Genomic DNA, 288,358 nt, shown 5'->3' with positions numbered 1-288,358 from the left:
TATAATTAAGTTATTAGCTATTGTTTTGTTGCATAAAAACATTTTATTTCTCAACTCAGGGGTAAAATCTATAGTAAAGATTGTGCTTTGCAAGTCGTTATTTATCACTGGCTTATGTAAGGTTGTAAAAAACAGATTAAAAATGGCCAAAAAAAAAAAGAGTGAATACTTAGAGAAATTATTAGGTCTTCTGTTAAAAAAAAAAAAAACAAAAAAAAACACCACTTTTATGAAAAGTTAGATTTAGTTCCTAATAGAAGAGTAAAACCAAAAGAAACTTGCTTCCTCCACACCTGAGCTCTACAGTCCTGTGGCATATATTATCCATGCTTAAAATTCCCCTCTTTGTGCTAACGCATTGTCAGAGCAAGTAGAGCTGGCAATGTACTATCCTACCTCCCTTTATTTTTTATTCCTCTTCACTTTTCTCCAACTCCCCATTGCTTATCATCTAGTCCTCCCTCCTGCCTTCTCTATCCTCTTTGCCTTTTTGTTTTCTGCTTCCTTCCTCTTTCTCTATAGGCTTTGGGCTTTCTGTCTTTTCTTTCTTCCTTATCTCCTTCTTACTCCTCTCTCCTTCAGACAATGCTGCCTTGTGGTTATGAAGAGCATGGGCTCTGGAAGCTGATTAAGGCTTCCAATGTGGGTTCTGCCATTCAAACTGGGGTAAGCTACTTCATCTTAAACATTTGTATCAATCAGGGTTCAACCAGAGAAACAGAGATGCTACTATGGGAGGCACTGGGGAGGAGAGGGTCTGAAGGGGGAGCTGGAAGATCAGAGGGGCCACCCATCAGTTCACCTGAGAAGGCAGACATGCCCAGCTGCTGAAATAGGACTGTGAATAGGGAGCTGGTGGAGAAATCTATGGGGGGCTGTTGCCGCAGAAGGTTCACATTCAAGTATAAGGTGGCACTGCAATTAATCAGCAGTGCCAGAGGCCCCCCAAAATGGCAGGATGTAGAGTGGAGGAGAGCAGACAGCTGGAGCCCACTGGCACCTCTATGTCCGCCCACTGCTGTATCGAACGATGACGATCTTCAGAGAGTAATAGCTGCTGCTTTACTTCTGTCTTCCAAATCTCCTGCAAATTCTACTTTTGGCAAAATCAACCACAGAATCATATGGAGGAGAGGATTCTGGAGAACCCAGATCTAGCTTAACTGATTGGAGGAGTAAAAATCACCACGTGAATCATTTAAAAAATTTAGTTATTCAGAGTTCATAGCTCATGGGGATGTTGTGGAAAGTAAATGAAATTTAATACATGCAAAGAAAGCACTAATCACAGTCTGACACATAGTAAGCACCCAATAAATGTTGTCATTTATGCTTTGCTTTCAATCCATTTCCTCTCATTATACTCTTCTACCTAAGCACAATTACTAAATTTATCAATGTCCATTGCCAAATTTATCAGATACATTGGTATGTATCATCGATGTTCAGGATAATTAGTGAATGATTGTGGGATGTGTAACAATAAAATAGATATTTATTGAATACTTAGTAGGTAATATACAATATACTTTTACATGCTTTAGCACACATGATACTTATAGCAATCTTGTGACCATCATCATTCACATTAAAACATGAGGAAACTGAAGTAGAGAGATTATTTACTTGCCCCCAAATTACACAGGATTAAACACAGTGCCAGTTTACACTGGAGTAATGTAAACCCACCATTTCAAATAATCTGTTCCCATTAAGAATAGGAATACCTCCTGTAGGAAGATTATCTTCAGAAATACAGCACCTTCAAAACTTACAACAGATCTTTTTTATTGTTATAGTTCCTTTTTTGTTGTTATAGTTTCACACAAAATTTGGGCAAATTATAAATCTTCCTTGTATGGTTTGCAATAAGACCAGTGGTCAGAAAGAACTTGGTATGAGGCAGTGTTTGACAAAGTAGCCTTGCTCAAGCCAACAAAAAGTAGAAGTAGTTGGGAAGAGAGATGGAGAAAAGCTGAAGAAAGGTTAAAGTTGGCTTATAACTGGATACAATTTTACAACCTAAAACATGAAAAACTTGCTCCAAATAGACTCCTAGGCCCCTTTAAAGCATGGCCTGTGACTTTTACTGGAACAAAAAGTTCCTTAAATTAATTACAGCCAGTAGTTCTCTTACCCTAGCCCTAAGCTCGAGTTGTCTCCTAAAGCAGAAACTCCAAATTGGCAGCTCTACAGATTGTGCAGAGTGGGCTTGTGCAATCTTTTAAAACTTAGAAAAAAAAAAAGAAAATCTAAATGTTTTCAGATGGGGCTTATCACAGTTTCTAATCATCTCTCCTTATCTCTCTCTGAGCCTTCCTTCACTTATTGATGCTACATGCCTCAATCTAGAAGGCATGTGAGCTTCCAACTCCTACAGTCATGATTTCTAGGACAGATTTCAAAGGGATTGGCTGGTCCTGAATTTCCACATGGAAATCAACAGAGACAAGGGGCATGAACCTTCCCAATTCTGTTTCTACTCATCTGACCCCTTCCCTCTCAGCTCATTCCTTAAAGTTCTTTATGGATAAACTCGTTGTGTGGAATTCTGACAACTGCTAGGTTTACCCTCAGTTGGTATAAGGCAGTGTTTGACAAAGTAGCCTTGCTCAAGCCAACAACAAGTAGAAGTAGTTGGAAGCAAGACCTGAATTGCTCAAAAAACCAAGTGATGAAACCATACAATTTCACCTTTGTCAAATGTTACATACATTTTGTAAGTGAAAAATCCTGAGACATAAAGGCTAAGCACTGACAGAGTGAAACAGAAAACTTAAAACTTGTTCATAAGTAGGCACAGGTGCAATCTCTGCAAATACACTTGAAAAAGGGTTAATTGTGTGCTTATCAATTTGTAGGGCTTGAAGTTTTAAAGTGTGGTATTAGGGAAATATTTGATTTCCTAGAGTTTGGAACACATGTGGTATGAAAACTTGAAAGTACCATATGATAAATCATAATGTTTTAGCTATGTTGACAAGCAAAAGCTGGATTTGGTATTTTATGATAAAGATTGACAAAAATTTGTGGCATAATTTAAAACACCTGGGTGTAGTTAAGGTATCCATAGATTTATTGAATAGAATCTTCCTTTTTTATAAAGATATGGAGATAAATGGCATTATAGAGTCTAGATCGCTAAAAGGAGACATAAAATCTTGCTCTTTATAACAGAAACCTCGTAGGAATTTACATTTGTAAATTTCTCCTGGTGTGCTCAGTTTCCTGGTATGTGTACCTGAATCTGAGCATCTGCCCCATTCCTTTATATCTTCACCGTTCTCTTACGCTTTTTCTGAAACTTATATAATTAAAGATGCTTTTGCTTGTATGGGTATTTAAATCAAATTATTGCTTTAAATTAAGTATAAATGTTATAATCTTGTTTTCCTAACTCCTCGCAATGTTCTGATTTTTGCTTTCACAAACAAAATACTTGTTTACAGTTTACAGAATGAGATGACTGTAAATAGAGTCTTCAATTTAAAAAAAAGCTTAATTGTTGAAATTAAAGGATCTCACCAAACATATTGAATATTATTCATTTGGAAAACTATATCAATTTACACATAATTACAATTCCAGAATATGTGCAATCATGCACTTAACATAATTAGGGAAATTAATACAAATCCCAATTCCTCATACACTAATGATGGCTTCTAGAGCACATTATATCTTTCCCATTTTTATCCAAGGGATAGTGCATAGAGGCCCGGCCTGTGTAAAAAATGCACTTTTAGAAAAGTATATATTCCCAATTTCAAGGATTCTTTTGAGTACTCAGGAAAGCATATAAAACTATATATAGACCCCTACAAATCAAAGTAGACAAATTATTTGTTATATATTTTAAAAGAAAAGGAGGTGAAATATTTGGCTTAAGCTCAGTCATCAAGGGGGAATAGTTTTAGAGGAAAGAGGTTTAAGTTGCACAATTAATATTATCAAAGGCACCAATAATAATGATCTGACTCGTTTTGGAAAAATAATGCTGTCTTTGGGCTAGAATATTAGAATTGCTTGAGTTGTGCTAGTAGAATTTTCTACAACGATGGAAATGCTGCATGTTGTGCACTGTCAAATATAGTAGTGAACAGCAATGTGTGACTACTGAGCATCTGAAATGTGGCTAGTGCAACTGAGGAACTGGATTTTTAGTTTTACTAATTTTAATTAATTTAAGGGTAAATTTAAATACTCACATATGGCTAGTGGCTACTGTATTGAACAGTGCAGTTCTAAAGTGTTATTGATAAAAACTGCAAAATTTCTGTAATTTACTCACTTATTTGTGGACATATTTATACATATTTTTACATTCGTTTATTAATTCTACAAATATTTATTGATGGCCTTCTTTGTTCCAGGCATGGAGAATATAATGGTGAGCAAAACTGACCAAGGCCCTACTCTCATGGGATTTATATAGTCTCATGGAATACATGGATACCAATCAAATAATCACACAGCTGGTAGAAATTAGAAGAACTGAAGGTTGTAAGATTATCCTGTGTAGTTATTTCTGTGAGGAAGTCCAGGCTTTGCAACCTCTTTAAAGTCTTCTGATTGTCCACCAGGAAATGACCTCTGACCTGAGATCTAAAAGATGTTTGGCTCTACCAAATGGATGGATTTTATCAGTTGACACTACAGAGATCAAACAAGGTTGGTAGGAACAAATTTAGATAATTATCATACTGACTACATATGTAAGCAAAACAACTGTTTCTCCGTAGAAAGAAGAATATCAGGAGCATCGTGGCTTAGAATTATTAAAGCTGTCAAAACGGAAAGTTGAACTGATCACAGTATAGCCAGGGAGTTTCCAAGTCATTTTGACTCACAGTGTGTAAGGCAGAGGTGCCCTTAAGAGCTTCCTTCTCTGTTATTGAAATAAGGTATAGAAAACACATATATGCACACACACATCACACACATACTCACCCACACACAGCTGGGTGTAATTAAGAGGAAAGTAGTCAGACGAATTGCATTTTCTTAAAGAAATATTTTGAGATGTTCTTGGAAAAATATATCCCTACTGAATAGCTAGGTTTCTGACATAGACAAAATATGTCTTTTGCAAACATGCCATAAAAAAACAGTGCTGATCTCTTCCATTTGGATATTTCCCAGTGCCTTAGGGTTACCCAGGGAAGTAGTTGCTCTGAAGGTTTAGGAAACAAAGTTGTCCAAAATGATCATAAATAGGGATTGAAATCTAGTTTGCATGTAGAATTCCAATCCCGCTGGAAGTTCTAGCTGATAATCTAATTTAACCGTGAAATGATATATGATAATTTGAAAATAATTATACACTTTCAAATGAGAAGCCACTGAAGTACCGCAATACAGAATTAAAGTAGCATGTGACACTCCAATTTTGCCTGCTGTAATTTTAATTTGGGGTTGGAGTCAGAGTGGCACTGGCTCCTCAAAACATCCTGATGCTAGCAACATATCTAGGCAGAACATCTAAGACAGATATACTCTCTCATCTTCAAAAGTGTGCAAAAAGTATTTTGAGTACCTCCCCCACTGTAATATTTCATGAATCGGCCCAGTTTTTATGGAATGCTGCCAGGTGGCTGAACTGTATCCTTCACCCTTTCTTCTCCCTTCTTGGTAGGCCTGAGAGTATGTGAATTAAGTGACATGCATAATAACTATAACAAAATTATATTGCATTCAATAGAAATCACTACATAACACACCTGAATATTCTGGGGGTTTGTGCTCCATAGAGTCAGTGAGAACTCTTGGGTCGATGCAGTATTGAATGCTTTTGTCTCACCCACATGAGACAGATTGATACCATGTCGTTCCCTGGGCCTATGTGTAAAATCTCCATCCCATCACAGAGTGCATTCACACACACTCCAATGCTCCATGAGTCCACGTCTGCAGATCCCCTGAAGCCTCTGAACGTTATCGATTGTACTGAATTAAATTTTCTTTCAAACATACAAAAATTGTTTTCATTAGGATATGTGCCCAGTCCTTGCCCAGAGGTAGGCATTGCTACTAGGCAAGTCCCTGGGTTATTATCCTGTGTTCACCCTTTCTGACGTGTGGCTTTACATTAAAGAGATCTTGTTGAGTAGGCTTGTGTGTATGGAGGGGGAGACAGGGAGAGTCAGTTCATTTCACTCTGGTGGTCACTAATGTCCCTCCAGGCCCAAACCATTATCATACATTCTGTAGCCACTTACATGTGTATGTGTAGATGACTTGTGGAAGTCCTACAGGTAAGTTAGCTTGTGCAACATTTTAACTTTTTATAATGCAAAATTTCAAACATATCCTAAAGCAGACATACTAGTGTAATGAAGTTCTATGTACTGCCATCACTCAGCTTTCACATGATCAACTTATGGTCAGTCCTATTTCATTTACAGCCTCACCTGTTCACCCCTTTCTGTATTACACAGCAAGTCTTCACTTAACTTCATCCATAGGTTCTTGGAAATTGAGAAACAATGTGTAAGAAAACCAATTTTGTCATAGGGTAATTGATATATAAACAAGAGTTACATCCCTAAAAATAGAACTACCATTCCAGTCAGCAATTCCACTACTGGGTATATTCCCAAAGAGAATAAATCATTACATCAAAAAGATACCGGCATTCACATGTTTATTGTAGCACTATTCACAATAGCAAACATAGGGAATCAACAATGGAGGACTGGATAAAGATGAGGTGTATATACACCATGGAATACTCAGTTATAAAGAAAGAATGAAATCATGTCTTTTGCAGCAACATGGATAGAACTGGAGGCCATTATCCTCAGTGAAATAACTCAGAAACAGAAGGTCATATACCCCCTGTTCTCATTTGCATGTGGAAGCTAAACAGTGGGTGCAAATGAACACACAGAGTGGAATAACAAACACTGGAGACCCCAAAATGTCAGAGGGTGGGAGAGGGTTGAGGGTTGAAAATGTACTAAGAGCCTAGACTTCACCGCTATGCAATATATACATGTAAGAAATCTACACCTGTACCCCCTAAATGTATAAAAATAACACTTTTAAAAAAGAGTTAAGTTTCTATGGCATATTTCTGGTCACAGAAACATCACCAGACTTATAAATAAAGACCCTAAACACTTCTAATATTAAACACTGAAATAAACGTGAGCTATCCGTACATTTAAGGAAGATTAATAGAAACAAGGTAACTACCCAATTTTGGTGAATCACTGAGTGATGGTAGTCACAGAGGTAGTGGGTTAAATCAAAGAATAAATGTTTGCAAAGCACAAATCATAAGGAGCATCTTCTCCCACCAATACGGTTCAAAATCAAGCAAGGACAAATCTGGTGGGCTTGCTAAGTGCTTTTGTGCTGCATCATTTGTTGCTGTGCATTTGTTCAATAAATATTATTGAACACTTTTCAGATTCTTATTTTATAATAACTTGTATTCATTCATTCATTTTCCAACCTGCATATTCCAGTTCAGGTGGCTGGAGCCTATGTCAGCACCTCAGAGCACAGAGATGGAAACCAGCCCTGGACAGGACACCATCCCATCGCAGAGTGTATTCACACACACTCCAATACTCATTCACATGGGGACCATTTAGATGCACCCGTTCACCTGATGTGCACATCTTGGGATGTAGGAGGAAACAGAAGTAGGAGTACCCAGAGAAAACCCATGCAGACGTGGGGAGAACACGCAAATGCCACACAGACAGGGGCCCTGGCGCAGAGTCCATTTTGTTTCTCATCAACGGTGTAACAATGTTGAACGAAACGACATTCTCCGGGGACCTGCTGCATTTTAAAACAAATTCATGAATAGTTTGCATTTGGATGGAGCAGTTAATAGAGGAGACCATTTTCCCCCAAAGCCTTCTTTGATATTTTGCTCCTCAGTAGGAAGTAACGGCCACCCTTGAGACTCCCCAGCATTTTCTCCCTATTTTTCTTCTAGCACCTACTATTTCCTGCCTGGAATTATAGGTCTTTTTGTATATCTCTCTTTCCTATTGAACCCTAAGCTCCTTGAAGGCAGGCTCCATGACTAACTCATACAGCATTCAATAAATGTTTATTGAATGAAGGAAGAAATGTATAAAGATGGGTTACAATGATTGAAATCTAAATTTAGATCAAGACAGATCCATACCCAGCACTGGAATCTCTTTATTCTGTGATTTGATCTGGCTTCTGTTTATAGATCTTAATTAAATACAGACTTTGAGTTTCTTCCAAATGCCAATAAAACCTTTAGGCAAAATATGTTTATCTTGAATTGAATGAAGAACTAAATATGGCAGAAGATATATTTGTTATTTATGATAATATAAAAGAAGCAGTTTCATGTAGCTATGTATTAAAGGACACAAACTTGAAAATGGAAATCTATATTTTTGCATGAAATAGTGAAAGAAATTTGGAAAGGATGAACTTCCATGTGAAAATAAACTTTAGGGTCAGGTAGACCTGGCTGCAAATTCCAGCCCTGTCACTTTGCTATACGACCTTGAGTAAGTTACTCAGCCTCTCTGATCCTTACTTTCCTAATCCATAAAAATGGGAAGAATTTTTCCTTGCTTCTCAGGATTGCGAAGAATTAAATGAGGTAGCATATGTGAGATCTCCCAGCACTGTCTCTTATGGAAAGTTGGTCCTCCCATGTGTTGGTAATAATTCTAACCACCACTTATTCAGAGCTTACTATGTGCTGGCACTGGATTAAGCAGGATACAAGCATTATTTTAATTAGTCCTCACAGTAACTTTGAGGATGGTGTTAATATTTTCATTTTGCTCATGAGGAAACTGAGGTCTAGAAAATTAAGTAACTTGCTCAAGGTCACACAGCTAGTTAGAGCTAGGGCTCTAACTAGAAGATTTGATCCCGAGTCTTTGTGACATGGAAGTGGAATTCTTTGTTCCTACTGTGCTGCCTAACTTTCTTTCATTATAATTTCTTTGAAACTGGCCGGCAGGGTGGCTCTCACATCTGTAATCCCAGCACTTGGGAGGCTGAGATGAGTGGATTGCCTGAGCTCAGGAGTTTGAGACCAGCCTGGGCAACATGGTGAGACCCTGTCTCTATTTAAAAAAATTTTTTTTGTTGTTGAAACTTTGCATAGAAAAGGACGTAAAACTTTAGGGAAAATGTCTTTCAATCACTCACTGCTGTTGCAATTATTTAAAATAGAATCTGAGAAATATACTACTTTGAGTAATTGGGAGCTTTTGAAAGTGGGAGAGTAAATAGTAGAGGAATGAACATTTGAAGACCATACTCATTTTTATTTTGAAAACTTATAGGAATAGTGATCTGGTAGAAAATTAATACATTTAATCAAGGCATGCAGAATGTACAGAGACTTTTTTGGTAACACTTATTCCAGTGATGTAGTAGGAAAATATTCCTAAAGGCACAACTCAACTTCCAGCAGACATCTATAGAAATAGCAGCATCAAAAATGTATACGATTTATAAAATTTGGAAAATTTTCTGAAGATCTTAAGTAAAAAATTTAATATTAGTAAAGTTTTAGAAAGTATTTAGAAAATTTAATATTAGTAAAGTTTTTAGTAAAGTTTTTTAGAATAAATATAGAATAGGTGTTTGTTGGCTTACATGAAGGATGAGGCATAAAATGCCCAACATATCCAGTCATTCAGAATCTGAGGCAGTATCCAGGGCTTAATTAGGAGTTCTGGCATTTCCTAAATCTATTCGTTCCATTAGTTATCCCAACACAAATGTCTAGAAAAGCTTCTACTAAAATATTCAGGTTGATTATTGGAAGCTGTCATTACTGTTCTCTTTGAATGAAAATATTTAAAGGATTTGTTCCAGAAAATGCAATCTAGCCAGGAACTCTGTCTTTAAGGTGGGACTGGCATGGCTAGTCCCTACAAGCTTCCATGATCCAAGTACAGATTTACTGTAGTAAAGAAAAATCTGAGTCAAATGTCTGAAGAACAGGGTGTGATTTAGCTAAAAGTGCCAATTTTGTTACAGCATGTTTGGAAAAGTTGCCCCCGAACCGGCTGTCATGAGTATTTCTTACATTAAAATAATTCCCACTGAACTTTTTGAAAGTAAATAGCTGGTATCCAAGAATCTCCCAAAATAAGCCATTGGAAAGTCTCATGAGGACAGGAATCTTTGTCTCTGGCTCTCACCATAAACCCGTGTTGACTGTGAAATGAGAGGGAAATTATGTCTGCCACAGTTCAGCCATACCAGGAGTCTGGCTTTGTGTTTGTTCTTACATTTGAAAGCTTTCCCTTAACAAACTCGCAAATTCCTGGATGTTATAGGAAACATTCTTCAGATAAGTTTTGGATAATAACCTTGATATGATCCAAGTTGTATGCGGCAAATATAAACCTGCTCTAATATTATTATTGCATCTCCTAAAACTCCCCATGGATTTGAACTCTAGCAGAGATAAAGCAGACGCCAAGATGGTCTCAACTAGACAAATGTTGAATAGAACAATTGCTGCCTCCAATTGCTCTTGACACAAGTATTTGGTGGGATGGGGAGGAGGACAGGGTGTTGTTTGCTATTCATGGACAGGCTCTTTTCTTTTTTATTCTGCAGACAATGATAACTAATTAATACTGCAGTGTCCTCAAGGTAGGACACATGGGTCAGGTCCTCTGTACCTGGACTTCTAATCATCTCAGATAAGGAGAAAGAGGAAGGAGCAGTAGCCACCTGCCTTTAATAGATTTGTTGCTTGGTTTTCTGGCAGGGCTCTGCCAGTCCACTTTGGCTTGGGTGTGGGGTGGGCAACTTCTCACCAAGAGGTCCTCAGGAAGAGAAAGTCTTGGGAGGAGGGGCAGCGTGACAGATGAACCATCGGGTTGAAAAATCCAAATATGTTCATCCTTGGTCTCATCTTTAATGTAAGCAGTTGAGAAATTAAGTTGCTCCCGCTGTGTTAGAGTGCCTCAGTTACCCCAAATTTAACCATCAGCAGAGAGCACACGTACATCCTAGGGGCTGCTGCTAGCAGCAGAAGATAATGCTTTTGCATACATTTCTAAGCACAGTGTGAAATGAGTCCCTAGTGGGAGGAAGCATGACCAATGAGTATCAGATGTTCAGGCTTTCTGTGTGACTCCAGCCAGGGGCAGGGCTGCAGGTAGGTTAAGACAGGGTTTAGGGAAAGAAAGGAATTTGAAGGCAACCAGAGCTCCAGCTTAACCAACCCCACAGTATAAAATGCATAAAGAGGCAAGTGGGAAGGAGGATGAGTGGGAGGCAGTGGGATAAAAGAGTGGGGGTTGGAGGGTGGGGAAGATCTTTCCAAGCCATATATGAGAGCTCTTGTTAACTGGCCTGACCACTCACCAGCAGGGTGACCTTGAGTATGTTACTTAACTTTTCTGGGCCTCACTTTCCTCATTTGTAAAATGAGGATGATGAGTGTACCTAGGTCATCAGATTCTTAATGAAGTCCAAATGAATACATGTAAAATATTCAGGTCTGTGCCTGGCAAATGGTAAGTGCTCAATAAACATTAGCCCTTGTCCGGAGCTGCACGCCCCGGCCATAGCGAATAATAATTAAGGATTAAAAGCCTGAGCTATATTCATTTCCACCCCACACCTTCTCCCTAGATTTACCTTCTTCCTTGTATTAATACCGCCATTAAAAGATGGCGCTCTTCCCGCTTCTTCTTCATTCATTTTTCCCGCGCCCGCGAAAAGACTACCTGACAGTGCAGGGGCAACATGACGTTCTACTGGAGAAACCGAAACCTATCTGGCCACGCCTTCCGCAATGAGGTCATTTCCGCCTTAGCCCAACCCCTTCCCCTCCAAATGTATATAAGGCATTGCATTACCGCCATTAAACGAGACTTGATCAGAGCACTGTCTTGTCTCTATTTCTCGTGTCTCTTGTTCCCCAAATTCCCACCCCCTCCTCCAGGGCCTGTTCTGACTATCCCGCGGGACGGGATAAGCCCTTAGTATCCGTGGCTCAGGCTTGCTTTTATGGTGTGGTTTCATTAGTTTACCTACAGTTTGTACTAAGAGAGGGCTCTTTTGGAACATGCAGAGTGTTTTGGAATACCCAGGGAGGCTCTAGTGGGTATTACTTCATAGTTTGAATAAAATGTATGCTTGTTCGGGGAAAACTTGGAGATCCTTAAGAAATGTCTTTAAGAAGGATTACACCTGCCACTGAGTGTGAATTATTTAATTTAGTGTTTCAAATAAAAGAAAAAAAGACTTTCCTTACATATGTACTCACTTCATAATATAATAGGACACTTAGGGTCTCCCTCTCTGGTTTACTCAAAAATAAAAAGGCAATTAAAGAACTTCACAAAACATTCAGTTTCAAAAAAAAAAAAAAAAAACACTGAGGCGGTGCATATCTTGAGAGCATTTCCTTTCTTCTGCAGGAATGCTTTCTCATTAGATCTCAGTTCAGCCTGCATCTGGGGGTTGGGAGGGTGCTGGTTTGAAACAGACCTCTCTGTACAAATCTACAAAGAGATATGATTTTGAAACCCACCAGAGGGAGAAAGATGGTATGAACTTCCAAATAACTACATGGTCAAGAACTCACAGGACCTGAAATTTGACATGTGATCAAGGCCAGCACAGGCCTTTGAGAAACACAGACAAAAGTTATTGTAAAGGTGATACATTAACTGGTTCAGTAAGAGAAGGAGGGCAATACTGTTTTAAAAATGTTTTTTTGGATTATTTAAATCATAAGGGAGTAAGGACTTACTCCCTTATGATTTAAGTAAGTACTTACTCCCTTATGAGATAGCTAAGAGTAACCTTAAATGTTAAACATTTAAGGCTAATTGAGATAGCTAAGCTTAACCTGTTTAGGGCTAATCTTAGGTATCGCCTTGCCAGAGCAGTCAAAACAGTTGGTACAAGGTCATTTTAGATATAAACCAGAAATAGTATGGAGGCATAATTATTATATCGAAAATACAAATCACAGCAAACACATTTTTCTAGAGACTCAGTTATGGTTTTGGTCAGGAAAAGAATCTTTGGTGTATTTTCACTAGACTCTAGCTTCATGGGTAACCTAGGGACTAGTACTGAAGTTACTGGAAAGTCACTATTATTTGGTGTTTCTTCCAAAGTCTATCATTAATATGTCTCTGACAGAAATTAACTCTGCAAAAAGCACTGTGGATAATCTGGGTTTTAATCTAGGGTTTTGCAAGTTCATACACATGACAGTGGCCTAAGGCACAGAAGGACCAAACTGAAGTGGGTTGTTACTAAATTGTTTGCATTCAACCTTAGTTTTCTTCTTATTAAAAATGTTTTCAGGGCAAATAATTGCTAATGCTTCATAAATAGAAAAAAAATTACACATCAAATTGCTGTAGTTCATAAGGAAGGAGAGAATTAAAAAGAAAAAGAAGTTGAACTCTATCATCTGAAAGTTTAGGATCAGAACCTGGGAGCTCGGATCTTGCGCATCAGTGACAGTGTGATCCTGAATAGATAAGTTAGCTTCCCTACATAGGAAGCTGAGTAAGTAACAATCTTTCTGTTACACATTAGGAATACTTTGTGAACATTTCTACTGTGTTTACACAACACAAAATAAAGTGATTGCTGATTATTTGGTTTAGGTGATCAGTGAAGGTGGCCGAATCAGCCAAGATAAGCCTGAGACTCATTGTCCTTGACTTGTCTGCCTTGATTACTTACATGGGTCTTAATTAGCCAGTGGATTGCAGATTTCCTTTCACTTTGTGCTCAGCAAATTTGATGGCAGAGTTGTTTTCCTCCTTGGTGGAAATGAGCAATATTTATATTGCTGAGGTCTAAACGACAATTTTTAAAGATGATTAAAAAACTAGAGAGTGGGAAATTTTAGTTTACTGAACCTCTGCTTTCTTTTTCCTTTCTCCCAAAAGGTGGCTCCTCATTTCCTTCGGTCACCTGTTTCGCTTCTAAACCAATGACTCTCAAATTTGAGGGAGGATCAGACTCACCTGAAGGCTGGGCCCCACTCCTAGAGTTTCTGATTCAGCGGGTCTGGGGTGGGACCTGAGAATTTGCATTTCTGACAAGCTCCCAGTGATGCTGCTGCTGCTACTGGTCCAGGCACCACAGTTTAAGGCCCACAGAGGGAACTGGCCTCCTGTCAGTTTCTGAATCGCCCCTGTGGCTGGAGATCCACCCACAGTCTTCATCTCTGCCTTGGGCTCTTGCTTCCTTCACTGCCTGTCTCCACTTGGATCCCAGGCTTCTCTGGGAGCTCCCAGCTGGGAGCTAACATGCAGGAGGCCTAATTCCCCCCACCCCCTCAAACACATAACTTATATGTTTTTAAATGAAAGGATAGAGAACAAGAGGGAATTACAAGCAGGAGTGAATAATGTGAAACTGAAGCTAAATATAATTGCTCTGAAACACTGTTCCTCAACCTTTTTTTTTCCTTATCACCCTTCCCCCAAAGAAGACCTTTAGACATTTTTTTTTTCCTAATTGCACTCCACCCCACCCTTTACTCCACTCATGAAATTTAAACTCCACAGATACACTGTATATTTGCTTATTTACTCTGGCCATTTGGAGGGCCACAATCCATTATAATATCTAAGATTTTGTTCATCCACTGAGAACCAATATTTGCCCCCTTGGAGATGATAACATTCCTACTGACAAATGCATTTTCTAGTCAAGCAAGGTAAAGTCAGTAAACAATGGAAACTGTTCATGGGTTCCTCTGTAGGCACACTGCCCTTCTCAACCTTGCTCCAGCATTACCAAGGCTTCTCTTGTCTCCTCTGAGAATGGCTTATTCTTCAATTTTCTTAGTACTGCTTCTCTGCAGCTCTCCTTTTCAGAAAAACCCCATCCCATTCTTTTACCCTCAGGCCTAGAAAGTGATAGAAAGGGGAACAATAAAGCCACTTAAGAGATCTACAACTCTCCGTTTTCCTTCTTAGTTCCTTACCAACTGACTTCACGGGTGAAACTCTGCCAAAGGGGGATATTATATTAGAATCGGTACCAGATGCTTCCCTCCTTTTGTCTGACCAGGTAGTCTCATGATACCACAACAGCATTTCCCAAGGTCTGAGTTATTCAATTAATAATAACCCCATGGGGACTTTGTCAGGATAGTCAGTGGGAAGCTCCAACCCTTCAGGAAAGGTCCCCTCAAGGTTTCTTCACTGCTGAGATGTGCAGAAGTTTCTCATTCTCCCTGCAAGCTTTGGATGGGTGAATATGAGAACGTCTCCTTCACCTCCCTCTCCCCACCCACCCCTTCCTCCCCACACACAGACACCACAAACACACACATGCAAGCATGCACAAAGAAAAAGCAATAATTCTCAGAGACTGAATAATCTAAATTCAGGGCAAGAAACCTTTGTTTCTTCTAAATACAACTGGGAATATTTGTCCAAATTCCTGTGCCCACAAGGGAGATAGACTTTTACATTTTTTATGCAGAACACTTTCAGTTCCTTTCTCCTGTTGCCAGATAATCCCCTAACTCCTGCTGTGAGAAGCCCATTAGAACATCTTGCCAAACAACAGAACTCTCTACCCCAACTAGAACTAGAGCTGGAAATTAGAGCTTTTTCTTCACTTGGCGTCATTATTTCCTTTATTGAGCTCTAAAGTAGAAGAGGAAGCTTAGGCCTTGTCAGCCTCCTGCCCACAGTAAACACCTGGAGAGATAATGGCAGGTGGTGTGCTAGGAAAGTATTGTGCTGCCAGTCACATTTTTAAAAAAATGGAAGTCTGTTTCATTGGGATGGGATATGTACTTTTGTGCCTCTTCTAAATGGAAAAATGGAATAAATATCACTTAATTCACTGGATAAGATCTCATATCTAGCACAGTTGATGGATTACCAGCCAAGACTCAAAAGAGGCAGATGGCAAATGCTTGGGCCGAAAACCATATCTCTAGCAGATCGGAAACGGTGGCTCTATTACAATAGCATTGGCCATGTTAGTGACTCCTACTTCCAGGCCTGGGAAAGATGTTAGAGGTATCCTAATTCAGGCTGCTTGTCTATACTGAGGAGTGACCCAGAGGGGCACAAACTGATTTGTCTAGGGTCAGCCAGGTGAAACGGAAAAGAGCCAGAGCTCAAAACTAAGATCTTCTGATTCCTACCTGGATTCCTTCCTTCCTTCCTTCCTTCCTTCCTTCCTTCCTTCCTTCCTTCCTTCCTTCCTTCCTTCCTCTCTCTCTCTCTGTGTCTCTCTATCTCTCACAGGGTCTTGTTTGCTCTGTTGCTCGGGCTGGAGTGCAGTGGTGAGATCTCAGCCCTCTGCAACCTCTGCCTCTTGGGCTCAAGCGATCCTCCCACCTCAGCCTCCCAAGTAGCTGGGACTACAGGCGCACACCACTATGCTTGGCTAATTTTTTCTTTATTTTTTGTAGAGATGGGCTGCCCAGGCTGCTGGATGTTTCTTTTTACCACACCAGGACACTTCCTGCATTTCCTTCTTCCTTTGTTTTAAAGTCAGGATTATGGTTTCTTCACAGATATTACTGATATGTGTTAAATCTACAACAGAAAACCTGAAAGGTTTGTCTGGGTTTAGGCTCCAATTTCCTGAAGATTTAAAAGGAGCAGGATGACCTTTTGGGCTTATGAATCAGAGTGGAGATAGGAGAGACCAAGAAGGAGACCCAGCGGTTTAGGACAGCTTTCCTATGTTTTCAAGAGCCTCAGAGCAAGAACCCCAAAACATCTTCCTATGGCTGCCACATGACCAACATGGAAACTAAATAAGGAAAAAAGGAAGCCAGGGGTGCGGGCAGGACAGATTTCCCTTTCCTTCTCGAGTTCCTCATCTAGCATGTGAAACTCTACAAGCAAGATTCAATGACATCAGCATCTTTGGTGAAAAAGTAGACAGAAGTGGAGGGGTTACAAGAGAGGAATTAGAGACCTTGACTTGCCTGACGAATGCAACATGGGCATCCCACAGCTTACTTAGTGGAAGCACCATCTGAAGATGGCCTCAAGTACAGGATTGGAGCCCAGATTAAGCTGTAACCTGACCTAATTAAAATTTAAAAAATAGTAAGCTTTGATTATGTGCCAGGGAAGTGTTGTAGGAAATAGACAAATATGACATGGATTCTGATTTCAAGGGGTTTATTATTATCTAGGAGAGAGAGAGAGCTGTACACAAACTACTAAGATGCAAGACAGAATGTGACTGTGCTATTAAAAAAGTTAAAAACAAAGTTCTCTGGGAGCCTGAGGCTATGGTTGCAAATGAGCTCTCAGCCAGTATCTTGTGCATCTGGGCCACCATCAGATGTTAGAGAAGGCAGAAGTGAAGGGCCCATGCTAGGGAGTAGGTGGAAGTAGTTGGGGGATTTGGTGATAGAGAGGTTTTCCGTTGGCTGAAGAAGCAACTACTTCTAACTAGTCATTTGTGATCATTGAGGTCAATTTTCAATTTTAGTTTATGTATTTGCATTCCTAATTTTGGTGAAATCCCTCTTCCTGCTCACAAATTTGTGCTTGTAAATGACCAGTTGCTCTTTTCACTTGGGCAGTTAAGCAACAAAAGGATTGCATGTGCAAATTCAGGGGTTTAGAGATAAACACAATGGTGTTAGTGGTTGCGTAACCCCAAATCGGGAAATGGAAAAACTAAGAGACAACTGTGAAAATCATTACTAATGTTTTCTTTCTGAACTATCAAGAATAGATGGGGTAGAAAATTTCCTTAGACAAAAGACATGGTGATTTTCTTTTCTTCTGTTTTTTGAGATGGAGTTTTGCTCTTGTTGCCCAGGCTGGAGTGCAATGGCACAATCTCAGCTCACTGCAACCTCTGCCTCCTGGGTTCAAGCGATTCTCCTGCCTCAGCCTCCCAAGTAGCTGGGATTACAGGTGTGCACCATCATGCCTGGCTAATTTTGTATTTTTAGTAGAGACAGGGTTTCTCCATGTTGGTCAGGCTGGTCTCAAACTCCTGACCTCCCGGTGATCCTCCAGCCTCGGCCTCCAAAAGTGCTGGGATTACAGGCCTGAGCCACTGCACCTGGCCAGGACATGGTGATTTTCTAAGTCGCTTATGCCTTGTTATTTGAGTCAGCAGGGTCAACATTAAAAATGAAAGAATACAACAACAACAAAAACCCAAATCACAAGATCTGGAATATTTTTGGCCATTCCATTTCAGTATAAATGGGTCTAGAAATAAAGCCTAGGCACACCCCGGATAGCGAGTTTGAGGTTTTGCATGGCAGAGATGGCCAATGATTCACCAAAACTTTACCCTCCTCTTTCCGTAGCGGAGTTGTTGCTGGGAGGTGGCTTCTAAGATGGAGGCTACATTTTTTAGCATGTCGTACCTTCCTGACTCCTTGCATCCAGGTGGTCATTGATAAAATGTGACAGAAGATGTGCGTGTCTCTTTTTCTAGGCCCAGACTTTTAAGAAGTGGGTGGGGGCATCTTCATTTTCTTTTCCCCATCTGCTGGCTGGATGCAGATGGGTGGAACCACAAGATGGAAATAGCCTGGGTTGGTTTGTTTGTTTGTTTGTTTTTGCTTTGTTTTTTATTTTTTGTTTTTTGTTTTGAGACGGAGTCTTGCTCTGTCGCCCAGGCTGGAGTGCAGTGGCGCGATCTCGGATCACTGCAACCTCCGCCTCCCGGGTTCCCGCCATTCTCCAGCCTCAGCCTCCGGAGTGGGTGGGACTACAGGTGCCCGCCACCACGCCCGGCTGATTTTTCGTATTTTTAGTAGAGACGGGGTTTCACCGTGTTAGGCAGGATGGTCTCCATTTCCTGATCTCGTGATCCGCCCACCTCAGCCTTACCCGGGGTTTTTTTAATAATCACACGGAGGAAAGGTGCCTACAAACCAGGCGCACTTGCATTGAAGTATTACATGAGTGAGAAACAAAATTCTATTTTTAAGTAAATTGTATCTGCTACCTGTAGAGCTACAGGGGTCTTCTGTGGTGAGCTTCTCTGGAGGAAGAGCATCCTTCCTGTCCACTGATGTTGGGCTTGGCCATCTGACCTTCTTTGGCTAGTGGACTGTGAGCAGACATAATGTAGACTACATTCCAGCAGAAGCTTCAAGAGCTATTGCATGACTCCGCGATGATTCTTTCTCCTGTTCTCAGAACAGCATTTAACCTGGATCCCAGACCCAGAAGTGACATTTAGGCTGGATCCCAGATGAAGAAGACAAGTGGAGCGGAGGGGCAACTGACACGTAGCCAACATATTCCATAGCGAAACATAAACCTTTGCGGTTGATATGAGGATTGCTTGTCACTGGAGAATAACGTGGCAAAAGCTGACCGACGGATTGTGCTAAACCACTGACATTTTAAATAGTTATCTAGGCTAGCATTTGGTGTTACCCTACCAAACTGGAAGGATTGAGTGTGTGGCAAACTGGGGAGTGGGTAACAGTGAACAAGATACCATAAAACATTTTTGTTTTAAAGTAAAATTAAATGCAAAATACTCTAATGGAATTAAAAGTCATAGTAAACCAGCCTAAGCAACATGGCGAGACCCTGTCTCTAAAAAAAATACAAAAAAATTAGCCAAGTGTAGTGGCATGCACCTGTAGTCCCAGGTACTCAGGAGGATGAGGTGGGAGGATCACTTGAGCCCAGGAGGTTGAGGCTACACGGAGCCCTGATTGTGCTACTGCACTCCAGCCTGGGTGATAAAGTGTGACCCTGTCTCAAAAAAATTATTAAATATTAATTGACAAATCACAACCTGGTAAAACTGCAGACCAATAAATTCATTTTCAAACACAAATTGAATAACGCATCATTAAGGTAGTGGACCACTCTTTGGCTCCACGGAGCTATCTGACTTCTGCCAATTGAAAGCTCTTGGCAGAATCTGAAGAGGTGGGTGGATTGATGCCTAAAGATAGAGATGATCCTATAAAGATTCCTCTGTTTCTGCAACCCCAGTACAACCTGACTCTGCCCATAACCCCCTTCATGGAATGTCACAGGAGAAGCATACCAGAAGGGTGCAGATAGGCTGACACAACAAAGTAGTCTTTAAACTTGTCATTTTTGCAAGAGACTGAACCCTTCACAGGGACTAACTACTGAAGAAAAGGGCTGGGTCATTTTGGAGCTCAAGGACACTTGGAGATGGCATACCTTGTGAATGTCTGGAGATGGGATGTGGGAAGGGGTAGAAAGAAAAGCTTGTGATGGAACCAAAGTGATACAACTGCCCAGAGGCCCTAATCAGCTAATACCTGGGGATCTTGGGCAGGTTACTCTTATCCCTCACTTGATCAACAGGATAGTTATGAATAAGAGATGAGTAATTAAAAAAAATAATTTTAAAATGTTGTCATAAGAAAAAAAAATGAAAATATGCTCCGGTAGATTGAAAAAAAGTCTGTCGTATTTTTTTTTCTTTATTTCATTATGATGAGGGAATTTATTTCCATAAACAATAAGTTTATAAAAAATAGTGAAGACATAAAAACAGTTATTCATAAGCTAGAGAATAATAAGGTCCTTGGTGATGTCTGATTGAGTTGCAGAAGGCATGAGGTTGCCACCAACAGCTCAGTCAATACCTCCATGCTCTCCACCACAGGAATGTGGGATAAGGGGGTCTTGTCATTCGCGGTGCTACCCAGCTCTTTTAAAAGTCGGGTTGGCTCTGTCACATCATACTCTGGCTGTGGTTTCACTTGAGTGACACTGTCACTTCATTCAACATATTCCATTTGGCAAATATCTTCCATTTTTACCCTAGTGACAATCTTCTACAATTACTTAACATGGCAGCCTCTTTGCGATGTTAATGGATATTTTCTAAACAGGAAAGGTGGATGGTGACAAAGACCTGGCTTAGCTCCTCACTGCACATCATATCACATCCCATTTTGGCTGATCATCAAAAACACTCCCAAACCACGCCATCAGCTCTAAACTTTATTTGAAGCAATTTATGTGGAAAGTTAACTATATTATTATGAGACTAGTCTTAATTTCTTCCTTGTTTCATTAAGAAATTAAATGTGTGAAAATTAGGAGGTTAGTGTATCATGGGAGTTGAAACCGTGGCAGCAGTATGTAAAGTCTATGTCTGGGAATGGTTGAGGCCAAGAGTCAGACCGTGCAATGATTAGTATTGCGGACTTCAGGGAATAAAACGGATCTAAAGAGAACTAGGCTGCCAGGCACAGTGGCTGACTCCTATAATCCCAGCACTTTGGGAGGCCAAGGCAGGTGGATACTTGAGGTCAGGAGTACGAGACCAGCCTGGCCAACATGGTGAAATCCTGTTTCTTCTAAAGAAAACCACAAAAATTAGCCAGGCGAGGTGGCAGGTGTCTGTAATCACAACTACTCAGGAGGCTGAGGCACAAAAATCATTTGAGGCTGAGGCACGAAAATTGCTTGAACTTGGGAGGTGGAGGTTGCAGTGAGCCTAGATTGCCACTGCACTCCAACCTGGGCAATAGAGCGAGACTCTGTCTAAAAAAAGAAAACAAAAGATAACTAGGCAATAACTTTTGCCCCTTTCTTTCAGTTCTTTCACTTGTAAGGCACTTAGTAAAGTCCATTTAGTTAATACCAAACATGCATTTAAGTGTTAAACTACAGTCAAAGATTTTATTCTTTTAAAATGCATTGAAATATTTTAAAATACAGCAAAAGATAGATTTATTTATTTATTTATTTATTATTTAATTTTGAGATGGAGTCTCGCTCTGTCGCCCAGGCTGGAGTGCAGTGGCACGATCTCGGCTCACTGCAAGCTCCGCCTCCCGAGTTCACGCCATTCTCCTGCCTCAGCCTCCCGAGTAGCTGGGACTACAGGCGCCCACCACCGCGCCCGGCTAATTTTTTGTATTTTTAGTAGAGACGGGGTTTCACTGTGGTCTCGATCTCCTGACCTTGTGATCTGCCCGCCTCAGCCTCCCAAAGAGCCACCACGCCTGGCCAGATTTATTTTTTGAATACTAAATATTGGTGTCAACATAGCACAATTATTGTAATTCAAACTTCGTATTTTGTTGGAAATGTTTTCGCATTTATATTACTACTATGTACTTCCAGACTGACCTTTCTTTTTTCCTAGAAGAGCAAATTGGAGTTAGAGGTGAGGGAAGTGGCAGAACAGGATGCTATAAAATTGATGAACAGCCTGTAGGGACACAAGACACTAAATATTGATCTTTGTTCTTTCAGTGAGGACTCTTGCGTTTCTAAGAGTGTCATTACAGCCATGGCTGTATTGGTTCATCTGATCTGCTGTTCAGCTGTGGTTGCTCTCAGCATTGAAAGGACGCTTTGTTCATGGGGTCAGCTGACGACCAGGGAGTTTTCTAAAGTGAGACTTATAGTGAGAAAATTCCTCTCTATGTGTTATGTGAGATATTTGGGGTATGTAGGACTGTGAGGCAAGGAATACAGTTTGCTTTTAAAAATGACACAGCTAAAAAAGATGGCATAGCTTATACATTCAAATTAGTGTTATTCTTCCAGGAATCATATTGGGAGACATGAACTTATCCTAGTAAAGACACCATTTTGCAAAGCATTTTGGAACTCTTTATCTTAGAGTTGCCTTTAGAACCAAGGTTAGGGTCTGTAGACCCCTTGGGACTAAATACTTAGTGTTTTACTTCAATTTTTAGCCACGACACAGAAGATTGATTATTTATTTTTCTCCCTTCTAGATTTAACTCCAAATAACTTGGGATATTTAAAAAAATTAAATCTATTCATTTACTCATTCATCCATTGATTCATTTTTTCAATAAGTACTCATTGAATGCCCCTGCATGTCAGGCTCTGTGTTAGAAGTTGAGGATTCAGTGATGCATAAGACAGAAACAGTTCCTGCTCCCTTGGAGCTGATATAATAGGAAAGACAGACCAAAACCACCCCCACCACAACAGCTAACAAACAAATTAATAAAACACTTCAGAGTTGGAATAAGAGCTATGAAGGAACAGATAAGGGACTGAGCTAGAGAAATAACAAGAAGAGAAAGGTAGGCTGGGTTGGAGTGGGAATGGTGACATTTAAGCACAAATTCAGTCTTAAAGGAGGTATCTTTGCCACCACTGGGAGTATTTACATGAATAAACTTTAATTTCGAAGGACAAATTTCTCCACTGTGTAGATATCTTTCTTTCTTTGCAATTGAGAAGTTCTCTGTGGGTGACTTTTTTTTTTTTTTTTTTTTTTTTTTTTTAAGATGGAGTCTCTCTCTGTTGCCCTGGCTGGAGTGCAGTGGCGCTATGTTGGCTCACTGCAAGCGCCGCCTCCTGGGTTCACGCCAGTCTCCTGCCTCAGCCTCCTGAGTAGCTGGGACTACAGGTGCCTGCCACCGCGCCCGGCTAAATTTTTGTATTTTTAGTAGAGATGGGGTTTCACTGTGTTAGCCAGGATGGTCTCGATCTCCTGACCTCATGATCCACCCGCCTCGGCCTCCCAAAGTGCTGGGATTACAGGTGTGAGCCACTGCGCCCGACCTGGGGTGACATTTTGAGGCTATGTGAATTTCCTGTTTTCTGACAACATTTTAATGCCAAAAGATTTACCCAGTTTCATAGCTACTAAGTCACAGAACCATGACTGTGATAGGAAGCTATATCTCCTATTCTCCGTCTCATGTACTTCCACCTGGCCACACTTGTCCCATTCATGGTACATGGACATTTCAGGAGAGGTTTGGAGAAGTCAGGGTGCTAAGAAAATCTAGGTGCTATTTAGACCTTTATAGTTTATTAAGTGAATTCAATAAGAAAAGTTTCATTAGAAGTTCTCATTTTGTGGGAAATAATTAGATTTCCCTTGATGTGGCTAAGGAATAAATGGCAATACTACTAGATAAGTAAATTATTGCTATTGTTACTCAAAAGAAACAGATGTATGACCAAGTTTCCTGCCCCCAAATATTCTTAAACAAGCTTGGATCCTGTTTCCTTTGCCCTTTGTCACTTTGATTGCCAGTGTAGATTTACTGGACAGAGACTCTATGCTGGGCATGAGTAAAAATATCTTTCTGTAGAATCATTAACCATAACTTTATATCACGTGAATTAATGTTCACTTTTTTTTTAAACCAGGCTGGACGTGGTGGCTCAAGCCTGTAATCCCAGCACTTTGGGAGGCCGAGGTGGGCGGGTCACTTGAGATCAGATAGAGACCAGCCTGACCAACTTGGTGAAACCCTGTCTCTAATAAAAATTAAAAAAATTAGTTGGGCGTGGTAGTGTGCGCCTGTAGTCCCAACTTCTCAGGAGGCTGAGGCACGAGAATTGCTTGAACCTGGGGGGTGGACGTTGCAGTGAGCCGAGATCGTGCCATTGCGCTCCAGCCTGGGTGACAGAGCAAGACCTTGTCAAAAAAAGAAAAAAAAAACCACACACACACGGTGGTGGCTTTTATGTGAATCAAATTCCTTTTACTGAGTCTTTCTAACCCTTAGGAGCTGTCCCAAAGACTTCCTGTGTCAATGTAGTCTGTGGGGTAATTGAATTAGGATAATAGGGTTGAAACATTTCATAATTTAATGAGTTTGTGGATTTCTTATTCCCAGAATTAAAAAGAACCTCTATGAATGGCAAATTTAGTAATTATCAAACTGAACAGAATTTGACTCTATTTAACCAACTGGCACACACTCTGTAGATAACAGCATGATCTAGTATTTATGAAGAGCCTATTCCCCCTGCTCCTACCCTCAGACACCAGAAATTCATTAAATGTAAAGCCTTACATAATTCTGTAAATAAACTCACTTATCTGGAATGTTCCTAGCCTCTAAATTAGGTATTAAAGAAGTGATATCATTCTTTTGGGACAGGCCTTTGGCTTTCCCTAAATGTAGTGGCTAGGTATGGCCCAGAACACAAACTGGCTACAGTTTGATGGAATTTAATGAATAACAACAACAACAACAATAATAAAATGCCAAGTCCCCTTAGTGTGAGAGCAATAAACAATTGAATTCTTGGGAGAGAGATGAAAATAGGATCTAGTCCTTAAGTGGCCTACGGCCTAGCAGATTCCTTCTGGCCTTAGGTTACATACATTTGGGTTGATTTGGATTAGAAACATGAAAGTACACATTTTGCCTTTAATTACAAATTTTTTTTCAGTAGTACTCTTGCTAAATGTCCAAAGAAATACAGAGCTAGACAATAATAATAGCTTACATTCATGTCTCAAGTGTTTTACATGGATATCTTTTAACCCTCACAAATAACCCTAGAAGGGATACTATTATTATTTTCCCCTTTGAAAGATGAAGAAACTGGGATCCAGATATGCTAGGCAACGTCCTGTGGAATAATCTGGCTGCAAACTCAACAAACAGAATGACTGCAGAGTCTGAGATGATAAGGACAGGTGATACCATCTCCCAAACTCTGCTGCCTCTCCACTAAGGGGTAGCAGATTGATAGCAAGACTCTTTCATAGGAGGATCACTAAGTGTTTTGCTTGAATGTAATGATAACTTCCCCCAGCAATCCTTCTGTGTGGTTTATAGTTTTGTTTTGTTTTTGAGACAGAATCTCACTCTGTCACCCAGGCTGGAGTGCAGTGGCGTGATCTTGGCTCACTGCAACCTCCACCTCCCATGTTCAAGCGATTCTCCTGCCTCAGCCTCCCAAGTAGCTGGGATTAAAGGTGTGCTCCACCATGCCCAGCTATTTTTTTGTATTTTTAGTAGAGATGGACAACCTCTGTGTTCCAAGTTCAAGGGATTCTTATACCTCAGCCTCCCGAGTAGCTGGGATTACAGGTGTGAGCCACTGTGCCCTGCCTGGTGTGGTTTAAAAACCAAGAACTGGGCTGGATACAGTGGCTCATGCCTGTAATCCCAGCACTTTGGGGAGCCCAGGTGGGTGGATCACTTGAGGTCAGGAGTTTGAGACCAGCCTAGCCAACATGACAAAATCCCACCTCTACAAAAATAAAAAAAATAAAAAAAATAAAAATTAGCTGGGCATGGTGGTGAGCACCTGTAATCCCAGCTTCTTGGGAGGCTGAGGCAGGATAGTTGCTTGAACACAGGAGGCGGAGGTAGTGAGCCAAGATTACGCACTGCACTCCAGCCTGGATAACAAAGTGAGACTCCGTCTAGAAACAAAACAAAACAAACCAACAAAAAACAAAACCAAGAACTGACTAGAGGTCCATCAAATAGAAAAATGATTTGTGTTAAGGCACTCCTTGCAAAACTGGCAGATAGGGGCAGAAAGAGAAGAGGCTCTTACCTTCACTTGTGGGACTTCACCAATGGCCAGTGCTCTTCTGAACTCCACATAGTGAAAGACAAATAGCATTCTTTCCAGTCAGTGTGCTCATTTGCTACTCCTTCTGTATTTCTCCCTAGGGGCTAACATTCCTGGCAAAAAAAATTAAACCAGGATCATAGCCATAGAAACCAGATTATAAAATTGCTTCCTATCTGAATTCATATTCTAGCCTTTCTTTAGTACTTTCATAAACCATCCCAGACTGATAGAATGATCTTTTTTATGACTCATGGATATATTTTACTTTGCCATTTTTATCCTCTTTACTTTGAGGCAGAAGATCAGATGATGAAGAAGATTCACCCTGTAGTGCTACATAAGATTTTATTTTACCCTAACATGTGGACTATGGACCTAAAAAAAGAAATATGTTCAGCTTAGTATTATGTATAAGAAATACTTTTTAAAGTTTTATAAAAACATAATCCAATGATAAAATATATTCATTTAAAAAGCATTTGTTGAATTCTTTCTAGGTGTCAAGCACTGCAGTAGATTCTGAAGATACAAAAATAAATAAAACATCATTCCTGCCCTCAAGACACTTACACTCTTATGTGTAACATTGTGTGACCATCTGTCTGGGCCTTCCTAAGACAGTCTTAGTTTACACCTGTTTTCTCAATATAAGTATAAATAGCACCCCCTTTCACTCTCAAGTGTTCCTTTTTAGATGATAAATTATATATACCCTAGTAATAATATTTCCCACTAGATGATGTTTTTAAAATACTTGTAATTCTTGGATATAAATAAAAAGTACAAACAGTGAAGGACCAAAAATGTACTTGACACTCTGTCTTCATTTTGAAATCACTATTTCTGTCACTGAGTGTCAGTTTAAGTCAGTTCATTGGGAAAATGTGAACTTGGTTCACATTATTTTTGTTGTGGTTTTACATTATTTTACAAAATGCAACTGCTGTCCAATCTCTATAGGAAGGAAGAAATGAATGGCTAGAAAACTTAAGAAGATGAGAGAATACTGCAATAAATGGAGATCATAGTATGTATCATATCATATACTCAACTCCAGTTTTGGTACAGGCCAAAGGTGAATAGGGCACAGAGGTCTTTAAGGGGAAGAGCAGTGTCAGGTAGAGCAGCCAAAGCAATGATTGAAGGCAGTTGTTGTCAAGGACCTCTGATCTTAAAATTCGACGTGGCATGTGGCTTTCCCTCAGACTCTGGTTTCTACTCCATTTCTAAAGACACTCAACTCAATGGTTTTTAAAACTATCCGTGATGTTCTTTTGTGAAAGGTTGGTGTTTGCAGAACTTCTCATTACACATCATTCTGTGTACTGTTGTCTGAATATGTATACGTATGTATTTTGATATTGAAGACAGACTATTTTTAGTTTCCTTTGGATATGTTTGGAGAAACTCCTAACTGTTGCTATGCTGCTATGGAAACGGTATCCACGTATACTGACATGTTTACAATGATTAAAACACTATAAACTTTCCAGGGCAAAGGCAAACAGCTTACTTCTATCAAAGTTGCTCCATGCTTTCCTTTTTTTTATTAGTTTATTTATTACTCTCAGCCCCATGTTGGAATCTGTTTCATCTGTGCCTGCATTAAAGAGATTTTTTTTTTTTTTTTTTTGCTGACGTGCATATTCATTTAATTGATTTCACATTCACAACTATAGTGGTGCTGAAAGCCAGTGAAAAATGTTCCCTGAAATAAAAAATATTCCTTGTTAGGAATTAAGAATTGAATACCTGCTAGTTTTCCAGATGAGAAATGGAAAGAATACTTCTTGAGAGTATGTTGACAATCTATCTAGAATTTTCAAGTGTAGGAGACTTTGAAAGTAGCTTAAATGTAATGATTGTAATTATTATTTGTGTATACAAAATGAATTTAAGGAGTATTCTAATTGCTAGGAAATATGCAAACCTAAAAAGGAGGTTTATTGCTTTTCTTCGAGCATAGGAAAAATTAGGTGGCTGAGAATCTTTACAATTTTTGGAGAAAAGAATCTTAACAAAGCCACAGGAATGAAAGTGAATAAGAACCTGTTTGTTTGAAGACATCAGAAAAGTGGTTTTTGTCAGGGCTGTTTTCTAGGAGTCAAAAAATATTTGAAAGTAGAATCTATAATTGTGACTCATACAGCAGTGGGTCCTGATTACATAAAAAGGCACACACGCTCTAGTAGAGCATATTTTTTAATAGAAATTTAAACCCAGAGTACTTTCTCCTTTAAAATATCTTTTCCAAAATTTGATACCTATTTTGCATAAGTATACAGTAAAACAAATTTAGGCTGTCATGATGGAGTCTACTTTCCTCTCTCTTCTACTGAAATCTCCTTTTTGTCATCTTCTTGAAATGGTCATTTTAAGTCACACATAAAAAACAAAACAAAACACCAAATAGAAGTTCTATGGGAATGGAAATGATTCACGGAGAGCTTGTTGCAGCAGGGAACTGGGCCTCGCTTGCATCTGGAGATCAGGGCTCCAGTACTTCCCCCTGACCCAGGCCCCTTTCCAGCAGTGTTTATATGCTTTCTCTGCTTCAGCTGATCAGATGATATTCCATTCTAAGCCTTTCATGGGACAATGTTTATGTGCTTTTTTTTCTTCTTCTACTCTGTGGAGAGGATTCCTCCCTGCCTCTTGGAGCTTAGCAGCACTAAGAAATATCATCCTAAGGTCACATTTAGATGAAAACCCAGTAAAACGTGATGGACTTGCTACAGCAAGTGACCGTGAGGGACACTCACAGTATGATGACTGTGGCTTGCTAGTCTAACATGGGGACAGGAGTGAGGGTGTGTCACAGGAGGTCCTAATGGGGAGGCAAATCTGCTTTAGCAGCAGCTCATGTCAAGAGGCTGGGTGTTGCGGCATTAATTCTCCTGGGTTGGGAGCCTGGGGAAGGGGGGTGTCAAGTGGCTCTGGCAACTGGACCCCTTCGGGATTACCCTCAGGATCAGGATGAAAAGGGGGAAGTCAGGCAGGGGCAGCAGCACGGTTTATGCAGAGAGCACCCCAGGCAGCCATGAACTGGCTTGCTCTGTTCAGATTTCTCTTACACAGCAGTTTTCCATTTCTGTTCTGTGGCCTCTGAGGGAATTTCCCAAATTAACCTTCACTAAGCTTTCCTGAGGGACTGTTTTTCAGGGCTGGTGGGGGAATTTCCCCCTTTTGACCACACTGTTGCCGGGAGACTTATTGCGCTCTTCATCTGGGGATTTTCTCACTGGCATTTTGCTACTTCCTGTTTCCCAAGAGTCTCTGCTCTCTGGGAACTGAAGAGTTATCAAGAGAAGGGGACAAACAGCCTTTGGGAAAAAGGGGAGGAGGGTGTATTTAATACAGTGTTGCTTTTCTTCCCCTCCTTTAATTCTTTGCTATAGTAACATTGGATTTGAAAATCAGGCCCAGGGGAGCTTGCTGAGAGCTTTGGATTGATTACTCTAAAAGTTCCACAGGAACTTGAGTTTTACGGTGTAATCACAAATCACATAAGTGATTGGTTTATTAGAATATCCTTCCTCTATTTGGGATGGATAGAAACTCCTGTGTTAAGCCACTAAAGAAATCATTACTCCTTTTACTTAGTGAAAATGCACTACCACTTGTTGAATGCTTCCTGTGTGTCAGCCATGGCACTGGGGCTTTGCATACATTTCTTATTTGATAGGGGCAACAACCTGGAGGAGTAGGGCTTATTCAGACTCATTTAATAGATGAGCAAACCAAGCCTCGAAGAGGCTCTGAGAGGTTAACTGACAACCACATTTTCCTGGCTGGTATTAAGCAAAGCTCCAATTCTGTGGGTTCCCAAAGCCTATGCTCATGTTTACTCAGCTATAAATTTGCATTGAATTGGGGATTTGTTTCATGGGTCTTTTAGGTGCTATTATCAGGAAAGCAGTGAGAAAGACCCCAAGAAGAAGCAGATCCCCAAAACCAGGGGTGAAAATATTTTAGGGAGCAGTATTGATAGTCCTTGGCTTAACCCTGTGCACCTGCCAGGCCCTTTTGCCGTGTCACCTGGAAAAAGCTGCTGAATTGAAAGGTGACAGGAATAAATATATAAAAGAAGCTTCAATACCAATTCATTAGTTCTTTCTCTTAGAGAGCCTTTCCACTTAACCACTGCTGTCACCTTGCTACTTCCTACCTTAGCTTTGTACATTTTATCAAGGGTATTAGAAATAATTCCCCTGGGGACAGGTCCCAGAATCCCTCTGACCCTGCTCTGTGGAAGTTGACATCTAGAGAAAACAATGTTCTGGAATTGCCCTACCTCCTTGACTCTTGATGCTCTTAAGCCAGATGAGTGTCTGTGCATGCATGTGTACACATGTATCTGTGTTCTTGTAGTATGAGGTTCTTAGGGGGATGAATTATTAGCCACAGTAGACCTTTGCAAAGTTCTCCAAGTATTAAATATTTTCACTTCCACTGGAGGAGTGACCAACATACACGAGGGTGTTGGAAGCAGCATGGGGAGTGACGTGGAAGTTCCTGGGAGTTCCTGAGGAAAGGGGGTGCAAAACATGCATTGGTGCCCCTTGCTTCCTGTACACTTTGCAACAGCTCTTCCTCTCCAGGGTCTGTCTAGGAGGGCTCCTAGCTGTATCGTCTTCATCCACATAGTGAACTCTGATAAGCACGAAATGTTGAGAGTTTACTAGTTGCTTAATAGTTTACCTGCATTGACTTAACTTGATCCTCACCCATGAAGATAGGCAAAATGATTCCCTTTAAAACAAAACAAAACAAAACAAAACAAAAACAGTGAGAAGATCAAGGCCCTGGAGGGTTAAAATGGCCCAAACCTACCTAAGTAGTAAGTCAAGGGGTTGAGATTCAAATATTTGTCAGTCTGATTCATAGTTGTAGCTTTATTAGGGCCAGGGGTAGGTGAATGGAGTAAATCTTATTTATTTTTTAATCACTAGGAAACTATATCACAGCCTTGAAGTTGCGAATATATGGGCTATGTTATCATTTCAAATAATCAGGCGGTAGAAAGAGAGCAAGATCCTAATCAGCACAATGCCCAGGCCAGGGAAGGAACGTGGCGTGACCTAGAGGCCCCTGGCTTGACCAAAAGTGGTATTTGGAAAAAGGGGTGCTGACCCTCTTTTGTACTAAAGGGGACATGGTTTTCTTATCTTCACTGTTTCCAAGGCATCTTCTTAGTGGTGGCTCTGCAACTAGAGAGGGCTAAACAAGCAGTGCCAGGTTTAGGCTTTCATCCCATGCTGTTTGAGAAAAAAATAAGTCTTCCCATATCTAGTACTTTACAACACTTTGTAATTAAGCAGCCGAGAATCTGTCTTTCAGTGTTTATACCCAGTCACTGGTACACATTATAATCAAAATCCCTTTTCCCTTCAAAGCAGAGTGTCACTGCCTTTTCCACTATTCTCCTGCAGAAGAGCAGGGGAAGGAAGCACCAGGGTCCATCATGGAGGTGGGAGAAAAGTTCTGCTTCCCATGCCCAGTGTGATGTGTGCCTCTCATGTACCACTCGGGGTCCAGGCTGAAAGTTGTAATGTGCAAGAACCTTGAGAAAAACACAGCTGTGTCTTGGTGGCAAGAAAGGCACTTCCATCAGGAGTCTGTCCAAGTTCTAATCCTTACTCTTCTCTCAAAGTGCCACATCTTAATCAATTTCAGTCTCTTGAATGTTGTCCCTGCTCGTTTTGTGCTGCTATAACAGAATACCTGAGACTGGGTAATTTATAAAGAACAGGTTTCTTTCAGTTCTGGAGGCTGGGAAGTACAAGGTCAGGGGCCTGCACCTGGCAAGAGCCTGTGTGCTGTGTTATCCTATGGCAGAAGGCAGAAGAGCAGGACAGTATGAGAAGGAGAGAGGGTGAGGGAGGGGGCCTGTCTCACTCCTCAATGCTGTTGGGTAGGGGATTAAGTTTCCAGCACATGAACTTTGTGGGACACGTTCAAACCATAACAAACATAAAAATCAAACCAAGCCATGCAAAAATACCCCGAAAATATGTTTTATATTCAAATTAGAAATGACATCATGTAGGTTTCTTCATGGCCTGTGGAAAATGGTGTGGTGGCACCTCCTGGTACGTGGGAGTTTGGCAACAAACAGAATTACCCTCTTCAAATTCTATCAGACCACAGGCAGATGAGGGGGATTTTCTAGTCCATTGCTACCTATGTACCAAGAACAACTGGTTCAGAGGGCTCTGGCTTGGTATGATAAGGCAATCCATACGGTTGAAACAAGCTCTTACTGCATGAAATCTGGGCTCTAGAAAAATCTTGTACTACTACTGACTCAAAATTTACTTATTTATTTATTTGAGACAGACTTTCACTCTGTCACCCAGGCTGAAGTGCAGTGGCACCCTCTTGGCTCACTTCAACCTCTGCCTCCTGAGTTCAAGCAAGTCTCCTGCCTCAGCCTCCCGAGTAGCTGGGACGACAGACACCTGCCACCATGCCCAGCTAATTTTTGTATTTTTAGTAGGGTCGGGGTTTCACCATGTTGTCCAGGCCGGTCTCGAACTCCAGACCTCAAGTGATCTGCCTGCCTGGGCCTCCCAAAGTGCTGGAATTACAGGCGTGAGCCACCGTGCCCGGCCTCTAACCCAAAATTTATCATCACTTTCTTCCATTTCTTTTCCTATGGATTAAAATGTAAAATAGAGCCAAATGTCCAGTGGCAAGTTAACATATTATTTGAACTTAATACAATTCTTGATTTCTTCATTCCTTAATTTTTTTTAAAAGACAAAATATTTCATTCTTTTAAATAGTTCTTGTTCTTACCCCTGATGGTCATGGGCAAAGATTCTTATTTCCCAGCAGATGAGAGGGAACCCTTTATATTTTTGATCATGGATATGATTTATGTGCTCATCCACACTCTTGCTCCCTGTATCCGTCAACTCTTTGACTTTGTTGTTGCAGGTGCATTGGGTTGTCTGGTCCTGGAACTTCTCCAACTTGCGGGTCACCAGGGCCTGAGGATGCAGCTCTCCTTGCACTACTTTTTGTGCTGCATGGAGGCATTGTTGCCCCCACGGTAGCTGGTGCTGCGTGGGAGCAGGAGGCCCTGCATCCTCCTCATGTTCTGTCTTTCCTCCACTTCCTAGACCCAACTCTGTACAGTGCCCATCTCTCCAGTGCCCACATGAACTCAGGAGGGCATGCCTCCCCCTTCATCGGCACTTCCTGGGCCATCACTGTCATTGCAGGTCTCAAAACTAGTGTTCTTAACCATTCTACTATATTATAATTGGAACGTTGCTAACACAGACATAAGTTTTCCTCACAGTACTTTAATCATAGGGATAATTATAATTCTGAAAATTGGTAGTTATTAGTAGTTTTAAAAATGTCATTAGCAATACATTCTTTTCCATAGTATATTAAACATAATTTCAACATTTATTCTTGCACAATGAAACTACTTATACAGCTAGGCGAGGAATGATCTGTGTCAGTGAAAGGCATAAGATAGAACATGTTCTTTTTACTTAGAGATTATCTTCACTATGATTGTGGGTGCAATAAATGTTATCTCTTTTGGAGGATATTTTCAGAGCTATTTAAATTAAATCAGATTTTTAAAATGCAAGTTTCAGAATATTACCAGTGATTTAGATACCATGATATGGCTTAGGTATAGTTTGAATAGGGAGCAGAATAGCAAAAAATTCCTGCTGTTGTCACCTCTCCAAAACAGAAAAGTCTTAAAAACAAACAAATACATGTGCACCTTTGGGTTTGAAGTTAGCCTTTGTTATTAGCACAAAACACTAAAATTACAGTCAAAATTAGTCACTGGAGTTATATCTGACTTTTAAGACATGCTTCCTCCTCTCTCTTTATCTTCCTCACACCCACAGCACCCACATACCAACTCACTACCTTTCCCCATTGTACGGCACTGTTGGAAGTAAGACATTGGATGCTAAGAACTGCAATGTCTTGGGTATAAGTGGCAAAGGATGCGTGCTTATGCTTCACAAGGTACTCCTCCTGAGATAAATGGTAGCATTTTGAGAAGGATGGGAGTGAAGATCCTAAAACATATATCAATTTGAGAAGGCCTCTTTTGCTCTTTCTTTCTTACTTTCTTGCTTTCTTTCTCTCTCTCTCTCTCTTTCTTTTCTTTCTTCTTTCTTTTTTTCTGAGATGAAATCTTGATCTGTCACCTAGGCTGGAGTCCAGTGGCATTCTCAGCTCCCTGCAGTCTCTGCCTCCCAGGTTCAAGCGATTCTCCTGTCTCAGCCTCCCGAGTAGCTGGGATTACAGGCGCGTGCCAAGACGCCTGGCTAATTTTTGTATTTTTAGTAGAGACGAGGTTTCACCATGTTAGCCAAGCTGGTCTCAAACTCCTGACCTCAAGTGATTTGTCTGCCTCAGCCTCCCAAAGTGTTGGGATTACAGGCGTGAGCCACTGTGCCTGGCCTGCACAGTTTCTTCTATAATGGAGGTGATATTATATCTCCAAAAAGACCTTGTATAGAAAAGAGAATTCATAGTTTATTAATTCCATTGTAAATTGTTAATTTTCCAGTAATTTTCTACTAATTACATAGTATTTAGTAGACACCTATTAGACATGTTTGCCTGTCTGAAAAAATAGGACATTCATTTAGCAATTATTAATTTTACATGCTAATGCATAGGAAAAACACTTAAGAAAAATGGGGCTACAGCCCCATTTCTTTGTATCTGCTTTTGAAAGCAGAATTTTTCTAAATGGTTATCACTGTTTGTTGCCTCTAATTTCTCTCTTTTTATCACCTCTTAATCTTTCTCCAAACAGGTTTTTCTCCCATGAATACTCTACTGAGACTTGTCTTTTCAAAGTCACCAATAACTTACACTTTTCTTCTGTTTTTTTTGAGACAGATTCTCATTCTGTCACCCAGGCTGGACTGCAGTGGCACGATCTCGGCTCATTGCAACTTCCACCTCCTGGGTTCAAGTGATTCTCCTGCCTCAGCCTCCCAAGAAGCTGGGATTACAGGCATACACCACCATGCCCAGCTAATTTTTGTATGTTTTTGTAGAGACAGGGTTTCGCCATGTTGGCCAGGCTGGTCTCAAACTCCTGGCTTCAAGCAATCTGCCTGCCTTGGCCTCCCAAAGGGCTGGGATTCCAGGTGTGAGCCACTGCGCCTACTCTGACCTACAGTTTTCTAAGTCCATTACTCACTTCTCAGGCAACATCTGAGGTGTGTGTCAGTAGCATCCGACACAGTGATGACTGACTTGTCTCTGAAACAGCTTCTTTACTTGTCTTCCAGCACACCTCCTTTCTTGATTTTCCTCCTCCTCCCTTCCTTCTGAGACTCCGCTGGTCCCACCTTTTCCCTCTGACCTCATAATCTTAGTGCTGTTCCCTTCCTTACTCACCTTCTTGGTGATCTCACTTGGTTTCATAGCCTTAAATATCATCAGAAGCTGACAAGTGTGCACCTCCAGCTCAGACTTCTCTCCTGAACTCCAAACCTTTATCCAGCTGCTTGCTTCATGTATCAAACTTAACAAGTACAAACTTGGACTTCTGTTCTTCCCTTTGAAGCCAGCTCCACTCCCAGTCTGCACTCCATCAGTCAATGGTGACTCTATTCAAAACCTTTCGAGTCTTTCTGGATTCCTCTTTTTTTTTTTTTTTTTTTCACATCCGAATCTTGTTGGCTTCTTCTTCAAAATATATCCCACATCCAACCACTTCTCACTACCTCCACTGCTACCAGTCTGTTCCGAGCCATTGTCATCTCTCTCTTGGATGACCACATTCACTTCCTCACACATCTCCCCACTTCTACCCTTGCCATACTGTGAGATTTGGTCAGAGAGATGCTTCAAATGTGTAGGTTCATCGTATCATGCCTCTGCTGGAAAACTCACAATGGTGCCCTGTTTCATTCAGAGTAAATAGAAGTCCTTACAAAGGCCTACACCATCCAGATGACCAACTCCTCATCACCTCTTTGGCTTCAACACCTGCTAACCTTACCTTCACTCATTCCATGCCAGCCATACTGGTCTCCTGGCTGTTCCTCAAACACTTCAGTTATGTCTGTTCCTCAAACACCCCAGCTATGTCTGTTCCCTCAGGGATACTTTCCCCCAGAGCACATGACCCACCCCTCATCCTCATCATCTGTTCATGCAGTTCTCACCTTCTCAGCAAGGCCTCCCCTGCTGCCTAGCTGAAACTGGACTTGCCTTCCCTCTCCACTCCTGATGCCTTACCCTGGTCTAACATTTCCTTTTCCCATAGCATTTATCCCATCTAATATCCTATTGAAATTACTTACTTATTGTGTTTATAGTTTGTTTTATGTCTTCTACCTAGAATGTAACCTCTATAAAGACAGAGATCTTTTGTTGTTGTTCTTCACTGATGTATTCTAAGCACCAGATCAATGTCTGCCACATGGTAGGAAATCAGTAAATATGCTTGAATAAATGAAAGTTCAAAACTTCAGAGACAGGAATGACAAAAATGAGAAAAGTCTATAAAAATCATATCTGTGGGCCCAGCATGCTGGCTCATGCCTATAATCCCTGCACTTTGGGAGCCTGAGACAGGAGGATTGCTTGAGTCCAGGAATTTGAGACCAGTCTGGGCAGCATAGTGAGACCTCATCTCTACCAAAAAACAAAATAAAAATAAAATAAAATAAAATAAAATACAAAAGTTAGCTGGGCTTGGTGGCATATCATTGTAGTCTTAGCTACTTGAGAGGCTGAGGTGGTAGGATTGCTTAAGCTCAGGAGTTTGAGGTTAGAGGGAGCTATGATTGTGTCACTGTACTCCAGCCTGAGCAACAGCAAGAACTTGTGTCAAAAAAAATCCCCAAAAAACAAACCAAAACAAAACACATCATATCTGCGTTGATTCAGTGAATTTAAAAGGAATTTTTTCTCTTACTTCCTGATAACAGAAATAAGCATATGACTTTGCAAATTTACGTATTAAAAGCACCTATGACAGTTTATTCACTTTAACTGTTGTTTTTGAAGAACTCAATAAGTGCCTTTTCTTTTCAACCCTTCTTTTTTTTTTTTTCTTCTTTTGATAAGCCTCCTTTTAAATACTCAAACCATCTGGGTATTTATACTCTGAAGGCATCAGAAAGGCATGTAGCTAAAGGATAGAATTGATCAGGTTTCATGGTCAAAACAACACCTCAACATTTATTCCATACTATCTTTGAAGGACAATACTCATGGCTCCCATCTGGAGAGTACTCATAGTGTTCATAGCACTGGGTAGAGGCCTTGAATTCCTATCACCGGTGTTTTCAGCTGAAAATAAGTGGGATTCTGACTCACAAGCTGGCTTGTGGGTAAAACCATTGACTACAGTTGGTCCAGATCTGATGACCACTGTAGCTGTCACAAGTTTATATTAATACTTCTCTTTTTTGAGACAGTTCAAGTACTTTTCTCAGTATTATGAGGTAGATTACATGTACAAGTGACTCAACATTTCTGAGGCTGCTTAAGAGTGTTTTCTGGTAAGCCTAGCCACTACATCATAGGTGCATAGTAAGTGACAACATGGTTTGTATAGAGGTTAAAAAGGGCCATTCATCTCACTGCCCTCATTGGAAGGCCTAAAATAGTCCAAGATATTTTATTCTGTGGTTTTCACCCATGCCCTTTTCCCTCCTCCCCAGAAGACTTAAGTGGATTTGCTGTAATAACTGTGTTATGCTATGATAGATAGAATCCGTGTTATGATTAAATAGTTGATCTCTCTTTTTAAAAAGTCACTTTAAAAATTTATAATGGAGGTTATGTTACTTAAAGTAGTTTTATTTGAAGAAATCAAAATTTATCACTCAATTTTCAATACCAGGGCTTGAGATTACTGTTGTATTTTTAAATTCAAAGCATTAGAGGAATGTAATTATAGGAATATGATAACATCATAGGAATTTGGGGAAGTTTTAAAAATTACCAATAATTCCATCTAACCATTATGATCATTTGTACATATTTCCTGTCAATCATTTCCTAAATGCATGCTGCTTATTCCTATAACTGAAACTAATACAGTATCACTGGATGGTAAGTTCTTTGAGAATGGGGCCCCTTTCTGATGATTCTGTGTATACCCATAGTTTAACACAGAGCCCCGTAGATACAGGTGCTAGAAAAATTATTGCTAAAAGAATGGATTAATAAGAGGATCTGCTGAGGATCTAAAACTTAATTAAGTACAACCAATGCTGGATTGATTATTTTGTTGACTCACAGGAAGAGGCCAAAGTCCCAACACTCAGCAAAGATCAGCCATTCTATGACTTCCTCTTCTGCTCAGACCTCTAGGGGCAGCACGTCAAATGGTGACGTGTTACTCTCCTGCTTTGCTCGAAAACAATAGCAGTAATTTCTTTTACTTCTCCATTCCTTGTCTGCAGATCACCTGGCCCTAGAATGGCCCTAGAATGGCCCTATATTGCTGAGATACAGACTAAACGCTAATAAACGAGTTGCTGATCCTAAAATAAAAGTGGAAATCAGGTTTGGAGTTTGATGTAAAAGCCAGAGAGGCACAGGTTTGTTGCTCATTTAGATTACAAATGTCATCGAAAATAGAAACCAAAAAGGTTAGGTAATTTCTAAATTAATCACTCTTAGAATAATTACCATGTCACAGCATCTGTGTGCTTTGGTAGAATTTGAATAACACTTTTTTGCTCAGAATAATGTTCTATTCTTGTCACCAAATAATACTTGACGTCTGTGCTCTTGTACTACCTAACTGCAGGAAGGGTGTTGCCCTGAACAGTTGACACACCCTCGGCAATGAGGCTTAGTTTTGCTGGAACTTTTCAGGTACTAAAAAAAATCCCTTTCTCTACACTCCATTCATTCACAGGCATGAGACTGAAGCTTCATTATTTTTTCTAAATCTAAATTGACTGAGTCAGGCTTGTAGTAGTCACCACTAAGAACAGACCACAGTAGCATGGAGAATATTACTTGAATCTTCTTTCCATTGGAAACTGGCTATGAAAAGAGTAGGCCCATTAATCATAATTTGAAAAAGCAAGTTACAAAGGCTTGCTTTGTAACTTGTAAAGCCTCCTTTGATGAAGGCTTTACAAGCTGTCATTGCAGTAAGCAGAACTGGAACACTTTTATTTTTTAGTTGAGCAAATACACCTGGTCATTTTGGACATTTCCATTTTGATAATTTAATGGGTGGGAGAAGATTCCTGAGCTTAAAAAATAGCTTTTCAGCATTTCATGTTTCTAAGACTGAGACTGAGTTTAAGGAATATTAATCTGTCTCCTTTTATACCACAAACCTACAGAATTTACATAGAGTTTTGTCAAAAGTGACATGAACTGGTTGTCACTGTCTGGCAGATAGCTTCTCACTATGACACAAAATTGCCTTTATTTGAAGGCCACTAATGACATAAGTAAACAATGGCAGTGTTTTGTATATTTTTTTCTGTTATTTTAATGTATTTCGATTTCAATTATGTGGGTACAAAACTTGAATTGTATTTTTAAACTCTGTTACTTGATGATGACTACTCTTTTTCTTTCTGTATTAAAAAGAAGCTCTTTTAACTGTGGTCATCATTCAGTGCAATGTATTGTATATTTCAAAATTGCTAAAAGAATAGCTTTCTAACATCCTCACCACAAAAAAATTGATAAGTTGATGAGGTGATGGATATGTTAATTAGCTTGATTGACTGTTTCTACAATGTATTCATAGATCAAACAATCACACTGTACTCCATAAATATATATAATTTTTGTCAATTAAAAATAAATAAGAAACTATTCTAGCTTAAGAGCCTTATGTATTCTAAAAATGAATAATCAAAATGCAGAGACTGCTACTGGTCCCTTAATATGTGTTCTCTTCTTCCACAGTGATAGAACCCCTGATTTTTAAGCTAGGCATGTAGCTGTTCAGAAAAAAAAAAAAAAAAAAAAAAAAAGCAGCTATTTTCCAATTTCCCTTGCAAAGTACTAATGGAAGTATATGGCAACTTCTCTCTCCTGTTGCCTCCAATATGGAGATGCAAGCAGGAGCTCTAGCTGCCATCTTGGACCATAAAGACAAGGGCAACACTGCAGATGAGTGGACAGAAATGTCATAAGCTTGTCTACCTCTGCAGCTTCGTATGAAAGATAAACTGTCTTGTTTAAATGACTGTTCTTTTGTGTCTATGTTTCTCAAAATGAAAAATAATCTTAATGTATATAATAATGAATAATGGAAAACATAGATTTTATCTGACATGAAGAAACCAACATACTGTAGCAGACACCTGTTGGCTTATCTGCCAACACTGTTTTTCAGAATTAACTGACTCTGTACTACTGTCTACGTGGTTATAGTGGGAGTTTCCAAACTCAAGAACATAACCCCATTTTTGGTTAAAGGATAATGTTGACCCTGGCTGGGCCAGTCAAAATCTTTCCCCAGGAACTTGAAAATAAGATGGAGAAAAAGAGAGTTTAGTTTTTTTGAGCCATAAGACTGTAATAGTAAATATCTGAGCTATTGGTAGCTGTATTTTCCACCATATGTTGGGAGAAGTAGCAGAAACCAGGTTGTGTTTAAAAACAAAAACAAAAACAAAAAACAATGAATCAGAGTCAAAGAGAGAAGCAAAGATTTAGAGATGGAAGAGAGAAACAATTCTTAGGTTCTTCCATAGTCCTCCAGTGCCTGGTTGTGTGGGAAATGTTGCTCACTTAACTTAACAATCACTCTTCATTTCTTTTTTGAGGCAGAGTCTCGCTCTGTCATCCAGGCTGGAGTGCAATGGCACGATCTCGGCTCACTGCAACCTCTGCCTCCCAGGTTCAAGCCACCCTCCTTCCTGAGCCTCCCGAGTAGCTGAGATTACAAGTGTGCACCACCATACCTGGCTAATTTTTGTATTTTTAGTAGAGATGGGGTTTCAGCATGTTGGTCAGGCTGGTCTCAAACTCCTGGCCTCGAGTGATCTGCTGTCTCAGCCTCCCAAAGTGCTGGGATTCCAGGTGTGAGCCATGGCGCCTGGCCCACTCTTCATTTCTTTTTTTTTTTTTTTTTTTTTTTGAGGCGGAGTCTTGCTCTGTCACCCAGGCTGGAGTGCAGTGGCGCAATCTCGGCTCACTGCAAGCTCCGCCTCCTGGGTTCACGCCATTCTCCTGCCTCAACCTCCCGAGTAGCTGGGACTACAGGCCCCGCCACCTCGCCCAGCTAATTTTTTGTATTTTTAGTAGAGACGGGGTTTCACCGTGTTAGCCAGGATGGTCTCGATCTCCTGACCTCGTTATCCGCCCACCTCAGCCTCCCAAAGTGCTGGGATTACAATCGTGAGCCACCTCGCCCGGCCTTCTTCATTTCTTAATGTTGATGTTTTTCTGGATCCATCCATCCCTAGAGGAGGTTGCAGACTGGTCCAAGACACTATGTGCATGGCAATGTCCTGGCAGCTGTATTGATCCAGTGATGGGCATGTGACCTAAATTGGCCCAATTATCTGATTGAAGATTTATATTCCATTCCTGGGGAGAAATTAGTATTCTGCTGGACGTGAATAAGGAAGTGCATAGTTCTGATTGCCATTGTCAGCTCTCTTGCCATCACGAGCATGACCATGCTGGTTTGAGGGCAACACTGAAGATGGCAGCAAGAATTCTAAAAAGCCTGGACTTTTGATGGCTTTTCTGAGCCCACCTTGAAACTCAATCCAATATATTAGATAGTAAATGACCTATTATAGAAGCCAGAGGTCACCAACCTGTAAGGGCCAGAGAGTAAATATTTTAAGATTGCTGGCCATAATGTCTTTGTCACAACTAGTCAAGTCCTCTGTTTTGCTCTAAAGTAGTACTAGACAATACATATATGAATGGATGTGAATGTGTCCCAGTAAAACAAGTAGCTAATCTACAGGCTATCATTTGCCAACCCCTGTTGTAAGCCAGTTTAAGTCTGAGTCTTCATGACTTGTTGCCAAAACTAGCAGATATGATATACCGGTTCGTGCGCATTTTCGGGGTCCAGCTGCATCTAGCCCTTTTGAGTATATGAGGAACTCCAATGTTCATGGCTGATGGGCAAAAATTTAACAAAGAGTAGCGCATAAACACCAACCAACCATAAACATGTAGGATAACCATGTTGGGGTGAATTGGCTAAATATCACTCTGCTGTTATTCCTGTGACAAGTTCTCTTTGTTACTTAAACTAGTCAGAGTTTATTTCTGTTATTTTTAAACAAAGGCATCCTTCCCTGTTCTTTTTAGATTTTCTTTTTGGGTACTACTTTAATCATTTCACTCATTGTTTGACTAAAATGCTGATCAGTTTTATATCTTTCTTCTTTTGGGTTCTCCATTTCTTTAGTTCAGTATTTCAGTGCCAGGATGGCATTACTGATTCTTTTTAAAAACGAGTATCTGAGCCAGGTGTGGTGGCTCACACCTATGATCCCAGAACTCTGGGAGGCTGAGGTGGGAAGATGACTTAAGGCCAGGAGTTCGAGACCAGCCTGAACGACACAGTGAAACCCCATCTCTACAAAAATAATTTTTTAAAAATTCGCTGGGCATGATGGTACACACCTGTAGTCCCAGTTTTTCAGGAGGCTGACACAGGAGGATCACTTGAGCACAGGAGTTGGAGGCTACAGTGAGCCATGACTGTGTCACTGCACTCCAGCCTGGGCAACAGAGTGAGACGCTGTCTCAACAACAACAACAACAACAAAATGGGTATATGAAAACTTTTCCTGATAATGAGTTCCTGCAGGCGTTGTAATCAATAACACAAGCTACCACTTGACAGGATGAGGTGTGACCATAACATACCAGAAACATTTTAGCATACATGCCACAGTTCAGACATCCAATGTGTTTTGTGAAATGAAGTCACAACTGGGACTCATATCCCAGTGCTGCCATTTCTCAAAATATCTTTAGTATTCTTCCAATCTCCTCACTTTATTTTAACATCTGATATTGATAAAGATATATCACATCGTCATTAGGCTTGGCTCTGGATAGATTCCTACTATTTCAAATTTTTGAGACAGTTTCCCTCTTCAGTGCAGTGCAGCGGTGCGATCTCAGCTCACCGCAATCCCGGGTTCAAGCGATTCTCCTGCCTCAGCCTCCTGAGTAGCTGGGATTACAGGCATGCACCACCACGCCTGGCTAATTTTGTATTTTTATTAGAGATTGAGTTTCTCCATGTTTGTTAGGCTGGTCTCAAACTCCTGACCTCAGGGGATCTACCCACCTCGGCCTCCCAAAGTGCTGGGATTATAGGCCTGAGCCACTGCACCTGGCCTGAAAAATAGATCTATCTTAATATTTATAAATCATTGAATATTTTCTCTTCCTTCCTTTCTCACATAATTCCTAGGCACGTAGCTATGCCAGTCACCCTTCTAGGTGCTGGCAAGATAAAGTCCTTATCATCAATGTGTTCATGTTTTAATAGGGGAGAAAATAACAAAATAAGTTATAAGAGAACCTAAATTTGTCCAGGCTTCACCAGTCTATGAGTACAAATATGGTCCTCATAAGAAAAATAACCCAGATTTCACAGGCTTTGGCCCACTTACATATATAGGAACTTAGCTTCCTGCCAGCCTTTTCACAGAGACTCCCACACTGACCCCTGAGGCTTTTCCAGTTCAGCTCTCCCCTGTTCATAGCTGCTGCTTTCAAGCCTCAAGGATTCCAGGCATCTGGTACTTCTTCCTCATCTTTTTTTTTTTTTTTTTTTTTTTTTACTTTTAAAACTTTTATTAAATGGTGGAAGAAACAATACTACTTATTATACTAGTCTAAAGCTTTTCAAAAAATTCCAGAAAACATTTTACAGGAGAGAAATCTCTGTAGTAGGCAGCCTGACCAGCAGCCAGTGTCTCTCAAATAGCTTATAGTAGAGAATTCTTACTGTTTTCTAAACTGATCTGCTCTAAAAAGGAAGAGGCTAGTTTAACCCAGTGAGCAAATGTGGAGCCAAAAGACAGGAAGAAAATAGGGACAGCAGAGTAACTGAGACATTTCCTTCTGAAGCTCAGTCAGCTGCCCCCTCTTTTGGAGTGAGGGGTTAAAAGAACATAAATACTCTGCTACAGATGGTGGCCCCTGGTCATCACACAGCAGGTGACACACCCCACGAGGGCAGAAGTTTTATCCATTTTCTTCAGTGTGGTCTTCATCAGGCCTAGAAGAGTACCTGACACTTACTAGCTGCTCAATACATATGTGGACGTTGAATGAACAAATGTCAAAATAGGGTTAGTCCTTCAATCCACATTTCACTGTGACCCAGTTATCTTCTACGCAGAAATGGGGAATGACTCTCCCCTTGCTCATTGCAACATTTTGTTTTCTGTGTCCCAAGGCAGAGGCATCTGGGCCCCTCTTCTTCCAAAATCCTTGATGATCACAGCCCTTTTCAAATTCTGCATCAGCTCCTTTTTGTAAGAACAGTTTTGATCTTTGAGTCATTGCTGGGAAACAGACATACTTGAACCCCAAGTATGACCTAGGCTCAAACTTAATCTCCTGACTTAATTACCAGTTAGTGTGATAAGAGCTATACCAGATGCACATACAGGGACATGGGAAAGGAACAAAGAAACTGCAGACAGCAGGAAATCAGAGGGAGGAGGACAGATGGTATAGAAAGATGATGGATGAAACTCTGCCTGCTTTGTATTTTTGCTTTGTACTTGCTCCCACCCCCCAATTTTTACTTCATAATCTGATTGGAACTTCCTTTTCCTCATTTTATAATTTCCTCTTTCCAAGTACATGATAGGTGCTAATTTTGTTGCTGACTGGCTAACAAAGAGAATGAAGACCTTAGTGGAGTCCCACTGCTTTTCACTTACTATTTGCTTTTCCATATTGATTGCTCTTTAGTTGAACTAGGATATGAAATACCAGATAATGAGAACACAATAAATCCTCATTTGTTCAAATCAATCACTACTAATTGACTGCACACAATATCCCAAGCATTGTGCTAGATGGAAAGCCACACAGATTAATAAGGGTGCAGCTCTAAAGAAGCAAACAGTGTAGCAATAGTGATAAAGCATGCCAAACAGCTAGGCTGTAAGGTAGAAAGAGTCCTGTGGTGCACTGGAAGATCATATAACTTGCTATGAGAACACGGAGAACACAGAGGAAGCAAAGAGAAGTCTAATTTATAGGCTCTGGGAAGGTTCCATAGAGAGCTAGGGAGAATAAACAAGATTTTAACCAGTGGAGATGTGTGAAGGAAGCATGCAGACAGTGGAAGCCCCATGAACAAATTCCATCTACAAAGGGACATATAGATGCTTCCAGTGGTTTCTCTCATCCTTTATCAGTTATGTGGCAGTCTCGTACAACATAACCAATAGAATAGTTATGGCATGTTTTTTAGAGTTTGCACTGAAGGACAGAGTTCCATTGAACAATGCTGCTGGCAGTATTTTAAAAGAAAGATTAAAGTGTCACACTGCATGTGACTCTGTCTGTCTAATTCTGCATACAAAGCAGATGGCTGTTAAATGTTTGTTCCATCCCTGGTATTGTCTGCCTTGTAAATGCTAAAGAGGAGTTGAAATAGAGAATTCTACCACAATAAAGGAATTTTTTTGCCTCTAATTTGTTTATAACATATTCTGGACTAACAGGCAAGCTCTCTGTTCCCTGGGGCTATGCTCTAAGTGCACACACATTCCGGAATGATTAGCCTTTTCCTCGCTGATGCTAAGAGTCCCAAAATCAATACATACAATCATTTATCACTGACAGATTAACAATTTCTATTGATTTCTTCTGAAATGGGAATTTGCACCCTCCACGGAGCTTTATTATTTTAACAGGCAACTAGGCAATCCGTTGTAATTTCAAATTTTGAAATGTTTTGGCAACAGTTTTTATGAAACACTTAGAAGAAAAACAACAAGGGGCCCTGGATAGTTTCAAAGTCTTGCGAAGATGTACAGAAGCGAATTTCGATTGCCTGCCTGTGCCAACAGTGTACCTCTGTCCCCTGAAGCAGGTGCTCTGTCCTTTGCCATGAATCTAAGGACTACTGTTAATTTGCAAGCTTCCAAAGTTTGGTGGGCTTCCTGTCTTTCTTCCCTTTCTAAAAATCATTGTCAATCTGGGATACAATCTTAGGCTGTACATCTTCAGAGACCAGCAAGCAGTAGTGTTTGGAGGATCCACTTTTAAGCAGGCTTAAACTAGTGCTTTTCAAACTCTGCTGGGGAACCTCTTAAAATGCAGATTCTGATTCTGGGGTGGGGTCTCAGATTTTACATTTTCAGCAGGCTCCCAGATGCTACTTATGGCAGGACTTTAAACTCTTTTCCCTGACAGAATTCCTCGTCAAGGTAGAAAAGACAGGTGTGAGAAAGGGCAGGTGTAGAAAGGCCAGAGTGCTGGGCACTCAAAGGCCACTTGATGACACAGAGCCCTGAACAAATGTCCCACAAACACCAGCAATAGAACCAAAAAGGAGAGTCTGAGCTCTTCACTGATAAAGCTTGTTCTTCTTTATGTGTATTTCTGAGGGAGTATGCGAATGGGATAACAATAACAGAAGAAGAGAAGGAAAATCAATCATTCATTCCTCTGTTCTGTATATTTGGACCCCTTACTCCATACCAGGCATTTTAGGTGCAGGAAATATAAAATGTAATAAAACCGGTATAGAAAAGTCTATTTTGGAAATGCAGATATTGAAAGCATCCCCCTCAACCTCTTTCTTTTGGTCAGGAAACTTACTCTAAGACACCCTACACACAAGGAATCCAGCCGTTCAGCATTCCCAGCAGAACAACATTATCTGTCATTGTTCTTTGTGCTCAAAGATATTCTGGCAAAGATGTTACTATTCCTGTGTGTGAGTTTGGCAGAAAGCCCTAAGATGTGACCTAATTTCCAAATAGCTTGTCCTTCTGGTTAGCTGTTATTAGTAAAACCTGCTATATGGTTTATGACTCTACCTTATAGATTTCGGGGAAATCATCAGGAAGGCAATGGAGATTTCCCACCTGAATTACCTTGTGTTAACTAGATAATCTTTTTAGAATAGTAGCTTCTGCCCATACTTTAAAGAAATGATGTAGAAACCAATGCATTATCTTTTCTTTCCGGGAGAAGGGCTCTTAAAATCCTGGAAGTGGAAGATCATTAGGTAATGTGTTTTTAGCTCAAGAAGGGCACATTGTGGTATATTTAGAGTCATACTGTCCAGGGGGGAGAATGTTTATGTATGGACCTGTCTTATCATCCCTTCTACCCTGAGTGGATCTTGAAAGTTAAATTACAACATTGCATTATGCGTAAAGGAGAAGGATGCTGTACAGAAAAGACATTTACCAAGCTCTTGAGGGACCATTGTGCACTGATCAAATGACAGATGGTGTTCGGTTTTCACAATGTAGGAGTGCTAAAGGATGTGGGGTCACAGAAAAGCCGTGGAAAATCATAGAGTAAAATATGGTGCAAGTTGTTGTCAGTCTGGCATAAGAAGAGGAGGTACCAAGAAAATTATACCAAATACCAAGACAGGAAAGGAAACTGAAATGAAAAATGATAGTACTTCAATTTCTGAAAAACAAGCCTGCCCCTAATTTAGCTATGGGATGTTGGGTAAGTTACCAATGTCTCTGGGCCTTGCTCTACTAGTACAACAGAGGAGAGAGAGATTCTAGATGATTTTCAACTCCCCTCCCTGCTCTGTAACTCTGGTTCACTGTGTGCTAAATGCACTTTGAAATAAACACTTCCTTTTTGTGTGTGTGTTGGGCGGTGGAATCCTCATTTTACGGAAGAGGAAACTAAGGTTCAGAGAGCTTAGGAACCCAGGCCAAGCTTACACAGCTATTAGGAGGCAGAACTAGAATTTGAGCCCAGACAACCTGACACCATAGACAATGCTTTTAAGTTTTATTACATATTACCTTTTTATGTCTAAGACTTTTTTTTTTTTTTGAGACGGAGTCTTGCTCTGTTGCCCAGGCTGGAGTGCAGTGGCCAGATCTCAGCTCACTGCAAGCTCGGCCGCCTCCCGGGTTCACGCCATTCTCCTGCCTCAGCCTCCCGAGTAGCTGGGACTACAGGCGCCCGCCACCTTGCCCTGCTAGTTTTTTGTATTTTTTAGTAGAGACGGGGTTAGACCATGTTAGCCAGGATGGTCTCGATCTCCTGACCTCGTGATCCACCCATCTCAGCCTCCCAGAGTGCTGGGATTACAGGCTTGAGCCACCGCGCCTGGCCTATGTCTAAGACTTTTATGGGTAAACAAGGAAGGAATATTTTGTAGCTTTCTTAGAAAATCAATTGTCAGGGGATCTCTTAAAACATTTGTTACATACCTTCTTTTAGAATTCTTGACATTGGGCCGGGTGCGGCGGCTCACACTTGTAATCCCAGCACTTTGGGAGGCTGAGGTGAGTGGATCACTTGAGGTCGGGAGTTCAAGACCAGCCTGGCCAAAATGGTGAAACCCTGTCTCTGCAAAAAATACAAAAATTAGTTGGGCGTGGTGGCAGGCACCTGTAATCCCAGCTACTCGGGAAGCTGAGGCAGGAGAATTGCTTGAACCGGGGAGGCAGAGGTAGCAGTGAGTCGAGATCACACCACTGCACTCCCAACCTGGGTGACAGAGTGAGACTCGGTCTCAAAAAAAAAAAAAAAAAAAAAGAATTCTTGATGTATCGGAGAGTGGAATTTTATTTAAATAAAGGAAGATGTTGTAACTGACATCATAATTTAAGGTCCAAGAATTTAAGACGTGAGATGAGAAGCACATACCTTTCTCCTACCTTACTCAGCTCAATTAGTTGCAGGTGCTAATACATTTACTTTTCAGGTTTTTGCCTGCCCAGCTGAGCCCACTATGTTCAAGCCAGGCTGCTGAAAAGTAGCTGCACAAGTGTTGACTAGTGACAACTAGGATTCATGTTCCTGTCTCCTAAACTTGAGATCCTGGGAGTCTAGGGAAACACTGGGCTGTAAGTGGCAGCTTCCCTGCATCCTTATCCAACAGTTTCCCATGCCCACATGATGAAGTTCTGGCAGAGTCTCCTGGTTTGACAGACATTCCTCCTGAAACTGAGTTCTTTATTAAACACCATCCTGCCTGACTGGAGCTATGATACCTCTCAGCCCTTGGAGGCAGTGTGTTAAAGGGCAGTGGGGGAGTGCCAACTTCATCATTTTTGCATATCTGTATCCCACTTGTATATATCGTTATTTACTTATATTTGTCTTTAAACTGACTCACTTTTGAATTACTTTAATTTTTTAAAGAAAATGTAAAATTTTATAGTTAATAAGTTTTGTATGTAGATCTATGATTCATGTTCATTTTCTAAATGGTGAGAGGGAAGGACTCAGGAGTTTTGTTTTTGCATCCTGATATCCAATTATTCCTGTACTATTTATTGAAAAGACTATATCTTTTCTTCACTGAATTATCTTTGCACCTTCTTCCCTCTCCTTGGGAGTTAAACTGGAATTTTTGTTCTTCTTAATTGTTAGCTAGGGAGCCGAAATATGAGCTGCCACCTACCTGTCTTCAACCAGGACTCTTTCCAGGAGTATCTCCTGCTGCCCACCCATTAGTTTGGAATCTAAGTTTGCTAATACCTTTGAACATTGTAATTTAGTCTCTTATTGGCTTCTCTTTGGCCACTTCTGTTTACTAATAAAAACCCTCCCTTTTCTTGAGAGTTTACAAGTACTCTGGCACTATTTCTGCCAATTCCTCACGTTCTCTCATTTTCTACCAACCTGCCTGTGATGCTCCAAAAGTTATGACTTACAAAATAAGTTTGAAATTTTATAAGGGGTGGAATAAGGTAGCAAAATGTTTGAATTTTTGTGAAGGAGAAAGCAATATCATTAACTATTGGCATGTCATAAATGAGAGTCACTATTTAAGGGCTCCTGTGACCAATATATTATTTCCCCCATAAGATTCCTGTTTTGGAGTAGCCATGTACATATTATCACACATATATGTACATATACAGACATAAACACACAAACGTACACAGATACCTGGAAATATTTTGTGCTTAACTATGACTTTTCTTCTAGTTAATTTACAGACATATTTTATAGACATGCCATTGGGTGAAAATTTTAAGTTATAGGATCTCAGAGACACTAAGGGATCATCTGGGTTGGGTAGGTTGTCAACTCTGATAAATTGGTGGGGATGGCTTGGAGCATTGTATTGAGAAGGATTGCTAGACTGAGTTTAGCTCAGCAGGGAAGACAGCTGTCATTGATTAGTAATAGCCTCCCATTGCTGGGGGTGGTGGCATGTATATGGTGTATGACTAACTCTAAGACTAGGCCACTCTTTTCCAATGCCATAATCTCTTCTACACTATTCTTGACAGCTGAATTCTACCCATTGCAGGAATTCTTTCAGTAATTGTGGGCTTACTATTTTTCAGAAATGCTCATTGCAACATTGAACAGCTCTTCTACATGTTTGAGTCCAAAATCTATCTCACAGCAATGTCTAATCATGTCTCCTAATTCTACCATTTAGAGCCATACAAACCCACTTTATACCTATTCTACGTCATAGCTCTTCAAATATCAGCAGACAGTCATTTTGTAACCTCTTCTAGATAAAAAACACCATTTCTTTCAATTATTTCTCAGATATTGTGGTTCCTGGGTCTTACATCATCCTGGATGTTATTTAATTTTTCCGTGCTCCCTTTCAGGTGTGCTACCCAAAAGAGGGCAGAGAATTTCAGATAGGATCCGACCAAGTAAAATTAGTTGGGACTTTTTACTATTGGCTTCCACGTACTAATATTAATAAACTTCAGTCTGCACCTGAAACATGTTACTTTGTTATTTCATATTGAGCTTTTGATAAATTAAAAAATTCTTTCTATATGAACTATTTGATTCAGCTCTTCTCTTTCCTGAGTTTGTATTTGTACCTTTTGAATTGTATCTTAATAAGGATTGCCCTTTCTTGAGTACCTATGACTACCTATGTATTTTCTTTAATATCTATGAAGTAGATATTCTATTCTCATTTTGCAGTTGTGACAACTGAGATTCAGAGATGCCCAATCTACTCACACAAATAGTAAGTTGCGGAGCCTGGAATGAAACCCAGTTCCCTCTGGCTCTAAAGTCTATTCTCTTTTGGCTACTGATATGGTTTGGATCTGTGTCTCCACCCAAGTCTCATGTTGAATTGTAATCCCTAATGTTGGACGTGGAGCCGCTGGGAGGTGGTTGGATCATGGAGGTGGATTTCTCAAGAATGATTTAGCACCATCCCCTTCGTGCTATTCTCCTGATAGAGTTCTCATTAGGTCTGGGTGTTTAAAAGTGTGTAGCACTTCCCTCTCGCCTTCCTCTTGCTCTGGTTATGTAAGATGCTGGCTCCCCCGTGCCTTCCCCTATGATTGTAAACTTTCCGAGGCCTCCTCGGGAGCAGATGCCACTATGTACAGCTTGTGGAACCATGAGCCAATTAAACCTCTTTCCTGATAAATTACCCAGTCTCCGGTATTTCTTTAGAGCAATGCAAGAATAGACTAATATAGCAACCAGATACTCAATTTAGCAATTCTGAATACTGAGTCTATTATAGAAAAAAAAAAAAGGTTGGGGGACGTAGGTCATCCTTTTGCCAAGATGTTCGTTGTTTTTGGGATTGTGATGAAGTCAAGCATTTTGTTTTTTTAAAATAAATAAAAAGGAAATAAAGGTTGGCTTGACCAGTCCTGATGAACTCTTACTGGTTCTTAGGAGTCACCTTTTTAAAGTGCTCACTAACTGCTTGCTTAACTATCCAATCTAGAACTTTGCTGGGGATTGATGGCAAATGTGTCTGTCTATAATTGCTAGAATCCAAGTTTATGGGGATGTGTGTTTATGTCCTTTGTCTGATCCCTGCGTATTTCCCATAAGATCCCATGGGCTGCTCGCAGTGGTTCTACCCTCATATCTGCATGTTTGTTCAGTTCTCTGGTATGGAAGTGGAGTTGGGGAGGGGTTTGCCTTCATTTAAGGTAGCTAAATGCTTTCACAATATATTCCTGTTTATTCTTTGGCTTCTTCCCAACGTTATTTCTTCCATTTCCAATTGGTAGGTAAAAAGCAGAGTCTCTCTCTTAATGGAGGGGTTAATGGAATAGAGGCACTCAATAAAGTTCCAGTAATTTCTGTTAAGTGGATTCTAAAGTAAACACTTTTATGGCCCCAACAACAACAAAAGACAGTGAATCCACTTACCCAAAAGCCCACCTAGTATTATAAGTCAATGAAATGCATTTGGGAACTATCTACTCTTTCAGATGATCTATGCTGGGAAATCTCTCCACTAATATAAATAATAGCCAAACGTGAGTACTAATAAATATGGTTAATACTTACTAGTGTCTCAACTAGACCTAAGAGTATATGTATTTTAAAAGTGTTTTTTTTAAAGTTTCTAGCCCATGACAGACTGACATATCTAAAAATCATAGATTAGGTAAAGAATGTGTGCAAATTAAAATCCATGCACAGAAGCATGTGAGAGAAAGGAGCGTTGTCATTGCAGACATTTAACTGGGTAAGAGTTATGAAGCAAGCGCTTAAAACCCAGCTAAAAGCCTACTCTCTGTTGTTTTCATGCTCCCCAGTGCTAGAAAGAGAGCCTGTCTGCGAAACACCAGTAACTGCACGTTGTCTGTGTGGAAGGACATTGAAAGACTCAATAAATTACAAGGAGGAAGGAGCTAGCTCTCATTGCAAACTTGACCTAGCCTAGATTAGCAACCCGGGATTTGACTTTCCATGTGACCCTTCCCCTTTGTAGTCCTCAAAAGCAAGCCTGGACAAAGCCCGCTCCGTCCTTCCTTCTAACTCCCTATCAGGAAGCTCCTTTGCCCCTTCAAATCCCTTCAGGGGCTTTGAAATCCCGGGCTCTGAGCCCAAACTGGGCATGAATATTCATCGGGGGCGTGGCCCCGCCAGCGCGCTGGGCTCCAAGCAGCTGCGACTAGCGGAAAACGCGCGCCAGCTGCACGGAGGCAAACAGTTCCCATTTTGTGTGCTCGGCTGACTGCACGTCCAGCCTCAGTCAGCTCAAGACGGCCACATTGTGCGTCTGTGGGAGGGGCTTTACCGAGACGAATGGACTTTTATGAGGCAGGGCCCAGGAGCTGTAATTCGAGGGGCCTCAGATCTCCCTGCCACCCACCTGCCAGGGCAAGTGAAATTCCACTGAGAAAAAAATCAGGCGTATCTATCCTCTTCCAGGAGTTTGTCCCCCTTTTAAGAAACAAATATCCTGCCGGGCGCGGTGGCTCACGCCTGTAATCCCAGCACTTTGGGAGGCCAAGACGGGCGGATCACGAGCTCAGGAGGTTGAGACCATCCTGGCTAACACGGTGAAACCCCGTCTCTACTAAAAATACAAAAAATTAGCCGGGCGTGGTGGCGGGCGCCTGTAGTCCCAGCTACTCGGGAGGCTGAGGCCGGAGAATGGCGTGAACCCGGGAGGCGGAGCTTTCTGTGAGCCGAGACCGCGCCACTGCACTACAGCCTGGGCGAGACTCCATCGCAAAAAAAAGAAGCAAGTATCCTTTGTGTTAACCATTGGAGGCTTTTTATCCTCTGGTGGCGCCTCCTCCTTTGCAATTCTCTGCAGTGGAGACTGTTTCTTCTCCCTTCTTAGTGATTACAACTGCTACTTACATTTTTTTTTTCTTTCAAGATCATGAAGCCATGTTGTCTCTATCTTTCCTCGCCATCATCCTTTACTTAGTAGCACCGATAGCACTTTTAACTTATGTCTGGTTAAAAGCCAGACATCCTGGATTCAGATTCTAGCTTGACCACTTATAAGCGCCATAAATGTGGTGAGTTAGCCTTTTTTGCATCTATTTCTTTATCTGCATAATAGCGATAACAGTACCACCTACCTCACGGGTTTTTTCTGAGAATAAATAATTATATACAGTCATGTGACAGTCATGCATTGCTTAACGAGATCTGAGAAATGTGTCATTGGGCGATCATGCGGTTGTGTGAACATCATAGTATGTACTTACACAGACTCAGATGGTGTAGCCTTCTATACACCTAGGATATATGGCATAGCCTATTTCTGCTAGGCTACAAACTCAGTGCACCTTGTTACGGTATTGAATAGTGAAGGCAAATGTAGCACACTGGTAAGTATTTATATATCTAAACATATGTAAACATAGAAAAAGTACATAGTAAAAATGCAGTATTATACTCTTATGGGACCACAATAGTATATTGACTGAAATATTGTTATACATCACATGACTTTATAAAACAAGTTTGAATAGCGCCTGGCATATAGTAACCATTTAGTATATGCTAGTTATTAATGTTATTATTTTGATTGGATAGGCCTTGTTGAAGATGGCTGAGTGTAAACCAGAATGCAAATCAGCTGGGGCACGTACTACTGGAGGCAGCGCCCCATGAGAAGGGGCCAAGAACCCGCACCCACCAAAATCAAGATGAAAGGCTGAACCCGGAGAGAAAAGGGAGGTGAGCCTGCGGAGGGAGATGGGATGCAGCTGAGAGGGGAGAGCCAGTGGGGAGGTGGTGGGAACCAAGCCATTAGAGGAAGGATCACACAATGTCCAGAGGTAATGAACACAGAACTTTTCAGTTTGTTTTTAGGTCAGAGTCTCAGATCCTTGTCTGCACTCCATGGATTCTTAAAGCAATTGGAACCTCAGTCTGGTCCTGGAGCAGGAGCTGGTCCTTTACTTGGGGCTCTCAGGTTGAGAAGTTTGAGCTCTAGGATTCTCCACTGACCACCTCTCCCTGTCTTTGCTCTCTTCCTATCTTTAAACTCCCATTGAACTGGCATGCTATTCTCAGCATGACACTCAGGCTCTTGACTCCACCCAGTCCTTCTAGTTACATTGGCCATGGTACCTACGTTCTTGTGTTTCCTAGCACGGTCTACCTACCCTCTCTCCACAATACATATTACACCCCCAACCCAACCCATAATTCCCATTGGTTTTCAGGTATGCCAGTCTTCTTACAGTTTCCTAACCATGTTGTAGTGGGGAAAATGCTACGTGTTCACTACCTCATTTCACCTTCCTAGGCAGATGAGAAGACATTTCCCAGTTTCTTTTTGCAGCTAGGTTGGGACCCTGACCAAATTTTTGACAACAAAAAAGTAAGTGGCAGGATATGGCATTCTGGTTCAGGAAAACTAAGAGGGAGTCTGAGTTCTTCATGCTTATTCTTTTTTGTCCATATGCTAGGATGTGCAAAACTCTAACTCAGTGGGTTGTAAAATGGAAGCAGGCTGGGTCCTGAATTTCTGTTGCAGGAACGCTGACCAATTGGCATAAGATTTTTTTTTTTTTTTTTTTTTTAATGAGAAAAAAGCCACTGAGATTATGGGGTTTTATTCGTTACTTCGGCCTATCCTGTTCTATCCTAACAGCACACATACCATGCTTTTTCTTATTTTGGCATCTCTATAGTTACATTATGTCACTTGGAATGCCTCCCTGCATTCCTACCCTGCAGCAAATTGCTACTATCCTTGGTTTCTCCTCTGTGATCTTATAGCACCATGCTCTCGTTTCTGGTATGAGTGATTAGATGGATCTTGGCACCAGTAAGGAAAATGAAAAGGAGGAAGAGGTGTACATTTGGCAGAGAAAAAGAACTCTGTATGTGCACAATGTGTTTGAGAATGGGACATCCAGGGATATATGGATCTGAAGCTCAAGAGAGAGACCCAAGCTAGAGATAGGTAGAGGGTTGAGAGTCATGAGCATATGGGAAGAAGTGGAAAAGATCACCCAGGGAAAGTATGTACATTAAGATAAGAGAGTGGAAGATGGAAAGGTGAATCTTAGTGGAACACCATCCTTTAAAGGAAGGCAAAAGAAGCAGAGCCTTTATAAACTTCACAGTGCCCCCTAAGGACATTCAGGATTGAGCATGAAACCTGGGAAAGTAGGACTAGTTTATTAACATTTACAAATGTGAAACCTAATTCTGAGGAAAACAGGGAATAGTGCAATCAAAGCTGTTGAGTAGACCCAAAAATGCCTTTGAAGGTGGAATTGCTCACCTTTGTTACTGAGAAAACTCCCGGGCAAAAGTTTAGTTTTGATCATGTTGAAGGTAAATTAAAAGCCGACCTTGGCTTTTATATTCCTGGCTTTCCCCAACCTGAAGTCTTCTGACTTCTATGAACCTAAAGGAATGAGAAAGTTGCAAGGATTTGTAACTGGCTGTAGGAATTAATTGTGCTCACTAGCCTATATTTTGTTTTGCTTTTTTCTCCGTGTGTTTGCTTTTTGGAAGTAATTCTTAAATTGTCTAAATGGTCACCTTTTGTTGTTGTTATTCTTTAAATGGTACCTGGACAGCTATGATGGGTCAAGAGAGAGAATTGCTTTATACTACAAGGCTATCAGAAGATCACTGAGGTTGCAGTGAGCCGATATTGCTCCACTGCACTCTAGCCTGGGCGACAGTGAGACTGTCATGAGGAAGTGAATGTGATAATCCAAGAGAGATGACAATGGATTGGAACACAGTGGCAGCAGTAGAGGTAGTGAGAAGTGGTTGGATGCAGGATATATTTTGAAGAGGAAGCCAACAAGATTTGGATGTGAGAAAAGAAAAAAAAGTAAGAGGAGTCCAGAAAGACTCGAAAGGTTTTGAATAGAGTCACCATCGACTGAAGGAGTGCAGACTGGGAGTGGAGCTGGCTTCAAAGGGAAGAACAAAAGTCCAAGTTTGGACTTGTTAACTTTGATACATGAAGCAGGCAGCTCGATAAAGGTCTGGAGTTCGGACGGGCGTGGTGGCTCACGCTTGTAATCCCAGCATTTTGGGAGGCCGAGGCGGGCGGAACACTTGAGGCCAGGAGTTCAAGACCAGCCTGGCCAACATGGCGAAACCCCGTCTCTACTAAAAATACAAAAATTAGCTGGGCGTGGTGGCAGTCGCCTGTAATTCCAGCTATTTGGGAGGCTGAGGCAAGAGAATCACTTGAACCTGGGAGGCGGAGGTTGCGGTAAGCTGAGATTGTGGCACTGCACTCCAGCCCGGGCGACAGTGTGAGATCTCAAAAAACAAACAAACAAACAAACAAAAAACAAAGAAGAAGTCTGGAGTTCAGGATAGAAGTCTGAGCTGGAGGTGCACATTTGGCAGCTTCTGGTGATATTTAATGCTATGAAACCGGGTGAGATCACCAAGAGGGTGAATAAGGAAGAGAAGGGGTCTGAGGGCTGAGCTCTGGGGCCCTCCAAGATTATGAGGTCGGAGAGAAAAGGCCGGGCCAGGGAAGGATTCTAAGAAGGAATGCCCAGTGAAAAGGAGGAAAATGAAGAAAGGGTTTGTGCTGGAAGCCAATTAAAGAAACTGTTTCAGAGGAAAGGGAGTCATCACTGTGTCAGATGCTACTAACACACACCTCAGATGTGACCTGAAAAGTGAGAAATGGACTTAGAAAAGTGTAGGTCAGACCGGGCAAGGTGGCTCACACCTGGAATCCCAGCCCTTTGGGAGGCCAAGGTGGGCAGACTGCTTGAGGCCAGGAGTTCAAGTCCAGCCTGGCCAACATGGCAAAACCCCATCTTTACAAAAGCACACAAAAATTAGCTGGACATCTTGGCGTGCGCCTGTAATCCCAGCTCCTTGGGAGGCTGAGGCAAGAGAATTGCTTGACCCTGGGAGGTGGAGGTGGAAGTGAGCTGAGGTTGTACCACTGCACTCCAGCCTGGGCGACAGAGTGAGACTCCATCTCAATAATAATAATAATAATAATAATAATAATAACAACAACAACAATAACAGCAACAATAACTGAGGTTCTTATAACACTAATATTATTCAACATCTACAGTCTCAGAGATTCTAGGTCCAGATCGCTGGAGTGTCTCTCATTCAGAAGTACAACTCCCTCTGAAATCAGTTCCTTGTGAAAAAGGGATGGTTTCTCTTTGATATAGAGATATGGACGTTGTCAGCTATTGTAATCTCATATAAAATTCCAATGCACTGTGCTGGTTTAATGTAGTTTTTAGTTGGAAAATGAGAAGCCCCAAATGCATTTTTGGTAACCAGCTCTGTTGCAAATGATGCCAAAGGATGTAGCTTTAAGTAACTTAACTCTTAAAACTTTGGGCATATTCAAGTGCATAGTACATCTGCCCTCAATCTTGGGAGTCTGTCGTAAAATGCAGTCTGCAGGGTATATGATATATCATTCTCCAGTATGTGGTGTATTTGCTGAACATCATGTATCAGAAGCTGAGAGAGAGAGAGAGAGAGAAAGAGAGCAGACAATTTAAAAAGCCCAGCCTGCTCTGTGTCGAGGGCACTGCTCCAGCGTGAAATCTGCTTGTGAGCTACCAAACAGCATTTTTCTCACACTGAAAAAAACTATTCTTGTAATCTGCAGTTTGAGTGACCTGTTCATGTGTTTATTCATTACTTTAGATTTCCTTTCATCAAGTCAGTGGAAACTTTACACGACCTCTGGCTGATGCTCTGCTGTTCCTAGTGGAATCATTGTCATAACTAGCATTTTGTTTGTGGGTTTGTACCTGAGTGCCCATTTTGGACCACTCATCATGTTAGGGGCTCATATCACATCTTCACTTTGCACATCAACTCTATGAGACAATCATTATCATTTTCATTTAAGAGTCGAAGAAACTGAGTCTTGAAGAGGTTAAGTTGCTTCAGGTCATGGCTGGTGAGTAATAGAGCTAGACTCAAAGCCGGGACTGCCTGCTTCCAGAGCTCATGCCCTCTCTATGAAACTTCACCAAAGTGGTGAGAGGAGTCTTCCTTGTGCCGTCTTAGAGTTCTTCCTACACAACTTCTCACTGGAACTTGGAGGCTCCTATTTCTCGAGCCAGCCCATAGGAGAGTTTGATGAGTTCATTTTAAATGTTCTCATTTGTGATTTGAGGGAACTGAAAATTCTCTGAATTTAGACTTCAGATTCCATTTGTCTTAGCGTTCCTGCCTCCTCAGCTCCTGACCTCGTCAGTGGTTGGGCCAGTTCGTTGGTGGCTGGTGGTTGCTTGTGCCTCTGGACTCCTGTCTTGATTATGCCTCTAACAAAGAGGGTGACCTGAGGAGGTCACTCAACCAGTTCATGTCTCTCATTCTCCAAATATAATATTAAGAGGGCTTGCCTGGACTAGCTAATTAGGCACTGGACTGCATGTTGGAACTATGAAGCCTATTAATTCAGTCAATTAACATTTATTGAGTGTGTGCATTGTGCAGAACCCTGGGGCAAGTGGAGGCATGGTATTCCTGACCTGTGGATGCACTATTCTATATATTTCCTTTATTTTTGCACCTCTGTATGACTCCACCCAACCCCTAAGAATACTCTTATCCCCACCTACATGTTTCTTTTTTTTTTTTTGAGACAGAGTTTTGCTCTTGTTGCCCAGGCTGGAGTGCAATGGCGTGATCTCAGCTCACTGCAACCTCCCCCTCCCAGGTTCAAGCGATTCTCCTGCCTTAGCCTCCCAAGTAGCTGGGATTACAGGCATGCAACACCACGCCTGGCTAATTTTGTATTTTTAGTAGAGACAGGGTTTCTCCATGTTTGTCAGGCTGGTCTCGAACTCCCGACCTCAGGTGATCCGCGCACCTCGGCCTCCCAAAGTGCTGGGATTACAGGCGTGAACCACAGCTCCCGGCCACATGTTTCTTTAATTTCTCTGTGTGCCAGGATTCACTCCTGAGTACTTTATTATCCTGGCCCACTCTGCTTTGCTTGCAGTGAAACAGCATGGTTTCCTCTTGGCCTTCAGGAAATCCTGTTATAATTCAACCAGTTTTGAAAATGACCTCTTTCTGCTCTACTAAGCTCGTAATGTTTCACTGGGTTAGAGTAGGCCAAGGTCATGTACGGTTCTATACTATTAGCTTAGAGGAGCATGCTTTTAAATTTTGATTTCAAACATGTAACCTGAATTAACAGTGGGTCTTCCCACAGTGGGACCGTGATAGTGGCAATAGAAAGTTCCTGTGTTTGGGGCTCTCAGCCTGTGCATCCATGAGCCTGAGACAAAGCATTCCTGTGATTCCCAGGTCTGCTCTTCCTTGGTTCTCTGTGCCAACCCATGAAAAAACTGCGTGCTGTGACCAAATTCAGTATTAAGTTTATCCTGTCTACAGCCAGCTCTCCAAAGGTGAAATTTTACCTTATTCCATTGAATCCATTTACTTTCAATTTTATTTTGGGATCTTTTAGTAACAAGGCAGCTTCCTGGGATTCTGTTGTGAGCAGTTCTGGAGTTGATGGATTCGATGGGTATTTTTACGTGTGTGTACATTTGCTTCTATTTGTACGTGTGTGTGTGTGTCTGTGACCTACCAGAGGAAAGAGCCTCCATTTGCCTGGAAGCCTGGGATGTTTAATCTCTACTATTTGGGTTGCATTAATTAAGTGGAGTGGATATTTCAAATACTTAGCTATCTCAGAGATACAAAGGGAAGGTCTTCGAAGAATCTGTACCATAGTGAAAGACACGTAAATAGTGTGTGCTGAGAAGAATGAGCAGCCCTGTGGGCCAGGAGCGAAACTACTGAAAAGAATTGGTGAAGGATTCATCAGCTTTCTAGGAAAAGGGCAGCGTGGGTCTTTATGCTTCACTTTATCAAGTTTGAGTCATGCCCATTTCATAAAGTATTTGGCGTGTGCTAAGTGTTGTTCAAAATGTGATATCCTTGTTTGATATCACAAAGTAACATGAAATGGCAGATTAAAGGGAAGAAAACTACCATTTTAGAAGAACAACAGCAATTGAACACCTGAATGTACAAAAAAATGAGATTATTATTCATCTCTGGAAACCAAGTTTCATCAGAAATAAGAAAACGGAATACAGTTTGAGACAAGTTCTTGGCTGTTGGGCTTCTTTCAAGATTCCTTGACTATCAGAGCTCTATAGGGGATCCAAATGCAGCCTTAAGGGTTTTGTCTTCTCTCTTAAATTAATTCACCTGATGGCCAGGCCAGTGGCTCAGCCCTTTGGGAGGCCAAGGTGGGTGGATCACCTGAGGTCAGGAGTTTGAGACCAGCCTGGCCAACATGGTGAGACCCTGTCTCTACTAAAAATACAAGTTAGCCGGGCATGGTGGCGCGCTTGTAATCCCAGCTTCTCAGGAGCCTGAGGCAGGAGAATCGCTTGAACCCGGGAGGCGGAGGTTGCAGTGAGCCGAGATTGCGCCACTGCACTCCAGCCTGGGCGACAGACCAAGACCCTGTCAAAAAAAAAAAAAAATTGAGTGGTGGCTCAGGCCTGTAATCCCAGCACTTTGGGAGGCCAAGGCAGTTGGATCACCGGAGGTCAGGAGTTCTGGACCAACCTGGCCAACATGGTGAGACCCCATCTCCACTAAAAATACAAAAGTTAGCGGGGCCTGGTGGTGGGCACCTGTAATCCCAGCTACTCAGGAGGCTGAGGCAGGAGAATCACTTGAACCCGAGAGGTGGAGGTTGCAGTGAGCCAAGATTGTGGCACTGCGCTCCAGCCTGGGTGACAGAGCAAGACTCTGTCTCAAAAAAAAAAAAAAAAAAAAAAATTCACCTGACAACATGTAGGTTTGAAAGATCAAAGCCAGTTGGGAGGGTTATATAGGCCAGGGATCTATTCGTGTTTTCTGAGAGTGGGATCACTTTTTTTTTTTTTTTTTTTTTGAGATGGATTCTCGTTCTGTCACCCAGGCTGGAGTGCAGTGGCACCATCTCGGCTCACTGAAACCTCTGCGTCTTGGGTTCAAGTAATTCTCCTGCCTCAGCCTACCAAGTAGCCGGGGCTACAGGCACATGCCACCACACCCTGCTAATTTTTTGTATTTTTAGTAGAGACAGGGTTTCACTGTGTTAGCCAGGATGGTCTCGATCTTCTGACCTGGTGGTCTGCCTGCCTCAGCCTCCCAAAGTGCTAGGATTACAGGCGGGAGCCACACTGCCCGGCCTGGGATCACTTTTTAAAAACAGCTTTTCATGGTGATGACTAACATTACAGAAAGTACGCTATCACAAACAATAATCCTAAACCAAGTTGTTGGATGAGGTTCATTAGCTTTAGTTTCTTGACTGTGGTTATCTGAGATGCAGTTGGCTTTAAGAATGGCCACTACTGAAAGTCATCCTACACAGCAAGATTTTCTTTAGGTTTCCTTTAGAAACGTCGTGGCTCCCTACCTTTTATTTCTAGCATTAACTTTCAAGGCGCTTTTACTCCTCTAGGAGTGCAGCCAAGCTGACCTTCTTGACCCTGAATCCTGTTATTTATGGAATCAGTGATTCTATTCATTATTAATTCACAGTAGGTCTGGCTTCACACTAATTTTAGAAGCTCTTTCCTCTTGTTACCAGGGAAGACAACAAATGGCCTGGTTTGCCTTTTAGGAGATAAGAAACAAAAGTACTCAGATATGACCTTTTAAGATTTGTGCGAATCTCAAAAACTTGAGATCTTTCTTGGAAACATAGTGAAGAGGTCCATGATTGTTTTCTAAGATTATCACTCAATTGAATATATTTTAAAACTCCCCAGAATCAGAAAAAAATACCACTACAAGTATCTTAAATTTTGAGTCAAAAATGCTTCTTAGGACAAAGGTGCTGCCATTTCCAGATGGCACCTTCAGAATTTCTTTCAATTTAGCATTACTAACATTTTGCTGTTTTGATTGAAGCAAGCTGAAGATATGGTAAAGCAACTCAATGTAAATAAATACAAATGCTGTTAAATGTTAATTTTTTGAAGTTGTTAGCTTTGTGCTCTTTGATTTAAAGGAAGGTTATGATTTCAAACCTGGATGAAATATCCTATGTGAAGCCATGTTTTTCCCACATACAAGTGCAAATATTGGGCCCTATAATTTTTTTTTCTCGAGATGGAGTCTTGCTCTGTCACCTAGGCTTGAGTGCAATGGCATCATCTCGGCTCACTTCAACCTCCGCCTCCTGAGTTCAAGCAATTCTCCTGCCTTAGCCTCCTGAGTAGCTGGGATTACAGGTGCCCGCCACCACACCCAGCTAATTTTTGTATTTTTAGTAGAGGCAGGGTTTCACCATGTTGGCCAGGCTGGTCTCAAATTCCTGATATCGTGATCCACCCGCCTCAGCCTCTGAAAGTGTTGGGATTACAGGCATGAGCCACCACGCCCAGCCTGGGCCCTATAATTTAACCCCTTTACTATATTAAAGCAAATAATTAAGGATGTATGCAAAGATTTAGTTACAAGTTGATACTGGCAAAAATGGGAAGTAAACTAAATGTTCAACTTTAGGAGAATAGTTAAATAAATAATGGCACATGCATACAATAAAATTCTAGCTACTTGAAAAGATGTTGTAGAGAAATATTCAATAACATGATAAGATGACAATATGTACTGACTAAAAAATGCAGTTTACAAAATAGTATAGATAGCATTCGTTTTTAGCCCTTTTTGGGTCATACACCTCTTCGAGAATCTGAATAAAAATGTACATTTACCTTGGGCTTCCTAGCTCCCCATCTTCTCTTTCCCCTGGTTATTGTTTCAGCTTTAGATAGGAGCACATTACTACTATTTTACCTGTTGACCTTTTCCAAGCTTTGCTCTTGGCAGTTTACCTATAAAGCTTGAGTTTCTCCCTCGTCTGCAATTGAGGTTAGGTAAATCATGAAACACTGAACTTGAAACGTTCCCCTAAATTTTATGTAAACAAAAAGGCTTCATGAATAACTTGTGTAAGATTACATCCACTATTCATTCAGATACTTCTAATGTTCTTATTGTTCATTTTTGATGGTCATTCATTCATTCTCACAGGTAAAACACTCCACACAGAGCCTGGCATGTAGTAAACAAACATGTAAATGTTAGCTAGGCATGTAGTAAACAAACATGTAAATGTTAGCTAGCTATTACTATTTTCACTCACTCATGCATTGATTTATCCATTTACATCTTTATTGGACCGCCACCTTGAGCCTAGCTAGCCAGTGTAAGAAAAATACAGTTTTGCTCTCCTATAGCTTTCTTATGTTTATTGGGGGAAGCAGACATCAATCAACCACTAGAGGAAAAAAAAAGGATAGTGCTACGAAGTCGAGATGGAATGCACTGGAAAAGCATATACTGGGGTGCCCAGCCTCTTCTGAGGTGTCAGTGAAGCTGAGACCCTAAGGGTGAATTAAAATTACATTGTAAGTTAAGAGTGGAGTGTCTGGGGAGGGAACAGCATTCCAAGCCGAGGAAACAAAATGTGAGAAGAGCCCTAAGTCAACATTTGACCTGGATTCCTGTAGGTTTTCATAATTTAGAAAAGTTATACTCTTAGTCATTGGCAGTCAAGAGAGTTGAAAGTGTAAATCCTCCAACGTGGGCTTAATTCTGTTTTCAAAGTTTGTTTTCCTTAACTCTGTTTAGAAACTGGAAGATTGGATGTCCATTACAATTGTGGCGAGCTTCCCAACAGCTCCAAGGGAATACTGTTGGATGTATCCTGGGAAGCCAGCAAGGTTTCAACTGCAAATCTCAAATGCGAACACCTGGCTCTGAGTCCTAAATTGCCCTGGAAATTTTAACAATGTTATCTCAAAATTGTGTTTGAAAAAAATAAAAACAAACTTGGTTCTCCTTGCCCCCATTGTGTGTACAGATGATCTGACTTGCTTCCTTTGAAGCCTGTTTGAACATACAAATAGACGCAAGCTCACCAGGAATTACAGGTGTGGTAGATAGCTTTGTAGGTGCATGTGATTGCAATGGATCCTCTTATCAAGTTTCAGCTATATCAAATTTTACAACAGGCTGGAGTCTATGAAACCAGACTTTCTGGAAGCAAAAGTTCAGTGAAAGTTCAGAGGCAATGGATGTGGCAGAACCACTTTGCAAACACGAAAGATCGAAAGAAAAATTATTTCCCTGTATTTAAGCATTACTAGCCTTTCAAAAATACTTTGCGTTGTTCTCCCTCTTCCTAAATAACATCATGTAAGATAATATTGCAAACCAAGCTCAGACAGATGCTGAATTATTCATAAGAAAGGGCTACTGATGTGGATTGGAGAAAAGAAATAACAAATTAAGAAATAATGTCATTGAGACTATAGAGTAAAAGGACATAAGCACATGTGAGTGAACAATGTTTCTAGAGATTTTTACCCCCAGGAGAGTTGTGTGCTGTTACTTGATTTATGTAGATTTTTACTTGAGAATGGAATCAACACCTGGAGAATTAAGTGTACTGTATTATTTAACATTTTATTTATAACTTTTCAGCAATTTTTATAATCAGTGTTATCCAGTCAGAGATGTCTTCTGATTCAGGATCCCAGGCTCTGACAGCCATGCTTTTTTAAGAGAGATAATTTATAGTACCTCTCCAAATTGTTTGACAATTTGGAATCTTCCGGTCCTTGCCTGTTCACTATTGTAATTTTACAGCAGACTACGTCAGCAACAGCAATTAGAAGACTTAGAAGCTCTATTCTAGTGCTCTTTCCAAAAGAAGTATCTAAAGGCTCTGTTTCTACGGACTTTATTGTTCTGGTTTTTTTTTTTTTTTTTTGGGTGTGCATGGCCAAGATAGTATTTAAATTTTGGCTATGAGCCAACAGGAATCTCTATGGCTATCACTGGGATTGGGGTACAGGAAAGCCACAACTCTTAAGAGGGATCTTTCTCTTTTAGAAAGTTATTCCATGGTAGATATGTGCTTCTTAAACCTTCCTGATGAACCACATCTAATAAGTTCTCTAAATTTTCAAGTACAAAAATCTGATTTCCTTATCATTGAGCAAACTATATTTAAATTAAATGATAGCTTAAAAATTAAAATGTAGATAATTCTTTTTTGTTTGAGAGAGAAAATCTTTTGTGAATCTTAAATAAATGTTTTTCCAGTTTCTAGTCATTAAATTTCTTAGGAATGATTTTCAACCAGGATGCTGTATTTCAATTAAAATAAACTGGGCTAAATGCAGTTAGGTCTCCTGGAACAGAAAAAGGACATTAGCGGAAAAACTAGTGATATCCAAAGTCCGTGGTTCAGTTATTAGAAATGCACCGGTGTTAATTTCTTAGTTTTTACAAATGTACCAAGGTTAAGTAAGATGTTAATATTAAGAGAAACTGAGTGAAGGGTTTACAGGAACTATCTGTACAAATTATTTTATAATTTTTCTATAAATTTAAAATTATTCCAAAGTAAAAATTCATTAAAATGTAAAGCAAATTGGGACACAGATTTCAGGCACCAGAATTGAACTAGCTATTACAGTTGATCATTAAGTTTAGTGCCAATCTTAGAAATCAAGATAATGAGGGGTGTGAGTAGTTTGTATGGTTCTTGTTAAGAAAAAATAATAGATTCATTACCTTCACTTGAAGTTATAAAATTTTGCAACTTAAAATTTTAGAAGGAATTTACTACATAGAGGCTTATATAAGAAATCATAAGTAACTTAAAGGGTGATGTGTTCAATTACTATTTAATAAAAAAAAATTTTTAAAAAAACTTTTAAGTTCAGGGGTACATGTGCAAGATGTGCAGGTTTGTTACATAGGTAAACTTGTGTCATGGGGGTTGGTTGTACAGGTTATTTCATCACCCAGGTATTAAGCCTAGTATCCATTAGTTATTTTTCCTGATCCTCTCCCTCCTCCTACCCCCTACCCTCCAATAGGTCCCAGTGTGTTATTCTCCTGTATGTGTCTATCTATTCTCATCATTTAGCTCCCAATTATAAGTGAGAACATATGGTATTACTAGTTTTCTGTTCCTGCGTTAGTTTGCTAAAGATAATAGCCACCAGTTCCATCCATGTCCCTGCCAAGGATATGATCTCATTCTTTTTTATGGCTGCATAGTATTCCATGGTGTATATGTACCACATTTTCTTTATCCAGTCTATCATTGATGGGCATTTAGGTTGATTTCATATCTTTGCTATTGTGAATAGTGCTGCAGTGAACATATGTGTGCATGTGTCTTTATAATATATAATAGACAATAGAACAATTTAATATACCTTTGAGTATATACTCAGTAATGGGATTGCTGGGTCAAATGGTATTTCTGTCCTTAGTTCCTTATTCTCCACAACCTCACCAGTATCTGTTATCTTTTGACTTTTTAGTAATAGCAATTCTAACTGGTGCGAGGTGGTATCTCATTGTGATTTTGATTTGCATTTCTCTAATGATCAGTGATGTTGAGCTTTTAAAAATATGCTTGTTGGCTGCATGTATGTCTTTTTGAGAAGGGTTTGTTCACGCCCTTTGCCCACTTTTTAATGAGGTTATTTTTTTCTTGTAAATTTGTTTAAGTTCCTTATAGATGCTGGATATTAGACCTTTGTCAGATGCATAGTTTGCAAAAATGTTCTCCCATTCTGTAGGCTGTCTGTTTACTCTGTTGATAGTTTCTTTTGCTGTGCAGAAGCTCGGTGGTTTAATTAGATCCTATTTGTCAATTTTTGCTTTTGTTGCAATTGCTTTTGGCACCTTCATCATGAAATCTTTGCTCATACCTATGTCCTGAATGGTACTGCCTAGGTTGTCTTCCAGTGTTCTTATAGTTTTAGGTTTTACATTTAAGTCTTTAATCCATCTTGAGTTAATTTTTGTATGTGATGTAAGGAAGGGGTCCAGTTTCAATTTTCTGCATATGGCTAGCCTGTTATCCCAGCAGCGTTTATTGAATGGGGAATCCTTCCCCCGTTGCTTTTTTTTGGGGTCAAGTTTATTGAAAATCAGATAGTTGTAGTTGTATGGTCATATTTCTGGGTTCTGTATTCCATTCTGTTAGTCTATGTGTCTGTTCTTCTGCCAGTACCATGCTGTTTTGGTTACGGTAGCCCTGTAGTAGTTTGAAGTGGGTAGTGTGATGGCTCCAGTTTTGTTCTTTTTGCTTAGAATTGCCTTGGCTGTTCAGGCTCTTTTTTTTTGCTCTATATGAATTTTAAAACTGTTTTTTTCTACAGTTTAGAAGAGTTTTAAAAAACAGTTCTGTGAAGAATGTCAATGGAAACATTGAATCTATAAATTGCTTTGGGCAGTATGGCCCTTTTAATGATATTGATTCTTCCTATCCATGAGCATGGAATGTTTTTCCATTTATTTGTGTCATCTCTAATTTCTTTGAGCAGTGGTTTGTAATTCTCCTTGTGGAGATCTTTCAATTCCCTTGTTAGCTGTATTCCTAGGTATTTTATTCTTTTTGTGGCAATTGTGAATGAGAGTTTGTTTGTGATTTGGCTCTTGGCTTGACTGTTGTTGGTATGTGGGAATGCTAGCAATTTTTGCACATTGATTTTGTATCCTGAGACTTTGCTGAAGTTGCTTATCAGCTTAAGAAGCTTTTGGGTTGAGAGGATGGGGTTTTCTAGATCTAGGATCATGTCGTCTGCAAACAGGGATAGTTTCACTTCCTGTCTTCTTATTTGAATGCCTTTTTATTTCTTTCTTTTTGATCGATCTGACCAGAACTTCCAATACTATGTTGAATAGAAGTGGTGAGAGAGGGCATTCTTGTCTTGTGCCAGTTTTCAAGGGGGAAGCCTTCTGCCTTTTGCCCTTTGAGTGTGATGTTGGCTGTGTGTTTGTTATATATGGCTCTTATTATTCTGAGATATTCCTTGTATACCTAGTTTATTGAGAGTTTTTAATATGAAGGGATGTTGCATTTTATTAAAAGCATTTCTGCATCTATTGAGATAATCATGTGGTTTTTGTCTTTAGTTCTATTTATGTGATGAATCACATTTGTTGATGTGCATATGTTGAACCAACCTTGCCTCCCAAGGATGAAGCCTACTTGATCGTAGTGGATAAGCTTTGAAAACAAATGATGGGCCAGGGCCAGGAGCGGTGGCTCATGCCTGTAATCCCAGCACTTTGGGAGATTGAGATGGGCGGATCACGAGGTCAAGAGATTGAGACCATCCTGGCTAACACGGTGAAACCCCGTTTCTACTAAAAATACAAAAAATTAGCTGGGCGTGGTGGCGGGCACCTGTAGTCCCAGCTACTCTGAAGGCTGAGGCAGGAGAATGGTATGAACCCAGGAGGTGGAGCTTGCAGTGAGCCGAGATCATGCCACTGCACTCCAGCCTGGGTGACAGAGCAAGACTCCTCAAAAAAAAAAAAAAAAAAAGAAAAAAGAAAAAAGATGTTAAATAGATTTTTAAAAATTAATCTTCAAAATGTCAGGTACCTAACTTTAAAAAAACTCACCCATTATTTTGGCAGAGGGGTTTGGGAGAACTAAGACAATATGCCCTTTTCAGTTGTCTTAGCTGAGAAGTTAGAAATATAGAAAGTTAGGATTATGTTTTGAAGAACCTAAATGAATGAAACTAATATATCCTTCAGGCTGTGTCTCTTAACTAAAGGCATCACAGCGTAATCAGGGAGGGGTCATAAACTTAGTGTTGATTCAAGGGGTACTGATAAGCTTTAGGATGGGCAATAAAACTGACAAAGATGTATTAATTTAGGAAACTTACAGGTGGGGGCTCATCCCTCTTCTACCCCAAGATAGGCTTCATGAGTCCTATTAAAAGAACTTTATTTATTTTTATCCCAGAATGAATTTTTAAATCTGCTTAAATAATTGAAACAATCTAATGACTGCGAGTTCTGCACCAATTTGTATGTAACAGGTGATTTTGGCTGAGACGTTTTTGTAACTATTGCCAGTCAACTACCCAGACCATGAACAAACAAACAAACAAATAAGCACTTTAGTGTGTTCCTGTAGAATCAGGACTAAACTTACAACCTGAAAAGGCTCAGCGATTCCTCTGTGGTGGAGAATGCTAGCTGTCCGCCAGAATCAGTGCTCCCATTTCCCAGGCTCCTTTGGAATTTGGGAGGAATTGATTTGGGCAACTTTCAGCCTATTTACTTAAGAGTCATCTCTGGCCCTGGACTGTCCTCTTTCGCTTTCTGTGTGGCTGGAATAGAGCAGCCCTGGGAAATGCATGTTGAAGATAGCAAGAGGCACTGTCAGCCCCAGCTCTCAAAGGACTATGTGGCTCAGAGCTGTCTGCTAACCCTAAGCCAGTCATCTAAGACCAAAATATGACAGAGGCTACCTTCTGTATTCTCTGAGTTAGTGGGTCTTCCATCATAGCTACTTAGCCCACCTTGTCTAATGTACCCTCAAAAAACAGGGATTCTGGCAAATTGTGCTGGGGAGTATGACTTGGACCTATGATCTCCCATCTTTGACCCTAAATCTCTGCTTTAGGACTCACAAAGTCCGGTGTGTCTTTGGGCACGTGCTTAAGCCTGCAGCACAGATTCCAGCTAACCCGGCCACCTGTGTAGAGGCAAAGTCCATCTCACTCCCCAGGTCAGGGCTGAACAGGGCAGGGAGGAGAATGGTTGGCCTCCCCTTGTGAGAGGACCTTGCTGGTTTTGCTAATATATGGAAAAATGAAGCACAGGGGTAGACAAGAAGAATTTGAACTAGATAGGCTGGACCCTGTTCCTCCTATTATGAGATGTGTAATCCACCATGCATAAGAGTGGGGCTTAGTCAGTGTTAAGCTCTGGCCAACTGGATCAGCCCTTCCTCCCTTGAGGAGCAACAGCAAGTAGTTAGGGAGAAAACATGGAGATTCTCTCTCCATCATTCCCTGGAAGGGAGGACACAGAAGCTGTATAGAAAAGACCTGGTGTAGGGAAGTGTATATTGATTAGGGTGGGAGATGGGGCAGAGAAAATGTTCCCGTTACTCAAACAAGTCAGCTATCAAATGTGCTCTCCAAGTTGATATGTTGAATAAGCCTAATTGGTGGCATCCACATCAATATTAGAGAATGTTTGCCAAATATGAGAATTTTGGTTTCACTGTTTGGTAATCCTGGCCTTTCTGGGACACACCCTCTGGGAGAGGACACAGAAGTATTGAATAATAGATGCAAAGGTAATGAATCCCCAGGAAACAGAATCTCAGTCACACCCTGTTCTTTCCCATGTCCTGTGACAGGTTCCTGGGTGACTCACAGGCAAGCCCACCCTAACATTTGTGGGGTTTGAGAGAAAAGTATCAACAGAGTTATTCAAATGTTTTGAATCAAGCTAACAAATTATAAAATATGTGCTATTCTTTGAGCCACGAATTGAAATATTTTAAAAAGCAAGAAAATTGCCTCTGAACACTGCTGCAAAGCTGTCTTTAATGCAATAGTCTGTTCCATTCATGCTACCTGAGGAAAGGTTGGGCAAGTTTTCTTCTCTTGTGTTTTAGTCACTCAAACCCATAGAACCTCAGCAGCAGTGTCCATCTTTGAAGTCCACAGCAGCAAGACCTACATCTCTGATGGCATTTGGATGTGAGGCAAGAGATGTGGGGAACATTTCCCTGAAGCCTGAACAGAGGTCAGGAGATCTGATGTTTAGGGTCAGGGTCTCAGTTGCAAGAGCTGAGGGACAAAGCTGTCCACGTGTTCTTTAACATTATGTCTTTTTTGTGTTTGTGACATGTGAAGCCCTCCAAAGCATGGTCCCCTCTTGCCTGGGCCTAAGGGCAGTATGTCTTGCACATTCTTGGATGCTTACTTGGAAGATTTCTTGTAGTTGTGAATGGAGCCACTCCTGCTCTGCTGTCTGAGACTGTATCTGCTGCTCTGAGAGGGAACTTTCTTCCTAAGGATTCTTTCATTAGCATCCTGAATGGAGGGCGTTGTCTTTTCTAGTTCCTGATAGCCCTCTTTCTGGGGAACATGGGACAACAGCCCCACAGTTAGCTCAGGGGCTATTTGGGCAGCATTATCCTTTGTATTATCTGGAAGCATCCTTCCACACCAACAGTCAACCAGAGCACCCAGGCAGAATCTAGGCATCCAAGTTCCCAACCACTTCCCCAACTTCCCTTCAGTCCCACAGACTTCTTTTTCATTCTTTTCCTTCAGGGCTGACTGAATCCTCCAGCAAATACGCAGGGCTCCTGCTCTTCGCCCCAGTAGCCAAACACCTAAACTGGGCCTGCAGATTACCATGGCCCCTTCCCCATCCCCCATTGCTACAGTTTATGCTCAACTACATTTTCTCCCAATAATCAGACAACAGGTACAACTGCTTCATAAAGCTGTTGCAAATTCCCTAATGATAAACTCACATCAGCACCAGGGAAGATGCTTGTCTTTCTATTCCCAATGGCTGGAGGGCATCCATCTAACCCTCCCAATGGTTATGGCAAATACCAAATGCTCCCCAATGGGGCTATGTCCTGATAAGTCTATTTCAGTTGAAAAAAAAAAAAACAGTAAGTTAAAAATGCATTTAATGCACTGAATTTACTAAACATCTTAGCTTAGCCTATCCTACATTGAAGGTGCTCAGAACACTTACATTAGCCTATAGTTGGGCAAAATCATTTAACATAAAGCCTGTTTTATAATAGTGCTGAGTATCTTGTGAAATTTATTCAATACTGTGCTGAAAATGAAAAACAAAATGGCTGTATGTGTACTCGAAGTATGATTTCTACTGAATGCGTATGGCTTTTTCACTATCCTAACCGCCAAAAAAAGGAAATTCCTGTAAGTTGGGCACTGTTTATAATTTATACAGATGTTTAAAAGAATGGGAGGCACTCACATAGGCTCTGCTTTACATCATTTAAAATCCTAATTTCCTCTTGTCAAAAGGTTATTTCTACCTACTCTAGATTTGGGCAAGTGCATTTACACAGGATTTATGGGATTTATAGCCTGAAATATACGCCATGACTATTCAGGGTTTTTTTTGTTTATGATCTCAAAGGCTAATCTGCAGAAGACCTGCAGATGCTGAGACAAAGACGACACTGTCCTTAACCACGACTTTGGTGAAATGCAGTAGAACATGATCATAAGGGAAACCCATCATCCTTGAGCCTAAATGTAATATTTAATATCATTAGACTGGGGGTTTATCCTTGAGTATGTTGAGAAGAAAACTGATGTTCAATTTTGAGGGAAAAATAGAAGAATTATCTCGAAAATTGGTGAGTAGGATGACTCCTTTTTGGGGATGGGGTTGATTATACTTCAATTTTCTCCTGAGAAGTCCATACATATGTCATTAATTAGGATAGTTCAGCAAGGATTGAGATCCAATTAGAATACTACATTCCAATTTTGACCATCTCCTGGTTCATTTGTTTATGTATTTTGCTTTTAAAATAATAATTAAGCAAAATAATAATTGAACTTGATATGTTCCAGGCACTATAGTAGGCTCTTTCCCAATGTAATAACTTACTTAGTCCATGCCAAAAAACTTCTGTAAGATGGGTTTAACTGTGTTCATTTGACAGGTGATGGAGCTAAAGGTAGAAGAGAGTAGTCACCTACCAAAAATCTCACAAGTAACAAATCTCAAAGCTGGAATTTGAGCTTGCAGCTCTATGGTCCCAGAACCTTTTGCAGTAACTCATACTGCCTTCTACAGTATTTGCCAATACACAGGTGCCCAGTCTAAACAACTCATGCTAAGGGAGTTCAGGGCTGGGGTGATGAACAGAAGTTTCACTGCAAAGGTGAAACTAGGAGGTAAGGGCTAGTCCTGACATTAGATAACAGAGATGCATTTGAATACAGGAAAATATTTGCTTCTCTGAAAGTCTAGCCTGGGTAGAAACTGTCCCAGACTGTGTCAGAATGCCAAGTCCTATGGTGTGTTGGTTTCATGTTCATGGGTAAAGTTAGGCTGGATTTTTGTTTTTAATTCAGGAATCCAAAAGACGTCTTTCTTTTTTTTTTCTGTTGAGGTTTATATTTGCTTGTAGGGCAAAATACTGGAACGAATGTGATGCAGCAGAGAAAAAAAAAGCAGCTTTAATATAAACCTACTCCTTCCTCCCTGCGAGGCCAAAAGTTTCAGCAGAACACTCCATTGCTCTAATTCCATTCGGTTACAGCTGCTCACCATTCAGAAGCCAAAACTCAAGAGACAAGAGTTGGTGGGAGCAAAAGCAAGTTTATCTGGAGGGCCAGCAAATTGAGAAGAGGGTAGACTAGTGTCCTAAAGCACCATCCTAAGTCAGTACAAATTTTAGTCTCTTTTAAAGTTAAGCACAGGGGAAAAGGAGGGGGTCAGAATCAAGAGGTAACCAGTGATCACAGACATCTGCGTGTCAGTGAGGGTCTGAGAAGGGTGGGAATTTCTTTGTTCTTGGTCAGATCACAATGCTTCTATAAACAAGTTATAGAACACAGTTAACTATATTTAACAAAACATAGTTGTTTACATACTTCTCCTTTAATCCCAGAGCTAGTTTAAAAAACTACATGATTGCTGTTTTTGTGTATTATCTCAGTGTTCTAAAATTATCCTAGCCTACATACAGGAATGGGTAGAGGCCCCTTCAACAAAAATGGAGTTAGTTATTTTAGTTCTTTGGCTGTTTCATTGTTACACATTTGCTTTGGGCACACAGCCTTGGTCCCCCCCATCCCCTATTTCAACTCTCCTGGGGTTCTCCGTATAACAAAACACCTTGTGAGTTTTATGTCAACAGGGAAATATTAGAGAATAGTATATGTTCCACAACTTTTGGCAACATGAACCTTTGTGAGCAGGACATTAGCATTTCCTTTTCCATCATTATTGAACTAATTTTGTGGTGCAAAATAGAGGGGGTGATGATGTCACCTTGGGGACGAGAAGTGGAACTGTGAAGCAAGTTCCTCAGGGCCTCCACACACCTGCCTAGCTCTCCACACAGGGCTTTCCATTCTTGGAAAGGATCAGAACTTTCACTGAGGTTTTTTTTTTTTTTTATGTTTCCTTATATCACCTCCTGGTTTTATATTTATTCCATGTTTCTTTATATCACATTAATTAATCTTATTGTAGAGAGAGGAGGTGCAATGTAACCATTAAAAACAGGGACCATTGTGGAAGACAGTGTGGTGATTCCTTCAAGACCTAGAGGCAGAAATACCATTTGACCCAGAAATTCCATTACTGGGTACATACCTAAAAGAATATAAATCATTCTATTCTAGTATAAAGATACATGCATGTATATGTTTCTGGTAGCACTACTCACAATAGCAATGACATGGAGTCAACCTAAATGCCCATCAATGATAGATTGGATAAAGAAAATGTGGTACATATACACCATGGAATACTATGCAGCCATAAAGAGGAATGAGATCATGTCCTTTGCAGGGACATGGATGGAACTGGAAGCTGTTATCCTCAGCAAACTAATGCAGGAACAGAAAACCAAATACTGGATGTTCTCACTTGTAAGTGTGACTTGAATGATGGGAACACATGGACACAGGGAGGGGAAAAACAGACACTGGGCCCTGCCGGAGAGTAGGGGGATTGAAGAGGGAGAGCATCAGGAAGAATAGCTAATGCATGCTGGGCTTAATACCTAGGTAATTAGATGATCTGTGCAACAAACCACCATAGCACACGTTTACTTATGTAACAAACCTGCACATCCTGCATATGTGCCCGTGAACTTAAAATTAAAGCTGGAAATAAGAAAAAACAAACAAACAAACAAACAAATACAGGAATTATGGAGGCAACTGGATCATTTCTGTCACTTTCTAGTTGTATGACCTTGGGTAAGCTACTCAATTTCTCTGTAAATAGTCTATAAAATGGGGAGATAATTCCTCCCATCCAGGTTTGCTAAGAGGCTTAAATGTAAAACTGTATGACAGCCCTTAGCAAAATGCTTACTACATTGTAAATGCTCAAAAAGCGGTAGTCATTATTGTTATTGGTTTGTGTCTTTCATGTTTCTAGTTTCTTGGTGAGAGAGTCATGACTATTTTTTTTTTCTTCGACAGCAGGATTGTTGACAATGTCTGTGTCTACACCAGTGTTTCCTAATTGCCGATATAGGCCATGGAAGGAAAATCTTCTTGCCTTTGGTTTTCCCCTCCCTGCCCTGTTTCTGGGTGGTCTTTCCCCGCTCCTACCTCATCTCTTCTTCCACTCCTTACCCTCCACCTCCAGATTCAGGGTAGAGAATATAGGCGTGCTGTTACCAGTGTTCAGCATAATCTTAATGGAAAAATGCTATTCTTCATAATCTCACAATACTAAGCTGCTTCTGTTAACAAAAAACTATTTATTGTACAGACCAAAAAACCTCTGGTGACTGAATTTTCTCTACTTTTTTCCAATCAGTCATGCAATACACACTTAATACAACTCTGAGACTCCTTGATAACAAACTAGCAAAAATGAGGATAAAACATTTTGCAGACTAAAAGTCCCATTTAAATCCTTGTTTTTGACCCAAGCAAATACAGGGGTAGGAATGCTGAATGTTCAAAAGAGTTGTCTCTATCCCCAAGAGAAGTGGCCTGGAAGGGAGGGAGAGGTCATCATCAATGAGGTGTCATTGGCAGTCATGCTGACATGGTCTCAGCCATCCCTTGGAAGGGTGGCTTCACTCGGGGCCCCGCTCAGGGTCTGGGCCAGCTCACCCCCACTCTCTATTCCTGCTGTGGCTGTCTGCACAGCCACGCCATCAGCCCAGCAATTCCTCTTGCCTTCGCAGAAAATTCACGCTTTCCTGGCACTTAGAAATGGTAGTAGATCTGGAAAAGGAAATCAAAGTGAGGTAAAGAGGGTAGAGCCCAGTGTGGGAGTCACTGCATGAGTAAGTCTGGGTTCAAGTCTGGGCTCTATTGCGTCCTGGCTGGGAGCCTCTGAGTAAATAATTCGGCTTCTTGAGCCCAATTATCTGTAAAACAGTGCTTCCTTTATTCATCGTTAGATATTGAGTGAGTATTTACTGTATGCCAGCACTGTTCTAGGTGCCCACTGGTGCTAGGGATGGGGGTGAGGGTCTATGGGTATAGAGAGTCCAGGTTTAAAATAAGTCAGAGAAGAATTCACTGAGAAGGTGACATCTGAGCAAACACTTGAATGAAGTGAGGGTCTCTGGGGGAAGAACGTTCTTCAAGAGGTAGCTAGTGCAAAGGCCCCATGGTAGGAAGGAGCCTGATGTGCTAGAAGCCCAGCGAGGGGGCCAGTGTTGCTAGAGCAGTTGAGAGAAGCAGACAATAGCAGAGATGGGCCAGCTCCCTAGCCAAGGTGTGTGAAGCCACATAGTTCTGGGAAGGATTGGGCTTTCACATTGAGATAGGATGGGAAGTCATTGGAGGGTTGTGAGCCAAGGACTTACGTTTTGCGAGGGTCACTCTGGTTACTGTGTTGAGAATAGACCATAGGGAGGCCTACCCGGGAAGCAGGGAAACGGGTTAGGAGGCTATTGTCTCTGCGTGACAGGTGGTGGAGTGGACTAGGGTGTAGCTGTGGAGGTGGTGAGAAAAGGCTGAATTCTGGAGATAGCTTAAAGGAAGAATGAATAGCGTTTCTGATGGAGTGGATGTGGGTGTGAGAGAAAGAAAATAGGAGAACTCAGAGGTTTTTGGCCTGAGCAGTTGGAAGAATTGTGTAGCTATTAACTGAGATGGGAAAGCCGGGGGAGGAAGGGATGGGAGCTAGATGGAGAACATGATGATAATAATAATTTTGCCCTGCCTCCCTCACAAGACTAAATGTGATGATTTATGTGTAATTTACCCCGCAAATATGCTCTGTGGTATTCAAAGGGCCCTCTCCTTCCTGTGCAGAAGTGGTCTATTCTCTGGACATACTCCTCTCTCTCACTCCTCAGGTGGTGCTAGTTGGTGGGGGAGAATGTTCCTGATATGTGGACCCGAATCTGGCAGGTATCATGTGAGCTACATTTAGGTGGATATTTTGGGATAGGTCCTCAAAACTGTGACTCAAGTATGACTTAACAGTTAATATCTTTATTTCTCCCTAACAGAATATTGTTTCTAATTTTTCTTTTATATAGCAACTGATGTTGCCATGCAGATCCCTTGGTTGCTATGAGATGGTAACATCACTCTGCCCCGCGATTGGCCAGTGCCTCCTCAGCTGTGGTGCCTCCCAGGCTGTGTGGTTCTCTTGTGGGCCACTGACACAGAGCTGTTACTATGGTGAACTTTACAATTTCCTTTGATTGGTGGATTTCAGAAATAGGCCATCAGTGGAATTCATTATATTCAGCTAAGTAAAAATGAAAAATACCGTAACTTTCCCCTCATCGCCAACATGAAGGAAACGTGACCCTTCATGACATAATAAATCGCTGTTAGGTAACTTAGGATCCTTCAGGGGACTGAAGCGGGATGATCCTCCTATGCCAAATTTGGGTGGGAAATATTTTCCCTGTTGCTTTGAGTTGGCTCTTCAGAGTTAAGAGCAATGGGTCAACCAGAGCTGGAACTTCAGCGTTGGGAGGAGGTGTGGGATGGGGCATGCACTGAAATGTAAACTCTGTTGTCTCTGGAGTGATGGGTGATGCTGGCGGCCTGAGTGTGGAGGGCAGTTTTACATCTCAGGACAATGTTTTCTCAGATGCTCTTCCAGAAAAGAAAGCCAGGAATACTCCTGCCTGGAGGCGGCATGCCTGGGGTCAGAGTCAAAGTAGGGTTTGTGCTGTCTGAATCCTTTCTCCCACTCCCCCAGCCTGGCTCAGGTTCTCATAGGTGGATTGGTGAGTCCTGGCCAGTTATGCTTCTGCTCATCTCTACTCTCAGCAAATAGGAAAAGAGAGTGAAGGACTGAGTTTTAACTCTTCTAATTTTGTAACCTGACTCTCTATAAGAAAAAGTGGGAGAAAGACCGATGAAACCGAGAGAAGAGGTGAATTATTTTAAGTGCATTAGATCTACCTTTCTAACAAGTCTTGTTTGGAGTGATGGGGGTGTGGGTGGGGGGAGGGGAAGGCCCAGGCTAAGGAGAGGGAGAGAGTCAGGGAACCACAAAAACAAAGCAGGTAACAGATTAGAGCGCTAGGGCTAGTGTTTAACACCCAGAGCTCATCTGGGTTTTAAAACCCAGAGTTTTAAAACCTCTTTGCTCTATGTGACAAAGCTGTTTTTAGTAATAATCGCAACATGAAATGAAAATAATGATGGCCAGAAATGTTCTTTTATGAAATTTTGTGTCATTTCAATAAAAACTAAAAATACAATAAATACTACAATCCAAAAAAAGAAATAAAGTTATAGTATAATATTTTAATTTCATTAGTGTATTTTTTTGAATAAAGGGATGAAAACTTATACCTATATATTGGTCTTTCACAGTCATGAATAGTGATTTTTTGGTTTCTGTTTTTGTGATTAACTTCTGCACATTTGTCAGTGACTTTGTCAAAGTTATTTTTCTTCCCATATTCATGAAGTTTCTATCTATCTTTGATCAAAGAACATTTTTCATTAATTTTAATTTTGAAAGCTTTCTTTCACATGAAGGAACAGATTAAATAAATAAGAAAAAGCCTTAAACATAAGGATACATTTGGCAGAAATACATAAAATCCCATTTCACAATAAATTCCAGAAAATTTAAACACAATAAAAAACTCCAGGCAGTCACATAGAATGACAGAATTGAAGTAACTCAAGTTCTGTTTGTCTTTACAATCACTGAGCTATCATTGTTTATTTCAATCAATTGTTTGAAAACAGGAATATGTAGTATAGTACCAGGGAGGCTCAGACTCAAATTGTGCCCAAAGCAAGCTTTGTTTTGTACTTACTCTCAAAATAAATGCATGTAGTTAATTCTCTGAATCAACTCCCATGTAGAATGCAATGTTTACTAAGGAAGGCACAATTTTAAAAAGTGCTGAGTTGAAGCATACATTTATATTCCTAAAATTCAACTGCAACTTCAGCGATTGTATAGAACTTAGACCAACAAAAGATTTTTTTTGGTGGTGGGGAGAGCAGTTTGTCACTGATATTGTTTAGAATTGCTTGCAGTGGTGATAATAAAAAGCACACTGGCTTTCAGTGCGTTTTATTATTGTTTTTAAGTCCCTTCCAGGCTATGGACCCCTTGATTGCCTGCCCTGGGGGGTGGACCCATCTTCTTGCCCTGCCCTTGGAACCACACTGCAGTGGAATCAAGCATCATTAGTTTAAATGCCTCCTTTCTCATAAAAACATTGGTGATTCCTGCAGTTTTGTGTGCCGTTTGTGCTAGTTGTTGTGTAGCCTAACATTTCCACCTCAATGTTTGCCATTTTGTTCTATTTTGTGACACTGTTTTTGACCTCTAATTTCATTTTGCAATGATCTCAGCACTGGGTTTATCTTTACCAGTGAAACGTGTGATAAATGCTTTGCTGAATCTTCATAACTGGTTCAATCACATGGGACAGTGGAATCAGAGACATGAAGTTGCAGGAACCATTAAGGGGTTAGAATGGATAAGGGAAAGAGAAAGTAGCAGAAGCCATGACATGCTCTTGTGGGTTTGCTTGTATGACACTCTCTTTTTTTTTCTGTCACTGCATCAGACAGATATGTTTAGATACACCATGCATCAATAAATGGTTTCCTGGGTAGGGTTAAAAAGCTCTGGTGCCTGAAATTCTACCTGAAATTCTGGTGTTTGAAGTTCCGTATATTCCTTTAGGTTAAATATTGTTTGCTGTCCATGGGCCTCTGGAAAGCAACTACCTCTGGGAGAAGTAACACATCAAATCTTTAACACTTTAGTATAAATGAGCATATGAGATTGCTTCCTCTGTGATCTGATCAGCAGGCTGGGAACCCTGGGTATGGAGTCATGGAGACACCTCTAAACTCAGCCTTGAATGTATTTCTTCGCTTTAAGAAATTCCAACTCCTACTTGGAGGAAAACAACAGAAAAAGACCGCCTCTCTTGATGATAGGTCTGAAAGAACTTCCTATGTACAGGATAGCATATTTTAATTTTATTTCTTTCCCAAGAACAAGAACATTCTCCTGACCTGCAACACAGCCCCTCACTTTGTCCAAAGAGTGCTGGAGGCTTTGTGCTATCATTTGTGTCTCATTTTTATTCTATTCACATATGTCTAGGGAGCGGGTCCTTTGAGATTGCTTCTTGGCTCTGCTTCAGGCTCCATAATAGCAATGGATCCACACTTCTTAATTCAGCAAGTGCAGGTGGCAGCAAGCCAAAGCTGCCTCCGTGGAGTGTGTGTGCAGGAGTGGCGTTTTCAGTGTGCATTGAAAAATCAGGAGCCAGCCAGGACAAAAGCCCAGAGTGACAGTGTGGCCCTCAGAAGGGTGCCTGCACCAAGTTTAAAAAAAAAAAAAAAAAAAAAAAAAGCATTTTTTTCTATTGAATTCAGTTAAGGTTCTGTGCCAGCTTTTGTTCCTAGGAGCATCGTGTGTGGGTGCATGCGTGTGCCCACGTGCACACGGCTAGTTGCTCACAGAGCTGCTACCTGATAAATCACAGAGGCAGGTTGTAGAAGTTGAACCTGGAGAGTGTTCAGAAGGCAGCTGAGAGTGTGTTCACACAAGGCTATCAAGGGCAAATGAAGTGGCCTTGACCTCGTTAGTATTTTGTCTCCTCTCAAGGCTTTAAAATATATTTGTATCATTATATACCCTCAGGACATTCATTAATTGCCTATCTGGATGGTTCTGTTAATATGTATTTATTCCAAACACAAGTTGTTAATGGGAAATACTAAAACAAATTTGGATGTGCAATGGTTTTCATTATTCTAGAATATGAAATGACATATGTGAATGTGGTACCACATACATTCACACTCCATTTCACAAGCCATTGTCCCTCAGTACATGTAATAGTGTTTTCCTAGGAATGTGTGTCTAACTTAAATCGTTTTAAATAAAATCATCCTTTTTTTTTTTTTTTGAGGCAGTGTCTTGCTCTATTGCTCAGGCTGGAGTGTAGTGGTATGATCTTGATGCACTGCAACCTCTGCCTCTGGGGCTCAAGTGAGCCTCCCACTTCGGCCTCCCAAGTAGCTGTGACTACAGGTGTGTGCCACCATGCCTGGCTAATTTTTATATTTTATGCAGAAACAAGGTTTTGCCATGTTGCCCAGGCTGGTCTTGAACTCCTGAGCTCAAGCCGTCTGCCTGCCTTGGCCTCCCGAAGTGCCGGGATTACAGGAGTGAGCCCCTGCACCTGGCCAATAATCACACTTTAATCGCTCTAAAAATTTAGAGTTCCGGTTGCAAAACTTTCCTTTCTGCAAAGAATGAGTTAAGAATGAGAGGGTCATTGGCCGAGTCATTTTCCCTCTGTGGGCTTAGTATTCTCAAAAGAGGGTGAGTGTAATGAAAGATTTCTAAGATCCCTTTTCAGCTTTCTCATTCCGGGTTCTAAAACTGTTGTGTAGTGTGAATAATCACCTCATAATGTGTCCATCATCTTTTAAAATCTGAGATTTTTACTCTTGGCTGCCTTAAGAGGGGTTCAACTGAATTGGGACTAGCAGGGTGTCTGAATTCGTTACTCATCTCCTTTATTCTTTTGGGATGAAGTGGAACAAGTGATAAGTGATAAAGATATAAAAGCACACACAGATCAACAGGAAGACAGACAGGAAGAGAAGTAGAGACGCGTCAGCATTTTCCCCAGACAGCTTGATCTCAGAAAGCAGAAGTGGAAGTCCCTGTTGTTGGCTCACAGCTTTAGTGCACTGACCTGTCAGCCACAAGCCTTTCCTGGAACCCGGTGGGTTTCAAATGCAAGTGGCTATGCCGCGGGTGTCTATGCAGGAGAGGAGTCTGTGAACTGTATGAGTTACAGGAGGTGAATTCACAGGGTCAATGCTGGGGTAGAGCCCTCCCATCTTCACCCTGTGAAATTGTCCCCAAACCAAAACATTCATTGAATGGGTTTTTTCTTAGTATGTCTATTGTGGGAAATTAAAAGCCTCTTCCTTGATGATAGCAAAAATTAAGTAATTTTGTGGCACCAGTGGCTTTTGGTAGTATAAACCTACTCTTGGAGCAAAGGTCTATTGGCTAAGAATATTTATTAATATATTTTGAAGAGAATTGACAGCAGAATATGGTCTGTCTCTAAATCACACAAATTACTCAATTCATAGATGTGGAACTGCACCATTTACAAAAAATAACTTGGTTTAGTTTAATATCCATTTTCTAGGCGCCTATGCTGTATAAGGAGTACACTAGGGATGAATAGATCAAACCTTCTTTGCTGTATTTTAATATTCCTAGATGTTCCCCTTAGTGTCAGCTCTGTTTTCCAGAACCACATATTTATTTTTCCTACCTAGCATTTTGTAATGTGCAACAGCATATCAGTAAATTCCAGTTTCTCTTTGGTTGGTTATGATGCAGAAAGCTTGCTAAGATTCTCTGTTCTGTATTTTAACTCTATGCTAGTCAGTAATTTTCTAGTAATGGTTGTTTTCTAATATAGTCTTCAATTCATAGTATGGCACTGAATAATTTGAACACTACTTGCTTGTCTATAGCCTTAGCACTATTATTATGGCAGTTTCCTATTGCATTATCATAGGAAGGGGAGCAGAGTTTACTCTCTCATTGGTGACTCTACTCTCTTTATGCACAGGATCAAAGGCTGTTTTATGTATAATCATTTCAAAAACCATAAACCTGTTATTAATTATTTTAATAACTCTTATGTCATCAATAAACATACCTTGGCTATATTTTACCTACATAATTTTAGCTGAATTGATGGGAGTAAATACTACAAAGGTACAATCTAACCTGGAGTGGGATATACTCCTGAAAATACTGTCAAATTTTAGCATTCTCTAGATACCTCATTATTTATCAAAAGTTAATAATTAGGGATCTAAAGCCACCACATGATATTGTCACGAAAAAAGTGGTAACTAAACCCCACATTCTGTAAGAAGATAATTAAAACCTAAATCTGAATATGAGAGAAAATAGAGTTTAAAGGGATATGTGTAGAAAAGCTGCTAGGAAGTTATTGAAGGCAAATTCAACTTGCTCCACAATTCTCCTGTGGACCACAGTGGTAGCCATCAGAGTGGGACTGGAAAGACGTGGCACGCCGTATAAATGTGAGCAGGGCACTTTGTAAATTGAATGTATTTAGTGTATATTGAACCTTTAGTCTGAGGGTCCATTTCTACCTGCCTGCCTTGAGGTCTTCTTCTTAGTGCTGCTCAGTCGTGATACATGACAGAGGTGTGGCTGAGATCAGCTAGGCCCCCAGCTAACTCTCCTCCTGTTTTCCCCAGCTGCAGTCTCAGTAGACCTTCTTTTCTAGTCTCCCAGGCTTAGTTGGAGCTGTTGTTTTGCTCTTGGATCCATTCTTCCTTCAAATCTATGAAAAAGCTACTCGAGAGGAGATTGTGAGCTTTTGCTGCTCTTGATCCCTGAACAGGAAAGGTGACTCTAATATGATTAATGAGCTCAGCTGGACTTTGCCCCCTGACCTAAGTGATGATGTGGGCTCCCCAGAACATTTAGAGGAGGAGCAGGAAGAGATCCAGCATGCTGTGATGGCAGATGCGCTCCTGGAAAGGTCTGGGCTTGGAAAAGGCACTCTATCCCAGCAGGATCCCCTGTCAGGGTGTGACAGAAACATGCTGAAGGGGACAGCTACCCACCCACTCACCAATAACAATTCCACCCCTCTGCTAGCTGTATGTCCCCTCTGATTCAAGGATGTTCCTGTTAAATGTGGTAGCACCTAAATTAATGGGGAAAATGGCTTGAATGGGATACAGAAAGGAGCTTAGCGAAGAGGGAGAACCAGGCGAGAGGGAGATCGCCTGAACTGCAACCAGCCGCAGTTCTCTAGCTCAGAAGGGCTGTCATCACCACCTAAATCACACTGAGTTTAGATGGTGACCGTGACCTTCTTGGTAAACTGTGTAGTGTTTATTGTACTGTATGGATTCAGTTCTTCTCAGTAAGCTTTTCTTTCTTTTAAGAAGCATCCCCTCTTGGAGAGGAGAGGTCTCTGAACTGAGTGGGCACTTGACACTTGTATTGGCTGTGCCTGGAGGTGGTGGCTTGTCCGGGTTGAAGGGCTTCAGCGGGGGCTGGATCCAGCCTGCTTAGCTTGCTGAGCTGCACCTGGCTCAGGACTGCGTGATCTGTGGGAAGAAGCATCTTTGCAGAATTGGTCGGCCTTCTTCTAGTTTGCAGAAAGACCTCTTAAGGTGCTGGTGGTATGTGACCTGTTTAGGTTGCTGCTTACCACTCTTGTGCCTAAAGATAAACAAAACCTTGGCCTTCAAGAATTGGGTGAATGCCTGTGCTGGCCTACCCTGCTCTTGATGAGACCTGAGACTCCCTCCAGCATGGGCTTAGGGAATAAACCCTCTACCCAGAGACAACCCAGAAGACCTGAATTTTTGCTCTGACTCCATCTCCAACAGCAGTTTTATCTAGGGTGAGCCTTTTAACCCAAACTTTAGATTCTTCATTTCCTTACCTGTAAAATGGGGGTGAAAATTTTCACACTACGGGATTGTCCTGAGGGTTAAACAAAAGAACGCTGTGGCGAACATTTCTGTGAGCTGTAATATCCTGAGCAAATGCAAATGCTAGAAGCGATTATTACTTCCTGTGCATGCTTAGCCTCTGATTCACCTCGGGATGGGAAACCAGATGTTCTTGTTTTCTTTGTGCAGCGGCTACTTCAAAGTCTTGCTAAGTCTACTTAATAATGCTGGTGTGGAGTGAGCCCCAGCATTCTGGAAGCAAGACTGCACCATGCTCTCTGTGGCTGTTTTGCTGTAGGAGACTTCTTCAGAGATAAATAACTCATGGGGACTTCAGAGAGAACATCTATGTGCTGTAAAAAGTTTTACTTTGTGAAGTTCAATATAATATCTTTGTGAAATTTATGAATAAGACTAAACATTTGGGTGAGACTGAGACAAATGGCAATCTCCTGGGTTGTGTGTTTTTGACTCCAGAAGTGCTGCCATCTTTAGCACTCTCAAACCCCTTTCATACCAACCTCTCTTTTGAGTCTTTCTCCATGCCCTCATGACCCTCTCAATCTTGTTAAAATACTCCATAGGTAGATCTACAGCTCGGATGATGGGCAGGTGAAGTATAGATAGCTATTAAGCTTAAGAAATTCCCCAACCCCAAAATACCTCTAGAGTATTCCATTGCTAATGACCAAAATTCTGTTATTAGTGATTAATTCCTTTAGATTAAGAAAATTATCTCCCTATTAAAATTGAAGTCATCCCTGGAGGAGTAACTTTTAAAAGTGCTAAACTTTTCATGTGAAGGGCTTTATTCAGGGGATGGGGAACTTTTTCTGTCAAGGATCAGAAAGTAAATATTTTAGGCATATGGTCCATAACGTTTCTGTTGCGACTGCTCAGCCCTGGCTTTGTAGGATGAAAGGCAGCCATAGATGGTACACAGACAAATAAGCACGGCTGTGTTTCTATAAAATATTATGTACAACAGCAGGAGGTGGGCTGCTTGTGGCCCCTTGACTCAACTGCATCCTCTCAAAGCAGGCAGCCAGCTGAGAGCTAGAGAAGGAGGAGGAGAGAAGCAGCACCTTGCGTCTGGTGTACCAGAAGGGGAAGTGACCAGTAGAGTGTGAAGATGTGGAGCAAAGAGCCACAGTGGACCCTCAAAGCCAAGTTTCCCAAGAGCTAGTCCTGTTTAGCCATTTAGGCATTGTTTTCTGAGTGGAGAATATTTGACTCAATATGTTTGCTACATATATTTCTACAATTTTTTATTTCATGGTGGAGAGGTGACACTTTTTTTCATTCATTTTCATTTGATTTAGTGTATCTTTCTTATTTCGTGTATCAATTTAGTAGTTACAGGAGAAGGCAGCTGCCATTCTGCCGTCTGGCATCTTACAGTACTACTCATGTTGTAGAAACTGCTAAACATTAAAAGGGAATGCTTTTGAATATAAATAAATTTCAGGCTGTATTACGCTCTCCCCTTCCTCTGTTTGTTTGAACACTCTTTGACACTTGAATTACATTGCAGACGGTCTGTGAAGTGAATGGTGGTCTGATTTCCTAGGAGCAGTGCATAAAAGAAGTTTTTTCTTTTTTGTCCAGACAGCATTTTATTTCAGGATCAATGGTAGCTGATGCATGGTGCTTATTCTTAGTCGTGACATGTTCTTGAAGTAAAAAGAGAATTATTTGTAAGCCTTTGAAGGCCCATTCAGGTGTCGGGCACGTGCTGCAGAGCTGGGCTGCGGACCCAGCCCACGGAGGGAGTGAGCATGCATGGTGTCTCACGAGCAGGGTGGATTTGAGCTAAGACCTTACTTTCTCTCACCCAGACCCTCCTGTGGCAGTCAGTGCAACATGGAAGATAATACATTTAGAATTAGCAATGAAGCCTGCAGCTGCAGACCGGGCAAGGTGGAATCATAACCCCAGCCTCTGAGAAAATGAAAACTGACCACTAGGGTGGGGAGAGGAAGGGCAGGGGGCTTGTCGAATTGGTGCCTTCCTTTTTCTCTGAAGCATGCTGGCTTCTTTCCTCCTTTGGGAATAGGCTCAATGCCTTGGAGACAGTCTAATTACTTTTTATACATTCATAAAGAAGTTTATTTTTGGTAAAGACACTCAAACTAGAATATACTTGATTGGTTTACACTGAAAAAGTAATTTGGGACTCATCACCCAAATTGCATTAAAAATGCTGAAATGCATTCCAGTTATTATCTAGTCTAGCCTACTTCTTACTGTATCAGTGAGATGGAATAACATCCAAATTACTGGGCCAGCATATATTTTATGTTCCTAAATATGAACTAGTAAGAGAAAAACTCTCCTTGTTAAAGGGAATGTTAACATTCACTAGGAGGTTTGTACATGGACTCCTCCCCTCCTTCTGCAGAGTATTGTCAAGGGTCTGAATACAGAAGGGACATAACATCCTCATCATCTGTGCTAGGCATAGCCAGCCCTGGAGGAAAGGGCAGTATTGCATCTGCATCAGTAAGGGGGCTACCAAGGAAGCAGAACCAGCTGGACACACACACACACACACACACACACACACACACATCAATTCTTGTTATTCATAATAGCAATGTTCTATAAAGCTCTCACAAACATTGAATTAGCAAATGCTGAGCCATTGCTTCTAGGGGATCTACAGGGTTAGGTTCCTATGAACCTCTGGCCACAACATTTTCAACTGATCAAGATATTACCTTGTTTTATGTGTGTTTCTGTTTAAAGACACCTTATTTAATATATACTGTTGATGCATTAACATTGAACTCATGGTCAAAAAGTTACCACTCATGCCTGAATGAAGCTTGTCTAACACACGTATTTTCCCTGAGGCACATCATAGTCTTCTGGTGCTTAGAAACACCAGACAACACCTCAGCACTACAACTCAAGGGTCATTTTAAACAATGAAATCACCAACAAAAAGCACAAGAATATGAAAATTATGGCACTAAATGAACTGTGAGAAGTACAGTTGTTTACAGTATGAGAGCTAAAACAAGACAGTGCCATCTCAATTGATTTCAGCTGAAAAATGTATGTATTGGGTAACTTAAATTTTTCACTGCTCTGAGCATGTCTGTGAATGATTGTGGAAGCACTGCAAGTATTGGTTTTGGGGTTACAAATGAATTTTAGCAAGTAGGCAAATTTCCAAATACAGAATCCATCGGTAATGAATATCATCTCTACATTACAAAGGTTTTTCAAGGAATTGGCTTGTGTGATTGTGGGGACTGACAAGTCTGAAATCTATAGCGCAGGCCAGTGGGCTGGAAACTCTCCTGCAGGAGCTGGAGCTGCAAATGACAGGTGGAATTTCTTCTCCTTGGAGAAACCTCAGTTTTTCTCTTAAAACTTTCAACTGGTTAGATGAGGCCCATAGAAATAATCAAGAATAAATCAAAGTCAGCTGATTGTGGATGTTAATCACATCTACAAAATGCCTTCACAGCAACACCTAGACTAGTGTTTATTGAACAACTGGGTACTATAGTCTAGCTCAGTTGACACATAAAACTAACCATCACAGTACCCAATTTGGAGCTCCTGGAAAGTGGCCCTGAAGGAAATTTTCCCTCTATATTTTCCTAGATAACTGTGAGAGAACAGTTGCCCCTCAACCCTGTCTGCTGGCCTGGATCACAGTGTTTGTTCAGCATACTCTGAGGCTCTCTGTAGAGGGACCTTACTCAAAGCACTGACTACAGTGGGGGTGATGAGAGATCCTTTTTTTCAAAGCATTAAAAAGGGGTGGAGACTTAAGCCTCTTCCCTGGACTCACCAAATATGACCTTTCTTTTTTTTCTAATAAATATTTTTCTTATGCCCATTGTTTTGGGCTCTTTTTTGCTGTGAGCCTCTTCCAGTAGCCAGTTGCTCAGCTTCTGCCCTGGAATTAACAAGAGGACTTTGCTCCCCCGATCAGTGGGGGCTGATGTCTCTTCTCAGCAGTGTTATTGGATAGTGGCGGTGGTGTTGCCCAGGCTCTAGAGTATAAGGCTTCCTCATTCCTCTTGGGACCATGATGTTTAGGAGAAAAAGAAGGAGACACCTTACCCTATACTCTAGCCCCTTGATATTCAAAGTGTGGCATATGAGCCAGCAGCAGCAGCATGGCCTAAGAACGTGTTAGAAATGTAGACCCCCAGACCAACTGAATTAGAATCTGCATTTTCTGTGAGACTCATATTCACAGGAAAGTTTGAAAACATACTCTAGGTAGCTATCTGGAGACTTCTGGTCCTTTAGCCCTCATTGTTTAGGTCCTGAGCCCTGACCCATTTTTCCACCTATTTTGAATGGGATATCCCAGAATAACCCTGCTACACCTGGCACGGATGGATGAACACCCCATCCTGCTTCTTGCAACTGGCAACCCTTGAATATCCCTACCTGCCAGACTGGCCTGCATTTTTCCTCCTTGTTTGGGCATGACATCCTATACCCAGGCCCTCCCCAGGAACACTACTTCTGCCCCATCCCACTCTGTGTTCCTTCCTGCCAGCCCTCCACCCCCTAGAACTCCTTTTGGATTCTCCATGCCAGAATATATGTAGGGAAGAGTGCCTGGAATTTCCTCCTCAGAAATGACTTAAATGGATTCAAACACTGGTGAGCATAGTTCAGAGAGGAAGTAGGATTAGCCGAGAGATTCAAGGAGCAAAGGGTCAGTTTCTGAGTATCCCACTTCTGAAGTGACCTGAGGTGAACGTAAGACTCCATTTAAGCTTACACTGCCTCAATTCTAAATTGATGGGAAAGCTACCTTTGAACATTTCTGTGAAACTCATTAAACCAGTTTGGAATCTTAAAGGCTCTCCATACATTTGCTTTTGAGGCCAGTTTTAACAAGGAATCCATGGCCAGCAAAGAGTTATGCTGCTGACTTTACTGGAAGTCTAATGGTCCCTTTTGTTTTATTAAATGTGGAATCCATTAACCTGTCATTATGGGATATCCCCATGCTATGGAGTCAAATGGTTAATTGAGTGGCATACCTTTAATAGTATAGTCTGTAATTATAAAAGCTATTTTCAAAACCCCACATATGAACATTACCAAAGAAGGAGGAATTCTCACCATGAAAACTAGCTTTCAGCTTGGACAGCAATTACTCATATTTCCTTTTCCTGGCGTTAGGAAGACAGGAGTAGACAATGGATTGGTTCCAAAAATAATCTCAAGCTTTTCCCACTTACAGTATGTCAATTTCCAGGCTTGTCTCCCATGTCTCCAGACATGGAAAAACATATACATAGTCACAAACTGCACAATCAACTCCAGTCTGCAATTTTCTAAGGGTCATTTTCTTGACTGGTCTGAATTACCACATGGTTAATTTGATTGCCATTGCATCCAGCTGTACTAAGTGCATGTCGATAGATGTGCAAAGTTACTTGAGCAAAGTAAATTAATTATACAAGTGAATTAACTTAAACATGCTTGGAACACCCTGAGCTACTGTACTACTCCAGGGGCACCATTGGTGTCCTTGTAAGTGGAGTTCATGTGCAATTCTCGACCCGTACATAGCAGCCTGGGAACACTCTTTCCCTGACTGTGTGTGGTTGGCCATCCGTCTGTTTCAGCCTAAGTATTACCTCCTCAAAAAGGCATCCTTGACCATTTCATCCTCACTCCCCAGTCACTAGGTTTATTTTTTTCATGGTACTTATAGTCTGAAATCATCTTGTTTGGTCTCTGCCTCTCTACACCAAACTGGAAGTTTCTGGAGGGGAGAGATGCTGGCTTGTTAGGAACCTATTTGACACACAGTAAGTACTTGATAAGTAATTGTTGAATGGGCAAATTAGATACTAAATATGTGCTTTTGAAATCCCTAAGAAGTGGCAAATTACATTAGAAATATTTTATCCTATCAACAAAATGCTAAGGTAAATTTTCTTCTGGAAATTTTTGCTTTGTATCATTTTTTTTTTTCTGTCCCATGTTTTACTTTGTCTTATCTTGTCTTCTCCCTACCCCCTGCGATCTTGATTAAGGTACAAATAATGACCTTAAACATCCTTAAAATAACAGAACCAACTGGTATTTGAGTACCTACTGAATATCAAGATGAAAACCATGGGCCTTACATCAATGATGAGCTAAGACAAAAACATGAAACACTGACAATTTTAAATTATTCAAGCTCTCTCTGTGTTCTTCAGAGTTGAGAGGGAAGAGGACTGTCTTTCTTGACTTTCCATTCTTTGCTCAACATGCTCAAAAAAGGCATACCTATAAAATATATCTTTTTAAGTACAATAAAAATGTTAACACCAATTTGCAGAAAGAAGAGCTGTCACAAGGAAATACATGAATAGTTGCCAAATTAATTGTACAGTTGACCCTTGAACTACATGGCTTTGCACTTCAAGGTCCACTTAAATGCAGATTTTCTTCTGCCTCTTACACCCCTGAGACAGCAAGCCCAACCCCTCATCTTCCTCCTCCTCAGGCTATAAAGATATGAAGACAATGAGAATATAGACTTTTACGAGGATCTGCTTTCACTTAATGAATAGTAAATATATTTTCTCTTCCTTATGATTTTCTTAATAAGATTTTCTTTTCTATAGCTTGCTTTATTGTAAGAATACAGTAGATAAGACATATAACATGAAATATGTATTAATTGACTGTTTATGTTATTGGTAAGGCTTCCAGTCAATAGTAGACTATAAGTAGTTAAGTTTCGGGGGACTCCAAAGTTATATGTAGATTTTTGACTGCAAGGGAGTTTGGTATCGCTAATCCCCATGTTATTTAAGGGTCAACTCTACAACCTTCATGCCTGCTACAGAGGCTTGTGAGTTTATTTAGCTTGAGATAGAGATTTTATGAAGGTTGGCACTGAGTCTCAGGATCTGAAAGGGTATATAGTCAAATTGGCCATGTGAACCTTAACTGTTTCCACCAATGGGTTTAGAATATTTCTGAGCACACCTGACAAGCCAGCTGGGCAAATAGCTATCAGATGTCCATTTGCATAAGTCAATTGTCAAGAGTTCTCTATGGCACAGGGACAGGAGAATGGAAAGGAAAGTATGGGGCCTGTTGAGGCCCCTACCAGTCAAGGGCCTCTGATCTGAGCCTATGGAAGATGATAGATGCCAAAGGAGTGGCTTTCAGGAAGGATCTTAGTTACAGGGCTGTGAGTGGTGTTTCTTGGCATTCCTAGCACCTGCGCCTTGAGGACTCTAGGAGCCACAATGCTGGCACCTTAAGGGGTGCAGCCTTGGGGTCATCAGGAAAGAGGACATTATGATATTCATGGAAGGCTTGAGCAGGAGTGGCTGCCTCAGCTGGAAGCATAAACATGCAGAGGAGGGTAAGAGTGGCTGGAACAGGAGAGGAAGAACATGGCAGGAGACACATTTGTGGGGTATTGTGAGGACGCATCAAACATCCCCCAAGGCGAAATTTCTGGCTATGACTTTGAGGGGCCCAGAGGTTCTGTATCACTCAGGTGTGGCCAGATGCAATGTGGGGAGCTGCTATTGCTGTGATTCATAGGTCAGTGGAGCTAGGCAAACTCCGATCATAGAATTGGTATGGAGATATTTGAAGAGAAGAGTTGGTCACATAACATGGTGGAAAGATGTGAGCAAAAGGTTGGCAGTAAGAACATGCATTTGGTATTCCAGAGACAGGGTCTTGTTGAGGGTGATGGGACATCAAGCTGTAAAGATGGACTGTAGCCAGAAGCAGAAGGCCCTTGCTATCATCTGAATGTTTGTGTCCCCCTAGGATTCATATATTGAAATCCTAACCCCCAAGGCAATGGTATTAGGAAATGGGGCCTTTAGGGAAGTGTTTAGGTCACAAGGGTGGAGCCCTCATGAATGGGATAGAAGAGACCCAAAGAAGCTCCTTTGCCCCTTTCACTATGTGAGATTACGACTAGAAGATGAATCCTCACCAGCCACAGGATTTACCTTCGTGTTGGACTTCCCAGCCTCTAGAACTATGAAAAATAAATTCCCATTGTTTATAAGCTACCTAGTTTCTGGAATTTTGTTATAGCAGCCTGAACTGACCAAGACAGCCCTGAATGGCCGAGGTGAGGAGGTTGCCATTGGAGGCTGATCAGAGGAGAATGATGCAAGGAAAGCAAGAGTCAGGGAATTTACCTGGATCAGGTGTTTAGCAGTAGTTTTAAAATTTTCTTTATCAGTAGAAACATTGGGTCAAATGAAATCTAAAGAAGACACTGCACAGGTATGAAGTAGATCAGACTGGAGCGGTAGGAGGGAAGTGTAAAGCAGTGGATAAAGATGGGGCCGGGCCGGGTGCAGTGACTCACACCTGTAATCCCAGCACTTTGGGAGGCCAAGATGGGCAGATCACCAGGTCAGGAGACCATCCTGGCCAACATGGTGAAATCCTGTCTCTACTAAAAATACAAAAATTAGCTGGGCATGGTGGCACTTACCTGTAATCCCGGCTACTTGGGAGGCTGAGGCAGGAGAATCACTTGAACTAGGGAGTTGGAGGTTGCAGTGAGCTGAGATCATGCCACTGTACTCCAGCCTGGTGACAGAGTGAGACTCTGCCTCAAAAAAAAAAAAAAAAAAGATAGGGCCCAGAGTTCAGGGTGACACCCCACTGGTTGCTTTGCAGCGGTGGGATGGTCTGTAAGTTTAAACTTTTTTCAAACCTGTTTTTTTCTAATTTTCTATAACAAATTTTTATTTATTTTGTGATTTAAAAATCCAAAGCTATTTTTAAAACTAAAACAATCCATTGCTTTGTTTTTTAGAATCAGTTCATAGCCTGTTCTCAGAAAAACTTATCTTCTTACTCTGGACCTCACATTTCTTTCCAGCACATCTTATATGCTCTTTAGTAATTGTAGTTCAATTCACAGAGGCACCCCCTGCCCCATGTTACCTCCATAATCAGTCTGTAAACTGACTAAGGTCAGCTTGTTTTACTCCATGGCTTCTTCCTATTCATTAATAGGTATTCAGTTAATGCCTGCTAGCTAGGGAAAGATCCCTCTGCTGAACTGGGGGACAGCAGGGTTAGGAAACTTGTAGGTAGCCATTAAAACCCTGTTTGGAATGTGGCCTACACCTTGGTAACTTTTGCATACATCTGTTGACTTGTTTTTTTTTTTTTTTTTTGAGACAGAGTCTTGCTCTGTCGCCCAGGCTGGAGTGTGGTGGCACTATCTTGGCTCACTGCAAGCTCCGCCTCCTGGGTTCAAGCAATTCTCCTGCCTCAGCCTCCCAAGTAGCTGGGACTACAGGCGCACGCTGCCATGCCCAGCTAATTTTTTTTGTATTTTTAGTAGAGATGGGGTTTCACTGTGTTGCCCAGGCTGGTTTCGAACTTCTGAGCTCAGGCAATCTGACCGCCTTGGCCTCCCAAAGTGCTAGGATTACAGATGTGTGCCTGGCCGACTTGTTTTTAAATCAATTACTGAATTCCCACTGCTATCTGAAATGACACAGCCACTGCTATCGATTGGGTCCTAGCCCAAAAAACTGCACCCAAGAAACTCTGCCACTTACTCAGGAGAATGTAATCTTTTACTAATTAGGTTAGGATGCAGAAAAAAGTGTGGGAGGCTGGATGCTAATACAGCTTAGACTTGAGGAAATGCCAGGGTGATGGGTAACTTGCTCCACGTGTTACTTGTAGGCTTCAAACCTGCCAGATGCGCATCCCATAGGCATTTCGAATCACACCATCACCTGCCCCTGCAAAGCTGTTTTGCTCTCTTACCCTCTCTCCTGCCCTGCTGTCTCTCTCTCCCTCTCTCTCTCTCTCACACACACACCCCTTAGTGTTGTGCTTTCCTTTGTTAACTCTTTCAATCAGACTTTGATTTTCTAGATTTGTATGTTTCAGTTAAATCCTAGTCCCTTTCGGACGCTGAACTTGCAGAAGTTTTATTCCTGTATCTTCAGTTCTTGGTTCTTCTGATAAGTGCCTAAGGAGAAACAAATAAACAAACATGAACAAAGAGATAAACAGCAAAAACCACTCCCCGAGGCCTTCGCATGGAACCCATTCATTATATAACAACAAAAGGCCCCCAAACAACTGCAGACCAGCGTGACATATTGATGACTTATTCTTTTTAATATTAATGACAGTCTGAAGGAAGTTGTGGTGACAAGTCAGGGATTAATACTGCTAACTCTTTATGAATATCTGATCTATTAGCACCACTGGGCTTAATGGGATTCATGAGTCTCAGTCACTGTCATGTCATTGCCCATGTTGTGCAATCAGAGATCAGTTTTGCAATGGCTGATAAAAACAAAGGCCCAGAACCAAGGAGTTCCAGCAGAGAGGAAGGAAATGAAGCTTCCTGCTGGCTGAAGCTGCTCACCCAAAAGAAAGGGAATTAGATATAGTGGAAGGTATTTCTCAGAGATGGGCCCAAAGCTGCTTCTGTTTCCTTGTGGCCTCAGGCTGGCTCTAGCTATTAGGACACCATGACCCAGAGTAACTAAAGGGAATTATTGGCATCCTCCCACAAGCTCCTACCAGGCCAGTACCAGAAACACTCATCTACTCCCTTACGGAGGATCACTGAGTCATGAGATCTGTGGTTTGTCTGAGTCTCTACTTCTGGAAGCCAGCCAAGGCTAACCGACCTGGGATTCTGAGGGACTGTGCAGGTGAGCTGGGGGGCTTCAGTAGCAACTGGCCTTCTGGGTGGGTGTGCCCCAGAGCAATTCTGAGTTCAGGGATCGTGTCTGGCACCACCCTCGGCTCTCTCAGGGTTCTGGGAACCCAGTGATCAGAGACTGGCTGCCTGTGAGATGTTCTCTATAATAAAACACCATAGACTGGGCGGCAAAAAAACAGACATTTATTTCTCACAGTTCTGGAAGTTGGGAAGTTCAAGATCAAGGTGACAGCAGATTTGGTTCCTAGTGAGGACCCATTCCTGCTTGCAGTTGGCCTCCTTCTCACTGTGTCCTCACATGGCAGAGCGAGAGAGGGCTCTGGTCTCTTCTTCTTATAAGGGCACCAATCTCCTTATGAGGGCTCCAGCTTGATGACCTCCCAAAGGCTCTACCTCACAATGTCTCACATTGTGGATTAATTAAGGCTTCAGCATAAGAATTTTGGTAGTTGGGTGGGGGAGCACAAACATTCAATCTATAGCAGCTTCTATTTCACAAGCTCCTCTCACTCTCAGAGCTGCAGGCTCTTCTGCAGCCACCTCACCTTCCAAGCCCTCTCCTGTATTTTCAAAGAAAAGCTGAATTCTCACCAGGCCAGAGCCCTCACTGGTGCTGTAGCTCCAGTCTCTCATGAGCCTTTGCTGTCTCCATGATTCCTTTTTCCTTCTTGTTTCCGTTTCTGGACCCTCCCTTGCAGCAGGGGAACATGGTCAGGAATATTCCTTTAAAATGAAACACTCTCTTCCTAGCTGCCGCTGTCCCTCTCCTTCACAGCTGAGCTCATGCAGTCAATTCCCTCGTGACCCCGTCCACTTATCTGCCTTCTCTGTCCATTTTGCAACAGGCAATATCACTTTTCCTAGCTTTCTTAACACCAGGTCTTCTGGATTCTCCTATTTGCCCTTTGATTAGTCCTCCTCTACCTCTATCCTTTATTTTTAAATTTTCTTTGAGATGGAGTCTTGCTCTGTTGCCCAGGCTGGAGTTCAATGATGCAATCTCAACTCACTGCAGCCTCCATCTCCCAGGTTCAAGCGATCCTCCTGCCTCAGCCTCCTGAGTAGCTGGGGCTACAGGCGCATGGCTACACCATGCCTGGCTAATTTTATGTAGTTTTAGTAGAGATGGGTTTTTGTCATGTTGGCCAGGCTGGTCTCAAACTCCTGACCTCAGGTGATCCGTCTGCCTCAGCTTCCCAAAGTGCTGGGATTACAGGCATGAGCCACTGCGCCTGGTCAACCTCTATACTTTAAATGATGGAGTGGCCTGGAGATTTGAAACTGGGTCTATTCCAGTGCCAAAGGCTGATTCCATAAGCATGTTGGTACGCCCCAGTCCTTTCCAAGCTGTTACCTTGTGAGGCGTGAAGGTAGACTCTGGAAGCTGGGCTGCTGGCACACCTGGGGATGAGGAGGATAGAGAAACAAAATGATTACCAGCAGGGGGAAAAGTATGAAGAACATTCACATTCCACAGATTCCTCATCTGCTCTGCTGCTCCTGTGGCATCCTCTTTAGCCCTGTCTAAAGAATGTAAAAAATGTAAATTTCCTGTTTGAATAAGATGTCTGTATTTTAACTGCAAGTATTGTCATGAAAGGGGCACCCAAATGCCTGCTTCCAATGAGGGCAGCAGCCAGAACTCGCCTGCCTGCCCAGCTTAGGGACCTGGCACATCCAAGGGACCACCAGGACTTTGCTCCAAAGAGAGTCTGAGGAGAAGAAAGGTTTTTCTCCAAGTCCTGGACTCGGGTTAGAAATCCTCACATAAAGGGCAAGAAAGAATGAAAGACTGCTCTCCAACTCCTTTATGAGATGGAGAAGGCACCCTGAGTGGGAGGGGTTGGGCTCAGGGTCCCCAAAAGGGTTTGAGAATTGACCCTGGACCCTTTTCAGTTGGTTTTGTTGGGACTGGTCTCGGGTTTATCAGAAAGACCTGTAGATCTGAAAGGGTCTGCAGGGCAGGCCTGCCTCAGCACAGGGCCAGAAAACTCAGACCCCAGGCGGGAACAGCCGAGCAGCCTCTCAGGGACTCTGGTGAAAGCTGGCATCCTGGGAAGCCAGGTAGTGCCTGAAATCAAATACCTCTTTGTAACCTGGGCCCTCAGTTTCTTTCCCTATGACTGGCAAGGCCTAGGAAATAAGCTGCCCTTGGAAACCGAAGCCCAGAGGTAAACAACTGAGAAGCTCACCAACCAGTTGGAGAAGTTTCACTTCCTCTACAGAATGTGGGTTTTGGAATAATAATGCTCTGCTTTATAAATTACATTCCAGTTTTGAGAGCCCAGTGACTGTAACCATTCATTTCCATAGACAATTAGTCTCTCAAAGTCCTTCTCCAGCCAGGGAGGCTCTGGTGTCTGGCCCACACCAGCTCTGGGGGTGATCATGGACGAGGCTGTGCCACCATGAGGCGTGACCCAATATGTGAAAATATAATCAGACCCACCATTTGAGAAACCAGAGTGCTAATTTCCTAAAGTGCTTAGTCACTTTTAGCCACTGATTGCCTCCTCTGTGATTGGGCCCAGTGTGAATCTAAGTGACTCATCTGTTGGGCCAGGACACATGCTGAAGAGAACAGCAGGGCTTTTTACCAATCTCAGATCTATTGGTTACATGAACTTGGCATCTGGTTGGTGCTCCTTGTACCTCATAATTTCCTTTCCCTCCCTTCCCCTCCCTCCCTCCCTCCTTTCTTTCTTTCTCTCTCTTTCTTTCTTTCTTTCTTTCTCTTTCTTTCTTTCTTTCTTTCTTTCTTTCTTTCTTTCTTTCTTTCTTTCTTCTTTTTATTTCTTTTCCTTCCTTCCTTCCTTCCTTCTTTTTCTTTTCCTTCCTTCCCTCCCTCCCTTCCTTCCTTCCTTCCTTCCTTCCTTCCTTCCTTCCTTCCTTCCTTCCTTCTCGTTCTTTCCCTCCCTCCCCCCCCTTTTTTTTTCTTTCTCTTACTCTTTCTTTCTTTCTGAAAAAGCCTTGGGAAATAAGATTTCAGCTGTTTCAATGGATCAGCAGTAGCGGCTCACCTTGCAGTTTTCACAGCATGAATACTAAGGAGTTTCCTTTTTGCACACTTGGTGTTACAGATTCTTCCAATATTTAGCCTGTGGGAAGAATCCTCACTTTCCGGCACTTCTCAGCCTCCAGTGGAGTTATGGAGTACAAAAAGAAATGGAAAGACAGGTGTTTGGGAGAGCCTCCCACTGAAAATTAATCTAACCCAATTCCAGATGCTTGACTCCATTTAGAATGGGACTTTCTTATTGTTTTCCCCTTGGTCTTTGAGATTGGTTTTCATGACTCATTGCTTCCCTACGTGGATGAAAACTGAAAACATTTTAATTGGGGACAGTGATATTCCAACAATTAGGAATTTAACTGATGTTTTTGAAAATTCAACGTGCTGGCAAGAAAAAAATATTTTGCTCAAAATTTTCATATGTTGATCCAGGAGGGCAGAGAAAGCCATTTGTGTTCCAAATAAAAGATGTTCAAATATGGTCAAATAGTGAACTATTACCCAGTTCTATTCTTTTACTTCCTACAGAATATGGGGGCAATTGCCGGCGTCACCATGAACCTGATACTTGTTATTACAAGCATAACCCTATGGCACTCTTACTTTCCTCATTAACTCTTGTTGAGTGCTTTGAGATAGAAAAATTACTCATTCTTTTCAAGAGTGGAACCTCCAAAAAGAATGATTTTTAAGGAGTTAGTCATGTCCATTATTAACAGCAGAGCCGAATATATGTGATGCATTACCACACATTCTTCATTAGTGAATATAAAGACATCAAATAGGATTTAATTTGCCTGCTACAAAGTTAGGGAAACAAACTAAAATCTCCACTTTATTTGAAAGATCTAATTAATTTATCAGCTACTTGCATCATCACTTGAACACAAGTAAATAAAATTGCCACTTATAGAAACCATATGGTTTTTGTTACTTTGTATATTATTTTCAAAAAAAATTATCTTAGCCAATAGATTTGCACTTCTTTTTTCACATTTTTATTGTTGCTTTTGGAACTTGGAATGTACAACTGAGAATTAAAGTGTGCTTCAAATTGTACAGGTCATTTACCTGAGAAACTGGACACTATCTGTGTCCACTTTAAAAGCTGTTCACTATCTGCCTGGATCTAAGGATTCAGTCCTGACTGAATTTTTTATCTCAACTCAGCTCTATATTATTGCATAGAATCTAGATTTCATGTCCCAAATTCCAGAAAGGGACAGTGTAGGGGAAGAAAACGACTTGATGTATATCCACTGCCCTGAATGGTCAAAGGCAAACACACATTGATATAATCAACTTGTGAATGTTTAAAATCTGTCTGGTTCAATTCTTTCCAATTCCTGGAACATTCACAAATGCAAAATTTTTTTAAAAATGTCTTATCCTTGTGTTTCCTTTATGTAAAGCCAGATTAAGTCCTTTAGGGGCCCTAAAACCCCACATAACTTAAAATAATTACTCAATCATAACATAAGTTTAAGAAACTCTTGTAAATTAGTTTTCTCCAGTGATGACTGTTTTGATGCTCTGTTTGAGATATCAAACTCTTTCCAAAATTTATTTCTTGCAGGGGAGAGGGAGAGGTTGGCATTTGCTTTGCTGGTGGCTGAATCCCAGGCTTATTCTGCATTGTGTGTGATCTCATAGTGCCTTCCCTCTGTGGTGGCAGAGGGTCATGGGAAAGCTGGGCAGCAGCTTAGCCCAACTGCTTATGGTAGCCATAGCCTTAGCATTCCTAGGAGGCCAGCCTATTATACACTAATTTAAAAATTAGTTCAACTCAGTTCCTTGGAGGAGAAGTAATAAAGCTACTAATCATCTAATCAGAACTTCTGTTTCCCTAAGAGCTCACGGAATACTTAAGACTGATTCATTCCTAACATATTTGCTTGTGTTCCAGACATAAGAATATAAGACCAGTCTTATCTGTACATTTCACTTATCAGGCAAGCAGGGTAGGGGAGACTGGGTGAAATCTGAAACCGGAATTGCCTGATCCTTGTCACCTGGTTACATAATGTTCTTGTAACCCAAATAGACTTAATATTGCCCCTTAGAACTTAAAGCATTCAAGGCAAAGTGGACCTTGAAAAGAATCGATTGTGATTGTAAATAAATCGCAGTAACCACTGCCTTTCTTTTATTGGCTACTTCTTCAATCCCCATTTTTGCTTCTACGGCTTGTTAGATTAAAGTATAATGGTCCCTCAGTATCCACAGGCAGTTGGTTCCAGGATCCTCCCTCCGATACCAAAGTCCCAAGAGGCTGAAGTCTCTTATATATAATGGTACAGTATTTGCAAGTAACCTACACACATCCTCCCATATATTTTAAATGATCTCTAGATTACTTATAATACCTAATACAATGCCTGCGTATCATTTCATTCATGTGGGTTCAATGTAGTACTCAGTGCATGGCAAATTTAAGTTTTGCTTTTTGGAACTTTGTGGAATTTCCTTTTTTTCCAAGTATTTTCTATCCTTGGTTGATTGAATCCATCGATGAGGAACCATGGATATGGAGAGTCCCAGCTGCTACTTGATCTACTCCTTAATCTCTTAACTATATTGACTGCTATACAAATAATATTCCACTTTGTATAGAAGAGATGTGAGGATGCGAGCTGCACTTGTGCAACTGTGGTTCCAAAGTTGCAACTAGAAGAAGTTGCCCACCACTTGTGAAGGGGCACACACTGTGCAACTGACCATCTGGGTTGTTTGAAAGCATGGTGAGGACAAGGCAACTGCCTGGCTGGCCTCCTAGGAATGCCACGGCTATGGCTACCATAAGCAGTTGGGCTAAGCTGCTGCCCAGCTTTCCCATGACCCTCTGCCACCCAGAGGGAAGGCGCTATGAGATCACACACAATGCAGAATAAGCCTGGGATTCAGCCACCAGCAAAGCAAATGCCAACCTCTTCCTCTTCCCTGCAAGAAATAAATTTTGGAAAGAGTTTGGTATCTCAAACAAAGTATCAAAACAGTCATCATTGGAGAAAACTAACTTACAAGAGTTTCTTAAACTTATGTTATGATTGAGTAATTATTTTATTTTAAATTATGTGGGGCTTTAGGATCCCTAAAGGTCTTAATCTGGCTTTACATAAAGGAAACACAAGGATAAGACAAAAGGAGGAATCAATGAGTTAATTCACCAATAAATGTTTAGTGAGTCCCACGGTAGGTGTAATGATGATACAAAAAGCATGTGAACTCTCCCCAAAGCACTTTACTAGTTAGGCTTGTAGGTTATTTGGATGGTGCGGTTGGGGGAGAGTGAAACTTTTGTAAACCTATACAACGCATGAGAAATAATCTTGAGAAATGGATTGTAAGAACAAAATCAGGCATGAAAGAAAGCTGTTGATGAGAACATGAAAAACCTGGACCAAGGTAAAGAGGGCCTCACTGTGGGTACAGACACCAACAAGATAACTCCAGGTATGTGCCAGACTTAAGTGCAATTGTGGACATACAACAGTAAAACAAACAAACAAACAAATAAACAAATAACACCCCCCACCAGTCTCACCCTTACGGAGTTTAATTACTGGGTATGATGGTAAATTTTATGTGTCAACCTGGCCAGGCCATGGTGCCCAGATATCTGATCAAAAACTAGTTTAGATATTGCTGTGAAGGTATTTTTTAGAGGTGATTTTTTAGCCTTTTTTATATATATAAAATATATAATGTATAATATATTACATATAATATATAATTATACATACATAATTATACATATATAATATACAATAATGTGTTGTATATTGTATATGTTGTATATTATTGTATATTATATATGTATAATTGTAATAATATATAATTATACATAAATATATATAACATTTTCTGGAGAACCCTAACTAACACAGTGGGAGAGGTGGGCATTGAACAAATGGGGTGGGATAATACAGTATTTCTGAATGTTTACTGATGTCCTAGTTTCCTGTTATTTCTCCCCTTTGCCCATCCCTCAGGCCAAGCTGCTTGGCACTCAGTGCCCATTGCTTTAAGGTGAATGTAACAGAAAGAAATGAATCTTCCTAGCTCTGGTCCCTAAAAGGCTAAAAGCCCTCCAGGAACTGTAGAGGACTCCAGTCATAGCCAAAATATTTGGGGGATATGGGGATTGAGGAGAGCACAGTCTCCCCTGGACTAGAAAAGATCTCCTAGGCCCGTGGAAGGAGAGGTAGAGGGGACAGGAGGAGACCAAAGGTATCATCTGTCCCAAGGTCCAGTGGGGAGTGGGGTTGGGAAATAGCTGTGCAATGGGTCTGAACAAAGTGTTGCTACACAGCCAGGCAGAGTCCTGGCTCACAAGTGAGATATGAAAACCGTAAGGAGATTGCCCACCATTTGTGAAGGGGCACAGACACCAGGAACTCATCTGAGTGGTGATCTATGTGCCTCAGTGACCTACAATTAGGAGAACAAAAGATGTCTCGGTGGACACCCTTGTGGACGGGTGACTCAAGACTGACAGGCCTTCACCAACCTAATGACCTGGCACAACTTAACTGTCGAGGAAGTTAGGCAATGCCAGAGAAGGAAAGAAAGTCCAAGCTGGCTGAGATACGTTTCTACCACTCCATAGAATGGGAACTCAATGCTTTAGAGAAAAACATAGGCGTTAGTCATCTGAATTGTGAGAAGTAACCTGCAAGAGAGGGAAGGCTTTGAGGAACTGAAAGATGGCTGCAAGAGTTTAATCCAGTGAGCGAGGGGAAGGCAGCCCAGGTGAGGCTGGAAGGACAGGCAGGGGCCATATCACACAGGACTGTGTAGTGTGGGTCAGGGGATTTGTATTTAAGTGACATGGGAAGCTGTTTCAGAATTTTTAAGCAGTTCCTCTTCTTTAAAGATCACATTAATTGTTGCATGGGGTTGGGGGGTGTCCTGGGCAAAGGTTAGGAGTGCAGTTGAAGGGCCACTGCAGTCTTCCAGTTGAGAGCAGATGGTGGCTGAAACCAGTCTGGGGGCAGCGGAGCAAGTGGACGGGTTCTTGATATATTTTAGTGGTAGAAGGAAGAGGTCTCACCATTGGGTTGGATGTGGGGTGTGAGGGAAAGGAGGAGTTGGTAAGAACTCTCAGGTTTCTATTTGAACAACTGGTGGGAAAATGAAGCCATTTACACAGCAGGGGAAGTCTGGGGAACAAACAAGTGCCTGTGAGGAAATTCAGACTTTTTGAGATGCCTGAGTGATGCCGGAATGGAAATGTTAAGAAGGTAGGAAGGGTTGGTAGATAAGTAATCGACAGCATAGAGAAGAGGTCTGGGTTGAAGGTAGGAATATGTGTGTCATCTGTGTGAGCCTTTACCACTTCTTGTTTTGTTTCATTTGCTTTTGCTTTTGCTTCTCCTCTGACCCTGCACCTGTGCAACTTCCCCTCCTCCTTCAGGTCTCAGCGCCAATGTCGCTTCCTTAGGGAGGCCTCCCTACCCCTACCCCAGTGTGAATTAGGCTGGGTTAGGCTCTTCCCCAGTCTTTCTGTTTAAATTTTTCCTTCCAAGCACTTATCATGGTTTGAGATGAAAGATCTATGTTTGCCTGTCCTTTAGCGATGAATCCCAGTCCACACTGAAATGTGTTAGAAAAAAACGACTTCATTTTTCTGTAATGAAATAATTTAGGCCCTAAATTTGAGGAACAGAAGGCAGGAAGAAGAGCTGAGTGCAGATAAATTGCAACATTTATGGATCAGATAGAAAAAGAGACACTGCCACAAGCAGCTAAGGAGCTAGAAAGGAAACAGGGTGTCCGGGATGCTACAGGAGAGGGAGATGGGAGCGTTTCAGGACAGAGCACATGTCGCTGTGTCTGATTCCGTTGAGGAGTCAAGCACGTAAAGACTGGAGAGTCTGCTGGATTTACAACACGGGTCCTTGATTCCAGCAGTTTGTGTGGAGCAGTGCAGATAGAAGTCAAGTTGCAGTGAGTAAAGGAATTAATGGAAGGCAGGAATAAGAGAGAATATGTGAAGATGATTGTTCCAAGAAGTTTTACTGTTAGGAGAGAGAAACTAGGGCAGTAGCTAGGAGGGTATATGAGGTTAAAGGAGGATATGTCAGAGAGGCATGATCCTGACATATATCTACGTGTAGACGGGAACAATGGATTGAAGGGGTGGGATGGGGAAAAATAACAAAAGGAATCAGAGATGAACACAGAGAGAAGAGGAAGGGAGAGAGCAGGTGTGGGGGGTGTTGACATACAAAATGGAGCAAAGAAGGTTTTGAAGCCCACCCCAAGAGCAACCCCCCGCCATGCCCAGATTAAGACAAGCCAGAGGGCTCCTTTGCAGCCCAAAGGGGCCAGGGGCAGAGAGGAAATGCCAGCTGCAGCTCTAGGAGGGGAAGCCATGGGTCTGGCTCAGTGGTAGTCAGTGGGTCGGCAGCCAGTCCCTGGCCCCCAGCCAGGCACATATTGGGAGCAGAGTGGCAAGTCTTCTGGCAGCATTGTTGGAGAGGAAGGACCATGTGGGTGAGCACTGAACAGCGGGAGGGCAGCCAGGACCAACTTCAGAGCCGAGCAAACTCAGTAGGAGCCTGGAGGAAGGGTTGGCAGGTGCCACCCCCGCTTCCCCTGTTTCTCTCTACTACATCATCTGCGACCAAAGGGATGGGGGTGCAGTTTAACGCATTTCTTTTACTACCTTTCAGACCTGCCTCTCTGAGCGACTGCCCCTGCTGCCATCTAGAGGAATCCCCCTCCTCTTGGTGGCCCTTACACAGGAGCAGATGGGCACAGTTGCTGGCTGCCCAAGAAGGAGAGCCAGGGAGACCTGGGAGCCAAGGGGTATCTTCATTCTGGCTTCACGCTGACCTCACCCCCATAGACAGCCTCAAGCAAGCGAGCAGGGGACAGCCCTGGCTGCCCTGTGAGAGGTCGGGGCTAGCTGAGCCATAGAGTCACAGACAGGAGCAGCCTTGGGTTCCTGGAATTGCAAAAGCTCTGGAAAGGGTGTCTCATTCATTCTCCTGTGGATGCACACACAATTATTCAGTGTCCTTAGCTGAATGAGGAATTGGTAGATTTGGACCTTTCATTATCTGTACTTTTTTTCACCTCTGAGACCTCCTTTCTTCCCTCCTATCACCCTACCCCTCTCTCAGATCAGTGCTGTTCAAACTGTAATGTGCAAGAGAATCATGGGGGATTGTGTTAAAACGCAAACTCTGAGTCAGGAGGTCTGGGGCGGTGCCTGAGAGTCAGCATTTCTAACAAGCTCCGTTTCTAATAGATGCTGCTGATGCTGCTGTTGCTCTGACCACGCTCTGAATAGCAAGGCTTTAGAGGACCCGATGGGAGTTAAGACCTCTCTTCCCTGAAAAATATATACAAAAGCATACATACAAACCCTTCATTCTGTGCGGGAGTCACATATCCACAGGAGGCCACCCCAGGATAGAAACCTCGGCCCTACATGTTTATTGTCAAATTGTTGCCCTACCCTTAACCCCAGCCCAGGTGTTCTCAGACTTTAGAAGATATCAGAATTGCCTGGAACATATGTCAAAAATACAGATACCCTGCCCTCCTCCTCATCCCCAGAGGATCTGATTCAATAGGTGTGGGGAAAGGTCCAGGAATATACTTTTTTTTAATTATTATTGGAGTTTTACTCTGTCGCTCAGGCTGGAGTGCAGTGGCACGATCTTAACTAACTGCAACCTCTGCCTCCTGGGTCCCAGCAGGAATACACTTTTTATCAAGTTCCCCAGGTAATTCTGATGCAGGCGTACTTACTGAACACACCTGAGAAACACCAACTTAGGGTTTATGGCTTCCCAGGAATGTATGTACTAAAATCTGAATATCTGAAGACTTGAAAGAATGAAGCTGTGTTGGAGGAAAGTTAGGTGCTGAGGTTGATATTTCTAGTCAGGGGAGTCAGGATTATTGAAGCATCACTTCAGATAATCCTAGTGTGTGATTAGTTTGACCTCACATTTGATTGATCCCACCTTTCAGTATATAAGTTGTTGCTCCCCAGGGAGGTGACAGTTATTTTTCAAGCATTGTCAGTGGGTGTCCCTGGGGACTAAGGACACTTCCCTTGGAGCTGAGCTGCTCTGTGCTTTTCTTCATGGAAAGTGCTTGGGTGTTTCAGACATCTCCAAATGGAACATCCATGAGATGAGCAAACCTTTCTCTTGCTAATTGACAGGCAATTTTAAAATAATTTCAACTTTTATTGTGGATTCACAGGGTAAATGTGCAGGTTTGTTGCCTGGGTGTATTACATCATGCTGAAATTTGGGATACCATTAATCTTGTCACCCAGGTACTGAGCATAGTACCTAATAGTTAGATTTTTGTCCCTTGTCCCCACCACTTCCCACTCTAGTAGTTTCCAGTGTCTATTGTTGCCATCTTTACGTCCATGAGTACCCAATGTCGAGCTCCTTCTTATAAGAGAGAACATTCAGTATTTGGTTTTCTATTTCTGCGTTCATTTGCTTAGGATAATGGCCTCTGGGACAGGCAGGAATCTTATTCCACTATCTTGGATATGTGAGAAATGATGCATCGATTTGCTTCATTTACATTGATTGTAAGTCCCCAACACACTGGGTTGGTGGGAAATTTGAGTCATTATTGGGGGAGTCTTACTACGTCCAGGGTGGCGTGAGGGTCCCACGTATCTTGTGCAGAACAAAGACCCACAGGTCTTTAACTCCCTCTGGTCTCTCTTCAAAAGCCCATTTTCCAACCTCCCATGGCCCCTTCAATCCAGTAACTTTAATTAGAGTGGCTATTGTATACTTGGATCTTTGTGGAGGCTGGGAGCGCTATGCTTGGGATGCAGCCTCCTATTGCGTTCCCAGACTCCAAGGGGCCCCATTCAGCCATTCCCCCTCTGGAAACCCTGCTACTTTCTCAGGACTCTGCAAGAGAGCAGACCAGGAGTCAACCTGACCTTTAGGACCTATGGGCCCATCACCTTCCCAGTCTTGGGAAACCTCCCTCATTCTGTCTTGCTACTTCTGCTTTCTTTTCCTCCCCATGTCGCATAAACCTGTCAAGAAGCTCAGCCTTTTGAAAAACAAAAGCCAGACAGAGAGGTTGTCTATAACATAAACCATGCTTGAAGGCTAAAGAGTATGACTCTCATGTAAATATAAAATGAACACATGTCAAAGATTGTATTTAACTCCCATGAATGAGGGAAACGGTAAGATGTTAAAACTGGTTCAAGGAGTATTTGAGAATGTAGTATATGTATGCAACTTAGTAAATTGTTGGGTTAATACAAAACTAGTTAATGTCCAACAGGGCCATAAACCACAGCTTTTGGGTTTCTCTGTTGCACTGAACAGAAATTATTTGCATCTCTACTGAATAAAAATCTATAAGTTAACCTTACCTCTATAGAGTTGTAAAATAGCCTTAGCAAGTAGGAAGTCACCCCTAGCACTGTCCTAAAATAACACCTAGTACTTATTTTCTTTTGCCCATTTCCAAGCTTTGGGTAATTTTTCTGGCAGAAGGAATCTAAAAGGACCTAGCTACCTTCTTGGAATGGAGAAGGGAAAAACATAGCAAGAACAAACATCAAAATAATATCTCTATTATCCCCTCACAGAAACATATGACCCCCCATTATTATGACCCCATTATTGTGCTAACAAAGTATCAGTCTTTATTCTGCCTCACTGAAGGACTTCTTCCTGCTAAGGGAAGGTAATGATAAAGACACAAAACTTCTTCCTGCCCCATATAAGACACTCAAGTGGAGCCTCTGCCCTCTAGCATGAAGCACACTCACAGATGCTCCCGAACAACACCTGAAAATCCAACAAAGCAGGACAGAGGTCAAGCCTAGCCTTGATTTTATTCGTGTGAGATGTTAGACCCTCATTTTATTGCCAAAACCTTCACCCTTATGACAGCTTGGCCATCTGTCTAATGCCTGGCTGGGGAGTCACAAGCTGGGGAGAAAAATGTTGGATGCATTGAGGGCAAATCATGACTGTGGTTGCACATTATTACATAGGAGAGGGAGCCAGAGAAATGCACCCGTGGGGAGAATTCTTCCTTAAGTCAACCAAAGTGGCCTCCCCCACTTCCCCAGGTCGTGCTCTGGGCATTTGATCCACCAAGAGAAGACCCACTTCCTGTGAGCAGGCAGTGTTTGCTTCCTTAGTTCTTGGGTTGTTCCATTCCCCAATTCCCTGCTCTCTCTGCCCCCTCTTCTCTGTTTCATATGGAAAACATCTGGAAGTCAGGCCTTGGGTAGGAGGTAATGTAGCCTCTGGCAGATATCCTGCCAGAGTGAGAGATCAGAAAGACCGTGAGAAAAATGTCAAGCCTCTGCTCCAACCGGATGTGCCCCAAGATGGAGGAAGGTGGGTCTCACAGAGGAGAAGCTATTGTTATTCATCCTCAGTCTGTTTGATTGGAAGCCAAAGTTACACACTAGGTTAGGGAAGCAAGTTAACTCCGAAGCCTGTAAAACATTCAGCGGACCAGATTCCTTAGTGGGAATCTGGGTTCCCAATTTGAAATTATTACTTTATCTCTCGGAATTATGGTTCTAAAACTGTAGCAGGTGCCAAAATCACCTGGATAGCCCCACCACCAAGAGTTTCTGATTCAGTAGCCCATGAATTTGCATGTCTGAGTTCCCAGATGTTGTCTATCCTGCTGGTCCACAGACTTGCAGTAGCCTAAATCGCGTTAGCAGTGGTTCTCAACCCTGCCTGCACATTAGAAAAATCTGGAGGAGCTCTGAAAAATCCCTATGCACAGGCCATACTTGACCAATTAAATCAGAATTTCTGGGAGTAAGGGTCAGGCATCTGTAGTTTTTACAGCTCCGCAGGCAAATGCAATACGCAGCCAAGATTAAAGACTATTTTTTTAGAACAGTGGTTCCCAACCCTAGTGCATATTTAAAATGCATAGGATGCTTTTATAAAACACTTATTCTTGAGTCCCATGCATAATACCATTCTAACTGGTCTCCCCCGTGTGTTATCCACACAAACATTATTGTCATCGTCATCATACACACGCAACACACACACACACACACACACACACACATGCACACACATCTTAAAACCTTCAATTGCTTCTTGCCTTTAGGATAAAAACAGAAGTCAGAATTTCTGGACATGGGCTTTTGTATTTTAAAAAATGCTCCCAATGATTCAAATGTCCAGCCGGGATTGAGAGTCACTGCTCCGGAAGTTCTCTTAATCACATTCTACCCACTCTTTCATCTTAGCTGGTTAAGTGTGGTCTGCTTACCCAGGCCTGTAGAAACCTGCTTTGGGCAGCAGCTCTGGGGTCCTGCATTGGTATGGACCCCTCCCACTTCCTTGCCTAGCCTTGCAGTCTCCATTTGCCCTGCATTTTTGGCTCCCCAGAGCTGCCTTGGCACTCCTCCATTTTGTACTAAACACTGGGCCCCCTTCTCTGGCTTCTGGCTCTGTCCCCATTCTCCCATATCCTGAGTTGACTTTCGGCTCTGCACACTTTGTCTCTCAGCTTCAGCCTCACCTCGATCCCTCAATACTGGCTGCCTTCTTAGCCTCCCATCCTCCAGGTCAAGTTCATGAAACTTCAGCAAATATTTACTGAGGGCCTCCAAAGTACCAGGCACTGTGCTGGGCATGGAATGCCATGAGAGAGAAAACTGATATTGGTACTGCCCTTGTGGAACTTTACATTCTAGTGTGGGGGACAGACAATGATCAAACAAATGGAAAACTGCGATGGTGTGAGGTGCTGAGAAGGAGAGGGTGCCATGGTGTCTATCAGACAGAAACCTTGCCTGAGGAGTGATATGTAAACTAAGATGTAAGAGAGCAGTAGAAGTTCCTAGGTGAAGAGGGTAGAAAGTGGGGAGGAAGAGGTGGCATATGCAAAGATGACATGTGGGAGGGACATGGCATATCGGAAGACTGAAAGCCTGGGTGGCTGTAATGCAGGTTGTGTGAGATGGTGGTAGACATTCTGTAACATATATGGGCCAGGCGTGGTGGCTCACGCCTATAATCCCAGCACTTTGGGAGGCCGAGGCAGGTGGTTTACGAGGTCAGGAGTTCAAGACCAGCCTGGCCAAGATGGCAAAACCCCGTCTCTGCTAAAAATACAAAAATTAGCCAGGCATGGTGGTGGGTGCCTGTAATCCCAGCTACTCAGGAGGCTGAGGGCAAGAATTGCTTGAACCCAGGAGGCGGAGGTTGCAGTGAGCCAAGATCATGCCACTGCACTCCAGCCTGGGTGACAGAGTGAGACTCTGCCTCAAACAAACAAACAAAACGTTTATGCATCCACTCCTTTGCCAAGGTTCTGCAGGCAGCAGCCGTCCACCTTGGCAAGGTAGTCACTGAGAAACCAGTTCTGGTAGTCCACACTTTGCACATTGGAAGAAGTGGTATGCCCTGGTTATGTGTGCAACAAAATAGGAATTTTGTCTTCCCTTTTCTTACCCCTTTTCCTGGGGTTTTCTCTCACCCTTGCCTGGGGAATCAGGCAAATCTAATGGCAATTAGAGGAAGATATGGGTACCATTGTTTATTTTAGCTGGGCAGGATCACCTGGAAGAATGTTCAAAACATCCTTTATTTGGGATTTGAGTCATGAGTCTTCTAATCCATACACTGTTCACAGGGGTTGGAGGTCTGGAGGACTCCCTCTTTTATTTCATTCAGTCGTCCCCCACATCCTCAGCAGAAGTGTTTCTTGCCATTTTAGCTTTCAGAGGCCAGTCTCATTTTGTCCAGCAATGACAGCAACAGCAAACCCTACCTTTGAGGCCTCATTCACAATGCAGTGTTCTGGGAGGAGCTAGCTGACCAGCTGACTGCAGTGATGGAGAAAGGAGTGTCCCACAGGACTCTGATTCAGCAGGGACCTCCAGAGCTTCCAACTCATGGGGGTGTGCTCCCAAGGGACATAGGTGTGTCTTCAAGTGCCAAGAATCAATGGGAACTGGCCTCTGCACTTGGCCCTGTGAGAACAGCCTAAGCCAAGGGAGGGAAGATTCTAAAAGAAATGAGTGTAATTAAAGGTAGAAAAATGAGTCAAAAAAATGTACAAATAGTGTTTAATATTCAACTTAGTACTTAATTAAATATTGTCTTCTATTATTTATATTCACTACAAGTATCAAAGTCTTTTCTTCCCAAACTGATTATAAGCTCTTTGAAGGCAGGGACCATGGTTTTCTAACCTCCATTCAACCAAAGCATACTAAATACTCTTTGTTGGTGTACCATCGGCACACAACCCATTGCCAGATATGGAGGTAATCCCCAGTAATTACTTGCATTAAACTGAATTCCCTCTAGCAAGCAACTATTTGCAATGAATGGGTCTAGTGGTCCCCATGGAGGAAAACAAGGAAGCTTGAAGTAGTCCTGGCATGGAGAAGCTGAGCTGATGTCAAAAGCCTTTGGCTAAGCATCCTGATGTGTTAGGCAAATCTTGGTGTGGGAATCAAGATTTAAGGTTTGTGTCAGGCTTTACAACAAAAGAGGTATAAAACTTGGACAAGCCACTCAAATCCTCCAGAGCCTCAGTTTCCTCATTTGTCAAAAGAGGAGGTTCTTACTAGATAATCTCGACAGCCTTTTTCTGTCCCAAAAATTGCATGGGTCTATGAAGTCTGAACTGCCCAATAATTTTTTATGTCTTAAAAATTTTAATATGTCTCTTTCAAACGAAGGTGTCTGGCCAGGCATGGTGGTGTATGCCTATAATCTCAGCTTCTGGGGAGGTTGAGGTGGGAGGATTGCTTGAATCCAGGAGGTTGAGGCTGCAATGAGCCATGTTCATGCCACTGCACTACAGCCTGGGAGACAGAACGAGACCCTGTCTCAAAAAAAAAAAGAACTAAAATAAAGATATCAGCCTGAGGAAGGTACATTTAACTTTTTTCAGTTGATATTACCCCACCACCCATAACCCCCTAAGAGAATCTGTACCCCATTCACAGTCCATCATAAAGAAGTGGGTCTAGATAACCATATTTGTACTAGATAACCTTGCTTTCCTGGCCACAGTTGATTGAACTGAGGGTAGACATCTGACCAAAACTGGGCCAATCAGAATCTCTTGAAAATTTGAACTACAAAGCACTTAGCCTTGTGATTCTAGAGGAGCTGACCCTAGAATAATTTCAGAGGTAGACATGTGACACAGTCCTGGTCAATTAATGAACTCCACTTTTCTGGTTTCAGTGATTGGTTCAACTGTAGTCTCATGACCAAAACCGGGCCAACAAGAGTCCCCTAGATTGTAGCCAGGACTACTGGGGAAAATAGTTTCTCTTCCTCTGGGATTATAAATCGAGAGGAGGAGCAATGTAAGTCTATAGCTGCTGGTTGCCTTGTTGCCATCAGGCAATATTGATAAAAGCAGGGTGAGAATGATAGAGAGACACACACATGCACAGAGAGATGGCTCATATTATTTAATGATGAAATATTCAGTTGTGGCTACAGCTATATATCTTTAGACTTTTTCAATTATGTGATTGAATTATTTTATTATTTTTATTTTATTTTTTTGAGACAGGGTCTCAGTCTGTAGCCCAGACTGGAGTGCAGTGGTGTGATCTCGGCTCACTGCAACCTCTGCCTCCCAGGCTCAAGCTATTCTCCTGCCTCAGCCTCCCAAGTAGCTGGCATTACAGGCATGCACCACCACGCCTGACTAATTTTTGTATTTTTAGTATAGACGGGGTTTCACCATGTTGGCCAGGCTGGTCTTGAACTTCTGACCTCAAATGATCCACCCGCCTCAGCCTCCCAAAGTTCTAGGATTACAGGCATAAGCCACCGCACCCAACCTGAATTATTTTATCTTTGGTGATGCTAGTTTGGTTTGAGTGTGTATCAACCCAGAGAGTCTTGACTCTATATCCCAGGGAGTCTTGACTAATCCAGTCATGAGGAATTGAAGCTAGAGTTGGGCCCATGGCAAGCCAGAGCCTTGTGCAAGCCCAAGTTTTGGGAGAGCCAAAGCAAGAGTCTTGCAGAGAAAGTCAGCTGAAGAGAAGATGGGGAAGAAAAGCGGAGTAAATAAAAGACAAGAAATGTCATGGTTTCAGAGTGTGGGTAAGACAGAGAGAGAGAAAGAGGGAGAAACAATGTTCTTCCTTTTTTGTTGTTGTTTTTGTTGTTGCTGTTTATTTACTTTGTTTTTCTCTTTTTCTTTTCTTTCTTTTTTTTTTTTTTTTTTTTTTTTTTTGAGATGGAATCCTGCTCTGTTGCCTAGGCTGGCATGATCTCGGCTCATTACAACCTCTGCCTCCCAAGTTCAAGTGATTCTCCTGCGTCAGCCTCCTGAGTAGCCAGGAGTACAGGTGTGGGCCACCATGCCTGGCTAATTTTTGTATTTTTAGTAGAGATGGGGTTTTGCCATGTTGGCCAGGCTGGTTTCAAAATCCTGACCTCAAGTGATCCGCCCACCTTGGCCTCCCAAAGTACAGGGATTACAGGCATAAGCCACCTTGCCCGGCCTATTTACTTATGTTTTATCAGTATGTAATAGATGTATATATTTTCAGGGTACATAATACCTCTACTTTTAAACTGGTTCCTATGAGATTCCCGCCTCTTTCCTTGTAATTCCCACTTTTATTTGAGTTCTTTTTAGTGCATGTCCTCAACCAAGACAAGTAGGAGGTCAAAGCTTCAGAGATGACCACAATGCTGTAAAGCCCAGAGGAAAACCCCAAAGAATGCTATGAAAACTAAGTGTGGAAAAAATCCCACAGCACCTGCAGCAGGTTTTACTCCACCTCATTGATGGACTATTTAAATTACTTAATTTTAGCTGGGCATGGTGGCAGGTCTCTGTAGTCCCAGCTACCTGGGAGGCTGAGGCAGGAGGATGGCTTGAACCCAGAAGTTAGAGGCTGCAGTGAGCCACGATTGCCCCACTGCACTCTAGCCTGAGCAATAGAGCGAGACCCTGTCTCTAAAAAAATAAAAAATAAGAAAACTACTTGATTTTCAGGAAGATACTTCCAGTTCAAGAATTTCAGAGAGAAGCAAACAAGTTCTGGTGAGGAGATGCTGCATGCCTGGGCCTCTGTATAGCACTCTCAATTACAGCTGACCTGCAGAGAGCTTTGATAGTCTGAGGTTACAAGTAAAATTAATGACCATGGTGAGAAAGTTACTCAGGACTAAAGGCTCTCAGTCCTCACAACCTCTTGTAAATGATGTGCCTTTAGATGATTCTTATGCTGTGCAATCATTCTTCATTTCATGTAGCCACCCATCTACCCACTGATTCTACAAAAATTTATTTAGTACCTACTGAGCAACAGGCATTAGAGAGGCCAAGACAGATGAGACACTCCCTGTCCTCAAAGGGCAGTGAGCGCTTCTCATTCACAGAACGTTTACGGCAATTGTATGCATTTGTGGGATTTGTTTTTGTTTAATCTCTCTTTCCCATTATATCAATTTTATAAGGACAGGATTCATGGGTTTTGTTGTTGTTGTTGTTGTTGTTGTTGCTGCTGCTGCTGTTCATTCTTGTATCCTAGAACCTGCTAGGGTTCCTGGCACACAATAGGCACTTCATACATATTTGGTGAACAAATTATTAATGAAGGACTTTTAGTCTATTCAAGGCGTTTTTGTTTTTCTTGTTTTCTTTCTGTTTTTACTTATGTTACAGTCTAGCCCCGAAAAAGATGTCTTCGTAGGACCACCAGGCAATAATTTGGACCGTAGGCGGCTTATGTCCTTCAGAATGGTCCACAGTATATGGCAACTGCAGGTTCTGTGACAGATGCCTGAGCTACTAGAACTCGGTAACCAAGAATCCTCCCTGTGATGTAGATCCTCCGTTTCTAGGGACCTTCCCTTCCTGGTAGCTCTCAGAATAAAGCTGCTCAGGAGAGAGAGTACAGAAAATGCAGCTGATTCATTGACCTCGAGGAAACAGAGTGTAGAAAGCAGATGTGGATGTGAGAAATGACCATCTTGACACCAGCAGGAGGAGGTAGACAAAGAGGACAAGGGGACAAGGGGCTGCATGCACAGCTGTGTGGGATTGCCTTGCACAAGGGCACCCAGCCATGGGGGCAAGTAGGGGCTGAAATCTAGCCAGGCTCTGCTTCCAAGCCATGAACCCTGGCAAGAGGTTGTGTCAAAGGTGGCCTAAGGACCAGAGGTGGCCCAGTGAGAAGTCCCCAGGTTCTTAAGACTGACAAAGTGATGAGGGAGGGTGTGGAGAGCACCTGCACTTTGCATTCAATCAGAAAGCTGTGGGTTGGGGTTTTGCCCAGTGTGATGGCCTCACTCTGTGAACCGTGATTGCCCCTTCACACCCCCACACCTCTAAGCCCTGCTCCCACACATGCAGTTCTCAGAGTGACAAAGGGTGACTCCTAGCAAAAGCAGGAAAGATTTGTAAGAGGTCTTCTAAGATCAAAGCTGTCAGCAAGAGGCAAAGAGCCACTCTGCTGCCCTGAAGATGGAGGTTGAAGCAGCAGGTAACCGGGCTGTTAGCCTGCCTGCCCAGCTCTTTGTACAGGCTGGCAGCGTATAGCTTCCTTTGCCCAAATGTGGATAGCCTCTATTGATGCTGGAGAGAACTCATGCACAAAGCCTAACGGAAAAACAATTTAGTACCAGATAGCTTTAAAAAAAAAAATCATCCACATCCTCCCTTATTCTGCTCTTCATGGTAATGGAGACTCCAGGGCTATTTCTAGCTCAAGATGCAGGGGTGCTGATGAGCAGTGGGGTTTCTGCAGCTGATCGCTGATAGGACAGAGCTGTTGCCACCCCACAGAGGTGCTAGGGACAGGCAGCTTACTGCACATGGCCAGCACATGGCAGGTGGGCGGGAGGACGTCTGGCTGGTTCAGGGGGAGGCGCGGGGGATGGAACAGCTCTGAAACAGCATTTTGGAAGTAGTAAGCTGAAGATAGTGTGGCTCTGTGTGTCTGCAACACCACCTTTCTTCCACAGCTCTAGGCTTAAAGGGGAACAAAGAAAGAAAAAGGGAACATCTTAAGGATATCAGTGCAGCTCCTGCACTTGCTTCTCTTGCTTCAAATCTGGAATGCCATTTCAGCAGCCCAGATGCAGATGCAGTTCTTTTTTTTTTTTTTTTAATTGAGAATGTGACTTAACAGAATGAATAATCTTAAGGAGAGTGGTCAAATTGTAACGAAACCCATGAAAACATCATAGGGAGGAGGGGGAGGGGAAACATTGGCTTCAACAGTAAAATTTTATAGGCTTTGAGATCAGATGGATTTGAGTTCTATTCCTACCTCTTTCATTATCAGCAATGTGACCTTGGGCGGCTGCTTAATCTCTCTGTGCCTATTTTCTTCATTTGTAAAGTGGAGATAATCCTAGGGGTAGCATGACTGAAATGCATTTTTATTCTGGGGGGTGGGCGGTTGCCCCTGCATGGTCATGCCTCTGTCCATGGTTCTGAATGCTCGCTTCTTTTGAGCTGGTCAGTCATTTCAAAACCCAGGATACTGCTGATTCTTGTTCAACCTCTCCTATGAGAATATTTGTTGTTTTTCTTTGTTTTTATATTTTATCTTAATGGAAAGCTTGCAGTTTTTACACAATCGAAGAATAAGTAGCAACGTGACTTATGTTACATTACTTACATAACAAAATCTGCACATTGCCTTATTTCCAACGGTTTAAAACATTTTTGCCTTGTAGGATGTGGGGTGTCAGACACTGCTCCCCCGCAAATCTAAGTCTAAAGCAATAGTAATACATACTTCAATGGTTTTTGTAAGAATTAAGCATATAAATACTTCAGCTCCATGCCTGGCATGTAAATGCTAAGACAAAAAGTGGCTATTGTGGCAGGTGTGTGTTTGCAGATACCAAATTTGGACACAAAAGTTGCTCAAAATTACTTTCTAAATCAACTTACATCTCACCCTAAGCCTCTACTTTCTACATATTATTAGTTATTGGGGCAGGAATATTCCCTTCAAGTTATGAGAAGGTCTTAGGGATTTTATACAGAACAAAACTTTCCGGACAAGGCTCCCTTGTCTTCATTCCACACTGGTTACCCAGTGATGTGCTCATTGTCCCAGTACTCAGAGAGAAACTGCTCTGATGCTTCTATTCCTTGCTTAGGTTCAGTGTTTGCAGTGGTTGATAGCCCCAGGTCCTGGCATCGAGCTCCCACATCTCTCCTGGCCCCAAGCCCTCTGGCTTATCACCTAACTATTCACCTCTGAGACTGAGACATCTGCAAAGAAACAGCTACCCTACTACTTGAGAGCCTATGAGTCTCCTGGAGCCTAAACCACTACCATTTTCTTCTTGGGCTCAAGGACTGTTTCCTTTTCCTGGGAAGAGACAGGGAGGAGAAGAAGACAGCATCAGCCTGTACTCCTCCAAACACCAAGTAATCTCTCCTCAACTGGGTCATTTCCCTTATTAATTCACCCTTTTACTCACTTACTTTATTATTATTGAACAGTATATGTCGTCTGATCACAGGAATTTGGGACCCCCTTTGTTATGTTTTTATTTTGAGAGTCATGAATGGCCTTGGAGTCCCATCCAATTCTGACACCAAATGAAGATCTAAACTCATAGAGCAGAAGAGCTCAGGTCCATTGAGAAACAGAGTTTAATCTTCTAATTATTTCGTTTAACTTATTGGTGTACTGCTCCCTTTAAGACATCACAGTGCTTGACTTCACTGTTATTCTCTGTGAAATAGCCTCTGCTTACCCTTCTCTGTTTAAGAATTTTCCTAACTCATCCGTGGGCTATTTCACCTGACTGCACTGTGAACTGGGGAGAGAGTGTGGATCTGTAGGAGTTTGATTCTCTCAAGAAAGGATATATGTTTGCCTGGAGTTTCTCTAAAGAAGGCAGGCAGCAACACAACCCTGTGGCCTATATGTAAATCATCTGACTTTCTCACCAATGTGGTTAAATCTTCTGATTTCTTACTCAGCAAGAGCTTGCTGAAAACTGACATTGTAGTTGCTGACTGGGATCGCAGCTCAACAAATTATTTCTAGCAGGTATACAGTTGTTGTAAAAAAGGGTCAATCAAGGTCAGTATGATGGGCATTTGTCTGATAGCCTTAGGCGTTAATGGGCATTTTTGTTTTCTTTAAGGAGGAAAAAGAGACGAGGGGCTAAAGATCTGTGATCTATAATGTAACTTGAAATATTTTGGCTATTGGCTAACGTCATAGATGTTTCTTAATTTTTCCATCCATAAAGAAAATAACTGATAAAATTTATGCAAACTTAGCAGTCAGCCATTAATAGGTTTATTTCTGCTTTTTAAAATGTCTCTTGAAAGTCATTAGAGTGTTAATACATTCAAGAGGTAGCTGTATCCCATATTAACAATGTAAATATGTAAGCAAGCCCAAAAAGAGGAGAAGGGTGGAAGTTACCTAGGCAGATATGGCCATCTATAGGGAAGAAAGTCATACCATCTTTTCTATCACAAACTTTCTGAAGCTCTGGTTAATCTGTGAAACTGGATTAGCTGTTCTGCAGAAAGTTAGGAAGGTCTTTGGTTAAAGATAAGAGACACGTGAGTGGAAGCTCTTCACTCACTCCAAATATTTAAGAACTTCTGGCTAAAATATAATCAAAATGTTTTAAATATATAACTAAGCATGAAGTCAAGTAAAGGAAATTGCCAGTTCCAAAAGCAAAAAGATAACTTTCAAAGTCAGAGGTGAATAAGAATTGTACTGTGCATATGGTAAGATCTAAATTCACATTGTCTATAGAATGTGGACATCCAAGTTGTGATAGTAATGTTAAAAATTTATCTCAATCTTGATGTAAAAAGAAATTATATAAGTTTACTAAAAGATAGGTAAAAAAGACCCCAAGTGAAAAAAAGGTCATGTTCAAGGATAAAAAGACCCAATATCATGAAGATCAATTTGTCCCAAGTTTACCTATCATTTCAATCAGAATCTCAATAGAAATATTTTATGGATTTTATGCAGACAAATCCTAGCTGCTTATAAAGTGTATATGGAAGGGCAAAGAACCAGAAAGAGGAAAGAGAATCTTGAAGAAGGAGGAGGGAAGGTACTTGCTCGCAGATATCAAGAACTTACTATAAAGCCCCAGCAGTTAAGCCACAGGGGAGGGGAGGATGTATGAGAAATAAACAGAGAGACCAATGCAATGGAAAAAAGCTTAGACATAAACTCACCATATGGGAAAAAATTGATTCGTAACAGAGCAGCCATTATAGAACAGTAAGGAAAGGAATGGAGTGCTCAAAAATGGAGCTGGGACAATAATCACCCCCCACCCTGCCCAAAAAAAGGAAAGAAAAATTGGATTTCTATCCCATGCTACATACACAAATCAGTTCTACATAGATTAAATGAAAGTTTAAAAATGACAAAACTTTGAAATGTTATTAAAAATATAGACCATTTGTATGACTCAAGAAAAATTATCATAAGTAACAAAATGCTCAAAAAACAGTATAAAATATTCATACATTTGAATACATGAAATTTTAAACTTTTGTTCATTATAACATGTAATTAGGAGAGTAAAATATAAACTGAGAGAAGATATTTGAAATAAACATAAAACCAAGGATTAGTATTTCAAATATATAAAGAATCTCTCTGAATTAACATGAAAAAGACAACACAGTAGAAAGAAGGGCAACAAGTTATGAATGTAATTTAATAGGAGGAAACAAAAATGGCTAATAAGCACATACAGAGAGCATTAGCACTGGAGTCATTAAGGCCATTGACAGATACTCCAGTTCTCCTTTCTCTGCTCACATGGTAGGATTGCACTTCACTGATTAGACATGTGACTTGCTTTCACCAGTAACATGTGAATGGAAGCTTGATACTTTCTAAACAGTTGCTGCCACTCAACTCTCCTCTTTTATTGACTGACAATGGGACAAAATTCTATACCCACCCAATGGTACAGCAAGTGATGATGTTCCAGACACTGGAGACTTGCTCTGTCAGCCTCCATCCCTGAGTGAAAAGACACAGAACTGAGCCATCAACCAATTAATGATGAAATAATGATGTGTAAGAAGCATACCTTTGCTGTTAGAAATTACGATTATTGGAAGGTTGTTTCCATAGTAACCTAGATCAATAGCTCTCCGAAGTTTAGAATCATCTGGAGAACTTTAAAAACAAAAACCCCAATGCCAAAGTTGAATTCCAGATCAATTAATCTGGTGGAACAAGACTCATCAGTAATTTTTTAGGCTCCCCAGCTGGTTCTGATGTGCAGCCAAGGCTGAGAATCAAGAAACTGACCAGCCTGAAGGAGGCTATAAAAAGGGAACATTCAGACAACAAATAGAAGCTCTTAAAAATTTAAGGTGCAGCAGCAGAAATAAAAAACTCAGTAGAGGGGCTAGAAGATAAAGTTGATGAAAGTTTCCAAAGAGTAGAATAAGAAGACAAAGAGTTTAAAAAGGGAAGAGAGAAAAATAAAAAATTTAGAAGACCAGTCCAGGAAATCCTAAATCTGAGAAAGAAAAAGAAAAAGAGAGTTCCAGAAAGATAGAAGAGAGAAATAGGATGAGGACTAAATAGTCAAAGAAATCATGTAAAATTATTCCTCTAAACTGAAAGACATGAGTTAACAGACTGAAAGGCCCACTGAGTGCCCAGGAAGAGATGAAACTAGACTCAGTGAATGGAGACACAAAGGTCTAACAAGTTTCCAGGGAGAGAGGAAAAAAATCACATATGAAGGATAAGAAATTAGAATCTGTTCAGCTATAGACAGTGGAACAATGCCTCCATAACTGTGGAACAGAATTAACATACCCAACTTTGTATTCTCCTCCCAGCAAAATTATCAATCAAGTGTGAAGGTAAAATAAAGATGTTTTTAATACATACATGGTCTCAAAAATTTTTCTTCTAAGAACTCTTTCTCAAAAAACTGCGGACATCATGGTGACTACAGTTAATAACAAAGTATTGTATATTTAAAAATTGCTAAAAGAGTAGATTTTAAGTGTTCTCACCACAAAGAAAAAGCATGTGAAGTAATACATATGTTACATAGCTTTACTTAGCCATTCTACAATGTATACATATGTGGAACATTTGTATACATTTATGGTGTACAACACAGAACATTTGTATACAACATGGAACATTTGGAACATTTGCATACATTTATGGTGTACATGATGTTTTGATGTGACACGTGACATCAAAACATCATGTTGTACAGCATAAATGTATACAAATTTTACTTGTCAGTTAAAAAAATAAACTTAAAAGTGAAGCAACTGGAGGATAGGATCCACCAAAACAAGGGCATAAATGAAGAGAAAAGACGATGAAGGATTCAACTCGAGACAAGGAGAGGCGTTCCCAGTATAAGGATGAAGGGAGAATCCAGGGGAAGGCTGATTAGAAGGGCCCAGGCAAGTCCTCTGGGAAGGTGAAGATTGATGGAATATGTGATGTGTTTGAACATCCTGAGAGAAGATTTAAACAACTGTCAGAGGGTTCAGATTAAATTAACCATAGAGTCGTAAAAAACTAAACAATTGTGATAGACAATTGTGAAAAACAACTTTTTAAAAATGTTATCTTGTAATTGACAAATAATAATTGTGTATATTTATGAGATACAATGTGATGTTTTAGTACATGTATAAACTGTGGAATGATAAAATCAGGCTAATTAGCATATCCATCACCTCAAATATTTTTCATTTCTTTGTGGCATGAACATTCAGAATTCTCTCTTCTAGCTAATTTTGAAATACCGTCTTGTGTTACTTAACTACAAGGATACATTCTGAGAAATGCATCTTTAGGTAATTGCATTGTTGTGCAAACATCATAGAGTGACTTACACAAATTTAGAAGGTATAGCCTACCACATACCTGGGCTATTGGGATAGCCTATTGCTCCTAGGCTACAAACTTGTGCAGCATGTTGCCGTACTGAATACTGTAGGCGACTGTAGCAAGATGGTAAGTGTTCGTCTCTCTAAATGTATCTAAACATAGACAAGATACAGTGAAAATATGGTATTATAATTTTATGGGACCATGGTGGTACATGTGGTCTATCATTGACTAAAACATCATTATGCAACACGTGACTGTATACAATATATTATACGTTATTGTTAACTTGTCATCATGCTGTGCAATAGGACACCAGAATTTATTTCTCTTATCTAACTGAAACTTTGTACCTGTTGATGGGTTTGAGCCATAATCCTGAAAAACGCAATCTTAAATGCTGTCATCCCAGATGTTGAAGTCCCGAAAGATCAAAATCCCTGAAGTCTAAAATCCCAAAAATATAATTCTGGAAAAAATAATTTAAAAAATTTAAAGACATGTGTTCACATTTCTAAAGGGAATTTATTTGAAAAACATATAAAAACACAACAGAACACTTCATAGGCCATTGTATACAATAAAATAGGCATCAATAACATACGTAGATTTGCAAACATGAGCACTCAGGTATACTAACGACAGTTGCAAGAGTATAACAATTATGAGCAGAAAAACCATACTCTAAAGAAGTATGTCAAAGAGCAAAATGTATAAACATACATCACTATGGTTGGCAATTGCGTGCACCCAGCTTTTTAACATCTGAAATTCAGTCATCTGAAATGCCATTACAGACAAGTTATGTCTTTTGACAAGATTGATCAAAAACCATGATAGGTCACCACTACATATACAGTCTCCCAAACAGCCAAGATCTTAAGAAATTTTATATTTTATAAATGCAGATGTGTAAAAAGGACATCTCTTCATTTATCTCTTCATTTTTATGTGCACGCACAATGATTACACACAGTCGATCATGCACTTTCATGGAATCAAATCTGCAAAAAATGTATAAAATGAATTAGAACTCTAAAAATCTTTATACAATTTATACATCTAGTACTGAAAATGATGCAAAGATGAAATACATAGCATAGCAAATTGGCGCTGTGAAGAGGCAGAAGTCATACATAGTTGAATAAGTTGGCAGGGGAGATTTCTTGCATTTTTTGCCTGTGTTGTCACTTGTGTGATCTTCAAATCAGTTTCTGCATTTGTATTTGGAGAGTGGTTGTGGTCTTCAAATTTTGTAAGCATATGCTGTAAATGTAAAGAAGTCTCGTTATTGCTTGCTTGTTGCAATTAAGTGATTTTCTGCTTTTGAAGCACCAATAATAATTAGCTTTTAAACTTTCATCTTTCACCATTAAGTAGCCTTGTATATTTAATTTATCATAGCCTTTTGGCAAGGGAACAATGTTACAGATTTCTTTCACGTGTTATAAGGAATATAGTAAGAAGAAATAATACTTTGCTTCCTCAATACCAAATCTGTATTAGTCAGAGTTCTCCAGAGAGACGTAACCAATAGGATATGTGTATTAATATAGTAGAGGAGGTTTATTAGGGGAATTGGCTCACGCAATTATGGTGACTGAGAAGTCCCATGACAGACTCTCTGCATGCTGGAGACCCAGGGATGTTGATAGAATAGCTTAGTTCAAGTCCAAAGGTCTTAGAACCAGAAGAGTCAATGTTATAACTCAGTTTGAGGCCAAAAACGTCAGGCCCCAGAGGGTCCCTAGTGTAAATCCTGGAGTCTTAAGGGTGCCAAGCCTGGAGTTCTGATGTCCAAGGCAGCAGAAAAGTTTGCGCCAGCTTTCAGAGAGAGACCAATTTGCCTTCTGTATTTGTCCTCTCTGGGTCCCAGTCAATGGGATGGTGCCCATCAACACTGGGAGCAGACCTTCCCCACCTGGTCTACTCACATTCACACACTCATCTCGTCTGAAAACATCTTCACAGCCACACCCCAAATCATGCTTTACCAGGTTTCTGAGTATTCCTCAATCCAGTCAAGTTGACACCTACATTTAAGTCCACAAGACCACCCCTTTTAACCTTAGCATCCATATGTATTTCATTAAATCATACTTAATTTCCAAATAAAGACAATAACAAGCTAATAGTTCCCCCAACATGATGCAACTAACACGATGCAACTATCCCACATACAACTGAAAATACACTAACCCCTTCCCCAGAATTTGGATTTTAGTATTTCAATATTCAGTATTGTGATTTTGGAGATTTTAGACATTAGAGGTTTTAGAGTTTGAGGATTTTAGACTTTAGGAATTTTGATCATTCAGGATTTCATCATTGGGATTACAGTGTGCAGAACTGTGTCTTCTTAGGTTAATTATTGGCACCACTCATTGACCAATATCTCCCTTTTTCCCATTCACCTCTGCCCCCAGCTTCTGGTAACCACTATTCAACTATCTACTTCTATGAGTTTAACTTGATTAGATACTACATACAAGTGAGATTAGATGGTATTTGTCTCTCTGTGCCTGGCTTATTTCACTTAATGTTCTCTAGGTTCATCCATGTTGTCTCAAATAACAGAATTTGAGGGCCTTTAAAAAAAAAAAGATGGAATAGTATTCTATTGTGTATATATACCACATTTAAGAAATTTATTTATCCATTGATACATGATAGACACTTAGATTGTTTCCATATCTTGGCTATTGTGAATAATGCTGCAGTGAAAATAGGACTGCAGATATCTCTTTGACATATTAATTTTTATTTCTTTGGGCATATGCCCAGTAGTAGGATTGATGAATCATGTGGTAATTCTATTTTTAGTTTTTTGAGGAACCTCCATACTGTTTTCCAAGATGGCTGCACTAATTTACAATACACCAACAGTGTAGGATTCCCTTTTCTCCACATCGTCACCAGCCCTTGTTTTCTTTCATCTTTTTTATAATAGCCAAGCTAAGAGTTGTGAGGTGATATGTCATTGTGGTTTTAATTTGCATTTTTCTTGTGATTAAAAATGTTAAGCACTTTTTCTTTTTTTTTTTTTTTTTTGGTCATTGTATGTCTTCTTTTGAGAAATGTCTATTTAAGTCCTTTGCCCATTTAAAAAATGGGTTATTTATTTTCTTGTTATTGAGTAGTTTGAGTTCCTTGTGTATTTTGGATGTTAGCCCCTTGTCCAATGTATGATTTGCAAATCTTTTCTCCAAATCTGTGGGTTGTATCTTTAGTCTCTTGTTTCCTTCACTGTGCAGAGCTTTTTAGTTTGATGGAATCCCACTTGTCTATTTTTGTTTTTGTTGCCTGTGCTTGTGGGGCCATATTCAAGACATCACTTCCCAGAGCAACATCATAGAACTGGAGAAAAATAATCATTAATTCTATGGAAAATAAAAAACTGCTATAGGAAAGGAAACATATTCTTAGTACACTACATGGCCCAGCAATCAAAGCTGCTTACTTAATCACAAATGACCTAATCAAATTAGGATATAACTATTTATATCCTAACAAGTTAGGATATAATCAAATTAGGATGGAGTATGAGGGAGGATGAATGGCTGTGATAGGGCATGAGAATGAAAAAGAAAATCTCTTGCTTTCATAATGGGATAGCAGCATGATGTCAACCACTAAAACAAACTATAAACAGACAAGAAACAATACAAATATGTCATTTAGAGACATAGCAATAAATCCCAAATAGTCAGCTAAAAAGAGCTGAAAGTTACTTCTGTGGGGAAGGGAACAAAAGATTGCCTTCTAGGACTTTTTGTCTCTTCTAATGATGAACATATATATCTATAAAATATCAAATATAAAACATATATAACTAAAAAATATAAAAATAAAAGTGACTGACTAGTAATAACAAAAAGCAAAGAGAAAGCCTATAAAAAGCCATTGGAGTGAAAAGCTCAAGAGATGGATTAAAATAAGAATAGACATAAGTCTCTATGGAGTTTTTTGGTTCAATAAGTAAAGTAGGGAAAATTAGAATGAGATCATGTGGAGCAAGGACCTTGACCAGGAAACCGAGGCCTGCTGTGCAGAGTAGGGAAATTTCTAAACCAGTTACCACTGTCCAGCCCCCTTCTACAGTCTGGCTAAAGTAGCAAGAGGGAGGGAGGAAGGGAGGAACCGAGGGCAGCCAGTAGTGCCACCTTCTCTCCACCTTTGGAGAGGGACTTGATTTCCAGCACCACCTCCCTGCCCTGCCCACACCAACAATAACCATTAATGTTCCAAGCATTTTACATGTATTAATGTATTAGCATTTCATCCTCACAATCATAGTATAAGGTAAGTATTATTACTCTCTATAATTAAAACTAAGGTCCACAGAATTAAGAAAGAAATTTGGGTTAGTTCTCTTTCCCATCTTGCAAGATGGCAGGCGAAAAAGTTGAGAAGCCAGACACTAAAGAGAAGAAACCCGAAGCCAAGAAGGCTGATGCTGGTGGCAAGGTGAAAAAGGGTAACCTCAAGGCTAAGAAGCCCAAGAAGGGGAAGCCCCACTGCAGCCGCAACCCTGTCCTTGTCAGAGGAATTGGCAGGTATTCCCGATCTGCTATGTGTTCCAGAAAGGCCATGTACAACAGGAAGTACTCAGCCGCTAAATCCAAGGTTGAAAAGGAAAAGAAGGTTCTTGCAACTCTTACAAAACCAGTTGGTGGTGACAAGAACGGCAGTACCCGGGTGGTTAAACTTCGCAAAATGCCTAGATATTATCCTACTGAAGATGTGCCTTGAAAGCTGTTGAGCCACGGCAAAAAACCCTTCAATCAGCACATGAAAAAACTGCGAGCCAGCATTACCCCCGGGACCATTCTGATCATCCTCGCTGAATGCCACAGGGGCAAGAGGGTGGTTTTCCTGAAGCAGCTGGGTAGTGGCTTGTTACCTGTGACTGGACCTCTGGTCCTCAATCGAGTTCCTCTACGAAGAACACACCAGAAATTTGTCATTGCCACCTCAACCAAAATCGATATCAGCAGTGTAAAAATCCCAAGACATCTTACTGATGCTTATTTCAAGAAGAAGCTGCAGAAGCCCAGACACCAGGAAGGTGAGATCTTCGACACAGAAAAAGAGAAATACGAGATTACAGAGCAGTGTGAGATTGATCAGAAAGCTATGGACTCACAAATTTTACCAAAAATCAAAGCTGTTCCTCAGCTCCAGGGCTACCTGCGATCTGTGTTTGCCCTGACGAATGGAATTTATCCTCACAAATTGGTGTTCTAAATGTCTTAAGAACCTCATTAAATAGCTAACTACAAAAAAAAAAAAAAAAAAAAAAGAAAAAAGAAAAGAAAGAAATTTGGTTAAGGGCACCAGGCTGGGAAGTGGAAGTTTTGGGATTTGAACCCATGTGGTCTGTCTTTGGAGTTCACATTCTCAACTATTGTGCTACAATGCATCTTGCTACACACACACACACACACCTGAAGTCTTTGGTAAAATAGCAAGGAGTTTATCTTTGAAAACAAGAATTCCTTCTATATCACAAATGAGAGTAAGCTGAAAGCAGAAGGAACTGAGGAATGCATAATTATCCATTCATTTCATTTATTCCCTGCCTCATTTTCAAAAAAGGTATGAATCAGCTTCCAAAAATATCGTATATAGTAAGTAAAAAAAAAAAAAATGAGGAAACATTTTAAAAATAGACTCAAAGAAAGTGGATAAATAAATGTGCCAACTGAAAAATTCAAGAAGGTTGCTGTATCTGAAAATAACACCTGTACATGAGCTTCCTGGCAGCCAAGATAAAGAAAGAAATGTAAGCAATTGCACAACTCTCATTATAAAATAGGAGATAGTTGTTGAACATTTATGTGATGTGCAAGTTAAGTACATGATAGAGGAGGAATAGCAGGCAGAATATCATGTAATTAGTTATATATTGAGTTGCTGTGATTTTGGAGAAAGTTACCACTTTTCTTTCAATAATTAGGAAAATAAATTTGGAAAGGCCTCACATGACCCTTATGCTTGCCTTGAAGATACGTGGACTGTTTTTAGGTTCACAACACTAAAATCACAACGCAGATTGCTGTCATGTCATTAGAGCCATCCTTATGATGAATCAAGCTAATGCCAGGTGAATACGGAAACCAACCAGCAGAGGTCTGCAGGGACATAAACCCAGACCTGGAAAAATGGAATGTAAATGTGTTTCCCATGCTCATGGGGCTTGTTGGCCAACTCCACTTCCTCTGATGTGCAGAGGAATTGATCGTGCAGATTTTATAAAGTGTGGTGTTCTTAAGTTGAACTGGGATGGAGTCCAGCGGTATACTGGCAGCCAAGCGTGCCAGATGTCTGAGTTGAGAATAGAGTCCTTAAGGTGCTCATGGGTTCTTGGGTACTCTGGGAAGACAGCAGCCACAGCCACAGTGATATTTAAGAGAATAGAAGATAGCCAAGCAATGAGCAACTGAAGTGTTTTTCCTCTCTCATCGACCTGATAGTCCAAGTCTCCCAGACCATCAAGAAGACTTGGATATTAACAGGAATTCAAATAATCATTTGACATTACCAAGATGGTACCTGATGGGGCTGAGCCACTTTTAGCACAAATCATCACATTCTCCCCAGTGGCCCACCCGGTCTCTCTCTGCCTCAGCCAAACTTTGTGAAGGGGGTTGTTGACACTTAATGACCGTATTTCTTTATCTCTCATTTAATATTCCAGTGAAATTGCACTTGGCAGAGTAGCTAGTGACCTTCTTGTTGCCAAATGTGCACATCTCAGTTCTTGTCTTATTTGGTCTCTTTGCAGCAGAGGATTTACCTTTTCTTGGGAAACACTTGTTTCTCCTGGCTGCTACAACTCCAAACTTTCATCATTTTTCTTCTCAGGCTCTTTCCCTGGGGCCTTGGGTTTTCATTGCTCTCCTCCTGCATGGGAATCTGGTGCCTGTGAGCTCTCCAAGGGGAGTGCTGGTCTGTTTGCCCTCCAGAGTTTCTCCTAGTACCTAGCAAAATGCTGGACATGTAGGAGGTGATAAATAAACAATTTTGAAAGAATGAACAAATGTGAGTTTTATTCATATTTATTTTGGATTTATTATACATCCTGACAACTACAAAAAAAAAAAAAAAACAGGATTGGAGGTGGTTTACAACATTAGAATATATCTAAAACCATAACAAAAGCTTTTTTTTTTTTTTTTGAGACAGAGTCTTGCTCTGTCGCCAGGCTGGAGTGCAGTGGTGTGATCTCTGCTCACTGCAAACTCCGACCTCCTGAGTTCAAGCAATTCTTCTGCCTCAGTCTCCTAAGTAGCTGGGATTACAGATGCGCACCACCACACCCGGCTATTTTTTTTTTTTTGTATTTTTAATAGAGACGGAGTTTCACCATATTGGCCAGGCTGGTCTCCAACTCCTGATCTCATGACCCGCCCACCTCAGCCTCCCAAAGTGCTTGGATTACAGGCATGAGCCACTGCACCCGGCCAACAAAAGCTTTTAAAAAGAGAAAAATAACAGAAACTAAATAAAAGTGAAACGAGATAAACACACCAGATTGCTGGGATGAATTAGTTGCTGCAATTGAACACTAAATTTAGTGCTGAGCTTCCTGGTAGGAAAGCAAAATAAGAAATACATCAAGTTGTATAGTTCTCACTGGCAAATAAAAGGAAGCATAAATGTTTGCTTGTGGATAGAAATATTTTCTAGCACTAAACATCAGTAGTTGTTTTATCATATGTTTACATTTAACAGAAGGTAACTAATGATAGTCAAAGACACTGCTCAATATATTACTTTTTTTTTTTTTTTTTTTTTTGGAGACAGAGTCTCACTCTGTCACCCAGGCTGGAGTGCAGTGGCATGATCTTGTCTCACTGCAGCCTTCACCTCCTGGGTTCAAACAATTCTCCTGCCTCAGCCTCCTGAGTAGCTGGGACTACAGGCACACACCATCACACCCGGCTAATCTTTTTGTATTTTAGTAGAGATGGGATTTCACTGTGTTGCCCAGGCCGGTCTTGAACTCCTGAGCTCAGAAATCCACCCACCTCGGTCTCCCAAAGTGCTGGGATTACAGGTGTGAGCCACCCCGCCTGGCCTCTTTATATTACCTTTTATATAATAAGTAGTATATTACAGGTATTATATACAAGGTAATATACTGGGCAGTGTCTTAGATTATAATTTTCCAAAATATATGAATGCTTCTTCAAACCGTTCCTTTAGACCCCTGGATGATACTAACAGAAGGGGTAAGTATTCCAAGATACATCATAGTTGTGTCATTAGGGAAACAGATTGGGATTGGGTGAAATAAACTTCTGGGTACCAAGCACCCAGAAGATACATTCATAAAACTATCCCAAACATCATGGCTCTCTTGCTCTTGCTAGAAAGCCTAAGTAAATTTTAGTGGAGGCTGAGGGAGACTACCTACACCTGTACTGATTTTCACAAGGACGCACACACAGACATCATCCTCCTATTTTCCTCCAGAGATTTAACACTATGGATTCATAAAAGCCCCAGCTTGGAAGTGGAGACAATCTGTATTCTAACAATCAGAGCCCCTGGGAACATGTGATGTTAAAGTCCCAAAGGGGTCGGACACAGTGCCTCACACCTATAATCCCAGCACTTTGGGAGGCTGAGGCAGGTGGATCACAAGGTCAACATGGTGAAACCCCGTCTCTACCAAAAATACAAAAATTAGCTGGGCGTGGTGGTGTGCACCTGTAGTCCCAGCTACTTGGGAGGCTGACGCAGGAGAGTCGCTTGAACCTGAGAGGCAGAGGTTGCAGTGAGCCGAGATCACACCACTACACGCCAGCCTGGCGACAGAGCGAGACTCTGTCTCAAAAAAAAAAGTCCCAAAGGGAGGCCAGGGAAGACTTCTGCTCATGCTTCCCTCTCCTACCGTGTTTGGGTTACATCTAAAGAACCAAGACAACAGAAACCATGTTCCAAAATGAGGCCCACAGAGTCAGGAAAAAAACAGATTATTCTTAACCCCCTCTCCAAGATCCATATTAAAAATAGAGTTGAAAATGGAAGTGAAAGGACAAGGTTTCCAGGGAGGATTTTTGGAGAAAGCTCCAGTGCCTGTGCACACAGTGGGGATAAATGGAGGATGCAGCTCCTTCCTCTCACAATAGAGGGGCTTAAGGAGAACTTAATGTGTATCAGCTTCAGTCTGGGGAGCAGACTGGATTGGACCAGCCTTGAAAACCTGAAAGGTCTTCAGATGGAGGCGCACGGACAGAGTGCTTTACTGGGCTGGGGAAATGGGGAAAGGATGAAGGCAGGGACTTGGAAGCTGGCTCACTGAGTGCCCTGGGGGTAAAGGAACCTCAGCCAGGAGAATCAGAGATGTTGCTGGATTTCCAGTAACCAAGGAAGCACAGGCAGCTGCCGGGATTGCGATGCGTCGACCTTTCGCCTGTGACCCACAGGTGAGAGAACTCAGTGATGATGAGGGGGAGGGAGTTACTGAGGAAGATTGAACTTTAATACCAGTTAAGTCCTGAGAAGGCCCACCCTGGAACTTTCTTGCACCTTTCTCTAGATTTCCTTCCTCTTCCTCCAACCCTGGGGAACTATAGTCAGCAGCTGAAGGGAGGAGAGGGGAAGGAGAGTCAGTCACAACTGCCCCACCCAGTAGGCCTGAGCTGGGAGAAAGATGAGGACTCTAAATCTTTCTCAGTTTAGAGTTTTTGTTATTCCACAGGACTGGACATTTGATTTCTGAAATGAGATTACATTTCAGGGCTTCAGTGACTGTAGGACTCTTTTAGCTCAGAGGGACCAGAAAAGTCAGAGTCTGCTGGAGTTTCCTCCTGCAGCGCACATTCAAAGGGATCCTGGAAGACCACACAAAGCTTCTGTGTGATCCCAGCACGGGATAGCAGGACATGAGCAAGTCCAAGCCTGCCCCTGTCCTGGAGATGGGGCAATGAGGGCAGAGAGTCCACTGAGGGCAGGCTTGGGTGTGGAGCACCTTCAGAGAGGAGCCCTTCCCTGGAGACAGGGCAGGAAGCCAGGCTCACTCTCTGGCACCCAGGAGTCTAGGGAGTGAGGGTGACGACAGCAGAGAGGCTCCCAGCAGGATGGGGCCTGAGGAAGCCAGTGAATCTGCAAAGGCCTGCGGGTCAGGCCCAGCTCTCAGGTGCCCCGCCGAGGGGAACCTCCTCCAGCAGGTAACTTGAATGGAGGGCAGGCCAGACACCGAGGGAAGTTAGCCCAGTGAGGCGGCCCTTGTGCCTCAGGCTCAGGGAAGGAAGGTGAGTTCAGAATCAAAAGAAGGTGTAATTAGAAGCTGCAAGTAGATACACATGAGGGCGTAATACCTGCCATCACGCAGCTGAGAGCGCTCGGAGCACTCTGGAAGAAAGACAGCGCAAATTCAAAGTAATATTATCATCTTAATTATAATTAGAGCCTGCAAGTCGAGTCTTGAAAGGCATTTATAGCATATCCTTACTTGTTTCGGTCAGCTTCCCAGAAAGGGGAAAAAATAGACTTGGACTTTTTAAATTTAGGCAAGAAATAGATCGGCCCATGAGTCAGGGCTGCTGTCTAGAGCCCCCTATGTGAGGGACGTCCTTTGGGGCTCAGTTTATTAAAGTTCTGCCTAGAGCCTAAAAGCTCAATATGGCAGAAAATAGGCTTTTTTTTTTTTTTTTTTTTTTAAACTTGAGAGGGCTGCAAGCCAGTTGGAAGCTTCCACCCACTGTGAAGCAGTGAGACTGGTAAATTAGCTAGTAAATTACCCCTGACTCAGGGCCCATTGAGTGATAGGTCTACAAAGCAGAGCACGAGGGGAGGACGGTCAGCGAATATCCGGGAGAACCCCAGTTGTTCCTGGTTATCCCCTGGGCTGAGGATAATTCAGACTTGCTAAGCTTTTTCCTCTCACTTTCTACCCCTCTTAGAGGACAGGAGGCATCAGACAGGGGCCCCGAGGGAGAAATGCTCCCCTTATTTAGCTGTTGTGGGAAGCTCTGGTGAAAACCCCATGAAAGCAGGTTGGGCTGATGGTCACAATGAGGTCTCTGCTTCTATGGAATTCAGCCGCCCACGCTGCTCCCGTGCTCGGTCCCTGTGAACAATCCAGAAACAGCTGTGATTGGCAGAGCCACTAAAACCAGAGCTTTGTAGATGGGACAAAAACAGTCACACCACTGTGTGGTGCAACTGGGTTTGCAGGCTCCCTGACAGATGAAGACAAGTGTTGCATAACAGCTTATGAAAAATCGGCTTTAAAAAACTCTGTATACCTGGGTCATAGTCAATGAGAACTAATGTAGGAGCTTCTATCCCATCTCCTATTCCCAAAATTTAGGCACCCAATCTCCCTTGGTTTTCAAGGGCCCCTTTCATGCCCAGCTCTGCCCTGTCTCGTGCTCAAAACCCATTTCTTGATCTCCTTTCCCTTCTCCACTCAGTTTCTACGTTCCAAACTTACCCTTAGACCAATTCCTTAAGGACTCTGATAGTTTGACAATCAGCAGTTTGGGATTAACATATCCCCTCTTCCAGATAACATTGATCCTACCTGGATCTTCGCAGAGTTGTGCACTCACCTAAAAGGAGGCTGTGGGGAATGTTTGAGGCGCCGCCTGGCCCGGGGGGAGACAGTTCAGTGTAGGGCATCTCTCGACAGTACCAGATGCATACAAGTCTGAAGTCTTGGAGCATCAGGACTTTTTTTTTTTTTTTCTTCAATTTTGCTCTGAGCTTTTTGGCGACTATCCTTGCTCAGATAAGTTTTTCTCTAAGTTTCTAATTTCTAGGTTTGTCATGATTCACATTTAAAACAAACAAATTTTAATCATTCCCACCCCACCCTGCTAAGTGTTGTAGCAGCTTTTCGCTGGGTGGAAAGAAACCTGGAGTCTGTTCCAAAAACTTTGGAAAAGGAAACCCTGATCTCTCCAATGCTCACTATATACTTTCCATGTACAGGAGTGGTTTACTGCAGTAAAGAGTATTTTCTTACGCCTTCTGGGTAATTTTGTGCAAAAATTTACAATGTCAAGGGAACATGGTTATTAGGAGCAAACCATACAACTCCTTATCTGTTTCTCCACAGGCGCTAGCCATGGGATTCAGAGCCAAGTGCCAGCTCTTCCTGCTAAAAATATTCTCAATTTGGTCTCTGCCAGCAGTGAGGATGGCAGTGTGAATGTGTGAATTCTTGCTCCAAACTGGCTAGAACCACGTTTTGTAAATGTCATTTCTTGGGATGCTGTTTTATCTGAGAAATCACATTTCACCAGCGGCACTGAGACTAGCTGATGATACCATACAAGTTCTGACTCCTGCAGGGAGAAGCTCTTTGAGGCCCTTTTTCAATACAGCTGACATGTTTTCCATTTAAGAGCCTTTTTAGGACAAGGTTAAACTCTCACATCACTCTATAAATCTTATGAAATGAAAATCAGATTCAGTACAGTTACAAGCTGTTCAATTCTATCTCCTTTATAACATTTGATGTAACTAATATAACAGAAAATGTAAAAACCCTCTTTCTTGCTTTCTACCAAGGCAGCAATATGGACTCTATATACACAAAACGTAGAACTAAAAATGAATTACATGTTTAAAATGCAGATTTTTACACAGCAAGACAACAGTCCTGAACCTCCTCCTCCTTAAAAATTAATGTCATAATCTCCAAAGCATTTTTGGTCATGCAAAGTCACTATCAGATAAACCTCAAATTCATAATCCCAAGGTAAAAGACACTCCTCAAAATGGAAGAAAATGTCTTCTTCCAGAATCATTAGATATATTATTTTACTTGGTAGGGTTTGCAATGATAGAAGCCAGGAGTTAAGCTAGGTATTTATTAACCTAAGACAAGACACGGGGAAATGTACTTCATACAATCTTCAAGCAGATATGCCACTGTTTTAAAATGAATTTCATTAAGGCTTATACTCAGCACACCTACTATACGTATGTATTTAAAATATAGTTTTTCCACTAATTGCAAGATTTAGTGAAAATGTGTGGCTTTGGCAGGCAATGAATAATAAAACGAGTATGCTACATGTTCAGTAAAGTTAAAGTTGGGGTTGGAAATGACCATTTATTTTTCAGATTACGATAAAATCTTGTTTGCCTGGAATTCAGGCTACTAGGAATATCAAATAAGAGAAATGCTTTGAAAATGTTCTGCTTTTATGGTTGTTATGATGTGACTAGTAACTAAGTTGATAAAGAGGTGTATATAACTAATAAAAGCAAAAACTTCTAGGTTGCTCGTTAATAGTTGTATAGCTTCACCCCAGGCTCTTTGCCATTTGAGGATATAGTCCTCTGTGCAGTTTCATGCTCATGGGAAGACCCTGTGTGGTTCTGAAGGGGTGTGTGCACCCAGTGCCTAAGTACAACACCCCCAGAGCAAAGAGGTAGAAAATGGTAGTGGCTAAGTATGTGGACTCCATGGCAGTCAGTCTGAGTTCAGAACCCAACCATACCACGTACTCACTGTGTGACTTTAGGTCGAATTGTCAACCTCTTTAGCCTCAGTTTCCTTATTAATATGTAAATAAAGCTACATCATTGGATTGTGAAGACTATACTAATGTAGAGTGTCTAGCAGCACGCAGGCACATAGAAGGCACTCAATAAACGTGAAGATTTTTATTCCCAAATGATCCTTTTCCAGTGGGTCCCAACCTTAAGTCTATATCTGAATTTTACTAGAGATGTGATAGAACCATATTCAGGAGAATTACCAAGGAAACACCTGTCACCTTTCTATTACCCCAGGTGTAGCTCCTAAAATTCCATCACTTGAACAAGCGTAAACAGAGAATATATTTGAACATTAAATACAGTGTTACTATTAGCAGAAACAACATCTAACACCTTTCTGCAAGTGTTCCATGTTCTGTCTCAGGAGCCAGTTGGGATATGGGATTCTGGCCCATATAAAACCCAGAATTCCCAAACTCCTGTTCTGACTGTCTCCAACTACCAGGCTCACCAATCCACTTTGGCCCTCTACCAACTACAGATTTTCTCACTCCTCCTAATGATTGTGTACTCTTGATTTAAGAGGAGCAGTTCTCCTTTAATCCAAGCCAAGTTAGAGAAAGCATGGAAGAAACATTCATTTCTCTTCCCAACTTGGCTGTCAGGTTTTTGGGAGTTGGCCAGGAGGAAAGATGGTCCCATGAGGAACTGCCAAACCAAGTGTCAACTGCCTGGATGCTGCAGGCCATACACACTTCTGGGGTAATGCTTTTCTCTAACATTCAAGTGAAGTGGCAGGAACCCCCATCCCACATTTGGTGGAAGCCAGCGTTTCTCTTCCTGAAAAGTTTGCTGGAACTCTCAAGGAGCTTCCTTTTCTCCTAGTCTCCTCTTGCTCAGATTTCTCCATTCCTCTGCACTCCTAAGTGAACCCCATGTCTTTCCTCCTAAGACTGCTGTGTTCCTCATATTGCTTTGTTCCATGTTGAATGCTGCCCCAATTCCTTAATTTTCTCCAAAGCACCATCCACACAAGGCTGGACTATGCAGTAGTGTTTGGAGCAAGCAAGGGGTTGCCTGCAATACAGTTCAGCACAGGGACAACAGATGCCATTGCTGAGAAAGCCCATCTGTTATTCCTGCCCTGGGGACTGTCCTGCTGACTGTATTAACCCTTAGGCCAATCCTGATGCTGTTTCTCAGGTCCCTCCTCTCTCCAGGCCCTTCTCCCTTCTCTGAGAGCCAGTCTTCTCCCCCCAAATCCTGATTTCTTTCTTGTGCACAGAAACTGGCTCTCCATAACCTTATGTCCCACTAAACTCAGGTCTGCCTTTGCAGTGCTTTGCTGGGCAGAGGCTCCACAAATACCTCTGCCCTTAAGCTGCATAAATATCTGACAGCAGCTTTGAAATTCATACATAGGACATTTGTTTTCCCCAGCCTCTGTAAGAGGGAGGAAGACTATATGTCTGCTAGGATAGAAGATAGGTGTGGCTCAGAGTCACAGAGACCCAAAATGACAGTGGCTTACATGAAGTGGAATTTTTATTTCTCTCACACATAGATGTCTGAGCTGTAATTAGGGCACAGCTTCATGAAAGCATCCTCCAGGACCCAGTTTCCTTTTATGTTATTGCTGTATTCTCCTTAAGGTGTTGTCTTCATGATTTCAGATGTTTCACGGCCACAGCCTGGGCCAGCCAGCAGGAGGGAGTAAAAGGCAATGTGGAGGGCATGCCCTTCCCTCGAGGGCATAGCCTGGAAGTGGCCTATATCACCCCCCTTGCATCTACTGGTCAAAACTTAATCACGTGACTGCAATACAGGCTGTGAATTAGAGGCATCATTTCAGGGGACCATGGGTCTAGCTAAAAATCAGATCTACCTTAGAACTGTACTGTCCAATAGAGTAGCCACTAGCACATGTGGCCATTTACATTTGAATGAATTAAATGAAATTTAAAATTCAGTTCTTCAGTCAGCCTAGCTCCATTTTAAGTGCTCAGTAGCCACATGTGGCTCATGATGACCACATGGGACATTACAGACATGGAACATTTTAATCTCAAAGTTTTACTGGGCAGTGCTGCTAAAGAAAAAGCATGAAATACTAGGTGCAATTGGCGGTCATTGTCACAGGCACTAAAAAGGTTTATTCTTCCTCTTTTAAGAGTAAGTCTCTTGGACTTGAGAATTTTTCCAGCCCAACAGTGTGACCTTGTGTAGCAGTTGCTCACCAGGCAGTGATCATGATTGAAGGGTATAGCACACACCTGGCACATACTAGAGAGTCAATAAATGTTGGCACCCTCTCCCCATGCCACCATCCCCCCATACACACAGTCCCCCTCCCCTTTATGGAACTTACAGAGTCCTGCGTCTCACCCTGAAGGTGAGACATTATTGATTCCCCCCAACATCGCATCGCACCAGAGAAACTGGGAGACTCACCCTTTCCAAGGTGAGGGAGTGAGGTGTATGCTGAGGTGGGATTTCATCGTAGTGTCTGCTTTGATACAGTGGGAAGCCTGACAGTGACAAATGACCACTTTTCATGCCTTTTTAAGAATTTGGGGAAAGAAAAGGATCACATGTGCTTGCATAAGAAAGGGGGGCTTGTTCTCTCCAGCTAAGCCAGCTCTCAGCCTGGAGTTATGTTAGTCTGGGACAGCGTTTGCTTGGGATCTCATGCACCACCAGAGAACCCATACCAAATCTTTTTTTCTGAAGAACTGCTGGATCCTGGGAGCTGGATCACTTTGTCTCCTTGACTTTCAGGTGCTCTGTGGCCTTAGGCCTCCTCTTTGGTGACCAGAAACCTATATCCTGTAACATTCTAGAGCCCCTAGATGGTGAGGGGGAAGGTGGTAGGAGAAGGGAACAAAGTGAGGGAAGAGACCAGGAGGCTCAACATTAGTCCCTTTCACATCAAGAAGTCTGTATTTGGGCTCTTGGGCAAGAGAGGAAAGCATGAAGTTGCTAATTCTTAAACTGTGTGAAGTCACAAGCCTGTTTGAGAATTTGAAAAAAGCTACAGACTGTCTCCCCCTTCTGAAAAAATGCAGATACATGCCAACATGTAAAAACATCTTTTTTTATTATTATTACACTTTAAGTTCCAGGGTACATGTGCACACCATGCAGGTTTGTTACATATGTATACATGTGCCATGTTGGTGTGCTGCACCCATTAACTCGTCATTTACATTAGGTGTATCTCCTAATGCTATCCCCCCACTCCGTCCCCCAACCCCATGACAGGCCCCGGTGTGTGATGTTCCCCTTCCTGTGTCCAAGTGTTCTCATTGTTCAATTCCCACCTATGAGTGAGAACATGTGGTATTTGGTTTTTTGGCCTTGCGATAGTTTGCTGAGAATGATAAAAACATCTTAAAAGGCTCAAGGACTCGGCCGGGCGCGGTGGCTCAAGCCTGTAATCCCAGCACTTTGGGAGGCCGAGACGGGCGGATCACGAGGTCAGGAGATCGAGACCATCCTGGCTAACAAGGTGAAACCCCATCTCAACTAAAAAATACAAAAAATAACTAGCCGGGCGAGGTGGCGGGCGCCTGTAGTCCCAGCTACTCGGGAGGCTGAGGCAGGAGAATGGCGTAAACCCGGGAGGCGGAGCTTGCAGTGAGCTGAGATCCAGCCACTGCATCCCAGCCTGGGCGACAGAGCGAGACTCCCTCTCAAAAAAAAAAAAAAAAAGGCTCAAGGACTCACTTAAATTATGTTACCTTAGTTTGGAATCCTAAATAATCACTATGATTTTGTAAAGTCTTATAAGGTTGTATAAAGTTTATACATTATCAGGCTTAAAGAAATCCTCCAGGGCCCTAAGCCCATAAAGGGACAGCCCTGGGTAGAGCTCAGTCATAAAGAAATGTCACAGCATTTAGGTTCCATTTTGATTTTTTGGACTCTGGGGATGTGAGAAACACCTTCTGTAGGATAACTTCCCAGGGACAAAGGCAGCCACATTCATCTAATACCTGAAGGTTCAAAAATCACCCAGGAGCACAAATTACTCAGCTCTGAAGATAGGGAAATTAAAATGCATGAGAAATGAGACTACATGAAGCTCAACTTGCATGTGAGAAAATAAAATTCCTGATTTGAAATTTCTCTGGGGAGAAGTCTTTGCTATATTATGAGAGCAAAAGATCATTACATGGTTGATGAGGGGCATCCTGAGGTCCCTTGGCTCAAGGGCAGAGAGTGAAGCGTGAGTAAAGGGTAGAGTCAAGCATAGGGTAGGCCACAAATGCAGTGACTATGTTATTTAGATGTGTGCTATGTCACTTGGTCTGTCATCAATGACACTTTTACCTCTTCCTGCTTTTCCAAATCTGTAGCTCCTGGGGCAGCTGGTGTTCAAAGCCTTATAGAAACTCTGTTCCCCTAAATCAGTGGTTCTCATCCTTGTTTGCATATTAGAACCACCTGGAGACTTAAAATACTGCTGCCTGCACATCGCCATTTGATTGGTCTGTAGTGGGGCCCAGGAACCCTTGCAACAAAAGCTTCCCAGATGATTCTAATGCACAGCTATGGCTGAGAACCACTCCTTTAGTGTTGTTAGAAATTACTGCAGGTATTCCGAGCATCTGTAGAGAATTTAGAGCGTTAATAATCAGAAAAAAGCTGAACGGACTGTTCTTTTAACAAACATGACAACCTTAGAGTAAGGAAAGCTGCATTGTCAAAGAAGGTTGGCCAGGAAAATGGGTTTGTGGGTCTGGCATTAGTCCTCTTTTCATTCATTAAATAACAGAGCCTGATCGGCTTCAGTAATGAATGTGAACTTCTGTTAAATACTTAATAAGATGAGAGTTTCCAGAGAGAAGTAATCAAGAATGAGTTTAATACTGTTCCAGTTAGGTGCAGATTAAACAATGTGCCGCATAAAAATTCAAAGCCAATGGAGCTAAAGAGGAACTTGGAAGTTGCTCGTGGTTAGGATGGGGGTTGCTGATGGCAGGAGGGTCAACACTGTCAGCCACCACATTGCTTGGCAATAAGACCTGGTGATGATGCGCTTTGATAGGGTTAGGTACTAATCCAATGATGTGTGAGTTAGCTGTCACCTTTCTTCCAACTATATTATTCTTGTTTTTAGGAAGCAGAGGGCTAAAGGGTGACACTGGGGACTTTTCAGTCACATGCACAGAGCAGTCAGTGAGATGGATGTCTTAGTTTGGGTTCCCCAGAAGCATGTTCCACAATAAGGATTTGAGTACAAGAGTTCATTTGGAAGGTGATCCCAGGAAACATTAAGGGGAAAATGGGAAAGGAGATAGGGAAGGAAAAAAGGCAATAAAGGTGTGTTATCAGCTGGGCACAATGGCTCATACCTGTAATCCCAGCACTTTGGGAGGCTGAAGCAAGTGGATCACTTGAGATCAGGAGTTTGAGACCAGCGTGGCCAACATGGTGAAACCCCGCCTCTACGAAAATACATAAAAATTTTAGCTGGGTATGGTGGTGTGCACCTGTAATCCCAGCTACTTGGGGGGCTGAGGCAGGAGAATCACTTGAACCCTGGAGGAGGAGGTTGAAGTGAGCCGAGATCACACCACTGCACTCCAGCCTGGGCAACAGAGTAAGACTCCATCTCAAAAAAAAAAAAAAAAAAGAGTGCATTATCAGTTATCACTGAGGGCAACTGGGGGTTACTCTTGCTGTGTAGAAATGCCTCAGAATCACCCAACTGAGACTGGGTCTTTATCTACCACATCCCCATCCATCATGGGCTGAAGTCTGCTTCCAGTGCAGCAACTCTCCTTTTCTGGCTCCTAGGCCTGATGTGCTTTCCCAGCCAGATAAAGGCTTGAAGAGACAGAGTGGCAGGTGTGGGAAATAAGCAGTTTTGGAGTGTAGAAATGAAAACAGAGAATATGGGCAGGGCACTGACAGTGTCTGCCACTGTGGATAAATCCATTCATCCACCCATCCATCTGCCCATTCATCAGCATAATGATCAAGTGGCAGACACATTTTGGAATAATGGCTGGTCACATGTTCACAAAAACTCTTACAGATTTCTATACAGTGGCCTTACAGAGAAGAAACAGGGGTGGACCAGCCCACTATATTTCTTTAAATCTGTCTGCCAATCTCCCAGCCTATCCAATCTTTCTTTGAATCTAGGAGGTAACATTTTATTCAACTCTCAAAATTTATTATGCTTAAAATGACCTCCTTTCATCCCCCAACCCTAATGCAATGCTAAAATCTCAATTATAGGTTAGCAGGTAGGTTCCCATTGGGTCTAGCCTACCAGGGGTAAAGAGAGAAAAATTGCTTGAATGTGGTAAGATTCATGATAAAGGGAATGAGGTCACCTGACCCAGTCAGGTTTGAGTCTCCCGACACTTTTGCCATTAACTACTCTGCTTCTGTCAGCAAAGCCCTTGGCTATGTTCTGCAGACCCAGCCCAAAGCATGCATTCTTTAACAGCTATTTGATCCTTATTTCAAATAATCAAAGAGATTCTCACCAGTAAGGAGCCAGAGTTGGGCCAGAATCTAGGGTGCTATGGTTTGAATGTGTGTTCCCTCCCAAACTCATGTTGAAATTTAATTGCCATTGTGACAGTATTAAGAAGTGATGAGGCCATGAGGGCTATGCCCTCATGCATGCATTAATGCCATTATCATGTGAGTGGATCCATTATTGTGGGAACGGGTTCCTCATAATAGGACAAGTTTAGCCCCTTTTGTCTCTCCCTCGCTGTCTCTTTGCCCTTCTGCCATGGGGTGACTTAGCAAGAAAGCCTCCACCAGATGCGACCCCCTGATCTTGGACTTCCCAGCCTCTAGAGCTGGAGAAAGAAAGTTCCCTTCATTATACGTTACCCAGTCTGTGGAATTCTGTTATAGCAGCACAAAGCAAACTAAGACATAGGCTCACAGCAGGGAGAGGTGAGGAATTGTCTCAGATAGGTAAGTGAAATTCAAATGCAATCACTTCATGTGGGAATTGTTTGACACAGCCCAAAACAAACCACCAACCTACTAAACCTTAGGGTTTTAAAAAGTAATACTGTGTAAAACCAAATAATCTCACCCCATCCCTGGCCTTTATGCAGGGTGGAGTTTGGGGTGAAGCAGGTGTCAGGAGGGCTGCCACACAGAACCATGGCTCTTGGATTTGCTCTCCTTGTTTATCTCAGGGAGGGCCGTCAAGCAGCCCAGCAAGGCATTTGCCTCTTTTGTGAGAATTCACTCTGCCTCTCACATTCTTCACTAGATCCCTTAAAGTTGACAACACATTGCAGTGTCTGGGGCAGAGACGATATTTGAACCATGACATTATCTCTTTTTCTCAACTTCAGAATGCCAAGAGAAACTTCAAATAAATTTCTAGTGCTTCTTGAAATACTTTCAATAGACATACATTAAATACTTTATACTTCCTTCCAAATTCTGATTTTTAGAGACAGAACTAATGTTACCTTAGAGTCTTGCCCAGTTCTGACAGACTAAAAATTATTTATATGGCCTTTTCTGACCACAAAAATAATTCCACTTCATAAAAATTCAAACCCAAGAGAGATGAAGGAGACTGTGGTGTGGGAGTCTCTCATGGCCAGGGTAGGGGATGTGGACGGCACAAAGTTGGGAACGTCGGCCATGCACATTACGTGGTAATAAAACCTAGTGACGTTGCACTTTGACGGGAGCACAGATGTCAGAATGGCTTCATCACTCTGGCCTCCTCCAAACGTCCTGCCTCCTGGGAATCGGGAGGTGGAGGCAGTTGGGCTCCTGGCTTGTCCCATTACAAATAACATGCGATATCATTCAACAAACGTTCACTGAGTGCCAAGCAGTGAGAAGACACGATGAGCAGGGCAGACCCCATGATGCCTGCTCTCCAGAAACTCTCTTCTGTGTTGAGAGGAGATGGAACTAAATTTTTAAAAACTCAGTCCTCCATGTACAGCTGTAATCAGAGATGAGATTCCCCCAAAGAAGGGATCCCGGCTCTAAGAGAACACGTAGCAAAGGACTGTGCCCTAGACTGGGGACTGACGAGACTTCCCTGTGCCATCAGATGGAGGAGGCATTAACTGGAAGGAGAGGGCAGTGGGGTTTGAGGCCATGGGCATTTGAGAGGGCAGGAGGCATAAGTGCAAGGGCTTGTGGTATGAGGGGATCTCTGCAGATCTGGAGACTGAAGGCAGACTTGGGGGCTAGGGAGCAGAGAGCGGTGGATAATGCGGTCAGATCAGGCAGGGTTTGTCAGCCAGGCTAAGGGGCTTGCGAGCTGAGCAGAATGCTAAGCAGGGGTTTGCATGTGGGCGAGGCAGGGGGTGGTTGCAGTGGAGGGTGGATTGGGTGGGGGACTATTGATAGGCATAACCCCAGTCGGTGGGCCAGTGCAGTTATCCTAGCAAGAGTGGGCAGAGGGTGCCTGGGGCTGGCAGACAACCAGGGTGTTTGCTCCAAACCCTCTTACAGCTACAAACGGAGCATTACTGTTGTGGCTACTGGTTTCCAGGATGCCAGTCCACTGTGCCAGCGCAATGGTATCCGCTCCCCTGAGGGAGCTTCCTCAGACCGTGCACATCCTTGTTTAGTAGGTCTCAGGAGGGCTCAGGAATAGGAAGTTTAAAAGCTTCTCCAGGCAGGCATCTGCATTTTTTTCCCATTTGCTCCAGAAAGGTTTGCTCTGAAAGAGGGTGTTAAACCCTAGACCAAGCACTAGGTGTTAATTCGGTTCTACCACTTTCATCAAACGGTGTCAGCTCACAAGTCTCAGTCCCACCAGCTGCAAAATGGGGGTGGTCATTTCTTTCTGTGCCTTATGGGGTTGTTCTGAGAATCTAATGAATTTGAAAGCATGACACAAATACCTGATGTTCTTGCTCTGTAAACAAACAATAGTTTTTAATGTGGAAAAGACATTTTGATTTCATTATTTGGTATTTTGGCCCTCTTTTCTCTAGGCTACACAGGACAAGTGAGGGCTGTTTAAACAACACGGGTGCTTGCTCCAGAGTCCCCGTGCTTCACTGAGGAAGGGGTGCTGCTCCTTCCCCGGGTCCTCAGTGGCTTCCCCTCATCTCGGCCACAGCTGCCGCTTCCCTCCCACTGGCTCACGAGGTTGTTGCTGCTGCAGCCTGAGCTACCAGTTCCCCCGCCTTTGGTCACACATCACCTAACGTTTGCTCTGCTCCAGACACTGACCAAAACTCTTTACACATGTTACCAAAATTATCACCTCCCCTTAAGAGATGAGGAAACTGAGCCTTAAATTGGTGTTCACATGGCCAGGAAAGCGGGGAGCTGCTACCTGAACCCATTAACCACTCTGTAATACCATGGTTTGTAGGAAGGAGGGTTTCCTTCCTCCCTGGAGTGTGATCCCCAGAGCTGAGGGGTGGCCTGTATTCCCACTTATCTGCCCTCTTATTCTTTGTGCCCTAGAGGTCCAACCATTAGGCTCAAACTTCTCTTTTACTCTTTCTTCCAGAGAAACGAGGAACCATCAAGCAAAGGGGGCATCTGGGGTAAGTGTATAGATCCAGCCTTGACCCTCATTAACTAGTGGAGACGCTCATAAGGTTGTGGGCTGCTTGAGGGCAAGGGCACCCTCTTATTCGTCTTTGTGTGAATGGCACAAAGTAGGTGTTTGGTAATGTCTGCTGATTACTGAAGTGCTGGCACGATGCCTAAGGGAAGAGAAGCACCGATTAATCTAGTGCTGGCTTCTCACACCCTGCTTTGATTGGGGGCAATGGCAATGGCAATGTTAACCTCAAAAGGTGTGTGGTGCTTTACAGTGTACACAATGCGTCAGTCTACAATGTTCATTCTGCAAGATGATTTTTATCCCCATTAAAAGGAAAATAAGCAGAGGCGCAGGGAAGTTAAGTGACTTGCAATGCTGCAGATTGATTTGAAAGCACTGGCACTGGAGTCAGTCAGATGGGTTTGAGTCCTAACTCTACCTTGAACTAAGTAGTTACCATGTGGCTATGTGGCACTGAGCTAGGTCCTTACACCCTAGAAACTCCACTTTCCTCATGAGTAAAATCAAGATGATGATGATGGCACCATTTACATAGGATTGTCTTGAGGATTAAATGAGATTATGCATATAAAGCATAAGGCACATAGTTAGTGCGCAGTAAATATTGGCATTTGCTAGTGGTCATAGAGCTGGAGCTCTGGTTGTCTGACTTTAGTCAAATATTCTTTGCCCAGATTTGAAGCCTGTGATCAGCACATTTATATTGAACAAATGCACAGCAGAATATTGAGAAGGAATTTATGACAATATTTACATAAAGAGTTGGCATTTGCATTGATGAAACCAAAAACAGAGCCCTCAGAACTGACCAGGGAGAAGAACCATGGATGTCTCTGAGGAACTTGGGTCCTTCTTTCAGACCTGGGAAAGGATGGTCCCTGCTGCCTATAACTATAATGTTCAGCACAGTGACCTTGACTTGGAGTCACCAACTGATTTCAGTTATGGTTTGAGGCACCACTGGAGAATGGGATATCGCTCATTTGTTTAACAAACACTTCTTGGGCACCTGCTGTGTGCCAGCCACTGTGCTGTGAGTCAGGATGTGATGGAGAGCAGAAGAGGCAGTGCCTGTGGCTGCATGAAGTCCCCAGTCAGGTAAGAACACTGGAGGGGCTGCTCTCAGCCTTGAGAAACTCAGCAGCCAAGGAGCCACGCCCCTGGTGGGTCAGCGGACCACTCAGACAGGTAGTGACCAGGCTCTGTTATAATTTATTTTCTCTTAATGGTAAAGTTGTGAGCAAGTCTCAACTCCCATTTCTTCTTAGAGAAAATATAGGCAAGAAGTGGTCACAGAAATAGAGCTAGAGAGGAGTCCTTTTTTTGGGTAGGGTCCTAGGATCCATGAAAACATCTCCAAATGGCAGATGGTCTGGAGGGAGAATCCCATGCCTCATCCTCATCTAATCGGATCATCTGTCTTTTTAAATACTATCCTAAAGGATATGTGTCTTGGCTGGATGAGACAGTGGAAGAAACCCGTTTGATTTTCTTGATGGGACTTCTCTCCCTTCAATGTAGATTCACAGAGAAATGATGGTTTAATAGAGAGATCTAAATTACCCAAAATTAACAACTTGACATTTATGGTGTTAGCTTCATAACTACTGATAGAGAGACAACCAGAGCTAAAGCATTGGCTTTTGGGCCCTCCTTCGAGGATAATATGCTTATTTCCAAAGGAAATGCATCCTCCCATCCAGGTCACATCTTCTGGCTGTCCCAAAGCCAGCACTGGAGCTGGCAGAAGGGATTGAGGTATGATTTGTGTCATGCCTTTTTATTTGTCAGACCAGAAAATGCCATACCTGACTCATTGAGTCAGCTTGGGGATCAAATGAGATCATATATGTAAAACAGCAGAGTGCCCGACTTGTGACAAAGACTTAACATTTGCTAACCATTTGGAGTGGATCTCTAGCACTCCTATCTCCTTTGGGGAACAGTCCCCCTTCCATTCCACACTGCCTTGGTGGGCATGGTACCCTTTCTCCTGAATGCAGCAAGAGAGAGTTAGGCCCACAAACAAGGACATGCAGAGATGAGAATGGGATGGACAGAGAGAGGGTCCTGGCATGTATGAGAACAGACATGGTTCCTAAATCTCAGATTCCTGTACCTCCTTTTTCAATTCTGAGTCACCTTGGGCCAAGCCACAAAGGTGAGCAAAGAGTTTCCATTTTACTTAAGCAGGCTGAGTTGAGGTTCCATAATTTACCATTGGTCCCATGAGGATGTGAGGGCATGATGCCATAAGTCCACGTGGCAGGAGAACCAGGTGGACAGTAACCTTTTAGGTGCCCACAACTGAGAAGTGAGAATGTTCTCAGAGCACCCCTGGGTCTTAGTCACTGACATTTCAACAGGCTGCAAAACATCTTTCACCTGCCTCTTAACTGCCCTCTGTGAGTTACATATTGTGGCTTACCACCGAAAGTGACACCTCCCTTCTGAGTCTCAAAGACAGCAAGTCAAGCTGAGAACTTGGAACTGTGTATTAGTGAGAGGAACCTCCCACTGGTTTAGATCAGGGAGGACATCCAGTGGTCTGCTCAGGTCAGTCATGCCCCAGGCCAGCAGCTGGAAGGACAGCAGAGTGGGCTCAGTGAGCAGTGACTATAACCCAGAAAACAGATGTTAATCTCAAGGGCAGTCTCTGGGCATCCTGCATCTTTGGACCCCCCGGGCTGAGTGCTGCATCAAGGAGTCTGAAGTTCTTTAAGGTCCCAGTGAATGGAATGGAATCTGCCCCAGCTGGCAGCATGTCCCTGGCTGTACTAAATGAGATTCTGTGGGGTATGGGGAAAGGCACGAGAACTTTAGGCCCCTGAGGTCAGGGAGACACAGCCAAATAGCTCAGATACAAGTGTCTTGGCAGGCACAGAGGGGTGTAGCAGTGAGGTGAGTGGAGGGTGGGGTGCATTTTTTGCTAGTGTGCCCAGTTTTATTGACAAAAAAGGTAGCAGCTGAGCAGGACCTTGACCAACTGGTGGGATGCAGGATGAGGAGGATGAGTGATATGGGCAAGATGTGGTCCTGGGCCAGCACCATCAGCATCATCTGGGAACTTGTTAGAAAGGCAGAGTCACGGCCGGGCGCGGTGGCTCATGCCTGTAATGCCAGCACTTTGGGAAGCAAGGTGAACAGATCACTAGGTCAGGAGATCAAGACCATCCTGGCTAACATGTAAACCCCGTCTCTACTAAAACACCAAAAATTAGCCGGGTGTGGTGGCATGTGCCTGTAGTCCCAGCTACTCAGGAGGCTGAGGCAGGGGAATCGCTTGAACCCGGGAGGTGGAGGTTGCAGTGAGCCTAGACTGGGCCACTGCACTCCAGTCTGGCAACACAGGACCAGGCGGGCAAGGCAGGCAGGCATCTGATTGCAGGATCCCCAATACCAGATTTTAGAATCATGTCATTTTTCCATACCATTGAGAAGCTCCTAAAAGTTTTTGAAGAAGAGTGAGTCATTCATTTATTCACTCAGCTAATATTTACCAAGCACCTACCACGTGCCAGGCCCCACACTGGGCACCAGGATCCAACAGTCAACATGCCCATATTAGCTCAGGGCAACTTTTAAGCAAGGGCTTATCTAGAGATGAGATTGCTATTGTCTGTCTTTTCCATCTGATTTGCGAATGGAACATACACCTGCTGTGCTCTCAGAAATAACTCTGCTGCTTATCTGACAGAAGCGCTTCAGTTGAGCATTTATGGAAGTTTCTAACAATGGTGATGTGAATGGATGGCAGAAAGCAGGCGCGTGCGCACACGCAGTTTTGAAGGGCTGGGGGCCAGTGGGAGAACGCATTCTTTCAGGTCTGTGTTGCTTGCCAGGGAGTTGCTATTCTCATGCAGCATCTTAAGATGGCCCTGGCAGCCCTTGGCTTTTGCTTTGTGAGGGTCAATGGACTTCAGGTGTTTCTGCGTTGATCTAACAGTTTTCAGGAAGCCGTGGGCCGGGAGGGTGGGGTGAGCGAGGGGAGGAGTGGGGAAGGGAAGGAGGAAGGCTGTGGGTAGCTTCTCTTCTGTTCTCACATGACAGCTCTGATGAAATTAGAGTGTGATCTCAAAGACAAGCTGGTCTTTTCATCTGAATTAAATGAAATAGGCCAATGTGCTCTTCTAGAAGATCAAACATACCCAGGACAATGTTCAACCCACTTTCTTTGTCCCAGTTTGGGACAAAAACCAGACTGGGGAAAAGAACAGGGAGGCTGGAGCTCCTGCTGGGGCTCCTTCTCTGGCCACACAGCTCCTCTTGGGCTCTGGGCAGGCTGAGCTTGGCGGGCATTGCCCTCTGCTGGGGCAGATCAGGAGAAATGAGCTAAGGCCAGGGATGGTCCTATCAGGTGGCAGAGGACAGGATTTGGAGGAGTCCCAGGGCTATTACAGATTGAGATTTAGCACTCTGGCCTCTGAGAAAACAGCCGGGTTTCTGATCTGCCCAAGCCCTCTGCCTCTCCTGTCAGGGGCCTTCTCAGCATCCCCTAAAGATTCCAATTCCTCTCCTACTCCAGTCTATTCCCTTCTTTCTCTGAATGGTCCATAGCTTATCCCAGTTCTATGGGCAGAGGGGAAAGAAACAGAAGGGAGAGCTAAGAAATTTCTCCCGCCCGGCACAGTCAGTATCACAAGCTCTGTGTCCAGTTTCCTTGTCCTATATTTGGCAGCACGACAGCGGCCTTTCCGACTGATGCGAGCCCCTGTTCTCTTCACTCCCTGGGGATTGTTGATAGGCGGCCAGCATTTCAGTAGGCAGCGCATCATCAGCCCTACCACGGATCTTATTTTAAACTAATTACATTACTGAAGGGTGGGTAGGAGGGAGGAGAGGGGGTAATTATAATCGGGGAAATTTTTTTTAAAGGCCTAGTTTCAAAAATCTCAGACTTAATTTAGTAAATTTCAATTACAGAGAGTTACTAAGCTAAAGATCATTTGCATTACATCCTTAATTACTACTTCATTTGTATCTGAGATCATCAATAGAGATTCTTGGGAATGTGTACTTGGAATAAGTGATTGATCCTAATGAGGCCTTTGTTCCTCCCGAGCCTCACTTAGGAAGCTATTTCTTCCCTTTTGGAGAGGCATAGAGTTTGCCAAGCCAGGTGGAGACACCCTCAATTAGAAATGGAGCCTGAGGTTTTCAAACTGACTTTGCCAGAGGCTGCCAGATTCAAGCTCCGTCCTCCTGATGTTCCCCATCAGGCATTAATTGCTGTCCCCTGAATGCATTAGTGCTGCCAGACTATTACGGATGATTAGTCTCTGTGTCCAGCTACAAACGTCCATCTTTCTTAGTTGACAGCAGAGGAAATAGCCTTTTAGGATCTTCCCCTTGCACAGGATGGATGCCGTCCTGGACTTTCCTGCTTCTGTGTTTCCCACCACCTTTAAAGAAAGTGCATCCAGCAGTCCTGGCCACTGGGTCTTTATTGGAAAAGCTGTTTTCCAAGATGATTTAACTCTGAAAACAAAATGAAAAGCCCACAAGAACTGAAGACTCTGTATGTGTGTGCGTGTGAATGTGTATTAAGACCCCTTTTATAGAAGGAGACAGACTCCTTTTGGGGAAGAGGGAGAGGCAGGGAAAGGACGAAGTGAGTAAAGGCCCTCTCAGCTAAATCCTGCATGCCCATAGTTCCTTCATTGTCTGGAACCTCACACCCTTCAGGGCTTTCCCGAGAGCTCGTTCATCTGTTAGCTCACAGGTAAGAGAATCATTGTCCTCATTCTCTGAGTGAAGAAACTGATGCTCACGGTAGTTAAGTGACTTTGCCCCAAATTACTGAGCTGAGGAGTGACAGAGTGGGGACTTAAGTCCCAGTCTCTTAATTCTGTGCTCCTCCCATACCCCCAAACCACCGCCATGGTCTGCCAGCAGCCTGAACATTTACCCATTTATGGAGGTCAGGGTGTGGGTCCCACTGCAGCCTGCTACCCCATTTAAACTTTATTTCTGTACGTTTAAGCAAACCATTTTGTTCAGAGGCATCCAGAGAGTGGCCTTACTTAACTTCTTCTGGAGGCGTGTCTATTTGGTGGAGAATGGTGGAGGGGCCTGGAGAGAAGGGAAGGGAGGAGCCAGTAGGGAATTTTCACAGTTTTCCACCAGATGAGGCCAAAGCCCAGGAGTCAGACAAATCCATGATTCTCCTGCCTTTCTGCACAGTTGCCAAATCCCTGCTCTTTGCTCTCATTATTCCTCTGGGGTGGTTTCCAAGCATGGAGAAGTGTAGGCTGAGGAAGTGTCTCTGTTCAGGGAGGGCAGATGCTATGAGGAGGGAGGCTTACACCAAGCGTCCAGCCAGGCCTTGGGGTCATAGGGACCGGCCCAGAGCAGGAAGTGTCCTCCGAGCTAGAAGCCCTCTAGTTCAGAGGTTCTTTGTCTCCTCAAAACCTCCTGGATATTGTAGCATCCTCTGCAATAGCCACTACCCCTGGCAGTGCAGATGGAATACTGTAGTGAAAGGAACAAATTTTTTTGGAGCTCTGGGTTCAAATCCCACTTCTGCTTATGAGCTGAAAGATCTTGAGTAAGTCCTGTAACCTCCCTAAAGATCGGTTGAGATTACCAATATCCACTGCACTGGCTGTTCTGAGGTTTAAATGAATCACATTAAACAAATAGCAAATGGTGGCTTGAATTAATAGACGGTTAGGGGGCAGCCAGGCAGTGGCAGGACAAGAAAGGAGGGCTGCTTGTCCACAGACAGTGGTAAGGAGCAGGAGTGGATTCCACAGTGAAGCGGCTTCGAGGGCTTTTCGTAAGCAGCCCCTATGCTGGCTCTGGGAGAGCGCTGAGAAACTAGTTTGAAAAGCACAGAAGTCATAAAATAGCACCAGCATTTTTTTTCTAGTGTGAGCAAAAATATTCATGCAGACACATTCAAGCCAATCTTCTGGGACTAAGACTCTAAATATTACTTGTGAGTCACCCCAGCTTCCCTCCAAGAGAAAGACTCCCCCATCCCCTCACCCAACACCCCCGTCCGTGACACATTAAGATTGTAGCTTTTCGGCTTCTCCCACCAAACTCTCAGTCCTTCATTGTGGGCATGAGGACAGCCCTGTGTGCAGAAAATGTGTTTCTCCATTTCAGTCTCTCTCTTGGTTAAAGCCAATTTCCAAAAAAACAAAACCATCTCATCAGAGCAAGACCCACGTCAAGCTCCACAGCAGGCACTAGGTGGCGCTAGATCCCATGTTATTAAGGCCGCTCCAAAGTTGCACCCTTTTCTGGAAAAATGTTTCTGTTGTGATATCTTCTCTTTCCCAGAGACCTGAGACCACCTCAGTTTATACCACAACCTTAAAGCACCACCAGAAGATCGCATACTATCTCAGGAGCCCCGGCTTTGCTGCTAACCTAGTCCTTTTCAGGCTGTAGAAGGAGTTTCTAGACCCGAGGTTGGAGACCCAAAGTCCTTTGCTGAACTGTAAATAATATTAGGAACAAGTAGCCCATTTCAACTTCTGCTCTGCCCTGAGGCGCAGGAAGGAAAACAACTTTTTTCCTTAGGAGGAGGTGAGGAAAAAAAGACGCAGATCCTAGAAGCTCCTTTGTGAGAGTAGCCAAGCATCTTCCCTGCCCTACCCGGCAGAATGGAGGCCCACCCCGACCTCAGGTCATTTCCTTCCAGGGCCTTCCAGCCCCCTCTCAGGGTGAAACGTGATCCTCAGTGCCCCTCTGGAGGTAAGCTGTAGGTTCTTTTTTTCTTCAGGGATCTGAGCTGAGGTTGCCCTGAAATGCCTGTTTAATTTCATTGCTGAGAGTACACCTTCACATTATTTCAAGAGCTCCCTATTGCTGTGACCCCAAAGCACTTATGAACAAGAGCAGCAACTGGCAGTTATAAAGCTATTTACAGTTTTCTAAGCGTTCAGAGCACTCTTTATGCCTGAAGAGGCAGGCGAGTTGCATTTTCTGTTTGCAGATACAGTGACTGACACCCCAGGGTCTCACTGGAACTGCTGGCACTGATGTCTCTCGGGAAATGATGATGATCATTGTTGCTTATTATAATTTTCACTGCTATGTTCCCTTTGACGGGTAAGAGGCCAAACAGAACACATGCTTAAAGACACAGCTTTTGGTTAGTGGGTTTCCTGTTGGCTGAGTCTATATGGGCTGAATGTGGAGAACCACTGAAAGGAGGTGAATGCCCTGAGCAGACCTTTACCTTCTTGGCCATAGGAGAGTTTACTGCAGCAGAAAGCTGGGCTCGGCAGAGTGAAAGGCGGGTGTGTGGGGAAGGCTTCCCCACCCCTTCCACCATGTGAAGACATAGGGAGACAATGGCCATCTAGGAACCAGGAGTCAGGCCCTCCCACGGCCTGATGCTGGCACTTTGATCTTGGACTTCCAGCCTCCAGAACTGTGAGAAATGAGTGCCTGCTGTTTAATCCCCCCAGTCTGTGCTATTTTTGTTAGAGCAGTCTGAAGGGACTAAGACAGAAATTGGTATGCCTCTGTGATGTCGCAGACATTTAAGCCCTCAAAGATCTTATGGTGCAATGTAGCTGAGGCAAGCACAGTATATATAAATAAAAAGAAAATTGGTGACTCAGAGAAGTCCTAGCAAGAGTCCAGAAACCCAATATCCTAGCTTGGCTGTGTAAAGGTTCCCTTTGGGGCAAAGAGAAGGGAAGGAGTTGGAGGGGACTGGGAGGAGGTGGGAGGAAAGGCCCTGTAAAAGTATTCCTGTTAGGAATACCTGGAGGCCTTTGCTGGGCTTTACTTTCTGCATAAGAAGGGGTTTTCCCCAAGCTGACATCCAGGCTCTAGATGTCCAGCTGCAGTGTAATCAAAGGCTTTGGGCACCAAGTGCCTGGATGATGTTTTGCAGCTACCGAATTCTCTTAAGTCCATTGTTGCCAGGCACTGACTGCCTTGAGCATTGTTGAGATCACTACAGAGACAGCCTGTCCCATGGCCCATGAAGTCAGAGAGAGGTCAGCTAGGAACCGGTGGGCTTCACCTTCTAACTCACATCCCCACAAGGTTCTGCTCCTCGGGTCCTCAGAGGCTTGGATGAAGTTCAGGCCCATCATCTCACCCCATCACAAACTCTCCCCCTTCCCTTCCACCATACTTTGGGAAAGTACTTCTCTTCCATCATATTTGCCTGAAGAGCTTTTCTTTCAAAAATAAACACAAATTTTTTTATAGGAAATGAATGTACATGTAGAAATCCAACAAAAGGATTTATAGTAAAAAATAAGTCTCCTTCCCACTCCTGTTCCCCAGCACCCAGGTTCTTTTTCCAGAGGTACCCTCTGATACTCATTGTTGACAAAAAGAGCCAAACTCTGTAAAATATTTGAAAAGATTTATTCTGAGCCAAATATGAGTGACCACGGCCCGTGACACAGCACTCGGGAGGGCCTGAGAACATGTGCCCAAGGTGGTCAGGGCACAGCTTGGTTTTATACATTTAGGGAGATAGGAGACTTCAATCAAATACAGTTAAGAAATACATTGGTTTGCTCCAGAAAGGTGGGACAATGCGAAGGTGGGGGCTTCTAGCTTATAGGTAGATTTTAAAATTTTCTGGTGGACAGTTGGTTTGGTTTATCTAAAGACCTGGGATCAATAGAAAGGAAATGTTTAGGTTAAGATAAAGGATTGTAGTGACCAAGTTGTGTTGTTCAGAAGAAGCTCTCAGCAGACTTCAGAGAGAGCAGGTTGTAAAATGTTTCTTATCCCACTTAAAAGGGTGCCTGGCTCTTAGTTGATTATCTCCTGGGTCTGGAAAGAAAGAGGAAAAAGGTGGCGGAAAGGGCATTCTCCATAGAATCTCTATAGATTCTCTATAGATTTTTCCCACAAAAGACAACCTTGCAGGGCATTTTCAAGATATGGCAAGAAAATATATTTGGGGTTTAAATATTTATATTTCCTTCCTTATTTGTTATGTGATATTATGCCAGAGCCAGGTTGGAAAGCAGATCACCTTATATGGGGGGGTTAAATAAAAACCCCTCTACACAGTGCATGGTGGCTCATGCCAGTAATTCCAGCACTTTGGGATGCCGAGGCAGGTGGATCCCTTGAGGTCAGGAGTTCCAGACCAGCCTGGCCAACATGGTGAAACCCCGTCTCTACTAAAAATACAAAAATTAGCCAGGTGTGGTAGTGCACACCTGTAATCCCAGTTACTTGGTAGGCTGAGGCCTGCTGGAACCCAGGAGGTAGAGGTTGTGGTAAGCCGAGATCACAGCACTGCACTCCAGCCTGGGCAACAGAGCGAGACTCCATCTCAAAAAACAAACAAACAAAAAACCCTCTGATGAGACTTTATGGTTTGTAGGGTATGACTCCCCCGGCCCCTTAGGTAGGAATTTGGGGAAGATAAAAAAGTCAGAGTTTAGATCTCCCTTTTCTTTCCCTACCCACCCAAGCCTCTTCTGTCCATTCTTTTCTTGTTTCCAGAATTTTGTTTTTTAACAAAAGGGATCCTGTTGCTCCTTAGTGTCCTTAGGACATGCAAAATGCAAACTCCTTAGGCCAGAATACAGGTGCTTTCTGATCAGGCCATGCAGACACCTCCAGCCTTATTGCCCCCAAAGTCAGGCCCAACAACTTTTTAGTGACATGAATCTGTGCTCTTATTTACCACTGTGTATTTTTATTTTTTTCCTGGCCTAGATATTTTTTATATTGTGATAAAATATATACAACATAAAATTTGCCATTTTAACCACTTTTAAGTATACAGTTCTGTGGCATTAAGTACGTTCACACTGTTGTACAACTATCACCACCATCCATCTTCAGAACTTTTTCCCCGACTGAAGCTCTGTACCCACTAACTTTCCATTCGCTTTTCTCCCCAATCCCTGACAACTACCATTCTACTTTCTGACTTTATTATCTCATTACTCCAGGTGCCTCATGTAAGTGGAATCATAAAATATTTGTCCTTTTGTGATTGACATTACTAAGCATGAAATCCTCAAGGTTCACTCATGTCAGAATTTCCTTCTCTTTTAAGGCTAAATAATATTTCATTGTATGTATATCCTACCCACTGTATAGTTTTAAAAATAATTATTGATATACTTCATACACACACATTTTTGTTCTTTCTGTGTTTCATATTCACCAATCTCATTCCCCCAGAGATAGTCACTGCTTACTAATTTCTTGCATTTCCTTCCAGATAAGTTTTATGCATATTATAATAAAATATAAATATATCCCGCCTTTTAATCCAAATGGTAACATGAAATTTATACTTTACTTATCTGCTTGTTTAAAATTTAGTAATATAGCCTGGAAACCTTTCTGTAGCAATACATACAGAGTTTTAAAAATTGTTTTTTGTAGCTGCGTATTCAACTGCACGGATATACTCCAATCCAGCAAAATGTTCTGTAAAGGGCCAAATAGTAAATATTTTAGGATTTGTGGGACAGCGAGTGTCTTGGGAAACTGCTTAGTTCTCTGTGAAGGTGCAAAAGAAGTCAGAGACCATGTGTAAACACAGGGGCATGGCTGTGTTCCAGTAAAACTTTATTTATAGACTCTGATTTTAGAATTTTATATAATGTTCATGTGTCATAAAATATAATTCTCTTTTGATTTTTTGAACCATTTAAACATGTTAAAACTACTTTTCCCTTGACAGTCCTACAGTAAAAGGCAGAAGGCCAGATTTGGGCCCCTGATGGTAGTTTGCCAACCTCTAATTTATTTAACCAGTTTAATTGTTAATAACCAGTTAGCAACCAGTTAATAACCATTTAAATTGTTTCTAATCATTTGCTGCCATTTATAATCTTGTATATATGGCACTTCATATGCATGCAAATATATGTATCTGTGGAGTAAGCTCTAAAAAGTGAGATGGCTGGGTTAGATGATATATGCATTTGCTATTTTGGTAAATATTGCTACATCGCCCTCCTAGGGGCTGTACTAGTTGACATACCCACCAGCAATATATAGAAATGTCTATGTATTTTCAAATTTGGGTTTTTGCAAATCTGAGAGATTAAAAAAAAAGGCATGTCAGTACTTTTAATTTGCATTTTTCTTATCATGAAGAGGTTGAACATCTTTTCATATGTTTAACAGTCATTTTTATTTATCTTCATTGTTTTTCTATAAGCCACTTTTTCACAGGCTTTGCTCATATTTTTATTGGTCTTTTCTTTAGAGGTCTTTCTTTAGAGGTTTATGTATCCTTTCTTTAGAGGTTTATGTATCTTTATAATTTAAAGAAATTAGCCCTTTGTCTGCTGAGTTGCATGTATCCTTTACAGATTTGTATTTGTTTTTGACTTTGCTTATATACAGGTTTGATTTTTGTTTGTTTCACATGCAAGAGCTTAAAAAGTTTTTTTCAACTTTTATTAGTTGACTTAATCAATTTCCTATTTTATAGTTCCTGGTTTGTGAGTCAGGATTAGGAAAGACTTTCTTACTCTAAGATTATGAAAGATTTATCCCAAATTTTCTCTTTGTACTTGTGTGGTTTTATTGTTTACCTTTAAATGTTTAATCCATGTGGAATTTATTCTTATATATGGTGTGAGGTATAGCTCCAGCTTAATGTTTTTCAAGATGGCTACCCAGGAATTTCAACACCATGTATTGGATTCTAACTGGATTTGAAATGCTCCCTTTATCATATGCTAAATTCCTGTATGTATTTATAGTCTCAAACTGTTCCATTGGTCTCTCTATCTATTCATGTGCTAGTACTATGAAGTACTAATTGTCAAAGTACTATAATATGTTTTTATGTTTGTTGTTCTAGTCCAGGATTTCTCAACATCTTGGATCAGATATAATTATTTGTTATGGGGGGTTATCTTGTGCACTGTAGGATGTTTAGCAGCATCCCTGACCTCTACCTCTATTAGATGCCAGTAGCAGACACTTGCACACACACGCTCATACATGCACACACAAACAACTGTGAATAGCAAACAAAAAATCTCCAGTTGCTGCCAAATGTCCCCTGGGGGTCAAAATTACCCAGTTGGTCTAGTCATTCATCACTGTCCTTTTTCACAGCTTCCTGTTTGTTTACTTCAGCCTGTGTGTTTGCACATGTTGTTCCCTGTACCTGGAATGTCCTCCTCTTACTTTCTCATCAGAGATCAGCTCAGGCACTGTCTCCCAGGAAGCCTTCTCATGTCACCCTGTGTATTAGTTCGTTCTCATGCTGCTATAAGAACATACCCAAGAATGGGCAACTTATTAAAAAAAGAGAATTAATTGAATTGATTTACAGTTTCACATGGCTGGGGAGGCCTCAGGAAACTTACAGTCACGGCAGAAGGGGAAGCAAACATGGCCCTCTTCACATGGTGGCAGGAGAGAGAAGTACAACGTGAAGAAGGGAAAAGCCCCTTATAAAACCATCAGATCTCATGAGAACTCACTCAGTATCACAAGAACAGCATGGTGGAAACCATTTCCATGATTCAATTACCTCCCACCAGGTCCCTGCCATGACACATGGGGATTATGGGAACTACAATTCAAGATGAGATTTGGGTGGGGACACAAAGCCAACCATATCACCCTGCTCCATCTTGTGCCCTGCCCAACCCAGGTGCTAATCCCCCTCATCCTCTATGGAAATGAGCCCTTTGATTGTCTCTCACCCCTCACCAGGGGTCTCATTCATGTCTTTATCTCCAGCCTCTGGCTGAGCCTGGCACAGGGCAGGCGCTCTGGCAGTACTCTTGGATGAAATGATGAATAAATACTTCTTTGACATATCTCCCACTAATAGCCAGATGTTCAGTCAAAGAAGACATGGGTAAAGGATGAGATGTTAACTCTTGTCCAGAGTGAAGCCTGGTGCTGAGAAGCAACAGAAAGTGGGGAGAGTCTAGCATGTGTCGAGTGCCTACTATGTGCCAAGCATGGTAGTAGATGAGATGTCCTCAATCTCCTGTTCCAAATCTCTGCTGTCCACAGCTATCAGGATGCACTCAGATGCTTAGAAGCAGGAAAACAAGGAGAGCTGGGGAGTACCAAAGGGCCTCTGTAGCTTCCTGGGAAAGCAGGATAAACAGTGCTGAGAGCATGAGCCCTACAGTCGGACAGCTTAGGTCAGATCCCTACTCTATCTACTTACCAGGTATTTAACCTCCTTAAGTCTCAGTTTCTTCATTAGTAAAAAGGGGATAATAAGAGTACCCACCTTGGAAGGCTTCTGTAAGAACCTAAAGCATTAATATTCTACTGAGACATAGTAAACATTCAACATATGGCAGGCGCTTAATATTATTTCCTCTTCTATCCGCAAACTGCCTGAGGTTTTTTTCTAGCTGAGCATTGGTTTAAAAGTCCCTGAGACTATGGTAGACCCAGGGTGGGATCTGTTTTTCCAGGGCTCCTTGCAAGGAACTAGGAGAACTCCGGCAGAAGCATCCTCCAGGAGCAGCAGGGCCTCCTCTGGTGGGTTGTTTCTGATCAGACAGGTCCTCCCAGTTCCCTCCACCCTGAGAGCATTGGAGAGAAAAGAGCAAAATGAAGTGATCACCCTGAGGTACAGGCCATACTGAACACTGTGAAACAATGATGGGGTTTGGGGTCCTCCTTGGCACAGACTGAATTTTTTCTAAGCCCATGGGCTTAGGGGCCAGAAAAGCACCAGGTACTATGTTCACTACAACCCCTTCAGGGGTGTCTCTGCCCCAAGCCTTCACCTGTCCCATACAATCTGCACTTGATGGCCCAGAGCAGCCTTCCTCTGACTGTTCTCATCAAGTGGCTATAACCACAGTGCTCACCCGAGGCACGCTGGGGGAAATTCAAGCGTCTCCTGCCCTTTTTCTAAAATACTCATAACCACCAAACACTATTTTTTCCACCATGTCTTGTGGAAGGGGATGTTACTGAGTATTAAGCAAAAAACTTTATTTTTGTATATTCAGACTTATGGAATAAGTTTAGGAAATACTGAGTTAAAAGGGTTAAAGTGTTGGTTTTTCAACTGCAGGACTTCTCAGACTCTTTGAGATGCTGATGTACACAAGGGGTATGGGCTGCATGTTTCTACCTGCTAAGTTGACATAGAACCCTAGATAGAGCATCTTACAAGACCAGTGGTCCGTGGAACCCAACTTAGAAAACACTGCCCCAAAGAAGTCTCCTGAGAAAAATGTATTGCCGTTGATCTTTCAGCCTTTGTCACTGCTGTCCTTCCCCTAAAGGGCTTGCCTTCAGCCTCTCTACCCATCCTGATTCCCCCAGTGCTTTGGATCCAAGACAGACACACTCTGCTCCTAGTAAGCATTTCATAGTCAGCCCCATCCCAGACCTCTCCTTATCATTCATTCATTCATCACATATTTTTTGAGAACTTACTTTCTTCCAGGCACTGTGCTAGGAGATATAGTGGCAACCAAGGAACATCCCAGTAGGAAACAGACAGGTAAGTAGATGGGTTTAGTAGAGTGTGAGAAGTACAACACAAATACCCAAGGACAGTTCCAGATTGAGTCTTGGACAGTCGGAAAGGAGAAATAAATGGCATCTTTTCTTTCATTTCCACACTTAGCAATTTTTCTGTATTGGTTTGTCATTTATTCATTTAATCACCAAGCATTTATTGTGGGCTGGGCACTGTGCAGAGATAGTAATCAGACTTGACTTGGGGATGATAAGAAATCACTGAAGGGATTTTAAGTAGAGAAAAGACATGATCTATTTACATTGATAGATGTCACTTGGACTGTAGGAAAAGTGGACTGGCCGGGGCAAGGCTTGAGTCAGGAAGCCAGCTGGGAGACCACTGCATGAACCCAGATGAAAATGAGGACCTGGGCTAGGGAAGTAGCAGGAAAAGTGGATTTTGACAGATATCTAGGACAGAGTCAACAGGAATTGGACAGCAATGGGATGTGGGGGAGTGAGAGGGAAGAGTTTAGGATGATGTCCTTTCCCACATCCTCCTTACGTCCCACCCCTACTCTTGTTTCTGGTGAAATATTCAAACAGGAGTGGGGGTGGGACATAAGGAGGATAGGGGACACAGGAGGAAGGGCAGGTTATAGGGGTCGGCATACGAGGGGAAGATAATGTGTTCAATTTTAGACATGCTGAGCTCGTGATTCCAATTCCTTTGGACATTCCAGTGGAGATACCTGGCAGGCTGATTTTTCTCATGAGAGAAATCATGTCTGGAAATACAGATCTGAGAAGCAGCAGCAACGGATGGGTGGCCACCAAAGCCGTGGACTCAGTCAGCACCATTAAGCCAGAGTGGTGGGCAAGATAGGTGACAAGGACCCCCCTGCATCAGGTGGGTGACAAAAGAAGAATTAGTGTTGCAGCATGGGAAGGACTGCCCAGAGAGAAAGGCACTGAACCAGGAGAGGATCTAGAAAAAGGACACTTGGCAATGAGAGCTTGGAGTGGGCCTCTGCACCAGGGGAGGGGTGGCTTTGACTGGCAGATACACCTGTCTAGTCCAGGTGGAGGGTATGAAAACTGGAGGGAAAGAGAGGGGCAGCAGGACGTCCCTCTTTTTCTAAAACAGGCTTTCTCTTAGGCTTAGCCTTCTAAATGATCTGCCCCACTATCCTCAACCCACTCTCCACTTCATAGCCAGATAAGTCTTTTCAAAACACATCTCTGATCATGTCACCTCCTCTCCTCCAGCTCTATTAAAAACCTTTTGATATTTCTATGGCTCTTAGCATGTGGACCAAACTCCTACCTGACCTGGACTCTACTTCCTTCTCCAGGTGCACCTTGTGCCAGACTCTCTTGCAGCCACCTGGCGTCCATTCGGCCTCACAAACTCATTGCATGGGTCTTGCATTGTTGCTCTCAGAGCGATGTCCACCCTTCCCCCCCCCCCCCCACCCCAATCTGCTCTGTGTCACTGGAGGCTGTTCCAGGCTCCAGAGCCAACTGCCTTCCAGTGAAGTTCAGCCAGTGGGGAGCGGGGGAGGGCAAAAGATATTGGCAGTGAAAGGAAAGGAGAAGCCAGAGTATTTCTCCTCCTGCTTCTCTTCCTCAGGAGTCTCTTCTGTGGCTGCAGTTCCCACTACACAACCATCTCTCTGTGATCCCTGCTACCCATCTTGGTTCCAGCTTATCTTGTCTTAAGCTCCAGAAACTGTTTCTTTCCTTGTTTTCCAGCTTCCAGGGTGGTGCTATGGTTTGAATTGTGTCTCCCCTGCAAGTTCATGTGTTGAAGTTCTAACCCCCAGTACTTTACAGCGTGACCTTATTTAGGGTGGTGGTCTTTATAGAGGTAGCCAAATTAAAGCAAGATCATTAGGGTGGACCCTAATCCAATATGAATGGTGTCCTTATAAAAAGGGGAAGTTTGGACAGAGATAGACACACATAGAGGGAAGACGATGTGAAGAGACATAGGTGAAAATGGTCATCTACAAGTCAAGGAAAGAGGCCTGGAACAGATCCTTCCCTCACTGACCTCAAAAGGAACTACCCCTGCTGACGCCTTCATTTTGGACTTCCAGCCTTCAGAACTCTGAGACAATAACTTTCTGCATGAAGCCACCCAGTCTGTGGCACTTTGTTACTGCAGCCCTAGCAGACAGATACAGTAGTCCCAGCTTCCTGGAGTTGCTACTCTCAGGGTTCCCCTGGGAGCTCTTTCAACTCCTCTGACTCCCCGTATGAAATTCCCTCTATCAAATCACCTAGAGTAAGTTTTGCTTTCCTGCCTGGGTCCTGACTAATATGCCTACCATGATCCTTTCTGCCACAGAGGACATAGTGTTTCCTCTGCCTGGTATTTTCCCCCCTCTCATCTTTACCTAATGAACTTTACCTAGTGAACTCATCTAGGTCATGGGTAAATGTCACTTCCTCAAGAAGGCCTACCCCTGAATAGTTATTACCAGCTCTTATGGCTCCAAGCACCACCACTCACACTGTTTTGATTTTATATCTGCATGCAATTATTAGTTAATGTTTTCTCCCCAGTCCTTGAGGAAATGTGGTCTTTTTTTTACTTACCACTTATCCCCAGAGCCTAGCATGATGCCTGTAGTAAATATTTAATACACAGTCATGTGTCACTTAACAACGGGAATACATACTGAAGAATGTGTTGTTAGGCAGTTTTGTTATGAGAACATCAGAGTATACTTACACAAACCTACATGGTGTAGCCTACTACACACCTAGACTATCTGGTCTAGCCTACTGTTCCTAGGCTACAAACACCTACAGTATGTTACTGTACTGAATACTGTGGGCAATTGTAACATAATAGTATTTGTGCATCTAAGCACATCTAAACATGGAAAAGATACATAAAAATATGATACTATAATCTTATGAAATCACCAGTGTATATGTGGTTCCTTATTCACTGAAACATTGTTATGTGGCTCCTGACTATATATGTATTGAGTGAACAGAGGACGAGTAGTATACTTTTGTCGATAATGCTAGTATTTATGTGCCAGTAAAGTTCTAAGCATCTTACAAATATTATATTTGATCCTTTAATACTCATAACAATTTATGGAATAAGCAATATTACCTCTATTTTACACATGAGTAAATTCACTTATGATCTCATAGCTAGTAATAATTTGAACCCAGGGACTCCAGCACCAAAGCCTGAACTCTTAATCACTTTGTATTCTGGCCTGTGCTGTTCTCCCATGTTTTAGCAAGTCCACAAATTTTGTTTGGTTCTAGCTTGCCATTATATCATGCCTTGTACCTCTTATTTGCAATGAATTGTATTTAACTTGACATGATATTACAAAACTTCCTAGACAGAATGTTTTATATGCCAAATAGCACCCCAATAATATGCACCTTGAGTTTTAGCAAAAATTTGGTGACAAACCTATGAATACATAGTCCCAGGATGGTGAGGTTCCTGGATACCTCACCATCTTTTGTGGTTCTGTGAACTCTTCCTACCTCTCTATAAATCATTCCCTCATTAAAATCCCTTCAGCTAAACCCTTTGGGTATGCCATCTTCCTTCTGGGACTCTGGTTGATACCCTGGAGCTTCCTGGGGGCTTACCCTGGCTTTCTTATGTGTTTATGGCGCATGACGTTACCATGTGACTGCAGTAGCCTGAGCTGCCTCTCCTGTGTCCGGCAGCTATTGATACCACCTTATGTGTGGAGAACGCCCTGTGTGCTCAGAACACCCCAGGTACTATGGGGAGATGCCCTGGACCAAGACTCTTCATATTTCGTGAGCATTACCGCTCAGAGGAAATCAATTTACACTGGCTTATTTGTGGTTTAAGAATGATCTGGTTGGGCGTGGTGGCTCATGCCTGTATCCCAGCACTTTGGGAGGCTAAGGTGGGTGGATCATTTGAGGTCAGGAGTTCGAGACCAGCCTGGCCAACATGGTGAAACCCCCACCTCTACTTTAAAAAAAAATACAAAAATTAAAAACTTAGCCAGGTGTGGTGGCAGGTGCCTAGAGTCCTAGCTACTTGGGAGGCTGAGGCAGGAGAATCACTTGAACTCTGGAGGCAAAGGTTGCAGTAAGCCAAGATCACGCCATTGCACTCCAACTTGGGTGACAGAGGGAAACCCTATTTAAAACAAAATAAAAAGAATGATCCTATATCTTCTTCAGGTTTCAGACAAAATAGCAGTTTCTCGAGGGCACAGCCAGCCCATGTCCTGTTGTAGTGCATATGGAAGACCACGGAGGCCATAGCTTTTCCTCACTCAGCTCACTTGCCCATCTTCCTTCAATGTTAACAGCTGCCCACTGTTCCGGTGAGGGACTTTTCCTGCTCTATTCCATGTGGTGGAGTGAGGCACAGTGGCATTCCTCTTGGCTATTGAGATTGGGTCAGGGATGTGACCTGCCAGATGTAACAGGATGACTTTTCCTCATGAGGTCAACCTGCTGGGAAGATGGGAGTCGGGATAACCATCTCGTCTGTTGGAAGCATGAAGTCGAGGCATGCAAAGTCAATAAACTGAGGAGATAGAACCTAGCAGCATCATTCAAGACCTGGATCCTGCCATCCCTGGAGCCAGTGAATACCCTGTATTCCACAATCATGCAACCCAGTAAAGTCCTCTTTTGTAGCTGTAGCATGTTTGAGGTTGGTTCCTTCACTCATATCCAGAACATTCCCACTGATAGAGTTGTGGAAACTTCTTGCTATCTTCAGTGCACCTTGTAGTCTCTCTTCTACAGCTTTGTTTATACCAACTGTGTTTTAAGCTCACTCCCTTATTATACATTGTCTTGTTCAATCACCTGTATCACAACATTTAATATCTGGGTTGATTTATAGCCTGTTGTCTCTCAGCCCCACACTCATCCCTCTGACTCTGGGCTGTGAGGCTGAAAACTACATTTCCCAGGCTCCCTTGCCAGCTGGCTTCCAGTAAGAGGCTCTGGTAGAGAAATGGAAAAGGAAGAGAAGCCACTGTTCTCTTTCCCCGTCTCTGCTTTGGGGGCACCTCTGAACATTTCTGAAACCCCTTGATGACCCCAGCTTCAGCCAAAGCAGCCTCTGCTCAATGGTCACAGCTCTAGCCTGGGTGGTCCCTCTTCAGTGGTTCCAGCACCGTCAGCAGTTGTAACAGCACCTCAAACAAAGCAACAGCATGTACACTTGAACTCCAACACCACCTTTCCCAACTACCATTTTCCTGTCATTATTATTCTCTGGTTACCTTACTTTACATTTTTGTTCTTTCAGCCCTTTTAACACTTTTGTAACTAATTTCCTGTAAGAAACACTCTATTTAAAAACATCTACCATGATTCCTGTTTGCCTGACTGGAATGTTGATTGATACAGTACATATTGTACATTACCTAACTCACTAGTAATTTCAGATGTGAAGAAAGTTTCTTCCCAACAAGATGATGAGTTTCTATTGGGCAGACTCCATATATGTCTGTCACAGTGTAGGACTGAACATATAATGTGAATCTGTACATATTTAATGATATAAGATAACCCTTGTCTCAGTGACATCTATAAGCTTGATGGTACACGAATATAGAAACATTCTCAAAGCGATATTGAAGCCATATTCAAATTAACACAATTGAGGCTACTCATTCCAACTTGGGAACATATGGAATGACAGTGTCCTTTAATGATACTGACCCAGGCATGCATTGAGGAAGAGGAAGAGTCTCAGGCTAGAATGGATGTGAGACATTTCCTTATCACTTCTCTGATTCTGGTAGAATGATGAGGTAAACTTGTAAAGAAAATCAAGGTGGAATAAGCTGGAGTTGGCTCTACATCAGACAAATGCATTCATTCATTCAGCAGATTTTCACAGAGGGCCTACAATGTGCAGACATATCATCCAACAACTCTACCACCTGCTGTCATTCAGTATTTTAGTCAAGTGATGGTTTTTTGTGTGTTTTTTCTAATGTGTGCACTGGACAATGACTCATGCCTAAAATCTGCATTTGTTCATATTTCCAATCTTCAAATACCTGAGAAGTACAGTTGTATATATCACTTACAATTTCTTGGCCAGTCTTTCAAGGTAAACTGCAAGCCAGTCTCCTGTAGACATCTTTCCTTTTTCTATTGTCTGACTGTGAAGGATTTAGATTGCCTGAGTCCCACCCCTTCCATACGGCCTTCGAAGAACTGGACCTTGATGGCAGCCATGAGCATGGCTTTAGACATGCTGGTGCAAGGATCTATGTGACCTCTAATCTCAAAAGAGTCCTTGCTCAGACCCAGAAAGTGCTTCTCTACAATATAGGAGAGGGATTGCCTCCAGGTTGCATGGGGGCAGCTGCCAACATGAATGGCTTTGTCCTCAGCCTGTAGAGCTTAACGGTATTTATTTATATAATAATGAAAAACTGTGAGAAAAATCTAAATGTCTACCAGTAGGAGTAATTGGAGCGTACCCCTTTATCCATGGAGGATATGTTCCAAGTCCTCCAGTGGATGCCTGAAACTGAGGATAGTCCTGAACTCTATACATGCTATGTTTTTTTGATCCAATAACAGAGATGGCTACTAAGTGACTAATGGGCAGATGGTGTAGACAGCATGGATATGCTAGACAAAAGGATGATCCACATAACAGGTTGGACAGAGTGGAATGGCACACAATTTGATCATGCTACTAAGTAGGATGTGCAATTTAAAACTTATGAGTTTTTTCTGGAATTTTCCATTTAACTGCAGTTTGACCATGGGTAACCAAACTGCAGTTGACCATGAGTAACTAAAGCTCTGGAAAGTGAAACCATGGATTGGGGGAACTGTTGTACATATCTCATTTTAAAATATTATATTGCCATTTAAAAATTGTGATGAATATATGTGTACTGGCATGGAAAGATGTCTGAATTGTATGGCTAAGTGAGAAAAAGCAGTTCCAGAATAGCAAATGTAGTTTAATTCTGCAATATTAAAAGATGTTTTTAAAGGTGTATGTATATATACATACATATATATATATATATATATATATATATATATATATATATATATGAAAAGTTATACATATATTTAGAATCAGCCAGCTGGACTCAGTTTAGATGATCCCAGTTTTGTTGGCAACATCCAAAGCATTGTAATCAGGAGCCAGTGGAACATATGCCTTCTTCTCTCCATCAGGCCGAATCAGGGTGTTGACCTTGGCCACATCAATGTCCTAGAGCTTCTTCACAGCCTGATCTGGTACTTGTTGGCTTTAACATCCACAATGAACACAAGAGTGTTGTTGTCTTCTGTCTTCATGGCAGACTTAGTGGGCAGCGGACACTTGATGATAGCATAGTGGTCAAGCTTCTTTCCCCTGGGGGCACTCTTCTGAGGATATTTGGGCTGCCTCCAGAGTCACAGTGTCTTGGGTCTTCAGAAGGTGGGTGACGTGTGGATTTTGTGTGTGGCTGTGGACACCTTTCAACACTGGCTTCTTGGCCTTTAAAGCATTTGCTTTGGCGTTGGCTTTAGGAGTGGCAGGAGCTTCCTTCTTCGCTTTTGGCGCCATCTTGTGAAAAAGCTATAGGTATATTTTTTAAAGATGTATAAATATGTGTGTGTACATTATGTGTGTGTGCGTGTGTGTGTGTGTGTAAATGAATAGAGTAGAGATAAGAAGTCTCTACCTAGATTCTCTGGAGTGCTTACCTCCAGAGGCAGCACTAAGAGTGAAAGGGGTGCTGAAGGGAACGTTCTCCAGTTTGGGGGGTGGTATGCTTCCAATCACTTAGATATTTACAGTAAGAATACATTCACATATTAGATAATTAACTTTTCTCTTCAAAATAGGAGAGAGAAATAAAGAACTATTATTATTGTTGAGGAAGTGAGGAAGATGAAGAGGGGCAGTCAATGAAAGGATTCTTTCATTTTTTCTTGATATACTTCTGTATTGTTAGAATTCATGAACAAGAATGCACTCATGTATTTCCAGTATGGTGATTTTTTTTTTATCATGCAAAGGTTCATTTATGCACTCCACAGCTAATATCTTTTGACTCTTTACTCAGTGCTTAACACCAAGCTCTGCACCTGATCTGTAATTCTCACAATATTCTGAGTCACATATCAGCATCCCATTTTACACAAGAGGAATCTGGGGCCAACAGACTGCTTAGGTAATCTGCCCAGCTACCCATCCAGCTAGCAAAGAGTGGGACTGAGATTCAACCAGGTCCACCTGGTTGCAGAGCCCACACTCTCACCTGTCACACTCCACATGCTGGGCCATTGTGGCAGGGACCTGGAGGAATGAGGTTTCTCTGCCTTCGCATAAGTGGAACCTAGTCGAGATGGAAAATGGACAGACTGACCAAAATAAGCAGAAACATTTAATGGAAAGAAATGCTCAGAGAAACAGCCCTAATAAAGTTGAATGACACTAAAATGACAGTCAGAGGTGGTTAGGTCAGCTGGAGTGCCCATAAGCATTTTCCTTTGATTCTGCACACCCAGAAGCAGTGTGTCACACTGCAGCTCTGTCCAGATGATTCTCATACTAGCCCAGCAGAGTCCTGTGGTTGGAAGGGACTGTGAGAGCACTCAGAGTCTATTGCCTGCCTACAGGAGTGAATAACTGAGGCACAGAGTAACTTAAATTACAGGCAAAGTCGCTTTTCCATCCCAACCCCCAAGCCAGCAAAGGAGTTGGAACTGTGTGCTGGAGTCCAGGGATGGAGTGACAGTCACATGAGTCAGTGTGTGGAAAATTATATTCATACTACAACTCTTTACAAAGGAAACAACCGCCCATGCCCCTTTCCAGCTGTAAAACATCTGGTTGGCGGGGGAGGATGTCAACTGGGGAAAAGGAAAGGAACCACTCTAGTGCGCTTTCTGCTAGAGTGGCCTCTGCAGGGGCAATGGGGGCAGACTAGAAGGGGCTTGGGGGAGTTGGGTCTAAGTTGTTTGTGCATTGTCAGTGTCACTCTCCGTGTCACTCTTTCTTCCTTTGATCCCCCTTGTCAGGGAATGGCTTCATTAGCAGGCCCAATCAGACAGCGTGCATTAGGAATGATTAAAGGCCTTGCAAGAGATTAAGAGAATTACATTTGTATACTCCCTCCAGCCAAGGCTGAAGGACAAACTGCTGGTGATTCTCTGAATAGCTTTACAGGTGCAAAGCAGAATTACTGAAGTTTGTTCCAGGGATTAGAGCTTTGAATGATGAGGATGTAATGCAGAGACAAGTTCTCTGAGGGAAACAGCTCCTCAGTCATGGGCATTAAGGGGACTGCTGGGGAGGATTTGAATGAGGATATAAGTTTGACAACAGAGATCCAGGAAGCAATCCACTGGGCAAGGATTGGCTGTGGTTCACTGTGGCAAACCAGTGCAAAATGAAGGGAACACCAAAAACTCAGTAATTGAGATAAACAATATTTTAATGCCATATTTTTAAAAAATCAAAATTAATGTAAAAAAATCTGATGAACAAAATATCAAAATTTAAAATAAAGACCAGGGCTGGGCTGAGCCATACTGGAGCCTGAGGCAAAAGGAAAAATGTGCCCCTTGGCTTTAGTGGAAGCAAACTCATCCATTATGTTTTCCAAAGCTACTTCTTTGCTTATCTCCACTTCAGTTGAGAGAATGGCCATGTTTGATGATTTTCTTGACATATGACAATCTTAAATAATTTTTCATAAACTTAAGCCCAACTGAAATTATAATAAATTCAATTTTGATATAAATGAAATAAATATTTAAGCCTATAATAATTCGTGGTTTTAGTATACCTACTTTTCAATTTTTCATTTTTTTCAGCAAATTTAATGTTCTGGAAAAACTTGATTACTAAAAAAATGAATACAGAGCTAGGCATGGTGGTGCACGCCTCTAACCCCAGCACTTTGTGAGGCCAAAGTAGGTGGATTGCATGAGTCCAGGAGCTTAAGACCAGCCTGGGTGATATGGTGAAACCCCATCTCTACAAAAAATAAAAAATAAAAAAAATTAGCCGGGCATGGTGGTGTGCACCTGTAGTCCCAGCTACTCAGGAGGCTGAGGTAAGGGGATCGCTTGAGCCCGGGAGGTAGAGGTTGCAGTGAGCTGAGATCGCATCACTACACTCCAGGTTGGGCAACAGAGTGAAACCCCTTGTCTCAAAAAAAATGCATATGGGAGTGCATAGGTTGCTTTTCCCCTTGAGCTACAACATGGTTCTCCAGTTCTTTAGTGGTAAATAAGTCCCAGCAGATGGTCTCCAGTGGGAAATGGGTGAGTCTGCCTCAAAGGTACTGGTGGTTCTTGCTTATTTCTCCTTCCCTCTGCCTGTCTGGAGTCCTCCTCAGGAATGGGGATGCAGGGAACCATTTCACCCATTTCATACCTTCCTCAGAGGCCATGAGATTACTGGAGACTGGGGACAACATTATCCTCCTGTTGCTGCCTGACAAATCAGAGTCCCTGGCCTTCAGGGAGAGGTCACCTTGAGTCAGAAGCCAAGGGCACATGCAACATTTCTGACACAGAACCTATGACTATGAATACTGTACTGTTCACCAAGCAACTTAAACTTTTTTTAGAATTTCTTGGCTAGGAGAAAATTTCTGAGATAATACAGTTTTAAAAGTTAAATATAGATAGGCTCACATGGTTTAAAATGCAAGATAATATAAAAAGGTAAACATTGAGGGACTTAGGGCAGAGCAAGATGGCAGAATAGAAGGCTCCACTGATTTTCCTCCCTGCAAGGAAACCAATTTTACAACTATCTACACCTTCGTAAGAATGAAAAATCAGGCAAGCACTCACAGTATGTGGTTTTAATTTCACATTGTTGAAAGAGGCACTGAAGAGGTAGGAAAAAGTCTTGATCGCTGATGCCACCCCTCCACCATCACCTGGCAGCAGTGGCTTGGTGTGGAGCGTGTCTCTGTGAGCTGGGGAGAGGGAGGTTGCAGCATTTGTGAGGCACTGAACTCAGTGCTGCCTTATTACAACAGAAAACAAACTAGACCAAACTTTCCTGACACCCACCCATGGAAGGAACATTTAAATCAGCCCTAGCCAGAAGGGAATTGCCAATCCTAGTGGTCTGAACTTGAGTTGTCTCAAGCCTTGCCACTATTGACTAAAGTGCTCTGGGGTCCTACATAAACTTGAAAGGCAGTCTAGGCCACAAGGACTCCAATTCCTAGGTGAGTCCTAGTGCTGAACATGGACCAGACACATCAGACTGGGGGAGCATGCAACCTATTGAGACACCAGCTGGGGCAGCTAAGGGAGTGTCTGTGTCACCCCTCCCCTAAGTCCAGGCTGCACAGTTCGCAGCTCTAAAGGAGACCCCTTCCCTCTGCTTAAGGAGAGGAAAGGAAAGAGTGGAGAGGACTTTGTCTTGCATGTTGGCATAGCAAGCTCAGCCACAGCAGGATAGGGCACCAGTCAGAATTATGAGGACTTCCCTCCAGATCCTAGCTCCTGGATGACATTTCTAGACACACCCTGAGCCAGAATGGAAGCCACTGCCTTGAAGCAAAGGACCCAGTTCTAGCAGGATTCACTACCTGCTAACTGAAGAGCCCTTGGGCCCTGAGAAGCCAGCAGCGATACAGAGGTACTACAGGGAGGGCCTTGGGTAAGACTCAGACTTGTTGGCTTCAGGTGAGACTCAGCACATTCCCAGCTGTGGTGGCTACAGGGTGAGACTCCTTCCGCTTGAGAAAAGCAGAGAGAAAAGTATAGGGGACTTTGCCTTGCACCTTAGATACCAACACTGCCACAGGTGGGTAGAGCACCAAGCAGGCTCTTGGGGTCTCCGATTCTAGAACTTGGCTCTTGGATGGCATTTCTGGACCTGCCCTGTTCCTGAGAGGAGCCCCTGCTTTGAAGGGTGAGTCCCAAGCCAGGCAGCATTCACCACAAGCCGACTGAAAGAGCGCTTGGGCCTTAAGGAGACGTTGGTGGTAGTCTGGCAGCACCCCGCATGTGCCTGTAGTGGCCACGCGGTGAGGCTCCTCTGCCTTGGAAAGGGGAGGGAAGAGTGAGAAGGACTTGGTTTTGGGGGTTTGAGGGCCAGCTCAGCCACAGTATAATAGAACACCAGGTAGATGCCTAAGGTTTTTGACTCTAGTCCCTGGCTTCTGGACAGCACCTCTGAATATACCTGGGGGCTAGAACTCACCACCCTGAAGGGAAGGACACAGGCCTGGCTGGCTTTTCTACCTGCTGATTGCAGAGTCCCAGGGCCTTTAGCAAACATAGGCCGTAACCAGGAAGTAGTTACAGTAGGCCTTGGGTGAGATCAGTACTGTGTTGGCTTCAGGTCTCAGTGCAATCAGTGGTGGTGGCCACAGGAGTGATTGTGTCACTCCACCTGCAGCTGCAGGTGGCTCAGAACAGAAAGAGAGACTCTGTTTGTTTGGGAGAAAGTAAGGGAAAACAATGAGTCTCTTCCCGGTAATCCAGAGAATTCTTTCAGATCTTGTTCAAGACTATCAAGGCAGTACTTCTAAGCGTCTGTAAGAACCACAGCATTGCTGGGCTTGGGGTGTCCCCTAAAGCAGATACAGCTTAGATCACAACAACCAAGTCCTTTCAAATATCTGGAACCCCTCCTTAGAAGGATGGGTACAAACAAGCCCATACAGGACAGTGAAGACTACAATAAATACCTAACTCTTCAATGCCCAGACACCAAAGAACATCGAAAAGCATCAACACCATTTAGGAAAACATGACTCCTCACCAAAGGAACTAAATAAGGCACCAGAGACCAATCCTGGAGAAACAGAGATGTGTGACCTTTCAGATAGATAATTCAAAATAGCTGTGTTGAGAAAACAAAAAAATTCAAGATAACGCAGAGAAGGAATTCAGAATTCTATCAGATAAATTTCACAAAGAAATTGAAGTAATTAAAAAGAATAAGCCGAAATTCTGGAACTGAAAAGTGCAACTGGCATATTGAAGAATACATCAGAGTCTTTTAATAGCAGAATTGATCAAGTAGAAGAAAGAATTGATGAGCTTGAAGACAGGCTATTTGAAAATACACTGTCAGAGGAGACAAAAGAAAAAAAGAACAAAAAATAATAAAGCACACTTACAGGATCTGGAAAATAGCCTCAAAGGGGCAAATGTAAGAGTTATTGGCCTCAAAGAAGAGGTAGAGAAAGAGATGGGGGCAGAAAATTTATTCAAAGGGATAATAATGGAGAAATTCCCAAACCTAGAGAAAGACACCAATATCTAAGCACAAGAAGGTTATAGAACATCAAACAGATTTAATCCAAAGAAGACTACCTCAAGACATTTTTAATAATCAAACTCCCAAAGGGTAAGGATAAAGGAAGAATCCTAAAAGCAACAAGAAAAAATAAATAAATAACATAAAATGGAACTGCAATACATCTGACATCAGACTTTTCAGTGGAAAACTTACTGAGGAGAGAGTGGCATGACACATTTGAAGTGCTGAAGGGAAAGAACTTTTACCCTAGAGTAGTATATCTAGTGAAAATATCCTTTAAATATAAAGGAGAATTAAAGACTCTCAGACAAACAAAAGCTAATGGATTCCATCAACACCAGATCTGTCCTATAAGAAATGCTACAGAGAGTACTTCAATCAGAAAGAAAATGACATTAATGACCAATAAGAAATCATCTGAATGTACGAAACTCACTGGTAATAGTAAGAAAAAGATGGAGCTAGTGATTGGGTACAAAAAAAATAGAAAGAATGAATGAGACCTACTATTTGATAGCACAACAGGGTGATGACAGTCAATAATAATTTAATTGTACATTTTAAAATAAGTGAAAGAGTATAACTGGATTGTTTGTAACACAAAGGATAAATGCATGAGGTGATGGATACCCCATTTTACATGATGTGAGTATTATGCATCGCACATCTGTATCAAAACATCTCATGTACCTCATAAATATAAACACTAAGTACCCACAAAGATTAAAATCTTAATAAACAAATATTACAAAAAAGGTCAATATTGAGAACTCTTTCTCCCAGCCTTATGCCCACCACCCTGCAAATAGGTAATAACTTTTAGTAGTTTCTTGGTAATGGAACATCTTTAAAAATAGTATTGAAATAGGTTTTATAAGTTAGATTGGAACCCATCCACCTTTTTCTGGAAGAGACTAGCTGGTACCGAGCACTGAGCAGGGTGGTCATACTTGGGGACCACAGTGTGCACAGGCAGAGGCAGCCCTGCAATCTTGCAGACTGGCAGAGTGTCCAGTGTGGGTGCAGCTGGATACCCCAGAGCCAAGCTAAGGGGGCATGGATCTGAGGCCATCAGCGTGGTTGAGGATTTCCCCCTGTGGCATCCTTAGTCTAATAATAATCCCCAAGGAAAGGGTATCAGTGTTTCCTAGAAACACATGACGAAGTCTGTAATCTGTCCCACCTTCAACCGCAAGCACACTTCTGCATACTCGGGATTACACGCATCCTCACAACTGAGATGATATTCCCAACCACAAGCACAACTCTTTGTTTTTGTGGTCACCATGTACAACAAGATAGCAGTTGATTTCCTTCACTCTCTTGGTTATGGTTGAGATCAGCGGAGAGTGGGAGGGAGGAGCTCCCTTCCAAGGGCTGGTCCCACGGGGCCCAGAGCTGGAGCAGGAGCAAAAGCTGGACTGGGAGAGAGCCCAAGGCAAGCTGGAGAGATGCTGAACCACCCTGCCACCTTAGCTTTAGAATGTGTCAAAGGCGTCTTTTCCTCACGCTGCTCCTGGCCACATCCCTACTCATCACTCATCTAAAAGGTTGTTTCCCAGTGAGTCACCTTCTTGGGCTTGCAGGCAAGCTCCCAACTCCTTCTGGCCTCAGCCAAGGGCGCTTCCCAGACTTCTCCATGTATTCCCACCCTCCACAGGGCCCTGCAGATGTCACTGAAAGCTCTCATGGTGTGTGAACTTCCTGGTGCCACAGCACGTCCTGGAGATAATGGCCAAGGGAAGCAGACCACTTGCCCATTGCACTTTCTGGGCCATCTGTCTGATTTGAATTTAGGAGGATGTAGAAATGATTGGGCAAAGACAAACCAAACAGAGCTTGTGGGCCCACCCTAGAGCACCATGTCATTGCTTACCTAACCTAGAGTGGATATGTTTTTCTGTTTGGGTCAAGTAGTATTAATTAATGTGTTCAGGAAAGTGATGATTGTCATGGGGACTAAGGGAGAGAATTTAAGGAGGAGAGGGAAAGGGTGGGAGCCAAAGTTCGGAGAACAGGAAGTGTCTCAAGAGCTCTGGAAAGACAGCCTGTGATCAAATGTGTAGATGTTGAAGGAAATGCACATGGAGGAAAGGTGTGATGCAGGTTGGACTCGGTACTGAGGGTACTAGAAAGGTAAGATGCCGAGCGCTTTCCAGAAAGGCAAGATGCCGAACGCTTTCCTCATTTTCCTCACACTCATGAAAGTCTCTCCCCTCTTTCATTTGATCAATGCATATTTGCCCCTACTTCACTTGTGGGCACTCAAGAATCAACTAAAACGATGTCCTTCTCTGTATATTTTTTCCTGTTTCCTTGGATATCTCCTCCTCAATTTTTGAGAAGAAATACAAGGTTATAAAAATCCAAATAAAATTTTCTCTGGAAGACTGATTTCACCACTAGTAGTTCATTTCCAGAAATATAATCCAGTAACTATGTCCCTGCAACACTCTTTGTAAGAAATTTTCACAAGTCATAATCGCTCGCTTTCTCGCTTGCTTTCTCGAGGATGACTGGCTCCTCCTTCTGTTTGTGGGGTAAAGACTAGATCGCTACTTCATGAGTTAGACAGAAACAGAGCAGAGGGGTGTTATTTTGGTTTCTTCATGCTGTTTGGGACTCTTGCTGTACTTTTTCTAAAACTCTGTTTTTGAGGCCACACTGACAAAACATTCCTTTGTACTCTTGTTGCTGTCTGGTAATATTTTCTTTCATCTTATGGATTAAAGAGCGCTCAGATTTCTATATTTTAATAAATGTGACCTAGATAGTGGTAAACCACCCACACTTCACCAATAACTGTTTCAGATATGACACAGTACATCTAAATATGCCTTTTGAAATTCTGATTAGCTTAGGGCAGGGGAGTATAAGTTGCCTATGTTCCACTGCCAGGAATCTTGCTGTTGGAGACTTCTCCAGCACCTCCCAAGCACAAACCACCTGGGGAAAAAGAACAAGAAGTATTCTCCCTCCCAGCTAAGTAGAGTAACCTTTACTTCTGGCCGGGCACGGTGGCTCACGCCTGTAATCCCAGCACTTTGGAAGGCTGAGGCGGGTGAATGATGAGGTCAGGCATTCAAGACCAGCCTGGCCAACATAGTGAAACCCCATCTCTACTAAAAAATACAAAAAAAGATTAGCCGGGCATGCTGGTGGATGCCTGTAATCCTAGCTACTTGGGAGGCTGAGGCAGGAGAATCGCTTGAACCTGGAAGGTGGAGGTTGCAGTGAGCTAAGATCATGCCACTGCACTCCAGCCCAGATGACAGTGCGAGACTCCATCTCAAAAGAAAAAAAAGAAAAAAAGAATAACCTTTACTTCTGTCCTTCAGCACATGAACTGTAACGAAATAACTGCTTCATCAAAGCCAGGTCCTCCCTTTTCTGGAAAGATTCCCCATCTTCCCAGGGACTTAACTCCTTGGGATACCCCCTTTTTCTCCTTTCTACTGCCTTGTTCCCTCTCCCTGGCCTTGGAATTATTCCCATCTGCATAAAAATATACACTAAAAATTCCCCTTTTCACATGTGCCCCAGCTGCAGCTGCACTCCTCTGCTCCCACCACACTCAATACTTCTAGAATGAGTCCCCTGTTCACTGCCGTAGCCTCCGCCTTCACCACACCACTGAAATGGCCCTGTTCAAGGCCCCAGTGACTGGCCTGTTGCCAAATCCAGTGGTCATGTTTTTGTCCTAGTCTTTTTCCCCTGCCGTGGACCCCTGCTTGCCTCCTGGGCCAGCCCCTCTCCAGGTGTCCCTTTTCCTTCACCACCATGTCTGCCCACTCTCCTCCACCCAACTTTTAATAGCCTGGGCAGCCCAGGATTTGGTTCCAGCCTCTGCCCTCCTTAGTCTCTTCTACCTGAGGCAGCTCATCCTTGTCTGGGGATTGAAATGCCCTCTTTATGCTGTTGACTCCCAAATGTCACTAACCAACCCAGACCTCTCCAGCACAAGACTGGCTCATATAACTCTGTCTATGTGGCTTCTCCCAATTCAATGTCTCCTGAATCTCCTAGTTTAACCCATCCAAACCAAGGGCCAATAGGCATTTCTGAGCATTTGGAAATTAAAGGAATTTATTCTCGCTGCCTTTGTTCTGGATGATGCTGCCTGCTGATAAAATCATGTGTGTGGGGAGGGGCGGGGGGGCACCTGGAGTTCTATTCCCACTATGTGCACAGTATCCTGACAGGCAGCTGTGTGTCATTTTCCCTGAGCTAATTCCTACTGAACTCTCTTTTCCTACTGGTTCTGTGATATTTTGAATCACTGCCCCCTGTACCTCAACACCAACAAAAGTCCACATCCCATATATTTCCTGGAATGCTGGGAAATGCTGTCTAAACTATGATGACTGTTCTGCTGGAACTATGGGACCAGGTTATACCCTATCAGTTAGGGGTGGAAAGAAAGATCCCCCCTGAAGGAAAGAGATGTTTAACCATCATTCAATCAATCCAGAAGAATTGATTCTGGGCCTTAGATGTAAGCAAGGCAAACCATGATCCCTCTCTGTGTTCGTGGCGTCAATCAGAGCCTGGAGAAATTGAAGATGTCAGTAGCGGGCTGGTCCCTGAGTTACATGAACATAAAACAATGTTTGAAAGCTCTTTTTGCTTAAGTCAATTTACTCATGAGTCCAACTCCATCCTGGCTGTTCCCTAAGATCCTGAACTCCTCAATCATGAATGCTTCCATTCAGGGGACACTGGGATAAGAGTACACATAAGCGGGGAATGTGAAGCTCTGGCCAGAGATTCTCAATTGTGCTACACGTTGGAATCACCTGGAGGGCTTTAAAAACTGTTGATGACTGAGATCTTACCCAGAAACTCTGATTTACTTTGTCTGGGGCGTGGTCTGGTCATTGATAGTTTAACAAAACCTCCCAGGTGATTCTAATACACAGCCAAGATTGAGAGTCCTACTCCAGACTATGCTGGCACCAACTGCCCAAGGTTTTTTTCTTCAACACATGCTGATTTCCAGCAGTATAATTTCAGCTTCAGAGAGAAGCTTGGGCTTGCACCCATCAGATGGCACTGCCTCATCATGTGCAGTGTAGGGCTGTGTTTCCCCTGATAGACTGTGAGTTCTTTGAGGACTGGGGCCGTGTCATTGTGTCTGTTTCTCCAGTGTCTGGTACATCGTGGGAGCTCAACAAATGATAGCTCAGTGAATGGATGAACATGAAGCAAGGTGAAGTAGACAGTTGCCCCAATCCCCATGCCCTTGAGTTCACCTTCCGAGACTGTACCTGCAGTGGCATGTCAGTGTGCACTCTGCCTCACAGTCCATTCTGAGCTTGTCTCCAAGGTTCCCGTGCAGGGCCCTCCATGTGGGATTCTTCTCCACATTCCCATTGTTCTGCTGCTGCCTCCTCCAACAGGGCAGGGAAACTCCCCACAATAGGCTGGTTTCCTATTTGTGATGGCGGGGGACTGTCACCACAAGGTGTTCCATCCAGCCATTCCACACCTGCTCTCTCACTGGCCTAGGAATGTGGTACCCTGAACACTGGAAAGTCTGGAACCTAATGGGTGGTTCTGAGAAAGCGTTATGGATGGTTTCTCTTTGAGATGTGTCACTGGTTTGACATTGTCATCTGTCACTCTCTGAGCCTCAGGATGACATCATTTAGCTGGGGACTCTGGGAGTGGTGGCTGGAGATGCCAGCATCGTTGGTGCTTTGCCTTTGTTTAGCTCAGTTCCTATTTGGAATCCTTCACAATGGGGTGTGTTAACCAGGGACTCATACATGGCTCTTGGGGAGGGAGATCCGTGACCCCCTGGAATCACGTCAGTATTGTACCAATATACTCTATGCACATTTCTCTAAAGAGAGAGAACCCCTCAATTTTAATCAGATTCTTAAAGTTGTCCATGACCACAAAAGGTTTGACCCATGTACCTCCCGCTGTCTTCCCCACTGTTTTCACTTCCCGCTGTTCCTAGAAGGCCTTGAGAAGGTGAGTTCTAACATCCTTCTGCCACAAAGACCTGGAATGGGGTTGTCTAGGTTAGACTAGCCTGTGCATGTAGAACAAGACTACAAATTATTTGGTTTTCTGAAAACTTGGAAGGTAAAGGGGAGTATTATTAGTGGCCATCCTTCATCTTCCAACATGGACATTGATGCCACATGCACGTGCGTATGCCTGAGTGTGTGTGTGCATATAAGAGTGTGCATGTCACTGGCCGGGCTCCTCACACTGAGCACATGTGTCACATCTGACAAGCAGCTTGTGTCATTTTTTCTTGGCTTTTCCTGGTTGACTGACCATACGTTTCCTAGGTTTTGTGATGCTTATGCAAAATGGCCAGAATGCCCTCAGAGAGCTCAGCCGCCTGCCACCAACACGCCCACTTCCTGCCCACCTTGGACTACTCACACAACCCTGTTTCATCCCTTTCTCCAGGGCGGATTCTGTTTATTTGCAGCAAGATGCATGTGGTGTTGCCTCCTCCTTTTCCCTGGCACTCTGAAAGCACTCTCTGAGGCTGGGCGCCACCCCTACCTGTGTATGCCTCACTGGGCAGCAGCTGTGGATGAAGGGAAGCCTTATCTTCCCTTTGGCAGAGGCAGCAGCCTTTGTAGCAGGTAGCCAGTGCCGTGCACACTCAGCCCCATTCTCTGTGGCAGTGGAAAGAGTGACAAGCATGGGCTTTAAACCAGGAAGCCAGTCTGGGGACTGCTAAGGCTCTAATAAGGCAGACTCAGAGAGAGCTAGAGTGACCACGCCCAGGACTGAGTAACGTCCAAGTCAGCGTGGGCTGGCCTGGAAACGCAGAGTCGAATCTGCTTGTTCTCTGACTAGCCTGGGACTCGGCTCACAGCTGTCCCAGGCAGAGCAGAACACGTGGGAGCCTTGCTCCCTGCCCGCCCTGATGGCATGATCTCCAGCCTCCTTTCCACTGCCTTCTCCCGCATAGCCTTGTATTTCCTCCTGGAGAACATTTCTCCCTCAGGCAGGGGAGCCTCCCTTATCAGGCTTTTGGTGCTGGCATAGTAAAAAGGCAGGTGGCACCAGGGGGCACTTGTCTCTATGGATGCTGTGCTCTGATATCTGAGCGGTAGCTCCAGTGTGAGGAGCATGGATATCCTAGGCTTTGCTGTTACACTGATTGAGGGGTCCTGAACCTATGGGCTTCTCTCCTTGCCCAGATTTTTCCATGTGTAAACCCCATGCACATATGAACATGTACCTAAGTGCATATGGTACTGTATCTGGTGCCTGCCCTCAGACAGAACCAAAATATGTGTGGAAACCTTGTTTGCACACAAGAATAATGACAATCATTTGGAAACAATAGCTGACATTTATTGAGCGCAAACCATGCTGGATCCCTTGCTATGCACTTAACGTGAATTATCTATTTTAATTCTCACACTCCATGTGAAGTAGGTACTCCTATTATGATATTTTACAGAGCAAAGCGAGGCTTACCGAAGTTAAGTAACTTGCTCAAGATACACAGTAAGTGGTTGAGCTGAGCATCAAATCCAAGTTCACCTCCACAGCTGCGTGTGTAACGACCATCAGGAACTAACCCTGTGAGGACGTCAAGGCACAGTGAGCAGCCAGAGAGTGGTCCAAACAGCAGGTGACACAGGAATTCCGTAGAATGAAAAAGGCTGGTGATAAGAGGAAGGCGAAGGAACAGAGTGAGATGGAGAAATGTGATGACTCTGGAAAAGAACACCTTGAACTCTGCCATGCAAATCTGTTGGTTCCCCTTAAAGCTTGATATTGAGAAGTCTTATAGGGGATGCCCATAATAATCTCAAAACTGTACCCAATCTCCCTACTCTGGCAGATCCTCCCTGCCAGTGTCAGAGCCCTTCGTCATCTGCTGCCAGCCCCAGCCCATGCCGGCTGATTTCCAAGGGAGACACTCTGGCTGCCCTTCACCTCCACACACTCTGTCAGTGCCCCGGCCAGATCCACTCAAATCCCTCCCCACAGCCCGCCCCTGCCAGCTGTGGGAGCTTTGCTGGGAACAACCTGCTCCTGTGGCTCCCAAGAGTCCTGTCCTCAGGCTAACAGAGCCACTTTCACCCTTCAGGAGCAGGCAGGCTGGGAATGTGTAAACCCCCAAGGCCACCTGCAGCCAATGACTGACAGCCATATGACACTCAGCTCTCTTGCCTCAAGGTGGAACAAACTCTCAGGTGTCATTTCTACTCCAGAGCTCCTTAGGGGCCGGGCTGCTGCCGACTTCACCTGAGGTAGCCCCCTTGCTTTCCTTTTCTGTCCCACTCTCCACATTCCCTTGTGATTTTTGTGGGAGCATGGCCTTCATAACCACATGTGCACAAACCCTTATCTCAGGGTCAGCTCCTGGAAGGAGACTTAATGTAGTGTAGCTGTGAAGTTCCACGGACATCTTCAAAGAGACTGAATTGACTTGAACTGACTAGGCACCATGCCAGCCTGAGACTCTGGGGGCCTTCACTGGATTAAAGAACCCCTGAAGGAAGAGGAAGCAATTTCAGAGGGCAGGGAAACAGCCAGTTCTCACTGTCCCCAGGGGAAAGCCTGCTACGCTCAGCACCTTGGATGGCAGTCAGCATGAAAGTGTGAGCAGTGGTCCTCACTCCCAGAGACAGGTCTGCAGCCCTCAGCCTTTCCTCATTCCCACATCACAAGCACAGGAGAGCCTAGAATTAGTGAGGAAGGAGGAACAGAGGAGGGGGAATGCGCTGGCTCCTAAAAGGTAGGTAAAAGAGGAGGGAGGATGTTCAGGGGGAGGAACAGGCTGAGCCATGAGGAGCAGGTCCTCTTGGGCCTTCTGTCCCTCAATGGAGCTAGACCTGAGGCCACAGCCTTGCAGCCCCCTCACACTGACAGTCTGACCCCTCTAGTCCACCTGAAGAGCCCTCACTCCATACCTAGGGCAACCACTGAATATGAGCCCTTTCTTCCATCAGTGACTCCTGCTCCTTTAAACCACAGCAGACTCAGGTGAGAGTAGGTCATGATTTCCACGGGGTTACCTCACCCAAGAGCTGTGCCCCCCAGAGCTAAAGTAAGGATGATCTCAGAAGAATACCCACAGAACGTAGGTCTCTTTCTCCAAGGACATTCCATTCACTCCCTATACACATATGTGCTTGGAGACAGACACACACACACACACACACACACACACACACACACACCCCTGTATTCTCTCTTCTGTGCATTGATCTCAGTCCAGGCCTGTTGTTTAGGCAGGTGTTGTACAGCCAGACTCTGGGGTTCATGGATTTTCCTGGTTGAGTAAGAACTGGCTGGCAGCCTGACAGAGCTAAGCACCAGCTCAGGTCACAGGAAAAGTGGTGGGGCTGGGAGAAAGAAAGTGAAGCACTCCAGAGCCTTGAGACCTGCCTGACAGCAATGAGCCACTCCCCTGCTCGTCACCTCCACTCTCTCTCCACACCTGCACAGAAAGAGTGACCTGCTGCCTGGGGAATGCAGGTGCCTCCCTCCACAGCCTCGTCCCAGGGAAACAGCTGTTCTACCTCTGGGAAGAGGGAGTCTCTTCCTTGGCCCTGCAGGGATGCCGTCTCCTGTCTTCTTCCTCATTCCCAAAGCTGTGGCAATTCTCCCTCCCTGTGTGATGCCAGGCATGGTCTTTGCAGGTGTCTGGACTCATGGGTGTTCACCCATCATGAACCAGGAATGTGCTTCCTCCTGTCAGTACGGGACAGTCCTTGTATGGGAAACACACAATTCCTCCTCCCACTGTCAGAACTTCCACTGACACTTCTCCCCACAGCTAAGCTCAGGCCTTAAAGTAGGCTGAGAAAATCTTCAGCAGGGAATATAGAGTTTCTAGGGTATATTTTTCTCCACTCAGGAAAAGCAAGAAATTTATATTCCCTCAGTAATAATTCAGTCAACCCTCAAGGCTACCATGGACAGTGGTGTTGGTTGTACCCTGCACAAATATGCCCTGCTGAGGGGTAGAGTGGAGGCTGAAATTCAGCTAGAGCTCACTTGCCACATTGTGTACTCTGGTATGGGACTGCTCCGTTTAAAGTTTGCACAGAAGCACCCCTTGCTCGTTGGGCTCGGGACCCAGAAGGGGCACCTTTTCCTAAGGCATGCAAGGCTCACTATAGGCTAGCCTCTGCCCTGCCAACCTTGCTTCTCTCACCTTCTGCCTAGTAGTAATTTTGTCTTTGCCCATTCTTACAAGGCAATATTTTTCCCCTTTCACCTCCTCCTCCTCTGTCTGAGGACAGTCTGATAGGATCAGAGACCTACAGATTGTCACTGCCACTGAGAAATAACATCCATGTGCCTTTTGAGTTCTTGTTCTCGGATGGACAGCCACCCCAGTCATACTGGGCAGAGCTGTCGAGGCTGGTTTGCCTGTCCCTTCAGCCTGGTCTTCCTTCCTGATCTTCCTGTCTTCCTTCTTTTCCTCCTGTAATGTCCAGCAAGACCATCTCTCATGAAGCTTGCTCCTGGGGAGACAGAGTCACAGGAGGTGAGCAAGGACTAACCTGAAAAGATCCCCTCTAGCCCCACCCTGCCCCTGCTTACAGCCTCAGGAAATGGCAGGTGGAGCTCCTCACCAGGCCTGGCTCCAATGCCCCCTTGTTCTTCTATGAAATATTTCTCTTTGCTTGTAGCATTGCATCTTCTTCTGCCAGGCTGTGAGCTGGAAGTAAGCATCCCAGCTGGGGTCATTGCTCAGCACAGAGGGCAGCTTAAGCAAAGTTTGCAGAAAGTGCCTCCTGGGGCAAATGGCCTGCACTGGCTTCAGTCTGATGTGGCGGAGGCCATCACTACATATCTCAGACAGATTCTCCCTGCTCCTTTACCCCTGGGTTTTCTCTTTGCAACTTCCCTCCTCAGTTGTTTCCAGGAAGCAGCAATGAAGAGTTTGCCTTGTGTTGTTGGAGCTCCTCCAGTTTAACTCTGAAGCCCTTGGCTGGACAGACCTCCTGTGGGTCCTTCTGAGGGTTGGGGGCTGGGTAGAGAATTTCGAGCCAGTTTGGTTCTACGAGTGAGGCCCACCCCACATCCCCAGGCTTCACCTGTAGCACAGGAGGGGCCGGACCTGCTCATCTTCAGTGTGCCCTGATTTGGAGACTCTGCCAAGCTCATAGCCAGGGCTCAGCCTGTTCCAGTATCATATTGGGGGTCTGAGCACAGCTTAGTAGGATAGGAGGCAGGGCTCAGATAGACCCAGACCATGGTTTGCAAATATCACTCTCCACTAAGAGGAATCAGGCACCTTGGAAAAATAGCTAATTCTAGGGCTGGAGTGGAGATACATGAGCCTGGCATACCCTGTGGCAGTGAGGCAGGTAGTACTCGAAGAATGACAGGAACATGTCAAAAGGACACAGCAGCCAGATTTAGGGAGCTCCCACTGGCTGTGTTCAGGACAATTTGAGCATCAAAATAGTGATAATAATGGTTTCTAGTCTATTTACTACGACAGGAATCTTTGAGCCCATACTGATAAATGAATATGAATAAATTGAATGTTCAATGAAAAACAGGGCATTTATATAATCTCAAAGTATTTCCCCACAAAATGTTTGTTTGTTTGTTTGTTTGTTTTTGAGACGGAGTCTCACTCTGTTGCTGAGGCTGGAGTGCAGTGGCGCGATCTCGGCTCACTGCAAGCTCTGCCTCCCAGGTTCACGCTATTCTCCTGCCTCAGCCTCCCAAGTAGCTGGGACTACAGGTGCCCGCCACCATTCCCGGCTAGTTTTTTTACTTTTTAGTAGAGACGGGGTTTCACCGTGTTAGCCAAGATGGTCTCGATCTCCTAACCTTGTGATCTGCCCACCTCAGCCTCCCAAAGTGCTGGGATTCCAGGCGTGAGCCACCGCGCCCAGCCACCCCCACAAAATAATTACAAAATGGAAAATAATAATTTACAGTGGAGAAACTGGCAGATACCACCATAATCCGGTGACCAAAGTAAACATCACCAGTTATGGGACAAATAGAAATCATGTGGCACCTGGTAAAATCAACGCCCAGAGCACAGGAGGATTGTTGAGATGTGACTATTTGTGTGGAAAAGTGAGACTACAAATTCTACAAAATGAGTGGCTTGCGATTTCCAAAACTGTCAAGGTTCTGAAAATCAAGGAAAAGTTGGAAGAACTGTTTCAGACTAAATGAAGGAGACTAAGTAGACTTGCCTGTTAATTGCGATGTGTGATCCTGGCTTCAATCCTTTTACTTTGACATATTTGGGACTATTGCACAACTTGAATTTGTCTAAGAATTAGAATGGTAATTGCATTAGTCTTTCTTACACTGCTAGAAAGAAATACCTGATGCTGGGTAATTTATGAAGAAAAGAGGTTTAGTTGACTAACAGTTCTGCAGGCTTAACAGGAAGCATGACTGGGAGACCTCAGGAAACTTACAATCATGGTGGAAGGCAAAGGGTAAGCAAGCACATCTTCACAATGGCGGAGCAGGGAACAGGGAAGAGAGGGGGGAAGTGCAACACTTTTAAACTGTCAGATATCATGAGAACTCCCTCACTATCATGAGAACAGCATGTGGGAAACTGCCCCCATAATCCAATCACCTCCCACCAGATCCCTCCCTTGACATGTGGGGATTACAATTCAGATGAGATTTGGATGGGGACACAGAGTCAAACCATATCAGTAGTGATATATCAATCTTAATGTATAGATTTCAATGGTGGTTTGTGGTTATGTCAAAGAATATTCTTATTTGTAGGAAATACACAATAAAGTATTCAGGGGTCATGGGGCATTATGTGGCAAATATGCTCAGTTGTTTCAGGGTAAAACAATGCTGCTCTTACAAATACTCTGTACATTTGAAATTGTTTCACAAAGTTTTTAAATCATTTAATTAATTAAATGAAACCCTGTACCTGCAGTTAAATTCAGAAATGAGATATCTATTTCCACAGAAGTTTAAGTGTAAAGAAGTTAGAGGCTTTATGTGGCTACATACTCAATATCCAAATAATATAAAAATGGCAATGATATTATTTAGCTTGAAGTATTATTCAGATTAAAAATAATCACATGAGACTGTGAGGGCAGAAACGTGTCTATTTTATTTACTACTACTATATTCTCAGCAGATAATTTGGCATTAATATTTGTTAAATAAATGAATAATATGTGGCAAATAATAAGCCCCCAATAAATGGTAATTTTTAAACTGTTGTTGTTACTTATAAGGATGCAAGTCAACCATGTAAAGCTGCCAAAATGTTGGTCTTAGGATGGCACAAGGTAAAAAATAGCTCAAATACATATCACAATAGTTCTGCCAAATCTGGACAATCATGCGCCGTTCTAAATGCAACATTTTAAGGTGTATCAGATTTAATTGATCTCAGCTGTAAATAACAGAATGCTTGATTTACAATGTCTTAAATAAATGCAGGTTTGATCTTCTCGTCACACTGAAAGTCTGGAAGAAGGCAGTTGGTGGTGGCAATTCTCATTTCAACAATTTCATTGCCTGAGTCTCTGAGATGTTTTTGGCCTCTCCCTTATGGTGATAAGATGGCTACCCCAGCTCCAGGCATCAGATCCACATTCAAGGGGGCAAGAAAAGGTGAAGGGACTATGCTAGTAGCATCTATCACTACAATTAAAAAGTCAAAAACTTCTTTATAAGCTCCTCACTAGGTCTCTGTTTACATATGATTGGCTAGAACTGGGTCACATGGCCACTCCTAATTATAGGGAAGATTGGGAAAGGCAGCGTTTTGTTTTTCATGCTTTACATTGGGAGTAGCCAAAGCAAAAGAATTGCAAATGTCTGCTGAGTTAGCCAATGAACAGTGTCCGCCATAGATGGACACCAACCAAAACATGTCCAGAGGAACACAATTGGGATGCTAAGGGGTGTAGAGGTAATGTCCTATATGGCTTGGTGGAAGGAACTGAAGATGTTTAGACTGAAATAGAAACACATTAGGAAGATGTAGCAGTCACTTTATAGATCTATCACGTGGAAAGGGAATTTACTTTCTCTGTACTGATAGAGAAGACAAAAGCAAGACAACAGGTGGGAGGTATAAAGAGGGGCCCCTGGTCTTAGGCTGGCCCTTCTTCACATGGCTGCTTTGTGAGGAAGTGAGACACCCTTGCCTGGGAGTGGCCAGCAGTGGCTAGACCATCACATATCAGGGACATCCTCCATGGCATGGGGCACTAGAGTGAAGAAGCTCTAGGGTACCTTCCAAAGCACAGATTCACCGACTTTTCTGTGACCCAGTCAGAAGCCAGGCCCACAAAGAAGTGGGCTGGTTTTGCTGATGCATAACTTTGTTTTCAATACCTTCTTGGTAAAAGGGAGCATCTTTCTTCTGAAGAAGTCAAAGCACTCATTTATTTCTTTAGTCACATCCTACCGGGCCTCTTCTTTCCTGCACATAGCTTCAGGTGTGTTTTATCTACTCACTCACTTGAACTTGTGTATAACTGAGGAAAGAGTGCTACCTCCTAACTGATGAATGCAACAGGAACTTTATGCTGGGCAGAGGGTTAGAGCAGAAAGAGTGGCATTTTGACCCCAGGCTTGAGTTGTCCTTAGAGACAAAGATAATATACTATCTGCTTGACTCACACAGTTGTAGGACTAAGAGTTGCTGAGTGCTTTGAAAATCTTCGAGTGCTGAACTAATGACAGCTATTACAATAGATATGATTATTCTGTCTTCTGGCCTGTCACAGAGAGAATATCAAATACCTGGAGCCCCAGCTGGAGGATCTTTAAATTGGTATAAAAGTCTGTCTCCCCACAAGTGTTTTCTGTTCATTGGGCCTTCACTAGCAGTTATTTGAATGTTTCATGAGTTTTGTTTTGAGCCTTCTAAATTGGCAGTGATTTTTCTGCTTCTGTCTGCAGAGACTTCAGCCAAAAAGATCAGTCTGAGTTAGTTCTTCCCCAGCCCTTGTGGCTGCATCTCTGCTCCTGCAGCCCAGCCCTTGGTCCAGGATCTGACCCAGAGGGGCCCAGGAAATGTAAACCGCCTTTGGGAAGAGTGTGCTTTTCATGATCCAAGTAGGCAAACATCACCTGCAGAGGAGCAATTTCAATCGCTGTTGCTGAAGAGAAGCTAGGGAACCGGCGTTAATCGCCCATCGAACATTCCCTGCCAGGCACTGTGCTTTGGGCTTCAATATTAACATGTTTAATTCTCAAAACAATTTGTACAAAATAAAAAGAATTGGCCTTAGAGTACATAAAAGGAAATGGAAGCCTCAGTTAAGTAGCTTGCCTGAGGTTGTATATTTTACAAGATTTTGCTCAGTTTTTGAAACAAGAGTTCCTGACTTCACAGCTTGTCGGTATATAAACATCACATGCAGGATGGCTAGGCTGAGGCCGGATCTTAACGCACTTGAATTAGAATGACAGGAAAGGAGGCAGGGTGGGCATGTGGTGAGGCTAAGAACCTGGCAAATGACCATTATTTAAAGATACCAGGAGTTCTTTAGCTGCTGGAGATGGATACTTCCATTCACCTTTGGGGAAGAATGCTTCTCTGTTTGTGGAAAATGGCTGCCAGAATGGGTGGGTTTTTTTTTTTGTTTTTTTTTTTTTGGTGCTGAAAAGCACTTGCAGGAGTTGACGGAAATGGTTTATGAGAGACTTAGGAACTAGACTGTGGGCAGCTGTTTCTGGATCCAAGGGAATTAGGTAGGAGAAGATGCCAGTGCTGTTCCTAGGATATGTGGAGTCCCAGGTGATATTTCTATAGGGTCCCTGTCTATATTAACCATTTGTACATTAACCAAATGTACTGCAAAATGCATGGGTCTACGTTAGATAGAGCCATTTACAAACAAAAATTCAGAATAAAGGATAGAAAAGAGATAGGTCTGTATGTGTTTGTTGTTTAATCAGTGCACCTGAAGATTCTTTGTAATGTACTGAAAAGGTAGTGATGGTGTTGTGACTCACAGTTCTATGGCTCCTTGGAACCCACTTGTAATGGTTGTTTTGTTTGTTTGTTTGTTTGTTTTTTGAGAGGGAGTCTCGCTCTGTCGCACAGGCTGGAGTACAGTGGCGTGATCTCGGCTCACTGCAACCACCTCCCAGGTTCAAACAATTCTCCTGCCTCAGCCCCTTGAGTAGCTGGGATTACATGCGCCATCACACGACTAATTTTTGTATTTTTAGTAGAGACAGGGTCTCATCATGTTGGCCAGGCTGGTCTTGAACTCCTGACCTCAGGTGATCTGCCTGCCTCAACCTCCCAAAGTGCTGGTATTACAGATGTGAGCCACTGCACCTGGCCCATTTGTATTTTAACAATGTAGAAATTCTTACCTCTGCAGTTCCCTTATAGTTTATTTAATACTGGTAATATCATAACTCTTGACTGTATCATACATCCTGCCACCTGGCTGCCAATCACTCTGGAAGGTTGTTCTGGGCTTCATTGATGATGACCACAAATGAGATTCTTAATTAGAATATGCAGGAAAATGTGAACCATAATTTGTTTTCTGCTCACTTTAAATTTACTGATAGGAACCGTATAGCAAAAACAGTGTCTTCCCATCTTGTCTTCTCCTAAACTCATGAATCCAGTAATCATTGTATTCCTACAATGTGATGTCTTTCAATGTTTACCCACCCCAGCTTTGCAAACACTGCCACCAGCAGGGAGGATTAGTGGGAGGAGGGGGGTGCGCAGTGGGGATAGAGCCAGAAGATCCATCCCATTCATGTAAAGTCAATCCCTTGTCCCAAAAGGCTTAAGACTGACCTGAGACACCAAGACATCATTGATGGTAAAGGCCAATTGGCATTGGGGAGCAACAACCTCTAAATCTCCCGAGGAAGTAGACAAGGCCATACCTGGGGAGGGTCTAACATGTGGCCTGGGGCCTGTGGGAGGGTGGGGTGACCACCGTGTGTGCCAGTGATGGTGGGGTGCACATAGGGTACAGGATGCCCACTGCCAAGCAAACGGCATCCCCACTGCCCCGCCGTGCTGTGCACTGGAAGTGGCACTGCAGTAGGTGAGCTTCAGGGCATGGCTGACAGATGCACAGCTCCAGCCCAAGTCAGCGGTGGGCCGTGGGTACCCCAAAGGCCTGACCTTGTCTTTGCCATAAGTGAGAATTACTCCAGATCAGCATGTTCTCACCTTTCCCATGGCCCAAGCTCTCGCGATCCCTGAGAACAATACTGCACAAGCTAATGAGAGCAATCCACCCACCAAGCCTTCTTCCTGAGAGCAAGTCCTGGACACAAGTCCCAGGAAACACCTCAAATTTTGAGAAGGGCGTTCCAAAGCAGAAGGGTCATGTGTGGGACAGACCCACTTGCCTGGATCTAAGGGTGGTAGGAAAGCTCTCGCCCCCTGCCTCTGCCTCCTACTGAGTACCTCTGGAAAGAGGCAGCGTGGAGTTTGCAGACGGTGTCTTCAGTGACTCTGGGGTGCAGTGTCCCTCCTCCCTCTGATGGCTTGGAGGGTAAGGGGAGCAGCCAGAAGTAGCTGGAAAGAGTAGCTGATGGTCACAGAATGGTGTATGAGCACATGGTGGTATCTTTTAAAGAACTTTCAGAAATTACTGGAAGACACTTCAGAGTAGGCCGAAGTGATTGGGGGAGAAGGGACTGAGGTCCAGCAATCCCCCTTGATGTGGGGATTGCAAGTTTGATCTTATTTTACACTTGGGGTGATGAGGCCTAAAAGATAGGTGATTTTTTAAAAAAATCTTGTTTTGATATTCTTACCTATTTATACAAGTATTTGCATAAGAGATGTTTCAAACCTTTTAATTAAACAGCACATTGTGATTTACTTCTGAAATCAATAATTATTCATTCTAGTTTTTAATTTTGAAAGTAAAATTTACATCAGGTAACATGCATGGATTACAAAGGTATGAATTTTAACAGATATATACAGCTAGGTAACCACCATCCCAATCAAGACACAGACTATTTCCATTAATCCAGAAAGTTCTCCAGTTAAACCCATCCCCATGGGCAACCACTGGTCTGATTTCTATGACAATGGATTGGTTTTGCAGGTTCCAGAACTTTGTACAAATGAAATCATACATTATTTACTCTTTTTGGCTGGCTTCTTTTCACTGAATTACGTTTTTGAGATTCACCCATGTTGTAAAAATTATTTTTTATTGCTGAGTTTATTATTTTTACATTCTACTATATGGCTGAACAGTTAATCTGTTTTCCTGTCACTAGACCTTGGGTTGTTTCCATTGCCTTTTTTTTTTTTTTTTTTGAAACAGAATCACACCCTGTCACCCAGGCTGGAGTGCAGTGGCACAATCTCAGCTTACTGCAACCTCTGCCTCCCGGGTTCTCCTGCCTCAGCCTCCAAGTACCTGGAATTACAGGCATGCACCAACTACGCCCAGCTAAGTTTTGTATTTGTGGGGACAGATTTCACCATGTTAGTCAGGCTGGTATCAAACTTCTCAAGTATTCAGCTTGCCTTGGCCTCCCAAAGTGCTAGGATTACATATGTGAGCCACTGCGCCCAGTCTATTGCCTTTGATTTTAAGCTATGTTCAAAATGCCTTGGGATCACGGTGGGAGTCCAAAATTCCAAAGCAGAGGGGTCGTGTGTAAAACAAAAACTTCTATTTGTTTTCCATTTGTTTTACTTACATGTTGGGATCTCTGTGAAATAGGTTTAGCTGCTAACATAGAGTTTAAACTGCTGTAACTCAAATTAATGAAAAAAAAATAGTTTTACTTTTCAAGTGGCTGGGATTCCCTTTCCTGTCCATCCTTTGGTGCAGCATCCATGTTGAAGGAGAGGCCAAAAAGGCAAGTCATAAACCAGTAAACAAGGTGCAGCCACAGCTGCCTGACGATTGGCTGCCAAGTAGACTTGTCCAGATATGCCACTTCGGCTCACTTTGATGAGTAACTCCACTCCTGGAACAATAGCCCTTCTGTAATTAACAAAGTTCCCAAAATGAATTGGACTCTGACTGTCTGCCACATTCTAAAACAATGAACCAACTGAAGGCTGAGATGTGAGCCTCTACTTCAGTTGAAGTTTAGGTCAGACATGTAAATACCAAGGACTAAACAAAACTTAACTGTCTGGAGTGTCTCCAACTTATCATTCACCTAGAAAGTGGAATGTGGGTGACATATCTCTCACAGAAAGAAGGTAAGGGAGGGGAGACAAGGTTGGGCTTCTCAAGGTGGGTCCATCACCTGAGTTTGCTGAGGCCCAGCTAGGAGAGTTGGATGAAATAGGAGGTGTGGATATCACATAATTGGATTTTCAAAGTGAGTTTTCTATTCCAACCTTTTGTTCTTCTCTGTACCCAAAATACTGAACCAAGAGGAAATGTAAGACTGGGCCCACCAACCCAGCTCTCCAAAGAGATCCACAGTGACTCACTTACATTCTCCACCATCCACAGCCAGTGTCACTTTCCTTGTTGAGTCCTCATCTAGTTTCACAGGAAGTTTTATAGCTTCTACTTTTTGACCAATAAACTCAGAAATACATTTGCTACCCAGACATCTCCAGTATATAAGAACTTGTAGTCTGGACAATCTATTTTCATTGGTCATTTTCCTCATCCTAATTTTATTCTGTATTTATATTGCACTTCATGCACTGTATATTTCCTGTATGCCACTTTTAATCCTTTGTGGAATGAGGTGGGGTATGAGTAAATAAATAAGTAATAAAGCCTGACCTTGGATCTAAATTAAAACAACCCCCATCTCTTCTGTACCCCCACCCAGCAGCTGGTACAGTTGGGCAGTTGATACAATAGCTCCTTCTTCCTGCAGAAAGAGTGGGCAAGCAGGAGTATAACTGCCTCTGGGGATGATATTATCCAAGCTTCTCACCCTCTCAACTTCCATTCATTCTTTCATTTATTCAACAAGTATACATTGAGCACTTAATATATGTCAGGTGCTGGGGGATAGAAACAAGGTTGCTGCTCTCACGGAATCTTCACTGTAGTGAGGGAGACAGAAGACAAGCAACTGAACAACAACAAAAATCACATGATTTGGTGAAACCCTGTCTCTACTAAAAATATAAAAAATTAGCCAGGCGTGGTGGCAGGCATCTGTAATCCCAGCTACTTGGGAGGCTGAGGCAGGAGAATCACTTGAACCCAGCAGGCGGTGGTTGCAACGGGCTGAGATCGCGCCACTGCCCTCCAGCCCGGGCAACAGTGCGAGACTCTGTCTCAGAAAAAAACAAAAAACAAAAACATGACTTCAGATAACTGCTATAAAGAAAATAAATGATGGTAAGGTGATTATTGTTTTAATGAGGATGGGCAGGGAAGGCCTCTCTCTAGGGATATTTGAACAAAGACATTAATAAAAAGAAGGAGGTGAGCCAAAGAAGGGACTTGTAGTCAGAAGAAGTAACCACACAAAGGCCCTGTGGCTGGAATGTGCTTGACCCATTCTGAGAATTAGGAAGAAATTCTGGAGTGTGGCTGGAGCCTGTCAAGTAAGGTGGGGAGGGGACAGTAGTAGGAGATGAGGAGCCAGATCATGTTAGGCCTCATATGCTGCGGGAAAGAGATTGAAATTTATTCTGAGTATGGTGGGAAGTTATTGAACCTTTTGAGCAAGAGAGTGGGGTGAAGTGATTTCTAATTTGAAAGGAGCTCTCTGGCTGCTGGGTGCTGAATCGACTAAAGTGGAGCAGAAGTGGAAGCTGGGGGATTAGTGAGAGTACCTCTCCCGCAGTGTGGGGAAGAGATGCTGGTTTGAACCAGAACACTCATGGAGGAGACGGCGAAGTGTTTAGATTTCACTAAGAAGGAAAACACCGTTAATTAAATAATGGCACATCATCAGTTTTCAGATGCATTCTGAATTCATAGACTTTATCATATGAGGGGAACAGTGTATCTTAGAATCAATGAAATGTGATATTCAGAAAGCAGAATCCAAAAGTCTTGCTGACAGGTTGAAGGTTGAGGGGCAAGAGAAGACAAGACTCAAGGGTGGCCCCTAGGTTTTTGGCTTGAGCAAATGGGCAAGAAATGGTGCTATTATTGACTAGGAATGGGAAGACTGAGGGAGGCACAGCACTGGAGACAGGGAGAAAGGGCAGGGGGGCGTGAGAGTTTGTCTTGGCCATGTCATTGTGAGCTGCATGTTAGACATCCAGGTGGAGATGTGAGCCCTACTTCAGCCAACTGAACTTGGATATATGAGTCTGGAGCTCAGGGGAGGTGCGGGCTGAGTGTATAAATTTGAGACTCCTCAGAACTGAGATGGTTAATAGCCATGAATTAGGGAGTAACTGCTCTGTTCTTCTTTTCTGGCACCTCACTCGGAGACCTTCTCAGGCCAGCAACTGCAGAAAGCAGAGTCGGGGGAGCAGGAGGACCTTATGTCACATTGTACCCCATCTTCTCCCCAGGACCCTCCTGCATACCTGTCCTACCTAGGGTTCCTCCAAAAAGCAAAGCCTGAGACAAGGACTTTAATGAAATGAGTTTATTTTGGGAACTGAATTCAAAGAGCCAGAGGAACTTGGATAATGAAACGAGAAAAGAGGGAAGCCAATCTGAGGGCACTTGATGGAGCTGGTCACCACCATGGCAGCTGAATACCACTGGGAGCTTCTGAGGACCCATGTAGAATGCACCTTAGCATTGTCCACCTGAGACTCAGGAGAGGGGAGAATTCATCCACCGTCTCCCATACCCCATTGGTCAGCGGTTGCCCCGGGGGGTTACCTCTCTCAGACTTCTGGGTGTGTGCCTGTTCCAGCAAGGCTGAGTGGGCTCTCCCTGGTTTCACAGTCGGTGGAGGTAGGAAGTCCTGAGACAGAAAGTGACAGATGAAGAAGCAGCTGAGGCAAGGGGCTGCCAGACTACACTGGGACACAGCTGGTTCCAGCAGAGCAAAATGCGGGCCTGGGGACGTGAGCCAGCATGTGATAGGTGTCTGCCAGGGTACCCCGGAGCCCTGCCGCAAATCTGAGTCAGCATTTGAAGGAGGGTACCCATGAGGGCCTGGGGATACATGGGACACAGAAATGCAGTATAAAATGAGACAATTATGCAAGGTCAACTGAATTGTAATACTTCATCCATCTGAATTTCTGGAAGCAGGAGGCTTTTCAGACTGATTTGCTTGTTACTATGATACAGGATTAAAGTGCTTCATTCCAACTGTCTCTCCTTTCCATTTCTGGCACAGAGAACGTTTCTCCCAGGATGGCAGGTAGTCCCTAGAGTTTGGCAGAATCCCAGGTCCTGTTCGTCTGTGTTTTGTGACTTGGGTGGAGACATGTGACTATTTTCCTGGTCTATGGGTCTTTGGCCTCTCACTCAAAAATGGATGAGTGATATCTTCCATGACCCAGAATTGATTTTATTTGGCCCAGCTTGAGGTCATATTGCCTGGGAGTTGACACCATCAGCTCCGGCTTAATTCTGTCCTGGGACTTGGTGTAGTCAAGGTGGGACTCATGGCAGGGAGGCATATCCAGGGTGTCCTGGGTGCTCCAAATGAGCTAACTCTGGATGCAAGGTTGTGCATCAAGGATATAGGATTTCTCAGTGTGCTCTGATCTGGTCTTCATGAATTTTTATAGTAGTCACACTCCACCACCACCATCACCATCACCACCATACCACTACCACCACCACCACCATCACCACCACACTACTACCACCTCCACCACCATCACCAGCACAACCATGGCACCACCATTACCACCACTCCCACCACCACTGTCACTACGACCACCACCTCCCCATGCCACCACCGCCACCATCGCCACCATCACCTCCTAGTACAGCAAAGCTTCAATAATAATTATGTTAATGTTTATCTTAAGCACCTATTTATTGCACGAAAACACTATTCTTAGCACTTTCCACATAATAGCTCAGGTAAGCCTCATAATAAAGCTGAGAGAAGAGCACTATTATTATCATCATCATCCCTATTTTATAGATAATAAAACTAAGGCACGGAGTAGATGAGTAATTTGCTCAGGGTTAACTGGCTAGTAAGTGATAGAAGCAGGATTCCAACCCAGGTGGTCTAGTCTTGGAGTCCACATGCTTAACTACTACTCTCTGTGGCCATGTTCCTGCAATGCAGCCCCATGTCCAATACCAAGGCTGATGGATGCAATACCTGGTAGGATATTAAAGAGTAGGGCATGCCCTCTATACCCTTTTTCTCCATCTCTCAAAGCTGGGAGATGCATATGGTGGTGAGTCATTTTGAACAAGGCAGATGAAAGCAATTCTTAAAACTTAGCAAATCAAAAAAACAGGAGGAATCTGGGTTCCCAACATGATGAAACTCCTTTTATCAGTTTTGACTGCTTAGGAGAGAAAAAAATCAAAATCTGCTTGGCTTATACCTCTATTATTTTGGTTCTTAATTATAGCAACTGAATCCATATCTATAATAACACCGTGGGCAAAGTCAATCTGGATAGCAACATAGCCAACTGCCCCCACCCCAGAAGCTCTGTCTTCAGCTTCAACATGCCGAGGGCCTAATTCTGTGTGAGGCTGGGCTTTCTGAAGACTCCTGCACCGCCGAGCTGTACAAACCAGACTCACGGGGTGGAAAATGGGGAGAGGCCCATCTCCACGACAACCAAGTGGTGATGTTTATATTTATGTAGACTCATAAATGCTCCTGTAGTTTTTATGAGCATAAAACAGAAAATTATCAAACCAGAGCAGAGCTTCCTCAGCAAAGAGCTGACACCCCAACAAAAGGCCTCACCTCACAAAACAGGGTGTGTGTCTTCTTGGAGACTGTAAGATCACAGGAGAAACTAGATAGGCCATCTAATCTGATCTGAAGGCTGGGAAAGAGAAAAGGAGAGAGGTGAAGGAGGCCAAAGCTGAGTCAAAAGGTTGGAACGTGATGGTTTGGGAGGTGCAACGAAGGATTCAAAGTGTTTTTCAAATCTTTTTGAATTGAAAAATCAATGTAATGGTAAAGTTTTTTTCTTCTTCGGCGGTGGGGGGGTGGGTGTCTTGCTTTGTTGCTCAGGCTGGTCTCAAACTCCTCTGCTCAAGGGATCGTTTTGTCTCAGCCTCCCAAAGTGCTAGGTTTATAAGCAGGAGCCACTCTGCCTGGCTAGTGGTAAAGAAATTTTTAAGCCTCTAAAATTTCATGAATCCTTAATAGAACTTTTAAAAAATGTTTTCTATATATATCTTCGTAGCCACACTTATCAAGCTTATCTGCAAATATATTCAACTTTTTGACTTCTAATTATAATTCTCCATATTTCTACATACCTATTGCAATTGTTAGGAAAGTCACTTAAGCTCACAAAATCTCAATTTTCTCATCGTTAAAATGGGGCTAACTATACCTAGAGGAGCTGTTATAAGGATTAAGTAAAGAGGGTCAAACACCTAGCAGCATGCCTGCCACAGAGCATAAACAACCTTTCTCTTTAAAGAGTTTGATAAAGTTTCCCCAAAACTCCCCATTCACCCCATTCAAGGTTTCTTTCTTCCTTGTACTCTGTGCTCATAAGGTACTTCTTGTCTGTCCACATTAAACCAGTAAAGAGGTAACTTAAATGAAGGCCCGAATACATAAATGTAGTAGAGTCATTTGATAGAATATTATACAGCAATGAAAAAGAACAAACTACCACCATACACAAAACATACATGCAGCTCCCAGTAAAAAGGTTGGGTGAAAGACATTAGACATAAAATATTACATATTCTGTGATCTCTTTATATAAAGTTCCAAAACAGGAAAAACGAATGTATGGTGATGTATGTTAGAATAGTGGTTACAGGCTGCATGCAGTGGCTCACATCTGTAATCCCAGCACTTTGGGAGGCTGAGGTGGGTGAATCACAAGGTCAGGAGTTTGAGACCAGCCTGGGCAACATGGTGAAACCCTGTCTCTACTGAAAATACAAAAAATTAGCTGGGTGTGGTGGCAGACAGCTGTAATCCCAGCTACTTGGGAGTCTGAGGGAGGAGAATCACCTGAACCTGGGAGGCGGAGGTTGCAGTGAGCCGAGATCACACCACTGCACCCCAGGCTGGGTGACGGTGTAAGACTATGTCTTAAAAAAAAAAAAAAAAAAAAAAGAATAGTGGTTACCTCCTGGGGGAGATGACTGGGAGGGGACATCAGGGCAGCTTCTGGGGTTCAAATAATGTCCTGTATCTTGATTTGGGGGTGGTTATTGGGTGTGTTTACTTGTGAAAATGCATCACACAGTTCATCCCTGATTTGTGCAGCTTATTATATGTTATAGTTCAGTTGGAAGGTTTCTTTACAAAGTGAAAATTTGGGGTGTCACAGGAAAAGATACTAACACAGGATGCCTGGCTTGCCCTGATCACTCCAGCCCTACCCCGTTCTCTGCCATCTCCTCTCTAGTGTCCAAGCACATTTTTTGTTTTTCTCACATAGGCAATTTTTCCAACACTTAGGGGCTTAGGAAAGCTCAGAGTCTATTCTTACGCATCACGTCAAGGAATTTCTTCCCCAAACAAGTTCTCTTTGCATTTATGTCTTTGCGATGAACTCCTTTATGTATATGTATTTTTTATTTCGATGAAATTTCCAGAGTGAGAATCCATCCTTATGACTTTTTATTCATATGACCATTTTGCTTTCTAAGATGGCTGTACCCAGTCACAACCCCCAAGGCGATTCATTCACACCCAACCATTAGTTTTCTCTGGTATGAGAACCAGGAGAGAAGTCCAGTCCTGAGGGCACTGGTCTGGCTACTTTTACACCCCAGGTCTGCAGGGAAAAGTTCCCCAAAAGTGATGATGCTTCTCAAGTACATGAGGTGCTTATTCATCTCAAATATGTCATCATCCGTATTGATGCATTCCAGACATGAAGTGTCTACCTGGGGCCTCGCATGGGCTGTGCCCTGAGATGAGCATGGCAGTGGTGCGTAACCAGCACAGTGATCTCTGGCCTCTGGCAATGTGACCTGTGGATGACGAGTCCACTCACAGTGCAGTGGCTTACATGGACAAGAGAATCCTCAGCTGCCCTGTGTCCATCCCATCATTAGAAGAGACCCGCCAAACTAAAAAAGGAGTCTAGATTCACAAGCATCACTGTTATAGTGAGTTACTGCCTGGTAAATGAGTTCCAAGAGGCTCTGCCCTTTTCCTCTTAGTTACAATTCAAAATTATTGGGAAAGATTCTGATTGTCCCTTCTTGGGTTATCTGCTCATCTCCTATACCGATCATGGAGACCAGGACAGTAGAATGGAGTAAGGGACAGCTTCCATGTGGACCTCATGGTTCTTAGAGAAGAAAGAGTGGCACCCCAAAAGAAGGAGGCATTTTCCCAGTGGGAAAAAAAGGTGTTGGACCTACAAAACAAAAAATATTTTTAACAAAGTGTGAGCACATACGTGGGCACATGCACACACACGCGGGGAGGTGGACTCTGTCTTAGTTTGGGTTTCCCCAGAAAGAGGGGGAATTGCAATTGTTAGGAAAGTCACTTAATCTCACAAAATCTCAATTTTCTCATCTTTAAAATGGGTCTAATTATACCTTGAGGAGTTGTGACCCTGAGATAGAAATTTGAGTGAAGTTTCCTTGGGAGCTGATCCCAGGCAACACCACCATAGAAGTGGGGAAGGGAAAGCTGTCAATGAAAGAGACATTCTTGAGCCAGTTACCACCAAGGGGAACTGGGGCTTAATCCCACTGCAGAACTCTGGGAGTCAATGCAAGACAGTAACCCCAGAGTTATCTCACCTGAGAGCTGCTTCTACACCAACTACCACCAATCACTGGTGGATGGCTGCTCCGGGGACTGGGGAGTGTTGTGAATTCTCTGAAACTTCTGCCCATTGGGCACTCAGACAGTGCAGGCTCCAGCTGCCAGAGAAAGCCCTTGTGCAGTTGGAAGCCTGGCTGGTGTTCACACAGTGGTCAGGCCCAGGGAATATTGCTGGGACACTGACAGTGTCTCTTTCATACATGCTTGTGTTCCAGGGGGAGAGTTAATTGTGGGAGGCTCTGTATCTTTATATCTAGCAGCAAGAGGATAAGAAATTTGTGTTCCCTCTCAGGGTTCATGGGGATGAGCCTCAGGTGATGATGGCTCATGAGGGAGAGCTTTATCTGCAGATCTATCATTTCCATCGGGGAAGCCCACTTTTAGTGCTAGGGAGGGCTGCCGGGTGCAATGACCATGAAGAGGGTGTTCTTGGGGATGGTCAAATGTATGGAGCATACTTGTTAGTTTCTTTCCCTACAGGATGGAAACCTAACCCTGCCCTGGCCAATTAGTGCACTTTGACTCCCTACCCATAGCACCTGGTTCAAAGATGGACTTGTGACCCAAATCAGTAAAACTCAGTTAATCCTAGAATGTTTGTTAGAATGGCCAGGAAAAGATCTTTCTGTAGCATAAAGAAATGGGGAGACTGTTAACATGTGGCTATGGAGGTCACCCTGTAAAAAGAGCCTGCCTGAAGAAAACTCACAGGAAAAACAAAGGAGCCAAGGCTACGGAGGGAGTGAGGGCCGATGACAGCACATGAGCTGCTGGATCCAGCTGTGCCTGAAAACCCACCAAATCCACCCTTTGACTGTTCAGGTGTGTGTGAAAAGGTACGGGTGCCTGACTTTGACTGTTCAGCTATGTATGTTAAAATGAATTATGCTGAAGCAATTTTTGTTGGTTTTCTGTCAGTTGTCCCTGGAAGAATCCTGGAAATATAAGATCCCTGATCCTGTTGCCTGCTCTCTTGGAGACCCCTAGGCCTTGCAAGACAGTAAGATTTCCAGGCAAGCCCAGGCTGAAGGAATCGGGAAAAGTGTCAATTGCTCTTATGTTTCTGAGAACTAATTTCCTGGAGCCTTGAAGAGCAGCTATGAGAATCTTAAGGGTTACCAAGGCAACAGAATCAGTCCTTAGAAGTGAGTTTAAGGCTTTCTTTCTTTATTTCTGGCAGATAATTGACAGTCCTCTTGCTTGATAAAATCTACATTGCCTGGTTAGAAAAAAGTGACCATAGCACCTTCCTATGAATTATTGGCCCATGATAGATTTAGCCAGACTTTTCTCTGCCTTTTACAAAGCCAATTAGGATGATATCAGATAAGATCTCGTAATAATAGCTAACATTTTTGTGCACTTATGTGCCTGGCAGAGTTCTAAAATGCTGCATACACATAAACTCATTTGACCCTCACAGTTAAACAACCTACAAGGCAGGCACTATTATTACCTCTGTTGTATAGATGAGGAAGCTGAAGCACAGAGGTTAAGTCACTTCCACAAAGTCACACAGTTAGTACACATTGGAATGAGGATTCAAGCCCAGACCTTCTGAATGTAGAGGCTACATTCTTTTCTTATCACCCCTCCAGGAGAAAGGGGGAAAAAGCCCTGCTTTCCATTAATCCCATGACACAAGCCAACCATCTCCCTAAGCTGCTTCCACAGGTGCAATGGGGACTGTGTCTCTCAGGATGAGATAGGCCGGGAGTAGACAGGCATGCTGGGGGCAGGGGCTGCTTTGTGAAATTAGTTGGAAATACATTCCTGGGGAATGTGGGGTCCAGCTACCACTCAATGACCCCTTTCCTGGTCCCCTTCTTTCTCACTTTCCACAATGGCCATACCAAAGTGCCCTTTGTCCTCAAGTACCCATCTCCCCCAGTCTCTGCTAACGGCCTCATTACCCACTGCACCAAGAAAACAGGGGCCATGGGGTATATAACCCCTTCCACTGCCTGCTCCTATAAACTTACCAGTATCTCCAAACAATCTTGGGTTCTTCCATTCGGACTAAGAGGATGTGTTTCTCATCTCAACCAGGACCCTAACCCCGATCCTGTTGCCTGCTCTCTTGGAGACCTCTAGGCCTGGTTATTTTATCTCTGCCCTGGCTCCTGCTCTTCAACCAATAAGCCTGTCCAAGTCCCCCCTAGCCTAAATAAAATAAAATAAAATAAAATCCAGTCACCCCTTTTAATTGCCACATTTCATGAAAGAGGCCTACAGTGGTGTCTCTACTTCCTGATACCCAATCATTCCTCAGCCCACTGCAATCTGGTCTCTGACCACCACGCCCCTCCCTTTACAAACAATTCCTGTGGTGGTCATGGAAGACCTAACCTTACTGAATTCCCTACGGTGTTTGGAGCCCCCTTCTCCTTTCGTAAGCATGAGCAGTTGAGTATGGTGGTAAAGGATGCTGCTCAGGAGACCGACTGTCCGGGTGCAAATCCCAGCTTCTACCTGTGTGATCTTGGGCAATGGGCAAGTGACTCACTCTCTCTAAGCACCTCTTTCCTCAGCTATACGATGGTGGCGATACTGCTCTCTATATGCTAAGGCTATTTAAAGATTAAATGAGAGGATACATAGAAGGCCAGACCTCTGGATGTGCCATGCATTCCCTCTTTGTTCATCACTGACCACCTTCCTCTAGTTGATGCTGACTTTAGAACCGCTGGATAAACTTTGCAGAAGTATCTGCCCCCCTTAGAGGTGGTAGGGGAGCACAAGCCCCAGCAAAAAAAAGTGTGTACCCCAGTGCCTTTGGCATCAGTCAATCAAATCCTATTCTCATTCACACTGTTTGGTCTGCAGTCAGACTCTGAGGTCTGACCATTTCGGGATATGGACAAGATCAGATTCCTGGGCCTACAAAGGGTGGCTGGTGCTTGCCCTGAGAAGCCCTGGCTGACTGAGGAGCTGGCAATCTAGGGGACATGTCCTGAATGAGGGAGAAGGAAGCATCAAGAACAACCCCCAGGTTTCTACTTTGGGTGCCCAAAGAACTCATAGGCAGAGGGCAGACCTGGGGAAAGGGACCTTCTGTGCAGTGGGGAGCTGGAGAAATGGAGAGGTCCAGCTAGCAGTCGCATGTCACACAGGGTACAGCTGTGGTGCCATCAGCATGTGGACAGGAGGAGGCCCTGCTTCCTGTTGCTTTCTCCCGGTTGCTACACATGACTGCATTTCCTCAATTCAAATCAAGGCAAAATTTCCCATTTCTGATAACTGCTGCTGCGTTTGCTTCCGCCATTACAACATGAGACCCACTTACCTTTTCAGCTTGACATTCCTTGGTCTACCTTGAAGGTGTGAATTCAGACCTCAGACCAGCATGAGGACCAGCCAGTGGTCCACATTCTGAGAGGAGATTATTTACTTCCCTCCACCTAGTGCCAGCTGTGAGGCATTCAGGTTTCCTTGCTGGCCTGGCAGCCAGGTGGGTTCATTCCTTGTTGACTGTTCCATTGAAAGTGTAGCTCTTTGGTGTCCTACACTCCCTCGCACCCCCCTCACCTTGACTGCTTTTTCTTTCTTAGAGGCTACGTATAGTAACAGTGGGTCTTACAATCAGGTACCTTAGATTAGATGACACACTGTACCTTCCTAAACACAGAGATTTGATCTTATTTTTCCCTGCTGAAAGCCTTAGTGACTTTCTTTTGCTTGGAGTGTGAAGGCCAACCCCTTGGCCACAAATACAGGGCCCATTCTCATCTCTCATCTCCTGACACTTCCGCCTCCTACCCGGCACCACGTCCAGGAACCTCAGGTCCACTGACACCAGATGACAGTGATTCCCCAGCAGACTCGCTGCAGGGGCCACTTTGGAGGGCAATACAGGGGATGCTGCATGGAGCCTCTGCCTCACAAGTCACAAACAACCTACATCCAGAGCTCCCCACCCCCGTCCCCTCTTATGGCTCATATTTTGTTTTTTAATAAGAAAAAATAAAATAAAATTTTCAGGTTTTAGCTTGCAAATATAGAACTTTTTTGAGAAAAAAAGGCATTTAAAAGTAGGATTACATTTGAGCAATAAAAAGAGTATGCTTCAGGAAAATGATGATACTTTATAGATGTACAAGTATTACTTGGGATGCAGACATTTTCAAACCCATATTTAAATGGTTTCTAAATTTTTAATAGAAAGAGTTTATCTTAACAGTAAATGTAATACCAAGTTCAAGCACCAGCATTCTTTGATAAACACTTGTTATAGTGTTCTTGAACTTTGTTGTTTTATATTTTTTATTTTTTACTTTTTATTTTGAAATAATTATAGACTTACAGGAAATTGCAAAAAAAGCAAGGTTCGGGTACCTCTGAGATTTATTCTATTTTTATTTTTATTTTTATTTTTTTGAAACAGGGTCTTGCTCTGTCACCCAGGCTGGAGTGCAGTAGCACAATCTCAGTTCACTGCAACTTCCACCTCCCAGGTTCAAGCAATTCTCCTGCCTCAGCCTCGCAGAGTAGCTGGAATTACAGGTGTGCACCACCACGCCTGGCTTCTTCTTTTTTTTTTTTTTTTGGATTTTTATTAGAGATGGACTTCGCCATGTCAGGCTGGTCTTGAACTCCTGGCCTCAAGTGATCTGCCCACCTCGGCCTCCCAAAGTGCTGGGATTTCAGGCATGAACCACCCTTCCCGGCAGCCAAGATTTGATCTTAACAGATGCTACAATAGTAACCACTATAACAAAATATGTATCTAACATTGAAAAGTTCAAAGAAAATTTAATAAAGAGGCTTTTATGCATTTTATGTCGCCCATTAAATAACCTTGATATTGAAACTTTTCCATACTCACTTCCATTACCTCCCACTTTCCACAGGCCTGGGAGACTAATAATTCACTAGCTTTTTAAAATTAAATATCACATCTCTAATAAATTGAAATTAATTAATTAACTCTAATGCTAATCTAGAGTAATTGGGGGAAAGTGTGTCTGGAAACCTGTTATTTTACAAAAAAAGCCTTACACACCTTGGGTCTGTGTGAATTCCCTCCCCTGCCTCCGGGGCCCGGGAGGAGGGAGGCTGACCAGATGTTTCTGTCTCCAGGAAGTCTGCACGAGAACTTCTCTCTCCTGAATCTCATCTGGGTTCCCCAGGCTAGCTGCACGAATCTTCTCAACCATGTTAGAATTAGTTTTGTATGTTGGTCTCTTAGTGTAAGAGTATGAGTATGGGAAAGACATTAAGTACGGTGGGAAAGTTGTTTTGTTTTGTTTTGTTTTGTTTTGTTTGAGATGGAGTTTCGCTCTTGTCCCCCAAACTGGAATGCAATGGCACAATCTCAGCTCACCGCAACCTCGGATTCCCGGCTTCAAGCAGTTCTCTCACCTCAGCCTCCCAAGTAGCTGGGATTACAGGCACCCGCCACCATGCCTGGCTAATTTTTTTTTTTTTTTTTTTTTTTTGTATTTTAGTAGAGACGAGGTTTCACCATGTTGGCCAGGCTGGTCTTGCACTCCTGACCTCAGATGATCCACCCTCCTTGGCCTCCCAAAGTGCTGGAATTACAGGCGTGAGCCACCATGCCCGACCGTGGGAAAGTTTTAGAGGGAAAAAAAAGGGTATCTCAAGTCCCAACTACTCCATTCATCCTTTTGAAACTCAAAACTTCTCATCTGTAAAAATGAGTACAATCTAGTCCAGGAGAGACAGCAGATAATGCCTGTGCCTGTCATTTGGCACAGAGAAACACATGGTTGAGATTACTGGCAGTGAAAAGAAGAAGAAGAAAGAGAAAAGCGTTGTTATTTTTTTAATTGCAGCTGTTTGAATAAATGCCTGCAGGAGAATGAGAGAATTTCTCTTAGAGAATTGCCTTTTTGTCTCAGACAATTCTTTGTTTTCATTCCCCCACTTGGTTGTAAAAGTTGAGGCCCTGGCCCAGTGTGGTGGCTCATGCCTGTAATCCCAGCACTTTGGGACACCAAGGAGGGCAGATCACCTGAGGTTAGGAGTTCGAGGCCAGCCTGACCAACATGGTGAAACCCCATCTCTACTAAAAATACAAAACCCTGTCTTTACTAAAAATACAAAAAAGTAGCGAGGTGTGGTGGTGCACGCCTGTAGTCCCAGCTACTCCAGAGGCTAAGGCAGGAGAATCACTTGAACCTGGGAGGTAGAGGTGGCAGTGAGCCAAGATCACACCACTGCACTCCAGCCAGGGCAACAGAGCAAGACTCCATCTCAAAAAAAAGTTGAGGCCCCTCCCACAACATGGTTTAGAAGAAAAAGAATTAACTTAAAATATAAAATAATAATAACAACAAAGTTAAATTCATCCCTTCCTTTTGTTCTTTTTCTGATACCTGATACCTCTTTCCTTCCTGATCCATTTGGCCCTGAGGCCATCAGTGAGTGGAGTGAAGTAGGTGTCCACAGTGAGGGGCTCTCAGTGGCTAGGAACAGTGTCTTCAAGCCCCAGTGGGGTAAGGAGGGTGTCCGCATGGAAGGACAGCCCCATGCCCAGTGTCAGAGCCTGCGTATGGTGAGGAGGCTCTCCAGATGGGAAAGAGGATAGTGGTAGAGACAGAAGATCAATTACACATGATGATGGATCAACTAAGCTGTGAAAGGAAATCTTCAGACCCCAATTCACTCTGCCAAAAGGAAAAATTAGGCTGAAAGCTGAGTCATGCAAGAAACCGCCTTTCCTTTTGTTCCTAAGCAGACAGCTACAGATAAAAGGTTAAATATCTCCACAGGTAGCTGCTTTATTTTCACCTTACCTTATGTAAAGTGCAGCTTTACTGAGCGCAAGATGAATACAAATTGATTATTCCCCTACCTGCTCCTTTTCTCTTGCAACATATAGACTCAGTAATGTGACCATACCCCCCTCTCTCTTGCCCCTCCAACCGCTTTTCCCCTTTAAATATTTGAAGCCCTCAAAATCACCTTTGGAAAAAGGTAGGATCACAGGTTGTTCCTGTGGATTGATGTTTCTTTTTTCAGGGCATATCCTTAACCTTGGCAAAATTAACCTCTAAATTGATTGAGACCTGCCTCAGATACTTTTTGGTTTACAAAGTAAATACATTAAGGGTAGTGGATGCCACTGTCAGGAAAGGGAGTTACAAACAGGAAAGAGAGAAAATGAACTTTGTGGTGGTTGGATTGGAATTGTAGACATTAATGTGAACTCACAGTTTTCCATATATATAGATTTATAAATAAAAATAAACATAAATGTGTATATATGTGGAGAGAGAGATTGCTAAGTAGTATTTTATGATATGAATATATAATACCACAATTGTTTATCCATCCTGTTGATAGGCATTTACCTTATTTCCAGTTTGGGAGCTATTACGAATAAAGCTTCTGTGAACATCTTTACACAATTCTTTTTGGATACATATTTTCATTTCTCTTAGGTAAATACTCCACAAGTGAAATTATTGGGTCATAGGGTAGGTCTTTGCTTAACTGCATAAGAATTCATCAAATGGTTTTCTGAGTTGGTTGTACCATTTTCACAACCAGCAATGTAAGAGAGATTCGGTTGTTTGACATCCTCACCAACATTTGGGGCTTTCACTGTTGCCACTTGAGTAGGATTAAAAGGATATCATATTGTCATTTTAATATGTATTTTCCCAATGACTAATAATATTGAGCACATTTTCATGCGCTTATTTGCTGTTCATATGTCTTCTTCCATGAATTGTCTTCTCAGATCTTTTGCCTATCTCTTAAAAATTTGGCTGTTTGTCTTTTTGTTATTGACTTGTGAGTTTTTCATATATTCTGCATACAAGTCATTTGTCACTTCCATGCACTGTGAATATTTTTCCTACTCTGTAGCTTGCCTACTTATTTTCTTAATGGTTTCTTTTAATGAGCAGATTTTAATTTTGATGAAATCTAATTTCTCTTTATTTCTCTCATGACTATTTATTTTATAAAAATTTTCTACCTAAGAAAATTTTGCCTTACTTCAGGAAGATATTTTTTATGTTTCTCTTGAAACTTTAGAATTTTAGCTTTTACACGTAGGTCTTTGTTCCACCATGAATTACATCTTTATGTGGTACGAATAGTGATTGAAGTTCATTTTATCCTGTTTAATTTATCTAAGTATTCCAGAATCATTTGTCAAAAATAATTTTCTTTCCCCATAGGAAATCCTTGATGCCTCTGTTAAAAATCAATAAACCATATATGTATGGGTCCATTTCTGCACTCTTTGTTCTGTTCAGTTGATCTATTTGTGCACCCTGACCTAAATAACTCCCTACCATGATCACAGTAGCTCCATAGTAAGTATCAGCAACAGATACTTGGAAAGCTCACTTAGTGAGCTTTGAGGTTTTCCCCCAACTAGGTTGTTCTTCTAAACCCCTTGTATTTCTGTTTAACTTGTAAGATCACCCTGTCAATTTCTACAAAAATCTGTTAGGATTGTAGTTGAAATGATATTGAATCTTTAGGTTATTTTAAGTAAACCTGACATATAACAGTATTGAATCTTTCAATCCATGGCATGTATCTTTCCATTTTGCCGGTCTTCTTTAATTTCTCTCAAAAATATTTTGTTGGGGTGGGTGCAATGGCTCATATCTGTAATCCCAGCCCTTAAGCAGGCTGAGATGGGAGAATTACTTGAACCCAGGCGTTCAAGACCAGCTTGAGCAACATAGCAAGACATCGTCTCTATAACATTTTTTTAAAAATTCCCTGGACATGGCGGTGCATGCCTGTAGTCCCAGCTACTCAGGAGGCTGAAGTGTGAGGATCACTTGAGTCCAGGAATTCGAGGCTGTAGTGAGCTATGACTGTGCCACTGCACTCCAGCTTGAGTGACAAGGCAAGGCCCCATTTCTAATTAAAACCAAACAAAAATCTTTTGTAGTTTTTAATGCAAAAGTATTATACATCTTTTATTAATTACTGTTTTTGAATCTTATTTTCCAATTATTTGTTGTTATTATATAGCTATGTAATTTATTTTTGTACATGAGTCCTCTATCATTAGGATTATCTATACAATCTTGTCATCTTCAAATAAAGACAATGTTTTAATTTATTTCCACTCTTTAATTCTTTTTTCTTTTGTTTTATTGCTCCGGCTAAGACCTCTAGTTACAAGGTTGAATGGAAGTGCTAGAAGTGAACAATCCTTCCTTTTATTCTGATTTTAGGAGAAAAATATTCAATGTTTCACCATTTTATATGTTAGCTGTAGGTTTTTTCATAAACGTACTTTATTTATTTATTTATTTATTTATTTATTTATTTATTTATTTAGAGATGGAGTCTCGCTCTGTCGCCCAGTCTGAAGTGCAGTGGCACGATCTCGACTCACTGCAACCTCCGCCTCCTGGGTTCAAGCGATTCTCCTGCCCCAGCCTCCTGAGTAGCTGGGATTATAGGCACGTGCCACTATGCCCAGCTAATTTTTGTATTTTTAGTAGAGACAGGATTTCACCATGTTGGCCAGGCTGGTCTCAAAGTCCTGACCTCAGGTGATCCACCCGCCTTGGCCTCCCAAAGTGCTGGGATTACAGGCATGAGCCACCGTGCCCAGCAGATGTACTTTCTTAAATTGAGGAAATTCCCTTCTTTTCCTAAGTTTTAAGAGTTTTTAACCATAAATAGATGTCAAATTTTATCATATGCTTTTTTTGTTTCTACTGAGATTATTGAACAGTTTTTCTCCTTTATTCCATTAATATTGTGAATTACATTGATAGATTTTCAAATGTTAAACCAACTTTACATTCCTGAGGTAAACCTTACTTGGTCATGATGTATTATCATTTTTATGTATTTCTGAATTCTACTTGATAATATTTTGTTAAGGATTCTTGTGTCTATGTTCATAAGCATATTTGTGTGTAATTTTCATTTCTTCAAATGTCTTTGTCAGGTCTTAGTATGAAAGTTATGCTGACTTTATAAAATGAAAATTTCCCTTCTTCTCTCTTTTTGAAAGAGTTTATGCAAGATTTGAATTGTTTCCCTTAAATTTTTGATAGAATTTACACATGAAATCATAGAGCCTTGGAGTTTTCTTTGTGGAATATTTTTTATAGTTAATTCAACTTCTTTATGAAATATGGGTTATCTATTTCTTCCTGTGTTGATTTTGATAAGTTGTGTTTTTCAAGGAATTTGTTCATTTCACATAAATTGTCAACTTCATTGCCATAAAGTTGTTCATAGCACTTCTGAATTATCATTATAACCTGTAAGATTGGTAATGATATCCTCTCTTTCATCCCTATACTAGTAAGGTGTATTTTCTCTCTTTTTTAATTGATCAATCTTGTTAAAGGCTTACCAATTTTATGAATCTTTTCAAAGAACCAATTTTTGACTGGGTTAAAAATCCCTGCAGCTTGTTTTCCAATACACTGACTTCTGCTTTTATACTTATTATTTCCTTCTTCCTTTGGGTTTACTTTTCTTTTTGTTCTACATGTAAAAATGGAAATTTGGATAACTAATTTTAAACCTTCCTTCTTTTTCTAATACTACCAAATTAAAGCTATTAATTTCCCTTTAAGCACTGCTGTACCTGCACCCCACAAATTTTGAAATATAATGTTGAATTTTCATTATCCCTCAATCTGAATATTTTCTAATTCCCCTTAAAATGTTTCCTTTGATCCATGGTTATTTATAAATGTGTTATTTAATTTATAAACATGTAGGATTATCTAGGTAGTTTAATATATGATCTAATTTCATTGTGGTTAGAGAACATGCTCTGTAAGATTTCAATATTTTGAAATTTATTGATGTAAAACAAGTATATAACTTACCTTCTAGAAAGTAGAAAGTGGCCATCAGAGAGGTGTAAATAAAATGCCGTGGGAGTTAGAGGAGGGAGCGGTAAATTCCGACTGTATTAAACAATGGAAGACTTACGGAAGGAGGTGGGATTTGAGCTGAGTTTTGAAAGAAAGATAGAATTGGGAAATAAGGAGATCGAGGGACAGCAGGCAGGAAAAGCTACAATTAGACTCAGCTTTCTTTAAAAGGAGTAACTATGATTATCTTTTATGAAACCCAAGGCCTCAGAGCACTGCTGGGAAAGTGACTACAGACCCATGGCCCCAGTATTCTTCTCTCAGTTGCCTCTAAATATCTGTTTTCAAATAACCACTTAGACATTTTAAACTCTGAATCTGGCCACCTCCTGTTTTAGAAATTGAAGCAGTAACATGTACTTTAAACTCACAATGAGAAGGGCCAGATTTCATAACTTGAAAAGCAATTTTCTTTCTATTTTTAGGATACGTACCATTCTATGATTTCTTTTTCTGCCCGCAGATCTGGGAGCATGATGAGTGTGATACACTGAGACATTTGTGTTCCTAGTCACAGCCTCTCCCTTTGGAGAAGTTTAGACTTCTTAATGATATCATTGGAGAAAAGCTTCACTTATCTCTATGGTCACATGGCAAGAGTCACTCTTAGAAGTGTCATGGGTAGAAGGCAAGTGGCTCCTCGGGATCTGTGTCATCTGAAAGAAGCTCCTGATCAGAACCCTCTGAGCAAGTGATACCAAAAAAAAAAAAAAAAAAAAAAAAAAAAGTTGGGGCCTGAGATCATTATCCTTCAGCCAAACGCATGGAGGCCACAATTCAGATCCACATACTCCCAGATCTGTGCAAGTTGAGTCTAATTGTAGTTTTCCCTGCCTGCTGTCCCTCTATCTCCTTATTTCCCAATTCCCAAACACACATAGGCCACAATTCAGTTCTGCTGGCATCTTTAGGGGTGTACAGCCACCATCCCAGAGCTCCAGGGCAAGACTGGTATTTTCTTCCCCACTTCGTATGCCTCAGTCCCCAGAGTGGCATTTGTGGAAGTTCATCAAGTGGACAGGCAGGGTCCGCCTGAGCCTTCTTCTCCCGAGCTCTGGACCACAGCAGGAGCAGCCTTTACCCTGAACTTCCCTCCGAGAGATAAGACTGTTGCCCTTATCTTTGGTGATTCCTGGGGGTTGAGTTCCCAGTGTGGAAAGGTTGGTTTGGAATGTTTTCTCAGATGTACTCTGACATGCTAACACTCACATTCCTGCCTAAACTAAATATTCCCGCCAGCGCTGCCAGATACCATGATCTTTTGTTGCCATAGATGCCCCTGGAGGAAAGGGGTAAAGGGATGACCTGGAATAAACATGAGCCCTTGATAGCTGTGTCTCAAAAGACTGAGAAGCCACACCAAGCAAAGTGTGGCTATCTAGACCTCTAGTTCCAGTTACAGTCATTGGACATAATTCCTGGCAAGAAAGGGGTAATCCAAAGTCAGGCAAAGGTCAGTCTTCTGTGGGTCTAATGAAGTCTATTGGAAGAGTTCATCCTGATGCCTCATTTGGCCTTGCTGAGGTCAATGTCCTTTAGCCAGAAGCTGTATGAGACACACTAGCATATATACAGGACACACTAGCATGCCTGTCCATGTGCAACACATTTTAGCCATGTGTTTACAGTGAAACCTGGCCAAAGGACTCCACCTCCAGTGAGCAGCCTCTCCCTGACTTTTGCAACTCTGAGTCTGGAAGTGTTCCCTATCCAGGATGGTGATGAAGATGAAACTCTCCCTAGAATGTCCCTCTTCAGAGGCAGTCTGAGTTCATGTAGGAGACACAGACAAGGGCTAAGGGCAGAAAGTGCCTGTGATGGCATTTGGTCGTGAGGCTTTCAAGGCTGGATGGTCTCAACAAAGCCTGCCAGGCCAGTTCTTAACATTGGACAGAGACTGGACATCTGGTTCCCTCCCCCTTCAAGTGAGGAGGGCAGAAAATACAAGAAGACTATGGGCTAGAAGCCCTCTGAGGCTAGTTAGCCTGGATGAGTTTGAGAGAGTTCAGTGACAAACACTTCTAACTCAAGTCCAGTGCCTTCCTCCTGATTGTTGCTTTAGGTTGACTACCCTCATATCAATTCAATAACTTTTCCTCCTTCTCCTCCCTACTTTCTTCTCTCTCCCATAGTGGGGGCGGGGGGCCCAATATTTGAAGAAGTACAAGATTAGGAGGCATTGGGGTTGAGATTAGGAACTAGAAAAAGGTCCAAATGGAAAAACTAAATGCCTGATCAGGCCTTACGGCATGTTTGTTGAGAAAGAGGTGGAGGGAATGCTGATAACCAGAAAGGCCAAGAAAGGTCTTCTTGCGAAGGCCTCCCACAGATTCTGATAGTACATTTATAAGCCAAGCCAAACGCCACAGAAAGACATGTTCCAAACGTAATGGGTTCCATGGGCTTGGGTAGAATGGATGTCATACTTGTTTGAGATGTTTCCAGTATCTTCCCAGACTGCGCCCAGAGCGCTAACTATTACAACAATGTCACCGAAACAGGAGTGCCCTGGAGTGCTCCACCCTCCACTCTGGGGGTTAGGCTTTGTGCATTAGCATACATTCCCAGCACTTATTAGAACTCCCTCCTGAGTACAAGATACTTGGGCTCCAACATAATTGGTTTACATTTAAGTGCCCAAATGTGATTATATAACTTTGATTCAATTAACAGGTCTGACTTGATTCGAACCTTGCTCAGGTATGAGCCAAATAGTCATCTAAATAATAATTAAAACAAGACAAACCAGCCTTGCTGGACTCCAGTGTCGGGAACTGAAGGAACTTCCGAGTCATCAGATGGAGTTGATGGATCCAGAAGCTCAACTCCCAACACTATGCTCACTTGCCTTTGAGGCTCAGGGCTGTGGTCTGGGGCACCCCAGGCATGACCAGCAGGGACTCTCAGTTGCTCCCTCTTTCCAATTTAGCAATGATAAAAGGGAGTCTAGGAGTTGAAAGCAGAGCTAGGATTTTAGTTCAACACAAAGGTTGAAGGCTCATCTAATCCAACCTCCCATCCCGTTTAGAAACCCCTGACTGTTGTCACACCTCTGCCTGGCCTTGGTTAAGAACCGGAAGCCCACTACCCCCACCAATCTTAAATGGTTCCAACTATGGTCAACCTTCGTTTGTTTTGATCTCAAATCCACTTTCCTATAACTTTCATTCAAAAGTCCTTTTATCTTTAGGCCTCCCATGCCATTTCTCAACTCCCTCAACCCACTCAAAATAAATTCTGGAACCCAGAAAGCTTACTCTGCCACAGTATGTTGATGAGCGGCTTAGACTCTTATGAAACTCAGTCATAAGATTGACTCTGCCCTGACTTTTGAACATCACAGCTTCAGATCTGGCAGGGGTCAGAGGAACTAAGGAACTCAGTGCTTTGTTGTATGAAATCATTTTGAAGACTAGAACAAAATCAGAGAGGAAAATGAAACAAGTATTTTAAATCAGAGCTTTTGCCAGCATAGTGGCATATGTTGATGGGAGAATCTGAATGTTTTCTGAATAAGTTTTTGTAGCACACTGACATTTATGATTAGTTTATAATGATAATGTATGACTTTCATAATATTAGACATGGATCTCAGTGAGGGCCAGTGTGGGGAAGGGGAAAACAGATACTCAACATCTTCAAAACTGGCTAGCAATTGAGTGCACATATCACAGGGGAATGACCCTACTCAGCTACTAAAGACACTGTGGGTCCATGGCGAATGATGTTTGAGTTCAGCCCTGCCAAACTCAGAGATCAACCTTGATATCACTTTGATCTTTTCCACATTTCTGCTGCTATTTGCCATCAAATCCAGAGACCTGGAGGAAAAGTAAGAAGAAAGAACTTTCAGTGGTTTGAGATAAGCTCCTCTTCACATCCCTGAGCTCAGGGCAGGCAAAGCCTGGTGAATGCGGCACACAAAGCCCAGGCTGCCTGCCCTTGGAAGCACATACACTGCAATACTGTATGTCTCCATGGTCCCTACGGTCAAGGATAGGAGGTCCACGTTTAACTGCTGTTATTTAATCATAACAGACTGTGTGGCATTTTTCAGATAATGGAGCTAAGGCTTAGAGAGATTAATGTCACCCAAAGTCACACAGAGCTGAGGGCTGGGCTTTAAACTCAGGCCTGCTCATGTCCACATGGGGAGGACCAGAACTCCCAAGGAAGCCCTTGGATGGAGTGTGTCTGGCCCACAGCAATGAGAGAAGGGGCAGTGCCACCTTTGGCTTCTTGGGCAGGGCAACTGTTCTCTTCAGGATTCGATTTCTTATCACATGCAGAGAATTCCTTAGTTTTCTGGGTCTATTTGTAAATTACTCAGAAAAACCTGTCTGGGTGTCCATTCTACTGTCAGGACAATGGGGAGTGGGAAGCCAGCAGGTGAGTGGGGTGTCAGTGATTTCCTGTCATGGGGGGCTGGACTGGGTTCTGACGCCACTCTCCTATCACTTCCCCTGCCTTCTTTCCCTGTCTCCCCATGCCTCTTCCCGCATACTCAGTCCATAGGATCGGGGAGACCCCACAGTGGTCTCCACACTTCAATTCTGTCTTGGCAAGTGTCAAATAGAGACCCTGCCTTCCAGATACCTAACTCGGGGGGTTGGCTTAGTCTATGAGCCAAAAAGAGGAGAGAAGGTCTATCAGGAGTCCTTCATAATCTCCAGACTAAAGGAGAGTGTCACTGTGGGAGAACGAATGTCCTCAGGTGGTCTCTCTTCAGGCCTTTGCCTAGAGTGAGCCAGTTATGTGGCATCAGGAGTGGCCTCAGCATGGCTAGGGTGGTCCTGCCCTCTGAGAATGAAGGGGCTAGAATAAAATGGGCGAATTAGTTTGCTTCTCGTTATTCGCCCCAGCCAGAGAAAGCTTTGTAAAAGATGGCTCTAATTCGATTAGAGTTAGAGTTAATAATCTCTTTGCCTCATCTGCAGAATCCTAGCCCTTCACGCTTGCCCCACTCACCCCTCCTCTTCTTTAGTCTCTTCACCACCCTGTCTCCACCCATGCTTTGCCCTCACTGTACCTCCTCTTCATCCTCAAACACCCCGTGCACTTTGACACCATTGAGACTTTGTTGTTCCTTCTACCTGAAGTAGCCCTCCCTCAATCCTCTCCTCACCATCTACACCCAGCTCAGTTGTCACCTTCTTGCTGTAGCTTGCCATATGTCAGGCAAAATTAATTACCCCTCATGCAAATTCCCATAGCACTTTGAATGTGTCTCTATATCACTCATCACAAGAGCTATTTGTTCATACGTCTGTCTCACTGGTTGGACGATGCACTCTTTGGAGGGGAGTGATTACTTCATATTCCTGTATATCCCTGGGCCCTAGAACATGGAAGCGGGTGCGTGAATGTTGTTAGGAAGTGGATGCAACAGTGAAGATATTCTTCAAGGGGGTCCTGGGCAGCTCCCTGGGGTCAAGTACGAAAGACAGGCTTCTAAGTGACAGGACCTCTTCTCCCTCCCTTACCAAATTGTCTAGTGGGTCACAGCTTGGTTCCACCAGCTCTGGTGCAAAAGGTCATTCACCAAAGGCAGAGTTAGGTTTGGGAGCTCAAAGGTTTTTTTGAAGGACATCAAGGTTACTTTTTAAACCTATGATGATGGTTCCCCACAAGAGAGGTGGAGACAGAGAGGTGGGGTTCACAATTTTGAGCTGGGTAACTTAGAGCAAATTGCTTAATCTCTCTGAGGTACAATATCCTCATCTATACAAATGGGGAAATACTGCATACCTCCTGTTGCTGTGGAGATTAAAAACTACTCTTTATTGAATTCATTGTACAGCTACAGGCTCTACAAATATCACCCAGTGAGAAAGGGACAGAGACAGAATCAGAAGTTGTACCACCATTCAATATGAAAAGGACATTGGAAACTGCAAACATGTACAGAAATATTAGCTATAGCTTTTTCTCTTTCTTTCTTTCCTTCCTTCCTCCCCTTTCCCTTCCCCTTCCCTCCTTCCCTCCTTCCCTCCCTTCCTCTCTCCCTCCCTCCCTCCCTCTCTCTCTCTCTCTTCCTCCCTCCCTCCCTCCCTCTCTCTTTCTCTCTTTCTTTCTTTCTTTCTTTCTTTCTTTCTTTCTTTCTTTCTTTCTTTCTTTCTTTCTTTCTTTCTTTCTTTCTCTTTCTTTCTTTTTCTTTCTTTCTTGAAATGGAATCTCACTCTGTTGCCCAGGCTGAAGTACAATGGCACAATCTTGGCTCACCACAGCCTCCACTTCCTGGGTTCAAGTGATTCTCCTGCCTCAGCCTCCCAAGTAGCTGGGATTACAGGCATGCACCAAAATGCCTGGCTAATTTTTTTATTTTTTTATTTTTAGTAGAGATGGAGTTTCGCCATGTTGGCCAGGCTGGTCTCGAACTCCTAACCTCAAATGATCCACCCGCCTCCCAAAGTGCTGGGATTACAGAGCTATAACTATTTATTGAAAGTATTTAGGTCTCAAAATATTTGTCCTGTTGGGAACGGAAACTAGCAAAAGAAAGACATTTTTTTCTGGGCCACCGTGAGTAGCTGTTGCAGGAAGTGCAAAGGCGAAGGGGTGGTAGGAACAGCTAGTTGTCTACCGACAAATTGTGCCTCACCTTCCATAGGCTTAATGGTTTCTGAGACATGGCAGCCCAGCCAGGGATTACACTTCCTGGCTCCCCTTGCATGTAGGTGGGGCTGTGTCATACGTCCTCCTGTGGAATGTGATCAGAAGAGACAGGTGTCACTTGCAGGTCAAGACGGTTAAGAAGAGGGTGTGAACTGCCAAAAGACAGAAGCAACTCAGGTGTCCATCACGGATGAATAACTAAACAAAGTGTGGTGTATACTGCAATGGAAGGAAATTCTGACACCTTTTACAACATGGATAAACCTTGAAGACATTACACTAAATGAAATAAGCCAGTCACGAAAGGACAAATATTATATAATTCCACTTATATGAGGTACCTAGGACAGTCAAATTCATAGAAACAGACAGTAGAATGGTGGTTTCCAGGAGCTGAAGGAAGGAGGGAAATGGGGATTTCATGTTGTTTAATGAGTACTGAGTTTCAGTTTGGAAAGAGGAAAGAGTCCTGCAGATGGATGGTGGTGATAGTTACAAAACAATCTCAATGTACTTAATGCCACTGAACCGTACACTAAAAATGGTTAAAACAGGATATTTTGTGCTATGTATGTTTTACAATAGTTGAAGAAGAAAGAAGAGGCGGAGGAAGAGGAAGAGGAGGAAGAGGAGGAGGAGGAAGAAGAGGAGCTGTGACTTCTCCATATCTGCCAGTTGGAGGCAAAGAACTTTTAGGTCATAGATGAAAGAACCACACAAGGGAAATAGCCTGTGCCCCTTAATCACCACGTAACAAAGGACCCTCACTGACTAGGAATCTGACATTGGACTCTTATTTGAGTGATAAACAGACTTCCAATGTGTGAAGTCATTGAGATTGGGGTTCAATCTGTTGCAGCAGCTAATAGAACCCTAACACAACCTGTAGCTGATATTCACAGCTGATGTGGCAGAATGGCCACTGATGCAGCAGGGTCCCCTGGTAAAGAGATAGGGGATAGTTTCAGAAATGGTCATGGTTTGAGACAGAGAAGACATTTCTGCTGAGGGCCCATCTTCAAGTTGAGCAGTTCTCAAAAACTAAGTCACAACCTCTTGTCTGCAAGGTGGCTTCCAAGGACTTTGTTTGTAAGGAAACTCAGAGGAGCTTATCTCCTTGAAAGACATGTCACCCATTCTGGGTTAGAAACTGGGTGTGGGCTTGGGGTGTGGAAGGCAGGGGAAGAAGGAGACTGTGGTCCTCAGTCTGTGAGGGGTAGGCATGAGATCAGTCCCTACATGCTCTGATAGGCAGATCATGCCCTGGCTAAGTGGCTCTGCAGTTCCATTTGAGTGGCAGCTCCTTAGCTGAGCATAGCATCGAAAGAAGGCAGGGATTGTCGTGTCTTGTGCTGAAAGGATGATTGTCAGTAGGATATATACCACGGCCACTAGCTGTGACCGGAGCTAGCCACAAACTCCACGATCAGCAGCAAAGGAAGTCCCAGCATCAGGAGTGCAGAGGAGGTAAGAGTGACCAGGACAAGCTCTGGGGCTCAAATGGGTCTCTGGAATTTCAGCTGCAGCTACAGTGTGTGGAAGGCCTTTCCTGGCTGTCCAGGCCCCAGTCCCTCTGCCTCTGGTGGTGGTCTGGGACCCCTAGGCATGGCAGGGGCTGAGGAGCCCTACAGCCTCCAGGCATGCATCTGAGGTGGCTCCAGTGGCCCAGGAGACAAGGACTGACTTTTGGCTTTCTCATAAGCATCCTGGTAACCTGGACTTCTTGGACTCATCACAGGGAAATGACCCTGGGAAAGAGAGAAGGCCATTCTTGCTAGAGGGGAGATGAGGCTAGAGCCAAACTCACAGAGCACATAAAAGAGATGTAGCCTCATTTCATTCCTCAATTTTGCAAAGAATTTACTGTTTTAATGAATTAGAGCAATTCAGGGTCACCCTATAATAACCATACTCTTACTTACATGTATTCTTTCTTTCCTCCTAAGCTGGAGAGGAAGAGGTGAAGTTAGGGTTTGGGAGCTGGGGATTGCAAACAAATTTGACAGTTGTGTCAAAATCTGGCAATGTACATAGGGCTGAGTCATGTAGGTAAAAGTCATGTGAGTTACATTAAAATACAAGTTGAAAATGATTGGTTTTATAATTTTTTATCAGAGATTTAATGTTTATTAAATGTATGAATGCTTCCCTGTTCCCTATTATAGTGTAAGATCTCCAGAATTCTCCCACAGTGGCCATTAACACTGCTGTGGGTTCTTACCTCTCTTTAGCTTGTCCCTGGCATTCACCCTGTAATGTGACACCAGGTTCTGAGGCCTCCAGAGATGACAGACTGCAGAACATTCAAAGAAAAAGTAAAACAGAGACTCTGCCTCTCTCTGCATCCTGTCTCTTGGAGTTTCCTGGAGTCAGTCCTCCATCTTCCTACGAGGTGGTGTCTATTTCTTTCTCTTACTCGGGATTAATGTTTGCATTTTCCTTCACCAAGGCCCCAAGGGGAGGCATAGCACCCTGCCCAGGGTCTGAGCCCTATTTACAGAAAGGTGTTTTTGCTGCCCTGACATTTTTCACAGTCTCTTATGCATCCTCAGCCTGGGCCTTGTACAAACACTAGCTGATAAACATCTGATGACAGTCTTTCAAATGGTCCAAGGCCACCTGGGTCCTGCTACCACTTCCTGGGTTTGGTCCCAGGGCTAGGACTGAGCAACAGCCCCTTCCAGCCACCTGACCTGGGCAGGGCCCTACTAGGAAGGGGAGGTCTGGCCCTGGCCATTGAAAGCTGACTCAGGGCGGCTAAGCCAGAATTCCAGCTCCCACAGCATGAGGAGTCCTCTCCTCTCCCCTCTGCTCTCTTGCCAGGATGACACACCCCTGTCTCCTGCTGTCAGTGCTCACCTGCATGGGAAGCACTCGCTGGGTCACGGGACTGTTTTCCCATTTCCTTCAGCACCAGTGGCTGTGGTGACTTGAGGTCATTTAGAGACCTGCCAGCTCAGTCTCCTCTGTCCTTCTTGCCCTCTTGCTGCCTCTGGGAAGGGCCGAGCTATTCCTGACACCTGGAGTAGGACAACAGCATGAGGAATCTATGCAGGGCTGAATATAAGCAAGCTGGGCTCCTCATGAATGACAAAATGCAAGCTCATGAACTCCGACCTCAGGTCTATGTGCCTGGAAAGGCCACTGCCCCCAGGATGTCTCCATATTCTCCAGCTGGGGGTGGGGAGGCTTATGTTCTCACCTCTGGCTCCTAGTTTCTGCTTCCACTGGGTTGTTTCAGTGTGAGTCACTTTGCCATCCCGTGTACACTGTCCTGGGTCTGCACTCAGAGATGTGGAACTCGGACCCTTGCCTTGATTTCCACAGAAACCAAACCCAACAACCATCTAAGACTTCTGTGCAGGCAGCAGACTCTGTCAAGGGCTGCTCAGCCAAGAGGATTTACACTGCAGCAGAGCAGACAACTTCGAGTGGAGTTTTTGATCTTTAATGATCCTCTTTGAGGCCACTCCCAGCTCTAGAGATTTCCCAGGGATCAGATCATCCCACGCTGCTAACAAAGCTCATGTTTTTCCACAGGTTCATGAATGGCCTATACTGGAACCACTACTGGGGGACTCGGGGGGTCTGCTGTGTGTGTGTGTGTGTGTGTGTGTGTGTGTGTGTGTGTAAGAGAAAGAGGTGGTGGGTTGTATTTGGTGGCTTGTTTCCACTTTGTTTTGTTGGGACACTTGCTTGTAAATGAACCTTTACATTTGGAGGCAGGCGTCCTGCTCCTTGCGGTGCCCACTCACCAGGGTAACCTCTTAGACCCCATCCACAAAATCCAAAGAGTTGAAAAGAACACAAATGTTGTCCAGCTCAGGAGTCTTCAAGCATTTTGCCTGCATTGCATGTCCCCGAAAATAATGTAGAAACATTGTATATCCCCCTTGACAGTTTTTTTTCCTCCTCCACTCTGAAGTGATCCCTTAAAATTTTTGTGTTGGTATTTTAAATTTTTAATCTTGAGTTTAAATAGCTGAAAAATGTTACATTTTACTGTAAATTTGAAATATTTTAACATTTTAACAGTTAAACATTTTGGAATAACTATAAGCCGCTATTTAAATGTATAAAAATAGAATTGGAATGTTTTAGCAATTTAATATCCTCCATTTAAAAAAAAAAAATCATGAACAAGCTCTTCAACGGTCAGAAATTTTACATTATTCCTTTTTTCTCCTCGAGTTTGTATTTCCACTCCTCTTTCCCTAAAGAACTTTATCCTGATATAATACACATTTATAATTAAAGTCTTTTATTAATCACCTTATCATTTCTCTTAAAATGTATACAAATTCAATTTTTTTTCCTTTTCTGTGACCATAAAGCTATGTTGTCCAATACTGATATTATGGAACACTCGTTAGTTTCTCCTTCACCTTTGTCAAAATAATTGGATAGTGTTGTATTTGTAAAAGGATTAATAATCTAATTATTAGCATAATTCACTCTTTCAGCTAAAATCAATACTTTAATATTGTCTCTTTGGACTCTACACCAGCACTGCATGAGAGTTCCTATAGCAGCAAAGACGATCCACCCTTCTCGGGGAGGATTTTGTAGAAGGTGGCTTTAAAAAACATTCATTTTCCCCATTTCCTCCTCCCTAATATGGGTTTTCCATCTGGGCTTCCAAGGTATCCCAGATTCATAACCTACTTCCTGAGATGTGGGGCTTCCTTTGGCTCTGGCCGGGGGGCTAAGGTGAGAGAGGTTCTAAAGTCAAAGCAGTTGTGAAATGCCACAAATCCACTGGGGACAGCTATGAGTTGAGGTTCTGGAAAGGAGAATGAGTCATTGCAGTTATTGTTAGTCTGTGTATCCACTTCAGTCTCATTTGGAAAATGTGTAATGACTTGCCCGTGCTCAATAAGGCCCCTTGCATTACCAACCATGATTCTTGGGCTCTCAATGCAATTCACACAAGGCCAAAAGAGCTTTTCCAAACAAGGCTTCACTGGAGCTTATGCCTGGACATAAGAGAGGCAGCATGAGAGAGAGAGAGAGAGAGAGAGAGAGAGAGAGAGAGAGAGAGAGACAGAGAGAGAATTCCCTCACTCACTCCCCCAAAAGAGCCTTGCTTTTTTATTAGGCAAAGCGCAGGAACTGACATGGGGCATGAGGTATACAGGGTGGGCTGGGCAAAGCACCCGAGGGTAGGGGATGCGGGTCAGCATATCTGGTTGCCACGGTTATCTTGAGTAATGGACCACCTGATGCTCTGGTAGGTGGCAACAAGGCGGTAACTCAATTGTCAGCATTCCTTCCCTAAGTGGGACCCTCCACAACCTCGTTATCGCCAAAGGCCAGTGCCTGAAATTTGTAAAGTAAAAGGCATGGTTGCACATTATGGTATCAGTGAGGCAGTAGTGTGAGTTTTGTGATCACTAAGAATGCTCCAGCAGGGCGGAGCTGAAGCCAAGCCGCCATCTCCACTGTCTCATTTGGTCCTCCCTTAGAGCTCTCCCTCCCCGAGTTCACCTGCCTGATCAGCCAGAGCAGATTTCCCGCACATCTAGGTCCTTTACACCCTCTAGCCTACAAAGCATGAAGAGGCCCCTATTGGCCCTCTGGCTCTAATGGGCTGAGAAGGAGCTTAGCAGGAGAAAAAGTAAGTTTCCCAGACCCGTCCTAGGAGAGAGTCTAGAAGGCTTGTTTCTCCTCAGAAACACAAATGGTAGAGATGATTTTTCCATCTCATTATTCCAAAGAATTCTCAGGCAGTGACCATGAATAACTTATAATTCTCCTTCTTTAAAAACAAACACACATACCCCTGGGAATAACTGCGCCCACAGGAAGTAGGCTGGCCCAAGTGCACACAGCCAGGAAGAGTAAGAACCCTCCACGTTTACTTCAGAGCAAGGTTTTTAGCAGGGAAAATGTTGTTAGGTTGTGTCTACTCCTTCCAGTGCCCTCTTCCCTCCTCCCTCCCCACAAATCCCCCACTTCCGTCACATGTTGGCAGGAACTTGCTGTTCCTTGGCCAGCCAGGAGGCCTGCCAGAGCCCTTCCATTTTCCGGAGGGCTTCTCTTCTATTTCTAAACAGAGTTGTTTAAAACCGGATGCTACACAGAGCCAAGTTCCTCACCCTTCAGACCCCCTCCCTGACCCCTGACCCTGTGAAGCAGTCCCCTCCTCCCTTTATTGTTCTTGACTCTGGGCCTGTGCCTGTAACCAAAGACAATGAGTTGGGGGCAGGGGCCGGCACAGGCTGCAGGCCAAGGGGGAAAGCTGCCAGAGGAAATTTCACAAGGTAAAGAGGTTCCCAAAAGAGCCACGTCGTCCCTCAGCCCCTCCCATTTCCCTCTCCCCCTGCCTTGCTGTCCTGGAGGGCAGAAGAATGAGACCAGTCCATCGAGGAAGTCCCTCACTTGAGCAGGGCCAGACTTAGGCCATCACAGAACACAGGGAGAGGGTTCTAGTTGGAAAAACAACCAAAGGAATGTCTATGCCCTTCATTCATTTAGTTGTAATAGATGGCTCTTTTAACAGGTGTCCATTCATTCATACTTTCACTCATTCATTTTCTATTCAACAAGGTGAGGTAGGCGGTGGCACTCAACTCCAGAGGCATGGCTTGGACACTTGGACACGGGACCAGATTGAGGACTAGCTAAAACAGGGCCCCAGAGAAAGCCGCTTTCAATCAGACACGCCCACCAGTGTGCCGTGTCAATTCACCGTTGCCATGGCAACATGTGGGCATTACCACCCTTTTCCATGGCAATGACCCAATGACCCAAAAGTTACTACCCCTTGCCTAGAAATTGCTGCATAAACTAATCCTTAATCCGTATGCAATTAAAGTGCTTGTAAATATGACTGCAAAATGGTCCTGAGCTGCTACTCTCTCCCTACACTGTAGCCCTGCTCTACAGGAGCAGTCATGGAACTGTAACACCACTTGAACCCAGGAGGCGGAGGTTGCAGTGAGCTGAGATCGTGCCACTGCACTCCAGGCTGGGCAACAGAGCGAGACTCCATCTCAAATAATAATAATAATAATAATAGTAATAATAATAATAAAGCTGTTTTCTTCTACCTCTAGCTTGCCCTTGAATTCTTTCCTGGGCAAAGCCAAGAACCCAATGAGCGAAGCTCCACTTTGGAGCTTGCCTGCCCTGCGTCAAAGGCATCTACTCTGTACCTGCTATTGTTCCTCACAGCCATTGGGCTATGACAGTAGATAAAACAGGCCAAAATACCTGCCCTCCTGGGTCTTGTACTGGTGGATGTTAGAAATTTCATACAAGGGAAGAAGGAATAGGAAGTCCTTGGAAATATGACAATGAAGAGAGTAGTCAATGACAATAGCCGTTGACCCTGTTGCAATCTTAATGGGATATACAGAGTCACCAGGCCCGAAGTCAGATCTGGCAATCAGGAAGACCAGAAAACCAGCCAGGAGTCTAATGGCTAATAGGAGTAGCAAATCAGAAACATGGCTTTGGATTTCCTGCTGCAACAGATGTGTAGAGGGGAAGCAGGTGGGCTCTGCTCAGGTCTGGGAGGCAGGGCATTCTGGGGGTTTCCCTCAGGCTGGCCTCCATGCCTGCTGCCACTGTCTTAGCTGCACCATCATAACCACACATCATCCACAGCAACAGGAGAGGACCCCAAAACAAACAACCATGGCCTTCCTCAAGAGCTGTGGTGATGTCCAAGTGGTTACAAAAAAATTCCATTTTCCTCAGTGAACTAGTCCTCATGCGTGGGGGAGGCTTTGTCACTGGTCCTGGTTATTGCTTCTTGGGCAATACCTCCCACATTTTGCTTTCAGTTTCTCTGCTTCCAGCGTATCTGTCCCATGCTAGCCATCTATTATTCATTCAACAAACATACACTGGATAGCAACCGTGCATCAGGCCCTGCACAGGGTGCTGAAAATGTCCTTCTGGAGGAGAGAGACACAAGTGGTGCCTTGAGGGCTGTCATGGGAGAGGCAGGCATGCCATGAACAGCACACACATGGGCTGAACTCTCGTGGACGGATAGTGAGCCAGGAGCTCTGGGGGCAGCCGGGAAGGAGGGCACTCCTGACTCAGCCTCAGGTCCTTGAGAATTCGTTTGGCATTGTTTGGTTGGTTGCACTGTGCTAGGCACCGCCATCTCAAGAAAGCTTAGCTTAGCTCAGAAGGGACAGAACGTTCATTTGAGAAGAATGAATAGAACTTTCCAAGGCAGTCAACTATGGAGAGGAAGCGGGGGAGGCGTGCAGTCAGAGTGAGCAGCCTCTGTAGAGCTGAGAGCTGGGAAAGGGCAGGGTTCATGGGAGGGCCAGGGAGTGGTGCACAGGATGGGAGCCTGAGGGTAGGGGTAGGGAGGTGGCTGATTGGAGGGAAGCTTGGTGTTAGAGGGTGGAGAGGACAGAGGGCATGGAGGCCATGCCAAGGAAAGTTTGGACTTTATCCTATAGTAAGCAAGAAGGAACTATGGAAGTCTTTTAAGGCTGGGCATGATATGATCAGATCTGGGAGCTACAAACACATATATACACATATAGATAGCTATAAAAGAAATTCAAACATCTAAATAGTCTCTCTATATCTACTTTAAGTACACATGTATGTGTATATTTCACCCATACAAACCTAGATAATCAGTTATTGTGCTTTTCTTCCTCTATCGCCTCTCCCCTGGTCGGTCAGAGGCCTGTACATTGCCCAGGAGAATTATGATTCTCTTAGCAGAAATACAAAGGGAACACAGGCAACAAAAACAAAAATAGACAAATGGACTTAATTAAACTAAAAGGCTTCTGCACAGCAAAAGAAATCATTAATATACTGAAGAGACAATCTGTAGATGAGAGAAAATATTTGCAAGCTATTCATCTGACAGGGAACTAATATCAAGAATATGCAAGGAACTCAAATAACTCAATGGGAAAAAGAAAAAAAAATCCCATTAAAAAGTAGGCAAAGAACGTGAATAGACATTTCTCAAAAGGAGACATACGAGTAACCAACAGGTATATGAAAAAATGCTCACTATCACTAATCATCAGAAAAGTGCAAATCAAAACCACAATGAGATATCATCTTACCATAGAATGGCTATCATTAAAAAGACAACAAATAACAGATCTTGGCAAGGATGCAGAGAAAAGAGAACTCTTATACACTGTGGCGGCAATGTAAACTAGTACAGCCATTATAAGAAACAGTAGGGAGACTTCTCAAAAAACTAAAAATAGAACTACCATTCAATCTAGCAATCCCATTACTGGGTATCTACCCAAAGGAAAAGAAATCAATTATCAAAGGAATACCTGCACTCCCATGTTTATTGCAGCACTATTCACAATAGCAATGATCTGGAATCAACCTAAGTGTTCATCAACAGATGAATGGATAAAGAAAATGTCTCATAGATATACAATGAAATACTATTTGGCCATGAAGAAAAGTGGGTTAAAGGGTACAAATGTGTAATAAGACAGAAGGAATAAATTCAATGCATGATAACAGAGTAGGGTGACTATAGTTAACAAAAATGTACTCAGATGATGGACACAATAAATTCTCTGACTTGATCACTACACATTAAATACATGTAATAAAGTTTGACACGTGCCCCATAAATTTGTATAAATAAAAAAATAAAAACAATAGTTAATATTCAGTTGGGTTTACCTCTTACTTCCAAATGATGCTCTTGAGAACCAAGAGGCAAATGTCTAGGGAAATAAAGAGGACTCAGAAGAGAAGAGTGGAAGAGGGATAGGCAGGTGACTTTCTCCCTGCCACAGGGGTCACTCCTTCTCCTCCACCATGGGGGTGGCGATGGTGCAGATGGAGGCTGGAGATGGAGGTCTGGCCGTAGGGAGGATGGGTCTGCATGAGAGGCTGCCAGCACCGTGGGTGTTCGGTACCAGGGAACTGTGCAAAAAAAAAAAAAAGCCCACATATGCAGCCCACTTCTCATCTTTCCCACAAGCACATCTGACATCTGAGCAGATGCTGTTCACATCTCTATGGGATAAATCTGCCCATCAATAGCTGGCTGGGCACTACTGGTAGTCACATTGCAGAGGGAGGCCCACTGGGTCCTGAGACTGCTGAGTCCCATCCAAACTGCCTGTGTCCATAGTCCAGGACAACCCTTGTCCTCCTCCCCACAAAACAAGCAGAAGTCCCTGACATCCCACAGGAGGGGGAAAAGGAATGGTGGGGAAGAGGAAGCCATATATATACTGCATATCATTATATCTTTTGAGATGACTTTAAAAATCTACCTGCTTTGGTCTGGCTGTATCACCACTCAGATCTCACTTTGAATTGTAATAATCCCCACGTGTCAAGGGTGGGGCCAGGTGGACATAATTGAATCATGGGGCTGCTTCCCCCATACTGTTCTTGTGGTAGTGAATATGTCTCATGAGATCTGGTGGTTTTATAAATGAGAGTTCCCTTGCACAAGCTCTCTTGCCTGCTGCCATGTAAGACGTGCCTTTGCTCCTTATTTGCCTGCTGCCATGATTATGAGGCTTCCCCAGTCATGTGGAACTGTGAGCCAATTAAACCTATTTCCTTTATAAATTACCCAGTCTCGGGTATGTCTTTATTAGCAGCATGAGAACAGACTAATACACTACCCAATGTAAGATTTTTTTTATTTGAAGAGAAACCAAGTTTAAGGAGAAAATTAAGAAGGGGTAGTAAAAAGATTAATTTGGAAGGAAAGTTAGTATCCAGTGATTTACACTGATCTTATATAATTACCAAAAATAGGATATGAATTAAGCTCTGAGCTTCTTATGAAACAAAGCAAAAATGAGAATGTAAAAGTTACAAAACTGACAATGAACAAAAGACAAAAGAAAGCCAGTTCCTCAGTGAGAGCTTTCTTTTTCCTTATTCTGGGGCTTGAGTGAATTTTCCTCCAAGTTCTCACACAAGGGAAGTCTCATAGATTCTCAGCAATCTATACAATGTTAAGTTCTCTACAGCTATTCCGTAGGGTTCCTGGAGGTGACATTCCAAACCTCAACTTAGGACCAGCAATTCTAAGAGGTGGCAAAGAGAGAGAGGCCAAATACATCAACCCAGTAGTAGACTCACCTGATTTGGATTGGGAAATAAGATCTATGCTATCTAAGGGTAGACTGCATGTCCGTCAGGCAATCCTCCATAACTGTTTGCTAAAAGTTGGGTCACACGTGGTTGGAAGATACATTATTTGGAAAGAACTCAGCTAGCGTAGAGTAACTTTCTATTACTGATTAAAGGCAGATCAGTAATCTTCAAAATCAATGTGACACACATCCAAAGAAATACTAGATAGTCGTTAACAGTTATTTTCTATATCATAATTTTTATGACCTGATAATTGTCTATAATATTACAGGTTTAAAAAATCAGTAACAAAATAGGATGTACAGCATCAAACATGGAAAAAAGAAGAATTTAAACATGGAGAATATATATACATATATATATATACACACACACATGCACACACACACACATGCACACACACACACATACACACATACACACAGAAAGATAAAGAATAGACAGAATGAAAGAATATAAACTGTTAGCTGTCTATTTCTAGGTGGTAGAATTTGACTGCTTTGTGCTTATGCTAGTTTTGGGTTCTATTCACTCCTGAAAGGACAATTTGGGTGCAGCTGTTTGGGAGATAATAGAAGGAGGCACTAAAAGTGGGGCGAAGAAGTAGAAGAAAGAAAAGAAGGTCAGTATGGGATGTGCTGATGAATGGGCTACCACTGTTGGCAACTGGAGCTAAATCCCTCAAGGGAAACTGAGAGACTCTATGAAACACATCTCAGAACAGTCCCATCAAGGGTCAAGATAGCTGGTCAAGATATTTATCCACCCACTCTCATTCTCCATTTTTAAGGATCACTTCTGGAAATGTTAACTCCCCAGCACTCCCAGCACTTTCAACCACCCTATGTGCAAGCCAAGAAAGCTCCTATAGCCAGAGAATGTTCTCAAGAAGGGGACAAAGGTGCTTGAGAAAGGAAGCCATCCATATATAACAGAACCATCCACTAACTGCAGATGACTTCCAGGTGGATTAAGGAATGTGGGCAGGTCACCAGCAGTGTAGTTTTCATATTTTTTACATATATTACTTTTGGTATCAGAAAAATCGTATTTCTAAAAATGGACTTTTCAGAAGCTACATGTGCTGAAAGGCACAGATTATGAGAATGAAGGACTTGACCGTGACTCCCATATGAACAAAAGGAATTTGTCTCTGTCCAAAGGTGGACTGGGGCAGCACTATAGAAGGAACAAACTTAGAGAATGTTTCTGGGTCCAATCCAGAAAACAAACATATGAGAAGTCAAGGTCTCAAATCTTCACTCCATAGAATATTGATCACATTGATGTTGGCCTGAAGTTTATTCAGACTGGGAATTCAGTCTGAAAAGCTCAATCATGCATTCACGAAGTGTTTAAATTTGAGCATCACAGTTTCCAAGGAAAGATGGCTTTCACTTTAAAATTATAATTGCAAACTTCAAATGGGTGCCCAGCACTGCCTGATAGCATGACTGTGTCTATTCTAAGTAAGCTCACTTTCCTCATTGTGGTGACCATGAGAATGTGTCTTGCAGTGTATGTGTAATTAACCACAGGCCCCAGCCACTGTACTGTGAAAGCCATCACTGTGTCGACTCTAAGGCCACCTTCCCACAGGCTGCTTGCAGCCAGTGGCTGAGCTCAACAGGGATAACAAGTCAAGCTCATTCAGGGGAAACAGGGCACTCCTCTGACAGCGAACTTTGGCTCAGCATTAATCCTGCCAAACCTTCCCCAGATTTCATGGCAATCTAGGATGCTTCCATCCAATCTCCCTTTCTTTTCTCCTTCACTCAGGGTCAGACTTGCAGCACTGTTGGACAGCTGTACCAGCCTCTTCTGACTCCCTCCTCACTTGTTCCCACAGGTGGTTCAAGTAATAAAATCTTTGTATGCTTATTCCCATCTTGACATTTGCTTCTTAAGGACCTGGACCAACACACCACTTTATGAACGGGCTCTTTCCTGCCTTCTCTTTTCTCAACAACTCCCTTCTCTCTCCCCCTCTCAGCTGATGACATGGGCTCCTGTTTCCTTGAGAAAACGGAAGGCATCAGATGAAGCCTAAGCCCACCAGCATCTCCTTCCTTCGTGCTAATGTAGCAGAGAAGATGTCCCCTCTCCAGGCAAAGCCCAGTCTTTCCAAGGGTGCCCAGGATCTCACCCCTTTCCCCCAAAGCAGATCTTCACTCCTTCAGGTCTCTCCTCCCTCTCCTGCAACACAATCTCTTCCTTACCCTCTGTCGTCCTGGCTCCTCAATCTCTCCAGCTGTTTCCTCACTCCTCTGCTCCTCTCCAAAATCAAATGTCTAGTAAGAGATCCTTACACATTTTGTCTCCACTTAGTTACTTCTCATTCATTCCTAATTCACTTCATTTTAGCCTCAGCAACCACCACCCTGGTGCTCTTGTCAAGAATAGCATGGCCTCCACCTTGGCAAGTCCATGGAATATTCTCCTATCCTCATCCCACTCAACTGTTCAGCATCATTTGGCACAGCTGACCATTTCCTTGTTCTTTAAGCCTTCTCTTTTGATTCACACCATAGATTCCTGGTTTTCTCCTACCTCACTGGCCACACCTTCTCAGTCTCCTTGCCTGACTCTTCCTCCTTTGCCAGAGATTTCAACCTCAGTTTCTCCAAGACGCTCAGTTCTTTTCTCTGTCCCTTCTCCTCAATAAGCTCATTCACTCACTTGACTTCCAATACCACTGACATGGCACAGCTGTCAACTTTCTATCTCCAGCCCTTACATTTCCCCTGATGTTCAGCCTTGTTTCCACCATCTGCCTACTCCACATCTCCACTCACATGCCTGATGGGCATCCCCAGTTTAACAGGTCAAGAGCTTTTGATTTCTCTTCCCAAGTATGCTCCTCCCCAGCCTCCTCTTTTCAGTAACTGACACTACCATCCACCCAGTAGCATAAGCCAGAGATATCTGGGGGTCACCCTTGATTTCATCTTCTCCCATACTCTTCATGTTTAATTCATCTGTCACTTCTTCCTCAGAAGTATGTCTCAGGTCCACGTATATCTCTTCATCTCTGTGCATCTCTCTGCATCCTAATATTCTCTTCTTATAAGGAGACCAGCCATACTGCATTAGGGCCAACCCTGATAACCTCACTACCTTTTTAAAGGCCCTATATCTTCAAATACACAGTCACATTCTGAGGTACTGGGGGTTAGAACTTCAACATATAAATTTTAAGACCCATTACACTCGAACCACTACAAGTGTAAAGGGGATGTGAAAGCCTTATAACTGATCTCCCCACTTCCATCCCATACATTCCCTCTCCATACAGAATCAAGAGCAGATTTTTAAAAACACAAATCCTATCTTGCCACTCTTCTGTCTTGAACCCTTTAGTGCCTTCCTATTGCACTTAGAATAAAACCCGAAGTGTTGCCCTATAGCACCTGGCTTCAGTCTACCTTGTCAATGTCATCTCACTCCTCTCTCCATCAGTCACCACACTGTTATCACACTCAACTTCTTTTAGCACCTGGAACAACCCAAGCCTTTTTACTGCTCAGAGGCTTTGAACACATGATTTGTTTGCCTGAAAGTTCCCTCCTGCTGCACATAGCATTGCTGTCTCTTTCTCAATCTTCAAGTCTCAGGTTAAGGATCCCTCCACCCCTGCTGTTCTTTATGATAGCAGCCTATACATGCCCTGCATAGCACTCATTGCATATACTCAGTTGTTCATCTCTTTGTCTGATTATCTGTTTTCTATTTCTCCTTCTACAATGTAGGCTTCATGAAGGCAGGGACTTTGTCATCTTTTCACAGCAATATCACTAGCACCCAGAAGAGTGCCTGGAATATTACAGGTGCTCTGTAAATACTAGCTGAATGAAGGAATGGTCATGCCAGAATAAATTATGTGAAAAATGTACCCATAAGGAACTGAGAGTCAACCTGTTGCATAGTATTGTTGGATACATGTTAATTAAATTCCAAAGACTTCTGCCAAAATGACTATTGTGTTTTTAGAATAGTTATTCTTGGGCCTTTCTTTCTGGTAATAGTTGAAGAGCAGGATCAGTTTCCTGTTGAAATCACTTCTAGTTCTTCACCTAGTCTCATCAGTGGAACAGAGCACACCTCTGTAATTGTCTAGGGCAGGATCAACTGGCCACCATTAGAGTGCCACATTGGAGTGTCACAGACTTTGGCATCAACATATCCGGGCTGGCATCCCACTTCTGCCATATATAAGCTGTGTAACTTGGCAAAGTCTAAACTCCCTAAGCCTCTCTGTCCTCATAGATAGATTGGAGACAAGAGTATCTACCTCTCAGGAATGCTCTTAAATTAAATGATATAATGATGTCATTATATATAAATGATATAATATATATAAAGTGCCTACCAGAGCTCCTGACATACAATGAATATTAATAAGTGATGACCATTATTAAGAATCCAGGAAACAATGATGCAAGACTTTAGGGCACAGTCACGGAGGCAAAGAAGGAGAGATAGTTTAATACATGATTATGAGATTACACAGACAGAATTTATACTTATTTTGATTGGGTATGAGAGATGAGGCAACATTAATTGAAGAGGACTTGAAATTAGAAGCTGGGTGATTAGATGTGCAGTCATGCCAACCACAAACACTTCCATGCAAAAGCAGCTGTGTAGAATAATTGAATCATTTTGAGTTCAGATCACATACTACATGATTTTTAGCTCTGGCTGGCCTTACAATGGGGTTCACCTGTATTTAAGAACTCCTTGTGGGACCTTCTCAGTTTCTGGTCAGAGGAAGAAAGATACCTCAGACTCCAAAGAAGGGCTGGAGAGTTTATCTTTTTGTGAATTAGTTTTCTTCATCACCTGCCTTTCCCTTCTAAATATGACTGAACTGAATCTTTTCATTTCCCTTGCACTGAAGGGGAAAGCCTCCTCTGGGGCTGGAGCCTGACTCTGGCAGTCCTTCTGAAGTTACAGATTTAGGCTCCAGTGCTTTTGAGGTCTCACTGTGCATCTGTAGGGGTCCTCTGGTGGCCAAGGCTCTCAGACATGTGCAGACTAAAGCTATGAGCTGAGAAAAACACAGAAAATGCTGTCCCTGAGAGCTGGAAACCTATACCCCCTAAAACCAAGCTAGCAACCATGGTGCACTCTCTTAAGTTTAGGGTGGGTGGGCACTATTTTATGTTTGATTGGTTGCCAGAAGAAAAGGTGGAAGGGAGAGAAATCATCAGCAAAGCTTTCACAGAATAGAGATCCAATCAGCACCACCTTAGCGGCAGGGAGTGGGGTAGGGGGATGTAAATCATAATTGTCGCATCAAAAGTCAACCCTTCTTTTACCCTCTAGCCCCATCCCCAGTTGTGACTTTTCAAATTGCAGCAAGAAGAGTTTATTGTAAATAAGTATTGAATGAATTAAATTACAGAAAGAAAAAAAAAAAAACTGGGCATGCCTAATTATATACTCCAGAGACATGAATGCATATAGTCATTTAGAGACATGTACAAGACTACTTAAAATAGCATTATTCTTAATAACTAAACACTAAAACACCCCAAATATCTACCAGTAGTAGAATAGTTAAACTGTGGTTTAGTCACGTGCAGAGGAATATTGCACAACAATGAAAAGGAAAAAGTCAGACACACAGTAGAATGTGGCAGACACATCCTATAGTGACTGCCGACAAAACACGTTATATCATCCAGTCCCTTTTATTACTGGCAGAGCCTGTGATTTGTTTCTAACAAATAAAATATGGCAAAGGTGATGGGATGTCACTTCCTTGATTAAATTATGTTATATGTCACAAGTGATGGGAGCGTGATTATGCTACTTTACATAAGGCTCTGTAAACTAGAGAGAAAGAATCTCCCTTACTGCCATGCAGTAAAGCTGTCATGTTGAGAGAGAGCCTGTGAGAGGGCCATGTGGCCAGGAACTACAGCTGTCCTTTAAGAGGTGAGGTTGGCCTTTGGCCTATAGTCATCGAGAAACCAGGACCAAAGTCATACAACCACAAGGAGGTGAATTCTGCCAACAACCTGAATGAGGTTGGGAGCAGATTCTTCCCCAAGCAAGTCACCAGAACACAGCCCAGCCACCACCTTGATTGCGGGCTTAAAAGATCCTGAGCAGAGGATTTAGCTAAACTGTGCACTGACTTTTGACCCACAGAAAATGTGAGATAAGAAATGTGTGTTGGAGCCAGGTGCAGTGGCTCATGCCTGTAATCCCAGCACTTTGTGAGGCCAAGGCAGGGGGGATTGCTGAGTCCAGGAGACCAGCCTGAGAAACATGGTGAAACCCTGTATCTACAAAAAATACAAAAATCAGCCAGGCATGGTGGCATGTTACTGTCATCCCGGTTACTAAGGAGCCTGAGGTGGGAGGATTGCTTGAGCCCAGGAGGTTGAGGCTGCAGTGAGCCATGTTCACGCTACTGCACTGCAGCCTGGGTGAGTGGTAAGCCACTACCTATGTGGTCTTTGTAACACCATGATAGGAAATGAATACAGAGAACATATTGCATGATTCTGTTGCAATTACAAAACTGGGGATTGTATTTTATTTTATTTTTTTCCATCTACTTCCCTTATGGGGAAGGATTTACTTCTCTTAATGCATACATACGTTCTTCTTGCTTCCTATCTCCCATCCTCCTAATATGATTATATTTGAAAGTTGGCTCTATCAGTCCTGAGGGATGATATTATTATGACTACATAACGTGGAATGTAACCTGGCTGTATTGTTCCTTGGGAGCCAAGTGTTGTGCCATTATTAGGTGTCTGTGTGGGCTCCCTGGGTCTGCTGTAACAAATGACCACAACTCTGGTGACTGAAAACAACACAAATGTGTTCTCTCACAGTTCTGAAGGCCAGAAGTCTGAAGTCAAGGTGTCGGCAGGGCCACACTCCCTCTTCCAGCCTCTGGTGGTCACCAAACTGGGTTTTTTTTTTTAAGTAGGCTCATGGTATTTGCTAATTTAACCATCATGAACTAGTCCTCCATGACTCAGAATGCTCATGACATGGATGTCATTTTGAAGGAGGCCGACTTGTAAATATTTCTCTCTGGAAGCTTGGTGCTCCCGAATGTCACTTAGCTGGTAAGTGAACCTGGCTGACTGCAGCTGCTATATCAACAAGGGGGCTTTATTGTTTTCCACTGACCTTGAGTCTGCATGTTCTTGGGTATTCACATGTTTGGGGATTCTGAAAGGTCTCCAGTGATCTCTCGGTCTCTTGAAGTCAATCACCCATTCAGGACCCTTCACTGTCCAATCTCCCACTCCTAAGCCCCAGCAAGGTCCCCTCTCATGTCTTTGCTGCAGCCTCCTGCTGCCTCAGCTCCTAACACAATCTAGTCAGGCACACTTCCTGTGGGACCCTCTGCTGACAGTCCAGCTTTGCCACATGCTCTCTTTAAGCTGGTACCAAGGAAGTGTTGCTGTTTCTCAGCCTCTTTTCATGAGATTTGTTTTAGGATTTCCCTTCCCTTTCCTCTGAAGGGTTAAAATCTCACCCTTTCATGGGGGCCATGGGGGTTGGGGATGGTGAGGATAACTAAGAGATTTCAGCTCAGCTACCTGGACAGGTGTGGCCCTAACCTTCCTGAATTCTAAATGAGGGATGAGAGGAGAGGGAAGAAATACAAGCCAACCCCACACCCCAGGCTGCTGCCATGGTCACAGTACTTCACCCTAGAGGTGTCTGCCCAAGTGTCTCAAACCACACAGCAGCTTCAGGGAAAGGATCTCAGCCCTGTGATCCCCATAGTCAACCCCAGTCTCTGTCTCAGCATCAGAGACAGGCAGGTTACTATGATGCCAATGAAGCTTAAGATCCTGGTTCCTCCTTGCACTGGCTCCTCTATGGCCCTGGAAGGGCCCTAGCAATGGGTTCATGTGGCAACATAGATCTACTAATAGTATATATAATGTATTAGTCTGCTTGGGCTGCTATAAAAAAAGTACCATAGACTGAGTGGCTCAAACAACAGATTTATTTCTCATAGTTCTAGAGGCTGAGAAGTCCAAGAAGAAAGGTCGGGCAGATTCAGTTCCTGGTGAGGCCTCTTTTCCTGGCTTGCAGGAAAAGCTACTAACCCCACTGTGAGAGTGCCACACTCTTGACCTCATCTAACACTGATTACCTCCCAGAGGTCCCATCTCCAAATACCATCACACTGGGGGGCTAGGGCTTCTACATATGAGTTTTGTGGGGGACACAATTCAGCCCATAGCATATTATATATATTATACACACAATATTCATTCCTCCTGCAATACAAATTATATGAAAATTGATACATAAAATATACATATAGAAAAAATATATTCATGTTACAGCAATAGGTTAAAGATCACCCCTTCTTTCCACCTTCCTTCCCCTTCCATCATGCTTCCCCTCAGGTCAGGCTGTCCTGGAGTGATCAAGGGCATCTCAGGGATCTCGTTAAGCAGAAGTGGAGTCAAGGATACATTTGGTGTCGGGTTAGGGGGGTGTTTGTGTCACTTCCACGTACAGGTCGGTAACGGCTAGCCGTCCTGCTATAGAAATGGCTCTGACAACCCACTCTGCCAACTCACCAGTGTCTGACATGGAGGCACACTGGTGGTGTGTATGAATGTGGCCTGTGGCAGCCAGCACTAGAACTATGCAGGAAATGGAGAAAAAACAAGGATTAAAATGTACAAAGCCAAAAGCTAGTATATGGAAAAATTCTTCCAATTCTTACAACTCAGATACAAAAGCAGCTTGATTAAGGTTTTCCTAGATTTGATGACAATCCGTAAAATGTACAGGATATTACCAATAATGAATTCTGAAGCTGAAAGGACTCTTAATAACTATCAGTAGCTTAGAAAAACAAATTTCAGACACATTAGAGCAAAGATTATCTTTCTATTCTCTCCAAAGAAAATGATAGTTACAAAATTGTTGTCACATGAAGAGAAAAAGTGTATGTTGCCCAAAACTATAGGGAAAAAGTATTATGAAGTTGTTTTGGGCAATAAATTCATTAGAATATTGTTATTTTTCTGGATTCTGTATTTATGACACTTTTCATAAAGTATGTAGTTTATTGTTATTTCTTGTATTATTCTAAATAAACATTCAGTTTTATATTTAAATTTGTGGGGGTGGGGGAGACAGAGTCTTGCTCTGTGGCCCAGGCTGGAGTGTAGTGGTGCAGTCTCAGCTCACTGCAACCTCCACCTCCCAGGTTCAAGCGATTCTCATGCCTCAGCCTCCCAAGCAGCTGGGACTACAGATGCATGCCAGGAAACCCAGCTAATTTTTGTATTTTTAGTAGAGAAGAGGTTTCGCCATGTTGTCCAGGCTGGTCTTGAACTCCTGGCCTCAAGTGATCCGCCTACCTCAACCTCCCAAAGTGCTGGCATTATAGGCATAAGTCACTGTGCCCGGCCTTACATTTAATTGTTGATGGTAGTTTTGCATTATTTTTATTAAAGAGGGCCTCACAAATTACATGAGCTTCAGGCCCCACAAAATCAAGAGCTACCTTGATGGCGAGACTCTGCTTCACGCATTTCTCTGTGTCCCCTCGCCCGTCCTCCCTGCATCTGCACAGGGATCGCCACAGAGTCCCTGCGTGGCTCCAGGCATTTGTGTCAGAGATAGTCTTCCAACCAGAGTGTGAGTGCAGGATGGAATGTTAGCACTTATTTTGTTCACCCTTGCCCCAATTTTACAGATGCGGAAACTAAGAGCCAGAGAGGCAAAGTGACTTGTACAAAGTCACGCAGGAAGCTTGTGGCAGAACTTGAACTCAGGACCCTGACTCTTAGTCCAGGGATCTCTACACTGCTGCTTGCAGTCTGTCATTAGTTATACCGGTGGTTTTCAAGCTTCAATATTAATAATCAAGCTTGCTAAAAACAGATTCCTCCAGCATGCAGGTCCTCAGGTCCTCAGTCACAACCCTGAGACATGAGCACTTTGGGTCCCTAGGGGCCCAAGCCAATGATCCCTCAGGTGCACAAAAATCACTTGAATGCCTGAAATGCAGATCTCTGGGCCCCACCCCTAGAGACCGTGATCTATTAGAACTGGGTCGAAATCTGAGTTTTTAAAAAACTCTCCCAGAGAAGCTAAGGCAAGAACTGGATGAACTTAGCCCACTTATCCTAACCTTCTTGTTCCTTAGATCCCAAATGTTCTCCCTCCTCTTCGTTCCACCCACACCCACCTCCCATTACAATGGAGGAGAGAGTGGTATACACCAGCTCTCTTCCTAGCTTCCTACTGTCCCACCTACTTCCAAATGTACATCACACTGCAGAATTTTTTCCTAAGACATTGTGCTTGCAAGCTATTTATAAGGATAAATGCCCAGTGAATTCCAAGGACTGTCTAGAGCCTAAACAGCAAATACACCAGAGATCTCATGCCAGGATTATTGGGAAATAATTCCTGGTAGATTTCATAAATGCTTATTGGTTCTCTACATGAAATGTAAAATCTGGACCTGTCACATCCAGTTTCATTAATGACCCTGGGGATAACCATAGGGTGAACTAGAGAATAGCTGCTATGATTAATTTTGACTCAGGGCTTTAACACCATCTTGATGCTAACTAGTAGTGACCTGATCTGTCGGCTCCAGATGTCTGGAGCCTTGTGAGATCTGGCAATCAGAAGAGGACACACACTCTAAATTTCCTAACAAAGTAGATGCCATTTGAGGCCCTAACAATCATGGAGCCTGAACTTCACTATCCACATTAGCCTCAGTTAGAAGAGGATTTTGCCTATCCCCAGGTATAGTGAGACATGTATATGAAACTCTTTGCAAATTCCTCGGAGATATATAAATGCAGTGTTTCTACCCCCTGTTTTTATGAGGCCCAGATCCGTAAGTCCTCAAAAGGTGTTCTTGAGCCCAGAGTAATCAGGTGGCGCTCCCCTAAAGCACATAAACACGGACATGACTAATAATTGGCCAAACAGAATCCCCGTGGCACTAAAATTCTAGTTTTAGAAGAGCTACAAGGATGATTGTTAATGGTAATTCTTCTTGTTATTAATCATCAAACTTGCCAAAAGCAGTTTCCTGTGAGGTGCAGTTCCTCAGGCACAACTCCACAAGGGGTTTCCTAAGGCAGGGTGCCGGGGCCTCTGAAAGAGCCTCCCAAGGGCTTGCCTCCTGGGCCCAAAGCAACCAGGATTCTTTTGATACAAAATATTTGCCATCCTAAAAGCATGGGTATTTTCTATCCTTTGACCTTTCTGCTTTCTCTATGTTCAATGTCTCAAAACTGAATTCAAAAGAGGAGCTAAAGGCTACTCATTTCTCTAAATAGACCTGCATTTAGTGCTCCAAGAAGAAATTTTATTCCTACCTCCCATGAGCACAGTGTCCCTAATTCTAGAGGTAATAGCTAAATAGTAGCTTGTCCCTATTGGTGTAGGAAATTCTTTTCTCCATTTTCAGGATAAAAATAAAGATTACTCAGACAGATCTGTGATTCTCCCTTGGCAGACAGCTTCAGTGCCTGGGAACCAGAATCTATTGGATGAACATTCGTAGGCTTAATTTCAGAATCTCAAATGACAGAAACATTCTCACTGACTGCAAATGAGGACAGAATGTTTGGCTGGTTTTGATATTTTCAACTAATACCTTTAAAACGATAGTGATGACCATCTCTTGATCATCATCACAGCAAAATGTGTTCGTAAACTTCATCAATAAATAAAAGTTTAAGTCCTGTCCTTGAAAAACAAAACATTTAATGAATTATCAATACATCTTTATTGATATGCAAAGAATTATGCAAAGTACCTCGGCACCACAAAAATAAATGGGACACTGTTTCCACTGGGAGGACCTTACAATCCAACAAGAAAGACAAGACATGAACACCGACAAATATAAGTAGAATACGAGAAGTATCACAAAACAGGGACAAACAAAGCTATAGGATTTCAGATGCAAGAGATTACTTTTAACGGAGGGGAATCCACAACGATGGCAGAGGGGTGACATTTGAGCTGGGTCCTTCAGCATGTGTGTAGTCTCGCTACTGGATCTGCCATGTGTTTCTCCAGTTACCCATCCAATAAAGCTTGCTTGCCAAAAGAGCTCATGGTTTTGACTTATGGTAGTTTGCTTTTGCTGTGTAACACATTACCACAAACTTGGTAGCTCAAACCACACACATTCATCATCTCATAGTTTCTGGGGGTCAGGAACCTAGACACAGAGTAGCTGGGTTCTCCGCTCAGGGTTTCACACAGTTGAAATCTAGACGTCAGCCAGGTGTATTCTCAGCTGGGGTTCTCCCAAGTCCATTCAGGTTGTTGACAGAATTTATTTCCTTACAGTTGTAGGACTGTGCTCCTTGTTTTCTTGCTGGCTGTTGGCCAGGGGTTGCTCTCAGCAACTTGAGGCTCCCTCATATCTTAGCTGTGGGGCCCTCTTACTACACAGCAGCTCACTCCCTCAAAGCGAGCAGGAGAACCTTCTCTTTGGGGAAGGCCTGAACCTCCTTTAAAGGACTTGCCTGATTATGTCAAGCCTGCCCAGGGTAATCTACCTTTTGTTTGACTCAAAGTAACAGGAGAGACGTTAATTACATCAGCAAAATTCCCCCACCTGTGCCAGATCATGTAACCTAATCACTCCAGTAAAATTCTATCATACTCACAGGTCCCTGACATTCAAGAGGAGGGGATTACACAGGGTATCTATACCACGTAGGAATCTTGGGGCCATCCTGCCTACCACGTGATTCAAGCCAAGTGTAAGCTTTGGCACCCATGGGATGACAGTCCTTACTGCGAATCCCATCTCTGTCAATAAATTTAAACCAGCAGGACTATAAGAGGTAGAGAAAGGAGTTGTGAGTATGGAAAGAGATGTGGCAGACTGAATTTTCAATGTAGTGTGTGTTCACCATACTCCATACATGTATATTACATTAGTACAAGGTAGTGCATTGCACACTACACACACACACACTATACATGCTGTTCCTCCTATGTGACATTGAACCCTCCTCCCATTGAGTGGTGGGTCTGGGTTACCCCCTCTTAGAATTGGACAGAACTTTGTAACTGCCTTGGCCAATAGAATGTAGCAGAAGTGACACTAAATGACTTCTGAGACTAAGTCATAAAAATAATATGCACTTCCATTTTGTCTCTTGAAACGCTCACTCTTGGAACCCTGCTGCTCTGCTGTGAGAACACCAGTCACATAGAAAAGCCACATGTAGGTGCTCCAGCTGACAGTCCCACTTAAGGTCCCAGTCAACAGCCAGCATCAAACACCAGATGTGTGAGTGAATGAACTTCAGATGACTCCAGCACCAGCTGTTGAGTCACCTTCGAGCTACCCCAGCCTTTAAGCCACCCCAGTAAGTTCCATGTGGAAGCAGAGATGAGCTATCCCTTTTAGCCCTGACCAAATTGCAGATTCATGAACAAATAAATAATTATCACTTTAAACTACTTAGTATGGACTTGGACAGAACATGACTGGAACACATGCGGAATGGCAAGCTGGACACTGGCATCTCTGTATTTCCCCAGAATCAAGGGGAAGCCCTCCTCCTATAACCAGGAAGGTGAAAGTAGTCAAAAGACTTTGAGGCCCAGCATTCCAACAACTGCACAGCATTCTAATCTCCCCTGCTTTAATCTGGGGGCCTCGTCCATGCAGTGGATTAAGAACCCTAAACTACTGTCCAGAAAGAGCTTGACTCACTATTCCAAGGAAAATGAGAAAGCAAAGGGGCTGAGGAAATGAATGAAGAGCAACAGAGTCAGAGGAAGAGATGCAGAGGAAAGAAACGCTGACTTGAAAATTGGAGTCTGAAATGCAAATGTGCATGTGAATGGGGGCATGTTAGAGACAACAGAGATTTTAATAAATCGTGCCCTCTAGAGACACACACACATACCAGCAAGAGACAGGCTAGCCTCTACCTCTCTTGCTCTTTCAGGTTCTGGAAAAAGGAATCTGGCTTTCAAATACATACTGAATTTCCCATTGTCATGCCACGTCCCTGGTTCTCTACAAAGCATGTAATTCCAGCTATTTGGCTGCAGCCCAAGAGTCACTTCACGCATGTGTTCTTGCTTATTTGCCTGGGTATGAGACAGAGGATTTCTGAAGGATCCAGAAATCTAGCATTGATTGGGCAATATGAGGGGTTGCTTGGGACAGCAAGAACAAATAGTGTATGACACACCATGCAGACACATAGTATACACACAACACACTCACACACTGCACAGTACGCTACATGTATATCATATATATTATGGGTACAACAGATACACACAGGACACGCATATACAGCCAGCTGACCTTAAGGAAGAGAAACCTAGTGTTAGGAATGGTTTGACTTAAACACTTGTGAGGATCTAAGGAAAACTACACATCCTAGGATTATAATGTTTTGCAAACATTCAATCCAAGCCCTCCATTTTATAGGCAAAGAAGTGGGGGTTTAGCTGAAAGTGGGAGCATGTGTTCTCATTCCTAGACTGGAGCTATTTTCTCAGATCTTGGTGCTAGGGAGGCCCCACTGTGCCTCACTAGTTTTAGAAATATACATGTTGATTAATACTTCAGCACTGGTTACACACACACACACACACTCCCTTCCTCACCATGCAACTACTGTTTTAACTTAACTCTAGAAAAATAATAACATGAAAATAATTTCGCTTTCAGATCAGAGCAAGGTGAGAAAATGAACACAATCAAGTTCTCTTGTCAGCCAGATGTCCCTCACTTCCACACTCGGGGGTCAACCTTCCTTTTGGTGCCCAAAAGACACAGCCTTTGCACCATAGACTCCAGGAGGCTGGCCTTTCCCCGGATCTTCTCCACAGGCTCCTTGGGACTCCTCAGGAATGCAAACCCATGGATCTTGCCATGCAAGGCTGCTGCCCAGGAGTCACGCTAGTCACTTGCCATTTCGTAATTGGCTTCTCCAGGTTACAGACATCCTCCCCTTACTACCCCCCCCGAGCTTGGTTGGACAGGGCATGAACCTGCCTACTCAATTGAGAGAGCTTTGGAATCCTGGAGCCCAGTGAGAGAAAAGAACTCATTTCCCCTCACCTTCATCTTCCAGGGCCTCAGGCTGCTTCAAGTCAGTTAATCATCATCTACAGAGATGCGCTCTGCCCACTGTGAGGAACCTCCTGCCCCTGTAACCAGGAAGGGTTTCCTCACAGTCCAGCCCCACCCAAGTTCCTCTGCTGGCTCTTCCCTTCACCATCCCTGCCCCTCTGGGGGCCAAGGACCCTTTGCTGTGGGGGGGGATTACAAGTGTCCTAGGCTCTTGCTGGGGGTTGAGGAGTCTATACAGGGTGGTGTGACCGGAGCTCAGCAGTCACTGGGCATGGGATTCTGTGGTTGATGGACAGAGAAGGACTGCCACGTGGCTCCTATGCCTGCCAGCAAATGGTGTTCTCACTCAGCTGGTGCCAGATAGTGGGGTCTCCTCATAGGAAGCTCCCCCTGGCTCCCTCCCCTCCAGTACAGGAGACTCCTGAGAATGCTCCCTGGAGTACAGAGGGCAGGCAAGATGGCGTCCCCCTCTCATGACTTTCCTTTCTTTGCATGGCATAAACTCTGTGCCCCAAGACCCTCAAAGCCTTGTCTTCTGATTTGCAAGAACCTGGTGATATAGTTTGGATATTTGTCCCCTCCAAATCTTATGTGATATTGATCCCCAATGTTGGAGGTGGGGCCTAGAGGGAGGTTTGGGTCCTGGGGGCAAATCCCTTCCGAATGGCTTGGTACCTTCTTCGTGGTAATGAGGGAGTTCTTGCTCTATGAATTCCTACAAGATCTGATTGCTTGAAAGAGCCTGGCACTGCCCTCCACTCTGCCTATTGCTCCCTCCCACCATGCAACATGCCAGTTCCTCTGCCTTCTGCCATGAATGGAAGCTTCCTGAGGTCCTCACTGGAAGCAGACTCTGATGCCATGCTTCTTGTACAGCCTGCAGAACTGTGAGCCAAATAAACTTTTCCTTATAAATTACCCTTCCTCAGGTATTATTTTATAGCAACCCAAAACAGACTAAGACACCTAGCCTGGAAGTTTTGAAAACAGCTCCATATTTATATTTTTTTCTCTTTGTGTTCCTACTAAAACAAGCTCACTAAAGGAAGGACCAGAATGCAAGGGAAGAAAAGAATGCACAAAGATTTCCTTTCTTTGCACATTTTAATACAGAGCTCTTCAGAGATTCATTGTCCTAATTTTGGGGTCCAATCTCAGAGTACCCCTGTATGCTCTTCTCAATGATGACCAGTAACTTGAGAAACCAGGAGGTAGAAAACTTGACCAGGGTCAACTGTGAGAATGAAATCTGATCATGATAAACACCAGAGTGCCTGACAGAGAGTAGAATCTAAACCTCTCTGAACTTCATTTTTATCATCTGCAAAATGTAGGTAACTGTTACGTACAGAGTTTAATTTCATGTGGAAATTTCATGGCTTGCATATAGTAGATGTTCAATAAATATTCACTAAACTTTAAAACACTTTATTTTTGCAGGAATCTGAAATATGCCCAGTAATGCCTAGGTTCAGATTAATGATTACAAAAGCAGCACTGTAATTCCTTATTTACACAGTGTATATAGTGTGTAACTTTCCCCTTTTCCCTAGAGGGCTTAGCATTGGTCTTCAAATCAAGTACTTGATTTTATTTTCACATTTTTTTTTTCTCTTTCAGTTCGCAAAGGTAGAAGTGATGACTCCAGAATCTCTATATAGAAGATTTCAATTGGATTAAAAAGAGGCTTGAGACTTGAAGTTGCATTTACATAAAACACAGCTGCTATAAATATTCATGTGCAGGTTTTTGTGGGAACATAAGTCTTGATTTCTCTGGGATAATAAATGCCCAGGAGTAGAATTGCTGGGTTGTCTGGCAGTAGCATGTTTCATTGACCAGGGTCAACTGTGAGAATGACAGAAATCATGATCAGAAATTGCCAAACATTTTTGAAGAATGACTGTATCACTTGACATTCCCACCAGTGGGATCCAGTTTCGCTGCATTTCTCCTCACAGCATTTGGTGATGATACTATTTTTAATTTTAGCTGTTCTGAGAGGTGTGTAGTAATGTCCCATTGTGATTTTTAATTTGCATTTCTCTAATGGCTAATGGTGTTGAACATCTTTTCAGGTCTTATTTTCCATTTGTATGTGTTCTTTGGTGAAATGTCCCTTCATGTCTTGTACTCATTTTATAATTGGATTTTGGGGGTTTCAAGAGTTCTTTATATATTCTAGATACTAGTCCTTTGTCAGATATGTGGTTTGCAAATATTTTTTCTCCCACCCCATAATTTGTCTTTTTGCCCTCTTAACAGGGCCTTTTGTAGAACAAAAATTTTTATATTATTATTATTATTATATATATATTTTTATAGACAGGGTCTCACTCTGTCACCCAGGCTGGAGTGCAGTGGCAGGATCTCAGCTCACTTAGCCTCCAGAGTATCTGCAACTACTGGCGTGCACCACCACGCCCAGCTAATTTTTTGTCTTTATGTAGAGACAGAGTTTTACCATGTCACTCAGGCTGGTCTCAAACTCCTGAGCTCAAGTGATCTGCTGGCCTCAGCCTCCCAAAGTGTTGGGATTACAGGCGTGAGCCACCATGCCCAGCAAAAATTTTTAATTTTGATGAAATCTAATTTATTAATTTCTATTTTTATGATGAACTTTTGTTGTCAAGACTAAGAACTCTCTGCCTAACCCCAGGTCCTGAAGATTTTTTCCTGTTTCTTTCTAAAAGTTTCATAATTTTATGTTTAGGTCTATAATCCATTTTTTAGTTAATTTTTATATAATACATATAACTTAGGTTGAGATTTTTGTTTTGTTTTATCTATATCTACAAAATTCTTCTGGGATTTTAATGGAAATTGAGTTAATCCTGCCTATCACTTTAGGGATAACCAACATTTTCACTATGTTGTCCTCCTGTCCATGAACATGATACGGCCCTTTGATGTCTTTATTTAGATCTTTGATGTCTTTCATCATCGTTATATAGTTTTCACAATAAAGTCCTGTATGTGTCATATTAGATTTATAACTAAATATTTCTCTTTTTTTGAGCAATTATAAATGGCATGTCATTTTTAATTTCAGTGTACATGTGTTCATCTGTAGTATATAGAAATATAATGAATGTTATTTTGCATCTTCCATCCTATGACCTTGTTGAACTTATTACTTCTAGGACTTTTTTTGTAGATTCCTTGAAATTTTCTGCATAGTCAATCACATTATCTGCATATAGAAATAATTTTATTTCTTCTTTACTGATCCATATACCTTTTATTTCTTGCATTATTAATTGAACAGAACTTCCAGTACTGTGTTGAATAAGAATATTGAGAGTGGGCATCCTTACTTTATTCCCAGTCTTAGGAAGAAAGTATCCAGTCTTTCACCATTAAGTATAATTGCGATAACATTATTTTGGTAGATGTTCTTTATCATGTTGAAAAAGTTCCCCTTTATTTATTTTTTTGGGTCTTTTTTTAACCATTAAAAGATGTTAAATACTCTCAAATACTGTTTCTGCATAAATTGATATAATCATGTGATTTTTAATTTCAGTCTGTTAATATGATATATTAAACTGGTTTTTGGATATTGAACCACGCTTGCATCCCTGGAATAATCCCCATTTGGTCATGATGTGTAATCGTTTTTATGTTGCTGAATTCTATTTGCCAGTTTTTAAGGGATTTTTGTATCTATCATGGGAGACATTGTTCTGTAATTTTATTTTTTTTCACTGTTTTGTCTTGTTTGGGTATCAGGTAACAGTAACTTCATAAAATTAATGGGGATATATTTCCTCCTTTTGCATATTCTGGGAGCGATTGTACAGAATTTGTATTAATTCTTCTTTAAACATTTGGTGGAATTCTGTGATGAAAACATCTGGGACTGGAGATTTCTCTGGGGAGAGTTTTAAACATTTCTAATTTAATGTCGTTAAAGTTATAGGGCTATTTACATGGCCTATCTCATATTGAGTGAGTTATCATAGTTTTTTTTTTCAAAGTATCAGTCCATTTCACTTCAGTTGTCAAATTTATATATGTAGAGTTGTTCATAGTATTCCCTTATTATCCTTTTGATGCCTTCAGGGTCTTTCCTGAAGTCTTCAGAGATATGCTATTTTATTCCAGATATTGATTATATGTGCCTTCTCTCTGTTTTTCTTTGTACGTCGTGATAGAGGCTTGTCAATTTTATTGATTCCTTTAAAGAAACAGCTTTTTGTTTCATTGATTTTCTCTATTGCTTTTCTGCTTTTGTTTTTATTGATTTCTGCTCTTATGTTTACCAGTTCATTTCTTTGTCTTGTTTTGGGTTTATTCTGCTCTTGTTTTTTTTAAGTTTGGTCATGGTAGCTTACATTATGTATTTGAGACTTTTCCTCTTTCTAATGTAGGAAATTAATTTCCTCTAATGAGAGGAAATTAAATTTCCCTCTCAGCACTTCTTTAGCTATGTCCTACAAATTTTGACATGTTGTATTTTCATCTTCATGTAGTTCAACGTATTCCTGTTTCCCCTTGAGACTTCCTCTTTGACCCATGGATTCTTTAGAAGGGCTCTTTCATCCCTAAGTTTAGCAGAAATGTTATTTCCAAAATAACAGAAAGTTTTCCTTTCTGTTATTTTTAATTTTATTCCATTATGTTCAGAGAACACACTATATGATTTAATTATTTTAAATTTGCTGAGGTTTGTTTTATGACCTAGGTTATGAGCTATATTGGCATATGATCCACATGCACTTGAAAGGAATGTATTTTCAGCTGTATTTGGGTGACGTGTTCTTCAAATGTTGACTAGATTCTGTTAGTTGATTGTATTGTTGAGTTCTTTTTTTTTTTCTGAGACTGAGTCTCACTCTGTTGTCAGGCTGAAGTGTGATGGCGTGACCTCAGCTCACTGCAACCTCTGCCTCCCAGGCTCAAGTGATCCTCCTGCCTCAGCCTCCCGAGTAGCTGGAACCACAGATGCACATTACTGCGCCCACGTAATTTTTTGTATTTGGGGTTTCACCATGTTGGCCAGGCTGGTCTCAAACTCCTGACCTCAGCCTCAGCCTCCCAAAGTGTTGGGATTACAGGTGTGAGCCACTGCACCCAGCCTTTTTGAGTTATTTTATATCCTTGCTGATTTACTGTCTGGTAGTTATATCAATTGTTGAAATAAAGATATTGAAGCCTCCAACTGTAATTATGGATTTGTCTATTTCTCTGTTTAGTTCTATCAGTTTTTGTTTCACATTTTTCAGCTCTGTTGTTTGTTGCATACACATTTAGGATGCTATGTCTTCTTGGTGGATTGACTCTTTTGTTATTATCAATATTCTCTGTCTCTGGTAATTTTCTTTCCTCTGAAGAGTACTGTATTTAACATTAATATAGTCAATCTTTCTTTTCTTTATTTAATATTTACATAATTTTGTTCCATCCTTTTAGGTTCACCCTATATCATTTTATTTGAAGTAAGTTTCTTCTAGACAGCGTATAGTTGGGTCATGTTTTTAATTCACTCCGGCAATCTCTGCCTTTTAATTAGTATATTTAGAAAACTTACATTTAATGTAATTATTGATGTTTTAGGGTTTATGTCTGCCATTTTATTTTTTCTCCTCTCTGTTTTTTCCCCTCCCTTCTTTTGGCTTACTTGAACATTCTTTAGAATTCTATTTTGATTTATCTATAGTATTTTTAGTACATCTCTTTATATAGCTTTTACGGTGGTTGCTCTAAGTGTTACATTATATACACATAACTTATTATAGTCTACTAGTATCATCATTTTAATAGTTCAAATAAGGGATAAGATTTCTTTTTTTTTTTTTTTTTTTGAGATGCAGTTTTGCTCTTGTCACCCAGGCTGGATGCAATGGCACCATCTCAGCTCACTGCAACCTCTGCCTCCCAGGTTCAAGCGATTCTCCTGCCTCAGCCTCCTGAGCAGCTGGGATTACAGGCATATGCCACCACACCTGGCTAATTTTTGTATTATTAGTAGAGACGGGGGTTTCACCATGTTGGCTAGGCTGGTCTTGAACTCCTGACCTCAAGTGATCTGCCCACCTTGGCTTCCCAAAGTGCTGGAATTACAGGTGTGAGCCACTGCGCCTGGCCTAGATTTCTTTACCTCCCACATTTACAATATGATCATCTTAAATATTCATACATTTTAGAACCATATTATACAGTGTTATTATTTTTGCTTCAACCATAGAATATAATTTGGAAAACTCAAGATGAGAAGGAAAACCTATTATATTTACCCATATTTTTGCTTATAATGTTCTTCCTTCCTTCCTTCCTAATATTCCAAGTTTCCTTCTTTTGTTGTTTCCTTTCTATTTAAAAAACTTTCTTTAGCCATTTTTTATGGTAGGTTTGCTGGTGACAAATTCTCTTAATTTTCATTCATCTGAGAATATCTTGATTTTCATTTCACTCCTGAAAGATAGTTTTGCAAGATGCTGGGTGGATGGTTCTTTTCTTTCAGCACTTGAAAAATGTTGTACCACTTCCTTCTGGTTCCCCTGATTTCTGACAAGAAATCTGCTGTCATTCTAATTGCTTTCTCCTTTAGGTAAAATGTCCATTTTCTCTGACTGCCTTCAAGATTTTTTCATTGTCTTTAGTTTTCAGAAGCTTAATTATAATTGTGAGTTGCTGTGAATTTCTTCGGATATATTCTGTTTGGGATTCACTCAGCTTCTTGAATCTGTAGGATTATATCTCCTGCCAAATTTAGAAAGTTTTCAGCCATTATTTTTTCAAGTACATTTTTAGCTCTGCCCTCATCTTCTCTCCTTCTAGGGTTCTGATGACACAAATGTTAGAGCTCTTGTTTTAGTCCCACAGGCCTCTAAGACTATTTTTCTTCCAGCCTATTTTTCTCTCAGTTTTTCAAACAGTAATTTCTGTTTTTCTTTCTTCTACTTCACTGATTATTTCTTCTGTCTCCTTCATTCTGCTGTTCACTAAGTTTCTTGTTTTCATTCTGTATTTTTCACTTCATTTAGTTCTTCTTTGTATGCTTCTATTTCTTCTATTTCTTTTCTGCGACTTTGTGTTTCTTCGCCGAGGTTTTCAATTTTTTCATGTGTGTTTTCAATTTGTTTCAAGTGTGTTTATGATTGCTATTGTTGCTTTTATCATGGCTGCTTAAAATCTGTCAGATAATTCTAACATCACTGTCATCTCAATGTTGGTTTCTATGAATTGCCTTTTTCATTCAGTTTGAGATCTTTCTGGTTCTTGGTTGATGAGTGGTCCTGGATATGTTCATATTATGAGACTCTGCATCTTACCTAAAATTGGTTCTACTGACTTTTTCTGATATAGTTCTGATAAGTGAAAGAGAGGAATGCTGCCTATTCTTCCTAGGTAGGGGTAGAAGTCCTGGTTCCCCACTTAGCTAACAAATAGTTGAGTATGGAGGGGATCATGATTGCTGCTGGGCAGGGTGGGAATTCTAGCTCCTCACATGGCCATTAGACATGGTGGTAGAGATGGCCCATTGCTGCTGAGTGATGGTGAAAGTCCTTACTATTCACTAGGCCTCCTCTGATACCATCCCAGCAAAGAAGGGGAGAGGTACCTCATTACTGCCGGGTGGGGATAGAAGTGTTTAATCAAGGTCACAAAGTTAGGGAGTCATGAAGTTGGAATTCAGGCCCAGGCATCTTAGTCTCCAAAGCCCAAGGTATTAACTACACCATCATAATGCTATGAGCTGTGATTATAACTACATACAAATATTTGTATATATATCCAAAGACTGGAGAGTTATAGAGAGCTGAGAAGAGTATTTCAACTAGAGTGATGAAATATGACCACTTTTTTTTTTTTTTTTGAGATGGAGTTTCACTCTGTCATCAGGCTGGAGTGCAGTGGCACGATCTCAGCTCACTGCAACCTCTGCCTGCCAGGTTCAAGCAATTCTCCTGCCTCAGCCTCCCGAGTAGCTGGGATTACAGGCGTACGCCACCATGCCCAGCTAATTTTTGTATTTTTAGTAGAGATGGGGTTTCACCATGTTGGCCAGGATGGTCTCAATCTCTTGACCTCGTGATCTGCCTGCCTTGGCCTCCCAAAGTGCTAGGATTACAGGCATGAGCCACCATGCCTGGCCATGACCACCTTTTTTATTATAAAAATATTTTAAAGTACTTCTTCCAAGAAGATGAAGTAGAGTTACTTTTCTCTATTTATTCTCCTAGGTACAACTAAAAATCCTGGATATTATATATGAAACAAACATTTTTTAAAACTCTGAAAGGTAGAGAGAAGGCAGACAGACTACAAATCATAGGATCTGGAGAACAACATGGGTCCCTGGTTTTTGCTTAATCTCTATAAGCCTTCATTTCCTGATCTAGAAAATGTGGATACTAATAGTACCTCAGAGACTGTTGAGAGGATTTGGTGAAATAATGAATGTTGAATACTTGGCACAGAGCTTGCCCTGTAGGAAGTACTTACTGTTAGAACTATTATTGTTATTAGCGTAATATAATGTCACTGTCGGTCCAAATACTGGCTTTTAAGGCAAGAAAATCCCTGTTCCCTATGAGCTGTTTTATCATCTTTAAGTTTGGTACTTCCAGGTGGAGTGATCCCATCAACATCTATAAGGCTGTAGATTTTGAAGCTTCTTTCTGAAGCTTGTGTTGTCCAATCATTCTAAATGACAGTCTACTGGCTCCATCAGAATGATCTGGAGTCCTTGGTACTAATACATATTCCCAGGACCCACCCCCAACCTACTGAATTGGAAAATCTGGGGTAGCCTACTATAATCTCGTCCCTTCTTAACTTTCCTTGACTGCTACCATTTGCTGCTTCTTTTGCTTTCTTACTGACTTCTGAGATTTGAAATGCTACTTTCTTATTTGCTTCTGAGATTCTGGCATAGTAAAACCTTCTTCAAGCAAGGAATAAATAATTCTACTATTCACATACCTAAATAGGATTAAATAATGGTATTAACATACTGTTTTGTTTCTATTTGAAAGTTAAACTATTTAAATTCAATAGTTTTCAAAAACATTCAAAAGCTGAATGAAGTGAGACCTCTGATTAACAATCTTGCATCTATTTGTAAAGTCTCATATCATCAGCCACTCTAAAGTATCTTAATGCCAGAATATTTGTGCTGAATATTTTCCATGTGTTTTTCCAGATCCACTTACCTCTCTTTTTCATCCTGCTTAGGGCTTCAGGTGGCTGACTTTTGTGGATTGTATTAACTGCCTTCTGGCAGTTGGGCTCAACTAATTGGATGCCATGCCAAGAGACAAGAGGGTGAGTGGAAATCATCAAGGCCAAGATATTCATTTCCTTCCCTCTCTCCTAGGTCATCATGCATTAACTGTCTCCCATTCAAAGGCCACAGCTCCTGTCTCTCAGCCCTTTCATACAACTGTCTCTCTGAGTCCATTCCCTTGCGTCCTCCTATGACCTCTTCAGGCCTAGAAGTGATACCATTGTTACCAACCCTGGAGTACTGCACTATCCCTTGTTAGTTTTCCTTAACATGACCACACCTTTGTAAACACCCGCTTTATTGAACACGCCTCACCATGTTCAAGACTAACATCTTAACTAACAGAGTATCCTATCTAATTCTTTCATTTTCTTTCAACACTCCAAGGGCAACTCCCATAAGCCTTTCATTTTTCCAAGTAAACACATGTGTCATCAACAAGTTTACATTTGTATTAATATCAATAATACTCTGAAATGCAATCAGTAAAACAAATATTCAATATTTAGCCTAAACTGTTATTTTAAAAAACAATACACAAATTAAGCAACAGTGAACTTAGTATATTGCCAGTCAGTTCCCATTATACTGGCAAAAACATAAAAAATGACATTACTAGTTGGTGAGGAGATGGTAAAACTGGTACATATACTTGAAGTATATTCATACTTAAAGAGGTATAATCCTTGAAAACTACATTAATTGGTATAATCTTTGAAAAGCCATTCGGCAATATATTTTGAAAATCATTCACTATACTTTTGATCCAATAATTCTGCTGCTGAATAGTTCATCCAAAATAAAGTAATTTTTAAACAATTAAATGGCTTGGGAAGAAATTGATAAATAAATAAAATTAAATGGCTTAGGAGAAAATAGGTAAATAAAATTAAAGGGCTATATTAGTGTTTAAGTTAATTTAATCATCATTAAAATAAAACAGAAAACAACACTGGAAGCAACTCAAATGTCCACTTATTGAAAAATTGTTGAGCAAATAAAATAAGAAAGTTAAGTAACAATAAGAGAACATTCTTATTATGTAATGCTAAACTGAAAAGCATACTGCAAAATTGTAGTGATGTCATATCTATGTAAAATGATATATGCATGTGGTCAAAAACTGAAATCAAACATTTAAAATAAAGAGAATTTTTTTGAGACAGGGTCTTGTTCTATTGCCCAAGCTGGGTTGCTATGGCACAGTCTCAGCTCACTGCAGCCTCAATCTCCTGGGCTCAAGCAATCCTCCTGCCTCAGCCTCCCAAATAGCTGGCTAATCCTCCCACCACACCTGGATAATTTTTTTTTTTTTTTTTTTGGTAGAGATGGAGTCTCCCTATGTTGCCCAGGTGATCTCAAACTCCTGGGCTCAAGTGGTCCTTCGGCCTCAGCCTCTCAAAGTGTTGGGATTACAAGTGTAAGCCACTGTACCTGGCCACAGTTGATTTTTTTTAAGATGATAGGATTATGGTTATTTTTTCTCTTCACTGATTTTGTCTGTACAACTAATTTTTAAATGGGGGTTAAAGGACACCTCACTAAGATAATAATCGCTACCATGTATATACTATATTATACACCATCATACAGCATTGACATATATTAGAAGGCTACTGCATGAGGCAGTGTATCCTCATTTTAGACATGAGGAAACTGGGGCTCTGAGAATTAAACAAACTTGCTCAAGAACACAATGGAAATAAAAAGCAGAGAGTCAAACCCAAAGCCTGCAGCACATAGCTGTCTGCTGTAAGATCTGGCTAAAAGGACTGGCCCCTAAATCAGTGCACCCTTCCGGAGGCTCTCCTCCCTTGATTGTCGTAACAGCGGAGTAAAATTCTTGACTGTTCTGCTCCTCTGACCATCCCCACTGAATCTCAAGATCCTGACCCCCGGAATGCAGGCATTCCCCTGGCTCAATTCTTGGCTTTTCCCTTTCTACCTCATCCCTCAGAAGGTTCAGCGATCTCCAGAGCTATAACTACCATTTCTCTGTGGATCTAGACCCCTTTGTTCTCCTGTATTTAAAACCTGTATTTTCAACCGCTTGGTAGGCCTTCTTCTGTGTTTGCATTTCAACCTAAACATGTCCAAGACCAAGCACCCACTTCCCTCCCGATGCTGCCTCGCCTCCTAACCTTCAACATCCTTTAGTGATACGATCATTCTCCCCAGTAACCCAGGCAAAAACCTCTTTGAATTTCTCCCTGCTCTTTTCTATCCTCACATTCTGTCACTTGCCAAGGCACGTATTTAATAGATTCTTGCTTCACTTTGTCTATTGCATCCTTCTCATCTTTGTCATTCCCACTGCCTCAATCCAAGTTCAGGCTCATTAACTTTCAACTGGACTATCATAATCCTTGGAAATTAGTTTGGACTCATAAATACCCCCACATTAGCTTTTGCCTTGCAATCACACACACATGCACACACACACACACGCACATGCACATGCATGCACACACACATACTCCCAGGCCCAACCCGCACCTACTGAATCAGAACCTTTAAAAGTACAATGAAGGCCGGGCACGGTGGCTCAAGCCTGTAATCCCAGCACTTTGGGAGGCCGAGACGGGCGGATCACGAGGTCAGGAGATCGAGACCAGCCTGGCTAACACGGTGAAACCCCGTCTCTACTAAAAATACAAAAAACTAGCCGGGCGAGGTGGTGGGCGCCTGTAGTCCCAGCTATTTGGGAGGCTGAGGCAGGAGAATGGCATAAACCTGGGAGGCAGAGCTTGTAGTGAGCTGAGATCCGGCCACTGCACTCCAGCCTGGGTGACAGAGCGAGACTCTGTCTCTAAATAAATAAATAAATAAATAAATAAATAAATAAAAGTACAATGAAGTCTGGGAATATTCTTTAAATCTCCAAGTGATTCTAATATAAAACCAGGTTGAGGAGATCCTGACCTATGGTTCCTGGTCTCTAGTTCTTTCTTTCAAAAACCCTCCTTTCCAAATTTTAATCTAGACTGTACGTTGTTCTCAGATAAATCTTGCGAAAACATATGCTTATATTACTCTTTTCATAGACCTCCACTGGCTCCCCCTAGAGCACCTTTTGAAGTGTATACCTGCTAACACGTATTATCCAGAACGGAGTCCTGCATTAAGTTTAACCAGTTTATTTAACACAGAACTCCTCCGCTTTTATTATGCAATTATATGGTGTGAATTTTCAAGAGGTAGGGATATAGCATGTGTAGTTCTCAAACTTACCTGACCCTGGAACGTTCTCTTGTGAAACATCTCATTGCCTTGAGGTTCTGAGGAAGCCTCTAGGAAAGGGTAGCCTATAAGATAAATTCCAAACTCCTAAGCCTGGCCCCAACTTACCCTATACCCAATCTGCCTTTCCAGTCTTGTCACGTGCATGAGTCCCAAACACCCTACTCTGACGAAGCTATTTGCTGTTCTACCAATACTTACTGTTCGCTCTCAGTTGAGGTGGAAAAAGCATTACGGTGAAAGTCAAATGGGAATCCACCACTCTGGATTCTTGTGCTCTCAATTCACAGGCCCATTTCTATTTACCAAACTAAAATGTATGTTTACATGATTTAGACTAGAGCCTTAACTGAAAAAACAAGTCTAGGTTCTCCCTCTATGCTAAAGAATGGTATCAATAATGGGTGTGCCCACATATTCACCTGCACATGCACAGATGTGTGCACACTAAGTAAGCTTGATTATTTGGTGTGGCAGAGTAAGAAACTGATTTTTGTTTTTGGTGTTCTTATTTGTTTACTAAAGAAACTTACAAGATTGGATTGCTGGGGGAAGGAGGGGAAGGAGGGGAAGAGAGAACCTATGGAATACATATGAACTGGGCACCATGGCTCATGCCTATAATCCCACCACTTTGGGAAGCCGAGGTGGGAGGATCACTTGAGCCCAGGAGTTCAAGGCCAGCCTGGGCAACATAGGGAGACGCTGTCTCTACAATAAAAAGTTTTAAATTAGTTGGGTGTGGTGGTGTGTGCCTGTAATCCCAGCTACTTGGGAGGCTGAGATGGGAGGGGAGGGTTGCTTGAACCTGGAAGGTTGAGGCTGCAGTGAGCTGTGATTGCACCACTGCACTCCAGCCTGGTTGTCAGAGCACGACCCTGTCTCCAAAACAAGAAGTAAATATGGCCAGGAGTATACAGACAGACTCCACCAAGCTTTCTTCCACTAAATCTGAGACCATCAGACAAATATCTTCTTGCTTTTGGATCAGTTACCATTAAAGCAACTCAATGATTAAGAGAGGAATTTCAGAGCTTTTTTGTTTTCTTTTGGTGAACCAAACCAACTGGATGTTTGAAAATTGGTCTCCTTCAAACCCCAAGTCCAGTTACTTCTTGGGACAATTGAACCACTCTTGTTTAGAACCAGGGCTCCTTAGGTAAGCATCCTGCTCTAAGTTAGGCTACATGTATCATGGTTTCTGCTGCACAAAACAGAAACCTGACTATGGTGGCTAAAACAAGTGGTTTATTCCCTTGAATAAGAAGTCTGGATGTCGGTGCTCCAGGGTTGGCCATCCAAGGATCAGACCCCTCTTACCTTTCTGCTTGCCCTCCTTACGTCTGTTGTGTTCCAGTAAGAAAGAAAGAGGAAGAACAAAGAGGAAAAGGCAAATGTCAACCTTTTATGAGGGAAAAGAATGACTCTTCTGAGAGCCCCATAAATTAGACCAATGAGATGTAAATCTCATTGGCCAGAATGACATTACAGTACTACCCTGAACAGCCAGGAAGTCTAGAGAATAGAGCTTTTTAGGGGACAAATTGCCACACACGCCAAAATTAGTCCTGTTTGCAAGGAGGAAGGGGAGAATTAATATGAAGGAGTCAGCTGGAAGTATCACCAGAATGAAAGCACCAAACTACCTACCCTGACAGGCAGAGCACTTGTATCTTCCATATGGACATATCCAAAAAGATCAGGCACCTAAATGAATACCTGTGCTCTGTTTACCCACGTGTATTGAAATGCATATATGTACCTAGTATAGCTTCCAGAGTTTCTTCTATATATAGCATTAAGCAAATTGCTTATACAGGGATTACTCAACATTCCTGAGATCATCTAGTTGTTGAGCATTTAAAGCCAACTTTCAGCATATAAAATATAAAGCACAGTGTGTTCTGAAAATCTCAGTTCTCATAAAATCTGAATACACTCATCTGGAAAAACTGCTTTTGCCCAGAGCAAAAAGATTGGCAGACATCTGACTGACAAGTTTTGTCTATAATTTAGTGAGTTTCACTCATTCATGCATTTGCACACTGCCTGAAAAGTAGAAGGAATGCCTCCCTTAGCTCACTGTTGCTGAATCCCACTGAAACTATAGTTTTTCAGGGGGAATTGTTGCAAAAGAGTCCACTGTGAGTTTACTACATATTAAATGACTTGAACTTAAGAAGCTGGGCAAGCTTCAGACATAACCTTCTCAAACAAGGCAGACAAAAGAAATGTTAACAGCAAATAAGTGGGCCAGTGAAAAAGAACAACTCATTCTTTCTGCAAAGGTTCAAGAGAAATAATCATTAAAGACATAATCACTTTCCAAAGGGCTTTATTGCAATTTCATGCAAGACTTTAGTGAAGCCAGGAGAATTGAGCTGGCTTCTTTCTCCCTGTCTGTGACTCAGGTCAGGTAGCTCTTTTCAATAGCACTTGTTAATCTTGTTAAATCTTAAGTACCTCTTGGTTTTATGAGCCACGCTTACTTTCCCTTCTAGCCCTCATTGACCTTGCTGTCTTTGTGTGGCTTGAATGTCATCTCATGAAAGAAGTGCACAGTTAATTCTAGAACAACACCAGGCTGAAGAGTATGTGTGTGGCCTGCATTTCAGGGAAGAAGCAGAGGGTGAAGGTTCATATTGATGCCCATCAAATTCATTTTAGATCTATCTATGACCAGATAGCTTTTAGAGGCTGAATTTTGGTGAGCTGGTTATTGTATTTTTGTCTTGTTTTTTAGAAAGGGAAAATGAATTTGTCCTAAGGTTGGTACAGATGAGTGGAAATGTATCACATACGGGAGTGGAAAATGAATTTAGCTGGTCCAGCCCCATTGGACAAAAACCTAGCAGTATGTATAAAACTATTAGATGGGTGTACCCCATGTTCCAGTAATTTCACCTCTTAGTGGTCAAATGCTTTGATTTTTATAAGAATGTGTCCTGACTCTTTCTTGAGTACAGCATTCTATGAAAGAGTTCACCTTTTGATATTGAATCCAGCTCTCGGAACAGACAAGTGTTCTGGAAGCAGCGGTGGCTCCTAAACGCAGTGTCTGAGGATTAAATATAAGCATCTCAAAGTCCAGAAATAGACTTTTTTCCTTTTATCTTTTATTGACACGTAATAATTGTAGATATTTATGGAATATAGAAAGACATTTTAATCAGGGAAATGCAAATCAAAACCACAATGAGATATCATCTCACCCCAGTTGGAATGGCTATTATCAAAAAGACAAAAAAATAACAAATGCTGACGAGGGTGCAGAGAAAAGGGAACTTATACAGTAGTGGTGAAAATGTAAATTAGTGCAACCACTACGGAGAACAGTCTGGAGGTTTCTCAAAAAACGAGCAATAGAACTACCATATGCTCCACCTTTTGTATGCTCCCTGGAATATGGCTTATTTTCATTGGGTTCCACCAACTGTGCCCAGCTGAGAAGTGACTACAGGAAGGCAGTTCAGAATCACCAAGCGGTCAGTGGGGAATGTGCAGGATTCCAAGACTCCTCTCCCTCCACCATTGCTATCATCCCCACAGCTAGACAATGACCCTCCACACTTATTCCTGCTTCGGCCTTCATGAGGTTTGTCAGGTTTGGGAAAACATTCTTCAATACAATGCTAGATTTCAGAAAGAAGTTATTTACCCCCTCTCCAAACACAAACTGTCTACTCCAGGAAAAGCTATGTTCCTCTGAAACCATGCTCGTTTCCCAGAGGATGGTACTAGAAATATGTTATGCTCCAGATACACTATGTCTCCTCACATTCTCTCCGTTTGACTTAGTGTAATAAATGAGCTTGGGTATCTACCCTAAGCAAGATCTGTTGCTGGCCTCATGAGTTCTCTTCTAGTTGCTGTACATTACTTTTTAAACACCTCTGTACTTGCTTTCCTTTGTGAATTATTTATGGTATTGTTATGCCCTGGGCTATAGGGCAAGTTTCTAAAATGGCTTTATGTGTTATGAAAATGGACAAATGAATAAATCATGTTAAAATATCCACAAGAGAATGGAATAGAATATGTCACAAGGGAAAGAACCTGTTAACATAAGGGTCAACAATGGTGACATAATCAGCTCAGTAACAAGAATAACCTTCATTCAGATCCCAAGTAGAATCCTTTAATCCCCCGGCTCAAAGGACACATTTGGTCTGCTGGGAAGTTTATATGTCATGTTGCTGAATTTTATCGGCTGCCTGTTTTTGTAGAGTGCTTACTACCAAGATTTTGTTCCAGCCTTTTGGACTATGTTTTATGTACAAATAAAAGTAACAAGGGATTAAAACATAATTTTTCTATTAGGCTCAGAGAGGACACTTCACCAAACTCCAGAAAAAGAATTTGAAGCTAGTTAATCCCACTGAAGCTAAAAGTCTTAAGGATAATAACTTTCATTACATGAACTCTTCTAGACAAAAATAGAAGTGTAAGTTAGGGGGAAATGTGTATTCTGCATCATCCAAAATAAAACTTGCCATCCTTGGATTTCTTCCTTGCCTAAGCCCAGTCTTTAGAACAAGGAGTCTAATTTCACAATGTAGGAAATGATTTTAAAATATCTTTGAAAGCCCGGGTGCAGTGGCTCACACTTGTAATCCTAGCACTTCGAGAAGCCAAGGCAGGAGGATTGCTTGAGTCCAGGAGTTGAAGACCAGCCTGGGCAACATAGTGAGACCTGATCTCTACAAAAAATAAAGAAAATTAACAAATTAACTGGGCGTGGTGGCCCATGCATGTAGTCCCAGCTATTCAAGAGGCTGAGATGGGAGGATTGCTTGAACCCAGGAGGTCAAGGCTGCACTGAGCCAAAATCAAACTACTACGCTGCAACCTGGGAACACAGCAAGACCCTATCTCAAAAGTTAATAAATAAATAAATGAATAAATAAATAAAATATCTTTAAAAGATTATGTGTAGCTAGGCCAGGCACAGTGGCTCACGCTTGTAATCCCAGTACTTTGCGAGGCTAAGGCGGGTGGATCACCTGAAGTCAGGAGTTCAAGACCAGCCTGGCCAACATGGCGAAACCTGTCTCTACTAAAAATACAAATAATTAGCCAGGCATGGTGGCGCGTGCCTGTAATCCCAGCTACTTGGGAGGCTGAGGCAGGAAAATCACTTGAACCTGGGAGGTGGAGGTTGCAGTAAGCCGAGATCGTGCCACAGAACTCCAGCCTGGGCAACAGAGCAAGACTCTGTCTCGAAGAAAAAAAAAAAAGAGAGATCATGTGTAGCTATAATTCCACAAAGTCGACGGGGATACGTTCTACTGCCTCTGGATTTCCTCTGTCCTCCCACTTCAGTCTGAGTCCACACTTTGCCACTCTGAGGAACAGCCATATACCCACACGGAGCCCTCTCCCACCCTTTTGGTCATGCACAGTGTTGTATTGTCTTACAGACCCTTCTGAAGAGCGCCCAGAGCCCACACTGCTCACGCCTACAGAACTCCTTCCTCTCCCTTCTTCACCTTCTTTCTCATGGTGCTTCCTACTTTTCCCTCAGGTCCTTTTCTCTACTAACACTTCACTTGCCTGGCAGAGCTCAGAGGTGGCCAGCCCCACCCTACATTTTACAACCTTTCTTCCACCTGCTCACTCCCTTGTCCTAAACACTAAAGAGGACCTTTCCTCTTCCCAGGCCATTATAAGAACCCCAGCACATGCTGTCTGGCCCTGGAATTCAAGCCCAGTCATTGCATCTTAGCCTCTAGTTCTGATTCCTAGATTTTTGCAGGCAGGATTTAATATTTAAGTGCTGTAGACAACCCCAAATTATCACCTTTTGATGTCGTTCTTAATAAATGCACCAGATCAGGCAAACACACACACACATACACACACACACACACACACACACACACACACACACAAACACCACCTTACAAAGAACTAAAAAACTGAAGCACTGATGTGAGTGCGCTTTATAATGTCAAAGTGTAGTGCCAATATTGCTGTCATTATTGTTAGGCTACTCTTAACCTTCTCTATAAAGTAATAAGACAGCATAGCTGAGTAGTTAAGAGCTCTGATTCTAGAGCCACACTGCCTGGATTAAATCCCAGCTCTGCTATCTGATCGAGTTTAGGAAGTTACCTAATTTCTCTGTACCTCAGTTTTCTCATCTATAAAATGGGAGTAATAAAAGGACCTACCTCATAGAGTTGTTACAAGGATCAAATGAATTAACATTTGAGCAGATACAGAGATGCAATCCCCACATTCCACTTCAAGGAAGGACTTGCTGCTCAACTGCAGGGAGTATGGTCAGCAAACACCCTCCTCCAGCTCTCAGCAACTCCAGTCTGTCTCAGCTGCAGAACTGCCTTGCCTCAGGCCGTGCTCTTCCTAGAGGGGTCCTGGAGCAGGATGCATTTGGTGACTGAGTGAGGTGGGGGCCTGATGCAGGACACTGTGCCAGATTGGCTGAGGTTTTGCTGAGCTGACATTGCAGTTCTCCTTCTTCTTGCTTTCTCTCCCTTCGCTTCAAAGGTATTACTCTCTAATAAGCATCTTACACCGTGAACTCTGTTTCAACTACTGCTTCCAGAGAACCCAATCTGTGATGGTATTTGTCAAGTACTTAGAAGAGTACCTGGCACATAGTGAACACTACACAGTGCTTGTTAACTAAAATTACGTAAGTAATCTGGAAAAGGTAGCACTTTCATTGCTCATCCCTCTTACAGAAGATGTCAGAGTTAATGTTCAGCATTAGGGATATTAGGTTACTCTAAAGAGCCCGAGAGTTGACCTAATCAAGATGAGGAAACAATAATACCACTAATATAGATATTATATTGCTATGCTTGTGCTTTAGAATTTTTTTCACTATTATCTTTTTTGTGCTTGACCTTACAAATTCCACTTTTTTATTGCTTACAAGGGTATTTGCTGACATTTTAAATTTAGGTTCAACAATTTTGGCTAATATTTAACATGAACTTATGTAAAATCCATACGCTGTCTAGAATTGAGCCTTCTCCATGGTGGGAAGGACACCTAAGGAGAATTGTTCTGAGACCGTGGACAGGAGGTCAGTAAGTGAACTCCAACTTGGGACCCTGGAGTCCTCAACAGCCATGAGGTTATATATCATCTGCAGATCTGTGGCCTTGCATTATTCATCAACTCATCTATGTGCTCATTCAGTCAAACAACAAATCTTCATGCCCAATTCTCATAGTCATGAAAAAGGAAGACAAGATTCTGTGCTCAGGGCTCTTACCTTCTGGGGTGGAAAGGCCACACCAGGTAATAAACAAGACAACTAGAGATGGAGATAAATACTGTGCAGATGAGGATGCAGTTAAAAGCCCTGGTTAGGGCTGCATTAGGGAAGGCTTCTCCCAGGAGCTGACACCTGAGCTAAGGATTTAAGGATGAAGAACCTGACAAGTGTCTGGGAAAGAACATTCCAGGCAGGGGGAACAGCAAATGCAAAGGCCCTGAAGCATGAGCATGCTTGGCTGCTGGAAGAACGCCAGGGAGGCCAGTTTTCACTGAAGAGTGGGGAGCAGCAGAGAGTATGGCCCCCAGGTAAAGTTGGAGAGGCAGGTCCAGCTCCTATAGGGCCTTGAAGGTCATGGAAAAGGAATTAGGATTTCATTCTAAATACCAAGAGAATCCAACAAGTAACTTTAAGGAGGGCTGACATTACACAATTTATGTTTTTAAAAGACCACGCTGCGTGGGCACAGTGGTTCACGCCTATAATCCCAGCACTTTGGGAGGCCGTGGCAGATGGATCACTTAAGGTCAGGAGTTCGAGACCAGCCTAGTCAACATGGTGAAACTCCATCTTTACTAAAAAAATACAAAAATTAACCAGGCATGGTGGCACACTCCTGTAGTCCCAGCTACTTGGGAGGCTGAGGCAGGAGAATCGCTTGAACAGGGGAGGTGGAGGTTGCAGTGAGCCTAGATTATGCACTGCATTCCAGCCTGGGTGACAGAGCAAGATTCTGTCTCAAAAGAAAAAGAAAAAGAAAAAAAGACCACATTGACTAAACACAAGTTCAATATTGAAGAAGGGAACTGAATTACAATTTACTTACTATAAGGTATGGATACTCTCTGATTCCTGGGTGATGCTCTATTTTAGCATTGTGTAATAATTACTAAGGGCTTTAGGGTGAGCCTGTGGCTGTTTTATGAGCTTCTATTAGAACACTGAGAATAAACAACATTGTGTACTAAAATAATTACTGGACCTAAAAAAATACACGTCCTGCTCATAGTCAGCAATTCTGCCCATCCTCTTTTCTCTTAAGCTTATTCCTTCTTGTTTCTATTTATAATATATCACCTGGCATTGGATAATCTATATAAATTATCTAGTGCCGACCCTTAGTTTGAACTTCTTCAGAATAATTGTTAGCTATATCATCTTGGCTTCAAATGAGATGACACTCATTTTTCTGCCCATCCTAGCTATAGCACCAGTCAGTCCACAATAACTAAAAGAGACAAGGAGACACAGTGGCCTCCTGAAAGACAGGAACTTACCTACTCCTGCTTCCAAAGAAGGATCATATAGAAATGATATGTGTTTATTGGATCTTAATTTTCTCTTTCAGGCTGGGTGAGGATCTACTCAGTAAATCTAGCCTACAAAAGATAGGCTATAGAGGAAGAACATGCTCAGGAGGACAGAAGAAGCCCAGATCTACTGGAAGGAATGGAGAGGTGTCCAAAGGGCCAGTAATGACAAGGGCCAACCTGTCCAGGTGAGAAGAGCGGGTTACTATGGAAACAAGTCATTTTGTATTATTAAATGATCGGTGCATTAGGTGGGCAGAACTGGCTGGGATCAGAGCTGCATGTGGAATATTCCAACTCACTGTCAAGGAGAACACCTGTTAGCAGAGAAAATGAGAAAGCACCACAGGGTAGAAGTTTCATATTTGTATCTCTGCCTGAGTCATCTCAAAAAAAAGAAAAAAGATATGAGGTTCTTCTCTTCTTCATTATGGAGTTTTCCCTGGCATTACACTGGGATCAAAACCAAGCCCAGACAACTGCTTTGTGTCCTCTCCCAAGTTACTTTTGTTAATTCCTGGTAATTAAAATGAGGATTGCCTTTTAGGAAAAGCTGAAACCTCAGCAAAAAAAAAAAAAAAATCCTATTACAAAGTGAGCAAAGGACATGAATAGGCATTTCTCAAAAGAAGACATATGAATGGCCAGCAGGGATATGAAAAAATGTTCAACATCACTCATCATCAGGAAAATGCAAATCAAAACCACAAGGAGGTATCATCTTACCCCAGTTAGAATAGCTATTATTAAAAAGAAAAATGACAAATGCTGGCAAGGTTTTGGAGAAAAGGGAACTCTTATACACTGTTGGTGGGAATGCTAGTACAGACATTATGGAAAACAGTATGGAGAGTTCTCAAAAAAAAAAAAAAAAGAAAAAGAAAAAGAAAAAACAAAAAAAATCCTGTAAATAGAACTACCATAAAATCCAGTGATCCCACTTCTAGGTATTTATCCAAAGGAAAGGAAATCAGTGTATCAAAGAGATACCTGTACTCCTATGTTTATTGCTGCACTATTCACAAAAGCAAAGATTTGAAGCAACCTAAGTGTCCATCGATGGATGGATAAAGAATGAAATACTACTTGACCATAAAAAAAATCAAATCATATCATTTCCAGCAACATAAATGGAACTGGAGATCATTATGTTAAGTGAAATAAGCCAGGCACGAAAAGACAAATATCACACATTCTCACTCATATGTGGGAGCTAAAAGAGTTGATCTCATGGAGGTAGGAAGTAGAAGGATTATTACCAGAGGCTGGGAAGGGTGTGAGGGAGGCAGGGGATGAAGAGAGATTGGTTAACAGGTACAAACATACAGTTAGATAGAAGGAATAGTTCTAATGTTCAATAGTAGAGTGGGGTGACTATAGCTAATAACAATGTGTTTTATATTTCAAAATAGCTAAAAAAGAGAAATTGAAATATTCCCAACACACAGAAATGATAAATACTCGAGGTGATGGATACCCTAAAGACTTTGACTTGATCATTACACATTCTATGTATTTAACAAAATATCACATGCACCCCCATAAAAATGTGCAAATAATATGTAACGATTAAAATTTTAAAAGCTGAAATTTCCCTTCTTTCCACTTTACCCACCTTCACACACACACACACACACACACACACACACACACACACACACACACCAGGCAATCTTAAAAAGTCATGCCCAGCCCAAAGCCTCCTGAATTTATACAGTTTGAACTAATTCTCAGGTTTCAGAGAAGCACTGAACCAACAAAGGCCAATAATGTGAATGAATGAAATGTGATGAGTTGAATCAATGTAGACTGTCAATTTGAATTTCTTCTTCAGTTTAAAACATTTTCTTCAACTCTTAATCTTTCTCTATGGGATAATCATTTGAACAATTCAGGCCTGAAATCAACATGTACCAGATAGATTGGATTTAGATAGAAATCATATTACCTAAAGGGAGGTGGGATGCAACGAGCCCCTGGATTCAAAGCATTTCATTTTGATTTTCTGGGCTTTGTTGCCATGTTGGCGGGGGAGCTCTTAGATCCACTCTGAATACTGTCACATGGAAGAGGCAGTGTGCAGGGGAGGAATCTATGATATGAGGCTAGCAGAGATATCCTTAGGAAACATGTATCTAAGAGGAGGGCAAGTATTTTCAGTGCAAGTAATGTGTGTGGTCGTTTTTGCTTTTTTAAAGAAACTAAAAATTATTATAATGGCAACTAAAACAGAGCCTAGCTCAATAAATTGTTCTTGAATAAATAAATGAAGTGTGCTTTCTCTCAATCACCTTGGGCAATCAAATTTGGATGCCAAGTTTAAATTCCCAGGTCTCTTCTGGATGGTGGTTTGTTCAGAAGCTGTGCTGTGTTAACCCATACTCTGTGTAGTTCACCTTTGAACTACAGAAATCTGTGTCATCCAAATATGCTTCCTCCAACAATCAAATGACCACCTGGCAACATGCCTCCTGGGTTTTCCTCCCCATTAGTCAGGATTTCCAAATGACTGCTAAATCCGAATCTTGGTCTTCTTCCACCCAGCCAAGCCAGGCAAGTTTCCATGAAACTACAAAACTAAGAAGCCCTTTATGCCACTTGACAACAAGAAAATAAAATCACAGAGGCGGTGAAGAGGAGAACTATAAATGAGCAAATGAAAACAGAAACGACAAGCATAATGAGAGGAGCATAATTAGGCCTGGGGCACTGCCACGCAGGCCTGTCACATTCCTGATGGGTAAAAGATTGGCTGACCACAGACCCGCCTGTTGGAATTGCCAAAGGTGAGGCTGGAGAGAAGGCTCAGAAGCACATGGTTGCCTCTTTATACACAAAAAGCTCCACTGGAAAGAATCTTAAAATATCTCATTCACACTGTCAGTTCCAAATGCTGGAAGCAGGGGTTCTGTTTCCCCGAACAGCGCGCACTCCGCCTCCCCGTTGGCCAGGGTTTCTGTTCTAGGAAGGACTTCTCAGACACGCTAAAGGGTCCACGGTGACATTCCCCGGGGGCTTGAAGCACAGCATACCTTTGAAGCCTCGAGCTGCTCCTGGGAATGGGTTCATTATTCTCTTCTTAAGCTGGCAGTTTTCTGAAATCAATCCTTTCTGCACTAAGTAATTAAAACACAAGCAGAAGGCTCATTCTAGTCTCCTCATAAATAAACCGAAAATAAATGAAATGTTGAAACTGGCATTGACTGCCAAGTTTTATGGCTGTCCCCTAATTACTTTGGTACAACACACATTTGTGTGTGTCTAAAATGATTATTTGATAACCATGACCATAGTTCCTAAAATAATTAAGAACTGTAATCACATTGTGAAATATAGAAATATAACCTGATAAACGTTTGCCCTCCTACCTAAGTAGGTAAACAAAAGGATGCTGAGTTTGTGTATTTTGCTGCCTACATGAATATTGATCATGAGCAGACCGGCCTGAAAAAGCAATTATGCAGTACTGAAAGCTTGAATGGACCTGTAACAGTGTGCAGTGTCTTATTCCTCAAAGTGGGCTACCACCATCCTTTGAGACCTGCGGTGAGGAGGGAATCAAAGTTGCAGGGTAAACAAGATAAACATTTGGGATGCTGTACTATAGGTATAGGCGTGGGGAGCACATTAAGTTCACATCAAAATAAACATGGCAATATTATGGAACAGAATGCACAATGCACACAAATCTCTCAATATTACAAAGACATTTTGATCTGGCAGCTACACCCACAGGGTTCCTCATGGGTCATCCTTCAGTTTAGAGGTTCTTTGTGGAATCATTTGCAAAGTGCTCCTAGGTAATCAGGAAGCAATGACTTGCCAAATAAAAAGGAAAGTGTTTCTGATGTGTACGTTTCAAATCTAGATTTGACTGGAAAAAATTTCATATCATATATATAAATAAAGATAATAGGAATCTTAAGGCACCTTCTAGATCATTGGTTCTTACAGGGTGAAAACTGGCTTCCCTCTACCCTTGTAGTTTCCTTGGCTGGACTACGAATTAATTTGACATGAGACAGGTTAACAGGAAAAAAACATTTTAATTACATATATACACATGGGAGTCCCACAAATTATGAGACTCCAAAGGGTCAGATGGTTGCAGCTTATATAGTATCCTGAGCTACGGAAAGGAATAGGGCGTGGGCCTTCAAGGGGTGGTGGAAACGTAAGTTGTGGGAGGGTGAAAGTACAAATGTATGGTGAATAAAGGTCGTCTTGTTATGCAGATAAAGTCACCCAGATAAAAGTTGTCTGGAGCAGCCCTCTTCATGATGCAGATACTGTATTAGATTTCCTTTATAGATATACATTTCTTTTACAAAAGGACAGCTTTTCCAGCTGCAGTTTCCTAGAATAATCAGCTCAAAATATGCCAAAGAAGTATATTCTGGGGTGGCATATTCTAGTCTCCTACAGTTACATTTTGGGGTAGTGTGTCCTGAGCCTCAACTGGGGACAATTTGTGCCCTCCCTTCCAAGAGGGGCATTTGTCAATATCTGAAGACATTTTTGGTTGTCACACTAGGGAGGAGGGGGAGGTGTTATTTGCATCTAGTGCTCAACATCTTCTAACACACCAGACAGCCCCCCACGAAAAAGGGTTTCCTAGCCTAAAATGTCACTAGTGTGAGGAGAAACCCTGCTTTAGACAATGTGTATATACACACCGATAGAAAATGAGGGGTCTGTAAGTTCAAGTCAGGCCTTGGAATCATGGCCCATAGGAGGCCTCAGAAGGCAGGCATGGTGGAAGGGAAGGAAGCACATGCCTCTCTGGACCAAGGTACAGATGAAAGGCAGCCTCTGGAAGCAGGGGTTCAGTTCAGCTGGTTGCCACACCAGAGAGAAGAGTGGGGTTAGAATTCAGGCCACAAACAGAGCTGCAATGTGGTCTTTGAAGACTTGCTTTTGTAGTTCTGCAGCAGTTGCTGCTAGGCATACGCTCAGGGATATGCCACCTCCTTCAGAAAGTGGCCTTAATCCTCCAAATGGGAGTGAGTTTCCCTGCATCAGTGCTCAGGCTGTGGGTCTGAGGCCTTTATTATCTTACCCACTAATACATCCTGCCATTGTGTCCCAGAGTAGACTGTGAGTTTCCTAAGGACAAGACTCATGCATTTTCAGCATGTAGCAATACTGATAAAATAGTTGCTGAATTGTCATCAATATTTATTCTCCTCCCAATATTAGAAATTGTATGTGCATACATTTGAACAAAACATATAAAATGTTAAGGTAAAAAGGAAGTAATCTATTTTCCTCTGGAAAAATCATTTAGCAAAGCCCATCTTCAAAGACCTGTTTATACTTTTTTTTCAAAGCTAATAATGTTTGACTGCCTTCCCCACTTCTATAACGTTTTTAGTAGTTTCCAGTAGTAACACAGTTCATCTTGAAATTTCACTACTGCATTTCATAAATGGGTCCCAATTTGGTTAATGTTTTTACACACAAATACCTATAATCAAAGCATGGAGCAAATTTTGCCTATTCTTCGCTATACAACTCAAAAAAGAATTTTTTAAGCTCTATAATTCATTAATTTGCTAATGGCTTTTCCCCATAAGGGATAGTTTGACCCTGCTCAACTTTTAGTTACAACAAAAAAACTCATTCAGGTTTTCTCTCTGCTCTTCATATTCAAAATAAACCATGCCCTAGATTGAGAAGGAATCAAGCATTTTTGGAATAAAAGGCAATTTTCCATGATAAAATATTCTGAGCACATTTAGTACCTTCCTATTCTTTACATTTCTAAAATGTAAGAAACTCATCTCCAGCAATCCAAATATCTTAAACTCCACTTATAAAACAAATCAAAGGGTTATTCTTCACCCTACAAAAGCACTTATCAAAAGATTCAACCCAAGATTATTTTCATTCAGCAGCACCTACTCTCAAACCCATTTCAATTTAGACAGTATTCACACAGCTTTTCAGGAACCAGAACTTTCTAAGAGCTAAGAGGGAATGATGAATGAGCTCAGCCCCTTAATTCTGCAAGTGAGGAAACTGAGGCTCAGAAGACCATATGAACTCTCAAAGCTGCATGATAACAGCTAGCACTTATCAGGGGCCCAGGGCTTCTCACAGCTTCACCACTTCCACCATGTCAAGGCCACCATCACATCTTGTTTGGAATGCTATAGGAATCTCCTAAGTCCCATTTTTACCCTCCCTCCTACCATCCACCCTCTCTCCAAAGGCCACTCCATACAGCAGCATGTGGATGCATCTACAGTAGAAGGCAAACTATGTCCCTCCTTTGCTCAGAAACTTTTAATGTCTTCCTATTTCCCCATGTAAAAGCCAATCCTCAACCACAGTGTAGAAGGGCTATCCATTTCTAGCTACATATCTCCTCAGTCACTGCCCCCAGCCCCAGTACTTGGAGACTTTTCCCTTGCAGTTCCCTCTGCCAGCAAACTCTTCCTCCAGATGTCCACATGACTCACCCCTCTCCTTCAGGGGTCTTCTCAAATGTCACTTTACCACAGGTGGCTTCCCTGACCATCCTGTATAAACAGCATCACCCCATCTCCTGTCTCTCTCTCTACTGGCTTTTAAGTTATTTTTATTATTATTGAGACAGGTTCTCACTCTGTCACCCAGGCTGCAGTACAGTGGTGAAATCACGGCTCACTGAAGCCTTGACCTTCTGGCTTCAAGCGATCCTCCCACCTCAGCCTCCCAAGTAGTTGGGACTACAGGCGCACAACACCACACCCAGCTATTTTTTTTATTTTTGTAAAGACAGAGTCTCTCTGTGTTGCCCAGGCTGGTCTCAAACTCTTGGCCTCAAGTGATCCTCTTGCCTCAGCCTCCCATATTGCTGGGATTATAGGCATGAGCCACCACACCTCACCTTATTATTTTTTCCTAACGCTTTTATCACCCAACATATTTTGTTTACTGACTTCCTTTGCCCACTAGAATGTAAGCTCAGCAAAAAAAAGTCACCTGCCGGATCCCCAGTGCCTGGTATATGGCAAGCACTCGGTATTTTTGTATAATAAGTGCTCACTATGTGCCCAATACTGTTTTAAGGAAAGCATTTACTTAATCCTCCCAATAACCTGAGATAGGCATTATTATTATCATCATCATCATCTCTGAGTATTAACAGATGAAGAAACTAAGGCACAAAGAAGTTTAGTAATTTTTCCAAGATCACATAACTAGAGAATAGTAGAGCCAGAATTTGAACCCAGGACACCGACTCTTTAACTCCATCACATATTGTATCACCCTTATTGTGTCACTCAGTTAATGACAAAGAACTGCTGCACTTTAATGCTGCTTCTCTATACCAGACTCTCAGAAATTGATACATACTAAAGTGTGCTTTCAAATGTCAATAATTTCCTATAAGTGCCTAATATTTTAAAATATAATAAAGTGTGATTTTGAGCTAAGACTGGTAAACAAAGTGTGCTGCAGCCACAAGCGTGCTGCGCTTCAGCCTCTAGTTCGAGAACCACTTCCAGAGGATATGACTGAGGCTTACAGGCGTGTGTAGGTAATTCTCCCTGCTCAACTGAGATTACCATGATTAGCTCTGGTCCATAAAGGGAAAACTAAGACACAAAAGCCGCAGTGATGTTCTAGGCCACACAGCCAATTGCAGTGACTAGAAAGAAGCCCGGCGGCGAAGGTAAGCTGAGATGGCGAAGGTGAGCTGAGATCGCGCCACTGCACCCCAGCCTGGGCGACAGAGGGAGACTCCGTCTCAATTTAAAAAAAAAAGGAGCCTCTGAGGGGCCCTCTGGGACTGCAGTACACACATGCTCCCTGCTTATTAGTGTAGAACGCCCCGGTGATTCATGCAACGGAATGTTTCAGCCAAGGATGTCACCTAATAGAGGATATGTTGATACAGCTTTATCTGAGAAGTTACATAATCATCCTAGTGTGGAAATGCCATAAAGGAATTTCTGGCTTGAATAAAAGAGGTGTGTATCCCCTGGGAAGTACTCCATGAAGGGTATGAGGAGATTTTCAGTGAGAAGCTTACTACCCTAGACTGGGCAAGTGACTTGTTAAAAACAGGGCTCAATGGAGGCTCCCTGAGGACAGTGACTGTGCCCAGTTTGATTTGGTAAGGCTTAGACTCCTGTCCGAGAGAGTCCAGGGAACCCCAGACCTGCCTGTCCTTCCACAGGGAAGAGAGACCTTTCTGTTTCTAGCCTCCTGGGATAGAAAGGTCCCTACCTTGAGTCCTCTCTGCTTCGTTCTTTCAGGTCACACATTTATTTCTGCAAGCCTTCAGACCTTCCATTCTCTTTCTGCCCTAGAGAGCAGAATGAATCCTTCCCCCGATTTTGTTGGAATTCTCTGAAAGAAATCCTGCCGAGTCTCCCACTCTGGAATACCACCCCCAGCACCCAGTCTTCCCTCGACCTCGCCTCCCACCGCCCCACCAGCCCCCAGGACGTGGCAGGAGGAGGAAGGAGGCTGGAGGGAGTGGCGCCGCCGGTGGCACGAGCACCTGTCACCTGACCTGCTCGGGCCCTTACTTCTCCAGCCCCGGCCCTGCCCACCCTCTGGCCGGTGTGCGCCGACAGGGTCCCCGCCCTCCCGGACCGGGACAGGCCCGTCCCTCCCGCGACGGCCTCCGCCACCGTCCAATGGCCGAGGGGCAGGGCCCGCTGAGCAAGCCGCGGCAGCCCCGCCGGGTCCCCGCCCTGTTCCCGGTTCCCAAGCCGGGCCCCGGAGGCCTTTAAATGCTGCCCAGGGCCGACGCGGCACGGCCCTTGCCACCTTTCTTGGTCGGGCAGCGGCAGCGGCAGCGGCAGCGGCAGCAAGCAGCAGCGTCGGTCCAGGTCCGGGGCCGTTCCGGGCCGCGGCGAGCACCTTGGCCCTCGCGGCCCGCGCTGCCTCCCTCCCCTCCCCTCCTCCCAGCCCCTGCCTGCCAGGTCGGCGCCGGGCCCCGGGCGTGCGCGCGCGCGCCCCCTCGTGTGTGCGCGCGCCCGCGCCAGCTCGGACCCGCGCCCCCGCCCCCGCCCCGCGCAGGACAGCCCCGGGATCCCCGCCCGCGCGCTGCGTCCCACGTACCCCGCCGCGCCGGGCAAGAAGATGGCGGGATCGGTGGCCGACAGCGATGCCGTGGTGGTGAGTGTGGCAGGGCGCGCGCGAGGCGCCCCTCCCCGCCGCCCCGCACTCCGCTGCCGCCTGCTCCAGCAGTGCTGGGGTGCTGAGAAGCCGCAGGCCTGGCCGGCGCCCCCCGCGTGGGAAGGCGCCGGGTACCTGTTAGCAGCCGCCGGCTGCGCGCGGCCGGTGTTGGGGGCTGGAGAGGCTCCCGGGCTGCGGGGCTCTGGGCTGGGGAGGGAGTTTGGGGAGGATGGCGGGGTGGGGGCGCCCGACAGCCCGATCTGTGCCGTGCAACCGCCAGCCAGGTGTGCGCGTGGGTGAGTGTGTCCGGGGCGCGCGCCCCACCACCGCCCCCGACGTCCCGGGGATTCCCCCTTGGAAATGGGTCGGCGCCCGGGGCTCCCGAGAGAAGTTGAGCACGGCCGCTCCACTTCAGCCACGTCCCGGAGGACAGGCCTGGCCCACCGCGCTTCCAGAAGCGTTTGCGGTTGAAGAGGGGCCTCCCCTCCTCCGGCGTGGGGCTCTGGCTCCTCGGTGGACCTCGACCTTGATTTTGATCTGGATCTGAAGGGTCTGCGGATCTTCAGAAGCTTAACCACCGGGTGGAAAGGATGGGTTTTTTTCGGGGGTTATGAGATTATCTAAGAAACAGTGAAGAGGCATCATCGGCAGACACTGTGTGCGTGTGGAAGACTGCTGGATTCCACCACATCTGTGTGGGTTCTTCCTCCAGCCCCCCAAAAAAGAGCCCATGGAAAGCCAATCTGTGTGCTTCTATTTTTAGAAACTAGATGATGGCCATTTAAACAACTCTTTGGGCTCTCCAGTTCAAGCGGACGTGTACTTCCCACGACTGGTAAATGGCTTTGCTCTGTGTTCTGTGTCTCTGCCTGTACCCTCCTCCTTTCTCGTTGCTTTTTAAAATTTTATTCGTTTGTTTATTGCATTTTCCAATGGGTCAGGCCTTCAGGATCTGAGGTCTTGGCTCTTCCCTAACAGGCTGTGAAACTCATTTTTCTTCTCCCACCCTTTGCAGATAGTTCCATTTTGTGGGCACATTAAAGGTGGCATGAGACCAGGCAAGAAGGTGTTAGTGATGGGCATCGTAGACCTCAACCCAGAGAGGTAAGGCAGAGTCTTTACAGAACTATCAGGCTGTGGCTGAGCCCTGCCCACTCCTGTTGTGGTTTAGCACTCCTCCTCTTCCTCTCCTTGTGCACAATGTTGCTAGTTGCCAGTGCCAAGAAAGTACCATGTTCCCATGAAAAGAATGTGTATGAATCCCAGCCATCATTTCTCCAGACAGCTATTTATATCAGAGATTATAAATATAGGCCTACATTTTCTCTTTGACCCTTAGGGAGGCCAAAGGATTTTTTTTTTTTTTTTTTTTTTATGGTTTTGAAACATGGTGCCAGAAGCAAGAACTATCAAGATGAATAAGAACCCAACTTAACATTATTTCCCGTGGTCAATTTCTGTGGCTGTTTTTGAGAATTCCGAAGTGGATTAAGACATAGATGTGTGGTCGCTTTGGGGTATTTGAAATCGCTAATTTTAGTCATTTTCAGCTCCACCAAAGTTTTCACCAGAGCTTGCTTTAGGTAACAAAATAAACTGGTTTGACTTACTTCTCCATAATCTAACCTCTCTTGAAGAGTAGTGGCCTCTTAAAAACGGGCAAACCCAGAGGAGGAACAGGAAATATAAGCACCTGGGTCATTTTGAAATGTTTTTATATCCAACCCTGAATCAATGAGATGATTTTCTTTTCAGCTTTGCAATCAGCTTGACCTGTGGGGACTCTGAAGACCCTCCTGCCGATGTGGCAATTGAACTCAAAGCTGTGTTCACAGATCGGCAGCTACTCAGAAATTCTTGTATATCTGGGGAGAGGGGTGAAGAACAGTCAGCAATCCCTTACTTCCCATTCATTCCAGACCAGCCATTCAGGGTGAGTACCTCGAGTGCCTCGGCTCCAGCCACTGGCAGGGTGATAATGTTCGACTTACCTAGTGTGTGCCAAGAACACTTGAAGCGGCCAGAATTTTTGCATGTCCAGGAAATTTGTCACCCAATGGTGAAAAAAAGATCAAAAGAGCTCTGTTTGCTGATGTAAATTAACACTTGCCATAGTAACTGTTAGTTCTATTCAGCTCACACATTTAAATAGACCCATATTTACGTGACCAAATTGTTAAGAATAAGTAACTTTTCTATGTAGTACCCAACATATAGTAGATACCTACCCCCAAATATCTGATTGATTAATCAATACTAATAAGTACCCACTTATTAAATATTAATAAATATTAATAAGGTTGAGAGCTACTTATTAGCTCTCAGCCTTATTTGTATGACATTTTAAAGAATATGATGATGATCATTTCATTTTCTCTTGTTCCCTTTGCTAATGAGGCCATGTTTGTGTCCTTGTTTCCCGCTCTGGATTAATTAACCGCAGTCTATTTCACGGTTACAGACTGGCTGACAAATTCCTTCCCTTGGGACTGGATGAATAAAGATTTGCTCCCCACTATCTTTTGGGCAGGAAGCACAATCCAAACTTTTCATTCAGTCAAGCAGCATTAGCAGCACCTTCCTCTATGAAAGGCAATGCCAAATAAGAGATGCAAGTAGTGGCACATTGGCTTGTGCCTGTAATCCCACCACTTTGGGAGGCTGAGGCAAGAGGATTGCTTGAGCAAAGGAGTTCAAAACCAGCCTAGGAAACATAGCAAAAACCCTGCCTCTTTAAAAAAAAAAAAAAAAGATTAGCCTGGCGTAGTGTCACACACCTGTAGTCCTAGCTATTTGGGAGGCTGAGACGGGAGGATCGCTTGAGCCCAGACATTCAAGGCTACAGTGAGCTGTGGTTGCATCACTGCACTCCAACCTGGGTGACAGAGCAAGGTTCTGTCAAAAAAAAAAAAAAAAAGGAAATGCAAGTAGTAATGGTGTTGAAAAGGGGTCAGACCTAGTGATGAATTGTCATTACACTTTCACATTACATCACAATAATGACAACTCAGTTAAAAGCTCCATGTTACATATGAGCCCAATAAAACAGAACTACACTTAACTGGTTACCCTTCATCTAGAAATTTTCAAGTGCCTCATGAAGAAGTAATTATTTCACTTCCCTTCTTACATTCTGAGGGGAAAATAAGAATCCATGATTTTTGCATCAGTGGTAGCATTGAGATAGTTGCCCTTCTAGTTATAGTCTCTGGAAAGCACCCTTGACCCATTCTCTCTCCTCACCCCCTTCTCTAGAATGGTGATGTCCCCTTGGGCTCCTCTTGGTGAGGATAGTTTCTCAGTGATGAACCTTAATGCATAGCTCATGAATGTGAATAACCACAGCTTCTGACTGCCAGGAGGAATATAATGCTCCCAACAACAAAACTGAAGTGAAATAGGCCTTTCTTGGTGATAAAATTTTAGTAATATGAATTAAATGTGACTAATAGCACATATGGAGCCTCCTTACATGGTGAACGCCAATGCTTTTAATAAACCCATCATAGCACACTACCAGTAATTAAACTTTATGGTAAATTACTTGAGGAAAAAGCTTTTACCTTATGGAACCGGTATTTCTGTTTGACTCAACAAAACCTTGTTAATTACATGTTCTTTGTCCAGTGGTAATTACTATGTGTAACCTTCTCTCTGCCTTAGTGCTTAGCATATTTTGAGTGTCCAGACTATTATGGTCTGCTACTAATGGATGCCAGTTCTGCCTTGTGAGGGGCCCTTCTGAAGGTGGAATAGAATAGTTCAGGGGATGACAGTGGAGGCATTAAGTGCCATATAAACAAGTCTATGCTACTTTACATCACTTTCTGGAGTATAGGCAGAAGGGAGATATGTTAAAGGAATGCAGTTTTAAATCTTTAAAAGGTATTATATTGAATAGTGTAGAGCAATGGTTCTCAAAGTGGGTTCTCTATTCTAGCAATATCAGCATTACCTTGGAACTTGGTAGAAACACACATTCTTAACACCTACTGAATCAGAAATTTTGGAGGTAGAGCCCAACAATCTGTGTTCTAACAAGCCCTCTGCAGGTTTCAGTGCATTCTAATGTTTGTGAACCACTGAAGATACTGCCTTTTTTTCTCTAAAATGAAGTATTATTTGTTTTCCCCAGTAGGGTTCATTGAAATTGTGGACTATTATTTTGTTTCTTCCAGGTGGAAATTCTTTGTGAGCACCCACGTTTCCGAGTGTTTGTGGATGGACACCAACTTTTTGATTTTTACCATCGCATTCAAACGTTATCTGCAATTGACACCATAAAGATAAACGGAGACCTCCAGATCACCAAGCTTGGCTGATTTAAACCACCTCTATTTCAAATAGGATCACGTGCCACAACTGTCTTGACTGTTGGTCTGGAAGAAGTGTCCTAGCAAGATCTGGACACTTAAAAAGAAAACAAAAACAAATGGCAAGCTTCACTGTCTCTTCTTTTGTACAGTTTAAACCCAAAATGACAACTTCAACCGTGGTTTGCCCTTAAGAAGAAAGCTGTTGGGACAAAGACACCGAGCCATTATACCCAGAATAAAATAATACATTTATGCTGGATTTTATTCAGACCACACTAAAATGGATTTGTGATGATTTGTGATTTGGTAGCAAATTATTCATCTTTTCAAAGCAAGGCAATGCTTAGAAACAGAAGTGCTAAAGACACTTGAAAAGCCAACAACAACGGTACAGTGAAATCAATGCATTTCTGCGCTGAAGTGGAATTGTGTAGCACAACCAATATTTTAGTCAGGGTATTTACATAGAATGTAGGTTGTTCAAGATTTGACTTTTTTTTGTTTTGTTTTTGTTTTTGTTTTGCACAGCATAATGTTAATTCAGATTGTTGAAGCTTTCTTGTAGTTATTTATTTCACTCAATGTATGTATTAGAGAACGAACAATGTCTCAAGAACAGCAAGTTATAAACTTTTGAATGTATAAATATCTTAGGTCCTAGGGGAGAAAATTACATATTACAATTATGAAACTGGTGAATTTCTGCTTTAAAGAATTGAGATTCTCCATACCCCTAAACTTAGGATCTCTTGATATAAATTGCTGTAAGTGCTTTTGGGAAACCTTTACAAAACCATTTTGATAAAACTGCTTTTCAAGTTATTGTTGGTTATGTAAAATTCTATTTACATTGCTTTTTCTCCTTACTGGGAATTAGCACAGTATTGGCTTCCTTAAGACTAATTATTTCTCTCTTGATTTATATAATAGCTCATTAAGTTGTTATTAAATTAATCAAAAACACAAGAGGTGACTGCTTAGACAATTTTTAAAGCGACTATAATATAAACTTTTAAAGGAATAATATGAAAATGACTGTGGAATGCAGTGTAAAGCAGAAGCAAATGGCCCTGAATAACTTACTTGGAAGTAATTTATATCAACTTAAGCTGTTAGCTCATTGTATAACTTTTCTTATGTGACCCTCACCAATATCCCTAAGTAATGCCTTTGGAAGCTTCAGAGTAGAAGATGCTTCCTACTGTGTTGGCTCTGAGGAGATAGTAGGATTAGATGGGATTCAGATTAGGAAATGATCCAGTTTATCTGAAAGGTTAACTCCCAGGACTCCAGGTCTTTGAATCCAGCCAGTAGAGTGAATGCTTCCAATTAAGCTGTAGGCGTTTCCCTGCACTTATGGAACTGATCAAACAGGGTGACTCCAACAGGAGGCTGCAGTACTGTAAATGTCACCGCAAGGCAAGGGATGCTTAAAGTCCTGGGTTCTGGACTTTACAAGCTACATTGGCCCTGGAGGGAGGGACCCTTGGCATTGCTTTGATCAGATAGTGAGGGAAGACAGGGTTCTGGGGTGGGGGTGTATTTATATATAATTTAGGTTTTGTTTGTACAGCATACTGTGTCTTGCAATGACACATCCTTGTCCTGCTTTGCTTTTCTGAGTTTTTTTTTTTTTTTACACAACATGCAGAGGCACTGAAGTGACCATGTCATTTTCAAGTGTCAAGAATGTAGACAGTGTTTCAGTACCAAAGTCTAAAATAAACAAACTAAAATTGTGAATTTTTTATAGGTGATATATTTGGATTCTTCTCAACTTTGAAACTGTTTAGCACAGTTCCATTGTGTTATATAAGAAGATACTGTATCCAACAAGACTGGCTGTATATTGAAAAGCTTTATGTACCAGCCAACTTATTTAACCATATTCAGCCTGTTCCGTGGGGGCTGCTCTGTGGTTCCAGGTATTTTCAAGCCTGTGATTAACTTCTCATGGCTTGTCACTTCAAAGTCCCTAAATTTTGAGAAGTGTTTGTATAGAGACTTAAAGGGCACCTTGAAATAACATTTGTGGGAGTTTTGATTCAACTTATGGTGGAAGAGCCCCATAGGAAGACTCTTTTGAGTGGCCAACCATTCCCACCCACTGCATAATTCAGCAGAAACTAGAGGAGCAGGGCGTGTAACTGATTGGAATTGAGACTCTTATTCTGTCTACCTATCAGCTAACTCATTAGCAGCCAAGCCCTTAGGCAGCTTAGTGTGAAAATACAATGTTAACTGTTTGTTTCTCTGTGCGGTTAGTGGGAACCTCTTGGATAAGCCTATTGGGATTAATCTAAATGATGTGATGATTTGATTCAGGTATAGCCCAAATTAGTAAGGGGCTTTAGATGTAAACTGGAAACAGTATTCACACCCTCTCCTGGGCCTGTGAGGTCTAAGGTGAGAATTTCAGGATAGAAAGTGCAATTTAAAGCTTCCACAGGAAAGTATTTGGGTATGTGAGGAGTTATTTCTGACCAGAGCCCCAGTTCTGCAATAACCAAAACCAAGGAGTATAAATAACAATCAGACTCTGGGGGAATAGAAAGCAGGCTTTAGACAATCTGTCCATTTCTGCAGTAAAATTGGAGTGAGTGTGTATATCTACTTAAAACCTAATAGAAGTGACTTCTACTTTTTGGGCTATGCCAGAAGTATTTTTAAATTATTATTTAAAATTTTGAAGCCCCATTTCAAATCTTGCCAACCTTAGTTCAAAACCCCCTGAGACATCGCTTTTATAATTGAGGATTTGTTAAAACGGCAAGTCATTTCATTTGTGTTAAAAAGAAGATACCCAAAAGGAAGGAGGGAGCCCTGTTGCCTTGAGATAAACGGCCTTGGCATTTTCTGGCATTAATGTAGAAATAATGTTCCTATGATGACATATTTTCAAAGAAACACTTTCTTATTTACTGCGTGGTGTAAAATGTTGCTAAATGTGTTGTTACATTATGTCACTGCTGAAAGTTATTTGCACTATAATAAAGGAATTTTCTACAAAACGGTTTCCAGTTTCTAACATGCTACATTTGGCGCCAGGTATAATGTACTTAGCATAGACTCTAAGGCCTAGCAGTGATTCCTCACTTTCACACTTGTGCCTCAAGATAACTTTTTCCTGCATTCCCCACACTGATAAACAGAAGAAAAGTGTCTCAGGGCCCTCAGAGATCTAATAACTTACATTGTGAATGGTAAATGCAGTGGGTTCCTTTAATGTATAATTTGCCTACAGCAAATTCACTCTTTTGGTATAAAGTTCTGAGTTTTAACATATACATGTAGTCATGTAACTACCATCTCAATCAGAATATGGGATCATTTCATCATCTCAAAAAATTCCTTTGTGCTACTCCTTTGCAGATAAATTTGTCCCCCATTCCTAATCCTAATTAGGCATCCACAGAGCCATTATCCCTCCCCATAGTTTTGCATTTTTTGTAATGTTTTCTTAAAAACAATCGTATAACATGTAATCTTTTAGAGTTGGCTTCTCAATTTGCATAATGCATTTGAGAGTCATTCTTGGGTATATCAATAGTTTTTATTGCATTCCATTGTATAGATATACTACAGTTAATCCATTCAGATGTTGAACGATGCAGTGGGTTTTTATCAGCAAATACAATCTTAGCACAATGTAGATACAGAAACAAGATTGCATTTCTCTTGCCTTCTCTTTCGTGTGGTTTGAATGATTAGGGAAGAAATTTAATCTCTTGGCTATTCAGCCTACAGATAAAACTGTATGGCTTATAGAAGTTTGCCCAACTTCTGTCATTGCTGGGTGACAGATTTACTCACATGCTATATCTAGGGCCCTTTTTATACCTTAATTTTATTGATCCCATCTTTTTTTAGAGTGCAGCATTGTGAGGCTGGTTTGCTGCTTCCTCTGTCACAGCTTTTGTAGTTAAGTACTGGCAGATGAGGCCTGTTAAGGTAGGGACAGTTCGCTGAGGCTGTTGGACAAAGATAGGAGAGCTTCCCTTGCTCCCTAGCCTGGTTAGGAATGCCTCTTGGGGGATGTGACATTTTACTTATGACAGCATTTTGGATTAGATGGCCTGGAAAATATATCCGTAATTGGAGCCTTTGAGTACCACGAACCCTTAAGGCCTTCATTCATTCAACAGGTATTTATTGAGTTGCGTCACTTGGATCCATCAGTGAGTATAAAAGACAGAGGTCTCTGGTGGCTTTAAACTTTAGTGTGATTAGCAGGCAGATAGCTCTCCCGTTCCCCCAACCCCCAGGAGATTTCTGTTTCACCAGGTCTGGAGTAGGGCCCAGAGGTCTGTATTTTCAAAACCACCCAGGTGTGGTGGCTCATGCCTGTAATCTCAGTACTTTGGGAGGCCAAGGCCAGAGGATCATGAGAAATATACCAGGAATTTGAGACCAGTCTGAGCAACTTCGGGGGACCCCATCTCAATTGAAAACAAACAAACAAACAAATAGGTGTGGCAACACATGCCTATAGTCCCAGCTACTCAAGAGACTGAGCAGGGAGAATCGATGGAGCCAGGGAAGTTGAGGCGCCGTAGGCCATGATCATACCACTGCACTCCGCCCTGCAGTGACAGAGCTAGACTCTGTCTCAAAGAAGAAAAGAAAAGAAAAACAAGAAGCACTCTGGATGGTATAGGTGGTCCTGGGTCTCCTGAATCTTAGATTAAATGACGCTGCCTTTGGGAACTCCTAACTGTTGGGTTGTACAGGCCTTGAGATTCCAATCTATGGATATCATTCTGTGAAAACTGCATTTCAACACAGGCACATCCTTCTCTGCCAAGATCCTGCAACTATCATTACAACATTACAACTATGTGTCATTGTCCTTGACTTAACTTCTCTTCTCTAGGATTTCTCTATCATTTCATTTGCTCACTTCTGCCTCTACCTCAAAAATAAAACACTGTAGTAAAAGAAAGTTTGCCTTTCAACTGAGTCTTGTAAAAATCCTCCTTCTTTGGGTTGGTTTGGGAACTAGATGGCACTTTGACACCTATTTTAAATAGCGATTGCCCCTAGAAAGATTAAAGTTCTTGGGGAGGCCTGTCTTCCTTCTTGGTAAATATTTCAATTAGTTATTCACTGAAGAATTGTCAAGGTGGAACTCAGTTTTCTCTGATGCAAGTCCACATGGTGGCTTACAGCTTGTAAAGAGGCAAAGGGCAAGCAGCAGTGGCCCAAGTGAGCTTTCACGGCACTTTAGAAATGAATTTGAAGGCTTCCTTTCACAGGAAAATGCAACTGAGTGTGTACATAATGTTGCATGGTTGCCTCGAGCCACTTGCTTCCAAATCACCAGATTAATTTCACAACGATTTTTCACACACACACACACACACACACACACACACACACACACACACACACAAAATCTTCTGCATAAGGCAGAGACCTGCCTTGCAAAACATAGACTTCATAATTAATTAAAATGGGTGTATCTAAGGTACAGAAACAATACCCAACCTAGAGAGCAGAGGAAGAAATAACCACTGACTCTTTCTCTTGCTTTGATACACCCTTCCATGTCCCAGGGAAAGATGGTGACTGGATGAACAAACAGAGGGTGAGGAGGCATCATTGTTTGATAGGACAACACAGACAGTCCCTAAATAATAGGCCCTGGGAAGCTGCAAGCCAACCACAGGCCTTGGGGATGATGTGGGGTTTTGGGGGCCTTCCAAGCTTTCCTGAGTCAGAACAATAACAAATGTTTGCTAATAACCCCAACACATCCCTTTCTGTCAGTATTCTGTTATTAATTCTAAAACGACAGATGCAAATTATCAAAGCTTACCTAAACAGTTGGGATGGGAACAGGAGGAAGCAAAGTGGTGAGTCTCTGGTGACAACAAGGAGTTGGGAATGGGGCGTCCACGCCTCCTGGATTTGTGATGTGTGCTCAGGTTGGTGCTTTAAACCTCCAGCCTTAACTGACCTCCTGTGGGAAATAAGGACTGCAATGCCACTTGTTATGGTGAGCTTGGAGAGCCAGAGGTGACAGCAGGTCATGCAGGAGTAAAGCATTTCTTACAGCTAATAAAGCCAGAGTTTAAAATAATCATGACACCAATTTCCATAATAATCCTCCACAGTTTTATAAAGAAACAGTGTAAAAACTGCTAATCCTTAAGACTATGCTCCAATTCACCAGAATATGCCTTACATATAATTTCACTGGACTCTCATTTTATTTAAAATCTAGCCAAAGTTAGCAGTGTATTAGGCAATATTTAGAATAGCATTTGTAAAATATACTTAGGGATTTTTTTTACTCTAAGTTATTGCAGCTGTTCCAATATTAGAAAGCACAGATTTCTCTTAATGCAATAACAACGACCTTTAGCTCAGCATAAAATGATATTTAGTGTTATAATAAAAAGTGAACAAGGAAGAGATGCACCAAATGATGAGAAACTGCTGAAAACATTTTTTAAAATGAGAATCTTCATGTAGTAGTGTGGTCTGTTACTCTAAGATTCTAATTAACCATGTATCACACATTTTTTAAATCCTCAGATTTAAAAAAAATCATACACACTATGGAGCACAAGACCACAGTCTTTTATTAGAAGAGGTTGGAAATGGATCTGCTCTCACAGGGCTCTGATTACAGTCGACACTGGGGTCACCCCACAGGTTGGTTTGTTTTAAGGCAACTGACTTTCTTTTTGGTTTTGTAAATGATGTAAATCCTTGACATGAGAGTCCCCTTACAATCCTTCAGAATTAAGTACATAATTAAAACAAATTAAAAAACATATCTGTCTGGTTAACCATAGCCATCGTTTCTCTCTCCTGTGAGAGAATCACTCATAACTGGTGCCAATGCAGTTAGATGTGAAAGAAGCACTGTATCTGAAGGCATATTAGACATTGTGGGGTACCAAACAGGGAAAAGACACATACCATTTACCCTTAAATAATTTATGATTTAGCTGTAAAGGCAAGATGTGTACATATAAAATACACGTAAAGATGAATGTCAATAGATAATTAGAGTCAGCCTGAGTAGGCAGAACATAGCAAGCTACAGAAGTTTGGGGAGGACAGAGCTTGCCATGTCTTGGGTGATGGGGGTAGGTGGGGAGGGTCTAAAGCAATGGTCTCCAACCTTTTTGGCACCAGACACTGATTTTGTGGAAGACAATTTTTCCACAGACAGGGAGGAGGGGGGGGATCGTTTTGGGATGAGTCAAGCACATTACATTTATTGTGCACTTTATTTCTATTATGATTACAGTGTAATATATTATGAAATAATTATACAACTCAACATAATGTAGAATCAGTGGGAGCCCTTGTTTTCCTGCAGCCAGACAGTCCCACCTGGGGGTGATGGGAGACAGTGAAAGATCACCAGGCATTAGATTATCATATGGAGTACACAACCTAGATCCTGCACATGAGCAGTTCACAATAGGGTTCACTCTCCTATGAGAATCTATTGCCACTGCTGATCTGACTGGAGGTATCTCAGGTGGCAATGTGAGCAATGGGGAGCAGCTGTAAATACAGATGAAGCTTTACTCATTCGTCCACCATTCACCTCCTACTGTACGGCCTGGTTCCTATCAGGCCACCAACTATTACTGTTCCATGGCTGGGGACTGGTCTAAAGGACTTTAGCCGTGTTTCTGAGGACCTAAATCCCCTTTGCATGTTTACAGGCACAAAACTCACTAGTATATACTAACTTCAGGTTTGATCTATGGGGCCAGGGTTGTGTTTCCTAATGCTCGGTGATGTGGTTGAAATTCTAGCCTCCCAAGAAAAGAGTTCAGGGAGGAAATTTATGTTCTTTAATTGCAAAACACATAGGTCTCTGGTAGAGAGCAGACCCTTCCTTGAACAAAGCCTGGGGCAAAGAAAGGCCTGCTTTGTGGACTATCTACAAGGAATCACATCACTGAATGTACTCAAACTTCAGCTCCATGCATTTATCACCTAAATATAGAACAAAGCAAAAAACTGTTTAAATACTATATATGGGTGCCATGGCTCACACTTTAATCCCAGAGATTTGGGAGGCCAAAGCAGGAGGATCACTTGAGGGCAGAAATTGGAGACCAGCCTGGGCAACATAGCAGGACCCTATCTCTTAAAAAAATAAATAAATAAAAATAAAAAATAAATTAAATTATCTACATGTGGTGGCACATGCCTGTAATCCCAGCTACTTGGGAAGCTGAGACAGGAGAATTGATTGAGCCCAGGAGTTTGAGGCTGCAGTGAGCTGATAGCATTCCTGTACTGTCTCAAGTAAACAAATAAATAAATACCACAGGGACAATTCCACCTGTCACTCCATTGAAAGAGAAAGGAGCCCAAGAATGGGGAGGTGATTCAAATGGGCCTTCAGTTGGTTCTGCTTCCTGGGTCTCTCATGGTTAAGCCCTTTATCTCCCTGCAGTGTTACGCCAGTGTACAAAGATACCATCAGTATTTCTTATGCATGGCCCCCAACCAAAAGCCAAATCTTTCTTCAGCCAAAGAAACAAAGATCTGTTGACTTTTGTACCTAGCCCATGGGTGAGATGGGCTTCCGCTGTTTAACCTGAGTGGACAGTTTCCTTGTTTAATCGTAGTAGCCAGCTCCTAGATAGCAGAATTCATTCTATGAGCTCTGGCTCAAGACACAGCATTATCCACTAAAACTTTC

At 42.6% G+C, this 288,358-nt stretch overlaps 1 protein-coding gene, 3 long non-coding RNA genes and 1 pseudogene across 5 annotated transcripts; 2 read left to right on the top strand and 3 right to left on the bottom strand.

Annotated features, from left to right (window-relative positions):
* Positions 1–8,415: 8,415 nt before the first annotated feature.
* On the bottom strand, positions 8,416–30,486 carry LOC144333763 (uncharacterized). The gene is made up of 6 exons (XR_013402759.1): positions 28,308–30,486; positions 28,011–28,106; positions 26,238–26,368; positions 16,928–17,030; positions 13,699–13,814; positions 8,416–9,928 (listed from the first exon to the last, which is right to left on the bottom strand). It is a non-coding gene; the product is annotated as an uncharacterized LOC144333763 (long non-coding RNA).
* Positions 30,487–123,656: 93,170 nt separating this feature from the next.
* LOC114671954 (uncharacterized) lies at positions 123,657–275,668 on the bottom strand. Of its 2 annotated transcripts, XR_013402758.1 has the most exons (4): positions 275,303–275,668; positions 221,874–222,034; positions 219,001–219,099; positions 215,834–216,220 (listed from the first exon to the last, which is right to left on the bottom strand). It is a non-coding gene; the product is annotated as an uncharacterized LOC114671954 (long non-coding RNA). The 2 variants fall into 2 exon arrangements; XR_013402757.1 differs by lacking the exons at positions 215,834–216,220; positions 219,001–219,099; positions 221,874–222,034 and adding an exon at positions 123,657–124,414 and having other exon boundaries at positions 275,303–275,563.
* Positions 127,519–128,439, top strand: LOC695743 (large ribosomal subunit protein eL6 pseudogene; annotated as a pseudogene).
* On the bottom strand, positions 152,797–155,037 carry LOC144333954 (uncharacterized). The gene is made up of 3 exons (XR_013403095.1): positions 154,891–155,037; positions 154,357–154,551; positions 152,797–152,981 (listed from the first exon to the last, which is right to left on the bottom strand). It is a non-coding gene; the product is annotated as an uncharacterized LOC144333954 (long non-coding RNA).
* On the top strand, positions 275,299–282,686 carry LGALSL (galectin like). Its single transcript, XM_015112578.3, has 5 exons — positions 275,299–275,359; positions 276,123–276,194; positions 276,375–276,463; positions 277,115–277,292; positions 279,538–282,686. The coding sequence occupies exons 1-5, from the start codon at positions 275,324–275,326 to the stop codon at positions 279,679–279,681; spliced, it is 519 nt and encodes a 172-aa protein (XP_014968064.3). The 5' UTR covers positions 275,299–275,323; the 3' UTR covers positions 279,682–282,686.
* The last annotated feature ends 5,672 nt before the right edge of the window (positions 282,687–288,358 follow it).

Source organism: Macaca mulatta, chromosome 13 (genome assembly GCF_049350105.2).
Source record: "Macaca mulatta isolate MMU2019108-1 chromosome 13, T2T-MMU8v2.0, whole genome shotgun sequence".
NCBI classification, from domain to species: Eukaryota; Metazoa; Chordata; class Mammalia; order Primates; family Cercopithecidae; genus Macaca; species Macaca mulatta.
Note: the sequence above shows the minus strand (reverse complement) of the source record. Positions and strands in the feature narration are given on the sequence as shown.

Coding starts and splice junctions, on each gene's coding strand:
- LGALSL (XM_015112578.3), top strand. CDS start 275,324: ATGGCGGGATCGGTGGCCGACAGCGATGCCGTGGTG. Junction 275,360..276,122: donor CCGACAGCGATGCCGTGGTG/GTGAGTGTGGCA, acceptor TTCTATTTTTAG/AAACTAGATGATGGCCATTT. Junction 276,195..276,374: donor ACGTGTACTTCCCACGACTG/GTAAATGGCTTT, acceptor CACCCTTTGCAG/ATAGTTCCATTTTGTGGGCA.